The 281,987-nt window shown below is 41.1% G+C and overlaps 11 protein-coding genes across 16 annotated transcripts; 5 read left to right on the top strand and 6 right to left on the bottom strand.

Annotated features, from left to right (window-relative positions):
• Positions 1 to 28,366: 28,366 nt before the first annotated feature.
• Positions 28,367 to 81,930, bottom strand: LOC124133564 (USP6 N-terminal-like protein). 5 transcript variants are annotated; one of them, XM_046497998.2, is made up of 15 exons: positions 81,879 to 81,930; positions 72,837 to 72,904; positions 69,263 to 69,280; positions 55,019 to 55,098; positions 54,359 to 54,444; positions 53,471 to 53,513; positions 52,209 to 52,298; positions 48,330 to 48,437; positions 45,301 to 45,410; positions 44,296 to 44,410; positions 43,253 to 43,307; positions 41,617 to 41,711; positions 41,020 to 41,085; positions 39,340 to 39,439; positions 28,367 to 38,588 (listed from the first exon to the last, which is right to left on the bottom strand). In XM_046497998.2, the coding sequence occupies exons 2-15, from the start codon at positions 72,838 to 72,840 to the stop codon at positions 37,534 to 37,536; spliced, it is 2,025 nt and encodes a 674-aa protein (XP_046353954.1). In that variant the 5' UTR covers positions 72,841 to 72,904; positions 81,879 to 81,930; the 3' UTR covers positions 28,367 to 37,533. The 5 variants fall into 5 exon arrangements, with proteins under 5 accessions (XP_046353954.1, XP_046353956.1, XP_046353953.1 ...); XM_046498000.2 differs by having other exon boundaries at positions 52,218 to 52,298; positions 81,879 to 81,923; XM_046497997.2 differs by lacking the exon at positions 81,879 to 81,930 and adding an exon at positions 81,685 to 81,866.
• A 5,518-nt stretch (positions 81,931 to 87,448) lies between these two features.
• Positions 87,449 to 95,352, top strand: LOC124133627. The gene is made up of 6 exons (XM_046498083.2): positions 87,449 to 87,742; positions 88,770 to 88,924; positions 89,801 to 89,860; positions 91,483 to 91,652; positions 92,706 to 92,811; positions 94,439 to 95,352. Exons 1-6 carry the CDS (start codon positions 87,694 to 87,696, stop codon positions 94,493 to 94,495), a joined length of 597 nt encoding a protein of 198 aa, XP_046354039.2. The 5' UTR covers positions 87,449 to 87,693; the 3' UTR covers positions 94,496 to 95,352.
• A 20,106-nt stretch (positions 95,353 to 115,458) lies between these two features.
• LOC124133562 lies at positions 115,459 to 122,905 on the top strand. The gene is made up of 6 exons (XM_046497995.2): positions 115,459 to 115,639; positions 116,781 to 116,920; positions 118,947 to 119,006; positions 119,740 to 119,903; positions 120,407 to 120,512; positions 122,268 to 122,905. Exons 1-6 carry the CDS (start codon positions 115,582 to 115,584, stop codon positions 122,391 to 122,393), a joined length of 654 nt encoding a protein of 217 aa, XP_046353951.2. The 5' UTR covers positions 115,459 to 115,581; the 3' UTR covers positions 122,394 to 122,905.
• A 4,194-nt stretch (positions 122,906 to 127,099) lies between these two features.
• Positions 127,100 to 133,268, top strand: LOC124133560. Its single transcript, XM_046497994.2, has 6 exons — positions 127,100 to 127,351; positions 128,216 to 128,340; positions 129,238 to 129,294; positions 130,380 to 130,486; positions 131,503 to 131,653; positions 132,479 to 133,268. Exons 1-6 carry the CDS (start codon positions 127,297 to 127,299, stop codon positions 132,512 to 132,514), a joined length of 531 nt encoding a protein of 176 aa, XP_046353950.2. The 5' UTR covers positions 127,100 to 127,296; the 3' UTR covers positions 132,515 to 133,268.
• A 6,478-nt stretch (positions 133,269 to 139,746) lies between these two features.
• On the bottom strand, positions 139,747 to 153,906 carry LOC124133558 (autophagy protein 5-like). Of its 2 annotated transcripts, none has more exons than XM_046497992.2 (8): positions 153,769 to 153,906; positions 151,737 to 151,866; positions 150,947 to 151,074; positions 148,184 to 148,262; positions 147,545 to 147,707; positions 145,653 to 145,744; positions 145,134 to 145,242; positions 139,747 to 143,094 (listed from the first exon to the last, which is right to left on the bottom strand). In XM_046497992.2, the coding sequence occupies exons 2-8, from the start codon at positions 151,845 to 151,847 to the stop codon at positions 142,955 to 142,957; spliced, it is 822 nt and encodes a 273-aa protein (XP_046353948.2). In that variant the 5' UTR covers positions 151,848 to 151,866; positions 153,769 to 153,906; the 3' UTR covers positions 139,747 to 142,954. The 2 variants fall into 2 exon arrangements, with proteins under 2 accessions (XP_046353948.2, XP_046353947.2); XM_046497991.2 differs by lacking the exon at positions 153,769 to 153,906 and adding an exon at positions 152,620 to 152,712.
• A 1,868-nt stretch (positions 153,907 to 155,774) lies between these two features.
• LOC124133559 (NADH dehydrogenase [ubiquinone] 1 beta subcomplex subunit 8, mitochondrial-like) lies at positions 155,775 to 158,886 on the top strand. Its single transcript, XM_046497993.2, has 5 exons — positions 155,775 to 155,891; positions 156,300 to 156,520; positions 156,991 to 157,058; positions 157,826 to 157,916; positions 158,559 to 158,886. The coding sequence occupies exons 1-5, from the start codon at positions 155,801 to 155,803 to the stop codon at positions 158,658 to 158,660; spliced, it is 573 nt and encodes a 190-aa protein (XP_046353949.1). The 5' UTR covers positions 155,775 to 155,800; the 3' UTR covers positions 158,661 to 158,886.
• Positions 158,887 to 166,441: 7,555 nt separating this feature from the next.
• LOC124133557 (serine-threonine kinase receptor-associated protein-like) lies at positions 166,442 to 175,702 on the bottom strand. The gene is made up of 7 exons (XM_046497990.2): positions 175,569 to 175,702; positions 173,965 to 174,100; positions 173,310 to 173,464; positions 172,463 to 172,562; positions 169,090 to 169,227; positions 168,214 to 168,350; positions 166,442 to 167,404 (listed from the first exon to the last, which is right to left on the bottom strand). The coding sequence occupies exons 1-7, from the start codon at positions 175,681 to 175,683 to the stop codon at positions 167,202 to 167,204; spliced, it is 984 nt and encodes a 327-aa protein (XP_046353946.1). The 5' UTR covers positions 175,684 to 175,702; the 3' UTR covers positions 166,442 to 167,201.
• Positions 175,703 to 175,745: 43 nt separating this feature from the next.
• On the top strand, positions 175,746 to 189,622 carry LOC124133556 (microtubule-associated protein futsch-like). The gene is made up of 4 exons (XM_046497989.2): positions 175,746 to 175,846; positions 177,492 to 178,123; positions 181,116 to 181,300; positions 183,314 to 189,622. Exons 2-4 carry the CDS (start codon positions 177,587 to 177,589, stop codon positions 188,565 to 188,567), a joined length of 5,976 nt encoding a protein of 1,991 aa, XP_046353945.2. The 5' UTR covers positions 175,746 to 175,846; positions 177,492 to 177,586; the 3' UTR covers positions 188,568 to 189,622.
• Positions 189,623 to 192,946: 3,324 nt separating this feature from the next.
• LOC125373381 (acid-sensing ion channel 4-A-like) lies at positions 192,947 to 201,779 on the bottom strand. Its single transcript, XM_048384413.1, has 3 exons — positions 201,570 to 201,779; positions 195,914 to 195,989; positions 192,947 to 194,224 (listed from the first exon to the last, which is right to left on the bottom strand). The coding sequence occupies exons 1-3, from the start codon at positions 201,692 to 201,694 to the stop codon at positions 194,060 to 194,062; spliced, it is 366 nt and encodes a 121-aa protein (XP_048240370.1). The 5' UTR covers positions 201,695 to 201,779; the 3' UTR covers positions 192,947 to 194,059.
• A 2,581-nt stretch (positions 201,780 to 204,360) lies between these two features.
• Positions 204,361 to 214,785, bottom strand: LOC124133608 (amiloride-sensitive sodium channel subunit gamma-like). The gene is made up of 8 exons (XM_046498064.2): positions 214,320 to 214,785; positions 211,820 to 212,007; positions 210,887 to 211,143; positions 210,189 to 210,289; positions 208,843 to 209,006; positions 208,618 to 208,728; positions 207,679 to 207,832; positions 204,361 to 204,485 (listed from the first exon to the last, which is right to left on the bottom strand). Exons 1-8 carry the CDS (start codon positions 214,468 to 214,470, stop codon positions 204,361 to 204,363), a joined length of 1,251 nt encoding a protein of 416 aa, XP_046354020.2. The 5' UTR covers positions 214,471 to 214,785.
• Positions 214,786 to 227,647: 12,862 nt separating this feature from the next.
• On the bottom strand, positions 227,648 to 258,121 carry LOC124133607 (amiloride-sensitive sodium channel subunit gamma-like). Its single transcript, XM_048383784.1, has 11 exons — positions 257,738 to 258,121; positions 251,680 to 251,876; positions 250,452 to 250,660; positions 248,317 to 248,417; positions 240,247 to 240,410; positions 238,827 to 238,943; positions 238,221 to 238,371; positions 235,479 to 235,557; positions 234,056 to 234,214; positions 231,872 to 231,989; positions 227,648 to 230,065 (listed from the first exon to the last, which is right to left on the bottom strand). Exons 1-11 carry the CDS (start codon positions 257,895 to 257,897, stop codon positions 229,883 to 229,885), a joined length of 1,638 nt encoding a protein of 545 aa, XP_048239741.1. The 5' UTR covers positions 257,898 to 258,121; the 3' UTR covers positions 227,648 to 229,882.
• Positions 258,122 to 281,987: the final 23,866 nt, after the last annotated feature.

Here is a 281,987-nt window from a genome sequence, read left to right as displayed (position 1 = left end):
TTGTTGTTTTTGTTGTTAAGCGCCGCACTCAGCAGTATTCCAGCTATGTGACGGCGGTCTGTAAATAATGGAATCTAGACCAGACAGTCCAGTAATTGACATCATGAGCATCGATTCACGCAATTGACATACGATGACATGCATCAACCAGGTCAGCGAGCCTGATCTCCCGATGCATTCAGTCGCCTCTTACGACAAGCAAAGTCGCCTTATATGGCAGGCATGGATTGCTGAAGACTCATTGTGTATGGCGGACGACTTGCGTAGCGGTAATCAGAGAAGAATAGCGTTTCCTGGTTCAGCAGACAGGGCGTATTCGTTTAATTGCCTCGAGCTCATGGATACTGTGGTTAGAACATATACGGGATGTACAGCAATCCTGTCACACCATACATATCCGGTGTTTACATGACAAGGGTTAAGCATGTTTACATTACACATGTATGATAATCAGCTGATAAGAAATTGACATAAGGAGTACATGTATACGATGAAATGCATCAACCAAGTCAGCGAGCCTGACCACCCACATCCACATTACGACCCATCACTATGCTGAGGGACACAGGGACACTCCAGTTTCCCATGTTAAGAGTCCGGCCTGCCATTTCTGAAAGTGTATTCGCCTAACTGATGATCTATTAGAGGGTATTGGAGGAGTTACTGGTGCGCCTCTTCATTTTGTTGGTTGAAGCGGTTAAGACAAACATGGGTTGCTGAAGACCTATTCTAGCCCGGATCTTCACGGGTCCACGGTGTGTATGATGTACTAGTATATATAGCAGAGTTTACTTTAGAAGTGGTGACAATAGATTTGTTAAAGGAGAACAAATCAATACAAGTTGCTCTGCTAAATGTGTTTCAGTAATTGGAGGTGAGGTGAGGTGAAATGGGGTTTAACGTCGCGTCCAAGATTATTGCACTTATATAGCGACGTGCATGCACGTGTGTGTGTGTGTGTGTGTGTCTCCTTGTACTAGTACGGACTGATGCCCATTTATAGTGCTAGCTCGTTAATGCCGAGCGCAGGACAGGGTAACAACAAGTACCATCTTTTAACGTCTTTTGGTATAACGCGGCCGGGGATCGAACCCCGGACCTTCCGCTCTCCGGGCGGACGCTCTACCACAAGACCACGGAGGCGGCCCTCAAATAGTTGTAAATACCCCACAGGTTAGCTTAACTTGTTTGGTAGGCATTACTTAGAAGTTGACGGGTCACAAGGTAGACACAAGTTTTGGATAACAACTTCTTTAATACCGTAAAAAGCGACGTGTCCCTGCTTGACAACGGTATAAGGATCTATACCGAAACCGCTTTTTACAGTATTAAAGAAATTGTTATTCAATAAAAATTGTGTCTACCAGGTTAGTTTAATCTTTTACATTGGTTTATAAGTGTGTAGACTTTATATGTTTGAACTTTTAATAGAGTGAAGAACATTTAATAAATGTCACGTACACGAGAGTCTGCACGTAAGTTTTCATTTGTAGGTTATTTGTAATATAGAATATCAAAGTGCTTTTAAATATTGCGTGTGTGTGTGTGTGTGCGTGCGTGCGTGCGTGCGTGCGTGCGTGCGTGCGTGCGTGCGTGCGTGCGTGCGTGTGTGTGTGTGTGTGTGTGTGTGTGTTTGTGTCTAGTCCGGACTGATGCCTATTTATAGTGCTAGCCGTCTTAGATACCATGCCTCAGTTAAACATGAATACCCAACTTATACACAGTATACTGACTACGCGTCGACCTTGTTTAATCCCTTTGATACCGAGCGCCAGACAGGGTAACGACAAGTAGACCACAAGACCACGGAGGCGATCCGAGAATCAGGAAAATATTGTTGCAAATACAGATGGAATGTGAACAAGGATACAAAAAGTTTAGATATTCTTAATAAGTCGTACCCTTACATTAGAAAGGAATGAGGGTTGATGAAGCACAAGGCCCTTGTAACTAGTATCCAATCAACTTGTCAACTTTTTATCCTTTTATCTTTATCCTTACTGTCTATCTAGGGGCGGTCGGGTAGCCTAGTGGTTAAAGCGTTCGCTAGTCAGGCCGAAGACCCGGGTTCAATTCCGACATGGGTACAATGTGTGAGGCCCATTTCTGGTGTCCCCCGCCGTGATATTGCTGGAATATTACTAAAAGCGGCGTAAAACCATACTCACTCACTCACTCACTACTGTCTGTCTGCTATTTGTTATTCATATTGTACTTCTTGATTCAGCCAACCATCTGTTTGGTATTTGTTGTCTATACCTATTGTTAATGTTAATCTGCTTATCACAACATGGCATGCATATATAGCTTCACTTTGTTGTTGTCACTCGAGCTTGATAACGGTTTAAGAATCTATATCGAAGCGTCGGTGAGGTGAGGTGAAATTAGGTTTAACGTCGCGTCGCGTCGCGTCGCGTCGCGTCGCGTCGCGTCGCGTCGCGTCACTTATATAGCGACGTGCATGCACGTGTGTGTGCGTGTGTGTGGCTGCTTGTACTAGTCTGGACTGTGTAACCCGTAACCCTTAATGTAATTTGTTTTACATTAAGAGTAATTTTTACATTAAGGGTTGTAACAATGCCGATTTATAGTGCTAGCCCACTGAGATACAATGCCGCAGTTTAACATGAATACCCCACTCAGACACAGTATACTGACTCCGAGCCGACCAGTCCTTGTTTTACCCCCTTAATGCCGAGCGCCAGAGAGGGCAACAACAAGTACTATCTTTTAACGTCTTTTGGTATGACGCGGTCGGATATCGAACCCCGGACCTTCCGCTCTCCGGGCGGACGATCTACCTCTAGACCACGGAGGCGGTCCATCGAAGCGTCGAAATATGCAATATACCAGAAGTTGGTATTCATAAAGTTGTACGTTTTTCTATTGACTCGCCAACTTCTAGAATAGAAATTGAAAAAAGTAATAAATAGCCAGTTACAACCTTAAACTGGATAATTTAACTTGAATGCTATAAAGGCTAAACGAGAAGCTAGACGTCATCTGAGAAGTTTCCGCCACAAACACGTCAAATGAAAGTAAACGTATTCATTGTCACATAAAAAATAAATACAAACATATATACAAAGTATCGAAATCTGACTATCAGCATATAAAATGAACAAAACTTAAATAATGTATTGAAGACTCATCTGTGTTTAGGAAAGACGTGAGTCGGCCACCAAGTCCAAGTTCCGGGAATAATGAGATTGGTGAAGACCGTTGCTTTGGTTGGTTGGTTGGTTTTACGCCGCGGCAATATTCCAGCTATATGACGGCGGTCTGTAAATAATCGAGTCTTGACCAGACAATCCAGTGATTGATATCATGAGCATCGATCCACGCAATTGGGATCGATGACATGCATCAACCAAGACAGCCATCCTGACCACCCGATCCCGTTAGTCGCCTCTTACGTCAAGCATAGTCACCTTTTACGGCAAGCATGGGTTACTGAAGACCTATTCTACCCGGGACCTTCATGGTTCTGAGCATTTAAAGAACGTGTCTAATTATTTTGATGAAATTAGTGAGGATAGCGATGCTACTGAAAGATTATCTGCAGAAACAGATTCCACTTGGCGAAAGAACGGTAAGTCCCCTGGGTGACATTATCTTTGAAATGTTAGCATGTTCTGAACCTATCATATTACTTTTCTTAAAACTCTATTTGACAAGATGCTCTCATAGGTCTTCAGCAACCCATGCTTGCCGTAAAAGGTGACTATGCTTGTCTACAGGAATTTCAGTCACTCAGTGACAGCGTAGGATGTGCCGGACTAATTGTCTTGACAGAATTTCGTGTTAATCAAACAGTATTGTTAGCAAATTTAGCCAAAATACAGGATACACTTGTATTGTTATGTATAAACAGGTGTCTATCTCAAGTCATAACAAATAAGGTCATTTAATCATGGACCCGTGAAGATCCGGGGTAGAATAGGCCTTCAGCAACCCATGCTTGCCGTAAAAGGTGACTATGCTTGTTGTAAAAAGCGACTAACGGGATCGGGTGGTCAGGGTCGCTGACTTGGTTGATGCATGTCATCGATCCCAATTGCGTGGATCGATGATCATGATATCAATCACTGGATTGTCTGGTCCAGACTCGATTATTTACAGACCGCCGTCATATAGCTGGAATATTGCTGAATGCGGCGTAAAACAACAAACCAAACCAAACCAAAACTTCCCCCGAAATCACCAATTCATCTTCCGAGAAACATTATTATTCCATTATAACTCAGAAAACTATTGCCACAGTCAGAGTCGGACATATCGACAAGGTGTGATCCAGATACCGTTAAAAGGAACGAAGGTAGTACAATCGATGCTTCAGCGTTTTTTACACAGATCAACGAATATTTTAAACACAAAAAATCTCACAATAAAATTAATGGAAGTACCGAAACGCGAATTAAAAACGCACTTGAAGAAATGGTGTGTTTCGCACATTGTTTTCTCACCGAATAGTGAACTCAGTGTGTGATGTAAATGAAAGGGGGTGTCCAGCCTGGTTAAAAATCCATTGTGTCGGACACGAGCGATGTAATCATCTGTACGGGGGAGAGGACATGTTCACTGACTTCGGCTGCCACTCTGCAGCGTTCTCTGGGTTTGGACACAGGCAGTGTGGTGAACCCAGTTGTTGGTTTCAGGTCAGGCTCAGTCAGCGAGTCAAGTCGTCTCACTGGGGCTTGCTGTCCAAGTTAGCCAAGACATCGCAGTTGGTTAGCTTCATGTCGACCATCACGTATCCCCCGAAGATTCAGTGACATCGTTTCCGTTGAGGATCATCATAGAGCTTGTTGCTTGTTTCTCTTGATCTGCCCTCAGCAAGTTGTTCTACCTCTATCTGGCGTATGAACAATATTCCCTGCCTCACAAACCCCACGGTCCATGGTATAAGGATGAAGGACTTTAATCTAAGAGCTGGGGTATATAGGTAAATACATTAGGACTGTATCTCCTGATGCCATAACCTTATCTCTTGTTTGTCAAATTGCTCCTCAATCCTAACCTGCGCCTGTTTTAAGTGCTTTCCAGCCAACTCTGTGGCCTTTTCTTTTATCTTATATTTGGGACACATAGTTAAATAAATGGTCAAAACGATTGTCCCGTAACTCGCCATCTTGGACCAGTTTGAGTGGACCCGCGGTGACGTGACCATAAACTAGACTCCTGCTTTGCCTTCCAAGCCACAAACAGCACATACGGAATCCTACATCCCACTAACTTCAATGTTCTTTAGTTTTCTTAGCATAGTTTTTAAGTGATGATGAAACATTTCAAGGGCCTCCTCGGTAATAGGCACAAGACGTAACCTGATGGATCCCTAGCAGTACCATGACATGATGATATAATTTAGGCACGAAATGTCAGCCCTGATCTGACTTAATTTTACTTCATAACGGGTCTTGGTTAAATACTCAATCAGGGCCGCAGCTGCGGTTATTTATCTTAAGCCCCTGGACACTTTATGGTGATAAAAGGTACTGGATGGAACAAAGAAGAAGCATCAATTCACAAAAGAATCAGTATTAATGGATAATTCTAACCTACCAACGATAAGGGGGACAGGAATATGTTTCTTCCCTGTCGACAGCAGCGTCCATCATGCCTTTAATAATCCACGACTGTCACTGAACCGGATGTGTCAAGGTATATCTCAACAATCTAAAACTAAATTGAATGAATAGATCTATTTAGGTATGTCGGTCACAAACGAAATTTCTTGTTGCTCACCTAAATTATTTTTATTTCATCAATTGTTCATCTGGAAAAAGACCATGGGCATATATGGTACATGTCAAAATAGGGAATTGCATGGGACGTAATTTTTGTCACTGATGCGTCAAATTTCTAAATGTCCTCCACATGTCTACCATGAAACGTTTAAAAGCCTACTGGGGCCTTAAATGATGTAACCTTGATCAAACAACTTTGAAATCTTCGTGGAAGGAGAGTAATCGATTCAATCTCATTAAAATCAGATCTTAGTTTTCGCTCCCGCTAAACAAAGATCTGAGGACATCCCATTAACGGTCACGTCAGACCGACCTTTCGCGAACTCTGACCGACCAATGGAATTACTGACAAGAAGTTGATATTAGCCAATCAGAAGGCAGCTTTCTCGTGCTTCACGGCACTTATTTCAAATTGGCGACTACGCTTCGAAACATATTTTGACAAATTCTCGCTTAAAAAATTGAAACCTGAACAAAAGAACATTCTCGAATGGCTAATATATGGTCTAGATTGTATTGATTCAGGCGTTAAGCCCGTAACTATCGTTGGGAATACCCCGTTTTAAAGTTTTCGAGGCTGCATGATTAGAAATCACATTCCGACTGTCACTTTCATGATCTGTTAAGCGACGCTCTGATTGGTCGGACGAAAGGTCGTTCCGACGTGAACCCTAATGGGATGTCTTCAGATCTTTGTTCAGCGGTAGGGAGAATTAAGGTCTGATTTTAATGAGATTGGTAATCGATTGTACCTCAACAGTTGTGAAATGTGGACATCAAAGGCTGGAACTGGCGAAAAATTGCTCGACATAAAGGGAAAGTTGACTATTGGAAAGTAAAGTAATCTCTCTTTTCATACATATTTGTGGAGAGTGTTTTGTTTAATGCATAAATCTAATTGCGAAACAAATGAGGCGGTCTCACTGGTCTCCTTTATTTCTAGTTCAGGTGGGTAAATCAGTCAAAGGAAACTGGCTATTTGATAGTTTTTTTAACGATATCAGATCATCGATTTACCTGAAGCTTAAGTAAAACTTCTTGGACCCGTGGAGATCTGGGGTAGAATAGGTCATGTTTCCCGTAACAAGCGACTATGCTTGACGTAAGAGGCGACTAACGGGATCGGGTGGTCAGGCTCGCTGACTTGGTTGATCCATGTCTTCGATCCCAATTGCGTGGATCGATATTCATAATGTAAATCACTGGATTGTCCTTTCAAGACTCGATTATTTACAGACCGCCGTCATATAGCTGGAATATTGCTGAGTGAGGCGTTTAACAACAAACAAACACTGCATTCACTGAAAGATCGTCTTAAAACCTCGATATGTTTTTAGGCCACTACCGATGATAACGCTGTGAAGCCACCGGTAGCGACGAGACAGAATATGTTTTCGGTAAGTCCGAAAAGTATTCACAGCACATGATGTTCAATGATCAGCTGTTTAAAAAGCTTGAATTTTTGTCTTCAATGGAATAGCGTCCAATCTTGATATAACTCATAAATCTCATATTTGACTAATAGTATGGTGATTGTATCTGTACGAAAGCCTAATGGTGCCACTTTGGTAGCATATATATATATATATCAGCTATATCAAATAAATAATTCACACTTTATTGATTATTTATTTATATTTTCGATATTTCAGTCATTTTCTCGGATTTGTTCAAGTTTATTTAAAAATCTCGAATTTTTTTGTTTTTTCTTGTTACTTCGATTATTTACTCGTTATTTCAATTATATTCTCGTTGCTTGAGTTTCTTGTTGTTTTGATTGTTTTCTCGATATTTCGACTGATTACACGTTACTTCAATACATAAACTTGAAAGAGACAAAATTCGAAATTTCGAGTTTTTTAAATAAACTTAAAATAGCGAGAAAATTTTCGCAATTACGAGAACATAATCGATTGATAACTAGAAACAAATCGAAGTAACGAGAAAGAAGTCGAAATTTCGAGGAAATAATTGTAATAACTAGAAAATAATCGAAGTAACGGGAAACAAATCGAAGTAACGAGTACGAAGTCGAAATTTCGAGAAGATAATTGAAATAACGAGAAATTTCGATTAAAAAAATAAATTAATACCACCAAAGTGGCACAATTAGGCTCCCGTACATCTGGAGTAATTCAACAATGAACAAAATTTATAACAGATATTGATCTACACGCCCGAAATTAATTTTACAGACATGTATCCTCATTACACTTCACTATCTTTTTATCCGTTCCCTTATTCATTGTCGGTAGTCTATATATATCTGGAACTAATTATAAACACAGTGGTGGGCAAAATACGTGGTATAAAAAGCATCAATATCTCTGGTAATGTAACCCATCACGTTATTGGAAGAATACAGATTGAAAAACGCCATTGTAGATGACTAATTCTCGCCTGATTGTATGAGGCGTGATTAACACGCTATGTTGAAAGGTGAGCTTACAGCTGGCAATGTCTGCTGACGTTTTCATTGGCTAAAACAGGGATTGTCACCGGATTTATTATTTTTAACAATGTTCAAATTTGGGCAATTTACTTCACACCCGGATTTAAATTTAAATTTAATTTTGGAAAATGAATGAAGAAAATGTGAAACATTTGACATGTCTATCGATGGACATTTTGGTAAGCCGTTCTTTACCCTTTTCGCAAACTGCTGGTGTCATTGATCCAGTCATATAATTGGCACCATAAATTTATCTTTTACGCCTTTTTGGAATCTGTTTGGGCAGATAACCAACACTTGTTATTACCTGGCGTTTTAACATTGTAAACATCCAAAGTGCGACTGTGATGTATATTTTATGTAAATAAAGCGACAACACCCGACAACACCCGACAACACCCGACAACACACGACAATACCAGACAACAAACGACAACACCCGACAACACACGACAAAACACAACACCCGACAACACCCGACAACACCCGACAACACCCGATAAAACACGACAACACACGACAACACACGACAAAACACGACAACACACGACAACACCCGACAACACACGACAAAAAACGACAACACCCGAAAACACACGATTCCGGCTATACCATGAGCATGTGTTAATGAATCACTATCAAATAAACACTTAAACGTTACACAGTGAAGACACTACTTCAGTGGGAAAACAATGATACCACATACAATAATGCTGTTATCATGATGGAAATACTATGCATGTCACACCTCTGTCATAAATTGTTATATTTTTACTTAAAGTACATACGGCTTCTCCATTAGACGAGAGATCGGCCAAACTGACGTTTTCCTAGAAATGACGAAAATAGACCTCGTGCAGGTACTTCCTTGATCCTGGATAGCGCCCTTAGAAGTCACCAGCGTGCCAGGCTGGTTATAAACCCAGATTCGACCTAGACTCGATATTTGTATCATGTGTTAAAAACAGACATATTCTGTAACCATTATCTTCGAGACATACATACATTTTATCATTAGCAGACAAACAAAGTGACGAACGACTGGACTAAAAGTAGCCAAAATCGGCCTCTCAAAAACATTTGTAGCTGCAGGTTTCTGTTTAAATGTATACATGTCGAGGACGTAGTAATTACGTCTCAAACATCGATAATGACATTTACTGAAAAAGATATTATTACCCCGTATGATTCCGTGTCGAACATATCATGAAAAATGTCATAAAAAATCTTTACGAAAATTCGATTCGTTTCATTTATGTCTTCCTGTTTTGTGAAATTAACAAATAATGTTTCAAGGATCGAAAGTTTGGCTCCTTGTTTCTGAAGGAAAACACGAACTCTCCTATTACAACAGGGGGCGGTCGGGTAGTCTAGTGGTTAAAGCGTTCGCTCGTCACGCAGAAGACCCGGGTTCGATTCCCGACATGGGTACAATGTGTGAAGCCAATTTCTGGTGTCCGCAGCCGTGATATTGCTGGTATATTGCTAAAAGCGGCGTAAAACCATACTCACTCACTCCTATTACAACAGAGAAACATTGTCAGCCTGGACCTTGATTATCCGGACATTACATCAATGAGACGAAACAATAGGCGACAAAACTCTTTTCCGTTATCATAAGTGTTCACTGTGCGATTCCGACTATATCATGAGCGTGTGTTCATGAATCGTCAATCATTTAGTGATTATACCAGGTGCTCACGAAGAGGTGAGCGTATCCATCCTCACCGTCTGCTCCCGTCACAAACACATGCAAAGGCAAAACTAGTGTTCACCTGAAAAACAAACTCGGAAACATATGGTACAAGTCAAAGTAGGAAATTGCATCTGGCACCATTTTGTCACAGATATGTCAATTTTGAAAATGCCCTCCCCATGTTTAGTTAAAAATGGATACATTTGTTAACTAGGTAACTTTGAGTCCAGTCGGGCAAGCATCACTTTGTTGGTCTGCTAAATGATATCATATAAGGTATGTATATCTGGAAGGTAACCGTTACCGAAATTTCAGAATATTACAGAAATTACAGAATTTTTCAGGTCAAATCTGGGCTTCTAATCCGCGATCAAAAGTTTATGGCACGCTAGAGAATTCCAAGGGCATTGTCAAGGATAAAGAACGTAGTTTTATAAGGTTTATATGAAGGGCGCAAGGTTTAAGTCATTTGTAGAACAGATGTACACGCACGTCAGTTTGGCGGTCACGTGTCTGATCTCTCGTCGAATGGAGAACCCATGTATCGTGTCAATTAAGTAATAATATAATAATTTCGATTTCATGAAGGTGACATGCTTAGTATTGTCAATTTATTGACAGGTAAATTAGCTCAGATTGAAGACGAAGAGTCCAAACTTCTTTAGTCGGGAATAAAACAAACAAATATAATTACTAATAAAAATATGTCGAGGGGAGATTCCAACTCAATTACTACAGATGAATTGTTTGACAGGCATTACATAGAAGTTGACGGATGACAAAGAAGACACAATTTGTAAAGACAGAATTAAAGAAGTTGTTGTCCATAAATTGTGTTTACTTTGTCATCTACTACAAGTCAAGTCCAGCAAGCAGGCGTATCCTACTCGCGGCTGTACATACAGGTGCTGTCGAAATACCAGAGGTGAGGTGAAATTGGGTTTAACGTCGCGTCCAAGATTATTGCACTTATATAGCGACGTGCATGCACGTGTGTGTCTGTGGCTGCTTGTACTAGTCCGGACTGATGCCGATTTATAGTGCTAGCTCACTGAGATACCATGCCGCAGTTTAACATGAATACCCCACTCAGACACAGTATACTGACTCCGAGCCGACCAGTCCTTGTTTTAGCCCCTTAATGTCGAGCGCCAGACAGGGTAACAACAAGTACCATCTTTTAACGTCTTTTGGTATGACGCGGCCGGGGATCGAACCCCGGACCTTCCGCTCTCCGGGCGGACGCTCTACCACAAGACCACGGAGGCGGCACCGAAATACCAGACTGACAGTTAATGTAAGCATATATATTTACTATTGGACAACAATAGACAGGCGAAAAGACAATGGCGTTGCCCTGGAGATGGGACTTATGGAAGCGATTACAGACACGGCCCACGACAATGTCAGATGTCAAATGTAGTGTTAGACAATGGCACATTTGATCGCTGTTATGCATGAATTGCATCGTGTTAAATAGACTTTAAGTCCAGATTTCCTCAAAATATGTAACTCAACACTGCCAAAGGGAAGTATTTCAGAAGCTATAATTCTTCCAAGATAATATGTTGTCCAAGCAGGGAGCTATTAAGTCAATCTGCGACAGTACTCCCATCATCATATCAGCATTATACATTGTGCTAACACAGGTTTCCCACTGAGGGAACATATTCACCGAATAACGCTGTAAGTGTTTTTCAGACCATAATAAGATCAAGGCCGTGCTGAGGGCAGCTTGTGACGTTTAGCCTCACTTTCGGACACATGGAGTCGTCTACATTTCAAGGACGACACGAGTCATTAATCTGATATGAATGGAGTCTATTTCTTCCAAATTGATGAATGTATTACCTGTTGTTGTTGTGGAGATGCACGTGATACTATTTAGAAATTGGTATTGTGTTTTTATTAATGTAAACATATATTAGGACAAAACATTGTAACCAAGTTCTTCTGAACGGTTTATCACACCGATAACAATATCAATAATGTGATTGTAAAAAGATATTATTAAGGCGAAAACCCGATACAGGATAACACTATTTCAAACATGCTGTTTCTCCTTGACAACGGGAGAAAGGGCACTATGACATGAAGACATATAATTTCGTACGCATGTAATACATACATGCATCTATTTTGATTCGTTTGTTTGTTGTTTGTTTGTTGTTTAACGCCGCACTCAGCAATATTCCAACTGTATGGCAGCGGTCTAGCATGCATGAACCATGTCAGCGAGTCAATCACCCTTAACGACAAGTATGGGTTGCTGAAGACCAATTCAAACCCGGATAGTCATGACGCATCACTGCTAGGGATACATATTGCACTCATGTTTGTATGCGTGACGAGCCAATACTTTTATATTAGGCCATCCCAGCCCCTCTGTCACGTCAACGCGTTAGTGAGTGAGTGAGGTTTTACGCCGCTTTTAACAGTATTCCAGCAGTATCACGGCGGGGGACACCAGAAATGGGCTTCACACAATGTACCCATGTTGTGAATCGAACCCGGGTCTTCGGCGTGACGAGCGAACGCTTTAACCACTAGGCTACCCGACCGCCCCGTCAGCTCGTTAGAAGCACACATACATATACACTTGTCACTGATACAACCGGCAGTACAACAGGGCATTGTTTGAATAGATCTGCTCTGGATTAAGGACAGTGGTGAATGACAGACAGTTATGATTGTTTGTTTGTTGTTTAACGCCGCACTCAGCAATATTCCAGCTATATGGCAGCGGTCTGTAAATAATCGAGTCTGGACAAGACAATCCAGTGATTGATATCATGAGCATCGATCCACGCAATTGGGATCGATGGCATGCATCAACCAAGTCGGTGAGCCTGACCACCCGATCCCGTTAGTCGCCTCTTACGACAAGCATAGTCGCCTTTTACAGAAAGCTTGGGTTGCTGAAGACCTATTCTAACCCGGATCTTCACGGGTCCAGATAGTTATGAGATCCAACCCACATTGTAGGACCTGGATACGATATCAACTTTATAATGTAGCTCCACAATTGTTCCACCGTCGTCAGTGGACAACCATATCAAATTCCTCAGATAAACAAAAGCGCATTTTCATTTTAGGAATCAGTCACCGTCCGTCAGCATAAGCTGGATATGTCGTCATTAGCAATTAATAGTACACCAATCAAACCGTCGTGATAGCAATTGCTCCCTCACAGAATGAGGAAGTAACACGTCAGCTGTGACAGCTGTGAAATAGAACCATGTCCATTTCCCTGGCTCGACATGTGGATCGGCAGCAAGGCTGGGAGTAACTTCCTTGTGTGAGTAATACCGTAGAGCTTGTCTCTATTGGATTTAAACATGAGTGTCTAAGTGATTCTTCACACCGGGGACCCGCCACTCTCAACAGAAATAAAGACGTTTAGAATCAAATTTGATACAACCAAGTCATGCAAATGAAAATGTCGACATCAAGTGATAACGATAAAGCAGTTTTGTGTAATAGCCATGGTCACACTGTTCATGTGTACAGTAAAGTACGGTTATAACGAACTCAAAGGGACTACTAATTTTAGTTCGTTATAACCGTAGTTCGTTATAAGCATATATACAGCATAACTACAGCAAATAGTCGGAACCAAAAAGTAAGTTCGCTATATCCGTCATTTCGTTATAAGCGTGTTCGTTATAACCGTAGTTTACTGTATTTGGGCCGTAGTTGTCAGAGAAACATATCTCTAAACGTTGAGATTCTTCAGGAGATGTGGATTGCGTGTTATTGTGACTAAAAATATAATAAAGTTTTAGAGGATCTTCAGGTGTGTCATATGAAAGCAACATGTCTTATAAAGTACAACATTTTTATGTAAATATTGGCCGCCACTGTTAAATATATATCCCTCAGTCGAATAAAGTGACTCTTCATGTTAATGGCTGTCATTGATGTATCTTTAACAAAGTCGAATTTCGTTAGAGGTGTAAAAGTCGTCGCTGTTAAAGAAATATAAAACTAATTATTTTTCGGGTTGACATCAACCCGAATCAATTTCTTGGATATGTACTAAAGCTACAGTAATCATGAGTCATTATTATTACTGCATAATGTAAATATCAGTTATTAAACAATGTATGAAGCTTCAAGATTGTCTTGTCTGTTTAACCTTCTTTTGGGTCAGTTCATTATTTTAGAGGTAACACAACACTTGACTTATGTGCAGTCAGCTGTAAATTTGTTTTGATAAGGGTGTAGGCGAAATGAGGTGTAGGCGAAATGAGGTGTAGGCGAAATGAGGACAGGCCGTCCTGTCCTGTTAGTCTTTATTGTTTTATAATGAGTCACATGATACCGTGTCATTTATTCCTAAGCAAATTATTTTTTATGAACAAAAGCCATCGAGTATCCCTGGGCGAAAACATGAGGAAATCCAAAACGATACAGAAAATAGAAACTGTTATTAATTTGTAAATGTACACCCCTTGAAACTCAATTTCAATATTGATTTAATTTAAGCCAAGCGTCTATCACGTTTTGGAACTTTTTATTATCAATCATGTCCTTAAGAACATTGATTATATATCATATCGGAAAATTACTCAGTTTCAATAAATGAGTTGTGTTTGTAAAAACGTTCAGACAGTACGTAATGAATTTTCAACGTACAGTGACATTACAGTATATTTAAAAGTACAGTAGTGTCCGGACCAACCAAAACTAGTTGATGTCAAGAGCAAAGCTTAGCACCGTCGGAGTACGATGACACACAATCGACCAGGCCATACAATGTGACCACCGACCCTTGCACTGAAGTCCGTGATCCACCGTCCAAGGAGGTATATAACATGACTCATCTATAGTATTTACCAGAACACAGTTGGGATAAAAATAAAAGCGACAAAACCCTTTCCATATTCAATAGAAATCTCAGGTTTTCTTGCAAAGAATTCTTGTCAATTTTTAAAAAATCATGATTCTAGTAGTATAACATATTATTATCCGATATTTTTAAGCGCATCTCAGAAGCTGTTGTACAAACGAAGGTACAGTAGACTCATGGGCTCTAACTTCGTTATTCTGCCATGAAGATCCGGGTTAGAATTAGTCTTCAGCAACCCACGCTTGTCTCCCCACATAAGATCCGGGTTAGAATTAGTCTTCAGCAACCCACGCTTGTCTCTCCACATAAGATCCGGGTTAGAATTGGTCTTCAGCAACCCACGCTTGTCTCCCCCACATAAGATCCGGGTTAGAATTGGTCTTCAGCAACCCACGCTTGTCTCTCCACATAAGATCCGGGTTAGAATTAGTCTTCAGCAGCCCACGCTTGTCTCCCCATATAAGATCCGGGTTAGAATTAGTCTTCAGCAACCCACGCTTGTCTCCCCACATTAAGATCCGGGTTAGAATTGGTCTTCAGCAACCCACGCTTGTCTCCCCACATAAGATCCGGGTTAGAATTAGTCTACAGCAACCCACGCTTGTCTCCCCATATAAGATCCGGGTTAAAATTGGTCTTCAGCAACCCACGCTTGTCTCCCCACATAAGATCCGGGTTAGAATTGGTCTTCAGCAACCCACGCTTGTCTCCACCACATAAGATCCGGGTTAGAATTGGTCTTCAGCAACCCACGCTTGTCTCCCCACATAAGATCCGGGTTAGAATTGGTCTTCAGCAACCCACGCTTGTCTCCCCACATAAGATCCGGGTTAGAATTGGTCTTCAGCAACCCACGCTTGTCGTAAAAGGCGACTAACCGGAGCGGGGAGTCAGGCTCGCTGTCTTGGTTGATGCATGTATGTCATCGTATCCCAATTGCGTAGATCGATGCTCGAGATATCAATCACTGGATTGTCTGATCCAGACTCGATTATTTACAGACCGCCGTCATATAGCTGGAATAATCCCAAGTGCGGCGTTAAACAACACACAAAGTAAATCGTTCTTACATAACACCAGAATAGTCCCGTGTAGCGTGTACCCAACAGCTCGATGCATTTCTCTCCATTCACGGACACCCTCCTTGACTAACTGACTGTTGGCCCAATCAACACACCCGTATTACTATCATTTACAACAAAATAAAAAGACGCAAACTTTTAATATTCATGAACGCTGCTTTGTAAACTAGTGTTCAGCAATTCCAGTGGTCCCGATTGTGAGTCGGTATGTAACGAACACAACAAACTACACAACAGCCAAGTGCGTGTTGATCATGAGCGCTACAACTGTTGTCCATGTGTTTTGCTTTTCCATCTATGTTAAATTTACTTAGATATCAATTCTTTTGTCGAAAGGCATTGATTTTTCGATAATCCGAGAGTTTTCAGGTCAAACAGAGCATGTACAGGGTATCGATTATCATGTAAAATAAGACGGTGGTTCATTAATCAAGATTGCGGCGTTAAACAACAAACAATCAAACAAACAAGATTCTCTTTTAATGCGACATTTCTGTGCAGATGTTAGTACCCTTTTCAAGTTAGTGATCAACAACTTGGTAGGACATGCTTACATCAGAGTAGCTGAGATAACATATACACTGAGATCAAACTGTTTCAAACCAGCATCTGTACCGAAACGAGGGCGGGGATTTTGGATTGAGACCAGATATTTTTTCAGCTACAGATGCTAAAAAATTATTTTTGTTTTAATAAAACTAGGAGCCAAAATATTATTTTCTGATAAAAAAACACATTGCAACAATAATATCAAATTGTCGGCCCCTAACGCTTCCGCTACAACCCACTGTCCGCGTTAGTCCATCTTTCATTCTTTTACAGGTGTAACGGTAAAAAGGACATGAACAGTTCTTTCGTATGACGTTAGTTTATCTGTCATGGTTCGTTGGTATTGCCACTTACTGTCTTCCAAGAGATGGTGCTCTTTAACTTGTTTTGAGTGGTATATGATGTTACACTGCAAATGACACAATAATGTTATCCGTAAATATTCTTTTTTACATTTGATTTATGATCAACTTACATTATTTCTGTTGTCCTGTACAAATCTACATATATATATGTACTTGCATGTAGTAGTTTGATTAACACCGTGAGTGGGCGAGTATGGTTTTACGCCGTCTAGCAATATTACAGTCATATTATGGTGGGGGACAAAGGAAGTAACTTCACACATAGTACCAAGGCTGGGAATCGAACCCGGGCCTTTCGGTGAGACGAGTGACCGTTTGACCACTAGGCTACTGCTCGGTCCTTCGCGTATCGAGATGAGAGGAGGCAATTTACAAGTCAACAACAAGTTTGTTGAGTCGGGGCCGGCCAAACCACTGGTCGATAACATGAGCAACGGTGACTAAAATCCACGATCCACGGTTCACTGTGTAAGATGACTCATACGAGAGCTGGCTGAAAAGTTCTAAGCCTAAGTGGGAAATCTCAATCGGATTGAAACAAACTTTTGCCACCAACAAGTACAATCGTTTAATGAATCATAGACATAAGAACTGCAACTGTAATGTTATTATTGTCTTTGTACCAGACCATCTTGTGAACCTACCCAATGAAATCACCAGAAATGGACAAAACTGGCTATAGGGCAGTAATCAAGTACCTGCAACTGAAAGGGCTAACTCCAACACAGATACATGCTGACATAGTCTCCACTTTAGGGGATGATGCCCCTTCCTTTTCCACTGTAAAGAAGTGGGCTGCGGAATTCAAGCGTGGCAGGGAGAGCCTTGACGGTGACCCGCGTCCAGGAAGGCCTTCAACAGCAACCATTTCGGAAAACATTACCCGGGTGCATGACATGGTGATGGCTGATCGACGATTGACCACTTGACATATTGCCAGTGTTGTCTCATGAGAGGGTTGAGCACAATATCACCAACGAGTTGGGAATGACAAAAGTTTCTGCAAGATGGGTGCCAAGGCTCTTGACAGCGGATCAGAAACGTGTCAGATCCCTGACGTCCCGTGACAATTTATTCCGAGGGTATTCTGCTGATTGACTATCTTGAAAAAGGCCAGACTATCAATGGAAGATATTATGCTGATCTACTGAGACACTTGCGTGAAGCTATCAAAGCTAAGCGACGGGGAATGCTCACTAAAGGAGTCCTGTTCCACCAAGACAATGCTCCTGTTCACAAATCAGTGGTTGCCATGTCAGCGATCCATGATTGTGGCTTCGAACTCATTGACCATCCCCCTTATTTACCCGATTTGGCCCCGTCAGACTTCCACCTGTTTCCCAAAATGAAAAAGGCCGGTCGCCATTTTCCTTGTAATGATGACGTCCCTTCCGCTGTGAATGACTTATTTAGGGTGGCTAAAGAAAATTTCTTCTTGACCGGCATCCAGGCCTTGCAGCATCGCTGGCAAAAGTGTGTAAACCTGGAAGGGGACTATGTGGAGAAATAAATGATAACCATCGACTTGGTACGGGTCTTTCACAGTTAGGCTGAGAACTTTTCAGCCAGCCCTCGTACATACTATTCGCTAAATGACTGTGGGGATTGAGGATAATGAGTCTTCGACTTAACCTTAAAATATTTAATCATCTCGATTACAAATGCCTAAGGATGTTAGTGCACATGACTTTAACACGAATATTCGATGGAGTTGTTGTCAGGACTAGTTGACTATTGAGGACACATTCCTCATACATCCATTGACACATGAGCTGTGAGTGGGCGGTAAATATCCACTTTGTATTCCAACTGACGTCCAAGTCTACGCATACCTCAGGGCACAACGTCTGGTCTCAAAATCTAATGACGATAACGAACTTGAGTCAACCATCAGGACAGGTATGGTCTGTTCTATAGAAGTTGTGGATGCAAGGCTCCACCGTCACTGGGCTCCACCTTCACTCGGCTCCACCGTCACTGGGCCCCACCGTTAGTAGGATCCACCTAGGCTCCACCGTCACTGGCTCCACCATCACTGGGCTCGACCGTCACTGGGCTCCACCATCACTGGGCTACGTCGTCACTGGGCTACACTGATGACGGCGCTTACGACTGCAATGACACTTTAATCACTCTATTTTAAACCTTTGTGATGGGCAGGGACCTTGATCTTTTGATAACGCCTTTCATCCAGCTGCTCACAGTTCGACCATTTAATCGCCTGTTTGGCCATGGCACTAAAAAATTTTATGCTTTATGATCTGAATCTATCCCTTAACGCTTGTAGCCTTTTCTTTCTTTTCTGTCGTTTCTTTCCTTGCAATGACCTCGCCGATGTAAAACGGCTCATTTTCCTACGAACACTGGCTCCTAGTTCCATGGTCCAAAGACAATGGATCCTGGATTAGGTCCAGTGGATACTGACACCTGACGCACGTATCTAGGATATTGGTAACTTACACCTGACGCACGTATCTGGGATATTGGTAACAGACACCTGACGCACGTGTCTAGGAAATTGGTAACTGACGCCGGACGCACATGTCTAGGACATTGGTAACTGACAACTGACGCACGTGTTTAGGACATTGGTAGTGGACACCGGACGCACGTGTCTAGGACATTGGTACCTGACACCTGACGCACGTTTTTAGGACATTGGTTACGGACACCTCTCGCACATGCCTAGGGCAGTAACTGATACCTGACGCACGTGTTTAGGACATTGGTAGCGGACACCGGACGCACGTGTCAAGGACATTGGTACCGGACACCGAAGCACGTGTTTAGAACATTGGTAACTGACACCGGACGCACGTGTCTAGGACATTGGTAACTGACACCTGACGCACGTGTCTAGGACATTGGTAACTGACACCTGACGCACGTGTGTAGGACATTGGTAACTGATACCTGACGCACATGTCTAGGACATTGGTAACTGAAACCTGACGCACGTGTTTAGGGCATTGGTAGCGGACACCTGACGCACGTGTTTAGGACATTGGTAACTGAAACCTGACGCACGTGTCTATGGCATTGGTAACTGACACCTGACGCACGTGTCTAGGACATTGGTAGCGGACACCTGACGCACGTGTTTAGGACAATGGAAACTGAAACCTGACGCATGTGTCTAGGGCATTGGTAACTGATACCTGACGCACGTGTCTAAGACACTGGTAACAGACACCTGACGCACGGGTCTAGGGCATTGGCTTTTCACCAAATCTCCTACATTCATGACACTCTGCCTGCCACTGGTGACAATATGTCTCGCTTTTTACCCCCAATGCAATCCGTTCGGTCAGATAATCGAGACTGGCCATGCTCTGGCAATCCCAATATATTAACACGTGTCCATAATACTGAAATACAGAAATAGATGTAAGCGCTGCTGAATGTCCAAGCTCCATAGACTTCCCCCCCCCCCCCCCCCCCCCCCCCCCAATATAGAGATTGTATGTGACTGCACACTGAGAAAATAATGCATGTCCTGCCTGTAACACGATACCGTCATTGGTTGTGGCTATTAATACATATGTTCCTGATAGTATTCTCACGATGATTGGGAAGGTGCCAACTGTGGGAATAACGGATTTCTAGTTATTGTTTCAGTTACGAATCCATCTACCTGAACCCCAAAACACCACCACCAACAGTTATATTTTTTTTCGTAATGTTTAGAAGAAATATATACAGAAACAAATACATAAAACATGCAAAGACAAGTCAATTGTTCACCTGAAAAAAAGGGAACACATGGTACAAGTCAAAATAGAGAATTGCACCGGACATAATTTTGTCACTGATGCGTCAATTTGGAAATGTCCCTCACATATCAACCTAAAACGGTTGAAAGTTTTAAGAGGCATATGTAGATCTTTGTATATTAGCCCGGTAGAGTGAGTGAGTGAGTTTGGTTTTACGCCGCTTTTAGCAATATTCCAGCAATATCACGGCGGGGGACACCAGAAATGGGCTAGCCCGGTAGAACCACTGGACAGGAGAACATTCAGGAGTGTCATGATCCTACGATCTTGAGGATAGCATCTTAGATTCGGCCTGGTTATGTTTCTTGGGTTATTTAATTTTCAGCTCCTGCTTTCCGAGAAATTTATTGCATATCTTGAAGCAAAATCCTAGCTGGAATGGTGAGTCCGTGATGAAGGACTTCCCAATCATATGGACAGTTATATGAGTGACTTATTGAGTATGGTTTTACGCCGCTTTTAGCAATAGTCCAGCAATATCACGGCGGGGGACACCAGAAATGGGCTTCACACATTGTACCCATGTCGGGAATCGAACCCGGGTCTTCGGCGTGACGAGCGAACGCTTTAACCACTAGGCTAGCCGACCGCCCCTAGACAGTTATAGAGGACAAGGGTCAGTGGAGTAGCCTTATGGTTAAAGCGTTTGTCGTCACGTCGAAAACCCGAGTTCGATTCCCCACACGAGTACAATGTGTGAAGCCATGTTATTGCTGTATATAGCTAAAAGCGGTACAAACCCATACTCGCTCACCGTAAAGGACTATTTATATAGATTTTATTCTTATTGCAATTGAGATCACATTATTAAACCAACATGTTACTCTGTACAATGGAGAATCCTACATAGTAAATTAAATAGTAAATGACTGGGAAGTGGAGGATAAATCTGATTTTCAAGATGGCTGTCCTGGTGTGTCTGATTGAATTGTGTGAGCAAATGTAAAATAACTCATTGCTGGTATCACATAACGACATAACACGATAACAAATGCATTTGTTTTTTACGTGAAACGTGTGGCCCTGAGGCGTTGTGCCACATAAAAACAAACGTTGCGTCAATCATTATGTTGAATCTCAGACATGTTGGCATAGTTTACCTACGAATAACCTAGCTTTGTGCTTATAAAGTTCGAATTTTTTATAAGTCTTCCTCGCTTGTATCCTAATATCTTCGACATTTCTGATCGTACAAATACTCAAAAGAAGAAGCGTGTCCACTGGTAGTTTCCTAACGAACATTATCATAGTCAGTGTGTTAAGACCAATGTTATATTGAGCTATAAACTGTTGCAATGCTCGCAATGACATTGAAACCATCAGAATAGACAGGCGGGACTTTTAGTGGAACTGTTCAGAGAGACAGACAGATTTAATTCGTATGTGTGGCCATGAGGCAGATAGTACAATGACATTTTGTTGTAGGAAAATTCGTCGTGGAGCACTACTTGTATGCTGATTAGATTGTAGCTGAATAGATGTACATAGTTTTATTAATATTCAATGTATCATCCTTCTTTCAAATATCTTATAAACAAATCAAATATAGAACGTGGCTAATTTTGCTGTTCATTAACTGCGCAAAGTTTCTTTGTGATGGATACGTATAATAATAATAATGAGGCAGGTATTTGATTCTTATATCTTCAAATACTGGACATATCAATTAAACATGGTATTCATCTTCTTGGTAATATTTGCAGAAAGGACACATCGATGTTAAAACATTATTGTCTTTGGAATGTCTGTATAACTGTATATGGAGGGTATGTATACCACACCTGAACTTCGTTAAACATCTGCGTAAAGATAGAGATCGCAGAGTTGTTAAATACATTTTTGGTATTATTTCAATCTTAAACACTAAATAGGCATGTAGCGATTTTGAACATCACGTTTCGTATCATAAACCTGTATGGTCTTCCACAGAACGGGGGGCACAGGTGGCCCAGTCGTCTAAGGCGCCGCGATTCGTTGTGCAGAGTTGCGTCCCGTGGGCATGCCAGAAACCTATGATTGTGGGTTCGAATCCCGGTTCGCCCCAATTATGTTTCTAGGTTTGTCAGCACCATACCTGTGCTCGTGGGTTTCACCGAAGTGGTAAACGTCTTAGACCTGCATCACTTCGGGCTTTCCTCCCACATTAAGCTGATATGCCGTGATATAACTGGAATAATGTTAAAAGCGGCGTTAAACCCAACTCACTCACTCACTCCACAGAACGAGGTCTCCACCCATGGCACTGACGATGTAAGGTCTAACAATCAGACGGGATTTTTTGCGGAATTGTTCACGTTTCGTATCATATTCATGTGTGAGCGTCTTCATGTGTGAGCGTCTTCATGTGTGAGCGTCTTCATGTGTTGAACGGGGTCTTCTTCGCCCATGACGGTGAAAGTTCTAACAATAACTTAACGAAGTTTATACCGCTACTTGGAACCAGTCAAGTGGTTTACCAATGTGGACAGTTGCGTGGGTCTGCTAAAACTTATCCTTACCCAAACACACTTGACCTGACAAACAGTTCTGTCCCCTTCAACAGTTCTGTAGTTCGTAAATCTACATTGACCATCGTAAAAATAAAGACAACAGAAAAGTCACTTATCAATGAAATTCATCTGATTGCCATTCAAGTTGACATAGTCTTCAGTAAACTTCAGATGCATTGCACGGTAGGTCTTAAACGTTGGGATGGTGATGGTGTTTAAAATTCAGGGGTGAACACTCCCCTTCTTTCAGACACCTTATATATTCATTGCCACTCGGCCAAGTCACTTCGCGTTTCATGTGCACTCCCGACTTTTCACCCACCCCCACCCCCCTGGTCACACTCACTCCCTCTGGGTGAGTGTTTACGTCCCTACTGCGACGTTACATCGCAAATACGTGACAGACATCTATACCCAGACAAAGCCCCCAGTTGAATGCACGAGTGTTATCGTCAGCCTACATTACAGCAACAAGTATGTTATAGGTTATCCTGGTGTCAAAGCAATTGTCTGTACTGACAGTTTTAATTTGGCATTCAAAACACCCCTCTCTTCATGTTGTCTTCCAATGATATGCGATACTAAGATCGAAGAACATCACTTATTCAATAAATATAATTTGTACGTCATCTGGGTCTGGCTCTATTTTTACTTAGTGAGCAGAGGACTAGTCCTTTTGAGGATTTCAAGGCTGAACAGATATGTTTTGCTTGTGTAAAAACTGATGCACGAAGATTATATTTCAGTCTCTGACTAACGGCCGCGTATGACCGTGTGAAATACGGGCTTGGGATTTGTTCGGGGTAAGGAAAATACTTGATTGAACTTAGTTCTGCTTTTCCAAATACCTCGACAGCATGGATCCACATGACAAACGACCAACCCACTTGGGGGACAGTTCTCGGCTTCATAAAAATAATCATGGTCCATGGTCTGGCTCCTTGTGGAAAGGTTGTACTTCCCCCACTGTCCCCGCACTACAGTCTGCCTCTACTTATGTAGCTATCCCCGACTGGTTTGTTTGTTTGTTTATTGTTTAACGCCGCAGCTATATGACGGAGGTCTGTAAATAATCGAGTTTTGGACCAGACTATCCAGTGATTGACTTCATGCGATACGATGACATGCATAAACCAAGTCAGCGAGCCTGACTACCCGATCCCATTCGTGGCATCTTACGACAAGCATAGTCACCTTTTACGACAAGCATAGTCACCTTTTACGACAAGCATTGTCACCTTTTACGACAACCATGGGTTGTTGAAGACCTATTTACATCGACTCTAGAGTCATTGAACCTTGGCTCAGATGACTCACCTTAGGCCCAAACGACTCCCCCGTCGTAGGCTCAGATGACAACCCAGGCTCAAATGACTCCCCTATTTTCTTTAAGAATACAAATGTTTTGACACTAATTAGCAACAGTCTCTGAATGACGTACACAAATAATATATTTTCGATGATACAGCACAGTATGTTTGATGATTGCACCCCACTTTGTACATATTGTGAAATTACCAGATTTTTTGCATGAAATTTTATATGATAAATTTGAAGGATTGGAGTGAAATGTCTCGCATTATGTAAGGAACTACAAATGAGAACAGGTTCAACTTACTCTGACGCACTAATAAGTGCAAGCTGGAAAACAAGAATCATATATCATATATATGGGAGGGGGAAGTTGCTGAAGCTGCTGCTGAGGAATCAAATACAGGGAAAATGAGTTGTCTAAACCTGACAGGGGTAGTAATCTCAGCAAGGTAGTGAAGTTGTTTTAGCTTCATAGTATCGGATGTAAGTACAGGGAGTAATCTGAGCAAGGTAGTGAAGTTGTTTTAGCTTCATAGTATCGGATTTAAGTAGGGAGTAATCTGAGCAACGTAGTGAAGCTGTTTTAGCTTCATAGTATCGGATTTAAGTAGGGAGTAATCTAAGCAAGGTAGTGAAGCTGTTTTAGTTTCATAGTATCGGATGTAAGTAGGGAGTAATCTGAGCCTACTAAAATCATACGTGCAGAATAGCGTCAGTAATATGAGCCTAATACCTAAAAATAGGATGTAAGATACGGGGAGATGTCTCAGCCTGATACCCCGGAATTAAAGTAAAATAGCGGGAGATATCTGAACCTGGTTTGGAGGAATAGGATATAGGATAGGTGAAGTAGTCTTACTCTCTTAGTATAGTATCGGATATAAGTAGTGGGAGAAATCTGAGCCTGGTACTAAATAATTGGATATAGTATTGGATGTAGGAAAGGGGGAGTAGTTTTTAGGGAGAAATTAAAGAATCGGATACCGAATACGGGGAGAAGTTCGAGCCTGATCCTCAAGAATCTGATATTGAACAGGGGGAGTAGTTTGAGCCTGATACTCAAGAATCGGATATAGAATAGGAAGAGTAGTTTGAGCCTGATAATAAAGAAATGGATATATACACAAAGAAAAAAATTAAGCACACCCTAATATATTTAATTATTGTTTGGTCCCAATATTTGTAACAGTCATGAAAGATATTACGGGAAGAATTATGTTTTCTCGAGATGACGAAAGCTCACGTGTCATGCAGGGTATTGCCGTACAGCATGCTACCCTCGGGTATCTCTAAAAGCAGTATATCCAAACGTTAAAATTACTTTCTTAAGCTCGGTTTTAAACAGTTTTTCCATGACATTGTGTGACCATGGCACGAAGGCGATTATCAAACGCCACAAGATGGCAAATAATCGGCATGCATAAGGCAGGAATGTCTTGTAACGCCATTGGTCGGAATTTGGGGTATTATCACACTGTCGTAAGCCGTTTAGTCGAGAAACATGCTCAGACTGGTGATGTACAGGACCGTCCCAGATCCGAAAGACCTCCTAAGACGACACATCGCGAAGACGGGGACCTTCTTCGTTTCAATCACCGAGAACCCTTTTTAACAAGTACTCGTCTGAAACCGCTGTGGTTGCCCAATCGTCGTTTCAGCACCAGAACCGTCAGGAACCGGCTGAAAGCAGCAGGACTGAGGGCTAGGAGAGTCATAAAGCGTCCCTTGTTGAGAGATCACAACAAAGCTGCTCGTTTAGCATGGTGTATTGCGCGACAGAACTGGAATCTGAGAACTTGGAGACGGGTCCATTGGTCAGACGAAAGTCGCTTTCTGCTCCACGTCACTGATGGAAGAAAGAACGAGAGTTTGGAGGCACCGGAACACGGCCTTCACCCCCTGGAACATTAAACCGACTGTTGCATACGGCGGGGGCTCGGTAATGGTTTGGGGTGTATCTCTCATGATTGCAGGTTGGATTTGGTCACCATACATTTTAACAGAGGCTCAGTACATCCGGGACGTTTTGAGGCCAGTCGTCGTTCCTCATTTTGACAACCACCCTCTTGCTACTCGACCTCAGTACATGGGTGACAATGCAGGCCTCATCGTTCGCATGCAGTCGTGGATTACATGAGGGCAAATGCAATAACGACTCTACCCTGGCCAGCAATGAGATTTGAACCATCAACAGATCTAACGTCTGACTTGAGGCATGCAACGTGTGGAGGACTGCGTCATCCGGGTACGTGGAGGTTATACCCGCTACTGATCTGTTTCACGTGTCATGTCAAGTAGAGACTTTAAGGAACATTTTCACATGAAACATCAAACGTAACTCGTTTACTTAATCCTGCAGCTCCATACTTTTTTTTAGGTATTGTCTAAGGTCAAAAACAGTACCTGTGTTACCAAGATGTTTTTGTCAGTAAATTTCAATCACGACTCACTAATATCTTCTTTATTTGTCAAATGTTTGTTCTATCCGATGACATTGGTATCGCCCAGCTCATGTGGTCAGTCATCCCATGCCATGATTTTTGCCATTTGTCATGGTTCAGAAATGGGGGTGTAATTAGCTTTTTCATTGTGTATATAGAACAGGGGGAATAGTTTGAGCTTGATACTCAAGAATTGGTTGTGGGGCACAGGGAGTATTTTGAAAATAAATTATAGGTTAAGAAAAGTATAGTGATTTAAGAGAGGCACCTGGAATTTTTCCAAATTAAGTTAAATATAAAACTGTAATAAAATAACTGGTACTAAAACATCTGACACACAATATTGGGGATTGTTCTTGACCTGACATTTCAGAATAGAAAATGAGGAAGAGGGGTTGAAAACCTTTATAATACAAGATATGTTTGGTCTTTTCTGCAATCATTTTAATCCCAAAAAGGGGAGTCATTTGGGCCCAGTAGGGGAGTTAGTGGTTTGACCCTGGCTTGGCGAGTCATTTGAGCCTAGATCCATATGACTCAAATTTAGGGGGGGGGGGGAGTCGTTTGAGCCTACTACACCGGATCCCGTCTCGTAGCGCTGTTGTGGGTAACGTTCAAATGGCGACAAATAGGACGCTGAGATGACCCGCTTTACATATTCGTGTACTGCATCACTATACACCAAATGCACGTGACTGTTGTGAGGCCGTGTTGTGAGTGTTGTGTGTGAGACATTGCCTCGTGAGAAATTTAAACAATCATTAACCGCTTCATGATTCATGAACATCACAAAGAGTGATTTTTTAAAAGACTTGATATCCAACTTGTTCGGACTACCAATGTGCTCGATACGTAGGCGATTTGTCATCTTTGAGGTAGAGGTGAAAAAAATGGATCTGTGCCGATTAGGGATAAACACGACCGGTGTCAAAAGTTTTAAGGAGGTGATAACATACATACATGATCTTATCGTCCGATCTGTTAAAATCAAGACATCAAAGATTGCTTGCAGCTGATGCTGTTTTATGTACATTCCTTATTCATTATAAACACACTTCATTTGAATATAATATGGAAGTGATCGAAGCTATAAGACTTTACACCCTCTGAATGGGTTTGGCTCGAATCTTGTTTTTCCACGGGGTGTCAGTTTTAAGTGGAAAAAAGTCAATAATGACAACGATCGTAGGCTTTACCACATGGGTGAAGCCAACGATCATGGGGAATGTGCTGACAGAAGAACGGATCCTGGAACGGCCAAGGGATGCAACTCAGCAGCTTAGACAACTCGTCATGTCTGTCTTTGAGAACATTGGCTTCAAAAACACGTACATGTTAAGGTTCAGTAAATCAAAAACAATTACCATCAGCATAGGACCTGTCACCTTCTTGTCACTAGATCCAACAAGATACAAAATGTGATGTCTTCTGAAAGGCCCGTTCCACACGGCCACATGAGAGCTAATAGGATCGCAGCTTCTTCACTTTAACACAGACTTTCGATAGTCGTAGCGCAAGGATTGTTGTTTGGAACGGGTCCCTGACTAAAAACGTACATGGGAAACGTGCGTCACAGAACCATAAGACAAACAACAGAAAACGACAATAGCTGAAAACTACATTTTATTTCAATACTGTTTGAGAAACATATCCTGTACGTTAAGGATGTAGCAAGGAGTGGTATTGAATGGTGAAGTTAGTCCCCACAGAGTTCTTCAGACACCGAACACATACACAATGACGGGTGCGGGAGGCAGGCAGTGCTCTCAAACAATTGTTTACAGTTCAGGAGTTCTTAGAAATAGCCACAAGTTACAGGACACAAACTTGGTCGACATGGAGTTTCTATCTTACAGAAATGTACATGTACACAGTGTTACAGTTATATACATGGCTGTGTGTGAACATAGCAAGACTTAACCTGTGGAGAGGAAGAGACATGGGAAACACTGGGCATGGAGTGGTGATGCAGTTCCTCAAGGAACATCTACCTCTGGTACGTTCAGAGTAACACAGATGGGTAGATCCCTTCCTTGTGCATGTGTAGGACTTGATACTTTCTTGTTTACACAACACATCCTATTGGACACTTGGGATTTAAGATACAGAATTATTTTATCAATTTTAACAGATAGCTACACCACATAGGATGTCTCGTATAGAGAGCAATCATTACAAACAGCAAGTCATTGAATAAAACTTTACGCAACATCAGCAAGTTTACAGCACAGACAAAAAGCCAACATGAGCTGTTTACTGAAAGACTCAAATATTTTTGACTGACACATGTAGAGTTGTACCTTCTAATCTAAAAAATATGTTTCTCCAAACCTATAAAATCACAAACACTTGCAGCACTTTATGGGGCGACCAGGGCACGTAATGGCTCACAGATTGTATGTAACAATTTCAACCATGGCCATTAACATTGCAGGTGCTTACTAGTTACACACTTCTGCTAAATTACAAACAATAAATTGTATTCAATTATGACAGACTCAAACACATAATTTTCAGGACTTTTCACAAATCTACAAACTTCCACTGTAGAAAACACTAGTGATGACTATGAAACATGTCAAATATGATGACTAAACCACCTTGCCTAGCCATGTCTCTCCTCTGTTATTAACAGCACAAGACTCACCTAGAGATGCTTGAGGGCCCAGAGTGTCTGCTGTACAACAACATGCATAGATGGTGTCAGCCAGGCCACTGGGACTGCACAATCTGCTCCTCAACAAGTCGACATCCAATGAGAATTTGCATAGAACTACCATCTAATCACTGTTGCATGTGGGTTCATTGCTAGCCCTTCCTACAGTATGGCGAAAAAGCATGAAATCTCAAATGGATGAATGGGAAGAAAATTTACAAAGAACATTGACATACACTATGCAGTATTAGGAGTTCAAATATCTGGATATCATTTCAATAGTACTTACATAGAACATCTCTTGTTTGGAATAGGATCATACACAAGAAACATACGTTTACAGGAATATATATATAGCAGATATATTATCAAGGTGGATCAATACTTTTCTCTTTGGGCCAGAAATCATCCTACTACACTTACGTAAATTTCTACAAATTTACAAAAAATTACTTATTGCACGTCTTCATTATGAACTTGTTAATGTCACTGTTCAAATGTTCCAATGGTGATGTAAGCCATGATCATGTAAGTATGTACTTCGCAATGACAGGTCAGTGATCATGAACATAATGGCACTTATTTCTGAATATCTTTGAGGTAAACTTTTCCTATCTAAGGCAAGAAGATTATGGGAATGAAATCTTTATGAACCTACAAAGTCTTTAGTTTAATCCATGCACAGCATCATCACATGTCTCAGATGAGCAGATATCTGCTGTTTCTTAACACAAGACACCATGACGTGTCGGCAAGCAGTACCTGACTTTAACAAATGCACATATAAATGAAGCAACAGCGTCTCACAAAATATTCCTACAAAGACATTTCTAAACAGTGTATATCCTTCAACTTTGGCTGAACTGTTTTGTTCAGGCAGTAGTAAAACATTCATCAGTGGAAGCTTCTTCAAGGAAGAAGAACAATTTAAAGCTTGCTCTTCAACTTATAACTACCAAGTAAATAATGCTTTCGCCAGGTTCACATGATGGAATTCTAGAAGAACCACAAAAGGAGGTTTTTATGCCCAAATTGGCTTCAATATGTTATAAATTGAGAAAACAAATATTCTAAAGTTTTGCACACCATCCCTCTTCACAAGAAAACATACTTTTTCGACCAAAGCGAGTATATGTCAAATTAAAACATAAAAATCTGACAAACATACAATTAAGAACCCACTGTATTCTGGCAGTTTTTTGTACCAAAGTAGACCAGATTGAATATAAGCACAGCTTCCATTTTAATGACTTTGATTTAAAAGTAAAAGTTTTCTAAACATACATTTTTCTTGTACATATATATGTATGCCCTTTTCACCACACAAGAGACCAAGTGCAGGAAACGGCTAAGATAAAAAAATCTGATTTATTTGTTTCTCCATTCTGTTGTATAACAATAACTCTGATTAAAAATAAAAGTGTTCGTACATAGGATTACAGATCTTGTATAACTAGATACTCTCTACAATCGTTTCATTGCATATGACACAATATAGACTATATACACACACTGAAAGTATGGCACTATATCCACATATACAGCCAATATACACGATAATCACAGACCAATATTGGAGTACATACAATCTACACAATATGGCAGCTGTATTCTGCACACTCTAAATATATATAAACATCTGAAATACATTTGCTATACTTCGTAGTATGTCTCATGGTTACAGTTTGGGTAACCATGGTAACAAAGTGTTACAAATCAACCCATTTTGCGCATGCACAAACATAAACTGGCTATCACATTCTCTCATTCAGTGAATTATTCTTGTATGTATTCTCTATGTTGGACTGAAATGATCCACAGACATCTTGATACAAGTCATGATAAAATTTTATCATGCTCATAAAACAAAGTATAAAAAGGCGGATTTTCTTTAAAAAAAAAAAAAAAAAGGAGATTTTTTGGTCAAATGTGCATGTTGTTCAAACAGCGAGACATTATCTGGTTGAGTAATAGAATTCATGGAATTATATTTGAATGTCAGTACCAGCTTATGAGCTACCAGACACTTACACACTGAAAAAGGTTACATATCAGATGGTTGAGTTATCATCACAGTGGATCAGTTCACTCTGATCACTAACACAAATAACAGTCCAGGGTATGGAAGCATCTTCATAGGGATTCAAAGGGAGTCTGTGAATATAGTTTGTTGATGTTGGCCCAACTCATCCTGCAATCCATGGTGGCACAAAGCCGCTGATCCTAATGACAGCATGTTAGACACAACCTGTCACTGAAGGTCTTCACTGGGGCTGCCAGAAGCTGTTCATGCCAGGACAACATTATTGTTCTTGAGTGACTGTGGATTTCTGCATTAAGTGTGGATCCAGCAATATCCTGGCAAGAGACACAAATGCCCTTCACACTTCGTACCCATGTGGTGAACAAGCCATGAACCTGGGTGTGACAAGCAAATGGTTTGACCTCAAGGCTAGCCATAGCCTCATCACACACCAAACCAGTGAGGGCAATCAGACCTGAGCCTTCCCAGTGATGAGCTGAAACTTCATTAAGGCTACACCACCGCCCTTTCTGTCATTGAATAGATGCCATATAAAGAACAATTCTTGTTTCTCATCACTGCCCAAACCAAGGTTTCATGTATGGTTCCAATTCAGAGTTTAAAGATTTATTTTTCATTCTAAGATGTACTTTATACGCAACAGTTTCAAATGTTGATAAAGACAGGCATTTTACAAAAGTTACTGTCAACATTGCTATTCAAATATTTTCTGCATTTATACTGAGAACAATAGCATTAACAAATAGGAAACAAGTGGTTGTTTTGTTTGTTTGTTGTTTAATGTCGCACTCAGCAATATTCCAGCTATATAGGCTATAGGATAGCCCGAAGTGATGCAGGTCTCAGACGTTTACCACTTCGGTGAAACCCACGAACACAGGTATGGTGCTGACAAACCTAGAAACATAATCGGGGCGAACTGGGTTTCGAATCCACAATCATAGGTTTCTGGCATGCCCACGGGATGCAACTCTGCACAGCGAATCGTAGCGCCTTAGACGACTGGGCCACCCGTGCCCCCTGGCATGGTTGGGAAAGATTAACAAAGTGATGAGAACCGAGAATCTGTTTTTATATGGTCTAACTATCAGCACGTTGCTGCTGTAAGGTGTCCATAGTATTTATAACCTCTAATTCCCTCGATGTAGAAACACACACATGGATTAAAAAAAAAATCAGCTTTAACTCTTGTCTGTTTGTATCATTTGTATAAAGTCAATAATTCCCTATCAACCAATACCTCACTAAAAAAACATCAGTTTATCATTAGAATTCAAATCAACTCTATGTCTGTTTAAAAGCAATTGGTTTTTATTGCTTCCTTTCAAAACTTGTGACTAGGTTAATATCATAAGTAGTGTTCATTCCACTCATGATGTCTACATATTTGCAGCACGGTATTCATCCAACAAAATCATGCACCAAGGAAACGGTCTGATAAATATACAGAAATACATTCAGAGTATTTGACAGAAACCACGGAAAACATTATGCACCAAGTACCTTGTTTAACACACAGATAACAAGACAAGTCACTTCTGTGTTATCCACATTAAAACTCCCTCTCAATAAACCAATCGGTAGGGAAATAACAGTAACTGTATTCCACAGAAAACAGAACAATTCCACAGAACTCACACACACACTGTCAGACACAGAGCAACACTGAGCTGTAATGTTGCCAACAACGCAAGGACGCCATGATGGGCCTGTCCAATATACAGAAGAATCATGTACATCATTAAGCATATCTACACAGAGCTGAACACGTGGATGTGCGTTTACTTCATGGCAGAGATGAGTCTGGAACAATACACCATCACAGTACAGTACAGTACAGTACAGTAGGAGCAGGGCTTCACGCCACTGTTGCTGGTTCTAGCAAGCCAGCAATGTCTTGGGGACATCAAGAACGGGTGGAATCGGAACAAAGAGTGTGGAGACTACAACCTGATTTTGGGGATGATGAACCATCACTTTAGTGAGTATTGTTTTACGCCACTTTAGCAATATTCAGGCAACACTGCGGCGGGGAACACCAAAAATTGGCTTCAGACATTGTCCCCATGAAGAGAACCAAACCACATTTTCAGGATGATGAACCATCACTTCAATGAGCAAGTGAGCAAGTATTGTTTAACAGCACTCTTAGCCATATTTCAGCAAGGGAAAATCAGAAACAGACCTCACCCTTTGTACCCTGGGGAATCGTACCCGGGTCTTCAGCGTGACGAGCGAACGCTTTAACCACTAGGCTACCTCACCCCATCACTGTGATATGTAGCTATTAAGAGTGAAACCTTGTTGGTCTTAACAACACTGTTTCTACATTTCTGGATAAACACAATGTTTCGATGTAATGTCCTTAATATATATGTAAACACTGCTCGCAGAGTCATCAGGGAAGTTTGGTGTTTATAACACTCTCTCAAGACATAAAACATTTTTAATTGATTAACTATTGTTTAATTACCTGCTCATTCAGAGTCTACTAACTGCTGTTACCTATTTGATTTACAGTAACTAAGTCCTATATTCAATGTGATCACATGTCCTGAAAATATTTTGTTCGAATTTCATTGTTATGCCAATAATGAAATACACTTCTACTTTTCCAGTTAAGTATGTTGTTGTCATATGTTTCTTATCATCACGAAATAGTGTGATACATGCAAACTGTAATGTGATTTTGGTGTACCATTTCAGCCGTTGGTTTCCATGTTGGGATACTTGAGAGTAACAATATCCAAAGCTAACTAAGCTTGCTGCAATAAGGCAGACAATGTTATCTTCCTTGTAATGAATGGAAGCAATACCGACTAGACCCTCCTGAACGTTCACAGTACCAGCAAACTACAGACTAATGAATGTTACACACAATATGCAATCCTTCCATCTATCAGCAACTGGGTCACAACAGTGAAAATCACAGCAAAACAAATCTTTTCTTTGCATCCTCATCACCTGAGTAAAACCACTGCGCATCTCTACCGGACTGCCCTTCCATGACGAGGATGGTCACTTGAGGAGGTATTCAGGCCATCACTCAAACCAGGTACAAAAATCATCAACGTCTAAAAAACATATATGGATAACTCTGAATATGAAAAATCTCCTCTAAAATGACACTGTCACCAGTCTGCCAAACAGTTCTGATTGTAGTACATTGGTAAACAATTAGTCTCAAGTTTCATATTCTAATCAGGAAATATGAGTCAGCTGAGTCTACTTAATCAAAATCAATTTTTCTTAACTTGACATAAGAAGTAATGCTCAAGATGCAAACTGTATGATGCTGGTGAAGCTGTTACTCCCCATCTGGACACTCGGTAATACTTTAACATGGGACACAGTGTGCACGAACCCTGTTTAACCTGACAGCCATGTTGCACCGACCGAAGAAGACATCAACATGAGGGATTACGTGGAAGACAATATAAGTGCAGTGGCCTGGGGATGAGATCAGTAAAATATTCAGACACAAACCGGACCACCTGCTTCTTTAATGCCATCAAGCCAAAACACTTTCTTAAAAGACCTGTCACACAATCACCAGTTGAAGGAGCACTACTGGTTTTGATATCATTTGTGACCGGTTTTGCTCTAACAACAGCAAAAATAGAAAACCATTTTTCTTATATCTGAAGTATTTGTTTATAGAACTGTATTCATTTATTTATAAATGAGAAGCAAATATTGATACAATATATAAAAGTCTTTCCCAATTAAATAGAGATTCATGAAGACAATTCAATAACTCTTAATTGGAAACTTCTGAAATCTATAATATGAAGACATAAATCATGTATCAAGTCTTTTCACACGAGGTTCTAATATAAACCATGTCCAAACTACCCTTAATATGTGCATCACTGGAGATGGTAGCGCAGAGTAAGATAGGTTTCTAGGTCTTGTGCTACATACTTAAGAGGTGTATGAAGATTCACATTTCAAATTTTTACCTTTGGTGTGTGTGTATATGTGTGTGAAGGGGGGGGTCATGTTCTGAATTTTTAGACATGGTGGGTGGTCGCTGGATGCTAGGGCTTGGTGTTCAGAGGGCAAAACGGGGGAGCGAGTTTGGTTGTCAAATCAGACGTGATGAATTCATGGGCACTTTTCTCATACAAAGGTATCCTTTCCCCTAAACCCCTCCCCTGTATGCCATGGTACCACATCCATTCTATCAAGTTCCCCATAGCCAATACCAAACCAACCTGACTAGCCGATATCATTGTAAGTTTCAAACACAAATATTGCTTGCATAGGTCAAAGTTAAAGATGAGGGCGTGACCAGATCATGTGACACTGATGAGAAGTGATAACTATCGATAGGGGGACTGGATTTGATGTGTGCCAGGTAAACCCCCCCAGGGAGGTGTACAGTGACAATGTGTGCCCAAGGAACCAATATCATATGTTATACTTACAGGAGCACCGGGTGTTGTCCTCATGGACCCAGGATTCTAATCAGAAGATTTAGGAAACATGATAACAAAAAATATTTCACAGGGCAATCAAAGATGGTATTAAACTGTAATTCACAACGAAATGTAAGATGGTATTCAACTGAAATTCACAGCGATATCAAAGTTCATATTAAACTGTAGTTCACAGCGATATCAAAGATCATATTTAACTGTAGTTCAGGGAGATAAAATTAATCTTATTAAAATGTAAGTTCATCAATGATTATTGTTAAACTAATGATAATGTTCAATCAACATGATTATGTTCAGAAATGCCGATAACTTACATCCTGTTCTGGAGGAGATTCTCCCTCAGGAGGAAACATCAAGATCAGAATAGAACTTGAATCTTGACAACATCTCAATCAGTCAAGACCCTGTTCCACAGTGATCTTAGTGCTAATATTATCAGTAAACCTTTATCAGAGGTACAATCATGGCACTAATATTGCTTGTTTGAACAGGCCCTAAACCTGTTCCACAAAGCGATCTTAGCGCTAATACTATTGTAAATCTGTTACAATGGCCTTGTTTGAACTGCTCCATGGACCTGTGTGACAAAGTGACCTCACCACTTCAAGTGTTGCATGATAGCACTAAGAGCACTTGATCACTCAGGCCCAGGGGAGCTAAAAAAAGGAATTTTCACTGTCAGTCTTTTCCAGAAAAGTCCAAGTTTAACAAAAAAAGCTATACTTTATTACTCAGCTTTTCACTTTTTTCACTGCTTTTAAACCACACAAAAATTGAAATAGATCGTGCTGAAAGTTCCGACAACTTAGGTATCATGACTAAAGTCTAACATCCACAGCTTAGAAGTAGGTATCTGGGGATATTCAATGTTGCTATAGTAACAGTTACCATGGCTACACAATGAACATGACCCACAGAACAAAACTGTTTTGATCATGTTAAATTCATGTTTGGTTGTACAAAAGATGGGAGGTTTTGATGAAGTCACAAAGCAAAGCTTTCTCTCTGTTAACAAAATGGACACACTCAAGCTTGAAGCTCTCGTACACGTTACCATCAAGCGAAATAACCCATTATCACAGACGAAGTCTCTAAAACAGATGTGAGTAAAAGTTGGAGTGAGTAACATCAGTGGTGATAGTATAGTAAAGACGTTTCCATTGCTCAACAATCTAAAAGCCCTATACATTCAACATACAGCAATACAATTGGTCAAATCGGTGAATAATTATAAAATCACATACAAAACAATCATGTACATATTATCAAATCGGTTTGAACTTGTAAATGCTACACATATCATTGGTGGTTCCAAAATCTGTAACCTTGAATTCATAACAATGACATGCTCCTCTGGAGAAAATAATAAATGACAATGAGAAAACTATCGACAGACGACAGCAAAGCGGACATTTGCCAAAAAGTATTCCCTAATTATAGAAAATGGTTGAATCAAATTTTGAATTTTTCAATCGAGGAACATCCTTATCAAAAGACATGGCAAACATGGACAAAAGGATTTCACTGAATTCTAACTAATCTGTCAAACCTAGTTATGATCATGAGGATGTTGAAGACGTTACTGTCATTTACGTGAAGAATAAATAACCTAAGTGTAGTGATGCGCTTGTTCAAAGAAAGACTGTTTCCTTGTGGGACTTGGTGTGGATGACCCTCCTTGACGTACTGGACGTCTCTCGGACCTGGCGTGAGATTTGACGCTCGACCCGGACACCGTTCTGGTGCTCAACCTCCCGGTGATCTGTACGGTCGGAAAACTGACTTTGATGAAGACTATCCTCTGTGCGGGTTAGTCTCATGTTGGTAGATATTTGATCGTGTCCGTTCATCACAACCATTTCACTGTCAGTATGTACCGTCATGTAGCCATCAGACTTGCTCTGCGGCATTGACGGACGTAGCGTTCCTGTGTCCGAGTAATCCTCCATTCCATTCAGGTTATCGTAGTCCGATGCTTCCGACGATGGCTGTGTTTCAGCTTCCATGGGCTCCACTTTAACATCGACCACGGTGATGGGATGAACTACTTCATATCGTTGGTGATACTCCGATGTGGCCATCCTGGGAGGTTCTACATGCTCGTATTCAGGAGTCTTGTCCGGATCAAAATCGGACACCCGATCAAGTGTTTGTGTACTGTGACCAAGATTGAGGCTGTTCATCTCTGAAGCATCAGCAAACGATGTGCGTGAACTGGGCACGGATGTCCTCACACTGTAATCTACTAAGGACATTCTGGAGTTGCCAGCAGTATCGTAGTACGATGATCCGTCTATAGAGTACTCAGACAACCGACTCGATTGTATAGAACGAGTATCAGTCCGACTGCGCGACATTTCAGGGGTACCATTTGTGCCCAAGTTCCGCCTTCGGTGATATGCTGCCTTTCCACCTCTGGGATTCCGTCGGAAATGTTCATCTATAGATTCTACCGTTCTCCTCCCTATCAACTGATCTATGCTGGGCTCAATATCTAGCCCAAATGGAAGTGTAGGAGACTCGTTATTTTTTGCTTTTGGTGGGACGTCCATCCTGGCTTTTCGGAGTTCCTCCATACAGATCTGAAGCTGCTCGACCACAACGTCATCGTCATAGCTGAAGTCCTTCTCAAGATTGCTCTGGAAGAAGGACAAGAGGTCGTCCATCTGCATCCGACCAATTCGTCCTGGGAAGGAGGACAAGGATCAAAATTAACATTATTATTGTACATGCATTGAAATAAACCAGACACATCAAATATAGAATAACTGATATTTTTAGATCAATAACCTTGTTTTGTTCAATTCAGGAAACATTTTCAGGAAACACATACCACTGAACATTGTCATTTTCTAATGGGCCCAGTCATCCCAGGCACCTTTATTTGAAGAGAACAGTTGTCCCTTCAATATGTCATGATCCTGAGGTCATGATACTGAGGTCATGTACTTGTCCAGATCATAATCACTGGTTTGTCAGCACAATAGCCAGCTCATGTGTTTCACCTCGATGCTAAGCATCTAAAACTTGCATCACTTTGGGCTTGAATTCCTCACACACCTTGACATAACTGATACTGTTGAAAATGGCATAAAAGAAACTCAATCACTCACTCGCTCACTCACTCACTCCAGTCTTGTGACAATCATGATACAGTGAGGGAAAATTGTGCCGCAGAATCCCGAAGAGGTCGTCAAATGTTCAAATATATACTACATTCATATGTTGTATGTATTTACACAGGACAGATGTGGAATGTGAGTGTGTGTTCAGGGTTAGAAATTGGCACTAGTCCTATAGTCCTTGCCAATCTGCCCAATAGTTAAGGTATCATAAGGACAAGTAGATATTTTTAAGGATTTTGCTATATATTATCATTATAAGGACTAGTGGACCAAAAATGTTAGTTTCTACCACTGGTGTTGGTGAGTACGTACTTCTGTGCATCTTGACAATACAGTAGGACATCCCCGTGAGCACTCGGTCCCCCTCCAGCATCCACACGTCCCACAGTCGCAGGGTCAGGTGGAAGGGAGTCTGGCAAACAACATACAGACTTTGATAGGCACTTAGAAGAAACATGGATACATGGCAATTTGTAAATTGTTTAAATTTTATTTTTTAAGCATGTTTAAATCTAAAGGCTGTTAAGCAAAAAAAAGTGCCATGTATTCATACAGATTATTGTTACAACATAAGTATAGGCAAGACAACAAAAGAATCACATTGGTTTACTAATGTCATAGTCTCATAAACAAACATAAAAACATATATTTTAATTCTGATTTCAGATTTGTTCAAAAAATAATTTTTCTTTACTAATATGATTTGTATATTAAAAAACCATTCCACAATCAGAGCATTATGTTTATTTTGAACTTATCCTGCATTACATACTGCACATTGTGCCCTTACTACCGAAGTCCTCACTCTAAATGAATGACGATCTATCAGCGTATTCAGTACTCTTTTGCCCAACATGACCTCCATGACCCTTGTGACATGTGGTGTCGAAAGACACTCCCCTGTATGCCATTATTCCCTTCTTCACAAACTAAGTGGATTGTGAGAGACGAGATCTTACCTGATGAATTTTTTCAAATTCTAACTATGCTGGATGAATTTCAAACTGGGAAGCAAAAATTTGATGATTTTCAGCAATCATAAGATTTCGTTATATCCACTTTCCTATCTTTCATTCATTTCCATTGTTAACGTAATTGGAAATTTATTTTAAAAGGAATTTTATATCTTATCTGTCATCACCCATTTCCTGATAACAGTGGCTTTCCCCTCGGTAACATGAGAAAATACTGGGAGACATCACTGTTTATGAAGATTTGTTCGATCTTTAAATTGTTCACTAGAATGCTTATGACGTCAATAATATGATAGTTACCTCCCCCTGGTGTATTTTCGAAGCTGTAACATGTGATTTTACTGGATAGAAATTGGTTTCTAAGGAGGCTTTCTTGACAAAATCTGCTACAAGGATCGTGATTGGTCAAATTCAAGCATGTGACTTAAGGCAGCCGATCATGGGTACTGTCCTCGTGAATGATAAATTTCCGATTAAGACAAAAGGTTTTGAATAATCAAATGTTCACTTCCCAGTATGAAATTCAACCAGCAAAGATAGAATTTGAAAAAAAAGAAGTTAAGATCTCTTCTCTCACAATCTGCTTAGTTATTGAAGAAGGGAATAATGGCAGCACATGTCACAAGGGTCATGGAGGTCATGCTGGGCAAAAATGTTACTGAAGATGCTGATAGATCGGAGAACTTCGGTAGAAAGAGCAATGTGCAATATGTATGCAGAATAAGTTAAAAATATAGGTCTTAAATCTTAACTTGAATTCTGCTATCAGACCTGTTTTCTTAAAACAATCTTACATTTGGGTCAAGATCCCAGAATAATTACACTAATTCAAATCTGCAAAAATAATCAGATCTGAAACATAAACACATAAAATAGTGTTCATAAACCTCATCTTTGTCTTCACAAACCTAACTTGTTGTCTTCAAGCACTGACACATGTTCCTTTCCTCTAATTTACGTATCATTTACTTAAGTATTGCTATGTCATTCAGCAGTAAGTTCCAGTGCTTGTACTCACCCTGTCTAGGAAGCACTGAAGGAACCACTTGATGGTGTAGAGTGTTGGGTAAATCTCATTCCTCTCCTGCAAGTCAATCAGCCAACACTCAATCAGATGATGCATTCTACATATGTACATGGTGACAAAGGCTAAACTATCCGAAAAACACATACACTATATTCATCCTGTTTACTAGGGAGTTTGGGTGTGGTGGCAGTTTATTACAGATTATAGTCTGAAATCCCCCAAACATGAGTTAAATCGACAGTTTCCTGTGCTACTTGTTCTGTGTTAAGTATTTCCGTGTAACCGGAAATGATGATCAGAATTACCTGCCCCTGATGTTTGAATATATGTGTCTGTTGACATTCATGCATCGTCGATGTCAGACATGTGTACGGCTCTGCTAATAAATCTTGTATCCAGTTAAAGCCTCTATCAAACAAACGGTTAGCACTATGGCAAATTCAACACCAATTAAAGCAGATGCTGAATACATTGACAAGGGTACATTCATTCTCAACAAAGTCCCATGCATTGTCAGTAAGTATCAGTTGGTGTGTGAATGAACATTACTCTTATATCAGCATAGTAGTACTTAATTCTGTATCTTACCAGATGTTTTCGGATTTTGGGAAGGAACTTTTTCAAGACAACGTCATGATGTTCTTGAAATCGCAGGAGTTTGGGGAATCCATGGATGAAGAACCCTGAACACAAAAAGTACTGGGTAAACATCTGGAGCATCAACTGGAGGAAGATGGTCACAGAGATGTGAAGTGGGCTTACACCAAGATCAGACTTTGGCTTGCCTTGTAATTATCGCTGAATCTGCAATTATCTAGCTTTTCATAGGAAAATGTGTCTGTTTGTTGTTTTAAAGCCGCGTTCAGCAATATTCCAGCTATATAATGTCAGCCTGTAAAGAATGGAGTATGGACCAGTCAACTCAGTGAATAAATATTGTGAACAACGATCAATGTCATCAGGGTACGAAGACACGCAATCAACCATGTCGTCGAGTGTGACCACCCAATCAATTAGGTCGCCCCTCATGACTAGCACAGGTTGATTGGTTGGTTGGTTTGTGGTTTGTCTCAGCAATATTCCAGCTATATGACAGCGGTCTGTAAATAATGGAGTCTGGACCAGACAATCCAGTGATTAATATCATGAGCATCGATCCACACAATTGGGATCGATGACATGCATCAACCAAGTCAGCGAGCCTGACCACCCAATCCCATTAGTCGCCTCTTACGACAAGCATATTCGCCTTTTACGGCAAGCTGGGGTTGCTGAAGACCTATTTTACCCCGGATCTTCACGGGTCGTACAGGTTGACATGCAATCAACCATGACCACCCAATCGATTAGGTCGTAACCAGCTTAGGTTGCTGAGGACCTATTCTAACCAAAAATCCCCACAGAAGGAAAAAGATTCAACTGCAACACTTTGCACAGCCATGTGGGGTATAGTAAAAGACGGTTCACTCAGATTAGCCGTGTAAGTATTGTCTGAATCTGTTTCAGCACTGTACCAGCAGGACGAGTCGGTCACAGAATTCAAGGCCTTTTAAGGGACTCTTAAAATTTTCTTTTCGAGTCTTTAAGGTCTCATACAGGCATTTTGTCTTTTTGTCCAGGCCTTTCCAATCTAAGTGAGCATTAAGGGGCGTTCACAATTGTGTGAAACTAGACTGGGCTACCCCTGCATGCCTTGGCTAGAACACTGATTAACTCAAGTACCAAGTATCAAGTACAACAATATGACTTTTAACGAGTTAAAGTAAGGCATTTATGATATATGTATCCATTCTCTGTCACCTAAAGTTCGTTTCAAGGCGTCAATAGTGGTAATCTGACCGTGGTTGCTGTTAAAAACGGTGAATTGTGTGATACTCCGATCGCTTCACACACGATTTCACTAAAATTACTTAAAACAATATTAAAAGGAATTTTGAATAAAATTAATGAAATAACTTACAAACATAAGTCTAGATATACAATGAACTCTTTTTATAACCAGACAGTGTAATTAAATGATTAATTTGTGTACTACAGTACAGATTTGTTGACATCGTATTTCCAGTGTTACATCCTCACGGTAGTCTTTGCCTTTGGCAAAAAAAACACCATCAAAACTCATTATGGCGTGTATAATGCGCACCCCATTCTACACAGCTGTGTTTTTTGGGAAAAAAAGTGCCCACAATTCTCAAGAAAGTATGGTACTCAATCCAGTTCCTACCATGCACTGTGTGTCTCTCTGTGACAAACAACTGGGACAGACCCCAAAAGGCCTCCTGAAATCATATCATAAATATATGTCAAGAATAGTTAGGAACAAGATTCCAAGATCTGAACCCTACAGTTTAGTTTGTTTGTTGTTTATCGCTGCACTCAGCAATATTCCAGCTATATCATAAAATGTGACAACAGTCTGGACCAGACATTGACCAGATTGATATCATGAGCATCGATCCACACAATTGTGATACTATGACAGCAAGCCTGACCACCCAATAACATTAGTCATCTCTTACGATAAGCATAGTCGCCTCTTACGACAAGCATGGGTTTTGCAGAAAGAACATGAGTTGTGGCAACATAGTTCATTGTGGGTATTTAATCTATCACAATACGTAATAGCAAGCATACTTTTGTTAAACATTATTGATGAATGTCAAAACATATGATTAAAATAACATTTTCAAAATAAACAAAATCTTGTCATCAAGATGACATCAAGATAATTGTGTTGTCAGAGACAAAACTGTTCCTTGTTAATAACATATACTCAGCAATACAACATCAATGTCACAGTAGTCCTAGTGGTCGACAGTGTGAGCACCCATCAGGGTATGAATACAGGGGGCCCAACTAACTCAAGTCCTTTGGACCAATGGAACAAACAGTTACCATCAACATGATAAAGTTACATTGTCTTAGAGATAGTTATTATTATATGAGCTGCTTAATCCCAAAGCGAGATTTTTTGTGCCAAATTTAGCATCACAAGGATCTATAAATCCTTGCAAAAAGCATCATAAACAAAATAGCCCAGATGTCAACTATCATCGTGTAAAAAACCAAGTCCGGACCAGACAAACCAGTGACTGATATTATTAGTTACATCCCAAGACATCAGGTACGATAACACACAATCAATCAAGTCACAGAGACCACCAGATCCTTTAAGTCGCCACTTCTAACCCAGAATCCCCATTGTCCTTATATTGATATGTCAGATGAACAAGTTAGCTGGAGACACTACTTCCTGGTAGGTAATACCTCTTCATTGAGGTACATGAGCAGTAGGGCAGCGATCTCACTCATGCCCTGGCAGTAGCCCAGTTCCGTGTTGTACACTGAGTAGGCAGCCAGCACATGGAACAGGGCCTGTTGTCTGCAACACACAAGAGCAATACATCACTACTGTTCAGAGATACCAGCGCTAGAAACTAACAGTTTTAGCCCACTAGTTCTTATGGTGATAACATATAGCAAAACCCCTAAAAAGGGCAAATTTCTACTTATCCTTAGGATACTTAACTTTTGAGCAGTTTGGCAAGGACCATAGGACTAGTGCCAATTTCTAACGCTGGATACCCATTAAAGGCAATTTTATTTTATTTACTTATATATTTGCTGTTTAATGCCAAACCAGCTATCTGTCAGCATGTAAATGCTATGGTACATAATCAATTCTGAACCAGAATTCATGAATCCCAATAAAGTTTGAAACAGTAAAGATGTCTTTGAAAATATTGCTCTGAAATCAGTTGGAAATATAACAGAACAGCAATCACGATTAAAGTCATTGATTACTCTTTTGACAAACAAATCATCTTGTACATTGCACCACAGAAACTGTAAACTTGAAAAGCTAAAACTATGTGACTATACATGTGATGATTTCCCAACACTACTGAAAGAAAAGATTTTTGACACAAAGTATGATGCAAATGGCTCACACACTGTCCTCGGGGATAGATACGGACACTAGACTGCTATCAATCGAGACAGACCAGTTGTTTCATATCAATATCTAGTTATTTAACATAATGAGCTGCAGATTAATTGGCTATGGCCGATGGTGGTTGTTGGTTGGTTTGTTGTTTTACGCAGCACTCAGCAATATTCCAGCTATATGACGGCGGTCTGTAAACAATCGAGTCTGGACCAGACAATCCAGTGATTGATATCCAGTGATAGATGAAGGAGTAAGCACTTCAAAATGTTGTGTTCCTCATAGAATCATCCTCCTCAGAATCATCTGCCTGGCTCTGCACTCACTTGACACCGTATCTTTCTCTGAACATGATGTGGTTCCTGTATGTCCGGTTCACATCCAAGTCAATCTGACGAATGTGGGTAGACGTCCTCCTGGCACGGTCTCTCATTCGCTGAATACAAAAAAAAAGAAGATGTTTTATATTTCCACCAGACTGAAATGTATTCAATGACATAACAGAACCAATTTTGTCTCCAGCAAATAACATGAATAATGCATTTTGTTTGATATATATAACATCAATAAGCAGCAAGCATCCTTCCTGTCTTAACTGTTACATATAGTGCCTAAAATAAAACCTACCTACCTGTAAACAACTCCACCTACTTCAGGAGTAACTCCACCTACTTCAGCTGTTACTCCACCTCCCCAGTAAACACTTCTGGTGTAACTCCACCTCCCCAGTAAACACTTCAGGTGTAACTCCACCTACTTCAGGTGTTACTCCACCTCCCCAGTTAACACTTCAGGTGTAACTTCACCTACTTCAGGTGTAACTCCACCTACTTCTGGTGTAACTCCACCTCCCCAGTAAACACTTCAGGTGTAACTCCACCTACTTCAGGTGTTACTCCACCTCCCCAGTAAACACTTCAGGTGTAAATCCCTACTTCAGGTGTAACTCCACCTCCCCAGTAAACACTTCAGGTGTAACTCCACCTCCACGGTAAACACTTCAGGTGTAACTCCACCTCCCAAGTAAACACTACAGGTGTAACTCCACCTCCACAGTAAACACTACAGGTGTAACTCCACCTCCCAAGTAAACACTACAGGTGTAACTCCACCTCCACAGTAAACACTACAGGTGTAACTCCACCTCCACAGTAAACACTTCGGGTGTAACTCCACATCCACAGTAAACACTTCAGGTGTAACTCCACCTCCCCAGTAAACACTTCAGGTGTAACTCCACCTCCCCAGTAAACACTTCAGGTGTAACTCCACCTCCCCAGTAAACAGTACAGGTGTAACTCCACCTACTTCAGGTGTTACTCCACCTCCCCAGTAAACACTTCAGGTGTAACTCCACCTCCACGGTAAACACTTCAGGTGTAACTCCACCTCCCAAGTAAACACTACAGGTGTAACTCCACCTCCACAGTAAACACTACAGGTGTAACTCCACCTCCCAAGTAAACACTACAGGTGTAACTCCACCTCCACAGTAAACACTACAGGTGTAACTCCACCTCCACAGTAAACACTTCGGGTGTAACTCCACATCCACAGTAAACACTTCAGGTGTAACTCCACCTCCCCAGTAAACACTTCAGGTGTAACTCCACCTCCCCAGTAAACACTTCAGGTGTAACTCCACCTCCCCAGTAAACAGTACAGGTGTAACTCCACCTACTTCAGGTGTTACTCCACCTCCCCAGTAAACACTTCAGGTGTAACTCCACCTCCCCAGTAAACACTTCAGGTGAAACTCCACCTCCCCAGTAAACACTACAGGTGTAACTCCACCTCCCCAGTAAACACTTCAGGTGAAACTCTACCTCCCCAGTAAACGCTTCAGGTGTAACTCCACCTCCCCAGTAAACACTTCAGGTTAAACTCCACCTCCCCAGTAAACACTACAGGTGTAACTCCACCTCCCCAGTAAACACTTCAGGTGTAACTCCACCTCCAAAGTAAACACTTCAGGTGTAACTCCACATCCACAGTAAACACTACAGGTGTAACTCCACCTACTTCAGGTGTTACTCCACCTCCCCAGTAAACACTTCAGGTGTAACTCCTACCCCACAGTAAACACTTCAGGTGTTACTCCACCTCCCCAGTAAACACTACAGGTGTAACTTCACCTCCCAAGTAAACACTTCAGGTGTTACTCCACCTCCCCAGTAAACACTTCAGGTGTAACTCCACCTCCCAAGTAAACACTTCAGGTGTAACTCCACCTCCCCAGTAAACACTACAGGTGTAACTCAACCTCCCCAGTAATCACTACAGGTGTAACTCCACCTCCACGGTAAACACTTCAGGTGTAACTCCACCTTCCCAGTAAACACTACAGGTGTAACTCCACCCCCACAGTAAACACTTCAGGTGTAACTCCACCTTCCCAGTAAACACTTCAGGTGTAACTCCACCCCCACAGTAAACACTTCAGGTGTAACTCCACCTCCCCAGTAAACACTACAAGTGTAACTCCACCTCCCAAGAAAACATTTCAGGTGTAACTCCACCTCCCCAGTAAACACTTCAGGTGTAACTCCACCTTCCCAGTAAACACTACAGGTGTAACTCCACCTTCCCAGTAAACACTTCAGGTGTAACTCCACCTCCCCAGTAAACACTACAGGTGTAACTCCACCTCCACAGTAAACACTTCAGGTGTAACTCCACCTCCCAAGTAAACACTTCAGGTGTAACTCCGACCCCACAGTAAACACTTCAGGTGTAACTCCACCTCCCCAGTAAACACTACAGGTGTAACTCCACCTCCCCAGTAAACACTTCAGGTGTAACTCCACCTCCCCAGTAAACACTTCAGGTGAAACTCCACCTCCCCAGTAAACACTTCAGGTGAAACTCCACCTCCACAGTAAACACTACAGGTGTAACTCCACCTCCCCAGTAAACACTTCAGGTGAAACTCTACCTCCCCAGTAAACGCTTCAGGTGTAACTCCACCTCCCCAGTAAACACTTCAGGTTAAACTCCACCTCCCCAATAAACACTTCAGGTTAAACTCCACCTCCCCAGTAAACACTTCAGGTGTAACTCCACCTCCCCAGTAAACACTTCAGGTGAAACTCCACCTCCCCAGTAAACACTTCAGGTGAAACTCCACCTCCCCAGTAAACACTACAGGTGTAACTCCACCTCCCCAGTAAACACTTCAGGTGAAACTCTACCTCCCCAGTAAACGCTTCAGGTGTAACTCCACCTCCCCAATAAACACTTCAGGTTAAACTCCACCTCCCCAATAAACACTTCAGGTTAAACTCCACCTCCCCAGTAAACACTACAGGTGTAACTCCACCTCCCCAGTAAACACTACAGGTGTAACTCCACCTACCCGGTACACTCCATCCTGCTCTGCCTTGATCTTGGTGATGTTGAGGATTCGAGACCACACCTCTCCCCGCAGTCGGTCCGGGATTCCCTTGTAGATCCTCCTTGTTAACTGACAGTTGTCATAAAATACCAGCATTAGCAAAATAATATTTGAAAACAACTGGTATCTAATCGACATCCTACAATCCCCTGCATAAAAGAACTGCTCCACCTACAAACCCACAATCACAATGTCCAAACTCTGAAGCAAACTTATCTAAATCAGTGGCTCTTTTCATCACGTACTTATACAATTCTAGCATGAACACAAGTTCCAACACAGAGCAAAAGCTTTTAATGAGAAGCTAATAACTTACAAGTAATATTGCACACAAATTATTTATAATAAAAACTTTTTAAAACATAAAATATATAGAGATTGTTCAATTACTTCTTAGTTATTTTAAGACTGTGATAGGGCAATCAAACAGAAACTTCATTAACATCAAATACAACAGAATCACTAATCTACTCCCCCAAAACAGAGGGTGAGAAAATAACATAAAATCAAAGTCAATTCCTTTCCACAGCAATATGTTGTTACTTAGGAACATATCAATAGGATCAGTGTGGCACGTGTGAAGATCAATGGCTGACATAATCACGTAAGTTTGTCAAGGAAGGAACCAGAACTGGTGATAATCCATTAAAATAAATTTTATTTAAAAACAGTGAGCATGGTGAGTGAGTGAGTTTGGTTTAACGCCACTTTAAAACAGTATTCCTATTTAAAAACAGAAGATAAATACAATTTGAAAATTACAAAAACAAACAGGCATCACTTCTGCTTTAAAACACTATATAGCAAGTACTTGTATGTGGAAATTTCACAAGATGTCTATAATGGACTTCTTATAATAAAGACAATATTCAAAGTAAAGTGGTAATCAAACAGAAACAAGCCTGGGTCATTCTGTACAAGGGAATATATATTTACACAATTTTCTCATCAAAAGAACTTGTGGAACTTCTGATAGAATGTTTTGTACAGGATGGCCCTGTTGTCATAGTAACAGAACTATAGCAGTTATCTAGCAAACTCATCACACTGCCTAGACTAAATAATGTACACAAACAACTTCACTAGCAAAGCAACACATCAGAATGACTGAAGCATCCATAAAATCTCGAGTTTTATTTAATGATGGCTGATCAATGTCAAGTGACATGCAGTCGGTACTTAGTTTTTAAAATCCTTGTTTGTCGTGTCAAAACAACAAAAAGTGAATTTACAGTGAAAAATTCAACAGCTTATAAGGACACGTTAGGTTCATGGTACCTACGGGAAACAATGGCGTTTATTACATAACCACGCTCCCAGTAAACAGTGTAATTGAGCACTTGATGAAGTGTTTCACACTGGGTACCATGTCATGTCTGGTTGTGGTCTGTTTACACAAGTGGATCAACTTGTCATGGCAGTCTTGGCAACCATGCACGACTGCATCTTTGTCTCACAGCAATAGAAGCTCACATGGTGACGCTTCATGGATACAGCACACATTGCTTATTTATGTTTAACGGAAGTAGGTGAAATTGGGTTTAACGTCGCGTCCAAGATTATTGCACTTACATAGCGACATGCATGGACGTGTGAGTGTGGCTGCTTGTACTAGTCCAGACTGATGCCGATTTATAGTGCTAGCTCACTGAGATACCATGCCGCAGTTTAACATGAATACCCCACTCAGACACAGTATACTGACTCCGAGCCGATTAGTCCTTGTTTTAGCCCCTTAAAGCCGAGCGCCAGACAGGGTAACAAGTACCATCTTTTAACGTCTTTTGGTATGAGGCGGGGGGGATCAAACCCCGGACCTCCAGGCGAACGGGCGAACGGGCGAACGCTCTACCACTAGACCACGGAGGCGGTCTCGTTACAAATGAAGTAGGTGAAACATTTCAATGTAAGTATTAACACAAATTGTAACACTGCATACCAATTCAAAGTATTCAACATTATTAGTGTTGGCGTTGGTGTTTTCAGATTTTAATGGAAGGGTTGCTCTCACAAACTTCATGATGCATGTTAGACTGGGATCTCAACACATTAAACTGGTGTCACATCAATTTCATGATAAATTTACAGTGTACAAAATAATTGATAGGGACGATGAGACTCATATCTTTATCTTTCTATTTACATATCTAAGTAATCAGATTGGTATAGCATGGAATGACAGGAAAACCATCATCAACCTAAGAGGAGTACAGTCCCTTGGCCTGAAACAGTTTGTTGTCACTAAATCCCAAACATTAATCAAGTTTGCAATTTTCCTCCTTTGGGAGAAACATATCAAGGCTAATCTCGTCAGATAACATGTTTATCCCGTGTGTGATGTGACAAGTTGATCTTTTCATGAGTAGAAAGTGGAAATGTCATATTATTCGGTCATGATGACATGTTATATTTTTATTGTAGATTTTCTAACTGATCTTAGCATGAAAGCAACAATGTCATCAAGGCACTGTGGAAACAGTTTGGTATAGAGTGTCATCTGACACAGTGAAAATGGCATGAATGATGTACATCACAAATCACATAATAGTTGATGCTAAGGCTACTAATCTACAGACAACAAGGTTAGAAAACACAACATGGACAATGGTTAGACAGATGAACAGTGTTACTGACAAGGGCGGACCAGTGGATTTCAACCCAGCAAAAACCGAACATTCCTAATCATCACAGAATGAAATATGGTGCTACTTGTGGTCCTACCTAGCACAAAGTGAAAGCTACCAGGTGGTAGAAAATGTCACCATAGTGAGTGTTAAGCAACACCCTACACTAGTAATAAGCCCTAGTGTGACCACTGACAGATGTAGATGGCAAACAGAATGATGTTCAGTGATTGATGCAGACACGGAATGGCACCATGCACAGGCAAATATCTAGGATGATTCGTGTGATCTAATGAGGTGCAGAGTGCATTACACTTCTAGAAATAATGTAAATTATTTTTTATAATCTTTCAAACAATGACAACTGCTTGGATTTAAAACATACCTGAAATAACTTCTTTTCCCTCCACAACCAACAAACAACTATCCTTTTCCACATTACACTACCATCCCCTCCACAACCAACTATCCTTTTCCACATCACACTACCATCCCCTCCACGACCAACAAACAACCATCCTTTTCCAAATCACACTACCATCCCCTCCATAACCAACAAACAACCATCCTTTTTCACATCACACTACCATCCCGTCTACAAGCAACTATCCTTTTCCACATCACACTGCCATCACCTTCACAACCAACAAACAACCATCCTTTTCCACACCACACTACCATCCCCTCCATAACCAACAAACAACCATCCTTTTCCACATCACACTACCATTCCCTCCATAACCAACAGACAACCATCCTTTTCCACATCACACTACCATCCCCTCCACAACAAACTATCCTTTTCCATATCACACTACCATCCCCTCCATAACCAACAGACAACCATCCTTTTCCCGATCACACTACCATCCCCTCCATAACCAACAGACCCATCCTTTTCCCGATCACACTACCATCCACTCTACAACCAACAAACAACCATCCTTTTCCCGATCACACTACCATCCCCTCCATAACCAACAGACCCATCCTTTCCCACATCACACTACCATCCCCTCCACAACCAACAGCCAGTGTCTGGCAACATCCTAAGCCTGACATGTTCTAGGTGAAGCAACACTCTACGTGACTAGGACATGATGACTAAGCAAGGGTGTGTCACTACAAAGATCAAATCATCAGTCTACCTCCTATGGGATCCGCCCTTGGACCTTCATACGAACAACATGAAGAAGAATGATGTAAAGCTTTTCACCTTATTTACCTTTTCACCGGGAAAATATTTGTCCCAGCTCTTCAGCATTTTCAACCATTTTTGAGTTCTCTCAATCTCGAGAGTCTTAGCCTGAAACAAAAGGGAACTATTAGGAGCATTCAGATTACATTAAATGGTAACTCACTCAATGGCTACTACATTCTATAAAGGCAATGCAAAATTTGACAGCCTCCTGACATTTTAAAGCAAAATGACAATTAATTGTATTATGAAGTTAATCAGCATTTGGTCAAATATATTCGGTATCTCAAAGACTTAAGAATTAAACAACACATTCTCTATGTCCATTAATACACTAAAGTGAACTTTTCAATTTAAAAAAAACAAGATGGCCACAACCAAAGCACTCTGTAGCAATCGCACAGACTCCTCAACAACCATGACTAAATGTTGGTTTAGTTGGTTGGTTGGTTTGTTGTTTAACGCCGCACTCAGCAATATTCCAGCTATATGACGGCAGTCTGTAAATAATCGAGTCTGGACTAGACAAACCAGTGATTAATATCATGAGTATCGATCCACACAATTGGGATCGATGACATGCATCAGCCAAGTCAGCGAGCCTGATCACCCGATTCCGTGAGTCGCCTCTTACGACAAGCATAGTCGCCTTTTACGGCAAGCATGGGGTGCTGAAGGCCTATTCTACCCCGGATCTTCATGATTAAATGACCTTATTTGTTATGACTTGAGATAGACACCTGTTTATACATAACATTACAAGTGTATCCTGTATTTTGGCTAAATTTGCTAACAATACTGTTTGATTAACAAGAAAATCTGTCAAGACAATTAGTCCGGCACATCCTACACTGTCACTGACTGACTGAAATTCCTGTAGAATGACTCCAGGTCTACCACTGATGTTGATATATTCAGTAGACTCCGTGAAAGGAGAATTCTTTAGTTTTAGTGCTATAGGCAGGACGAAGATCAACACCAAAACCTTACAAGGACAATGTCAAGTTAGTAAATAATATACTTTTCAACTCTTGACAATCAGGAACTTAACTTGCTGCCAAGTAATTTTCATGTGGTAAAACAGGTTTCTGAGGTGACATTTTTTCATTAATTTCAGACACTGAATGTGCAATATAACAATCCTGGCTTTCCAAAATTCAGTTTTTATGATAAATTCTGACATCCTCATTAATAAGCTAGTACAAGGTCTATGTTAATGCTCAACATGGGAGTGAGACTGGGGAGTTTGGTGTATGCACAACAACTGCACGACTCCAAACCTTGGCTTCTGCGGCATCCGTGGTGGCGGGCAGAGCATGGTCACTGCAATACAGAGGGAGGATTCAGTTATACACACACATGACATCAGATCACATGGTATACACATGAAACACGCAGAACACATACAGGGATTTGTCTGGACCTGCTCACAGGCCGGTATTCAGCCCCAAGTTAGCAGCAAATGTCAGCAAAAATTCCAAAATTGGACATAAAACATTCCCAATTCATGATTATGTAGTTATAACTGTGAGAGCTTGTTCTGGTACAGCTGATTGAGTGAGTGAGTATGGTTTTACGCCGCTTTTAGCAATATTCCAGCAATATCACGGCGGGGGACACCAGAAATGGGCTTCACACTTTGTACCCTTGTCGGGAATCGAACCCGGGTCTTCGGCGTGACGAGCGATCGCTTTAACCACTGGGCTACCCAACCGCCATCTGGTCCAGCTGAATCTCAACAATCTCAGGACCAATAAAGGGAAGGCGTTAATGCTAAAAAATTTCGTTACTGAATCTAATGTTAATATATACAATCATAAAGACTCTGAATGTAAGAAAATTGGACCTTTAAAATAAATCCCTTTTCTCCCCCAATTTGTTTTCCAATAGCTCTTAGTTTGGAATCCTAGATAAACCCATGACAAGCCCTACATCGCCATCTATAATCATCCGCAAGGTTTAGGTACATAGAGTGATGGGTTTGTGTTTCACTAAAAGTATGTATGGGTTGAATATCTTACATAATTCTACTGACAATTATGGTTCATTTATTTAGCATTTAGTGTTTAGAACAGTTAGTACATATATTTACTGCCAGTCTGTACGACCAGGAGTCATAGACTTAAAACAGCTGTTGTGAAATTCCCGAGTGTGAACGAACTACGTACTGGATGAAGCCGAATCTGTCTGTCACTTGGTAGACCTCAAATGCTGGATCTTCCCATGGGTCAATGTGGGCCCCCTCCTCTCTGCCCTGGAACACACAAATAGTACATGTACGTGCTGGCAATACAGATCATAGAGATAACTAAATATTGGAGAAGTAACTTTGATCGAATGTGCAAAAAAGTCTGAAAGAAATCAACACATTCATGACAGTGGTGAGTGGTGGGACATTCATGCATGGATTACGCTGTCGACGTTTAGGTTATAACAAAAACAGTTGCTAAGTCTCTGGCAATTGAGATGATTCATAATACCAAGTCTGTTTTGAATTGTTTGATAGGCATTACTTAGATGTTTCCAGATGACAAAGCAGACACAATTTATGGATAAACTTCTTTAATACTGTAAAGGTGACGTTTTGGTATCGATCTTTATACCATTGTCAAGCAATCACCATGATAGTTTGTTTCCATGAGGATCAATGACAAGGGACATAACTCTAGACGTAATGCACAGTATCATCTACAACTGATAACTGATTTGGCGAAATATGAATTAAAATTGATACTAGTGTTGTTGATGCTCTTTTTCAAAAACACGGAGTAATCACAACATATGTTTGCATATGACATATCTGCAAGGACATAAGTAAGCGTATCTACCTTGTCATATTTGCCGACAATCTCTGCCCTCTCCTTGGCAGCCCTTTGAATTTCATCGTAGTCGGTGACAGTGCTAGTTGCTGAAACAGGCAAGAGATAAACAACACACTAATAATGACATCGATCATCAGCTGTTCTGTTACATCATTAAAAATAATAATTAAAAATAACATTTAATCATGCCAATATCATGAATATTAGGCTTTAAAAAATAAAAGAAATTGGTTCTCAGGCAATGGCTTTTGAAAACATTGTGCAGGCGGGCGGTGTTTTTTGGGGGTTTTTTTTTTGGGGGGGGGGGGGGGGGTTCAAGCTAGTATGTAACCAAATAAACAGTTGTGTACAATCAACCTGGGAAAGGGCCTCCTTTAGGAGTAAAATCGAATACAGAATTTGACTATTGTTGGATTTATTTTTTGAATGGAAATATAAACAAAAAGTGCAGCAAACTTTACGATGATGCAGGTGGTGCCTGAGAACCAAGACTATTATCTTTTTTAGCCTTCCAATCAAACCAATTTTCCTTATATTCGTGGAACCATGGTAACATTCTCTCAATAGTTCTAGTTTTCGTTCTAGTCAGCAGGTTAGCTCACCTAACAACAGTCCATACTAAAATCTACTAAAATAGACATGTTCGGGCTAGCTGCAAGACATCCGAATGCAAATAATAACCCATCCCACCATCCATTTTCACGAAAGACGGGCGAAACACAAAGTCTACCATGTCATGTTGACAGCTGTATTTTTTTCTATCAATTAGAAATACATATTTTTGTGATGTCTATTATGTACAAAAACTAAACAACCCTTATTCAAGTTCGAAGTAAAGAGACAACAGAAAAAAATATGCACAAAATTTGGGACTGGCAACATTTCTGACAAGGCCTGGTAAGATGTAAGTAGCCAGTCCTGTGGTCTGGGGGAATTTATTTAAGTGTGCAACACTGAAGAATGAGAAGACTGATGACTGATTTGAACTTCAACAAACTACAAAGCATGACATATACCTGAAGTTAAGGCCAAGGAAAAGAAGTTGTGACAAACATGATAACTATTACCATGATTTTATTAGGGGGATCCTGGGGTCCTTGAGGTCTACCACCTTACTACTGGAATATAGGGACCTCCTAAATCTTAACTTTTAACATCAGAATAATGACAAGGACCCATTGACATTAATGGTAAATGTCAAACACTGACTTATGATGGTTGTCAAAGCATCTACATGGTCTATAGGAACAGCCACAGTTATGAAACGACTAAAATAGCTCTGCTGTGTAATCACTTAATGATCCAGTGTTTATTCCAGAATGTGGTCTAGTTCAATAATAATGCATGAATCATCACGTATGGGCAACAGTTGGGTGTTTTCAATACAAAACAATCTCATATTGTAACAACAATATATTGTCATAGCATGCACACAAAACAAATACATCTGTCCACAAGCTACGATTTTCGGTATGGTTATCTAGAAAATGTACATTCATGCTGCAAAGCCAGCTCCAAGGCATTGTGTGACACGTTTATTAAACTCCAAGGTTAGAACACAGGGAGTGCGGGATCACTGTAAGGAGTTTTGTTGCAACCTAATGCTTTGCTGCAGATGTACCCCTTGAAGAACTTGAAGAACTTGAAGAACCTGACACATGAAACAGGCTGTTTGTTGGGTCAGGTCATTTATAAACACTGTTAAGACTGGCCTGAGCATGATCAAACCTCTCTCCTGACAGGTCAGACAATTGACCCTACTACAGGATGCCATGGTGATTCAAGAAGAGCTCTGTTTAGTGCCATGATTTTGAGTGAGTGAGTTGGATTTAATGCCGCTTTAACAGTATTCCAGTAATATCAAGGCGTGTCAGCTTAAGTGGGAGGAAAGCCCGAAGTGATGCAGGTCTCAGAAGTTTACCACTTTGGTGAAACCCACTAGCACGGGTATGGTGCTGACAAACCTAGAAACATAATCGTGGCGAACCAGGATTCGAACCCACAATCATAGGTTTCTGGAGTGCCCAAGGGACGCAACTCTGCACAGCGAATCGCGGCACCTTAGACGACTGGGCCACCCGTGCCCCCGCCATGATTTTGAAGGCGAGCAAGCCAAACTGCCCAATTGTTGAGGTATTGTAAGGGCTAGTTGAGATTTGACATTTTAAAGGGTTTTGTAATATGTCATCATTATAAGGACAAGCAGACATCAAATGTTAGTTTCTATCGCTGCTGAGGCTGGGAGTTTGTTCCAAGAAAAGTGTGTCTTATTTCCTTGGCTTTTTGTTCAAAATGACTCCCACTCAAACAGCATGTAAAATGACCTAATTATTTTGTTACTGGTTGGTAGTCTCACCTTTCTTGTGAATGGATCATGTGGAATAAAAACTGTCAACTGTGTTGCTTGACAAAGGTATAAGGATCTATACCGAAACATCGCCTTAACAGTATTAAAGAAGTTGTTATCCATAGATTGTGTCTACTTTGCCATCCGTCAACTTCTAAGTAACGCCTATCAAACAATTCATCCGTCGACTACTTGGAGATGTGGCAATCAACACCATCAACAGTCTTGCTTGACAACGGTATAAGGATCCATACTGAAACGTCGCCTTTACAGTTTAAAGGAAGTTATTCATAAGCTGTGTCCACTTTGTCATCCTTCAACTTCTAAGTGATGCCTATCAAACAGTTGATTGACTGTCATGTTTTGTACTACAGCATGGGAAGTGTTACAACCACAACTAGCAACACTTTCAGTTTCAATACAGCAGGTCTGTAACATGTATGCATGTGTGCACTGGAAATCACACTGAGGACAGGAGGAAGGGGAGATGGAAGAGAGCAATAGCTGGGACAATAGCTGGGACAATAGCTGGGACAATAGTTGGGACAATAGCTGGGATAATAGCTGTACAATAGAAAACAACAGGACAAAAGTTGGTAAATAGCAGGGGCAAAAGAAGGACAATAGATGTAAAATAGCTAGGGCAATAGTTGGACAATAGCTGGTGCAATTGCTGGGACAATAGCTGGACCATAGCTTTGGCAATAGCTGGGCAATAGCTGGACAATAGCTTGACCATAGCTGGGGAATAGCTGGAAAAATAGTTTGAAATCGTTGGGGCAACAGCTGGGACAAGTTGGGGAAATACCTTGACAATAACTGGACCATAGCATGGGGAATAGCTGAAATATAGCTGGACAATAACTGGACAATAGCTGGGACAATAGCAGGGGCAATAGCTGGGACAATAGCAGGGGCAAAAGCTGGGAAAAAGCTCGACAATAGCCGGGACAATAGCCGGGGCAAAGCTGGGCAATAGCTGGACAATAGCAAGAACAAGAGCTGGACCATAGCCGGGACAATAGCCGGGACAATAGCCGGACAATAGCCGGGGAAAAAGGTGGACAATAGCCGGGGTAATAGCTGGACAATATCTGGGACAATAGCTGGACAATAGCTGGGACAATAGCTGGGACAATAGCCGGGGAAATGGCCGGGGAAATAGCTGGACAATAGCCGGGACAATAGCTGGACAATAGCCGGGGTAAAAGCTGGACAATAGCCGGGGTAAAAGCTGGACAATAGCTGGGACAATAGCCGGGGAAATAGCTGGACAATAGCTGGACAATAGCCGGGACAATAGCCAGGGAAATAGCTGGACAATAGCTGGGACAATAGCCGGGGAAATAGCTGGACAATAGCTGGGACAATAGCCGGGGAAATAGCTGGACAATAGCCGGGACAATAGCTGGACAATAGCCGGGACAATAGCTGGACAATAGCCAGGACAATAGCTGGACAATAGCCGGAACAATAGCTCGACAATAGCCAGAATAATAGCTGGACCATAGCCGGGACAAAAGCCATGACAATAGCCAGACAATAGCCGGGGCAATATCTGGACAATAGCTGGGACAATAGCCGGGGAAATAGCTGGACAATAGCCGGGACAATAGCTGGACAATAGCCGGGACAATAGCTGGATAATAGCCGGGGTAAAAGCTGGACAATAGCCGGGGTAATAGCTGGACAATTGCTTGGACAATAGCCGGGGAAATAGCTTGACAATAGCCAGGACAATAGCCGGGACAATAGCTGGACAATAGCCAGGACAATAGCTGGACAATAGCCAGAACAATAGCTTGACAATAACCAGAACAATAGCTGGGACAATAGCCGGGACAATAGCCGGGACAATAGCCGGACAATAGACGGGGCAATCGCTGGACAATAGCTGGGACAACAGCCAGGGAAATATATTGACAATAGTCGGGACAATAGCTGGACAATAGCCGGGACAATAGCTGGGACAATAGCCGGGGACATATATTGACAATAGCCGGGACAATAGCTGGACAATAGCCGGGACAATAGCTGGACAATAGCTGGGACAATAGCCGGGGAAATATATTGACAATAGCCGGGACAATAGCTGGACAATAGCCGGGGTAATAGCTGGACAATAGCTGGGACAATAGCCGGGGAAATAGCTGGACAATAGCCGGGACAATAGCTGGACAATAGCCAGGACAATAGCTGGACAATAGCCGGGATAATAGCTGGACAAAAGCCGGGACAATAGCTGGACCATAGCCATGGCAATAGCTGGGACAATCGCAGGACCATTGCTGATGATATAAGTGGACAATACGGCCAAGTACCAACTCAAGTTCCCAGCGCAAAGTCTCCCCACCATTACCAGCCAAGGTCCACTGACTCCCAACACAGACTCCTTGTGGGTGTTAGTAACACACAGCTTGACTATAACGGTTTTTTCGTGACAAACTAGTCCACTTGAGAATCACTTTAACATGTCAAAAGCACGGACAGCAACACTAGACAAGAGATCAAGTGTTCAATTAGAGGACAACATACAGGGCTGAAGCCAATAGGAATTATGGATTAGCTGTCCGACATGATATCAAGTTGTCTGGAGCCAGGTCAGCTTTTAGACTTTCACTTCTACAGAACATAAGTCAATTTTAGGGTTCCAGTTCAATGTACAGAACACAGGTCACTTTTAGGGTTTCACTTCAATCTACAGAACCTAAATCTCTTTTAGGGTTTCACTTCAATCTACAGAACATAAGTCTCCTTTAGGGTTTCACTTCAATCTACAGAACATAAGTCTCCTTTAGGGTTTCACTTCAATCTACAGAACATAAGTCTCTTTTAGGGTTTCACTTCAATCTACAGTACCTAAGTCTCTTTTAGGGTTTTACTTCAATGTACAGAACCTAAGTCTCTTTTAGGGTTTCACTTCAATCTACAGTACCTAAGTCTCTTTTAGGGTTTCACTTCAATCTACAGAACATAAGTCTCTTTTAGGGTTTCACTTCAATCTACAGAACATAAGTCTCCTTTTAGGGTTTCACTTCAATCTACAGAACATAAGTCTCCTTTAGGGTTTCACTTCAATCTACAGAACCTAAGTCCCCTTTAGGGTTTCACTTCAATCTACAGAACCTAAGTCTCCTTTAGGGTTTCACTTCAATCTACAGAACATAAGTCTCTTTTAGGGTTTCACTTCAGTCTACAGAACCTAAGTCTCCTTTAGAGTGTCACTTCAATCTACAGAACCTAAGTGTCTTTTAGGGTTTCACTTCAATCTACAGAACATAAGTCTCTTTTAGGGTTTCACTCCAATCTACAGAACCTAAGTCTCTTTTAGGGTTTCACTTCAATCTACAGAACATAAGTCAATTTTAGGGTTTCACTTCAATCTACAGAACTTAAGTCTCTTTTAGGGTTTCACTTCAATCTACAGAACATAAGTCTCTTTTAGGGTTTCACTTCAATGTACAGAACCTAAGTTTCCTTTAGGGTTTCACTTCAATGTACAGAACCATAGTCTCCTTTAGAGTTTCACTTCAATCTACAGAACATAAGTCTCTTTTAGGGTTTCAATTCAATCTACAGAACATAAACTTTTAGGGTTTTACTTCAATCTACAGAACATAAGTCTCTTTTAGGGTTTCACCTCAATCTACAGAACCTAAATCTCCTTTAGGGTTTAACTTCAATCTACAGAATATAATTCTCTTTTAGGGTTTACCTTTAATCTACAGAACATAAGTCAGTTTTAGACTTTCACTTCAATCTACAAACATAAGTCAGTTTTAGGGTGGCACTTCAATCAACAGAACCTTAATTTCACTGCACAATACAAGACTATTACCTAGGCTATGGTTTCATCACACATACAAGACCTACATTGACATACAGAATGGAAACACATGCTGCAACACACAAGCACTCGGGAACATAAATATTTAACTGTGAGACAAAATCTACCACTAAACATGCAAGAAACACCAACCAAAGAGAACCTTTTTGCTAAGCAATCCATTGGAGTACACACAGCGTAAATAAGCCTGTTTTCTTGCTGACCTAGTTGCATTCGGATGCTGTGTGCCAAATTTAAAGGGATAGACAAAGCACCTTGTAAACTACACAATCAAGTTTACCCTTCGACACTACGTCAACACGTTCTCACAGTATAAGAACTGCAGCCCAGTCATTCAACCTGCAGTAGTCCCTCCTTACCATCAGTGTAATCACACTACAACCAGCAAGCCAGACTACGTTATTGTGATCGTTCTACTCTTCCTGGCAGAGCCTGCTACATAATGTGTCGTGCAAACCTATGAGCGAGAGGAAAAGCTATCAACCACTGATAGGTATCTGAACCTAATTTGTGAGTATTTTATTGTAGCAATACTGTGATATGCTGCAATAAAACATCACCATCATCATCATCATCATCATCATCATCATCATCATCATCAGGGTTGTGCAATATAAATGGTATACCGGTATATTGCAATACGGACGGCAGCAAAACACATGTTGCAATACAACCCTTGTGTATCAATATTTCCAAATACATTCACAGAAGAATTGATATATAATTACATACATTATATCTACTATCTTGGGAGGAAACATTTGGATCAACATACTGCAATATGAAACACAATACAGCTCTCGTACTGCGATATATTGCAATACGATTTATGTGCTAATACCATGAATACGCCAACCCTGATATCATCAATTCCTATAAATTGATATCGTGACCTACATATGCCCTACAGCATGATATGGCACTGCACAAACAAATCCCCAAACAATAGATCAGTGTGCACTCAAATTACATTCTCAGCTCCCTGGGGAGTATACAAACCACTCCACTGTCTGTTACGCACTCAAAGGTTTTGCATTCACATTACAATCTCATCCAACATGGAAATTGTATAGCACTATGCAAGCTACATGTAATAGGACCTTTGTATTATCACTAGGTTCCCTAGAGTTGTCACTCACGCTGTATTCAGTTACACAAAGCAATCTTCAATACGTTTCTTGCTATCACATTATCCGGTATCACTTAAACTGCTCAACTGATGAGGCTTTAGAGTTGGCTGTCGGTTGTTTCACGGAGTATTTGGCCATATTCCAGCAATGATACTATAGTGGCCTGCAAATAATGAGTGAGCACCAGAGAAACCAGTGACTGATATCATGAGCAACAATCTGTAGCAACCAAGACATGCTATCAACCAATTGTTTGACCTCCCGATCCATTGTTTTGTTGCCTCAAATAACAAGCATTATTAGATTTCGGGGGACTTGTTCTCACCCAGGTCATGGCAGGTCTAGGGGGTCCCTTGGTTCAACCCACAGTCCCTCTCAATTTGTAACACTGGTAACTATGCTAATAATGCATCAATTCCAATTGATAAAACATCACCGTTATAAGTATCACTAAAAGTTTTCAAATTAAGGAAAGCCCTGGAATATGTTGACTTGTTGGAGATTTGCTGAGTATTTGAATCTACAGATTTGTTGAGTATTTGAATCTACAGATTTGTTGAGTATTTGAATCTACATAAATGTGTGAGTATTTGAATCTAGGGATTTGTTGAGTATTTGAATCTACAGATTTGTTGAGTATTTGAATCTACAGATTTGTTGAGTATTTAAATCTACAGATTTGTTGAGTATTTGAATCTACAGATTTGTTGAGTATTTGAATCTAGGGATTTGTTGAGTATTTGAATCTTCTGATTTGTTGAGTATTTGAATCTACAGATTTGTTGAGTATTTGAATCTACAGATTTGTTGAGTATTTGAATCTACGGATTTGTTGAGTATTTGAATCTACAGATTTGTTGAGTATTTGAATCTAGGGATTTGTTGAGCATTTGAATCTACAGATTTGTTGAGTATTTGAATCTAGGGATTTGTTGAGTATTTGAATCTACAGATTTGTTGAGTATTTGAATCTACAGATTTGTTGAGTATTTGAATCTACATATTTGTTGAGTATTTGAATCTACAGAATTGTTGAGTATTTGAATCTGGGGATTTGTTGAGTATTTGAATCTAGGGATTTGTTGAGTATTTGAATCTAGGGATTTGTTGAGTATTTGAATCTAGGGATTTGTTGAGTATTTGAATCTACAGATTTGTTGAGTATTTGAATCTACAGATTTGTTGAGTATTTGAATCTACAGATTTGTTGAGTATTTGAATTTGGGGATACAGTAGGAAGAACAACCATGTTTCATTTTTAACATTTCTAAGGCATGTCGGGGTCATGACAATGATTCCGTAATGTTCACAGTGAATTCCAATGAGTAACGTGTAAGGTCAATTTATTTCTTTAAATGATCATTCTAATTTCCAGTGCATGATATTCACATAAAACCATGAAGATTGCTATTTTGTCGTGTTTCCCCCTCTCCATGTCATATCTGCTGGAATCTACACTTCCCACACAGCAGCATCCCCACAGAAAGGTGGCATCATAGATCACCATCCACAGAGCACAGGACACCAGATGCACCCTGACACTGTATTGCCCTGAGATAAATGTCTTGTCTTCCTGATGGCAAAAATAACTTACAAGTATAACATGTTTAATGATTCATTTTCCAGAGCTTGAAATCACAATGAGTCACAACAAGAAATCTGTCGCCATGGTAACCTAGAGTGAACTCATAACATTGTACACACTTAGTAACCTTTATTGACCATGTTGATGGTTTACAAAGAAAAGCATGTTTGTAGAAATGCAGGAAAATGCCTTCGAATGTTTTAAGACGCTATATTAATGCTTTAGCTGCCAACCAGTTATCACGAGGACCAACTAACACCAACATCCAATTACAGTGTAGATGTGATAAGCACCATTTGTTCTCGTTTTCATTGGAAGGGTGAAATATTTATCCTAAACTGATGAGCAAGATTGACCTTTATTTGGAAATATTAATAAAACACCAGATAAGCACATTGCTCAAATATATCTTTAGGTTTCATTTATAACAAGTGTTGATCAAATTTGGGGATCATTGGTTGTCGTCTGCTGGCTGACAACACATTGATAAAAACATTTTTTATTCATTATAAATGAATAAATTATATGAATGCAACATCAGAGATTACATCAAATGTAATTTGTGTCACTGAAGAGGTGCATGTGATCACTTGGCACATGCTATAACACAGAGGCAGTAACTGGTACAACAAACAGGGTAAGTCGACAGGAAATTTCTACCATTGCGGTGTGACAGCATGTGACGTAAATCTTTCTCAACGGGCTAATTACTGCATTTGCTCAGAGTTTCACAAAAGTCAGTGCAAGTGGCACAGCAAACTATAATTTGGGAATACTGTAAAAAATAATCTTGAAAACACAGCAACAACTGATCAGTTCTCAGTAAACATGTTATATAACTGGATCAAGTTATTGGGCAGACATTTTACAAGCAGATATTTAGATTTTGGATATGTACTCAACATGCTCAATGTTTAAGTGAGTAAGTGATTGAGTGGGTTTGGTTTAACGCCGCTTTTAACAGTATTCCAGTTATATCGTAGCGTGTCAGCTTAATGTTGGAGGAAAGCCAAAAGTGATGCAGGTCTCAGACGTTTGCCACTTCAGTGAAACCCATGAGCAAGGGTATGGTGCTGACAAACCTAGAACTGACTGAGTATGGTTTTACGCCGCTTTTAGCAATATTCCAGCAATATCACGGCGGGGGATACCAGAAATTGGCTTCACACATTGTACCTATGTCGGGAATCGAACCCGGGTCTTCGGCGTGAAGTGCGAACGCTTTAACCACTAGGCTACCCGACCGCCCCGACAAACCTAGAAACATAATCGGGGAGAACCGGGATTCGAACCGACAATCATAGGTTTCTGGCGTGCCCAAGGGACATAATTCTGCACAGCGAATCATGGCAACTTAGATGACTGGGCCACCCGTGCCCCCTCAATGTTTAAGATGCAGAGGCTGTATATTACTGACTACTACCACCAATAACATACAAACATCACAGCCACAATGGCAGTGGCTTTGGCAAACCATCCTATACATACACTTTATTGAATCGCTAAACTGTCCAAATATCTAGTGACCTTATGGGATGACCAAACATATGATTTTTGTTTGTTGTTTAATGCCACTCTGCAATATTCAAGCTATGTAAATATTCGAGTCTGGACCAGATAATCCAGTGATCAATATCGTGAGCATGTTTAGGAGTATCATAATGCAATTAACACAGATCATGACAAGTTACGTTGTAAACCTGGCCACACCCCTCATGTAAGTCACTGTAGATATTAATTATTGCCTGGATCTATTACTATTAGCATGATCACCTGACCAGCATACCGACATGACCAGCATACCGACCTGACCTACAGGGCATGACACTGGAATATCAGAGTGAGTGAGTGAGTGAGTGAGTGAGTGAGTGAGTGAGTGAGTGAGTGAGTGAGTGAGTGAGTGAGTATGTTCAACATGGTCAATGGTGCAGTTGCCTCAAAGTATAGCTATATCTATTACTGTGTCATCATATATATACTTTCAGCATGTTGTGTATTAATATATCAGAAAATACCTACATAAGATCACATAGATGGTGAAATCATTTTTTCTCCATCAGACAATCATGGACAATAGATGTTGCATTAATACAGCTGATATTATAGGTCTTGTTGTTCTTCTACACAAGACACTGCCTGAAAAGTGGAAGGTCGACTGTTCAATCCCTGGCCATGTCATCTCCCCCCTACCATCCCTCCACAAACAGACCAGACAGAGACGGGATATAGACACACAGACAAATGCAAAACCCCATTTCGCCTCACCTTCTGCATATTCTTTCGGACCTCAGAATGCTGAGGACTAGAATCATACAATTTTAATAATTGTTTGTTCGGTTGTTGAACATTATTCAAGCTATATGACCATTCTAATGGCAGCATGAAAAATAATCAATTCTGAACCAGACAAATAGTTATTCATATTGTAAGCATTGATCCACGCCATTGGAATGCAATGGCACGCAATCTACCAAGTCACAATTAATTGAAGAAAGCCTCTATAACAAAAAACAACTGCACTGACAAGGAATATAATTGTTTGCATGTAACACTGATTATTCGCCTGTTAATTTTGGAATTAATATGGTTCTCTGACCTTTCATGCCACAGATCTGGTATGGAGACGCCACTGCCCTATCCTTAAGTTTTCTAGGGGGCACGGGTGGCCCCGTCATCTTAGGCGCCAGGATTCGCTGTGCAGAGTTGCGTCCCTTGGGCACGCCAAAAACCTATGATTGTTGGTTTAAATCTCGGTTCGCCCTGATTACGTTTCTAGGTTTGTCAGCACCATACCCTTGCTCATGGGTTTCACTGAAGTGCTAATCGTCTGAGACCTGCATCACTGCGGGCTTTCCTTCAACATTAAGCTGAAATGCAGTGATATAACAAGAATACTGTTAAAAGAGGCATTAAACCCAACTCACTCTCTCACTCACTCACTTTAGTTTTCTTCAAAATCACAGAACTTTACACTTTCACATTTACAGGATCTATTTTAAATCCAGGGCACCGACATTAATACATTTTGGTGTCCAACAAATGATTTGTTAGTTTGTTTGCTTGTTTGTTGTTTAACGCTGCACTCAGCAATATTCCAGCCATATGACAGGGGTTTGTAAATAATCGAGTCTGGACCGGTCAATCCAGTGATTGATATTATGAGCATCGATCTATGCAGTTGGGATACGATGACATGCATCAACCAAGTCAGTGAGCCTGGTCACCCAACCCCGTTAGTAGTCTCTTATAACAAGGGTTGGTTGGTTTGTTGTTTAACGCCGCACTCAGCAATATTCCAGCTATATGACGGCGGTCTGTAAATAATCGAGTCTGGACCAGACAATCCAGTGATTGATATCATGAGCATCGATCCACGCAATCGGGATCGATGACATGCATCAACCAAGTCAGTGAGCCTGACCACCCGATCCCGTTAGTCGCCTTTACGACCAGCATAGTCACCTTTTACAGCAAGCATGGGTTACTGAAGACCTATTCTAACCCGGAATCTTCACGGGTCCTCTTATAACGAGCATGGTTTCCTAAAGACTAACCCAGATGTATATTCCTTCAGTCTGTGTTAATGTTGAACATGGATCACAAAAAACTACAGAAATGAAATGACAAGAAGGGATTTCAGTCCTAAAAATAATCAGTCAGAGATAATTACTGCCATTGGTCACATAGGATAAAAACCTACTGTGGTTTCAGGCACGTCAGGGTGAGGTTTTAAATTTTTTTTAGAGAAAATACATTGTTCTTACAGAACTATAAGCAACTACCATGGTGAAATGAGCCGGCGATGGTTATGATGGTAAACAAAGACTGAGGCAACTAGGCTGTATGAGACATGGATTATAAGCGAAGATCAAAATAACCAGAACAAATATTCTATAAATTTAAGTGAACATGGTGAAAGTGTGACTTTGGACTTGTTTGAACTGTATTCCAGTCACATCATGGACTGTCAGTAGGCTTTTACAGGTCTTAGTTCACCACTTGAGTTAACCAGTGTTAATGCTCACCGGTAATTACCAGTTTATTAGTAATATTACCGGAAAAATTAGGCATGGACCGGTAATTCATGAGACTGTCAGTGCCTGGGGACCTTATAAATCTTTGTCATGTTTGTTGTTGAACAAAACATTGGCCATATTCATATAAGTATATTTTTCGAAAGATGTCAGCTTGTCTGTTACCTGTGACCAGGCTTTCCACTTTTTATTTTAAGTGCAAGGAAATAACATTTCACTTTGCTTCGAGGTATTAATATATAATTGTAGTTACTTTGTCTAAATATATTAAAAAAAGAGAAGGGAATATGGTGACTGAACTTTGTGTTAATGACATGTAGATCTAACTAAGTTACTTCAGAGATGACGTCATTGCATTGAACATAATGTTACAAAATTATAACCAGGGCCCACTTACACAAAGCGATCTTAGCGCTAAGATGATCATAACTCCCATACTTTAACATAGTCAATAGTCATTTTCGAAAGTTTTTTGTTGAAAGTTGGGATTGACAAAAACTAGGGGGACTAATGGAGTGTCAGAAGCCTGACGCAGGTCTCTGTTTCCCGCTTGAGTTCACCCAGAAGCACATACATCACGCATACATCATGATCCATTATGGTGCCGACAGACCAAGGAATATGGGGGGCACGGGTGGCCCAGTTGTCTAAGGTGCCGCGATTCGCTGTGCAGAGTTGCGTCCCTTGGGCACGCTAGAAACCTATGATTGTGGGTTCGAATCCCGGTTCGCCCCGATTATGTTTCTAGGTTTGTCAGCACCATACCGGTGCTCGTGGGTTTCACCAAAGTGGTAAACGTCTGAGACCTGCATCACTTCGGGCTTTCCTCCCACATTAAGCTGACACGCTGCGATATAACTGGAATAATGTTAAAAGCGGCGTTAAATCCAACTCACTCACTCACTCACTCACTCACTCACCAAGGAATATGGGATGTGAACAATTGCCCAGGGATTATGGCTCAGCTTCATAGCTCGGCACAGTGAACCATTACACATTAGATCACTGGGCCATGGCCACTGTTATTGTAAGTAAATAATACTTTCTGATTCAGAGTTCACGTGATTAATCACATATATTTGTGCAATGATTAAGTAATTAATAACACAAGGCCTCTGCCCTGGATAAGTACTATTAAGTAGAATGAATTAGATCTGTTATTACTGGTATGGAAAAAGCTCTGATTATAATTTATACGCATTACCATAGTTTAGGATACAAAGACATATAATGAGTGAGTGAGTGAGTTCAGTCTTAATGATGTTTTGGTTCATAATACAAAGCAAAAACCAGGGAATCTTAAATACCTTCATTGTAAGACCAGCCTGTAAATAACAAGTGAAAAACGTTTGACAATATCTCTAATATTAATGAACTCAAATGATTGGGGATTAATACCTCTAAATTCTGATTTGCTTTGTTTCTTTGTTTGTTTCTTTGTTTGTTTGCTTGTATGTTTCTTGTTTAATGTCCCACTCAGCAATATTCCCGATATATGATGGCAGCCTGGAAATAATCAAGTCTGGACCAGACAACCCAGTGCTTGATACTTTGAGCAACATTCCACGCCACCAGCTTATCACACAATCAAACAAGTCACTAAGCCCGACCGCCCAATCCATTAAGACGCCTCTTGTGACCAGGTTGATGGGGAGCAATTCTTACCCGGAATCCCCATGGGGTAACGCTGATTTGCAATCATGGTAGCAGACTCAACCACAGACGAATATAATCATGTAACATGCATATAACACCAGCATGTAAATAATGATAGTTATAATGATAATATGCATAATGTAGTTTAATAATAATCATAACAATATCATGTTCGTATTACAACACTATTATCCAAATACCAAAGTGTTTTGTTCTCATTGCAAAATAACACACAAAAAATGATCAACAAGTAGGAAGTGAGTGAGTGAGTTTGGTTTTACGCCGCTTTTAGCAATATTCCAGCAATATCACGGCGGGTAGTAGGAAGTGAAACTGATTGTTATTGTAAACATGGGTACATGAATAAATACAGAAAGGTAATGACAGTAGGCCATCAATTTTCTCGTTCAGCAATAAATTCATAAATAGATAAATTGCAATAAGCACCTTATCACTGCTTATGCTGGGTAATTTCCAAAGAGACATCACAATCAAAGGGACATAAGCCACGCTGTTTTGGCGGATATTACCGAATTATTAAATATGGCCCTTTGCAGTTTTCTATATTTTTGCTTTCTTAAAGATTCATTCTTATCGGAATAATTAATTAGAATGGTCAGAGAGTGCAAAAATCTTATATATTTGTCCAAATATGCCCTTCACCACACCCTTGAAATTTAAGGATATTCATCTTGAGTCATCTACAATGATCTAGACTGATGGAGAGAGTTCAAGTAGCAAAACAACAAACTCAGAACACTGAACTTAGCACAAATATCACACCGTGGCCACTGTTGCTGGGTCAAGGGTCAAGGGTCAAAGGAATAGACAGGGAAGACTTGCAAGAGGACCCAGACATGCTAGAGCTTCATATCATCATCATAACACACAGATTAGCAGTCGAGTGTTTCCGTGTTTCACACATCAGTGGGTCCTAGGGTACTTGAGTATGTTCCTATAGGTTATGAATCTAGGGAGACCCTGTTAATCTTCCAACTTTTAACAATTAGGGCTATGAAGTATGATTGACTTTCATGCTGAATTTCAAACACTGCATATCATACATATATCAGGAAGTAAAATTTATACAATGAAAGCCATCTCCTTTAATATTCCTATTATGAGATATTTACAATAAGGAAACACATTTCTCTTTATTATATGTCAATCTTGAAACAACTGAAATTTATTATATATTTTTATTCACAAAAGTAACCCAACTAATCCATAGTGTTATCACAGGAGAGTGAACCACCTAATTAATAAATATTGTTATCACCAGAGAGTGAACCACCTAATTAATAAATAGTTTTATCACCGGAGAGTGAACCACGTAATTAATCAATAGTTTTATCACCAGAGAGTGAACCAACCATAGTTTTATCCAAGTGATCCGAGTTATTGTTAGCCATCCAGTCTAAATGAAGCATATGTTGGGACTCCAGTCAATCAGCTTCTAAAATGACTTTCGTTTTCATTTCCCTACCACTTTGAAAACTTTGATCTCAGCAAAAGATAACCCATACAAAACATAAATATTCCCTCTATGGTACTCTATCGGTTGTAGATGCCATGGCACTCAGAAATGACAGAGTGTTGGTTTGGTTTGTTTGTTGTTTAACGCCGCACTCAGCAATATTCCAGCTATATGACGGCGGTCTGTAAATAATCAAGTCTGGACCAGACAATCCAGTGATTGATATCATGAGCATCGATCAACGCAGTTGGGATCGATGACATGCATCAACCAAGTCAGCGAGCCTGACCACCCAATCCCGTTAGTCGCCTCTTACGATAAGCATAGTCGCCTTTTACGGCAAGCATGGGTTGCTGAAGACCAATTCTACCCCCTATCTTCACGGGTGTACAACACCTACACACCATATATCATGTATATGACAGTGCCTTTATTTTTTCTCACAAGGAACTGCCTATTTATGTTCGTTTTCATGATACAGAAATCAAACATCAGTGATAGAAAATAACATGTTTAGTCCACATAATGACAACAATGTTTCCTCAAGGTGATACAGTTTAGTGCTGGTTATCGCTCAAACATTTTAATATCGATAATCGGAGCTGTTAGATCGTTAGATCGTCTAATTTCTTCACATATTAATATTAGCCAGTTTGGAAAGTAAACACATGTCCTTGGAAACGGGACCGATGACAAAGTACAACCACTTCCTGGTTGACATCGGCGAAAGGTTCATGACATGGAGCTCTGACTGAATAAAATACATGTTTATGATGTACCTCTGTTCATTAGTTACCTATGAGAATAGATTTACATAACATTTTTAATTTCAAGACTTCATAATTATTCTTCGTAATGACACATATATATGTGTGCTCATCTATCTACCGACAGACAACTGTTTGTCACTACACAGGGATTCCCTCTCTCTCAACCAATCAGAAAATAGCTTGTCAGAAGCTATATTAAACTTGCATTGTGATTGACTAATGACCTACAGTTAAGAACACAAGACATGCATGCTGATCAGTGTCAAGTTAAGTGAGTTTCATAAGTGAAATACACTGATGTATATCAAAGATAAAAATTTATAACAGTATGTTTAGAGTTATAGAAGATATGTGTTTCAAATCGATTATTAAGAATAACTATCGATATTCATTTCAAGATCCTAAATCGATCAATTAACTGATTATTTGATCAATCGCACCAGCACTAAACAGATATATAATTGACCAAATGTATCAAGATGTATTACATTTAGAATGATAGAATGATTAATGGGAACATGGGCACAATCTTTACAAAGCAGTTACAAATGTTCTCGTCCTTAAGAATTTCCCAGTCGTTGCACGGCAATGTGTATATGATACATGTACATATGAGAGCACAGCCTCGTGTGACTAAAATCGAATCATCACAATTTCATATATTTTTTTTATGAATTCATTTTTGTTTCCATGGCTACTGTACCACACTATCTGACCCTATTGTACCATACCATGCCTCTGTGTGAATATCACTGAACACGACTGAAGAGGTAGAGTGATCATGTATTTATGTTTTCAGGAATATTCCATCAATATCACAGCAGGGTACACCATAAACGGGCTTCACACATTGTACCCATGTGGGGAATCAAACCAATCTTCGGCATGAGGACGGAACACTTTTACCATGAAGCTACCCCTGCGACCGTGAAGCTATAATTTAATAAAGGACCCACTGCCTGGGCAGGGTGTACTCACTCATGTTTACAGGTCTTCATTCTGCTCACACCACATCAAACTAACCATCCCGAGTCGACATCTTCACTCTGAAACAAAGCAAAACAGAATCAAATACTCAACATGCTTGCTTATCGTGGGTATTGTTGCATTAAAACTAAGGGTATCAGTGACAGTTTAGTGTCAATATATCAACTCCAATATTAGGGGTGTCACGATAAATCGAAATATCAATATATTGCTATTGGTAAGCACTTAAAGTCAATAAATCGATTGTTAAATTAGTTTCCGATCAATAGTATCGATTTCAGTTAGGAATATCGATAGTTTCGATTGTATTTACCATGCAATCCTGTTCATATTTGTGGGTTTTTTCATCATCATGATCATGAATGGTAGTAATTTACACATGGAAGTTTCTTTTTCTTAAATTATTAGGGTCTTTACTTTCAAAACAAATCAGTCATATCTCAAACTTTACTTTTTATTTGTTGTTATGGTTATCACATTCAAAGGAAACTTCAGTTCCAAGGTTAAATTCAACTCTAAAATCCATCTAAAATGATACACTGAAAACTATCGATATTTTTCGCAATAGTTGCTTGCAATATCAATTGTTATCGCAATAGTTTCTTTCAATATCAATAGTCATTGCAATAGTTATTTTCAGACCAATAGTCACCCCTATCCAATATATTACCACATGTAGACTAATAACAAAAAAAAGTTATTTTGCATGTGTATTGATAAAAAAAATCCTATCTCAACCTGCAATTAACCAACTTAATGCTAAATAATAACAAGGCAGATCCATCAAATGTTAAAGATTAAATTTTCTGCTGCCTTATTTTAACCATAGTAATGTTAACAAATGTAAATGTTTCTGTGGCAGGGAATCATTTATTTAGCAATAATATTAGTATCCATATTCATAATGTATCGATATAGTGAGTGAGTGAGCTGGGTTTTACACCACTTTTAGCAATATTCTAGTAATATCACAGCGGGGGACCCCAGAAATGGGCTTCACACAATGTACCCATGTCAGGAATCGAACCCGGGTCTTCGGCATAACGAGCAAATGCTTTAACCACTAGGCTACCCCACTGCCACTTATCAATATAGTAGCAACAAACATGTTTTTTATACATCAACATCATGTTGATGCTTAATGCCTCACTCAGCAAACATGGAAGCAGTCTGTAAATAAGTGAGTCTGGACCAGACAATCCAGTGATCCATATTGTAAGCAATGATCCATCATGGATTATCTAGCTTATCCTAAACATTAATTCCAATGGATTTCTCAAGATATATACATAAAATTTTCTGCATGTTTAGGTTATACATATTTGTCAAAAATTCTCGATTTGGTTCTTAATTCTTAGTTTGGGTAGTAATGACAAAAATATTGTAAACAACGACCACAAAGACTCAACCAAAATATGCATCACCTTGTTGTTGGCTTGATGTTAACTATGCATATTTTCTAAACATTTATTTGAAGAAAAGTATTGTATGGGTACTTAATATTTCCAAACAAGATTTTATTTACTCTTTATCTCCCTAATCTGAAAATAAGCAAATGTTCAACAAGTCATGATCGCATGCTTGCCATAAGTGGGTGCTGGCGATAACAGGTCCCTTGGCGATAAACTGTCACCTGGCTGTACTACCAATACGATAGAGGCAAGTGCCATCGGACTACATCATGTGTATAGAAGCTGCACAATCAATACAATCCCCAAGTTTGTACAAATATTTGATTTGATATACAAGATTTATTGCAATCGATTTATTGCAATCAATTAATTGCATGTATACATAACCATGAAAATCCAATAGTTCATTGTCAGAAGGTCTGTGAATAACATAACAAAGGTTCCCTGCCAATGAGATATATACTACTCACAATTAGCTAGGGACTATACCTTTAACTCAAAATGACTTTGCTGGTTCTCAGCAAATGTTGAGTAGGATATATATATATATATATAATGAATATTTCAAAAATGGAGTTTTACCATAACGGGCATAGACACGATAGGATCACGCATCAGTGTACAGTCTGCAACTTTAGTCCTTAGTCCAAACCCCGAGTCAAGTAAGATTCTGTTTGGTCTAGTAAGCTCAAATATTTAATAATACCGATAGCACAGCGTTAGAAATTGGCACTAGTCCTGTAGTCCTTGCCAATCTGCCCAATAGTAAAGGTATCATAGGGACAAGAAAGAATTTGCCATTTTTAGGAATTTTGCTATATGTTATCATTATAAGGTTGGTTTGTTGGTTTGTTGTTTAACGCCGCACTCAGCAATATTCCAGCTATATGACGGCGGTCCGTAAATAATCAAGTCTGGACCAGACAATCCAGTGATTAATATCATGAGCATCGATCCATGCAATTGGGATACAATGACATGCATCAGCCAAGATCCCATTAGTCGCCTCTTACAACAAGCATTCTATGTATGCAAGCAGGTGCTAAACTATTCATTTGTCATGGAAAAAACAGCGCTGACAGCAGAACACTTCAAAAACTTTTTTGTCTTCACACCCCTACTTGATGAATATTGGAATGCTCTGTTTTGAGATTGTTAATATCCAGGTACTGATCCGTCGAATATACTTGAATACTCAGTACTGACCACTATTTTCTTAGTCCTAACTGTATATTCGACCGTTAAGGATGACACCATGCTTCAAGGTGACTGACAAATAGAAGATTACAACGGCATAAACCGTTCAAAATCCCATTAACTTCAAACACTGGACAGGAAGCTTGTGACTTTCACATTTGTTTCAATCACCATGTATACTGTATACATGAATACTGTAAGACAACTACAAGTTTGAGTGAGTGAGGTGGATTTAACTCCACTTCAAACAGTATTCAAGTTTCATCACAACATGCCATCTTGATGTGAGACGAAAGCATTCAGTGATGTAGGTCTTAGACGTTTATCACTTTGGTGAAACCCACAACCATGGCTACTATGCGGACAAACCTAGAAAGATCATCGAGGCAAACAGGGATCCGTACACACGATCACAGGTCCTGTAGAAAGTGTACATATTGGATTGGCTAGGTCTATTTCTACCACTGTTACAATCGTGATAAGTAATATTTCATTTTAAAATAGACTAAGGGCTGAACACTGAGGATAATGTAATTGTTGGATCAGTGAATCCCCTTCCATTAGTCCTGGCATTATGCAGGAGTGGGTGAGTTTGGTTTAACGCCGCTTATAACAGTATTCCAGTCATATCGCGGCGTGTCAGCTTAATGTGGGAGGAAAGCCCGAAGTGATGCAGGTCTCAGACGTTTACCACTTCGGTGAAACCCACGAGCACCGGTATGGTGCTGACAAACCTAGAAACATAATCGGGGCGAACCAGGATTCGAACACAAAATCATAGGTTTCTGCCGTGCCAAGGGACGCAACTCTGCACAGCGAATCGCGGCGCCTTAGACAACTGGGCCACCCGTGCCCCCCGGCATTATATAGGATGAATAGTATTATACTGATGCAGTTCCCTGACCCGAATAATGGCAACTCCTGCTTGTAGCATGTGTAGTGTTAGACTTTCGGGGTAAACTAATTTACTATTTAACTATTCAAATAAAGCAGAGACACGTTTGACTCGTAGACTCAAAAGGGTTAAGCACAAACTGCTGTACTCACAGCAGAATCAAAGTAATCAACAACCACCACCATGTCAGTCCCCAAATAGTCTGAAGCCTGAGTCCATCCTTTGAAAGTCATGTTAGTCTGCTAGCCCGAGACCACCAAATTGTGTTAAGGACATGTAAAAATCCAATGCTGGTAGTCCTTATAGACTTATAGCATTTAAGGGCTATAACTCTGAACCAGTTCTCAATGCTTCAATTTTGCTACAAATTGAAAATGAATGAAACCAACAGAAAATGTAAACATTGCAAAACGTTTTGTCTCGTTCAAGCAGGACCAGTTACAAACTCTTAGGACTTGTGAAATAACGTTAACACTAGTAAACTCGAGACTTACTAAGTCTATTACAACAAATTTTTAAGGCCGAGAGTCCAGCAGAATTCTGTTCGGTCTCGAAAGTTAATAGACTCGAATAATAACAATAGTCCATACATAATCATGATGATACACTAAAATTTAAAAATGCCTTTGAGCCAAGTTTGGTACAGACTGTGATGAACGTAACTCGTAGAGGTGTAATATGAATCCAGACAATATGCGTGCGATATGATTCGTATCTCGATGAAGTACTTTTATTTCATACGTTGATATTCTTTCAGGTGAATCACAACCCTGAATCATTTGTTATTAACTTTCAGAGATCGAACATAAGATATTGTAAGGCAGACACATATAGGCTAGAAGGCACTGTGAATGTTACGTTATTTATAGCCAACCGGGAAATACGAGACAATCTGTGTAAGCTGGTTGTTTAACATTTAGTCATTTTGCATTTTAAACATGTGAAATCTCTTATCATGCTTATTATTCACATGTTATGACACCACCATACTTGTAATGTAATGAATGTATTGTATTTATAGCGATACAGGAGTTGTAAATCGATGTGTTGGATTGTTGGCCTCGTATTGGGATACAATACTGTATCGCTGTACCTTTACACCACTAGCAGCTTGGGACTTGCCCATGTCGGAGTTTGTCTTATATTAAAAGTATTCTGAGGGTTAGTAGATGGCCATGATGTCCATAATCAGGGTTTTACAAGACCCACAATGTAGGGAATGGATGCAGAAAAAACATATACTGCATCCCGAAGGACGCACAATAATATTCATCATGGACATTTTGTGTAACAAGACAGATGTTCGGATTGAACAATTTAGTCAGGCATCGGTTACCTCCCTTCAACTGCTTGTCGACCAGTCACTTGTACGCGAGATGGTATGTGCAGTTTCGAAAGAAAGTTAACACGTTTTAACGTGATGGCTAACAGGTGTGTAACTTTTTGTAACTCTATGATAAATAAGCTTTTAAAAAATACTACATATAAGTTTCTGAAAAATATGTACATAGGAGAAAAACGCTGTCAAAAACAGAATATTTTGATCAAATTTTGCACATTTTTCTCCCAATTATTACTTTCTCATGACATTTTTTTCATGTCAATCAATAACTGGTTTAATGATCAATAACTGTACTTAATTTTGTTTTATTATTTTCATAAATAACACTTGTAGAGGCATTTTTGTGATACATGCAGAAATCCATGGCAGTCACGCATACGAGTGACCCTCTCTCAGGTGGTCACGTGTACGCGAGACTGGAGACCTGTCTCGCGTACATGTTACGTCCTCCACTGGCCATTGTACCTACAGCGTATCAAGAGCAGTTATGGGTGTCTCTTATTTCATACATCAGGCATGACATCCGTCATCATGACCATTGATGCATTCCAGGCTCTGAAGTAATTATTTAAACATACACTACACTACACCATTTCTTTACTTACAGTACCCATATGGTGAGGTAAAATGGGGTTTAACATCGCGTCCAAGATTATTGCACTTATATAGCGACGTGCATGTACGTGTGTGTGTGTGTGACTGCTTGTACTAGTCCGGACTGATGCCGATTTATAGTGCTAGCTCACTGAGATACCATGCCGCAGTTTAACATGAATACCCCACTAAGACACAGTATACTGACTCCGAGCCGACCAGTCCTTGTTTTAGCCCCTTAATGCCGAGCGCCAGACAGGGTAACAACAAGTACCAACGTTTGAACCCCGGACCTTCTGCTCCATTGGATCTCACGTTTGAAAGCCAAGGTCAAACAATGGTCATAATGTAATCACTATTTGCGCTTGTAATGATTCACGTTAATTCCATGACTACTGTATCATGTGTTTGGTCAGAATGGACCATCACTCATGTTAGAGCTGCCGTGGTGCTTCACATTCAAATATGATCATAATTCTGTACACTGATTTATCACCCTGTGACATGCTAGAAACAAAGTAGACAATATGACAAGATACCACACTCATCACCATCTCTAGGCTGTCAGCACCGAAACACCTGACATAGGAGCCTTCGTCTTCCTTTGGTGAAAAATAATTTGTGATAAAATGTAGAGAAAGAGTATGTCAATTTTGTGCCTCATGGAGACTCATTTAAAGGTCTCAGCCACTTCCCAGACTCTACCTAGTTTTGTTTGTTTGTTGTTTAATGACGCACTCAGCAATATTCCAGCTATATGACGGCAGTCTGTAAATCAAGTCTGGACCAGACAATCCAGTGATTGACATCATGAGCATTGATCCACCCAATTGGGATACCATTACATGGATCAACCAAGTCTGCGAGCCTGACCACCCGATCCCGTTAGTTGCCTCTTACGACAAGCATAGTCACCTTTTACGGCAAGCATGGGTTGCTGAAGACCTATTCTAGCCCGGATCTTCACAGGTCCACTACCTAGTCTCTAAAACAATCTAATCATAGCAATAAGGGTAGTGTTGGGAGCTGGTCAAAATCTAAGATTTAATTGTTTTGAAATGTTAATTGATTTGAAATTACAATCGACAATCAATTAATCATGTTACCATGGTAAATTATTTATAAGGAACAACAATAGCAAATATCAAATTAAGAAAACATTGTTTCCATTACTTCATCTTTACATATATAATACCCAAAGAGAAAATGAAGAGAAAATGAAAATATTCTTCCAACTTCATTGGCTAGGAAACAAATCCTGCCTGTTATTGTCATTATCAGACCATTGTGTTTTAATACAAGTTACCTTTAAATATATTTATTATTAAAACAAACTAACACAGATTGCTGTTGACATTTATTGCCAAAGTAGATGATCAATGAGTTTGCTAGTGTTCCTGGAACCGTTGAGTGAACTGATTATGCTGATGCAAACATGTAGTTGACACTGTCTAGCATATAAAAACTTGACTCAGAGAAGCCCACATACATTAACTACATATAGTATCCAGCGTTAGAAATTGGCACTAGTCCTGTAGTCCTTATCAAACTGCCCAATAGTAAAGATATAGTTTTGCTATATGTTATCATTATAAGGACTAGTGGACAAAAACTGTTAGTTTCTAACCCTGGTATCGCAAGGATGTTATACATGTGCAAATAATGATGATTAGGACTTCTATGGTATTTCTGTCACTTTCTACATGTTCTAAACACATATACTGAATCACAAACTGCAAACATGTTAATATAGATATTATCACATAAATCAATGTAATAGATTTCTAATGTACTCAAACTTCTAACTATTTCATCAAGAATCAGAAAACCTGATTGTAAGTTCAATGATATATTTGAACTTTTCTTGTTATATTGTGTATATGATCATATGATATTAGCATGATTAGGGCTGGCTAAAAAGATTGATAACTGGAATTATCGTCGATGGGAAGAAATATAATGATTGTCAATATGTAATTGTTGTCATTGATACCATTGTGATGAAATAAAGTTGTCAATAATGTCAATTGTCAAAGACTGATAGCAAATGTTTTTGTTTTTCTCAAACATCCACAAAGTTATCTATGCATTAATGTTTCACTGCTTACCACTGGCGTGAAATATGTTGATTTCTTTCGGGACTTTCTTATATATTTTCTTCCTTCTCCAATACTTATCAATAATTGATTGATATGATACTTAGTAATTATCGATCTCCATTATCTATATCGATAGCAAGCCCCCTATGATATACATACTCATGGATATGTACAGTACAGGGTACATCAGTAAATAATTAAAATATTGCATTCTTTATCATGGAATATGCATAGATAATAAATAGCCGAAAAAGCTTCTGAGTGAGCATGTGCACTGATATGTCATGAGTTAATTCTTTGGATATCATACCCGTGAATATTCGGGGTAGAATAGGTCTTACTTGCCGTAAAAGGTGACCATGCTTGTCGTAAAAGGCGACTAACGGGATCGGGTGGTCAGGCTCGCTGACTTGGTTGATGCATGTCATCGATCCCAATTGCGTGGATCGATGCTCATGATATCAATCACTGGATTGTCTGGTCCAGACTCGATTATTTACAGACCGCCGCCATATAGCTGGAATATTGCTGAGTGCGGCGTTAAACAACCAACCAACTCTGGATATCAAGTGAAACATGACCCTTATGTCATGAATGTCAAAAGCCTGGGTGCGCCATGTTCATGCCTGGGACCCCAAAATGTATTTTACTGAGAGTTCCCTCGACTCGGAAATAGATAGTACATGAGTATAATACGGCTTTTCATGTTTATGTCCGTCCACACTCAGTATTTCAGAATCCTTGTATCATTCGGATTTTGAAATCTAGATTACCGTTTACATGATTATGCTCTAACTACACAACACGGAGTAAATATATAGGTTATACGTGAAAACCTTACCTCAAAATGAACATGAAAGTCAAACAAACTAAACATATTCATGGCGGTAGTAAGCATTACACCATAGTAAATGAAATATTTAAATGTTCTCGATCTATTGTTATGCTTCAAACGATGGTTGTCCATTACTCATGTAAGTGTCGTCTGGTCTACCATATTTGATCATTACATATAATTCATATTACACAGTTTCCGGAATAATGTGTCAGTACTAAACCTGACCTGGTACACTCTCTATATCCATAATAGTAATCTTCTCAAATCACATATTCTCATGTTTGACGTTGAATTTTGACAATTCAATCATAGTATCAACTTCCTCGTGGAAATTACACCCGCCCTGTTATAAATGTCTCAAGGAAAGGCGATAATACCATTTCGCATACACCCTATATCACAGCGAGATACAACCAATTGACACATAAACCGGTTGAAAGAAATAAAGTCATAAAAATTTACCAAAACAAGGTTGATTTTGACAGGAAAATGGCCGTGAAAACCCAGTGGAATGCGGTATATTGAGGGCGTTTTGGGTGTCCTATGACCAAGAAATGCGGTGGGAACGTCGTGGCAGGAAATACTGTTGTCCCCGGAAAACGTACTTGTCGCCAATCCAGGCCCAAACAGGTGTGTTTTCAACTTTAATCGCCTACCTGTATTTTTAGATCCACAGGGAACACCTCCGGTGGTCACGTGACTATTTCTCAAGTTGAGCTAGTTGATATTTATCAGCCACCGAGTGAGATTAGACAAGAGTTGCCTCCCATTGATTCAGAACGCGCAACTGCATACATTTTATTAGTGTTTCAAACGATCTTTGCGTCCTTGTTTAAAGCCGAGTGTCAGTATGGTAAACCCTTTTCAAATACATTACTTACATATTTATTTATTTCAAATGTACTGACGTTTTTATTTCTAAAGATAGCAATTATGTTTTTTTATGATATCAGTAAATATTTGAAGATATCATAATTAATTTATAATTTCTAACATTCAAACTACAATAATTGAAATCTTAAAATGTGTTTCTGTTATATCAAAATAAATTTTCGTGATATCTCTAATATAGGATATCCCTAAAACATTATTCCAAAGGAATTCAACGTTTGGTATGAGCATGATGAGTTCACCTATGCGCACCTATGAGGCGCCGTTTTACAATAAGTCGATCTCCAGATAATAATAATAGGCTAGTTATATTGCGCATATTTTCACACCACTCAGGGACATGCTGAAAGCGCTATTATTGCCCCGATCACTGGATCAGTGTGCACTCAATTAAGAATCATTCTCAGCTTCATGATTAGTATACAACCCAAGGTGCCTGTTAGAGAGGGTAGAGGCTAGAAGGGTATAACAACCAGTGGCATCTCATTCTACCGGGTACCCATTCACTGCGGGGTGGACAGAGGCACACTTCGAACGCCATATGTCTTACATGTGCTTCAATGTGGGACAGGATAGGAGCCCTAGAAACTCCCAGGAGCCAAGCTGAAACGCGGTCACCCATCCAAGGACTCTCCGCGACAGACGTTGGTTAACTTCACTTGGTGTGTGACCTGTTAGATCTGTTTCATAACATCATAGTCAGTTGGCCACCAGCGGAAAAGAGGCTTAGTTTAGATTTTCGTTCCCACATTTTCCTGTATACCTTAAACCTTTTCTATTGCATAAAAGAGGTATCTGTACACAATTTTCATATGGTAGTAAGCTTGCAAGTGTGTGCGTGAATTTTCAGGAAGTCAAAATTGCATAAATTGAAGGAAAAATGCATAATTTGACAAAATTGGCTGTAACATTTTTATTAAGTCATTAAACTATCCAAATTATGTCTTTGATTACAGGTTATGTGTTCGCTTATCTGAATTTGGCAAACATTTTGTTTCATATAACTGTTATTCTAATTCTCAGTGGAAACATTGATAAAAATAATGTTTTTTTACTTCATTTTCAAATCAGGTCAGTAGGTAAAACACTAATTCCATTGAATTGTGACAATAAAACCACTATAACCGGGTATCAAAATCTGCCTGAACCATTGCATTATCCTATACACAAAACAAAATGAAAATATATTACATAGGGGCTGAGATATTGTATACAATGTTATCCCACCCCCCAACAAAACAATTTTGACGAAAATTGCTTATTGAGATATGGTGGTAGATTATGTTGATGTAGTGGATGAGTGGGATAACTGCAACAATGCTTAAAAACACCAAACTAGTAAACCCATAAAGAAAAAATGATGTTTCAAGTTTTTCTGTGAACATCTACGGCGGCCATCTTGAATTTCAAGATGGCCGCCATTTTGACCTGTTTTCACAATCAAGATCTAATATAGTTCTTCAACATATATATCATATGAAAGCTTTTTTCATTGTCTTTTCAATGATGTACCTTATTTACTGACTTCTGTGGTAATCTTAGAACAAATGATATAGCGAAAGCTAATTTCTCTAGCGACACCAACCAACCTCCAAAGTCGGATTTTAATAAAATGGACATCGTTTCACTCAAAATTGTAGATATACTGCACTTTTGTCTAGTTTATCATTTGAGTGAGAAAAAAACCATGAGAATACATGTAGTGTTGTGTATTACATCACAGAGTCAAGGGCCGTGAAATAATATCACCTCTAGTCACCGTCAGAGTCCATTTCTTCTGGAAAAGTAGGGAAGTTGTTTCTGTTTAGGCATGACATAGCACAACTGCATCCAAGGGAACATCCCATGATGTTCTTGGCGCAGCTACACCTGGATGAGGAGCATCTGCCTGTTGTGCATTTACAGGTGAGCAATTCTAGACACAGTGCTGGCATTCGTTCCTGGATCATTGGGATGGGTTCTGTGACAGACGTCCACCTATACTCTTCTGGTGGTGGAATGTCAGACTTTCCTTTGTGTGCGGAACACCACGTGATGCAAATGTGCTGATATCTGAGAAGATTCGAAGAATAATAGATAAATGAGCCATCCTTCTGACGGCTTCATGGTCCAGTTTTATTGGACTGAATGAGAACAAGCAAAATTTGATACAATTCTTGACCACAGAATTGCACGCACAGGCACAGCATCTCCATCATTACCATCAAATCATCATCATTGCAGGTGGATTAAGCAGCCCAGATACAGCAGTATCTTCCATAGATCAATCTGAAGCAATGCCAAATCAACTGTCAACACATAAAGAGGCAGATACACGAATGATGATCAATGTCATGGATGCCTCCTGCAATGGATACGACCACAGTGTCATTCACAGCCGAGACACTGATGTGTTAGTACAGTTGACACATCATAAACATTGGTTTTCTGCTCAGATATGGATGGGTGCATATCAGTTGATGATGTACATCAATTTCTCATTCTCTCGGATGTTGTAGCAGCTCTACCAGTATTCCATGCAGTCACAGGTTGTGGACCTGGAACATATTTATCGCACAACCATATTTGTTGCAAACAACAGAAGAAACTGGTGCCTTCGACATGAAAGAGACAGACTCACTTGTCATCAAAGTGTACAATCCAGCTTCGACTGCAACTAGCATTAATACACTTACAGCTGACATGTTCCACAGAGTTGGAGACCTAGAGGAACTCCCACCACATAACCTCTACTCAGATGTCAGCACATTTGCATCACGTGGTGTTCTGCACACAAAGGAAAGTCTGACATTCCACCACCAGAAGAGTATAGGTGGACGTCTGTCATAGAACCCATCCCAATGATCCAGGAACGAATGCCAGCACTGTGTCTAGAATTGCTCACCTGTAAATGCACAACAGGCAGATGCTCCTCACCCAGGTGTAGCTGTGCCAAGAACAACATGGGATGTTCCCTTGGATGCAGTTGTGCTATGTCATGCCTAAACAGAAACAACTTACCTACCTCTCCAGATGACGGTGACTAGAGGTGACATTATTTCATATTTTATTTTTAATACTTCATAATACTACAAGTATTCTCACGTTTGTTTCTTCACTCAAATGATAAACTAGTGAAATGTTCACACAAAAGTGCAGTATATCTACAATTTTGAGTGAAAATATGTCCATTTTAATTTAAATCTAAATTTGGGTATGGGTTGAAGTCGCTTGAGAAATTAGCTTTCAATTTTTATTTTTATTCATTGTTGGGGATCAATTTACCACAGAAGTCAGTGAATGATCTACATTATTGAAAAGACAATGAAAAAAGCTTTCATATTATATATTACATGACCATGTTGAAGAACTATATTAGATCTTGATTTTGAAAACAGGTCAAAATGGCGGCCATCTTGAAATTCAAGCTGGCCGCCATTTTGACCTGTAGATGTTCACAGAAAAACTTGAAACATCATTTTTCTTTATGAGTTTACTAGTTCGGTGTTTTTAAGCATTGTTGCAATTATCCCACTCATCCACTACATTAACATTATCTACCACCATATCTCAATAAGCAATTTTCGTCAATATTGGTTTTTGGGGGGTGGGGTAACATTGTTTACAATATCTCAGCCCTTTTTAAAATATTTTCATTTTGTTTTATGTATAGGGTAGTACAATGGTTCAGGCAGATTTTGATACCCAGTTATAGTGGTTTTATTGTCACAATTCAGTGGAATTAGTGTTTTACCTACTTACAATATTTGAAAATGAAGTATAAAAACATTATTTTTATCAATGTTTCCACTGAGAATTAGAATAACAGTTATATGAAACAAAATGTTTGCCAAATTCAGATAAGCGAATACATTACCTGTAATCAAAGACAAAATTTGGATAGTTTAATGACTTAATAAAATGTTACAGCCAATTTTGTTAAATTATGCATTTTGCTTTCAATTTATGCAATTTTGACTTCCTGAAAATTCACGCACACACTTGCAAGCTTACTACCCAATGAAAATTGTGTACAGATACCTCCTTTATGCAATAGAAAAAGTTTAAGGTATACAGGAAAATGTGGGAACGAAAATCTTGTTTTTCACCCCTGGCCAACTGACTATCTTCATTGATATCACAAATTCGAATTTTTATATAAATAAATGAATTTATTATATCTAGCCATGTATTTTGTGATATGTTATTATGTATTTTATGATATCTAAAAACGAATTCGTGATATCGTCTAAGGCGCCGCGATTCGCTGTGCACAGTTGCGTCCCTTGGGCGCGCCAGAAACCTGTGATTGTGAAAAATGATTGTGGGTTCGAATCCCGGTTCGCCCCGATTATGTTTCTAGGTTTGTCAGCACCATACCTGTGCTCGTGGGTTTCACTGAAGTGGTAAACTTCTGAGACCTGCATCACTTCGGGCTTTCTTCTTCCCACATTAAGCTGACACGCCGCGATATAACTGGAATACTGTTAAAAGCGGCGTTAAACGCAACTCACTAACTCACTCATGTTGTGAGCTCTGTGGCCCTTGATACCGAATAAACGTCTTCTTCTTCTTCTGGGGCGCTCGAGTAGCTTTGTAGTTAAAGCGTTAGCTCATTACGCCGAAGAACCGGGTTCGATTCCCGACAATGTGTGAAGCCCATTTCTGGCGTGCCCCGCCGTGATATTGCTGGAATATTGCTAAACGCGGCGTAAAATCATACTCACTCACTCTTCTTCTTCTTGGAAGCCCATTTCTGGTGCCCCCCGCCGTGATGTTGCGGGGATATTGCTAAAAGCGGCGTAAAACCATACTCACTCACTCATTCTTCTTCTTGTGTACTGAATATCAACAATGAATAATCTCATGGCAATGTCACTGTTAAAAAAGAACTTCTTTGTGAAAAGACACTCGATCTGCAGGGGACAATCGTTAGACGTAACACCGCTCAAGCATATACTGCTGATAAACTCCGAAGTCGAACCTACCCCTGTACATGGCAACCGGAGTAATGCTAGACCGGAGCAGTCTCCATTCTATTATAATAATATATAAAAATGCAACTACTAAACTATAAATTGAAACATCCTTTAAGTAAGGGATAAAAAAGAGTCTGTTTCTGGAGGTTATTATACATAGCGGGGAAGAAAAAACAATACAGCTCGAAGTTTTTTGCATTATTTTTTTATATTCATATTGGAACTAGAGGCTGCTTCCAGTCTGAGATAATGACTAGACGCACAATCTGATTCAACTGAACCAATGTGTTATCTTACATATTAACCGATTACCCTTGAACAGTAAACTGTCAGCGTATCGAAAACTCAATGACTAACGACAAAAGAATTGATATCTTAACATAGTTGTAAAAGCCAAAGATTTTGTAGCGCTTGGCTATTGTCCATTGTCCAGTTTGTTGTGTTCGTTACATACCGACTCACAACCCGGACCACTGGAGTTGCCGAACACTAGTTTACAACGCAGCGTTCTTGAATATTTATAATTTGCGTCTTTTTATTTTGTTGTAAATGATAGTAATACGGGTGTGTTGATTGGGCCAACAGTCAATTAGTCAAGGAGGGTGTCCGTGAATGGAGAGAAATGCATCGAGCTGTTGGGTACACGCTACACGGGACTATTCTGGTGTTATGTAAGTACGATTTACTTTGTGTGTTGTTTAATGCCGCACTCATGATTAATATTCCAGCTATATGACGGCGGTCTGTAAATAATCGAGTCTGGACTAGAAAATCCAGTGATTGATATCACGAGCATCTACACAACTGGGATACGATTCCATGCATCAACCAAGTCAGCGAACCTGATCATCCGATCCCATTAGTCACCTCTTACGACAAGCATGGGGTACTGGGGAGCACTTTTAAATGTTAGCCATTTTCACTTTCTTACATTGCAAGTCTGGACTGCTGTTACAAAAAAGTATGGTTGACACAAGGTCGATTTTTAGAACTATGAGCACGTCCGCATGAGTTATCTACCAGATGTTTGTATTGACCTTTTCTGCATCTCCTCAGAAAATCTCGTGGTCTCAAAAACTTGCTCCTTTTTAGATATGAAAAACATCGTCTCCTGAAAACCTCTGCAAGACATAAACCTTATCACCCATTTAAGCCTCTCTATTTATTTAGTGTTGTTATAAACTACGGTTATAACGAACAAAAAGGGACCACTAATTTTAATTCGTAATAACCATAGTTCGTTATGAGCATAATACAGCATACATACAACAAATGGCCTGGACTAAAAAATAAGTTCGTCATATCGGTCAGTTTGTTATAAGAGTGTTCGTTATAACCGAAGTTTAGTGTAATTCAAAAACATTGTGATTTATTAATGCTTTCCACAATTTTCTTAAATCATGTAGATCTCGTGGGCCAGAATGCCCCTATCATACCATGTCTTTTCATCAGAACAACCAGTCATAATGACACAAGAACAGTGTAACAACTACAGGGTTCCACGATTCGCTATGCATAGTTGCGTTACTGAGGTGTTGCAGAAACCTATATGATTGTGGGTTCAAATCCTAGAAATGCTCTGATTATGTTACTAGGTTTGTCAGCGTCACACCCGTGCTCGGGTACCAATCTACCGGGTACCCATCTATAAAACCGGTATGTCTTTAATACCGGTACGTACATCCTCGGGTTTTCTAGGTGTCCTCAACATTGTGTTACTGACATATAACAACGGCATCTACAACCTTTACCACGATGACCTCTCGCTGACAGTAAACGGCGTGAACCTCTCCGGCTACCTGATGAAGCCAGATGTGCCCTTCTCAGTACATGTCTTGCTCCTGCTGGTCGGGGTAAGTTCATTTGGCTCTTCTCAGATCAATCGGACTATCTTAAGTTTAGGATAGATTATGGGAGTTACAATCATCGTAGCGCTAGAATCGCCTTGTGCAAGTGGGCCTTGGATGGGCCACCTGGGCATCGGCATGGATCGTTAGACATGCTGACAACCTGACCGACCATCACAAGACGCCATTGTAGGTGTTTTACTGCCCTTGGCGTCAACCACATTCACTCACTAACTCTTATTATCATATATGTAATGAGTGACGAAAAGTGAGGGATTAAACGCCACTTTTTGAACAGTATTTGAGTGTTATCACGGTGTGTCAGCATCATGTGGGATGGAAGCCCAGAGATAAATCCAAGATGGCTGCCAAAATCCAAGATGGCCACCAGTTGTCATAATTCATAGAACGATCCGATTCGGCTATCGTAACGTTGTTTTCAATGATCATTAATAACGGGCCAACATGATCACCATGCACTTTATCGTGAAAACCAGTTATCGAAATCGGGGTCAGGGAGACTATAAGACTATATTGACTTCATGTCGGGGCAGGGGCGGTCGGGTAGCCTAGTGGTTAAAGCGTTCGCTCGTCACGCCGAAGACCCGGGTTCGATTCCCGACATGGGTACAATGTGTGAAGCCCATTTCTGGTGTCCCCCGCCGTGATATTGCTGGAATATTGCTAAAAGCGGCGTAAAACTATACTCACTCACTCACTCATGTCGGGGCGAGCCTTGTATTCGAACCAACCACATGCAGATCCAGGTAGAATGTCATGAAGAGTAATATCACATTGGCTGTATTCAATACACGTTGCAATATACCAGTAACCAGCCATTGTGACTGCTGTAAACATCGCGTGTGTCCTATCTTTGTACAGGGCTTCATCCCGGGGGTGACTGGCCTGGGTCTCATCACTGTCAACAAGAGGATGTCTAGTGTGAGTTAACATATATTTCATGTTATGTTTTGATGTGACAAAGGGGAAGCACGTGAATTTACCGGGTTCCAAATTCATTGTATAAGAGTGTCATTGGCAACGTTAATATCGTAAATGCACATTTCAAATAAATTTCTGGCACTTCTGGCTGATTATTATTATTATTATTATTATTATTATTTAAAATGAATCAACGAACGCGCTCATGTACAGAATGACTAAAAAGTACAAATATCATTTCAAAAATCATAATCGGAAATCGCCACTAAAAGTCCATTGCACCATTCCGACTAATATCATAAGCATGTGTTCATGAATCACTGTCAAATAGGGATGAAAACTGGTTTCAAGGTGAGCGTATCCTGCGTCATAGGTGGCACCCGTCACAAACACTTGCAAGTGCAAGTCAATTGTGCCCCTGAAAACTTGGGAACATACTGGAACATATAGTACAAGTCAGAATAGTGAATTTCATAGGACATCATGTTTGTCATTGGTGCCTCTAAAAACCATAATCCTGATCTTTCAACTTTTGAGCAAGAGTCGTAAAACGGCCTTTAAAATCTTAGTAGAAAGGGAATGAAAAGTTGTGAAATGTGGACACTAAGGCTGGACTATTGTTCGACATCTTGTCATACAGTCTTTTGGAGAGATTTTGTCACTCTGAATCCTCTGCATTCTATTTCTATCTAAATATGAAACAGATGAATCGGTTTCAATTGCCCTTTTATTTCAAACTCAGGTGGGTATATCAGGCTATTTGACCATCAAGAACGATATCAGATCACCGATATAACTGTAGCTTAAGTTAAACTTCTTGCCAAATTCCCTTGTGTGACTTTGCCAAACAGAAGTTGCGATTCATTTGCATTAAAAAAAACAGATTAGCAAGAAGGGGAGCATCACTGGTGCCCACGGGAATGTCTGTGCTACATTGTACTGCTGAACAGCTGTGCGGTGACAGGCAACAAACATACTTTTTTATGCAAATTGAGTTACCCTTTTCGCGAACACCCGGTGTCAACACTGATTTTCAGTGATCTACTGACACTTGCTTTTATTCTTGATACATTCTACTGAAGCCCTGAATATAGAGATGTAGCTCTATATGTGGTCACATAATGCCCCGTGGATCAAGGAAGTTTCCCCTTAAGTGTGGGATAAAGATGTACACAGTTGAAAAATAGAATGTTTTGACAGAATCAAAACCTATTATCATCTGACTCCCGGCGAAACACCATCCACTAAGTTTATAGTATTTATCTTGTTAGCACACTAAAACACGTACGCACGCACGTACGCACGCACACGCACGCACACACACACACACACACACACACACACACACACACACACACACGCACGCAGCATTCCCGGGTACCCAAGTTGCACCAAGTCTTTCAATAGATCCTTGTGTTAGAGGCAACACCTCACCCGATATACAGTAAACTATGGTTATAACGAACTCAAATGGATTTTAGTTCGTTATAACCGTAGTTCGTTATAAGCATATATACAACATCCATACATCAAATTTCAAGGATAAAAAATAAGTTCATAATATCCGTCAGTTCGTTATAAGCGTGTTCGTTATAAACGTATTTTACTGTATTCTTTTCCAGAACGTTCGTCTCGTCCACGTAGTGAGCGCTGTAGGAGGCACGATATGTGGAGCTGTGTTGATGGTGACGGAGGCGACAAGTATACATGAGATCAACGGAGTGTCATGCAGCAGGGATAACTACTGGGGATCCTGTGGATGCGGATATGATTTCATCTTTGGATTACCAATGTAATATTCATTTTACCCTCACTTCTCCGGAAGGGACCGACTACTTGATATTCGGGGGTGGGAGTGGGGGTGATGGGATTTTGTATCTGGATTAAATAATTTCTAGGCAACTTTTTCAACAGTCTCAAGCATAAGTATTATTTTCAAGAATATATTGGGACAATATATTATTTTCGATAACCCCCATAATTCTACCTAGGTCATGGTGAAACATATTTGATAGCACATGCCTTAGGGAAACTCCAGTCATTCACTCAAAACTCATTGGAAAGAAATATGTTTTAGGACATCCTCGATTATCAAGAGTTCGGTAAAAATTACACGACCTTGGGGGGGGGGGGGGGGGGGGGGGGGGGGTATCGCATATCGTATTGCCTGAGAAACATAATCGATGCATCGCTGTATTGGTTAATCGTGACATCCCCAGTATATGGTATAATAAATGTACAACAGAAATAAGACGTGGTTCACTCGACGACATCTTCCCGGGGCAAGAGAGTTAACTGACTATAAAGTCCAGTTTGCACCCTTGCCGAACTAGGCTGGTATTATGGAGTTATATTTTGGCTGGACTAACGAGTCTATGCATAGTCCAATCAAAATCGCGCACCGAAATAGAAATCCGGTTCGTTAACTGTCGTGCAGATTTCGATCGATTGCAGGATTTGCAAGGCATGTGCCCCGCCAACTTGTTGTCAGCAGATATTTTCCAAATCTTTTCATGTTTTTAATCAAGGTGCTCACGTGATTTAATTCATTTCGTGATGTAAGACACGTTTTATCACAATATATATCTTGATTATCGATCAGGTCGTCCTGACCGGGCGCCACCATTTTGTGTGAAGCAAACGCAAGTGATACGAGAGATGGAATCTGATTGGCTTAGACGGGACATAACTGGTAATAGCCACTGGTGGCGCTACGATCGAACCCAGTAATTCCAGCCTCGTTCGGCAAGGGTGGAAACTGGACTTTTAAAGTCAGTTAAATCTCTTGCCTCGGGACGATGCTCGAGGATGGCTCTGGCGATGCTACAACAGTTGTTCATTTCAGCAATGCAGCAGTGTGTGAAATGAGGGATGTGAGGATCACCTACCTGGCGGTGTTGTGTTTGAGCCTCATCTGTGACGTCATCAGTCTGGTTTTAACAAATAGAATGGTGAGTTTTTCGCTAACGCCATGGGGCGCCTTGCAAAGCGCCACATAATGTGGACATGATTATATACGAAAATTAACTTCAACAAAAAAAAGTTCTAAACATCTAGGAGACCGTTATTGGACGCGAAATAATACACGTTGGTCATGTAAACAAAGACACGTAACAGTTGAATGAGAAATTTATAGTTTCTATAGGTTCATATATTGTCAAACCATTTTCAAGAGAATATAAAACATCAAGAAACGATATTTACTCCATAAATAACTGTTAGCATTATTTGGCCTAGTCAATGTGGAACTAAACGTAAATAGGAAGACAACAGTTTGTGTACCGGCTAGACACTTCCGTTAAAAGGGGAGATAACTCTTGTAAGACAATAGTTTCGTCAAAGTGTCACGTTCACTGCAGTGAAATATCAAGTGTTATGTTCACTACAATGAAAATATCACTTTTCTCAACTTCAGACCGAAGTATATAATAAATAGAACAACCTACTCGAAGCTAGGAATTTCGGATCACCTATCCCTCGTAAATGAGCGTTGTTAGGCCAAAGCTCTGTACCTTTTCCGGTTTCATTGCAAAAAAAGAATCTAGCCTATAACGATATATACATCGTGGGTAAGGTGAGGTGAAAAGACGTTTAACGTCACGAGCCCGCTGAGATACCATGCTGCAGTTTAACACGAATATCCCAGACAACGTTTACTGACTCCGAGCTGACCAGACCTTGTTTAAGTCTCTTAAGGCCGAGCTCAAGGCAGGGAAACAGCAAGTACCATCTTTTCTAACGTCATTGGCATCACGCGCCCGGGGATCGAACGCCCGACCTTCCGCTCTCCGGGCAGACGCTCTACCACTAGACCACGGAGGCGGTCTGATTTACATGGCGAGTGTAATGCATTGAAGAACTGAAGATAATGATTCTGATCAGTAAAAGCAACATGACTCCCTCGTGACAACAATTTGATATGAAATCTAATCATGACAAATTCATATTCGAAATATCTCCCAGCGGGATTTCGGTTAAAAATAGATTCCCATTCACCTATGCTTGTGAGGAGACTAAAATATCGGTGGTCAGACTCTCGGTGACTATGTTGATTGCCTGTCATCGTACCCATACGACGTGTGGCAGTGCTCACAATATCAACCACTGGTTTGTATGGCCCAGACTCGATCATTTACAGGCCGCTGTCACACAGCTGTCTCTATTACCGAGTGTCGCGGTCAATACAATACTATGTAGCATTATGCTGTTACATTGTACATATTGCTTCAGGTCAATGATCAACTACAGTGCAGAGTTACGTCCCTTAGAAACGCCAGAATTCTATGATTGTGTGTTTGAATCCCGGTTTGCGGCGATTATGTTTCTAGGTTTGTCCCCACTATATCCGTGTTCATGGGTTTCACAAAAATTATAAACGTCTGTGACCTGCATCACTTCGAGGTTTCCTCTGACATCAAGCTGATACGCTGTGATGTAACTGGAATATTGTTCAAAATGGCGTTAAACCCAACTCACTCACTGGTCACATTTTGGGACTAGCGAAAGTGAACATGTGCAAATATTGCAAAGTTTAATGTCTCCATCGTTCAACTCGTCATGTGTGTAATCTGTTCATAGGGGAAGGATCTCCCGGACACAAAGAGCAAGATCACGAGAGTGATGCCAATATCGTGACCTTCTCCGTGAACTCCTCAGGTCAAGGTCATCTGGAGATATTTATGGCGGAATGGCCGTCCTGGGTCACAATGAAGACACATATATTTTGTTCTAGATTAGTGTTTTGCGTTATAAAGGCGATGTAATCTGATGTACAGAAGCAGCCAAAATCGTATTTGATGCTGTGTCAAAACGTGTATGAACGTTACGTTTATTTGAAATAAAACGTCATATAGGTGACGCATTATTAATAATCATCTGGGGCGGTCGGGTAGCCTAGTGGTTAAAGCGTTGACTCGAACCCGAATTTAATTCCCCACTTGGGTACAATGTTTGAAGCCCATTTCTGGTGTCCCCGCCGTGATATTACTGGAATTGTGCTAAAAGCGGCGTAAAACCATACTCACTCACTTACTCAATCACTCATTAACATCTAATATATAGGATACATTTCAATTTACTGCTGACATAAATATTCTTCTTTGAATTGTCCATCATAATTCCCGGCGTGTGTCGTATTAAGCGTAGGACGTAGCAGGAAGCAACAGTTTATGTTGTGATGTTCCACGGCAATTAGCAAATCAAGAACACATAATTAACGTGTTGATACAAATATTCATTTCCATTCAAAATTGCCCTCTTAGATGGTTCGCCTTTCTCAATATTTCATTGGTATTATGTTGTGAAAGTAGATCCCTCAAAGGAATAAAGACGCAACAGCAATTAATGTCTTAAACTCTGATTGGTCGAAAACAGACATGTGACCTTTTTCCAACACCTAAATACGATGACTTCATCACTGGGTCACTGTGGCGCTTCCAGTCTAAGGGTCAGTATTAATCAAAGGGCACTAAATTCAGCCCAAAAGTTTCCCTTTTATATACTTATATACTTGGACGTGACAATCCAGTGATTGACATCATGGGCATCTATCCACGCAGTTGGGATACCATGACATGCATCAACCAAGACAGCGAGCCTGACCACTTGATCCCGTTAGTCGTCTCTTACGACAAGCACAGTCGCCTTGTGCGACAAGCATGGGTTGCTGAAGACCTATTCTACCCCGGATCTTCACGGGTATTGTAGACAGAAGTGAATTAGGTAGATTCTCATTGAAAGTAACCCAGTATGTTCGAATAATCAAGTTCGCCAGGGGTTATCTGAAGAATGAGTTCTGCCGCTACAGAACAAAACATATTTGTTTGTTTTTCAAAATAGGATTCTTGAAATCCCGCATGGATACACTTGCATCCCGTTAAAAAAGGTAACCAAAAAATGACCTTTTCGTTTACACACAAGAAATGATCGCTCTCCATGTTGGGTGGCCTGTACAGGGCTGTTGTTATTAACAACTTAGATCCTCCCCTTTCAGAGAAAATATTGAATGATCGGGTTGAATCTGAAATACGTACCAACGACCTGCGGATCGTTGAATCTAAGGGGCGTAACTCTGCGCAGCTAACTGCGACATTTTAGATCGCTGTCTTCCGTCAGTTGTCAGAGGTGCGTTTAAGCACGCAATCATGGTCAGTTGCTATGTAATGTTTACACTGTAGTGCCTAGTCTGAACAGTCCTATCATGTTGATCATTTATATTTCAAAGCGTGACAAACGAGCGGTTTTTTTCACAATCAATGTGTTGGTAGCTAGTGGCTACCTACCAACCAGGAAGTTCAGAGGTCAAACACAACAGATAAGGTACATGTGTTTGATGAACACTGATATATCCTCACCAATCCAGGTGCGACCAATGGCAGTCGTCAACGAAACTTGGCCGGAGTCCAGAGACGAGAAAAACACCCCTCCCAAACCCCTTCACCACCCCACCGCTTTTAGCCCCCTCCTCCCCTCTCCTCTCCCCCGAGTCCGTGTCCATGACTGCACTGACGCCTTAACGTGACAACTGTGCAACGGTCTCCAAACATACCCATATTAATGTATAGCAACCAGACCTGTGCACCCAGCCCTGCTGATATTATACCCAATAAACAAAGCGCAGGACTATTGGATTGACATCAGTTACGTGAGATAGAGGGTTTAAATACTTCAAAGTACGTTACGTTTGTATCAGCCACTAGTTGACAAGACGTTGATTACAAGATCGTTAAAATCACCCCTTCCCTGCTGTTTATTTTTGAGTGATGCTTTAGTTTTTCAGTGAGTTAACGAGTGTTGTTTTACGCCGCTTTTAGCAATATCCCGGCAGTATCACGGCAGGGGACACAAAGAATAGAATTGATACTTTGAACCCATGTGGGCTGTCGAATCCGGGTTTGATCACCGCGCGGATGAATGATAAAACACATATAGAGTAGTGGCCAGGGCCCCGTTCCTCAAAGCGATCTTAGCGCTGCGATGTTAAAGTATGGGACTTACGATCACCTTTGAGCTAAGATCGCTTTGAGGAACGGAGCCCTGACCTTCAAACTGCCGACATACCCCTCCCATAGTAGAACTTAGCCAACTTAGATTTTCTTTATGTTTTTTACTAAAAAATGATGGGTGTGGTAAAATGTTTTTGTCATATATACTATTTTGGGGTCAAAATGCACTTTTCTGTCGCAAAAATAGAGAAAATCAATTAGAGCCCCCTGTTCAGTGTTCTCCAAGTCGTGTATCGGGTGGTCAGACTTAGCTGATTGTGTAGTCGGTGTGTATTGCTGTTCATGCTGTCGGCCACTAGTTCAGGCTCGATTACACGTTGCTTTGTTAAGGGGATGCAGGCAAGAAACCCATGCAGGTTTTCACTTGAAAAACATGCACGGTTCACACATGAAAACATACATATCTGCTAAATGCAAACCATACAAATGTATACATACAAAACGCACTTATGGAAAACATGCATATACACACATGCAATGATACACAAATAAACTTGAATCATGGGACAATATAAAGATGCAAGACGTGCACATTTACACACGAAGAACATGCAGACATTCACACGCAAAACATGCAGACGTACACGTGCAAAACATGCAGACACACTCAGAGCATGCAGACTTACACACGAAAAACATGCAGACAGATGTCAAAACATGCAGACATGCACGTGCTGAACATGCAAACATGCTCAAAACATACAGACATACTCAGAACATGCAGACATAGTCAAAACATGCAGACTAACACATGCAGACATACAAATGAAGAACATGGAGACATACACGTGCAAAACATGCAGACATACTCATGCAGAACATGCAGACATACTCAGAACATGCAGACATAGTCCAAACATGCAGAACACGCAGAACATGCAGACATACACGTGTAGTACATACAGACATACACACGCAGACAATGCAGACATTCACGTGAGTGTGTGTGTGTGTGTGTGTGCGTGCGTGTGCGTGCGTGCGCGCGCGTGTGTGTGTGTGTGTGTGTGTGTGTGTGTGTTTCAATTCATCGTGTTTCCTTCCGTATCAGTACAATCGACACAATAATTCCTAAAGACTATTTCTCAGCGTTGGCTACACAACATGGTATCCATTTTGGATAATGCATTTGTAAATACATGGAAGTCATAGCACATAATGCACGATGCAAATGCCAAATAATGCATGGTACATGATGCACATGGTGTATTAAGCAAAATACACACGGTACATAGTACACGGTAAATAAGGCATATAATCCATTGTAACTATGCAACCCATGCTTGTCATAAAAGACGACTAACGGGATCGGGTGGTCAGATTCACTGAATTGGTTGATGCATGTCATCGTAATTGCGTGGATCAATGTTCATGATGTCAATCAAAGACCGCGTCAGATGAACTTTTTAATCAGCCAATCAGTGTCGAAATTTACGGGGAATCAAGAAGCCTCGGATCTGATTGGCTGATGAGAAAGTTCATCTAACATGGCCGGGAGGTCATGAAGAACGGTATCGTATTGAAGTAAAAGTTCTATTTTTAATGACATCGCAAAATTAGTATGAGTATCCATCGGCCTTCTTGCATAAAATTAGTTCTCTCAGACCAGTTAAATGTCTAGATTACAAATGACATTGTATGCCCTGATGAAGGAAAGCCCAGTAGAATTGAACATCACTGAAGAGAGAGTATGACAATGGCGTTCTGACAGTGTTATAGTTTACAGGGAACTCTGTTCATTGGTGTTATATATAACACGTGCTGAGTACACTCTCAACTCTCAGGGGGCACAGGTGGCCCAGTCGTCTGAGGTGCCGCGATTCTCTGTGCAGAGTTGCGTCCCTTGGGCACGCCAGAAACCTATGATTGTCGGTTCGAATCCCGGTTCGCCCCGATTATGTTTCTAGGTTTGTTAGCACCATACCCGTGCTCGTGGGTTTCACCGAAGTGGTAAACGCCTGAGACCTGCATCACTTCGGGCTTTCCTCCCACATTAAGCTGACCGGCGTGATATGACTGTAATACTGTTAAAAGCGGCGTAAAACCCAACTCACTCACACTCACTCACTCAACTCTCACAGTAGGTCTTTAATCCAGCCATCTGTTCTCATGTTACCATCTAGTCCTTGATCAGCTCAGGCTGCTGTGCATTGAACTTGACTCTTCGTGGCTTCTTCTGAAGAACCTGGTCCATCCCGCGCCATTGCATCGTGTTTCTCGATCCAGGCATCTTCTTCTTCTTCGGCGGTTTATTCTAAATAGTCAGTTCAATATACAAATGAATCACCGTTTACAGTGAAATTCCACAAATGGTTTAGTAAAATGCGATAAATTACGTTGATGCTAATGGATGTCTGTTGGAAGACCTACCTCCCAAGTTACTGTGATGAGACATAGTATGGTGCAGACACAGCTGAAGCCCATGCAGACGAGGTAGATGAGGCGCACCACAAACTGTCCGCACACCATCACAGATCTGGAAAACGTTTTGAGTGAGTGAGTATGTTTTACGCCGCTTTTAGCAATATTACAGCAATATCACGACGGGGGACCCCAAAAATGGGCTTCACACAATGTACCCATGTGGGCAATCGAACCCTGGTCGTCGGCGTGACGAGGGAACCCTTTAACCACTAGGCTACCCCACCGCCCCGTGTTTGTCAAAGCAAATAAGTATTTCGTTATGTTGGTAGAGATGGGGCAGACATACCAACCACAAACCACAGAGAAAACACAAATAGGTTGAATTAACATCCAATCTCATTGCAATCAGATCTTAGTTCAGGCTACCGCAAAACAGACATCAGAGGACATCCAATTACAGGTCACGTCAGAACGACCTTTTCATCCAACTAATCAGAGCGTCACTTACAGATAAGGAAAGCGACAGTTGGAATATGTTTTCTAATCATGTAACCTCTAAGAATTTAACGCGGGGTATTCCTAACGGCAGTGATGGGCTTTACGACTGAATCCGTCAAAAGCATCATCTATCGCTTGCTTCGGTGAGATCAACATTAAATCGGAAGAGGCTTTGCGATGCCCGTGGGAAGTTCTGCCATGCAATCTGGGCCATCTATTAGAAATTCCGAAATTGTCTTTTGGACAGTTTTCAAACTTTGAATCGAGAATTTGTCAAAATATGTTTCAACGCGTAGTCGCCAGTTTGAAGCTGCTTTCTGATTGGATAATGTCGACTTCATGGTAGGCATTTCATTGGTCGGTCAAGGTTCGCGAAAGGTCGTTCTGACGTGACCCGTAATAGGATATCCTCAGATCTTTGTTTTGCGGTAGCCTACTATATTAAGTACGACTGAACCACAATGTGGCCTACTTATGTGACGTAAGGCTGAAACACGACGTGAGCAACATGTGTTAAGTACGACTGAACCACAACGTGTCCTACTTACGTTAAGTGATGGTGAACCACAACGTGTCCTACTAACGTTAAGTACGGTTGTACCATAACGTGTCCTCTTAACGTTAAGTGAGGGTGAATCACAACGTGTCCTACTTGCGTTAAGTGGGGGCGAACCACAACGTGTCCTACTTACGTTAAGTGAGGGCGAACCACAACGAGTCCTACTTACGTTAAGTGAGGGCGAACCACAACGTATCCTACTTACGTTAAGTGAGGGCGAACCACCACAACGAGTCCTACTTACGTTGAGTACGGTTGAACCATAACGTGTCCTACTTACGTTAAGTGAGAGCGAACCACAACGTGTCATACTTGGGACGTGAAATGGGACCTGTCCTACTTATATTAAGTACGACTGAACCGCATCTTAGCCTACTTACGTGATGTAAGGGTGAAACATCACGTGAGCTACATACGTTGTGTGAGGCTGAACCACAACGTGTCCTACTTATTTTAGGGAGGGCGAACCACAACGTGTCCTACCTGCGTTAAGTGAGAGCGAACCACAACGAGTCCTACTTACGTTAAGTGAGGGCGAACCACAACGAGTCCTACTTACGTAAAGTGAGAGCGAACCACAACGAGTCATACTTACGTTAAGTGAGGGCGAACCACAACGTGTCCTACTTACGTTAAGTACGGTTGAACCATAACGTGTCCTACTTATTTTAGGGAGGGCGAACCACAACGTGTCCTACCTGCGTTAAGTGAGGGTGAACCACAACGTGTCCTACCTACGTTAAGTGAGGTTGAATAACAAAGTGTCCTATTAACGTTAAGTACGACTGAACCACAACGTGTCCTACTTACGTTAAGTGAGGGTGAACCACAACGTTTCCTATGGTAGAGACGTCCAGGGCCATGAGGGTACCGGTGCACATGAACCCGACCACCATTGTGACAAACAGACACGCCCGTGCTTTCTATATCAGAAATATACAGTAAACTACGGATATAACGAACTCAAAGGGACCACTAATTTTAGTTCCTTATAACCGTAGTTCGTTATAAGCATATATACAGCATATAACTACAGCAAATAGTCGGGACAAAAAAGTAAGTTCGCTATATCCATCAGTTCGTTATAAGCGTGTTCGTTATAAACGTAGTTTACTGTATGTCTCAGAATATATTGGATACTGTGAAAGTTGAAAAGTTGCAGTGTCAGGATATATTATGAGATGACATTGTAGAGCTGAATTGTCATAAACATGTTTCATTTACTCTTAATTCGTTCAAGTTTATGCAATATTATTTGACATGCATAATAATGACTTATATAGTTTGGCGTAATAACTAATGATGATGCAATAATCTAAGGATAAAAAGTGTTTACAGTCAAGAATCATAAGGTCAAGGTCATCATGTTTTCACGTGATTTGTAAAGATAATATTCTCTGTCCACTATTTGTCCTTAATGACAGTCAGTATATAGGCTTAGCATAATTGCTAAATGGGATAATCGCCTGGGTTGATTTTCTCAATTAATAAGGAAAACACAAGCTAGTTTTGAAAGAGATAATTTACAACCAGAATATACTATCAAACTCCCCATACCCTGTGGCTTACGTTCGAGGTTACAAATAGAAAAATGGACGCAAACATACACAAAAACGTCTTTACTTTCCGTTATTTCGATATATCGAAGTGACGTCACCATCTTCATTGCTCGTATCATTAACCTAGCACAGAATGTCTCTCGCTCAGGAGCCGTTTGATTGGACGGCTATTTTTAGCGTCGCACTATTCGTATCGGGATCAATACGAGGCTATGTTTGTAGATGGGTCCAGGGTATTTAGCATACTAGATATACTACACTGTATAATCAAGGATGGGATGGGCAATTTAATATTTTGATACATACAACTGTCCATTGTTTTCTGACGCGGGTGAAGACTATTCCGGACAGCGCGGGCAGAAGGGTCTGAAAATGAAACAAGATAAGTGCTATATTTATATCATAAATGTTGTTATACAAGCTTAATGATGTCACAGTTGCTGTAGGTGAAGGTGGCCCGAACGTCTGAGACGCCACAATTCGTAGTATGGAGTTGTATCTCGTCACATATTACTACATGTATGGTCTATATGAAACCATCTTAGATTTAGTAAACAGTGAAATATGACCTGTTGCATGGCGTGTCGTCAGGGCGTTAGGTTGAAACATTGTGTAATACTAAAATTAATGTAAGTGTTCAAAAAGTAGATCCAAATGTGGTTTCGAAAGGTCCGAAGCGATGACGGTCTTAGACAGTTAACACTGTGGTGAAACCTAGAAACATAACCAGTGCGAACCGGCATTCGAACCCACGGTCATAGGTTCCTGGCACGCCTAAGGGGGGCAACTCTGCAATCAGCAATGTAGACAGTTGGTTGACTCAACGAAAGAGAAGAAACAAACGTATGTATACGTATGCATACCCCAATCAACACGAGGAAAATGGATGCGTACAGTTGAATGTCCGGTTGTATGAGGTAGTCGTGGATGCTGACGCCCGCCTCTTTCGCGATGTTGGAGTTGAAGCTGCTGAACACGACGCGGTTCAGCGTCAAGACAGCTATCTCCACCAGACCTGAAGTCAAGTAACGTCCTCCATAAACTGTCACCCATAAGGTACAGAAGGGACAATAAAAACCAGTTCCTTGTTTTGTTCTCGGATTGGCAAAATCAACCCGATCTCTACTGCTAAAAGTGGCGTAAAACCATACACACTCACTCGGTTAGTAGATATTACTTATGATTATGGAAATTGCTTTGTCTCTTTATCGAACGATATCAGATCATCGATAATACCTAAAGCTTAAGTTGAACGTCTTGGTCAGATTACCTTCTTGCCAATCCGAGTAGAAATGTCGATACATGTGCATAAAGAAGAGATGAGCAAGAAGGGAAGCACACTTGATGCCCATGGGGATGCCTACTTCTTGCCTCAATGTCTTATGTCCAAATCTCACATGGATGTCACATATCAGGGGATCATCATTTCACCTATTTTCCCAGTCAACTTCAGGTGGCATTTGCTTTCATTTTTGACAAATACTTCTGAACTTTGTAGACAGACATGTGTATATCTACGGTCACCACGTTCAGTGACAGATGCCCCATGGATCAATGCATGAAGTGTCATCGTGTGAGATAGTAGTGGTGTATCAAATCTTTTGACATAATAGAACTTTTTTCTGAGATTGCAAATAACCAAGCAATCCTTTTGTGTTGATGCCAAGTCCACATGACATCAATTGCACTCAAGTACTTTATGTGAATATAATAAAAGTTCCTTCTTGCTGGTATTTAGGATTGTGTTTATATCTTTGAGACAGGGGTTTGGTGGTATATTTGCTGAACCCAGTCTCTTTGTACAGATTTCTATAGAATCCGGTACGGAAGAGGAATGGCCATGTCAGAAGGCAATTATACTCCTGATGCGTGGTTTGTGGTTTTCTTCCCCAGTACAACATACTGGCCTTTCATGTGGCATTATTTGATGTGAAGCGTGCTCAAGAAGAAGTGATTCCAGTCACAAGAATATACCAGGAATCGGTTTCTGGTAAGAATTATGTTTTATTATGCCCTAATAAAGCTGTGTTTTATCAAGTATGGAGACATCACCCTACTCAGTTTATTTAAGTTTTATTATTGGCAAAATAATGCACATTTATGAAAATCTAATATGTTTTGTCACTAGGTTTTATTATTATGCCGTTCAGGTTGAGGTCCAGTGACGACAAAAGTTTTATTATGATGCTGCCTCCCATGGAGTTCCTGACTTGTAACATATTTACCCGAGTATCCTACGAGTGTCATGTATTTTTATGTTTCTGGAAACTATTATTTTTATTTTGTACAAATAAATCTCTATATAAATATAAAATAATTTTATTATTTTTCATATAAACTATGTCTGGTGTCTGCAATGGTCAGGAGATGAAACAGACTGTACTATAATCCCCCATTGTTCAACCAGTTAACATCTGTGTTACAACTGACTGCATTTGTGCTCAAATGGGGGATTTTGAGCTAACTGGGAACTAACCATGTGACTTGTGCTTAGACCAAACAATTAATGTAGCGAGGCTTACGTACAAAGGTTGTCGCATCTGAGACCTTGTCAGTGGAACTACAAATGTTTCCTGTAGGGCTGCCAGACCTTGGATGACAGAATGGCTTTATTCCAAATCTGTTTCCTCTTTGACACAGTAAGTGTGAAAATGTTATGCCGTTATGAGGCCTTCGGTTTCCGAGCTAAATAGGCCTAAATTACCCCCCTTAGATTATGACGTAATTGGTGCCAATTTAACTGGGTCCCTGTCTAGTCTCAACGCAATAGATATTAAGTACCAGTTTATGGTGAGACGACATGGCATCCGATACAAGAAAGCGTAAAACCATACGCTTATGAACCAACACGAGCAAGTTTCGCGGTATGGAAACGATGAAAATCAAGTGGAAACAAGAGAAGGCCAACATCTCCCGATGTGTCACCCGACCCGACTCGACATCTACACAATTACCTGTGACAACGTGGTAAGAATAACACCTTGATGTGTGTATACCTAAATTACCTATGTGCTCATTATTACATTTTCAGAAGCGGAAACGTAACATTTTAAGATATATTTTTATATTTGTCAAGCCTGGTGACCCGCATGCTTCGCCAGCTGGCCTATTCGTCCTGTCCCACCCTGTTACGACCCTATGGCCGGTATCGGCATTGTCGTCAATCTACGTTTGTCTTTATCAGGAATAACTATTCCCACCACCTTTCGGCTACAGATCAAGCCTACTTGGCAATATCAAGACACAAATACGACCTAGCTCCAACCTTGTCACACCAAGATTACACATGCATCACCAGCCGATCACGAGAGCATATCCTTTGAGTAACACGAAAATGGGGCCCGTCCCAGTACGTTTGTAAAGTCGGTTGTCGAGTGGAAAATATATCTGGGATCCCCCCCCCCCCCCCCCCCCAAGTTTTCAAACAACTAGTGAAAACGGTGGGTTAATTGTTTAATTGAGTGGACTATATGTATGTAAAAGGTTTTCAAAAAGCACAATCAGACAATTATTTAAGATTCTATAATGAAAACTTGTTGAAAATTATTAAAAAATAATGAAAACTATTTTTTTCCTGACCTGGCTGTAACAACCACCGACCTAAAACTATGTCCTTACTGACTGGAAATAATCACATGGAACCTCTACCCCATAACCACGATAACAACTAGCTTGATGTTTTTAATAGTTTTTATCTTTCATATATCATGGATGCTATACAGATACCCTGTTTTCAGTGTGTTCTAAATGTTAACACCTTGTATCATGTGGTAACAATTAAAATACAGTATGTGTACAGTATAACACTATATATGTACTTCGAAATAATTAAACCATTGTGACGATCAAACGCTTAAACCACCGCCCTTTTTTTATATGAACACTTGAAATAAAGTTTAGAAAACATATAATGTGATTTACTTTGATCAATTTATTTTATTATGCATTTGAAGACCAATCATGCAGAACAAACAAATCTGACAAGCAAAATAAATCTCCAATGCCATAAATGTTTATTTGCGAGACCCATATGTAAACGTGTAACTTGTTAGGTTATTAAATTGCATCAGAGATATTGGAACATGTCCACAATATTCACATGATATTTCAAGAAGTATTCAAACCAATAGTAATAAACACACCACGTCAACATGATAGATAACTATAAAATGTTTTGGTTATTATTGAAGTAACATGGTAGAGAAATATTGCATGTCATCAATATAAGTTGTTCCTATATATGCACCCCTCCAGATTGAAAGTACATATTAAAATGGGTTGAATTTTGCAATGTTTTGTTTTGTGAGACTAATAAATGACACTTTTTCATTTCAGAATCTATCTACACTTCATGAACAAGTTGTTTACTTTATTGGATTTGCAGAAATAGTGGTTGGTTGGTTGGTTGTTGTTTAACGCCGCACTCAGTAATATTCCAGCTATATGACGGCGGTTTGTAAATAATCGAGTCTGGACCAAACAATCCAGTGATTGACGTCATAAGCATCGATCCACGCAATTAGGATACGTTGACATGTATCAACCTAGTCGGCGAGCCTGACTTACCGATCCCGTTAGTCGCCTCTTACGACAAGCATAGTCGCCTTTTACAGCAAGCATGGGTTGCTGAAGACCTATTCTACCCCGGATCTTCACGGCAAGCATGGGTTCCTGACGACCTATTCTACCCCGTATCTTCACGGCAAGCATGGGTTGCTGAAGACCTATTCTACCCCGTATCTTCACGGCAAGCATGGGTTGCTGACGACCTATTCTACCCCGGATCTTCACGGCAAGCATGGGGTGCTGACGACCTATTCTACCCCGGATCTTCACGGCAAGCATGGGTTCCTGACGACCTATTCTACCCCGTATCTTCACGGCAAGCATGGGTTGCTGACGACCTATTCTACCCCGTATCTTCACGGCAAGCATGGGGTGATGACGACCTATTCTACCCCGTATCTTCACGGCAAGCATGGGTTGCTGAAGACCTATTCTACCCCGTATCTTCACGGCAAGCATGGGTTGCTGACGACCTATTCTACCCCGGATCTTCACGGCAAGCATGGGGTGCTGACGACCTATTCTACCCCGGATCTTCACGGCAAGCATGGGTTCCTGACGACCTATTCTACCCCGTATCTTCACGGCAAGCATGGGTTGCTGACGACCTATTCTACCCCGTATCTTCACGGCAAGCATGGGGTGATGACGACCTATTCTACCCCGTATCTTCACGGCAAGCATGGGGTGCTGACGACCTATTCTACCCAGGATCTTCACGGCAAGCATGGGGTGCTGACGACCTATTCTACCCCGGAACTTCACGGCAAGCATGGGGTGCTGACGACCTATTCTACCCCGGATCTTTACGGCAAGCATGGGTTGCTGAAGACCTATTCTACCCCGGATCTGCACAGCAAGCATGGGTTGCTGAAGACCTGTTCTACCCCGGATCTGCACAGCAAGCATGGGTTGCTGAAGACCTATTCTACCTCCGATCTGCAAAATAGTGTAAGAATCAGGAAAAAGTTATTCCATCTTCTGTTATGGAGGTGATTCATGATGTATGTTCTGTTTTTCTATATGCTCACTAAAATAAACCTTTTTCATTGAAATCTTGTTTTATTGTCTCTGACAACAATCAGCCTTTGTTGTTTCTTTTCATAAGTTTCTGTAATACAGGGTGGCTGATGCTGGATGAGGGAGGTGTTGGCAAGGGCGAAGGCCTGGGGGAAAAAACTGAAGAAATTATCACAAGCACTGGCTGTGCATCTGAGAAGACAGAATCACACACCTGTACCTACACCACGTTAAACGGGTCTAATACAGTCTTGTGTCGTCATTCCTTTATCAATTGGCACCAATGACGTCATATTGCAAGGGGCATAAGCCATGATGTGTTTATTATGGAAATAGAACTCAGCTAAATGTGAAAAATATGAACCGATTTAATGAATAAAATAAATAAGATTCTTGTGATGTGTGTATTGTTTTGCCTCTGAAACTACTAGGTAAATATGTTTCATGATGAAAAAAGTACGAGAAAAATTGGTTTATTCTCGTGTGAACTTGCCCTTTAAACGATGAAACTTCGGATCCACGTGGTCAGGCCTTTACATACACATGGACGTGGCATTGTGGATTTCCTCAGTGCAGATAATCACCGATGTATTTATATTAACTTGGACATGTATATAGAGAATATTTACGAAACGAGTGGACTTTCTTTTTCGCTCGGTCAGATACCATGGAAAGTTCACGAGTTTCGTAAAAATGGTATCTAACGAGAATGAGTGTGGTATTTTATTTATTACCCACGTTAATTATATATTTAAGTGTAAATACATAACAACTTTCGTTCGTTGACAGACCAAACTGAAACCGGTTGCAAAATCTGGTTTCGCATGAATATTGATATATGCCTAAATAGAGGCAATGTTGGCATTGCTATGCATACGTATTAACAACATGCGCCTGCAGTTGTATTTACAAACAAAACAGCTCCAATCGACGCTCAAGATCTTTTTTGAAGAATTTCTTCAACTTATGGTTATTCAAGCGCCATAATAAATAAATAAAATACCACACTCATTCTCGTTGGATACCATTTTTACGATACTCGTGAACTTTCTATGGTATAGAAAGTCCACTCGTTTCGTAAAAATGGTATCTGACGAGAATGAGTGTAGTATTCTCTATGTATGCCCCTGACGTTTGTGGTTTTCACAAGTCACCTGATATTGTTAATACTCAAGGTAGGTTTTGTTTAGATATAATACATCTATTATGGAATGTTCCTTATATTGTAGCAGGAAGTTTATTTGTTTGTTTGTTGTTTAACGCCGCACTCAGCAAGTTTCCAGCTATATGACGGCGGTCTGGAAATAATCGAGTCTGGACCAGACAATCCAGTGATTGATGTCATGAACATCGATCCATGCAATTGGGAGTTTCAAGATACTACCTTGAAATTTCAAGATACAAAAGTTGAAATTTCTAGATACTATCTTGAAATTTCAAGATACAGAACTTGACATTTCTAGATAGTAGTTTGAAATTTCAACTTAGTATCTTGAAAAAAATTTGGCCCTAAAATGCTTCCGTACTCATTGGAGGAGTGTGTTGTATCCTGTACATTCTGTATTCATTTATGTTTACAATTAATTTCATTGCTTCAGCAAAATACTAAAGGTGATGTTATAGTGAGGGAAGACTTATTATTCTAACATGGGTGCGTAGCCTGCATTATACAAAACACATCTGTCTGTTGACTGGGACGTCACTATTTTGGGAGGGAATCGGATTCAAAATCCGCACTTGGAACAGGGAAACCATTCTAAACAAGGGATAAATTCGAAATTTGAAAACGTGAACAAAAATCATTTTACTCAAGTGAAATAACATTTGATGCCGAACTATGTTCAGCCTCCATCGGGCGGTCGGGTAGCCTCGTGGTTAAAGCGTTCGCTCGTCACGCCGAAGACCCGGGTTTGATTCCCGACATGGACACAATGCGTGAAGCCCATTTCTGGTGTCTTTGGCGCGTATTGCTGGAATATTGCTAAAAAAAGCGTCGTTAAACCATACTCACTCACTCAGCCTGAATCAATGGCGCATTGATTTTGAGAGTAGAATTAATAGAACACAGAACCTTTCTCGTCAACTACCACGAAATATGTATATCCCATGTCATAAGTAATTACCTTCTTCTTACCTGAACAAACTGTTACCTGACAAATAGTATCTATGTATTGGTGTGTGATTACACAGACTTGACCGGACTTGTGACAGAGGTGCTTAATTTACCACAAGGAACTCTTGGATGAACAAGAGGACTTCAAGTCACGCATATGTTACAGAAGACTGGGTGGTACAAAACACGTGAAACTAACGGCAGTACGTAATTCTGACCCTGCCATTACCCTGCCATTGCCCGGACATTACCCGGACATTACCCTGACATTACCCTGACATTACCATGACATTACTCTGACATTACCCGGACATTACCCTGGCATTACCCTGGCATTACCTTGACTTTACCCGGACATTACCCGGACATTACCCGGACATTACCTGGACATACCCGGACATTACCCTGACATTACCCGGACATTACCCGGACATTACCCTGGCATTACCCTGGCATTACCCTGACATTACCCTGACATTACCCTGACATTACCCGGACATTACCCGGACATTACCCTGGCATTACCTTGACATTACCCTGACATTACCCTGACATTACCCTGGCATTACCCTGACATTACCCTGGCATTACCCTGGCATTACCCGGACATTACCCTGACATTACCCTGGCATTACCTTGACATTACCCTGACATTACCCTGGCATTACCCTGGCATTACCTTGACATTACCCTGACATTACCCTGGCATTACCTTGACATTACCCGGACATTACCCGGACATTACCCTGGCATTACCCTGGCATTACCCTGGCATTACCCTGACATTACCCTGACATTACCCGGACATTACCCTGACATTACCTTGACATTACCCTGGCATTACCCTGACATTACCCTGGCATTACCCTGGCATTACCCTGGCATTACCTGGACATTACCCGGACATTACCCTGACATTACCCGGACATTACCCTGGCATTACCCTGGCATTACCCGGACATTACCCTGGCATTACCCTGGCATTACCCTGGCATTACCCTGGCATTACCTGGACATTACCCGGACATTACCCGGACATTACCCTGACATTACCCTGGCATTACCCTGGCATTACCCTGACATTACCCTGGCATTACCCTGGCATTACCTGGACATTACCTTGACATTACCCTGACATTACCCTGGCATTACCTTGACATTACCCGGACATTACCCGGACATTACCCTGGCATTACCCTGGCATTACCCTGGCATTACCCGGACATTACTCTGACATTACCCTGACATTACCCTGACATTACCCTGGCATTACCCTGGCATTTCCCTGACATTACCCTGGCATTACCCTGGCATTACCCTGGCATTACCCGGACATTACCCTGGCATTACCCGGACATTACCCTGACATTACCCTGGCATTACCTTGACATTACCCTGACATTACCCTGGCATTACCCTGGCATTACCTTGACATTACCCTGACATTACCCTGGCATTACCTTGACATTACCCGGACATTACCCTGACATTACCCTGGCATTACCCTGGCATTACCTTGACATTACCCGGACATTACCCGGACATTACCTGGACATTACCTTGACATTACCCTGACATTACCCTTGCATTACCTTGACATTACCCGGACATTACCCGGACATTACCCTGATATTACCCGGACATTACCCTGGCATTACCCTGGCATTACCCTGACATTACACTGACATTACCCGGACATTACCCGGACATTACCTGGACATACCCGGACATTACCCTGGCATAACCCGGACATTACCCTGACATTACCTGGACATACCCGGACATTACCCTGGCATTACCCGGACATTACCCGGACATTACCCGGACATTACCCGGACATTACCCGGACATTACCAGGACATTACCCGGACATTACACTGACACTACCCGCACATTACCCGGACATTACCCTGACATTACCCTGACATTACCCGGACATTACCCGGACATTACCCGGACATTACCTGGACATTACCCGGACATTACACTGACATTACCCGGACATTACCCGGACATTACCCTGACACTACCCGCACATTACCCGGACATTACCCGGACATTACCCGGACATTACCCGGACATTACCCGGACATTACCCGGACATTACCTGGACATTACCCGGACATTACACTGACATTACCCGGACATTACCCGGACATTACACTGACATTACCTGGACATACCCTGACATTACCCGGTCATTACCTGGACATACCCGGACATTACCCTGGCATTACCCTGGCATTACCCGGACATTACCCTGGCATTACCCTGACATTACCCTGACATTACCCTGACATTACCATGACATTACCCTGACATTACCCGGGCATTACCTTGACATTACCCGGACATTACCCTGGCATTACCCGGACATTACCCTGGCATTACCCTGACATTACCCGGACATTACCCTGACATTACCCTGACATTACCCTGGCATTACCCTGGCATTACCCTGGCATTACCCTGACATTACCCGGACATTACCCTGACATTACCCTGACATTACCCTGGCATTACCCTGGCATTACCCTGGCATTACCCTGACATTACCCGGACATTACCCTGGCATTACCCGGACATTACCTTGACATTACCTTGACATTACCCGGACATTACCCGGAGATTACCATGACATTACCCTGACATTACCCGGACATTACCCTGACATTACCCTGACATTACCCGGACATTACCCGGACATTACCCTGACATTACCCTGGCATTACCCGGACATTACCCGGACATTACCCGGACATTACCCGGACATTACCTGGACATTACCCGGACATTACACTGACACTACCCGGACATTACCCGGACATTACCCTGACATTACCCGGACATTACCCGGACATTACCCGGACATTACCCGGACATTACCTGGACATTACCCGGACATTACACTGACATTACCCGGACATTACCCGGACATTACCCTGACATTACCCTGACATTACCCGGACATTACCCGGACATTACACTGACATTACCTGGACATACCCTGACATTACCCGGTCATTACCTGGACATACCCGGACATTACCCTGGCATTACCCTGGCATTACCCTGACATTACCCTGGCATTACCCTGACATTACCCTGACATTACCCTGACATTACCCTGGCATTACCCTGGCATTACCCTGACATTACCCGGACATTACCCTGACATTACCATGACATTACCCGGACATTACCCGGACATTACCCGGACATTACCTTGACATTACCCTGACATTACCCTGGCATTACCCTGGCATTACCCTGGCATTACCCTGACATTACCCGGACATTACCCTGACATTACCCTGACATTACCCTGGCATTACCCTGGCATTACCCTGGCATTACCCTGACATTACCCGGACATTACCCTGACATTACCCTGGCATTACCCGGACATTACCTTGACATTACCTTGACATTACCCGGACATTACCCGGAGATTACCATGACATTACCCTGACATTACCCGGACATTACCCTGACATTACCCTGACATTACCCGGGCATTACCCGGACATTACCCGGACATTACCCTGGCATTACCCTGGCATTACCCTGACATTACCCGGACATTACCCGGACACTACCCTGACATTACCCGGACACTACCCTGACATTACCCGGACATTACCCGGACATTACCTTGACATTACCCGGACATTACCTGGACATTACCCGGACATTACCAGGGCATTACCTTGACATTACCCTGACATTAACTGGTATTATTGCTCTCTGAAAAGTGGTCTGGCTGTCTACGGTGCCGTGTCTCCCTGTGAAGAGTTCGAATCTGGGTTTGCTCCAACAATAAGCTGACACCATGTTATACCTAGGACCGATAGTTTAATATTCTGGGATTAGGGGCCATTGATGTTTTTATTATAAATGACTTATTCGAGAACATAAGGTATTGTTGCCACAATTGATATTAATTGCTTGAAATCCCGCACGTCTTGAAAAATTTCAACTTTCATAGCACCAGCATACAAACGTAGAGCGTTGCTTTCTCTCGGGCCATTTCAACTGTAGGAATATGAACTACATGATTCACCAGTATTTCCGAATCGACTGCGATGCTCTGTTGGTAATCCACATTGCCAGTTTGTCATATGGGTGTTCTTCGTGGCACAGACAGATCTTAGATACAACGATTCCTGCTTTCTCATCATTCTATGTAGTTTCTGTATATTTCCTGTGTGTATGTACACACAGTTTAAGACCTAGCAGGCAACGGCTAGCAACCTCAAGCTTGTGAAGCGATCAACTTGGTGATGACAAGTGCTATATGGTAGTCTGACGCTATCAATACTAATGGTTCTTATTTATCGGAGACACCATACATTTTATCAATAATGTCATGCCGGTTTTGTGCAGGTTTTGTGCAGGTTTTGTGCAGTTGTATCACTGACCATCTCTCTGTAGGTGTCATGGCAACAAGCAGGTATACGGGTCTGATTGGGTTGGGGAAGATGCATATCCCATAGCACCTCCGCCGAAACCGTGTTATCCCATAGAGGTGAGGAGAATTGCGGTTCCACGTCGCATTCAAGATTATTTTAAGACATCCGTGCACGTGTGTATGGGCGCGTGCGTGTGTATCCTCTGGTACTAGTCCGGATTATGCCGATTTAATTGTGCTAGTCCATAGACAACCATGCCGTAGTTAAACATGGACACAGTACACTGCCTACCTGTCCATGGTTTAGCCCCTTAATGCCACGCGAGGCAGGGTAACAACAAGTACCATCTTCTAACGTCTTTTGGTATGACGCGGCCAGGGGATCGAACTACCGACCTTCCCGACAGGACGCTCTATCCACTTAACCACAGACGCCATCTATTTCCACTCAAGGCTAACAAAACCCCGACGCCACGCCACGCTTAATCTAATCACGTTAAATCTTACCGAACATGCAGCTCGATATGCACCGTTGTGTAACTGTTAAGTGTATCTCGAGATTACGAGTAACTCTCCTCGATATATTGAGTGTATCCGAATAATTCCACTCAAAAAGAAACTTGCAGCCATGGCCTGTCAATCAAAATTCAGTCTACGTCACCAGCGCATATAACGTGACACCCGTTTTGCACGTGCACAAAATAGAGACCCGTCGATACTAGATGTGAATCCATTTGGGTTTCAGCAGTCGAAGGAGACGGGATATCGTCATCGCCCCTCAAAATGTCTTGTGACACTATTTTACTTCAACAACTAACAGTTGTATTTTTGTATTCATTTCCCGACAACACCCACTCATTTAAATACCCTGAGAGCGGAATATCATTGGTTCGACCCTCGGCCGCGTCATGCCAAAAGGTTTCACCGAAGTGGTAAACGTCTAAGACCTGCACCACTTCGGGCTTTCCTCCCACATCAACCTGACACGCCGTGGTATAACTGGAATAATGTTAAAAAGGGCGTTAACCCAACCCACTCACTCACTCATGTCAAAAAGACATTAAACAGTGGTGCTTGTTGTTACCCTGCCTAGCGCTCTGCATTAAAGGGATAAAACAAACTGATCTGCTCGGCGTCAGGATACTGTGTTTCAGTGAGGTTTCCATGTTAAACTCAGGCATGATATAAAGGGCTAGCACTGTGAAACCGGCTTTAGTCCGGAACAGTGCAAGCTGACACGCGCATGTACGTCGCTATTTAAGTCTAATTTCACCTCACATCCTTGGAGATATGTAGACAAACATGTGAAACAAGTGTTACACGAAGAGCGTTTTTATCAACACTCCAACAGAAATATACCCGATAGTCCAAGCTGACATGGGGTAGCGCTAGTTGGTGATTAGAGCCTGTCTGGCACATTGAAATGAATTGGGTAGATATGAGGGTCGGTTACCTATCTCTGCCGCACGCAATACCAGGACTCCCGCTGCGCTGCTGAGGGGAGGGTTAGAGCTAGGGGGAGGGAGTACGACAGAGCGGAACTTGTCGGTCTACTGCTAAAGGAAGTACTACGGTAGCAGGTCGTTTCCAAAACATGGCGTAACACACTGTCTTCTGTTTGTACAAATGAATGATGAAGTTCCAGTTCGTGTCTGGTTTGGTTGTCCACCTGGGACTACTGCTGTTATGTAAGTATATGATAAGTTTATGTCTAAATAGCGGGGTTTCGCTGGTATCAGGATATAGTTTGATTCAGTATGCCTGTAATGTATTTATGTTGTTGTAAATTATGTTTGGATACCAATATGATTTATAGCATTAGTATTTCATTATGTCTTTACATTGTGATGTGTTAAAGCTCAGTAATTATCAGTAATATGTGTGTATGTGTGTGTGTGTGTGTGTGTGTGTGTGTGTGTGTGTGTGTGTGTGTGTGTGTGTGTGTGTGTGTGTGTGTGTGTCTGTGTGTGTGTCTGTGTGTGTGTCTGTGTGTGTGGCTCCTTGTACTAGTCCGGACTGATGCCGATTTATGGTACTAGCTCACTGAGATACCATACCGCAGTTTAACATGAATACCCCACTAAGTCACATTATACTGACTCCGAGCCGACCAGTCCTATATATTCATCATGGAGATAATTAATGTTTGCAACACACACTAGTTCCGACATATAGGTGCATATATGTGGATACTTAAACTATAACAAAGAACGTCAAGGCCAGAGGTTAGCTAGTCTCGATTATCAGCCAAACAGAATCTTCTGGGCGTCAAGGGCAAAATAGAGCTGAGATTATATGAATGAGTCACTGACGCTCAGTGATGACACCATGTGTTCAAGAAACGGCTAAGCACGTTCTGCCATACCGGTAGCAACCGCCACTCATACAATTTGCACAAAAAAGTAAGGATCTGTTGTACATCAGACCTCCCGCCATACGACTGCGGTCTGTAAACAAACCAGAATATCAGTGATGGACCAGAAAACCCAGACAGGATAGAACATTTACTGATTTTGTTGAAACTGAAAGCGATAAGTTAATTTTGAACAACGTCTGCTGTGTGCAAACGCAGAAATTCTGCAACTTACTCACTCACTCATGTATTTGATCGTGTTATAAGTTCAAAACTCGGACGATTAGTTGTTAGCCATTTGAATTCGACCATGTCTGATAATTTTTCTGTAATTTTAAGTGTTTTTTGCATTTCAGTTAGACCCGTATCTTACCGCGTTCTTTCGGAAATAATTGATTATGTTTATTGGCCTTTGAACTTCGTAATATCCGGAGTCGAGTGAATCCGCCTGAAGGAGCCAGCTGACTGTGTTTCAGGTCTCCTCACGACCATCATCATGACGATGAACAAGGCCTTCATCCAGGCTTACAACGCCGGCCTCAGCGTGGACCTGAGGGGCTACCAGATCGAGCCTGACGTTTCCGTCGGCGTCCACGTCTTGCTACTGGCTGTTGCGGTGCGTGATGTTGTGTTGTACGAAGGCTGGTCAAAAAGTTCTAACCCAAACAAACAAACAACTGTTGTAAAAGTGGGGTTTTTTTCATTTTATTTTTCAACATAATCTCCCTGCTTTTCAATAAACTTTCAATACTCATATCGATAGTGAAGCTTTTCAATTCCAGTCAGGAAGAAGTTTCCTGAAACATCCTTGGAAAACCCATTCCCGGCAGCTTTGAGGTAATCGTTGTCGTCATAGCGCTTTCCACGAAGGTGTTCTTTCAGTTAAGGAAATAGCTGGAAATCACTTGGTGCCAGGTCTGGGGAGTATGGAGGATGAGGAAGCTCTTTGAACCCACATTGTATCACAGCAGCCTTTGCAAGTCGAGAGGTGTGAGAAGAGGCATAGTAGGCACCGGTAATCATCTTTTCACTTTCTAAGTAAGCAACAAGGACCACGCCCTTTGCATTCCCGAATACAGTGGCCATAACTTTCTTCGCTGATCTTGAAGACTTCCAAATGTCTTTGGTGCCGGTGGAGTGGAATGGTGCCAGTCCATGGATTGACGTTTTGACTCGGGATCCTCCTCAATTAGCTTTAGATTTTCTCTGGCAATGTCAGTTCTTTTTTCCTTAAGATCAGAATTTAGAAACTTTGGCACCCAACGAACAGATGTCTTATTCATCTGTAAATGTTCATGAATAATAGTTTCACATGAATTCATGCCTTAGACTTGTGTCTTTCTCAAGTTTAGCAATGGTAATACGTCTATCTGACAGTATAAGTTTTTCTATATCCTTGATTGAATCTTGAAGTTGAGGGACGTCCAGACCTAGGGTCATCATCAAGGCTTGTTCTCCCTGCCTTAAACATAGCTGTCCAACGTTTAACAGTGGAATAGCTAGGGCACTTATCCCCATAAACTGGTGACATGCCGTCATGAATTTCAAGTAAAAAACTTGATGACTGCTCGATACTCGTTTTTTTCCATTTTTGTGTCTATTTGGACCCCTATCACGTTCACGTGGCTGTCACTAATATACAAACGGCCCCAACAAACCAAATGCATAAGGGAAAGAATTTATGGATGTCAACTTTTTTATTATGAGGAGCACAACGTTTCAGAGCATATACTACTTACTCGGGTCATTTACCTGATGAAGGAGAAAGTACTCGTATATACACTGAAACGTTCATCCATAAATTCTCTTCCTTGTGTGTATCACTTCTAGATGCCTTTCAAAGACTGACCAAATACACTTGCAATGAATTACACAAACAATGTACCGCATTAACTAGTTCACTTTGTTATGGGCCATAGTTGAAGGTTAGTCCGGGTTAGAACTTTGTGACCAGTCCTCGTGTCATGAAACCCATCTTTGCTCATCCACTGTATCATGTCTCCATTCTGTTACTCTTCGTTTAGAATCTAATTCGAATGACGCTAAAAGTAACCATTCATCCATTCAAATGACACTGATGTACGAGAAGAATTGTAAGGGTGATAGAGCTGGTGATCTTAAATTCAAGACGAACTATGATAGCGGATGCGCATGGGATATTTATCATTCTATATAGTACCCTCGATAATCCGGGATGCATACCATCATGTTTGTTTTGTTGGTTTGTTGTTTAACACCACACTCAGCAATATTCCAGCTATATGACGGCGGTCTGAAAATAATCTAGTCTGGGCCAGACAATCCAGTGATTGATGTCATGAGCATCGATCAGCGCAATTGAGGTACGATGACATGCATCAACCAAGTCAGCTAGCCTGACCACCCGATCCCGTTAGTCGCATCTAAGGACAAGCATGGGTTGCTGAAGACCTATTCTCAAGGGCGCACACCATCATGTAATATGTATAGGGCGTTTTGCTTAGGGAATGTTTATGTTTTTCTTTATTATCTTCCAATTTTTCTTAAATATTAACGCCAAGTTATATGCATATTGATAACATAAAGACGCATGATGTCAGAAACAACAAACGTCCAGATGATTAATAAGCGTATTATATTTTTTTTATGTTTTTTTCTCACAGATGTTTGTGCCATCATTAACAGGTTTGTTCTACGTGTGCATCAAGAAGGAGGCGCAAAAGGTAAGCATACAAGCCTAGAGGAACGAGACCAGTGAGCACGCTACTGTCAAACTCCTGAAACAGTCAATATGTGATGATGCTAAAATAATGCTCCAAAACGTCCTGTTAAGGGAACATTTCAAAAGTTGGATGTTGGATTAAATACTGAAAAGTTTGAGACCATACACCTCCATCACCCTGGTACTTTAAGGTGATATGATCAATGTGAATATTAGAAGAAAGGCATACACAAATCAAAGCACCATAAAAATAATTGGGGGTAAGGTATTTAGGCATCCCCATTGGGCACCAATTGCGCTCCCTCGCCTTCCTCTTGCGGAATGGTTTCGTTATGGATATGAATCTGAATTCATGCTCTGATTGCCAAAGTCAAAAGAAGGTAGTTTTGCCAAGAAGGTTTAGCTTCAGGTATATCGGTGATCGGTGAAAGAATTTTGACACATTTTACCTACACCATGCTGTTCAGTTTCAGTGAATCAGTGTGACAATTTGATCTGTGGTTAGTGGCCTGAACTGTAAAAACGTTTAGTAAATACACGTTAGACAGGTTAAGTTCTAAACTTGTTAGGGATCCATGTTTAATGCTAAATGAAGCAATGGTTTCGCGTTTTCATCTAAACGCGTACCAACAACCCCCAATACCTACACGTTTATATTCTAGACGCGCATATTACATTTTAAACACAATTCTAGACATATTTAGGATATAAACATGTTTCTGCCTTTGTTTTAGCGGTTCTACAAGAAGAGACTGCGAGTTGTCCATGTAACCTTCCTTCTGGTGGGGATTGTCGTCTTGATTGTGCTGCTGTGTTCCGAAGCGGCAGCTATTGGTGACATCAACAGCGTCAACTGCAGTCTCGACTACAACAACTGCAGATGTTTAGATGCAGACACGTAAGAATACGTCAAATGACCAATACAGATCGCCAAATGTCTCCGAATTTACGTCTTTACGACTAAACCTTGCTCGTGTTCCAGTTCTGAAATATATGTTCCTGTTCTGAAATATATATGTTCCTGTTCTGAAACTTCAGCATGATCCTGTTCTGCACCTTCAGCATGATCTTGCTTTAAAAATTCAGCATGATCCTGTTCTTAACTTTCCGTATGTTCCTGTTCTTAACTTTCCGCATGTTACTGATCTGAACCTTCAGCATGATCCTGTTTTTAACCTTCAGCGTGATCCTCAACTGAACATTCATCCTGTTCCTGATGTGGATCTACTGCGTGTTTCTGTTTCTAACCTTATGGTAACGTGATAAGCGTGATACCAGATCACTTCGGGCGTTCCTCCCACATCCATGATGTATTAAAACATTGTTCAAAGCGGCGTTAAACCCACCCACTCACTCATTCACAAAATGGCACCATTGCCGACTCCTTGTTCCCCCTTCCAGATCCAACAACGTATGTGCATGCCGACAGCTCAGGATATCCTACTTTGTTTTCATAACCTTGGCATTGTGTTGTGAGATCACCAGCTTGTTACTTGCAGCAAAGTTGGTAAGTACAAAATCTTTTTCACATCAGCAACTGCACTAAGTGTGTTACATAAGGGTTGTAACGTTTGATTATATATGCTTCAAAATTGTCTTTGGTGTCATTGGAACCCATCTCAGAAACATTTTGCATCTCAAAAGAAGTTCAATTCTGTCAAGACTTTTTTTCAACCTTGTACACCACTATCACACCAGACAAACTCACGGAAAACTACATTCCTTGATCCTTTGTTACTATACTTGGTGGTCTCTGATATCGTTACATCAAAGCCTTCAAAGGTTATGGACACCGGAACTAGAAATATAAGATGTCCATGAAACATCTGTATCATTTTGTCTGTTTGTTGTTTAACGCCTCACTCAGCACTATTTCCAGTTATATATCGGCGGCCTGTATGTAATCGAGTCTGTACCAGACAGTCCAGTGATTGACATCATGAGCATCGGTCCACAAAATTGGGATATGATGTCATGCATCAACCAAGTCAGCGAGCCTGACCACCCAGGCTCGTTAGTCGCCTCTTGCCGAAAGCATGGGTCGCTGAAGACCTATTCTCTACCCGGATCTTCACGGGTCCATCTGTTCCATAATTACATCTATGCATAAAGATTCGGACTGACAAACTATCCACAAAGTTGTATGTCAAGAGGGATGACTTCAACCCGGGCTCGTTAGTCGCCTCTTGTCGCAAGCATGGGTCGCTGAAGACCTATTCTCTACCCGGATCTTCACGGGTCCATCTGTTCCATAATTACATCTATGCATAAAGATTCGGACTGACAAACTATCCACAAAGTTGTATGTCAAGAGGGATGACTTCAACCCGGGCTCGTTAGTCGCCTCTTGCCGAAAGCATGCGTCGCTGAAGACCTATTCTCTACCCGGATCTTCACGGGTCCATCTGTTTCATAATTACATCTATGCATAAAGATTCGGACTGACAAACTATCCACAAAGTTGTATGTCAAGAGGGATGACTTCAACCCGGGCTCGTTAGTCGCCTCTTGCCGAAAGCATGCGTCGCTGAAGACCTATTCTCTACCCGGATCTTCACGGGTCCATCTGTTTCATAATTACATCTATGCATAAAGATTCGGTCTGACAAACTATCCACAAAGTTGTATGTCAAGAGGGATGACTTCAACTTTCCAACAGTCAATTTTCCCTTAATGTCGAGCCATATTGCAGCAGCTCCAGCCTTTGGTGTCCACATGTCACAATTTCTGAGTTACAATCAAACCTGCAATTTCTACCAACATTACAAAGATCGTCATACAAGTCTTGAAAGAAGTTGTTTGATCGGGGTTACAGCATTAAGGCTTTCAATAAAAAGTGTCATGGTAGACATGTGGAGGACATTCCTAAACTTGACCAAAATTTGTCCGATGCAGTTCCTTATTTAGACTTGTAACATTTGGTCCTGTGTTTGTTCAAGTGAATACCTGACTTGCCGTTGCATGTGTTTGTGATGGGTGTCACCGATGGGGCAGGATACGCTCACCTTTTCACGAACACCTGGTATCACCACTAATTGTAGGAAATCATAAACACTTGCTTATGACACTCGGAATCACACAACGGATTTCTTATGATGATGAAAATAATTTAGTGGCCTTAGTTATTCTAATATTATGAATCATTATATCTATGTTTTAAATTATCTATTGTTCCTCTATCAATACAATTAATCGCAGTTGAATAAATCTGAAATCAGAAACACTGTTTTACAAGACGGTTAATTGTACAATCACATTTCAGATTAAATGTCCACCATGCGCGGGTGCTGGCGCTGTCGGCCAAGGTCCAACTGAAAACTCCACCATGGCTTCTTCAGTGGCTCCACGTACAACTCAAGGCGAAGGAAGCACATCCGATGCGAAGTAGTGTTTAGATGATCTTGAACCGGAAGTAGAGTTCCAAGCGAGTTTGGTGTTTCCGCTCTAATCTGCAGGAGTCAACGATCGATGAGAATCTCACGAAGATGGAGATTGTTCTATACTGAAGGAGACTAATCCATCGGTGTTCCTATAATAACTGACTTCCAAGGGACCTAGTATCGTTGCTATGAGACGCTGATATTTTCTTTTTTTCTAGGTGAAGTGCCCAGTACCCTCGAACATATGTGTATGGAAATTATTCTGAAGACCTGAGTACAGTGGAACCCCGTTAATCCGGACAATATCCTTCCGATTGAAATTGTCCACAATCACAGGTCCGGATAAGCGAATGTAGTACTACTACTAAGTAATGTTCGTGTTTGCATATCATATGTGATGATATTGTACATTCTAAAAATATACATTTCTAATAACAAACCAATGTTGCATAAAATATGCCTTATGTTTTTGCATAGTTTGTAAGCAAAGTTACACACAGTAATAAACTTGTAAATATGACATTGGTTTCTGTCATCCTGTGTGTCCATGCGCCAGATGCATGGCTGTACGGGTCTGTGCCAGAAGGGTTTGCATTACACAGTGGGGCACGGGTGGCCCAGGCGTCTAAGGCGCCGCGATTCGCTGTGCTGAGTTGCGTTCCTTTGGCACGCCAGAAACCTATGACTGTGGGTTCGAATCCCGGTTCATCCAGATTATGTTTCTAGGTTTGTCAGCACCTTGCCCGTGGGTTTCACCGAAGTGGTAAACGTCTGAGACGGCATTCCTCCCACATTAAGCTACCACGCCGCGGATATAACTCGAACACTCACTCACTCACTCACTCACTACATTACACAGCCTGTAACATGGAATCGAGCCTGGTGCAAGCAACCCAGTGGTTGATGAGCATTGATCCATGCCTTTGTGGACATCAAGGGCTTAGAGTTACCCCACAACAAATACAAATACTGTTCCCACTCTGTGATAGTACGATAAACATGTTCTTGGATTATAAACATAGGCCCCTCTTCACATAGCGATGGTAACGCTGGGATTGTCGTAAGTCTATAAGAAAGATAGTCTCAGCGCTACTGTCGCTTTGTGAAACGGGGCCTTAGTGACTAAACTTAAACCAGATTTGAAAAGTGTGAGTTGAACTTTACGCCAATGTGACCAGTATTTCAGTTGTATCGTTGTATGTCCGCCTTATGCGGGAGGAAGGTGAATCTGGCACTGGTCAAGGACGTTTACCGGCATGGTAATCACGAGATTGGGTACTGGCAAACCAGGGATCATGATCAAGGCGACCTTTGGATTCGAACCCAAAATTCATGGTTTCAGTATTGTGAAATGCCATGACCCTCTTGCTGTTTGTTTGTTTGTTGTTTAACGCCACACTCAGCAATATTCCAGCTACATGACGGTGGTATGTAAATAATCGAGTCTGGACCAGACAATCAAGCCCTGTATATCGACACCTCCCGAACTCGAAGTTCTGGGGACCGTCGACACAATATCGAGTAACTATAGTTAGAAACAAGCGAAGTATCGGCATATTATTTTGTCCCGGACAAATAGCGAGGTCGTTTCGATCAGCGATTTCACTACCGTCAACCCGAAGTAGTTTTGTTATGGATTTTAACTACCTTGGTTCTCAACGCCGAGACAGTATCTATTACACTGTGGCGTTATTTTCAGTGTGTTTATCTCCCGATCCAAAATGCAATTGCAGCTGGGAGATTGTCTACCATGGTAGTCCTTCCGTCAGCATAAACATCGAGAAACGCCAAACAGCGCCGTCAAAGCAACGCAATGTTGCATGCCCCATTAACCAGTAACTTGATCTCTGTTAAACTGACACGTGTATAATAGTCTTGGGGCAAGATGCTGACGTAGATAACACAAACAGCTATTGCCGTGTGATAATATTTACTCGTCTTTGACCATTGCAAATTCTATATATTACCCAATGCTTTTTGCCAACAAAATGAAAAAAAGACTCCAGCCCAGCCAATCTGTTGTCGACGTCACGAAGGACCATGGACGCCATCTTTAATTATTTGCGAAAGTGCAACGTCGCGTTGCTATGGACCGTTTCCAAAACAGTGAATACAATGGAATGCGAATTATTCAGGCAGCAAGAAGAACAATATTCAATGTTAGGTGAGGAGTACTTGTAAGTGAAAATATATCCTCGCCGCTGTGGTTAAAACATAATTATTGTGTGTTATCACAAAATAAATAATCCTGCATGTATATAAAGGAATATACTTCTTTCATGAGAAGCAACATTGCATTAACTTTAAAAAAAATATATCTATGGGCAGTGCGTGTCGAGATGTGAGCCAGGCGCTGGTTGTGAATAGACCGGGGAGGTCTGGCTTCGTGTGTATCCGAGAACTGTTACAAAGATCAATTACAATCATGCTTTCAATAAATCAGTGCATGTCGATGTTTGTGTAACTGTTTGTTTATCTTCCTCTGGGTATATTTACATAACATGCGTCTGGAATTTGCTTATCACGGAGGTTTATAGCTGTGTGGTGCAATGAAACTTCATGGATAGGGACAAGTTATGTCTTATTCGTTATAGCTGGAGTTCGTTATATTCGGGGTTCGTAAAGGAAGTCGTTTTTTTCTGAGATTGTTGCTTGTTAAAGCAGCTCTTGGTCTGTGTTCAGGTATCGGAGTCTGTGTTCAGGTGTCGGAGTCTATGTTCAGGTGTCGGAGTCTTTGTTCAGGTGTCGGAGTCTATGTTCAGGTATCGGAGTCTTTGTTCAGGTGTCGGGGTCTGTGTTCAGGTGTCGGAGTCTATGTTCAGATGTCGGAGTCTGTGTTCAGGTGTCGGAGTCTATGTTCAGGTATCGGAGTCTGTGTTCAGGTGTCGGAGTCTATGTTCAGGTGTCGGAGTCTATGTTCAGTAGTGGGAGTCTATGTTCAGGTGTCGGAGTCTATGTTCAGGTATCGGAGTCTGTGTTCAGGTGTCGGAGTCTATGTTCAGGTGTCGGAGTCTGTGTTCAGGTATCGGAGTCTTTGTTCAGGTATCGGAGTCTGTGTTCAGGTGTCGGAGTCTATGTTCAGGTATGGGAGTCTGTGTTCAGGTGTCGGAGTCTGTGTTCAGGTATCGGAGTCTGTGTTCAGGTGTCAGAGTCTGTGTTCAGGTATCGGAGTCTGTGTTCAGGTGTCGGAGTCTGTGTTCAGGTGTCGGAGTCTGTGTTCAGTTGTCGGAGTCTATGTTCAGGTATCGGAGTCTGTGTTCAGGTATCGGAGTCTGTGTTCAGGTGTCGGAGTCTATGTTCAGGTATCGGAGTCTATGTTCAGGTATCGGAGTCTGTGTTCAGGTATGGGAGTCTGTGTTCTTGTGTCGGAGTCTGTGTTCAGGTGTCGGAGTCTGTGTTCAGGTGTCGGGGTCTATGTTCAGGTGTCGGGGTCTATGTTCAGGTGTCGGAGTCTATGTTCAGGTATCGGAGTCTATGTTAAGGTATCGGAGTCTATGTTCAGGTATCGGAGTCTATGTTCAGGTATCGGAGTCTATGTTCAGGTGTCGGAGTCTATGTTCAGGTATCGGAGTCTATGTTAAGGTATCGGAGTCTATGTTAAGGTATCGGAGTCTATGTTCAGGTATCAGAGTCTATGTTCAGGTATCGGAGTCTATGTTCAGGTATCGGAGTCTGTGTTCAGGTATGGGAGTCTGTGTTCTTGTGTCGGAGTCTGTGTTCAGGTGTCGGAGTCTGTGTTCAGGTGTCGGGGTCTATGTTCAGGTGTCGGAGTCTGTGTTCAGGTGTCGGAGTCTATGTTCAGGTATCGGAGTCTATGTTAAGGTATCGGAGTCTATGTTCAGGTATCGGAGTCTATGTTCAGGTATCGGAGTCTATGTTCAGGTGTCGGAGTCTATGTTCAGGTATCGGAGTCTATGTTAAGGTATCGGAGTCTATGTTAAGGTATCGGAGTCTATGTTCAGGTATCAGAGTCTATGTTCAGGTATCGGAGTCTATGTTCAGGTATCGGAGTCTATGTTCAGGTGTCGGAGTCTATGTTCAGGTGTCGGAGTCTATGTTCAGGTGTCAGAGTCTATGTTCAGGTGTCGGAGTCTATGTTCAGGTGTCGGAGTCTATGTTCAGGTGTCGGAGTCTATGTTCAGGTGTCGGAGTCTATGTTCAGGTGTCGGAGTCTATGTTCAGGTATCGGAGTCTATGTTCAGGTATCGGAGTCTTTGTTCAGGTGTCGGAGTCTATGTTCAGGTATCGGAGTCTGTGTTCAGGTGTCGGAGTCTATGTTCAGGTAACAGAGTCTATGTTCAGGTGTCAAGGGTCTTTGTTCAGGTGTCGGGGTCTGTGTTCAGGTGTCGGAGTCTATGTTCAGGTATCGGAGTCTATGTTCAGGTATCGGAGTCTTTGTTCAGGTGTCGGAGTCTATGTTCAGGTATCGGAGTCTGTGTTCAGGTGTCGGAGTCTATGGTCAGGTTCACTCACTCACTCACTCACTCGCTCACTCAGTAAATCAGTTCCGCTATCACCACTGCATGCACTAGAGCTCGGAACCACAGGATTTCACTGCATGTGGAAGGACCGAGTCAGTGACAACCCTTATCTCTCACATGGAATCAATATTTACGATACGATAAGAGTGTTCATTTGTGGTGAGTCACAACACAATGTGCAATGACTGCGTCGATGACCTCCGATCTTTGCTTGAAGCATTCCGCAGTCGTCGAGTGGATTATTCGGATGGCCGGGTCGACAACGTCATACAGCGGTAATCATTGCAGAGTATATACGGTAATAGAGCTGTTCTCAGGCTAGCGCGGTAGTGTTACTAGGCAGTGCTGTCGGTCGGCTCTATTCCTGAGCGGTGGACTATGAAGAGATTATAGGGTTCTATGTAAAGACTGTCCAGCCCGAGACGCCATCATGGACCTGGATCAAACCATCTCCATTCTCACAACGACGTTGCTGATATTTTTGGGTAAGGTGTTAGATAAAGCACATGTTGTAGCCATGGAGTTGCAGATCCTGGGCGATATTAGAAGAAATATGTTTCATTTTGTGTTCTGTGTTTGGCTGTTTGTCGTTTATTACATAATCCATCTTTGTCAGTAAGGACACAGCCGTCTTTGTACACACTTACTCGACTCTCGTAAGGGTGGCCCAGTTGCGTCCTTTAGCCGTGCTAGGATCCGCTGACTTTGGGTTCGAACCCCGGCTTATGGTCCAATGATCAGTGCAGAGCGTACATACACACGGATATTATCCCGGTTCTCCACCCCAGTAAACGTCTGACAGGTGAAGACCAAGGGTAGAATAGGTCTTCAGCAACCCATTCTTGCCGTAAAAGGCAACTATGCTTGTCGAAAGAGGCGACTAACGGGATCGGGTGGTCAGGCTCGCTGATTTGGTTCATGCTTGTCATCGTATCCCAGTTGCGTTTACATGCTGTCAATCACTGGATTGTCTGGTCCAGACTTGATTATTTACAGACCGCCGTCATATAGCTGGAATATAAAACAAAAACAAAAAAAACGTCTACAACACTGTGGGTATTTCTCCCACATCAAGCCGAGAAACTACTGACACACTGTTCGAAGCCACGTCAACCAAATTCACTGGTCTCGTGTATCATAGAGACTATTCCGAGAGGCAGGATACTGGAGGTTTTCCTTTGTCCGAGTTGATAGTTGTATCTGGGTAGGTAATACACAAGCATATTTATGATTTAATTGTTTACATCAGTTAGTCGCGGTTCAGAAATAACAATGACTTATGCCTAATGACATCACAGAAACGTTAAGCTGTTACTGATGATGCTCACAGCATACGAGTGTTTTTGCAGGTATCCAGACATGCATCCTACAAGTCATCAACTTCAGCAACACGAACGGCAACACCGCCATGGACCCCTACGTCATACAGCCCGACATCTCTATCTCCCTCGTCGTCCTTCTCGTCGTCGTCATTGTAAGGATTCTCTGATCTACTCAGTATATATCTTCTCTACTCGTATATATCATCTAATCTACTCAGTCTATATCATCTGCTCTACTCAGTATATATCATCTTCTCTACTCAGTATATATCATCTTCTCTACTCAGTATATATCATCTTCTCTACTCAGTATATATCATCTTCTCTACTCGGTGTATGTCAAACCCGTGACGATCCGGTTTAGAATAGGTCTTCAGCAACCCATGCTTGCCGTAAAAGGCGACTATGCTTGTGGTAAGAGGCGACTAACGGGATCGGGTGGTCAGACTCGCTGATTGGTTGATGCATGTCATCGTATCCCAATTGCGTGGATCGATGCTCATAATGTCAATCACTAGGTTGTCTTGTCCAGACTCGATTATTTACAGAGCGCCGCTGGAATATTGCTTAGTGCGGCGTTAAATAACAAACAGCATATATCATCTGCTCTACTCAGTCTATACAATCTGCTCTACTCAGCATATATCACCTTCTCTCCTCAATATATATCACCTGCTTTTCTCAGTATATCGTCAAGTATATATCATCAACGCCACAAAGCTACCTACCATACATTATTATGTCATCGCAACCAAGTAATTCTCTCTTAGGAACAGTGACACATTATCTGTAACGAGCAGCCACAAATACGGGTGTAGGTGTATTGTGCTCCATTTCCTTCATTGCTGTTATTGTTGTTGTTGTTGTTGTTGTTGTTGTTGTTGTTGTTGTTTTGACCAAGTACTAAACCAATACTCAGGCCCTCCGCTCAAACTGAGATACGACCATGTACCATTAGTGGGAAGAAATGAAAATACAATACTCAAATACGTATTTTTAACTTTTCAGAGCACACACTGCAAAAACTATATGTTTTGTTTTATTTTTAGCTGATTGTACCTGGCGTGACCGCCCTCGTCGCTACCATGAAGAAATCCCCCACCACAGTAAGTACACGTCCCCCATTACACAGCATACGTCCCGTGGTTATATACCTACTGTCATTTTACCTACAGTATTGTGGGTAGCTTTCTATCTCATTGTAACATTGTGAGAGGTACCACTTTCAAGTGAGACTGTTGAGAGGTTTTTCTTTTAAATTGTAACACCTGCTTGGAGTTTTTACATTTGAATTGTAAGCCCTGGGTTTTGCATTTGAATTGTCTGATACAGGCCCGTATTTTCTCACCAAATATTTATTTAATGAACGAAGTTTCGCTAGGAGAATTTTGCTCAACCCCAATATCAACACACACACATACAGATTATTTGCGCGACACCGAATTAAAAAATCAATATAATTTTATATGTATTGCTGACTACATCCCACCAGATTACATCTGTAGCAATACAACATGTTATAACTGTAATATTTATGACTTCACTTCAGCATTATACAGTGGAACCCCGCATATACGGGCCCCTAGATATCCGGAAACCTCGCTTAACGGACGATATTCACGTGACACGAAATATACACATATGCACTACATAAAATACGACCCGTGAAGATCCGGGGTACATTAAGTCTTCAGCAACCCATGCTTGCCGTAAAAGGTGACTATGCTTGTCGTAAGAGGCGACTAACGGGGTTGGGTGGTCATGCTCGCTGACTTGGTTGATGCATGTCATCGTATCCCAATAACGTGGATCGATGCTCATAATATGACTCACTGGATCTGTCTGGTCCACACTCTATCATTTACAGACCGCCGTCATATAGCTGGAATATTGCTGAATGCGGCGTTAAAAAAACGATAAAAAATAAAGCGAAATGACTTCACGTCAGCATTATACAGAACCCTGCCTATCCGGGGCCCCAGATATCCGGAAACCTCGCCTACCGGACGATATTCACTTGACACGAAATATGTATTCATGTACATTGTCAACATAAAATTCTACATTTATCCAGATATCCGGTTTCCGGTCCGGGCTGTAAATTTCAGTTACCAACAGTGCAAAATATACTGATGACGTAAAATACCCCATTCACTGACTCACTGACTCACTGACTCAAACTGACTTACAGCGTGTAGCTCACCTGATCATCATCTCGCTGGCCAGTGCGGGGCTGCTGGCAGTCTTGTGTCAAGACATGTGGACGCTGAGTCAGGTCGGAAACTCGTACTCCTGCACGTGAGCATTGTTTTGTTTGTTTGTTTGTTGTTTGTTGTTTGTTGTTTAACGCTGCACTCAGCAACATTCCAGCTATATGAAGGCGATCTGTAAACAATCGCGTCAATCCAGTGATTGACATTAGTAGCATCGATCAATTGGGATACGATGACATGCATCAACCAAGTCAGCGAGCCTGACTACCCGATCCCGTTAGTCGCCTCTTAGGACAAGCAAGCACTGCTGAAAACCTCTTCTAGCGGATCTTCACGGGTCGTGAGTATTGTTACTTCGGCAATGTTTCTTGCTTATATGACAGACACTTGGTATATTTCTTGTTTTGGAATTGAAACGATACGTGTCATGCTTGGATGGTTCCCTTCTTTAAACACTTTCCCTCATGAATTGAAAACAAATCTGTGAAATCTGTGAATTGATAATGAAATCGAGGAACTACTTCAAAAGAGGGTCACCCCGTGTATGTATAAAGAATAATACTGTGCAATACTGAGAAGTAAGAAAATAGTCCCAACTAACCTCCAGTATTCTGGTATTTTAAACAAAAGCCAAAATACACCGACGCCGTTTATTTCAAATATAGCTGAGTAATCGAAACATTTTACTGACGCTTTAATCTGTGATGACAATTCTTTATTCTGCAGTTGAACCTTTGAATGCAGTGGAATGGTTTAGGTAGTGAGTAGGGTTTTACACCGCTTTAAGCATTATTCCAGCTGTGTCATTGTGGGGGACGTCTTAAACGGCCATCATAAATTGTACAAATGTGAGGAATTAAACCTGTCGTCTTCGGCGTGACGCGCTAACGCTTTAACCACTAGGCTACGACTGGTAGACTGGGTGGTGAATCCATCTTAAGCATACAACAACAACTACTACTACTACTACTACTACTACTACTACTACTACTATTACTACTAGTACTACTACTACTACTACTACTTCTAGTATAAACCATTTAGAGAGCTTGCAATTATTCACAGATTGTCCAGCGTATAATTGACGTGTTTGTTTTCCAGTGTAGGAATCAGTCAAATTGACTCCACCCAACTGTGTACAGCGAGAGACACCAGGATCAGCAACTTTGTACTGATGCTTCTCGGACTCATCATCCTCGTCGCCAACCTCATCTACACCGGCCTAGTCTACTGCAAGAGCAAGGTTAATGAGGTAAGAACGTTACAGACATGTGATTATCCCTTCGTTGGTTTCCGTGATCGCTCGGCACACGCGATAACGGTCGGACGTGCGCCGGGAACCAGCGAAAGTACCCCGCTCTTGACCCCTGACATCGACGTGGTGGTTTTTCCGAGTGTCATCTTGATGTGGGAAGAAGTCCCGAAGTGATGCAGGTCTTAAACCTTGACAGTTTGGTGAAACCACGAGCTTTGGCAGTTGCTGACACGACCAAGAGTAATAAAATCAGGGCGAAAAGTGGGGTTGAATCTGAGAACAGCAGATCCTGCTACACGCAAGGGACGCATCTATTATAAATGATTTCTTCAGATAAAAGCAGTCTTCTGGTATCACTTTAAACTTTGCATTGCAATAAATGAATCCCTACACTTAGGGAGTTTTTAAATCATACATTCATAATAGAGGTATACTCAGAGGCAAAAGTTAGTGGTATGTTCTTTGTCATTTTTAGATTTTACACAAGCATGAGGGGCGGTCGGGTAGCCTAGTGGTTAAAGCGTTGGCTAAAGCACGCCAAATCGATTCCCGACATGGGTACAATGTGTGAAGCCCATTTGTGGTGTCCCCCGCCGTGATATTACTAGAATATTGCTAAAAGCGGCGTAAAACCATACTCACTCACTCACAAGCATGAGCACACCAGTTGTTATCTTTTTATGTTGTTTATTTAGATTTATAAAGTTTAGAATTGAAACAAATACAAAACTTCAAACTCATATTCTGTGAAGCACTGTTAATGTTCATGACATGTGAATTCAAACACATCCCAGATGATTACTTTATCTGTCTATATTCTAGAGGGGTAATTCGTCAGAGAATGAAGGCAAGGAATGAAGAAGTTCCACAAGATTGGCATGAAATTATCACAGATATCTGTAAATATTGACTGATTCGCGGCGCATCATGGAACTTGCTCACGTGAGGAACTATCTTCATCAGCTGATGAACGTCACGAAATACAACTTCAATCCTTAGATGTTCACCGCACACACGTGACAACTCGTAAGTCGTCAACACGGTGAACGGCCATATTGTCATGGTGTCCTGCTTGTGTATACCCGGACGTGAAACTGGCAGATATTGCTTGACGAGTTAAAGCGGCACCTTGTTAAACCGGATTGTTGAATTTCAAACAATTGGGTAGTATTTACTGTATACTTTGAAACGGTGAAAACATACATTATTTCAAGTGTTTGAACAAAGTGGACACAATTTATGGATAACAGCTTCTTTATTTACTGTAAAGGCGACGTTTCGGCATAGATCCTTATACAGTTGTCAAGCAAGATGTTTTTGCATCTTCCTGAGGCAAGGGAGTTAATTAACTATAAAGGTACAGGAAACTGGACTTTTATAGTCAGTTAACGCCCTTGCCTCGGGAAGATGGTTGTTTGTTGCAATTGTTTGTTTGAAAATAAGGTTTCAAAACATGTACAAATATATGCTGATAATTCTTTAAGCAATATCAGCATAATTACAATGTAATCAACTTACAAAATTTAACGGTCAATAACAAAACATAACTTGAGCTGATGTAATTACAAACATCTGTGTATATTTTTGTTGTCATTTAAACATCTTGATCATGTAGATGTGTCAAATGTGTGTCAGTTATTTTGAAGTGGTTAGGGATGCACAGTCGTTATGTGTATTGTGTGGTTAAAGTCTCGCTCGTCACGCGGAAGGCCCGGTTCGATTCCCCACATGGGTACAATGTGTCAAGGCCATGTCTGGTGTCCCCCGCCGTGATATTGCTGGAATAATGCTATAGAGGCATAAAACCATCACTTACTCCATATTGTATGCTTTTAATACCATATACTCAACAACAAAAGTGACGACCTATCAAGGGTAAAATATTACGCGATGTGTTCAAAACATGCTTGTTCACATGAAACTCAGCCAGTAATAATTACCATTGATGAAACGACCTTTAAGTTAAACGGCCACGACATGGCCTTGTCGATGGTTAGCTGGTGGAATGGTCTTCAGCTGTTGCTAGGTAACAAGCAAATGGCTATGGTGAGGTGAGGTGAAATTGGGTTTAACGTCGCGTCCAAGATTATTGCACTTATATAGCGACGTGCATGCACGTGTGTGTGTGTGTGTGGCTGCTTGTACTAGACCGGACTGATGCCGATTTATAGTGCTAGCCCACTGAGATACCATGCCGCAGTTTAACATGAATACCCCACTCAGACACAGTATACTGACTCCGAGCTGACCAGTCCTTGCTTCAACCCCTTAATGCCGAGCGCCAGACAGGGTAACAACAAGTACCATATTTTAACGTCTTTTGGTATGATGCGGCCGGAGATCGAACCCCGGACCTTCAGCTCTCTGGGCGGACGCTCTACCACTAAACCAGGGAGGCGGTCAAATGGCTATGGCCTCCCTACACTCGGGACTATTTAAGTGAGTGGCTGTTACTCATGTAGCAGTATACCAGCCACATCACAGCTAGTGGCACCAAAATGGCTATCGATTTGGGCTTTGTTTACATCGACATAATATTAGAGAATATTAAATATAAACTCAAGACTCAAGATGCGCATCCAAAGTTACAAATTAGCTTCATGATGACAGAACTGATAGCGGACATACATCTCAATGTCCCAAAACAAATGAGACGTATATAGAGGTTATCATGCTTGTGTGTTTTGGGATGGTAAAATTATCGAGCATTTGAGAGTTTCTCCCTGATGGTAAGAATTAACCATGTTGGTGAACGTATTCAGTGCTTTTTTAAATATGTATACATTGTACAAATATATATGGTGCCTAGTTATATATTTTCAAGAATCTCCATGAACACTCGTGTGTACATCTCGTAACTAATACAATATTTAAATAACTAAAAAAGAACATACATGTGTCAATAAAGGTATATTTTTTCCAAAGAAACCATTCGTTCTCATTTCCCTGGATTCAGGGGCAGCGAGGTAGCCCAGTGGATAAGGCAGTCGCTGAACACAAAGGTTTGATTCTGCATGTCCATGGGTACAATGTTTGAAACCATGTTGTTGGGACGACACCACCATATCACTGGAATATTGCCCACACATATAGCACACATGAGCATTTAATGAACAGATTGTTTAATTTGATTTGTTTGTTTAACACCTCACTCAGCAGTATTCCAGCTATCTGACTTTGGTTTGTAAATAATCAAGCAAAAGTTAACCCCAGAAATCGGAACGTACAGAATTGTAATGTAAAATTAGTAATCAACACACAAGATCAATGAGTAATTAATAACTTATATTGAAACACCCAGTTTGCAATAAACAAATGGCAATAAAATGGCTGCAGTAATGTCAGTTTTAATAAATTCCAGTTTGTGCCGAAATTGAAGCATTGAGCACTGGTTCAGAGTTATTGCCCTTAAATACCACCAGTCAATGAGGACTACCATAATTGGAGTTTTTCTTGTCCCCAGCACAATTTAGTAGTCGCAGCTTGCGGGCCAGCATGAATTTCTAAAGCTGACTGTACTAATCAATGTTAAATAGGTCCATCTATATGACACCTTTCAAATAATAATAAGAAGAATAGGCTGGTTATATTGTGCATATTTCCACACCACAGAGGGGCATGCTCAAAGCGCTATTATTCCCCTGGTCACTGGATCAGTGTGCACTCAAGAATCATTCTCAACTCCCTGGGGAGTATACATTCCAAGCTGCCAGTTAGGCACTAGAAGGTTAACAACCACATTACCATCTCATCCTACCAGGTACCCATTCACTGCTGTGTGAATAGAGGCACATTTCGAACAAAGTCACTTTCCCAAGTAGACGCCACATGTGTTACATGTGCTTCAGTGTGGGGCAAGACCGAAGCCCTAGAAACCAATTACACAACAGGTTAAAAAAAATGGATACATGTTTATTGCACACAGTGTACACTTGCAAATACAACATAGCACTTAACATAACACATATGTATCTGCCCATCACAGACAGGGAGACGAAACAACAAAACAATACTAACAACAGTATCACCTGATCAGCATCGTGGCCTTCTAAGAAGTAACAGCTTTAATGCTAGTCTTGCAAACTAACAACCATTATTAAAATGCCACTAGTGTTGTGTTGCTTCTTCACACAAGCATGTCATTCAAATACATTGGTATTTTATCAACAAATGTCACATCATCGTAAAATGTAAACATGGTATATGTTTCCTTCAAATATTGACATCATCAAAGGGAGACTATTCCTGGAATGCTTTTACCTCCCTGAGCTAGTCGTGCACATTTCTACCAATCTGTGAGTGAGTGAGTTGGATTTAACGCCGCTTTTAACAGTATTCCAGTTATATCACTGCGTGTCAGCTTAATGTGGGAGGAAGGCCCGAAGTGATGCAGGTCTTAGACGTTTACCACTTCGGTGAAACCCACAACCACGGGTATGGTGCTGACAAACCTAGAAACATAATCGGGGCCAACCGGGATTCGAACCCACAATCATAGGTTTCTGGCGTGCCTAAGGGACGCAACTCTGCACAGCGAATCGCGGGGCCTTAGAAGACTGGGCCACCCATGCCTCCTTCAACCAATCAAATCTAAGGTGGGGGATGAGAGGTTGGTAGTATACAATCTAAGTCAATGAAATACCAGGTAATATGCGCATGGTGACGACTACACAAGCTGACTTATCAAGCAAGAAAGGAGAGTCACATTCGTCATCACTCGCCCCTTTCTGTAACCTGCAGGAAGACTCGTCCCCCTATCTATGAATGTTGTGTGTGAAAATACGACAAACCAATCAGACTTTAAGTACTTCAGTCAAAGAACCCCTCAGGAATAAATTTTGATTTTATATATGTCTGCATCTAAAAATATACCCAAGATATATTAAATGTGTTCAATCATACTGTATAATACTGTAAGTCTCTATGTGTTTTAAATAGCATCTGGAATACTTATAATAGATGAGGGAAATATATGTGAATCATTACACAACAAGTTCTTTTAGCTGTGTTGTTTGCACAAAAAATGGTCACGAGAGGGGCACCAGTCGCTATTCGGCTTGTCCCGGAAAACCACGAGTTGGTCACGAATGGGAGTCAATCTCATTAAAATCAGATCTTTTGGTCCCATGTGAAACCCCTCAGCAGGAAGATCTAAGGGCCACTCCACTGAAGCTGCATCAGGAAAACAGTCGGATCAGCACTGAGGTTTCCAAATTCAGCAATGAGACCAGCATATCTGATTTCTGTTTCTTAAAAAGTCAACTATTCCCCAGATGTACATAGTGAAGGCTGCAACATGATGACGTGACTATTTAACACACACAGCCGTTTCTGAGCTACCTGGTGTCTGCACCCAACAGGGAGTACCAGTGAAGGCACATTCAGGTCCTCTATGGGTTTTCTGTTGTTAACATTGAGATTTCGGAGACAAGGTGCTCTAGAAATGAGACTATAATGTTTTAGAATGCTGACATCTGATTGGCTCAAGAATCCACACATCCTTCATTTAGATTGGGTCAAGGGTCACCTAGTGTTCTCCTGACATGACCTTCTACGGAGGTGTCCTTAGATCTAATGCAAGGAGGTTTAGTATTGGAGTTAAAGATCTGATCTTAATAACACTGAAGAATTTACTGTTTTGGTTCAGCTAACCAACATAAGGGCAGAGTACTTCCTTTTCATGTTTTACAGAGGAACTAGAAAGCACTCTAAATTTAGCAGATTCGACTAAAAACATAACAAAACCTTTGTGTTTTATTTATGTTTAAATCAAAACAAGGAAATGAACCTCAAGCCCTGAAATCTTTTCATTTTATTACTTCCTGTACTTTGGCATAGTAGCCAAGAAAATCTTTGTAACTAGTAAACATATCGGTCATGCCTAACAATAAAATAACACCAGCTTCAGTTGTGCCTATAACATATAACCAAAGGAAGATGACAAAACTGCATATGTAAATCTGTCACTTCAATTTGGTCAATTTCTTCACATAATACAATAATGACACATAACATAAGAAATACCTCAACAGCAGTCACATGTCTCAAGCTGACCAGCATCAATTCTCACATCGTATCCACATCTTCAAATGGCCAAATCAGCTTGAGGTCTAACTTTTGACCATTGTACACAGTTATTCACATCAACAACATTCCTTCCAACCACTGAAAGAACAGTGGAGTAAATTTGTGGTTAAAGCGTTCGACTGCCATGCCAAGGTCTTCACATGACACAGGAATCGTTCATATTTCCCACTGCATTCATCTGAAATATTCCTAATTATACTCTTGACGAGTGATATTTGACACAACATATTTTCATTAATCAGAACTTGTTCCTACAAAAACATCAAAGGGACTGGAACAGAAAATGGATATTTATCATTTCTCCTCGGTAGATTCATCACCTCAAGTAGTTATATATAGAACAGCTACAGTAACTACATCTACTCCATTGCAGGGCTTCAGAACCCCGGCCACCAGTGCCGCCTTCATGAACTTATCAGGGAACAAGGTCCACACAGATACAGAACACTAAGCTTCAAGGCCTTTTCAAGGCTTTTCAAAGCTTCCAGCTGTCATTTTCAAGGCTTCTTGGCTCGGTTGTTAGACTTTGTCAACATATTTTTTAAATGAAGCATACCAAATATTATCATAAAACCTAAAAAGCAGCACAGATTTTGAACAGGATTTATTGTCACAACCAACAAATAAAATAAATTAAGTCTGTCATGAATTAAAATATGTTTTTTTAACAAATTTTGTCATTTTGTACAAATTCAAGGCTTCCCAAGCTAATTTGGTAATTTATAAGGTTGACACTAAAAATCAAGGCTTTTCAGGAGGGACATTAAAGGTTAAGGTCTTCTCAAACCTGTACGAAGCCTCTTGGGGAAGCCCCTTCATGTCACGGGGATAGATAAAGCAGCGCATACATTGTACTGGACTGAGCCACGTCATTGTATGTACCGGGTTACAGAAATAAGATCAGCTGAGAGAGTAAATGTCTAATCAGTGATATTCCAGCGGTGTCACCATAGCTTGAAAAGAGTCTGATCCAAACTAATTTGGTTACTTAAAGCATGAACTACGAAAGAGTCATAACTTGCAATCTGTATAGGGTGATGGTGGCATAATCTAACTCAAGTCCACGTCCAATATTGTCATGGCTTTGTTTGCAAACCTTAGGAAAAGAAGGCGCTTACCTTTTTATCTCTACAACATAATCACATACCAACCATACAGTCTGGGAACAAAGCCCCTTTTTCAGATCAATAAAGTCACAATATAGCACAATCTTTAAGGCCAGTATGAATTTATCATTAGATTCATATCCAAATTTGTTGGGATAATAGTTACTGGGAAATATATACCCCTTCTGCACTAACAAAAACATTATGTAAAATACACAAGAAAATATGGACTGTCATGCAATTTTTCAGCCTTAGCAGGGGGCGCTTATCAAGAGTTTTAACAGAGTGGTCTAGAAGTTGGTCTGGGGCACTTATAAGGAGTCATAACAGAGTGGTCTAGAAGTTGGTCTGGGTCACTTATAAGGAGTCATAACAGAGTGGTCTAGAAGTTCGACAGGGGCACTTATAAGGAGTCATAACAGAGTGGTCTAGAAGTTGGTTTGGGGCACTTATAAGGAGTCATAACAGAGTGGTCTAGAAGTTCGACAGGGGCACTTGTAAGGAGTCATAACAGAGTGGTCTAGAAGTTGGTTTGGGGCACTTATAAGGAGTCATAACAGAGTGGTCTAGAAGTTCGACAGGGGCACTTATAAGGAGTCATAACAGAGTGGTCTAGAAGTTGGTCTGGGTCACTTATAAGGAGTCATAACAGAGTGGTCTAGAAGTTCGACAGGGGCACTTATAAGGAGTCATAACAGAGTGGTCTAGAAGTTGGTTTGGGGCACTTATAAGGAGTCATAACAGAGTGGTCTAGAAGTTCGACAGGGGCACTTATAAGGAGTCATAACAGAGTGGTCTAGAAGTTGGTCTGGGGCACTTATAAGGAGTCATAACAGAGTGGTCTAGAAGATGGTCAGGGGCACTTATAAGGAGTCTAGCAGAGTGGTCTAGAAGATGGTCAGGGGCACTTATAAGGAGTCATAACAGAGTGGTCTAGAAGATGGTCGGGGCACTTATAAGGAGTCATAACAGAGTGGTCTAGAAGATGGTCAGGGGCACTTATAAGGAGTCATAACAGAGTGGTCTAGAAGTTGGTCTGGGGCACTTATAAGGAGTCATAACAGAGTGGTCTAGAAGTTGGTCTGGGTCACTTATAAGGAGTCATAACAGAGTGGTCTAGAAGTTCGACAGGGGCACTTATAAGGAGTCATAACAGAGTGGTCTAGAAGTTGGTTTGGGGCACTTATAAGGAGTCATAACAGAGTGGTCTAGAAGTTCGACAGGGGCACTTGTAAGGAGTCATAACAGAGTGGTCTAGAAGTTGGTTTGGGGCACTTATAAGGAGTCATAACAGAGTGGTCTAGAAGTTCGACAGGGGCACTTATAAGGAGTCATAACAGAGTGGTCTAGAAGTTGGTCTGGGGCACTTATAAGGAGTCATAACAGAGTGGTCTAGAAGATGGTCAGGGGCACTTATAAGGAGTCATAACAGAGTGGTCTAGAAGTTCGACAGGGGCACTTGTAAGGAGTCATAACAGAGTGGTCTAGAAGTTGGTTTGGGGCACTTATAAGGAGTCATAACAGAGTGGTCTAGAAGTTGGTCTGGGTCACTTATAAGGAGTCATAACAGAGTGGTCTAGAAGTTCGACAGGGGCACTTATAAGGAGTCATAACAGAGTGGTCTAGAAGTTGGTTTGGGGCACTTATAAGGAGTCATAACAGAGTGGTCTAGAAGTTCGACAGGGGCACTTGTAAGGAGTCATAACAGAGTGGTCTAGAAGTTGGTTTGGGGCACTTATAAGGAGTCATAACAGAGTGGTCTAGAAGTTCGACAGGGGCACTTATAAGGAGTCATAACAGAGTGGTCTAGAAGTTGGTCTGGGGCACTTATAAGGAGTCATAACAGAGTGGTCTAGAAGATGGTCAGGGGCACTTATAAGGAGTCATAACAGAGTGGTCTAGAAGTTCGACAGGGGCACTTGTAAGGAGTCATAACAGAGTGGTCTAGAAGTTGGTTTGGGGCACTTATAAGGAGTCATAACAGAGTGGTCTAGAAGTTCGACAGGGGCACTTATAAGGAGTCATAACAGAGTGGTCTAGAAGTTGGTCTGGGTCACTTATAAGGAGTCATAACAGAGTGGTCTAGAAGTTCGACAGGGGCACTTATAAGGAGTCATAACAGAGTGGTCTAGAAGTTGGTTTGGGGCACTTATAAGGAGTCATAACAGAGTGGTCTAGAAGTTCGACAGGGGCACTTATAAGGAGTCATAACAGAGTGGTCTAGAAGTTGGTCTGGGGCACTTATAAGGAGTCATAACAGAGTGGTCTAGAAGATGGTCAGGGGCACTTATAAGGAGTCTAGCAGAGTGGTCTAGAAGATGGTCAGGGGCACTTATAAGGAGTCATAACAGAGTGGTCTAGAAGATGGTCGGGGCACTTATAAGGAGTCATAACAGAGTGGTCTAGAAGATGGTCAGGGGCACTTATAAGGAGTCATAACAGAGTGGTCTAGAAGTTGGTCTGGGGCACTTATAAGGAGTCATAACAGAGTGGTCTAGAAGTTGGTCTGGGTCACTTATAAGGAGTCATAACAGAGTGGTCTAGAAGTTCGACAGGGGCACTTATAAGGAGTCATAACAGAGTGGTCTAGAAGTTGGTTTGGGGCACTTATAAGGAGTCATAACAGAGTGGTCTAGAAGTTCGACAGGGGCACTTGTAAGGAGTCATAACAGAGTGGTCTAGAAGTTGGTTTGGGGCACTTATAAGGAGTCATAACAGAGTGGTCTAGAAGTTCGACAGGGGCACTTATAAGGAGTCATAACAGAGTGGTCTAGAAGTTGGTCTGGGTCACTTATAAGGAGTCATAACAGAGTGGTCTAGAAGTTCGACAGGGGCACTTATAAGGAGTCATAACAGAGTGGTCTAGAAGTTGGTTTGGGGCACTTATAAGGAGTCATAACAGAGTGGTCTAGAAGTTCGACAGGGGCACTTATAAGGAGTCATAACAGAGTGGTCTAGAAGTTGGTCTGGGGCACTTATAAGGAGTCATAACAGAGTGGTCTAGAAGATGGTCAGGGGCACTTATAAGGAGTCTAGCAGAGTGGTCTAGAAGATGGTCAGGGGCACTTATAAGGAGTCATAACAGAGTGGTCTAGAAGATGGTCGGGGCACTTATAAGGAGTCATAACAGAGTGGTCTAGAAGATGGTCAGGGGCACTTATAAGGAGTCATAAGAGAGTGGTCTAGAAGTTGGTCAGGGGCACTTATAAGGAGTCATAAGAGAGTGGTCTAGAAGATGGTCTGGGGCACTTATAAGGAGTCATAACAGAGTGGTCTAGAAGTTGGTCAGGGGCACTTATAAGGAGTCATTACAGAGTGGTCTAGAAGATGGTCTGGGGCACTTATAAGGAGTCATAAGAGAGTGGTCTAGAAGTTGGTCAGGGGCACTTATAAGGAGTCATAACAGAGTGGTCTAGAAGTTCGACAGGGGCACTTATAAGGAGTCATAAGAGAGTGGTCTAGAAGTTGGTCAGGGGCACTTATAAGGAGTCATAACAGAGTGGTCTAGAAGTTGGTCAGGGGCACTTATAAGGAGTCATAACAGAGTGGTCTAGAAGTTGGTCAGGGGCACTTATTGCAGCAGGGTGCTTATTACAGTGAGTACAGTAAATCCTCTGATACAGGGAGCATGCACTATTAATGGTCTACCATATTCATCATTAGGAAGAAGGCAACTCTGTAGCAGGTGGACTAGCTAATAAAAATTTCTTAAATTAAAAAATTTCTAACCCTGAATACAATTTTCTTTGCCTGTAGGTACCTGGGACAAAAATATGTGGTCGGTGTGTTGGTTGAAAGTTGGACCAGGATAGATATCCAATAACTATATTATTATCTGTAATCTATGCATGTATTGACAAAGAAGAGAGAAAGTTAATTTTTGATATCTAGTGATCATGGATTTCGTGTCACAGAGTCTTGGTTACAGCATCAATCATCAAACGTGGATTTGGAAAAACTACATACAAGACTGCTCCCTTATCATCAGGAAGATAGAACACCTGTCTGGTGGAACACCTCCCAAGCTAAAACATGAACATACCGTTCTCCTGTCCACTCATTGTGAAAGCTATACACAACTCTACAGTCACACTGTATGCTAGTGCTAGCTCTGCACTAAACGCTTGAGGACAACACATATATGTAAGAAGTTGTCAGGATAGCTGCAGTGTTCACTCAGCCAGAGAATGGGTGTCTCCAGCGATGGCTCTATACCTTGTATCAACACATGCACATTCTCTAAATCTGAAATTAGAGAAAGAAAATTAAGGATTCAAAATGATGATAATCTTTCTGTTTTAGTTCAACACCCGTTTATCCATAGGCGGTGGCCTGGTAATAGGCGAGACTATCAAGGCCATTTAAGTCTTGCATTAGTATTGTTATAGTTTAAAACACTTTTGTGATTATATTGAAATATATTTATAAACATAAATGAATAAAACAGTCAAAAAGGTCAAGTATCACCGAAGCATGAGGCACCAGTCGAGAGAACATCAAAGACAAACAGATCTCAACACTCGCCCACTAGTCCCCGGACTCTCTCTGCTAAACTATCATGAGTCTGAGTTAAACTATGGGACTGTCGTGGCTAATCATGGCATTGTTTCAAATTGTTTTAAACTATGGGACCATGGTAGCTAATTATGTCATTGTTTAAAATGGCTTTAAACTATGGTACCATGTTAGCTAATCATGTCATTGTTTCAAATTGTTTTAAACTATGGGACTGTGGTAGCTAATTATGTCATTGTTTAAAATGGTCTTAAACTATAGGACCGTTTAAGCTAATCATGTCATTGTTTCAAATGGTCTTAAACTATAGGCCTGTTTAAGCTAATCATGTCATTGTTTCAAATGGTCTTAAACTAGTGGACTGTGGTAGCTAATCATGTCATTGTTTCAAATGGTCTTAAACTAGTGGACAGTGATAGCTAATCATGTCATTGTTTCAAATGGTCTTAAACTAGTGGACTGTGGTAGCTAATCATGTCATTGTTTCAAATGGTCTTAAACTATAGGACCGTTTAAGCTAATCATGTCATTGTTTCAAATGGTCTTAAACTAGTGGACTGTGATAGCTAATAATGTCATTGTTTCAAATGGTCTTAAACTATAGGACTGTGATAGCTAATCATGTCATTGTTTCAAATGGTCTTAAACTATAGGACTGTGATAGCTAATCATGTCATTGTTTCAAATGGTCTTAAACTATAGGACTGTGATAGCTAATCATGTCATTGTTTCAAATGGTCTTAAACTATAGGACCGTTTAAGCTAATCATGTCATTGTTTCAAATGGTCTTAAACTAGTGGACTGTGATAGCTAATAATGTCATTGTTTCAAATGGTCTTAAACTATAGGACTGTGATAGCTAATCATGTCATTGTTTCAAATGGTCTTAAACTATAGGACTGTGATAGCTAATCATGTCATTGTTTCAAATGGTCTTAAACTATAGGACTGTGATAGCTAATCATGTCATTGTTTCAAATGGTCTTAAACTATAGGCCCGTTTAAGCTAATCATGTCATTGTTTCAAATGGTTTTAAACTATGGGACTGTGGTAGCTAATCATGTCATTGTTTCAAATGGTCTTAAACTAGGTCACTGTGGCAGCTAATCATGTCATTGTTTCAAATGGTTTTAAACTAGGGGACTGTGGCAGCTAATCATGTCATTGTTTCAAATGGTCTTAAACTATAGGCCTGTTTAAGCTAATCATGTCATTGTTTGAAATGGTCCTAAACTAGTGGACTGTGATAGCTAATCATGTCATTGTTTCAAATGGTCTAAAACTGGTGGACTGTGATAGCTAATCATGTCATTGTTTCAAATGGTCTTAAACTATGGGACTGTGGTAGCTAATCATGTCATTGTTTCAAATGGACTTAAACTATGGGACTGTGGTAGCTAATCATGTCATTGTTTCAAATGGTTTTAAACTATGGGACTGTGGTAGCAAATCATGTCATTTTTTCAAATGGTCTTAAACTATGGGACTGTGGTAGCTAATCATGTCATTGTTTCAAATGGTCTTAAACTATGGGACTGTCATAGCTAATCATGTCATTGTTTCAAATGGTCTTAAACTATGGGACTGTGGTAGCAAATCATGTCATTGTTTCAAATGGTCTTAAACTATGGGACTGTGGTAGCTTATCATGTCATTGTTTCAAATGGTCTTAAACTATGGGACTGTGGTAGCTTATCATGTCATTGTTTCAAATGGTCTTAAACTAGGGCACTGTGGTAGCTTATCATGACATGGTGTTCAACTGACCTTCCTTGGTGTCATCGGGCAGTGACATGTCCAGCAGTGTCCCCAACGTCTCCGTCTCCCCCATCTCATTGACTGGTCGAAACAACCTTTGTATCAGTGGTTGGTCCGGCTGAAGAGGAAGGCAGATGTCATGTTGGTGAACTGTGTTATCAGTGAGTGAATGGGTGATTAAGTGGGTTGTGGGTGAGTGGGAGGTTGGGAGGGTGTGTGGGTGAGAGTGTGAGTGAATGAGTAAGTGAGGGAGTATGGTATTACCCTACTTTTAGCAATATTCCAGTGAGTGAGTGAGGGACGGACGGACGGAGGGAGGTAGGGAGGGAGCTGCCAAACAGTGGCTAGCTGGTATTTTCAACATTGAGAAGGGTCAAAAAAGAAAAAACAAAGCTGACATTTATTATTTTTTGGCTTGCAAGATCATACCTCAGGAACAAATGTTTGTAATATCAATTCCTTTTTCTCACAAACAGCATATGAAAATAATCACAATTATCATCAACTATAGACAGATGGACAACCTACCAGGTATATCCTGTATGGAATGTATTTGAAGGAGTCTTCTACAGTGGTCTCCATCAGCTTCTTGTTGACGGACCAGAACTGCTCGAACTTGTCTGCAACAGGGAGCATGCTCTTGGTTCAGACACGGGTGAAATCTGAAGGTGCTCTTACATTTCAGTCACACAGTAGTTGGCATCGCATCGGACGGTGTTGTTGGATGCCGCTGAATGCCTTTAAATACCTTTCAGCTGTACCATTTTGTTTGTTATGTGCTGAGTGAGTGAGTGAGTGAGTTGGGTTTAATGCCACTTTTAACAATATTACAGTTATATCGTGGCGTGTCAGTTTAATGTTGGAGGAGAGCCCGAAGTGATGCAGGTGTCAGACAATTACCATTTTGGTGAAACCCACAGGCCGACAAACTTAGAACCAGAATCAGGGGACATTGTGAATCTAGCCCACAGTTGTGGGTTTCTGGTGTGCCCAATGAATGAAACTCTGCACAGTGAATTAAGGCACCATAGGTGACTGGGTCACCCGGTCACCCGCGCCCCTGTTTGTTAGCAATATTCCAGCCACATGACAGTGGTCTGTAAATAATCGAATCTGGACCAGACAATCCAGTAATTGACATCATGAGCATCGATCTACGCAACTGGGATATGATGACATTCATCAACCGAGTCAGTAAGCCTGACCACCCGATCCCGTTATTTGCCTCTTACGACAAGCATGGGTTGCTGAACTCGGAATCTTTACGGGACCCGTTTGTTACGTAATAGCACATTCAGTAATATGAAGGTGGCCTGAAACTATCTACTCTAACAAGACAAACAAGTGATTGATATAATGAAAACCATCGAGGACATGCCATTAAAAAAATCATCAAACCCGACCATCTGATCCATTCATTCACACATTACAAGAAGCACAGATTGTTGCGGGCCAGTTCTATATCAAGGCTGCCTGAAACCAACTACCGTATTCGATGAATAAGCGCCCCGCTCTAATAAGCGCCCACAGTGACATTTGCTGATATATTGGCTGGTGAACAATCCCAATTAGCACCCCTTACGATTGATCAATGTACACAAGACTAATTTATTCACGTATAATACTCACTCGTGTGTTATATGCACCCTTAATTATGGCCAATAAAATTCCGGAAAAATATATCTGTTGTACATAAACATTTCAGGCTGTCAGCATAAACCACGAAATTTATCTTTCAACTCTGTTTGTTTTCACCAAAATAATATTCTAATAAGAGCCCCCTATTTAATTTTGAGAGCACCCTGGGCGCTTATTATGTCGAATACGGTAAGTCTGAACCAGCAATACCAGGCTTTGGTACATAGGCACACAATGAACCCTGTAGTCAACCTATCCTTCAACCTAGTCTACTTTATCAACAAGCATACAGAATCTGTTTGGACCTCAGACCGTAGCCATTTAACAACAAGTATGTGAGAAGAAATAGCTGACAGACCATCTGGCCTCTCACCCTGAATAATTTTGTCATGGGCAAAGTTAATTATTCAATCATCAATGACAGAATTCAACAGTTTAGTCATATCAATCATGAAACTCTAGTAAAGCTGATAGTATTGAGCTTCTCCTGATTATTGTCCTCCTATCCCTTCTTTCTCCTCCTGCTTCCCCTTCACATCTACCCAACACACCAACCCCCTCCTCCCTCCAATTATTATTATTACACGCATGCACGCGCGCACACGCGCGCACACACGCACACACACCTTCCCATCCCCACCCCCCTTTCACACCCAAATCGACCTTCCCAACCCTCAAAAATCCTACTCCACCTCCAACATCCTCCCCCCTCCTCCCCCCAACAACATCCTCCCCCCTCCTCCCCCCAACAACATCCTCTCCCTCCTCCTCCTCCTCCTCACCATTCTGAAGTCCTGTCCACAGCTGTTTGTGGTCCTTCTTCTGCATGCTGTTGACCACCTGGCTCCGGTGTTTGAGGGCGTCGGCCTCCTTCACCACCGACATGAAGTGCGACTCCACAGCCTCCTTGTTGGGGCAGTGCAACAGCTCATCCTCCGGGAAGTGCTGGAACAGACACCCCGACTACAACCTTTCTTCTCCACTGGGTCTTCGTCTTTTTATGTTTTTTTACAATACTTTTAGTTTCTTGTTTATTTATGCCATGGTCAGCAAAATATTCCAGCAACGGAAATCATGTCAATTGGCTGGTATCCGTAGACTCAAGTTTTGTGAACCATGAGTCTACTACCTTACCCACTGCTATTACCCTATCAAGTGCCCCTCACAAATAACAAACTGTGTGGTCCCCTATTGTATTAAATAAAATGTTATACATCATCTAAAATTGGTAAACCTTTCCAAAACAAATCGATTTTCTTGTCATTTCAAGGTAATGTAAATGTAGGATCTGTTTTCCACATGTGAGTCTTCACCATGGTTACTAGGGATGTGATGATTCATATCAGGATACTCTCTATTAAAAACTACTGTTCTACATCACAGATTCTATTTCCCTTGTTCATATTCCAGGACACACTCACCTGAAAGTGAACTGTTACACTCCACGGCAGGCTTGTCCCCGACCCGTACAGATCAAACAACACACCAATGGGGTAGTGCCTGTGAACAGTGATGATAGTCTGTACATAGCTGGTAAAGGCTGACCCACACTGAAGCACTGCAGTGCAGCACGTCAACAGCTCAACGCCCAGACTTACACAGCTCAACACCCAGACTAGCACAGCTCAACACCCAGACTAACAGCTCAACACCCAGACTAACACAGCTCAACACCCAGACTAACAGAGCTCAACACCCAGACTAACACAGCTCAACACCCAGACTAACACAGCTCAACACCCAGACTAACACAGCTCAACACCCAGGCTAACACAGCTCAACACCCAGACTAACACAGCTCAACACCCAGACTAACACAGCTCAACACCAAGACTAACACAGCTCAACACCAAGACTAACACAGCTCAACACCCAGACTAACACAGCTCAACACCCAGACTAACACAGCTCACCACCCAGACTAACACAGCTCATCACCCAGACTAACACAGCTCAGCAGGGTGATTTTTGCTTCTAGCTGGCCTGTCTCAACAGGGATCACATCATGAACCCTGGAAGTTTATTTTGAACTTCTCTGATACAGATAAATCATAACTAACGCTTTCTTCTCATGTATTTACGGATTCATCATGTTCTCCAAGGTTCTCCAAGGTTCTCCAAGGTTCTCCATGGTTCTACTTTAATGTACAACTGGCTATCGTTCTGTTTCTTTGTTTGTTGTTTATCGACGCACTCAGCAATATTCCAGCTATATGATTGCAATCTGTATATTAATGAGTCTGGACCAGACAAACCAGTGATTGATATCATAAGCATCGATATACACAATTGGGATACAATGACATGCATCAACCAAGTCAGCGAGCCTGACCACCCGATCCCGTAAGTCGCCTCTTACGACAAGCATAGTCCCCTTTTACGGCAAGCATTGGTTGCTGAAGACCAATTCAAACCCAAATATTCATGGGTGTGGCTATCACAGAACGTACAACATAAATGTCCCAAAAAATTGTTATAATGTCAATTCTATTTTAAGATATTTCTGAACTGCATATCTGATCTGCTGCCTATGCCTTAGAAATGCTCTGACATACTGCGGTGTGCAACGCTGCCTTAAAATGAAGTCTAAAATATGCATGGGTTCATCCCATCGGTGGCACGGGACATTGACAGTATGTGAAGCCTTAGACGATACTTTTTGAAACAGTTAATTAACAGATCTGCCAGCCACATAAGAAGTGAAGCAAGACCAAAAAAAATCAGAAAAGCACTATTTTTTTATTCCATCAAGTGCAAACTTCCATAATCACCAACAAAACAATGTGCAGCCAATATGATAAACTGTAAGACAAACAGGTCCACACATGGTACCATACTTAAAGAATAGCCAAACTAATTCTCAAATATATTCTTTTTCGAAAATTACCCATCAGAAAATAATCCATAAAACAGGAACAAAAAAGTCTGGTCTAATGTAAACAAACTGCCTGTGAACATAGGTGCAAACAACTTATTTCTTAATTAAGACAAAGGTCAAAGAGAGCGATGGAGTTGGGTTAACATTGAAAGGAGTCCAGATAAACTTTCTGAGTATTTAGTCACATGATATCATTCACATTGGGTATTAATAGTTTTCGTTGAGTACTCAGTATATATTTATTCCCCTGCTTCAAATTTTAAACCAAAAATAACCAATTTTCATAATAATTCTGCTTAAAATGCTGTCTCAGCCGACAATTTATGCATAATTCCCTTAAGTCTGGTTCATACATATATATACAGTCAAGCCTTGTTAGTCCGACACTTGTTAATCCAACAATCGGCTTTATCTTACACAAATGATGGGAATCGATTAAATCAGTGCTATTTAGACATGTTAATCCGACAGTCTCGCACACCTACTCCGACACACCTAATTTGCAACGAATTACTGAAATCACTCATTAATAAGTCTTGTTAATCCGACACAGTGATCAGCATACTTCGTGGTCATCTGCATCTATTACAATGGCTGCAGAGATAAATTTGCTTAACAATAAACAGTTCATGCTTTAAGTAAAGAAAACAGGATTAATCACATGCTTAGATTACCTCAATCTCATTAAAATCAGATACAAGTTCTCGCTATCGCCGAGGACATCCCATTACAGGTCACGTCAGAACAACCTTTTGCTAACTAAGACCGACCAATGAAATGACTAACAGGAAGTCAATGTTAGCCACTAAGAAGGCAGCTTTCTTAAGCTTTGCGGTACCAGTTTCAAACTGGCTACTTCCATTCCAGACTATGCTTTTTAAAGAATTTTGTATAAGTCATACAGTCAGTAACAGTTGTTTTGTGTTAAGCTTTAGAAGTTGCATGATTAGAAAACATATTCCGCTAACAATGTAACATAAGAAGATGAATATTTCATGTATCATTTTTTATTACGTGCTTGTATCGTCATCTATCGTGTAGTTGTCCGATTTTCGATCACGACATTGATACTATTTATTTTGTTTATCCAACATACTCGTTAATCCGACATAATCATATGCAACCAACGATGTCAGATTAACGGGACTTGACTGTATGATGCCTGCTTGAAATCAAATAAAAGTTGACAACTTTCAAACATCACGACCCTCAAATTTGTATTCATCAAATAATAGGGGGTTTGATAGGCAAAACCCTCATAATCATGATAAAAACAAGCATAATCATACAGGTAAATCACACTCACCATCTGAGAGGCTGACCTTCGAACTCTAGCCACATCTCCCCCTGTTTTTCGACCTCCACACTCTTGAGGAAGTGTTTCTGGACCTTGTCTGTCACTAAGGGGAAATAACTCTGTCGGGGCACCAACAACTGAAAAGTATGTAGAAGATTTTCTCATGTTTAAAGCATAGACATTATCTTATCTCAGTCAGTGTCATCAACCTGTTTGTCTACCAGCCCAAATCTCATCTTTCAGAAACTTTTTCAGTAAAATTTAGCCGTAACATTTGGACTATTATCAATGATAACTAGCAGCAGCTTACGTACTTAGCCGTAATAACATTTACAATACTAAACTCAGGCTAGTGGCTCAAATAGCAGACTGTTATTTTAATCCAGTTTGTAACCCATCTGAACATACCTTACCCTATGACTATAAGCAACATTTTGCCTCTACACACTAAACTATTTAAAATGCACTTAAAACGTGATAAACATGTTAGTGAGCGAGTGAGTATAGTTCTTCACCACTTTTATGGGCTTCACACACTGTACCCATGTTGGGAATCGAACCCGGGTCTTCGGCGTGACGAGCGAACGCTTTACCACTAGGCTACCAGACAGCCCTAAACATGTTAGTGCTTAAACACAGTGGGAAACATGTTAGTGCTTAAACACAGTGGGAAACAGGTTTGAGAGAGAAGATACAGACTTCTCTCTTCGGATATTATCAAAAGAGCTACAACAAATACAAAGTCTTGAAAACATATATATATATTTACAATGGAGGATCCTATTTCATTTGCCCTTACATAATAGGGATCAGGTTGTTCCACAGTTTCAATTTCTTCTGAAGCAAGGGCAAAGCACACTGGGATTCGTCCCTCCCAGACCTCGCGGAGAATCTCTCGGTCTTCAGCCATATTTCTCCTCTTCTGCTTCCTGTAATGAGTGAATGAGTGAGTGAAATGGAATTTAGAAACAATACTATTTGTTTTCATAATTGCTTATGTTATTGACAGGGATTCAGAAATCGGTCTCTGCGTTGGACTTGTCCGATTGTGACTGCAAAATGTTATTGAGTATTTGATACCTTGAAAATATACATGAAACCAATGGCAACAAAAGAAAGTCAACAAGATCCCTGCCTTTGCAATTTAACAAAAATTTTCAACCAAAAGTTCTCGTTAGTTTTACAGTTAAGAAATAACTGCTAAAACTCTTTTTCTTAACATGATAAGCACTGTCTAATATGACACTCAGACTAATATTCATCAGCTGTTCACAATAACAGTTTTAGATGACTTGCAACCCGGCAAATGTAGCTAGGACTGCCAATTACCCCAAAGGAAGTACCCCTTTAACATGTGTAATTATTAAAAAGGTGCAGAGTAATGTTTCATTATTACATTCTGAAATATTCATATTGAAGCACATCCTTGATTATCCACTCAGAATTAAGCTAAGAAGGTTATTACTTGTGTAATCAAGGGAATACTTCTTACTCAACAACATGTAACTAAGCATTTCTCCTGCTGTTCCTTTGGCCAATGACTACCAGAAACAGCAGAGGGCCCGGCTATTATTGAAATCAGTGGCTTGGTGGGCTCTACAGTTACCATGGTAGACCATTTCTGGTGTTCCCTGCCATGACATTGCTGGAATATTACTAAAAACAGCGTAAACCATACTCACTCATTCACCCACTCGTACAAAAAAGTTCTAGTATGAAGCAATCTCATCAAAGTCACATCTTTACTCTGAAGTAGTCTGCATCCATACCTGAGGACACCTGCACAGAAGGTCATATCAAGTAAACTTTAAGTAACCTTTGACCATCCAATCACAATGAAAGATGTGTGGGTCCTAGTGCTAATCTGTCTCAACAATTTGGCTTCATTTCCCTGTTTCGGAAATTTGGATATCTGCTAAAGAAAATGCCACAGAACACAAATATACCATCTGATAGTATTCATTTCGGTTGTAGATGCCATGTCACTCTCAAACAACAGTATGTATACAATATCCACAAAAATGATAATGCAGCACTATTTATGCACAGTCAGATTTCCTCGATAATATTCATTTTTGAGATACAGAAAAGCTTGTTTGAATGCTTTTAGCTCACCTGTACCAAGATTTAGAAGTCTTGACACTGACTGGCTGATTAGGAAGCTCACCTGACACAACATGGAGGTGTCCTCAGATCTTCACAGAGAGTGGTATCACATCAGAGTAAATTAAAGCATCTAATACTAATAGAAAATGCGGAGTTTTGTTATGGCCACAAGTGACATGGCCGTGACTGTTGGAATGACCAGTACTGGCAGTAGTTGTCATGTTATTGCCAATAACACGAATAGAGCACATGAAGTGATGGACCCGACATGGTTATTACTGCTGAATCATGTCAATCTTGTATTTAATCATGTAACTTTATTTGATTCTAAATATAAAACCAACAAATTCAAAACTTCAATTCATCACGGTTGTTAAACAACATTTATCAAATACAAAATGAAACAAAAACATGATATTTTACCAAGCTATTTCGACTATATGCCAATCTAGAATTAGGACTTGTGAGGAAATATTGTAATGGACCTGTAAAGTGTCCCAAAAGTAATAGTTTACTCACAAATATAAAGGGGTTGTAATTAAATGCAAAACTGAAATTAATAGAGCGACGCCTCACATGGAGAACCGTTTATTAGGCTAGTTGCCATGTCAGATTGTTGTCAGAAGCCGAGGTGCTGTCAGTGGGTGTTGACAATGAGTCAAAATCCCAGTCAGCTGACAAATTTAACTAAGGGCGTATTTCGGCGTTCCGAACAAATGATTTACCTTCCACCTCTCAGGAACCTGTGCAAGGTCTTTATCTGGATTCTATGTGGACCGACACAGGTATTGCATCAGGATTACCGACACCATTTGCGATTTATTTGCGAAATCATAAACATTTTGTCGCCGACTTCCTCCCTTACAAGGGGAATGAACTCTGAGCAGTACATTATTGCAGACCACATTAAAGTTTTCTGACGTCGGCTATCAGACGGTTCAATTCAAACATGTACATTTTTTCGAAAAAATACTACTTGTAATGTTATTAATTAATATAGATAATACATCACTACACTGTCTGGTTTTGTTAGGTTATTCGGAATGTAAAGACCGAGAAAGGCGTTTTTCAGGGGTGCGGGCTAAAAAGGCGCCTCAGCAAAATGTCACCCGGCGAAGACGGCTTCTGATTGTCGAGGGAAAACGGCACCTTATATTAATAATAACAATAAGAACAATTTTTGTAGTTGTATATATCATTTATTCTTTGGCAATATTCATTTATTCATTATTTCTATTATATTTATCATTGCCATCTATAATGTATTTCACCACCCACAAATTGAAATCTATCCTTGTCCTATTTGCTATCTCTCACCGAGATTTACGGCACTTTACATCACAGGGCCATGAACAAAGGAGTCGACGACCTTCTTATGTCCGGTGTAATTCTGTATCGTTATAGTGCAAACTAATTTCGTGCCGTTTTCACTGGGTGACGTTTTGCTGAGGTGCCTTCTTCGGGTGGTCTTGTAGAGAGACAGCGCTTTGATCTCCAGCTTTGATACAGATAAAGGTTTCTCCGGCAATGAAAAAGTCATGCACGTATTAATTTTGTAATAAGTGTTGCATTTATGCTCTCCTCTGGCGAAACCGATACAAATTTCATTAATAGGAATACTAAATATATAACGCAAATCTTTGACGAGCGTAATACATGTTTATTTATTCCTATAATGATGGTATCTATGTCATATTTACGATAGTGAAATACACGAGGGTGATATACTAGTAACCTATCCCTTTTCGGAACGTAAGCTGCTTAGCATCTGTATATTAAGAATCAGACAATAGTTTACCATCGCGTATCCACACGTAGAACTTGTTGACAGTAGTTCCCGCTAGGTGACATCATTAACACATTTATCGGATCCTGATACCAACTTTTTATCGGATTCGATAACACTATCATTTATTTTCTACATATATATGTACTTATGAACATAATTATTGTTACACTTTATGCATTCTCGTTTCATGACATCTATTCGTTCAGTCGTTTATGATTCATGTGTACAGACATTCTCATACTGATGTTAAAGGTTAATGTACACGTTTGGCAAATAAAAAGCTGTGAATGTGTAGCCTTCATAGTGCTGGCCAGTACCCACCGTGATCAATAAATCAGCATTAGTATTTTAGGGAACTGTTTCAAAGTTATAAAAATACCCTGTAGATTTTTCGTTCATTTTTAGAGTAAGAAATGACGTTTAGAGATGATAATTTAAACTTTCATTTTTAACTGTATATCCCATGGAAAGTTATTTTTTTAGAATGGGAAACAGTCAGACTTATTACTATCCACGCACCCAAACATAATGAGAGGAAACTCGGCTATCCGGCCGAACATGTGCGTTGCGGTCAAATCAGAGCAAATGATAAGGTAAACCTTATCCAGTGGTTATAGCTAAAAGGAAAAAAATGTCACCTATAGAGGGGCGAATGTTTTATTAATGAGATCCGACATACCATAATGCGTCTGGACTGATAGTTCATATAATTATATTATTAAATTTTGATTTAAAAAAACAAAGGGTACAGGGTATTAGAAACTAACTCTTTTGGATTAAATAAGATTTCTCCATTTCAATTGAAGAGGGCTTAATAAGAAACAATATTTCAAAATCTTTCCTTTTTTCAACAAACACTTTATTGTATTTCTCTGAGTAACACAAATTATGATGAGCAGCTGAGGGTGAGATTTTGAACGGTTATCTCCCCTGTTGCCGCTCTTCGGTCTTTGACTTTCACGTCCAACATGGCGACCTTCAGGAGTGTTTTGCTTGCAAGCAAAGTATTTCGCCCCTGTATGACTAACAGATCCATCAAGACGTCAGCAGTAGTTTCAAGTAAGCAATGCAAACGTATTCTATGATTTAAGTGTCTACCATCATCACGCCAAGTCGGAAATGTTGAAGAATATGCATTCACTGAAGCGCCCGAAAATATTTACTGACCAAAATTCTAGATCTGAAGCAAGAGAATCTCATGAGATTGTCGGCTAAATGTCCACACGTTAAAGTTTATGCAACATTGGCGAAAATCCATGCATGTAATTGTAAGAGAAAAGGTTATTATTTGTTTCAGAATCACAAAATATGTCACTGTAGATAACATATTCTAAAATGCAACTAAATAATTGTAGCCTTTTCAATGAGAAATGTTGATAAAGATAAACATTTGCAACATAAATATTAAGTATAATATTATTTCACCTTTTAAGAGATAATTCAACTATTATTTATTATTTGTTATAGATTGGAATAAGGATTGGAAGCCAGGTCCATATCCTTTGACCCCCGAAGAACGAGCAAATGCTGCCAAGAGGTATGGGTTGCGGGTAGAAGATTATGACGTGTATGCTGATGATGGGACAGGATATGGAGACTACCCCAAACTTCCACATGTATCAGGAGACGTCAGGGATCCAAACGAGGACTGGGATTTACCAGAGATCAAAAGGAACTATGGTGAACCTGTATGTAAAATCTTAAACATAATGTTAGTGTTGGCACATGCAACCTCTTTTTTAGAATTTCCACTTAATGTTGAAACATGTGAAATGTGAATTATTTTGAGAATGAGTGTTAAGAGTGATTTCAAATGCAATGTCCCATTTGTTATTATTGCTATTAATGTGTTCGTTTGTTGTTTTACGCCGCACTCAGCTATATTCTTGCTATATGACGGCGTTCTGTAAATAATCAAGTCTGGACAAGATACTCCAGTGATTGACATAATGTTCATCAATCTACGCAATTGGGATATGATGACATGAATCAACCAAGTCAGCAAACCTGACAACCCAATCCCGATAGTAGCCTCTTACAACAAGCATGGGTTGCTGAAGACCAATTCTAACCCGGTATTTTCACGGGACACTATTAACATGATTAATGTGGGTTTCACAAGAAACTGAAAGATATGATAATATTTTGTTTGTTTCAGCTGCATGTGGACCATGATATGATTGGTGAAGATAGGTACAATATGAATGCCAACCCAAGATTGTCATAGTAAGTTTTATGATATAATATAACATGTCCTTGTTATTTAGAGTAACAAGATAATATGAATCATTACATGTTGTCATGGGTAGAAATTAAGCAAAAAGTCTGGTATGCCCTATAAATATCAGGGATGTGAGCAGGTTTTCCCCATAAAAGAGGAAAACTGTAAGGGGGTCTAGGGTCATGTCTCCCACCCCCCAGAAATATTTTAAACATTTTAAGCAATTTTGTGTAGTTTGGACATCCACACCAAGTAATGAAATAAGTCAATGGCAAAAGTCAAGTCAAATAAACAAAGATGGCAGATGCAGTAAACTTTTGAGGTAAAATCAGTACTTTTAAAAAATCGTGCTTAGCTTCCGTGCACCCAGCTACCCGCGGGGTCTTGGAGCAATATGCTGCCATAAACTTCACCCTCCATCCCCCAGACACAAGGACAACTGTCACAAGCGTGCAATGTATGACCCTTTCCCCATGCTGAAGCATATTGAAAAAAACTTCCTTTTGTTGAAAAAAACAAAACAACATTGCAAACATAAGACATTAATACAACATATATCCCCATGCTATGGGTTTTTGGACACTGAACATTGCTGAAGAAACATAGTTGAGAATGCAAACCATACGTATCTATTATGCACTGATCTGTGAACCCTGTTGACGACTTGATGATACTAATAGTCGTATATCTTGTGTGGAAATAGCACAACAAAAGTACTTAAAAATATTATGATCATTACTATCAGTATTAAAGTGTGTTGTCACCATTTCAGCCGGACAATGTTCTTAACAACTGGCACTTTCCTCGGTACAATATTGGCGATCTATATTCTGACTGAACCATATCCACACTTTCTGCCAGTGGTAAGTAGAACTTGTCTTTCATCATCCTTATATCCTTTAATAACTCTCTAAGGACTTGTGAACAGCAGTAGTTGAGAGCTCCGCAGATGAGCTGTCAGTGTGAGGAGCTTGCAAGGATCTGCTAGCTTTTTGTTTTTGAATTTTCATAGCAAACGACTTTGACGGAAAATGGCGATAGTGTTCCTTTCCGGAGTAGATCTTGAAAATCGTTCAATATTTCTTCACCAAACTTGGCACATATATAGGTCAAGTGGTAAACTGGAGCCTTTTAATAATTTGGGAGTTTTGACTGAAGACTGAAAATGGCGGTAGTGCTCATTTCCGAGCAGATCTTGAAAACTGTACAATATTTCTTGCCTTGCACACAACCGGACATGTTATTTTTGTGGCGGATTTGAGTATTTCATATTTCATGCTTGTTTGATATGATGTCAGTTAAAGGGTTGTATTCACCGTGTTATTTGCAGCTGTGAATGTAATGACCTTGATGATAGAATACAACTTTGCCATGGGATAGTAAATTCTAGATTAGGTTAGATGGCCCACTCTGTGTGAAGACCATTCTTGGTACGCCCACCCTAATGTGGTGTGAACTGACAGCCCAACTCCTACAGGTGACAAGTGCTTGTGTTTGTGTTTCAGATGCCTAAACAATACCCATTCAACAACCTCTACCTTGAAAACGGGGGAGACCCAGGGAAGGAGGAAGCAGTTAAACACTACACATTCGAGCCTGTAGATTAATGGAATACTGTCTAGGCATGTTGATTGTACATACTGTATGGGTGAAGCTTTCTCCTTGTGACACCGGGGTAGCAGGAACTACGCTACATCAGGCCATTGTTGGAAGTGAACTATTTGTGATTGTGTGGATTCTATCGGCCATTTCGAAACAACAAAGAAGAAATGCTGAAATGGCTTCTAAATGAGTTGTAGTAATGTTTTCTGTTATTAAATACTTATGAAATAATGTGGGTTATTTGTTGGATGTATTTGTTTCTCACCCATGTTTACACTATCCTTGAAACATATTACATGACCCTTTGGGTTTCACTTATGAGCTGTTAGGGGCCAAATAGATTCCTAGTGTTACATGGTTGTTGTAAAATGTTTGTTTGTTGTTGAATGTCGCTCTCCGCAATATTTCAGCTATATGACGACAGTCTGTAAATAATCGAGTCTGAAACAGGCAATCCAGTGATTGACATCGTGAGCATCGATCCACGTAGTTGGGATACGGTGACATGCATCAACCACTCAGAGAGGCTGATCATCCGATGCCGTTAGTCGCCTCTTACAACAAGCATAGTCGCCTTTTACGGCATGCATGGGTTGCTGAAGACCGATTCTACCCCGAATCTTCACGGGCCCGTTGTAAGAGCTGACCAAAATTAGGTAGGTGTTGGCAATTACTTGGTAATACAAAAGCAATCTCATTAAAATCAGATCTAAGTTCTTGCTATCGCTAAACAAAGATCTGAGGACATCCCATTACGGGTCACGTCAGAACAACCTTTCATCCGACCAATCAAAGCATCGCTTACCAGATTAGGAAAGTGACAGTCGGATTGTGTTTTCTAATCATGCAACCTTGAAAACGTTAACACAGGGTATTCCGAACGACAGTTACGGCCCGTACGACTGATTCCGTCAAAATTATCGCTTCCGTGGAATAAACATTTGAACGGAGGAGGCGTTGCACAGTACATGGGAAGCACTGCCATACAATCGCAACCATATATTAGACATTCCGGTATGTTCTTTTGTCCTGTTTTCAAAATTTTAATCGAGAACTGTGTCAACATATTTCTCAAGCGTAGTCTGAAATGGAAGTCGCCAGGTTGAAACGTGAAAGCAGATTTCTAATTGGCTGATGTCAACTTCTTTTTAGTCGTTTTAGTTGTCGGTCAAAGTTCGCGAAAAGATCGTTCTGACGTGACCCGTAATGGGATGTCCTCAGATCTTTGTTTAGCGGCAGCAAGAACTTAGATCTGATTTTAATGAGATTGGTACAAAAGCAGTTTGTTCACCACAACTTCCAGATTTCCCCAGAAATCATTACACAATACAACCCGTGAAGATCTGGGGTAGAATAGGTCTTCAGCAACCAATGCATTTCAATTCTGATGTCATTACTGAAGTTTTGAGACATACATGCCTACTAAAATCTCAGACCTGATTTGTACCAAGTACCTGTAGCCATCACAGTGAGGAACCGAAGTGGGTACATGGTGGGATGGCATTACTTGTGGTCTGCCCCGTATGGATTCCTGGTCAACATGGGTCCCTAGCAACCGATGGTTGTCTAAGAGGCGACCAAATGGATCGTGTGGTCAGACTGGGTGATTTGGTTGAATGTGTGTCATCGTGTCCTGGCGTAGGTTCTTCACAATATCAATCACAATATCTGATCCGATTATTATTTACATGTTGCTGTCATATAACTGGAATATTTTTAAAACTTATCCTATCTCACAGTGTGCATTTCCCTTTTTTTCTTGATCCTTCAACATGTTTCCATCTTCAAAAAGCAACGCACCCCAACATATCCCAGCTGTAATATTGCTCAGTGCAGCGTTAGACAACAAACGAACAAACTTGTGGTCTGACAAAAAACATAGTTTCCTTCCTCTTGGACTTTATTACATAGGTCATATGCATTTCCACTCAAACATATTTTCTAGTTTGTGAAAATACATCACCAGTTTTAATCTTTTCTTTAGCTACCTTATTGAGAAAATTATATGGACTTCAAGCACATGCTTGATTATACTTTGATGGAACAATCGGTGTAATGGTGTAACCAGTCCTTGTTTTAGCCCCTTAATGCTGAGCACCAGGCAGGGTAACAACAAGTACCATTTTTTAACATCTTTTGATATGACGGGGCCGGGCATTGAACCACTGACCGTCCACTCTCCAACTAGACACTCAATCTACCAGCACAAGGAGGTGGTCAGAAACTCCAAAAGGAGGCACTTAAATGAGTCTGGTCCAGGAAAACCAATGACAAGAATGAGCACTGATCAACAACATCAGGACACAATGTTAGTTGGCTCTTGCAAGTCAAGTCTGGTGTAACATATTTCCAGGCAGCCTTGATAAAGCTGGAACACTGACTGCCATGTTAAACATTCACTTAGGCTGGATGTATTAAGCTCATCTTGTTCTAGGCCTCAAGCCATAAACATGTAAATTAGGTATAGGTTTTCCCAAATATATTGAGAGAAAGAGAGAGCAACAAAACACACAAAATTGATAAATGCATTTATTTTGCATCATTGAAAACATTACAAATAACATGTTTTTTTCATATATCTAACAAAGAAACCATCCCTCTCTACAGAAGTGAATATCAAATAAATAGAGCAACCATGAAATTGTTCACAAGTTGATCCTGAACACCATGGCTTATTCATAAATCACATTGCTTTTGTCCTTTTTCGAAAAACAACACTTGAGGTACATATCTTAGCAGGAAATTGGATGTTAAAGTTTTATACATTCTTCACCATTCCAGGTTTCCCGTCCCCCTTCAACAATACATGGTGGGAAAACAGAAATAGTTTTCAGTAATCAAACCGACACATTTTGCTTGTGACCCTGAATATCTTGACTCACCTGCAGCTTGTCAAGACAATAATCTTGTTAGGCTTGTTACAATACATTCGGTTCTCGTGCCTCACTCGCTCTATAACATTGATTTATATTCTTAAGCAAACAGCTTTATTAAATTTTATTTTGGCCTCTGATTATGGCTCTTCACACACAACATTCCATTCATGATAGATTCGCAGGGGAAGCTAGCCGTGGTTACCATCTCCGTGAGTGAGTGAGTTGGGTTTAACGCAGCTTTTAACATTATTCCAGTTATATCACGGTGTGTCAGCTTAATGTGGCGGGAAAGCCCACGAAACCAGGTATTGTGCTGACAAACCTAGAAACATAATCGGGGCAAACCAGGATTCAAACCCACATTCATAGGTTTATGGCGTGCCCAAGAGACGGAACTGTGCACAGCGAGTAGCGGCACCTTAGACGACTGGGCCACCCGTGCCCCCCCATCTCCGAACCGCAGGAGATACACAGAATTATAGGTCATGTGGTGCATAACAATACACAAGGTACGTAACCTACTGAAGTTTGTTTGTTGTTTAACGCCGCACTGAGCAATATTCCAGCTATATCAAAGCGGTCTGTAAACAACCGAGTCTGGACCAGACAATCCAGTGATTGACATCATGAGCATCGATCTACGTAGTTGGGATCCGAGAACATAAATCACCAAAGTCCAATTCTACTCCGGATCTTTATGTGTCGATTTATCCGGGGAAAGAAATTTTGACTAGTGTGTATGTGCATGATTGTATTCATTTGTGTGCATGTTGGTTGGTTAGTTTGTTGTTTAACGCACTAAGCAATATTCCAGCTATATGATTGCGGTCTGTAAATAATCGAGTCTGGACCAGACAATCCAGTGATTAATATCATGAGCATCGATCCACACAATTGGGATCGATGACAGTGTGCAAGTGCAATAATCGGTGCAATAACCGGGTTCTGATAATTTAAATGAGCACTAACTTTGTGTGCTAAAGCATGGGGCAAAGCAAAGTTTAGGCTAAAAAGCTCATTAGTCTTGCCTAGCTTCCGGCTGACAACACAAGTATGATCAGAGTCTACCCATGGGGCTCTAACTGGAACCCAAAAGTCGTGTCCAGTAAAGCTAAACACTCCCAAAAGGTGTACTGTAGTTAAAACATTTATGGAAAAAAGTGATATTTCAGATTCCTAGGGATGTCTTCATATATCCAACATATATGATTTCAAAGACACATTTTAGAAATCAAATTGAAAAGCAGATAAACAGTTCACAGCCAAGATGTGTCTAACATTTCTGTAGTCAAACAAAAATTAAATTGCTTAAACATATACATCATAACAGCAAATTGTGTCAAGTTTTTCATTTCCAAAGATCATTACCTATTTGAGTTAATCAACCTGTAGACATTTCCATAAAAAGTGAGACAAAACCGAAACAAAAACAACATCTCTTTCCATATTTGTAGTCGTGGCAACCCGTCTCTAGAAACTGGCCTCATGACTTCTGTTAATCACATTAATTCACTCTCGATACACACGCAGCACAATGATAGACCTTGCCACGTCAGCATGCTAGGTTGCGTAATCATTTTTCAAACATAGTTGCAGTATCTGTAAGTGGCAACTAGAAGCTGCAGTATCAGTGAAGTCAGAACTGTCATCAGGGCTTCAGCTTTGTACAGGAGCTAGTCCCTTCATCCAATGTGTTAAACAACAGTTCTTGCAATGAGGTCAGGAACTATTTTTGGCAATTTGACTAGTCTAAAGAAATAGAAGCCCATTGAAATTAAGGCTGGCTATCGGTACAGCTCATAGAGACCAGTAATCGTTAACTAAATATCGATCAATTATCGATAAATATCGGAAAAGTATCTTTGGGCAAATACGCAAAACAAAATCCTAAAGAAATCAACATATTTCACACCACTGGTGAGTGGTGACACATTTATGCAAGGATTACTTCGTGGACATTTGAGATATAACAAAAACAGTGGCTTTCCATCTTCAGCAATTAACATTATTGACAATAAGAAGTCTATTTGGTAAATCTAAACATTATTTAATTACAATGTAGTTTATGTAAGGTATTATCGATGACACAATTTTCATATCGATAATCGTTAATACTTCTTCCCATCGATGATAATTCCGATTATCAATCTTTTTTGCCAGCCCTAACTGAAATTGTTACGTTTGTACATTACTGGGCCAATCAGTGAGTCGTTCGAGTTTTAACAGTATTCCAGTTATATCATGAATGGCGGTTGTGTCAGCTTTATGTGGGAGGAAAGTCTGAAGTGATGCAGGTCAAGTTTACCACATTGGTGAAACCCACAAGCATGGGTATGTTGCTGACAAACCTAGAAACACAATCCATGCAAACCGGGAATCAAGCTCACAATCACAGATTTCTGGCGTGCCCAAGGGACGCAACTCTGCACAGTAAACTGCACAACTGGCCCACCCGTGCCCGAGCCAAATGACTCAATCAATCGAGACTTTTCTGACTGTGCGTGGTGACTATGCTTTAAGTAAGTAACTATTGTGGTAACAAAGTTTATACTACAACACCATTAATCAACAACTAAACTAAAACATCACTTTGCATATGTCAACTCTTGCACCATATTGATGAATCTCTTCAAATAAATACATACATGGCTTCTACCAGAAGTGATACAATCTTCACTTCTGACTGTTTAACACAAATATCAAAGACGGAACAGCTAAACATCTGTATCACTAACATCAGCATAACATTATCAAGTACACTGGCAACATTTGTTTTTTCACCTAGGACTAAATATACTACTCAAAAGAAGTTGAAGAACACTCACAACTGGAGTCACTGAATGAGTGAGTGAGTGTGAGAGCTGGGTTTAATGCCGCTTTGAACAGTATTTCAGTTGTATCACGGCGTGTCAGCTTTATTTGGATGGAAAGCCCGAAGTGATGCAGGTCTCAGACGTTTACCACTTCGGTGAAACCCACGAGCACGGGTATGGTGCTGACAAACCTAGAAACATAATCGGGGTGAACCGGGTTTCGAACCCACAATCATAGGTTTCTGGAGTGCCCAAGGGACGCAACTCTGCACAGCGAATCGCTGCGCCTCAGACGACTGGGCCACCCGTGCCCCCTCCATTTAATGAAATACAGTATGGTAACTCAATTGGAAGGCTGTGTGTTTCACTAACGCCAGACAGGACAGATGAACTATAAACAATCTGGTTTTCTTAACTTCTTTTGAGTAGCATATATTTTGGGTCGAACTATCACTGACAGATGTACCTGTGATGTTCAGTGGGGACCTCTGGACCCTGGACCCCATGTAGAAGCTGTGGCAAACATCGTGAATGTGGCTGGACATTGTGGTTAATGCATCCTGGGTGGTTCTCATTATCAGGACACATGGCCGTCCCCCAGGAACGTGTGGAGCCACACGGACGTAAAGACCCAGGTCATTGGACGAGTCTTTCCTGTCTTGACCTCTCAATTATCTCTGTGATTAAAGGGCCGGGATGTTGAGGGTTCTGGGTGTTTTGAAATCAGAACGGTCGAAGTCCTGGCGCTTTACCTTGACTAATGAAAGTCAGAACTATTTATTATGAAACCAAGGGTGTCTCACTGGCATAAAACCTTTTGAAACACTTATGAATTCACACATTTAACTGCAGGTTGTTTCAGGGGCAAAATCTATAGACCATCCCATGATTTGATGAATGTTTCTTGATCCTGTATACCGGTATCACGAAATGTCAACTAGTTTCTGTGATATGAAGCAGTATCAGCATATTGTGGTCTGCATACTATTGAGAATTTCCATCTCAATGAATCCTCTACAGATTTTGATCTCAAATGCTCAAATGTAGTAATAATTTTTCACTCCCCATCTGTCATAATTCAGTGAGTGAGTGAGTTGGGTTTCACTCAGCTTTTAACAGTATTCCAGTCATATCGCCGCCTGTCAGCTTAATGTGGGAGGAAAGCCCAAAGGGATGCAGGTCTCAGACGTTTACCACTTCAATAAAGTGAGCATGGGTATGGTGCTGACAAACCTAGAAACATAGGTGGGATTCGAACCCACAATCATAGGTTTCTGGCATGCCCAAGGGACGCAACTCTGCACAGCGAATCATGGCGCCTTAGACGACTGGGCCACCCATGCCCCAAACCTTACAAACAATTAACAGAGTTCCACACAAATTCTCAAGAACATTGGTACCTCTGCTCTCCAGTAATCTATTAGGGTAATATGTTTTTTAAAAACCCATGTGCTTCCAACTCTGTAAAAAGCTATCACACAAAGGAACATATCTCAAATAGAAAATAGAAGTTTAACCATGTTAACATGTTAGTTTCTTTCTCAGCACAACTTTGGGTCATTTCTTTGCAAACAAAGCTTCTAATACCAGAAATACACTACTCAAAAGGATTTAAAGAACACCAGATGTGTTCTTCAACTTCTTTTGGGAAGTATAATTATTTCTATATTTGAGAAATATGCATATACAAACAACATGTTTGAAAACTCAAGTTGACAGATTGTCTTGTGCACAACAAATCAGGGAACACATTTCAAATACACAGCCTAGACCAAACAAAAAGGAGTTGAAATATTAAATATTTAAAAATAATATTAACTTCTCTAATAGACAATATACAAAAACATTCTTAAAATCTTCATATAAAAAAATATGATTTCCAAAAGCTCATCTCTATGAACTCACAATGTTGTTAGTCCTTTTGCATCCATTTAATGAGAGAGTGAGTGAGTTGTATTTAACGCCACTTTTAACAGTATTACAGTTATATCACGGTGTGTCAGCTTTATGTGGAAGGAAAGCCCGAAGTGATGCAGGTCTTCGACGTTTACCACTTCGGTGAAACCCACGAGCACGGGTATGGTGCTGACAAACCTAGAAACATAATTGGGGTGAACCGGGATTCGAACCCACAATCATAGGTTTCTGGCGTGCCCAAGGGACGCAACCCTGCACAGCAAATCACGGTGCCTTAGACGACTGGGCCACCCGTGCCCCCTCCATTTAATGAAATACAGTAACATACTCTACTCAAAAAAGAACACCCGAATCTTTCATATTACTATAGTTATTGTTTAAGGCTATTAACCATAGAAATATGAAAGAATCAGGTGCTCCTTAACTTCTTTTGAGTAGCATATCAACATCATTATACTTACATTTGATATAGTCAAGATTTGATTAATTTCTTTTCTTTTCCAGATTGTTTTTGTGAATACATTTAACTTAGGAGGAAAATTCTAAAACATGTTGATCTTTGATCGATCTCCTATCATGCCTATTGAAAAACACACATAAAAATGTCCTTCAGTCAAACACATTGATTACTGATTCAATGTTTTTTTACTTTTTCAAAATTAACAGCAGGCTCCCTTGGCAAAGCAATAAAGGAAACTGGTCTGCCTTAAGCATAAACTAACAAACTGACAACAGTGGGTGATGGTCTGTATTTGTGCTGCATGTATTTGCTGTGGCCTGCATTGCAACCTGAACCCGTCATCGTCATGGTTATTTCACAGGACATCAGCAATGGGTAGCCGACATGTTTAGTTCTGTTGAAGTACAGAGTGCTAAATTGCTGGAAAGCCTGTAGCTGAGTAAATGAAGCAGAATGTTTGAGCACTAGGTAGAGCCAGTGTTATGCTTCCGCCTTCATGGGAATGTTGGAATCGGAGTTGGAGAGACTGTCATCTGGAGAGATACATTTCCACAGGCCGTACGTTTTGCCAACAGTCGTCTGCCACAAACGTAGAGTTCCGTCTTCACTGCCGCTGGCATACAGCTCCCCATCAGGAGAAAACCTCACACAGTGAATTGGACCAAAGTGTCCCTTGAAAGATTCTAAAATGAAACAAAATGAAGTTTGAGAGCAAATACACAAGATTGAAAAATGTCCCTTTCAATCAGGAGGATTATTGGTGGCACAAGTGTCATTGGTACCTAAACTGTGTAGAGTTTCCTCCCTTGGCCATGAAAAGGATGCACTAGTCATGGTCTTGAATTCCAGATAATGATGATAATGACCATTCGTTTGTTAACCTAGATTAATCTGGTGCAATTCGGAAATGGAGTTCGGCTACTTATACCCCACTTTTGGTTCACTGCCATTGGATAACTTCAGTGAAGAAATAAACAATGCTGTTCAGTATTTTTCAAAATTCCAAATCATCAAAAGGCACCAGTCCGCCACTGTACTGATCTGTAGAGCAAGTTTCATCTGGGACATATTCAACGGTTTAGGAGTTCTGATCCGAAAAGGAGCACTAGCTTCATATTAAGTTCAGTTCAACTTGTCGTCATGAAAAAAATATATGAATAAATCCAATATCACTAAAAGGCACTAAACCACCAGTAGACTGATCTAGAAGCAAGTTTCAACAAGAAATATTCAACAGTTTAGGAGTACTGCTTTGGAACGGATCGCTATGTCCCCCCCCATTTTTCAATCTGGTCTCCTATCGAAGGCCACCCACAATCCCCATCTGCCTCAATATCAGCATCAGGATACATATGTGGGTGGGAAACTTGTCTGCCACAGAATCCCCACATTGTCTAAATCTTTGTTGTTAAAGGTGCAGACAGTGTTCAAACTTTCTCCAGACATTAATATGGCAAGTTACCATGGTTACTATTGTTATGGGCAGTCTTACCTAGTTCCTCTCCAGTTTCATAGTCGTACTTGTACATCTTGAAATCCTCGCCTCCGGAGACGAAGATGTTTTTGGAAGGGTGGAGAGACGAGGAGTTTACCGGAACTAGAGATTCATACTCCCTCACATTATCAAACCTGAAACAGACACATGACAGTGAGTACATGGGTTAAAAAGCTTCTTCCCATCTCAGTTTCACTCTCAGGCTTTAGCCCGATGGGAAACAGTGCCTGGTAGGGGTGAAACGATACAGCAAGGTCATGATAGGATATGTATTGTGATACACATATTTATGTCAAATCACATGGAACTTCATCATCATAAATATTTTAGAGAAGGTTCCAAAGCAAAAAAGCTTGCTGTTGACACATGTTCGTAGCAGCTCTTTTCAGAAGTGAACTTGAAAAGCTAATTACAACACTTCTTGCAATACAAAAACACTGGGGTGGGGGTAATTAAATGATTGAGTGAGTGAGCGAGTGATTGGTTTGAGTGAGTGAGTGATTGGTTTGAGGTGAGTGAGTGATTGGTTTGAGGTGAGTGAGTGAGTGAGTGAGTGAGTGGTTGGAGTGAGTGAGTGAGTGAGTGAGTGAGTGGTTTGAGTGACTGGTTGGTTTGAGTGAATGAGTGAGTGAGTGAGTGAGTGAGTGAGTGAGTGAGTGAGTGAGTGAGTGAGTGAGTGAGTGAGTGACCCAGCTATATCAACATGATCAAGTCAGGGAAACAACAACCAGGGCTAACTGAACCCAAGAAACGAACCTGGTGACATGCAATTGATGAGCAAACACTTCATCTACTATGCCAAGTCATTTTGCAGGAAAAAACATCACATTGTATGATTCATAAATATGCAGGATAAGGAGAGATAATGCTTACGTTTCAGAATTCCAGAAGCAGGTTTTATGTCCATATGTGACTAGGAACACACTTCCATCGCGGGCCAACTCCAGGCTGGAGGGCTGGGCTGGCAGATCAATCTTCTTCACCTCTGTGCCACTGCTGACATCCCAGAGTCTGAATAATGAACACGGTACAGAATATACATAGTAGGTTGAGGATTAACAGTAGAGAATTGTGCCAACAGTTGCGTACATGAGAGATATTTACATGAGTAGGTTAAATAATGACAACAGAAGGATAAAACTGTAACAACATGATGGACAGAGAACACATGATGAGGAAGCCAAGATTAACATAGTTAGTATACATAGGTTGGGTGATTATTGCTTAAAGAGTTCATAGTAGGCGGATGGGATGAAATAGCCTTGACCTCTGTTGATCGACAGTTGGTGGCGGCGAATGGGGACTGCTTCTGTTGTTTTCTTTTGGTGAAGTCATGTGTGATACGATTGTGTTATCTCCCCATACCTTAACACAGATGTGTGATACGATTGTAATATCTTTCCATACCTTAACACAGATGTGTGATACGATTGTAATATCTTCCCATACCTTAACACAGATGTGTGATACATGTACAACTGTAGTATCTCCCCATACCTTAACACAGATGTGTAATATCTTCCCATACCTTAACACAGATGTGTGATATCTTTCCATACCTTAACACAGATGTGTGATATCTTCCCATACCTTAACACAGATGTGTGATATCTTCCCATACCTTAACACAGATGTGTGATATCTTTCCATACCTTAACACAGATGTGTGATATGATTGTCATACCTCCCATACCTTAACACAGATGTGTGATACATGTACAACTGTAGTATCTCCCCATACCTTAACACAGATGTGTGATATGGTTGTGATACATCCCCAAACCTTAACATAAATGTGTGATATGATTGTGATATCTCCCCATACCTTAACACAGATGTGTGATACGATTGTAATATCTTCCCATACCTTAACACAGATGTGTGATATCTTTCCATACCTTAACACAGATGTGTGATATCTTTCCATACATTAACACAGATGTGTGATACATGTACAACTGTAGTATCTCCCCATACCTTAACACAGATGTGTAATATCTTCCCATACCTTAACACAGATGTGTGATATCTTTCCATACCTTAACACAGATGTGTGATATCTTCCCATACCTTAACACAGATGTGTGATATCTTCCCATACCTTAACACAGATGTGTGATATCTTTCCATACCTTAACACAGATGTGTGATATGATTGTCATACCTCCCATACCTTAACACAGATGTGTGATATGGTTGTGATACATCCCCAAACCTTAACATAAATGTGTGATATGATTGTGATATCTCCCCATACCTTAACACAGATGTGTGATACGATTGTAATATCTTCCCATACCTTAACACAGATGTGTGATATCTTTCCATACCTTAACACAGATGTGTGATATCTTTCCATACCTTAACACAGATGTGTGATATCTTTCCATACCTTAACACAGATGTGTGATATCTTTCCATACCTTAACACAGATGTGTGATATCTCCCCATACCTTAACACAGATGTGTGATATCTTTCCATACCTTAACACAGATGTGTGATATCTTTCCATACCTTAACACAGATGTGTGATATCTTTCCATACCTAACACAGATGTGTGATATGATTGTCATACCTCCCATACCTTAACACAGATGTGTGATATCTCCCCATACCTTAACACAGATGTGTGATATCTTTCCATACCTTAACACAGATGTGTGATATCTTTCCATACCTTAACACAGATGTGTGATATCTTTCCATACCTTAACACAGATGTGTGATATCTTTCCATACCTTAACACAGATGTGTGATATCTCCCCATACCTTAACACAGATGTGTGATATCTTTCCATACCTTAACACAGATGTGTGATATCTTTCCATACCTTAACACAGATGTGTGATATCTTTCCATACCTTAACACAGATGTGTGATATCTCCCCATACCTTAACACAGATGTGTGATATCTTTCCATACCTTAACACAGATGTGTGATATCTTTCCATACCTTAACACAGATGTGTGATATCTTTCCATACCTTAACACAGATGTGTGATATCTTTCCATACCTTAACACAGATGTGTGATATCTCCCCATACCTTAACACAGATGTGTGATATCTTTCCATACCTTAACACAGATGTGTGATATCTTTCCATACCTTAACACAGATGTGTGATATGATTGTGATACCTCCCCATACCTTAACACGGATGTGTGATATGATTGTGATACCTCCCCATACCTTAACACGGATGTGTGATATGATTGTGATACCTCCCCATACCTTAACACAGATGTGTGATATGATTGTGATACCTCCCCATACCTTAACACAGATGTGTGATATGATTGTGATACCTCCCCATACCTTAACACAGATGTGTGATATGATTGTGATACCTCCCCATACCTTAACACGGATGTGTGATATGATTGTGATACCTCCCCATACCTTAACACAGATGTGTGATACGATTGTAATATCTCCCCATACCTTAACACAGATGTGTGATATCTTTCCATACCTTAACACAGATGTGTGATATGATTGTGATACCTCCCCATACCTTAACACGGATGTGTGATATGATTGTGATACCTCCCAAACCTTTACACAGATGTGATTTGATTGTACCTCCAGTGCATCAAGAGCAGTTCTGGGTGGCCATCATCTATCCTCAACATGACATAATGCAGATGTTGCTACATGGAAACCAATGGTTACATCCCAAACACAGCCAACTGAGTACCAGTGTTCCTGTTTACCAGTAATTACCAGTTTTTTTACAAGTAAAATTAGACTTGGACCGGTAATTCATGTGACTGCCAGTCCCTGTGGACCGGCAAATAAAGTACCTTAATATCAATATTTGTTGATGAAGAAAACATCGGTGATATTCATATAGGCCTTAGTTAAGTATATTTTTCGAACTTAGTCAGCTTGACTGTTACCCTTAGGGTTTCTACTTGTCTATTTGTAGTGCAAGGAAATAACCATTTCACTTTGCTTCGAGGTTAAATAAATATTTGTAGTGATTGTCTAAAATATTTATAAAAAAATAATTGTCTCTAAACTTTGTGTGAATGACCTATAGATCTAACTAAGTTAAATCATCTTGAAAGAAATAAAATCAGGTAATTTTCACGTTTTTTGTTTTTGTTTTGAAAGTTAGGACTGACAAAAATTAGAGGGTACTGGTCATTTTTAGAGTTGCCAGTTCACCAGGACTGACAGTTTCAAAAGCCAGCGGGAACACTGGATATATTATCACCGCACCAGAGTTACCTACCTCACGGTTTTATCATCTGATATACTGATGATAGATTTATCTCCCTTTGTAAACAAGGCTGATCGGACGTTGGCAGTATGCCCACTTAATACTCGTGGCTCTGAAAATGTCACAAAGATCATTACTGTCGAGTGTTTGCCTCAACACAGGACATAACAACTCTGACACACACTGTCAAAGATTTCCATCAGAACTTAATTATTCAATCATGTTACACAAAATGTTTCAATCAAACCTCTACTATTTGTCATTTGAACTTTACTTCTAAATACCTCTAAATACCAACAGCAACAGTTTCAATCTAACCCAGGGCATGGTGAGCCCAGTTGTATAAGGAGCACAATTCACATTGAGTTGCATCCCTTGGAGGTGCCAGGATCTAATGGTCATGGGTTCAAATCCCAACTGGCCCTGATAAGCAGATTGGGTCTGTTAGCATCATACCCAAGGATCATATCAGAGTGGTAAACTACGTTAGGCTTTCCGTCAAGTTAAGGCTTCCTTCTTGCAATAAGCCAGCATGCTGTAAGCTTGTTGTTTAACGTTGCACTCAGCAATATTCCAGCTGTATGACGACAGTCTGTATAATTGTATCTGGACCAGACAATCCATTGATTGACATAATAAGCATTGATCCATGCAATTGGGATACAATGACATGCATCAATCAAGTCAGCTAAGCTGACCACCCGATCTCAGTAGTCACCTCTTAAGAAAAGCATATTCGCCTTTAAAGTCAATAATAGGTTGCTAAAGACCTATTCTACCCTGGATCTGTAAGAGCTGTAGTTCTGTTAAGCACTGTCAGCCCATCTCGCTCCAATTCAAACCAAGCGTCAACACATACCTGCTTCTGGCTTCTCCAGATCAAATATTCGGAGGTTCTTCTCCTGGGTTCCAGTGAGGAGGAAGTTGCTATCAGCGGAGAAGTCTACACACTTCACGATGTGCTTGTGGGCGAACGTGTGGATCTCCTCGCCCTTCTCTGCATCCCACAGTTTCCTGGCAACACAAACACACTTTGTTTCAATCATAAAATAGGAAGATCAGTGTTTTCATGAAAAGCTAGCATAGTGAGCTATTCAAAATCCTATCTGTTATCATGGTTATGTTAATATAACTTTCCCAGAAGATTAAGGCTGTCTGGAAGCCCTGATATACTCGTCGGTTTGTTGTTTTATGCTTCCCTCAGCAATAGTTCAGCTGGAATTAAAATCTGGGCTTACACTGTCCAAATATAATCATTTCAAGGATATCTTTTACATTAACTGTCTGTATTTGTAATCATTTCAACCGCCGTCATATAGCTCAGTGCGGCGTAAAACAACAAACAAAAAACTTATTTCAAGGTTATCTTTCCACTCAATCTCTGCTTTAACTCATAACAGCTTCAAAGATAAAAATGGATACATATCTCTAGCTATATCATTCTGGTATTCATCCACCATCATCATTGCCCTTGTTAAATGTATAATCTCTGCCAAGTGCAAATGCTTGCTTACGCAGAGAAATCTGCAGCGCCGGTTGCAGCCCTGGTGGCGTCTCGGTTCAGTGTGGCTCCCCAGACTGCCCCCTTGTGACCCTCGAACGTCCCGATCCAGTCCCCTGTGTCACCCTGCCGCAACATTGGTTTTCCATCTGAAAATGAGTGAGTTTAGTGACAAGTGGACCGGGCCAATATACATATTCACCAGATGATACGTATGACAATAATGTTTATTTGTTTCATGTTGTTTAACGCCGCACTCAGCAGTATTCATGCTATTTGACGGTGGTCTGTGGTCAAGTCTGGACCAGACAATCCCGTGATTGACATCATAAGCATCAATCTATGCAATTGGGATATGATGACGTGCATGAACCAAATCAGCAAGTCTGACCCCCCCCCACCCCCCCGATCCCGTTAGTCGCCTCTTTCGACAAGCATTGTCGCCTTTTCGGCAGGCATGGGTTGCTGAAGACTTATTCTACCCCAGATCTTCACAGATTGACATAAGATGATGATGAAAGATAAAAGTTCAAAGTGATAATAAAAATAATAATATTGTGAAGCAATCGACTCTGTATAGTATTTGTTAAATGAAGGAAATATATTGCAAGTGGAACCAAATTATGAAAGCAGCATTCATTCTTAAACCTGCATACACATTTTCTGTGACCCAGTGGATGTACACTGTATTTTGTTTATATGTCTGCTTTCAATGGAGGATTTTTTGTGTCCGTTAAAACCTTAATTTCTACAGCACCAAATTCCACGACTGCAAGTATGCTAATACCGCTACATCATTATTACCCCAGTCAAAGAATCAGTGTGCTCTCAAAATTCAAGAATGAGAATGGATATTTTCCTTTTCAGCTGAAACTTTTTTGCAATGGAGCATGGTCCATAATTTTGGGGTGTTGCTTGGGAAAGCCATCAGATTTTAACAAATTTGTGGTCACTAAAATCCACAGATCTGCAAAAGATTCTCACCCTTGAGTATTTCTAAGCTCCCTGGTGAGTATACACTTTAACAAACATCTTTTTGGTCATCTGATGGAACCAATCAAAAGCCTGCACTATGGTTTGGAATTCACCGGAAAATAAATCTTCTGGTAGTGTCATTACCAACAGGAGAGTGTTTCACACCTCTCAATATTATAGGCACATTGGCTAACCACTGCCCCTGTAGTTTTGTAAGATTGGTCAGAGACTACATACAATATATTTTATCAATTATCATCTAAACTATTAGTTGTTACTCAAATTTGGTCTGTTTACTTTAGTAGTAGCCTGCAACTTCGGGGTATCGCGGTACTACGGGGTCCGAGTATATATGTTAGCAGTAAGTCAAAAAAATTAGGCTATCTTGTTTGATGCTGTTATTTCATTACGTCTCTGTTCCTTCTAATTTTAAAACGCTCATTGAATCCCCAAAAGTGCGCTACTATCCAAACATCCCTCCTCGAATCTATATCTAAAGGCAAAAAACATATATGTGGTCATAAACTGGCGTCATGACAATACGTCATGTTGGCTGTCGGTGCGAACACGTGCCCATATTGAACGATATTTAGGCCACAGCTAGAAGTCATGTAATGTTACAAGTTAAAGATATCTTCAAACCTTTGCAAGCGCTTATGCTGAAATAACCAAACGGCGTTATGTCACTGAAATTCAAATAAACCACTGGCCGAGTATGTCCACTGCAAGTCAGCGGTGTTTGTCTCAAAGCCGACATGTTGAATGTTTACTTCCGGGATGGGATCGCGCATGTGTCTTGCCAACATCCCCCGGAACTATGACAAGTTGACGCTTGCGTACTTGCTTGAAATGGCGGGTAAAGTGAAACTAAGGGTCGGACAGAGACTGGACATTCGATTTTGATATCGATCTGATTTTTGGTAATGGTCATATGAACATGTGAATGAACATGTAATGGAAACTTTCCTATTGTTTGACATAACAACTTGATATATGTTGTTGAACTGCATGGGAGGATATTGTTGAGAAATGAAAACATCTAGAAGTTTATTTACGATTTACCAGACGAAACAAGAATCAAAATTGATTGCGGAGCATGCCGATCAGGCTGCAGTGCACATCTGTCGGCAGCTGCAATACTTTCGTATGAAATTTGAAGATATGATGCACATGTCTGATTTGGCTACTTTCCAACTCTGAGATTTGACACTTAGCCTATTTATGTTTCGTGATTGTTTGGTGATATTTGATGGGTTTTTTAAAAAAGCTTCCCTATGTGAACACTGATAAAACACAACTTTCAGAAGAATTCCATTGCAGTTATGGGAGCATTTGTGGAGCAACTATAGAATATGTTTGCCACAATTTTCATTCAATGATCCAAGCGGATAGAGTTGGGGGTTTGCTATGAAAACCCTACCACAACTATCCCTCAAGATTGTAAATATATGGTGTATTATATCCTTGCATACCCTATTTTGAAACAGTTAGACGACATTGCTGATATTTCAATGGATGAGTGAATCGAAACTTAAATTTGTGCACTAATTGGTAGGTGATGTCTTTTGCAATAGACATGATAGAATTCAGCTATGTTCCGATGTGAAAGAAATCCTTGATTAAACGCGGGATCTCCATTGCCTCGTCTGTAATCTTCCGCTGCTCTTGAATGATGTCAAATAGTTCTGAACACCTGATAGGTTTGATACTTTAGCGGGTTTCCATGATAAACAGCCGTCGGCATTAAAACTCAAATGTTATAGAAAGTTTAAAATTAGAGTGTGAATACTATTTTACAATTCCTTTTCATCATGACACAGGCACCAAAATTCTTAATGATGACAGACTTTTCTGATAGGTGTACAAGTACTTTACATGAACCCTGTGTTTACAGGCTGGACGAATGCACTGTCAGGTCGGCAGCTTTGATCATCACTCCTTTCATTATAACTTGACCAAAAACTATCAATATGCAGGTTGAAAACACTGTACTCAACAATCTTAAAAATGTTATGATGCTATTTGGTGGCAAACAGGTTCTATAATTGCATGACATTTGATTTTGTCTTCATTTAAAGATAAGCAGGTACAGGGATAATCTTGATTATGCATGTTGTAGGCACTGTGAGTGCAAGTGTCCCTTATGGTACTGTTCAGGGACAGTATAACAAGAACATCTATTGCACGTTTTGTGATGTTTCTATATGTTTGTATTATTCAGGTTTTTATCTTGACCCAGATTTAGCAAGAAATCTTTCTATCTGTCCATCAACCCCAGATAATTAAAGGGGAATCAGTCAAAATTGGGGCTGCACACTATGAAGTGAATACGATTTATATCACGAATATAGGGGAATGAATGCGAATATTAAATCGTATGACATGCATCAACCAAGTCAGTGAGCCTGATCACCCGATCCCGTTAGTCGCCTCTTACAACGGGCATAGTTGCCTTTTACGGCAAAGTGGGTTGCTGAAGACCGATTTTAACCCGGATCTTCATGCATACTATTTCATGTCAAACTGGAATGTAACTGATCAGTGGATATGATTTATCTTTTACAGATGGACTCCATCAACCTCACCATGTAAAACAGATTCATAGTCAATCATTCAAATCATCAGACAGAAGCAGGCACGTCAGTCAACCTTCTTTAGCGATGGCAGATGATGTGGTCCAGGAAGATGACTTTGATTTGTACACGGACATGATATGTGAGGAGTCCAAACTAGCACTTGAAGCTTGTAGATCACTTCCCACATCAGTTCCACTGCCAGTTTCTCCACTGGGTCCATCACCGGACTTGAATCATTTGTCACCAGATTTGAAACCTATGTCACCAGATTTGAAACCATCATCACCAGATTTGAAACCGCCATCATCAGATTTGAAACCTCTGTCACAAGATTCAAAACCTCAGTTCCTGGTCCCAAGCAAACCTCCCCCTGAAGAGGAAAGTGTGGATTTGTACTCCGACATCATAGCTGACTACCCCCGAACTGAAAAGTCATCATCTTCTGATAACAAGGTGCTTGCATCAAGCAGTGCTGGCTTGTCATCCCGTACAGCCGGAGATGGAGGTGCAGCAGCCAGGAGTGCGTCGTCAGATAAGCCTGGGGAGGAGGACAGCAGCCTGGACCTGTACACAGAGATCCTCAGTGATGAAGTACAGCAGCGACACGACTCACGGATACAGGTGATAGCAGGGATTTACTTATTGTGTCATTCATTGATAATTTAGAATAAAAATATTTCGACTCAAAGGTTTCATGATCACTAAGGCTAAAAAATAAGTCTTGGTTGTCAGGCACCGCCCGCATCATCATTAAGTCTGCTGGACGTTTGTTTTTATTTCCATTTTCCAAAACAATAAAAAATCCTAAGTTACGCAGTTACTTCCCTTTACTGTACATGTTATGTTCATGGCGGCGATAGGAGTTTGTATGCTTGTTTATGTAGGAAGGCCCTTTCCCCAGTTGATAGTACACAACTGTTTATTTGGTTACATACTGTGTTGAACAACCACGCCCGCCCGCACTATATTTTCAAAAGTCATTGCCTGAGAACCATTTCTTTTATAAATGTTAGCCTAATACACTATATTTTCTGCACATGTATAGATAGAAAGTACCTATGTAGACGTGCAATTAGTCAAACTATTGCTAAATATAAACAAGGGTGATGTTTTAATTTTTTTAAGTTGACTTTTTGGCCTCAATGTCCATCTTAATGATACATCTATATCGCAGTATACTAGGACATTACATGACTAGTTACACAGGCCTACCTTTAGAATACATTACCACAAACTTTTCAAAAAACATCATAATACTCCAGCCCTCTTCTTTGCGACCAGGGGGCATTAGCCTAGTGGTTAAAGCATTCTCTCGTCACGCCGAAGACCCGGGTTCGATTCCTGACATGGGTACAGTGTGTGAAGCCCATTTCTAGTGTCGCCTGCTGTGATATTGCTGGAATATTGCTAAAAGCTGCATAAAACCATACTCACTCACTCTTAGCGACCAAATTGGTCGCATATGCGATTTTAGATTTTTTGATGCCTAGTGTATATGTTTCGTGGCTCAGTGGAGTTTGTCTGTCCGTCCGTCCATCCGCTTCTCAATGCGGACAAATTTTCTCAAAAACTATTCAAGTTAGAGGAATGAAATTTTGCACACAGATGTTACTGGTCACGACCTCAAATGAGTTTGAAAATTGGTGTCGCACATTCATATTTTACAGAGTTATGGCCCTTGCTCCATGCTTTTCAACTTACTGCATACTGAGTGAAAAGGGGACAAGTTTTCTTAGCAACTACTGAAATCAAATGAATGAAATTTTGCATGCTTATATAAGCGATACTTGTCAAGACTGAGTTCGAAAATTGGTCCCGTCTTGTGTTTACAGAGTTACGGCCTTCCCGAGTAATTTTTCCCCGAGAAAGGGCCTTTTGTGTGCATTAATTTTACATTTAAACCATGTAAACTTTTTTTTCTGATGACAAAAAGCATCCCAGGTGCCTATCTCTTCTTAAGGCTTTATGGGGCTCCTTTTTCATAGTTTTTGTTTACTACTATATCATGTATATAAACACACAAACTTCTAATGTTCCTCATTGCAGAGGATAGTGATATCGTTGTTTTCTTGGTATTTAATGGAAAACCTATTATTCCATTTAGTTCTTGCATGTTATTAACGTGATTAAGATCTGACATAACTTTTGACTACGCGTCTCAAAAGTTTCCGAGTTGAATCAAGAGACGATATTTCTCGTATACAATATCAACCAGAACTATTCTTATACATGTTATAAATCTCTCAATTGTATGTGATCGTAACTTGACAAAAACAATGATAAAACCTATGTTTTGTATTCTATTTAAAATACACTGATTGGCTAAATACGACCAATGACATGATTGTAATACTGAAGCATGATTGTAATACTGCTCCATACATGGAAAAGACCTTGTTATTTCACTATATTATTGTGATATGTATTATAAGTGTCTGTAGACTAATGTCACGAGACGCCATGCCTACCCATAACCTTCATTAATGTCTGTCACCTATTAAACCCTTTCCGTTCAGTTCCGTAACATCTTAGGCATGATTTGGTAAATTTGCACACTAAAATTTCACAGTGTGGACATAGCTCAGTCAATTAGCTGTCAGGCTAACAATATATCCGAAGGTCACTTGTTCGTGTCCGACAGATTCTCATAAAAACTGGCTGCTTGTCTTTGAGACATGTGACCTACGACAGAGATCGTCCTCTCGAGAATTTGTGGTACTCTATTCTAAAGGTACCTCATTACCCAAGTCTATCTATTTTCGAGTCCTGGGTATATATAGTTTTGGGTGTCCAAGATTGCTGACATGTGGCACACTTCATGAGGTTTCCAAGAATTATACTGATGTTATATCATTGAACATGCTCATAAGACTCAAGCCTTAATTATGTGTGTCAATTCTCAGTTTGTATGTATATGGGATGCATTATATTGGTGTCAAGTAAAAACCATCATGAACTTCTCAGAAACCACTGGACCTATGAATCAATACATTCCCATCAATATCACCCCAATCTGTTCAAGTGATTCAAATCTGATTTCAATATGGCAGCCATATTTAAGAAAGCTGTTTATGGCCATTTTTCAATCATTTCGTGCAAAATGTAATGAAATATGGTACATGTGTTAGTTCGTCTAAGGTGCCGCGATTCGCTGTGCAGAGTTGCGTCCCTTGGGCACGCCCGAAACCTATGATTGTGGGTTCGAATCCTGAATCGCCCCATTTATAATTCTAGGTTTGTCAGCACCATACCCGTGCTCGTGGGTTTCAACGAAGTGGTAAACGTCTGCATCACTTCGGGCTTTCCTCCCACATAAAGCTGATATGCCGTGATATAACTGGAATACTGTTAAAAGCAGCGTTAAACCCATCTCACTCACTCACTCACACACATGTGTAAGTTAGCAGTTGGGCTTAAGAAGATATATGTTCCTTTTGTGTAAAATATTTTAACGTGCTGAAGTTAAGCACTTCGACCATACTGAAAGCTGAAACATTCTTATGGCCATGGCTATTGTATTTTCAAATTGTGATTTAGTTTGACCTTTGCATTTTGGTTCATTCTGACCATTGGTCCTTAACCGTGTTGACTGAAGTATGATTTCCTTCTCCAGCTGGAACAAAAGTATTCCACCGCTGTAGCCAGGATTCAGGACCTGGAGGCCGAGCTGAACAAGTTGAAGGAATCAGAAGAGAAAGCACGAACACAGAACATCGTCATCAAACAGAACATCACATCTCTCCTCCTAACCTCAAAGACGGAACTCAAACGAAAAGATAGAGAAATAACCAGACTCAAGTAAGCCTTACAGGGATGTTTCTGTATGTTTACGCTCGTCACGATATGTTTCTGTACGTTTACGCTCGTCACAATATGTTTCAGTACGTTTACCCTCGCCACGATATGTTTCTGTACGTTTATGCTCGTCACGATATGTTTCTGTACGTTTGCGCTTGTCACGATATGTTTCTGTACGTTTGCGCTTGTCACGATATGTTTCTGTATGTTTACGCTTGTCACGATATGTTTCTGTACGTTTGCGCTTGTCACGATATGTTTCTGTATGTTTACGCTCGTCACGATATGTTTCTGTACGTTTACGCTCGTCACGATATGTTTCTGTACGTTTACGCTTGTCACAATATGTTTCTGTACGTTTGCGCTCGTCACGATATGTTTCTGTACGTTTACGCTCGTCACGATATGTTTCTGTACATTTACGCTCGTCACGATATGTTTCTGTACGTTTACGCTTGTCACGATATGTTTCTGTATGTTTACGCTCGTCACGATATGTTTCTGTACGTTTACGCTCGTCACGATATTGCTGAAATATTGCTGATGTGATGTAAAGCATTAACTCACTCACTGTACGTTTACGCTCGTCACCATATGGCTGAAATATTGCCGATGTGACGTAAAGCATTAACTCACTCACTGTACGCTTACGCTCGTCACGATATGGCTGAAATATTGCCGATGTGACCTAAAGCATTTACTGACTCACTGTATGTTTACGCTCGTCACGATATGGCTGAAATATTGTCGATGTGACGTAAAGCATTAACTCACTCACTGTATGTTTACCCTCGTCACGATATGGCTGAAATATTGCCGCTGTGACGTAATACGCTCGTCACGATATGGCTGAAATATTGCTGATGTGACGTAAAGCATTAACTCACTCACTGTACGTTTACGTTCGTCACAATATGGCTGAAATATTGCTGATGTGATGTAAAGCATTAACTCACTCACTGTACGTTTACGCTGGTCACGATATGGCTGAAATATTGCCTATGTGACCTAAAGCATTAACTCACTCACTGTACGTTTACGCTCGTCACGATATGGCTGAAATATTGCCGATGTGACCTAAAGCATTAACTCACTCACTGTACGTTTACGCTCGTCACGATATGGCTGAAATATTGCCAATGTGACGTAAAGCATTAACTCACTCACTGTATGTTTACGCTTGTCACGATATGGCTGAAATATTGCCGCTGTGACGTAATACGCTCGTCACGATATGGCTGAAATATTGCCGATGTGACGTAAAGCATTAACTCACTCATTGTACGTTAACGCTCGTCACGATATGGCTGAAATATTGCCGATGTGACGTAATACGTTCGTCACGATATGGCTGAAATATTGCCGATGTTACCTAAAGCATTAACTCACTCACTGTACGTTTACCAGTCCAAGGGACTCTTCAGAATAGTTCTAGGTGTGTGGAGGGGATGGTGTTAAACGTGTTAAAGATCAAATATATTCTTGTCATCTGGTGTCGTATGCGGCAAAAACATGCGAGTTTGCTTCATTTACTGTCATTACCAGTAGGGATTTTGGTGGTTAAACTTATGAGTGAGTTCTCACTAACAGACTGTCCATTTCATATTCTGAACAATGCCTGGCATTTTTATCCCACCTCACGAATTGCAAAGGGGATTTTGGAATAGGTGCTGTCCGTCCGTCCGTCACATTTTGTTTCTGGAGCAGAACTCAAAAACCATGAGAGATATCTTAACCAAACTTGGCACATAGATAGGTCCATTGGTGAACTGGTGCCTATTGATGGTATGGGATATTTGAAAATTCTTTTTTTGAATTTCCATGGCAATGACGTTGACTTAGACTGAAATGGTGTTAGTGTTCATTTTCGGAGAAAATCTTGAAAAACGTACAATATTTCTTGCCTTTCACACAAACAGGCATGTCATATTGTCTTTTTAGAGAAAATTACTTCCTTGAAGCAGTGACCAAAAAATTCCATCTGGTTATCAATTGTGATGTCTTTTTTTGCAGCCTGTTGTTAGCCAAGCGTGGTGGAGGGAACTTCCGAGGAAACCACACTGATGTCAGGAAGTACAACGAGTCATCACCAAGTCGGCAGAAGGTGACCAGGATGAGTGATGAGTACACAGATGGGCAGACACCAAGAAGAGGGAGAAATAGTGAATATGACAATCAGAAAAGAAAGCGAAACGAACAAGTCAATGATGGCACACCAAAAAGAAGGAAAGTTGGAAACTCGAAATGTCCTGTGACCCCTGAACCCAAAGATCGTAGAAAACCATGGTCACACAGTCAGAGTCCTGACAAACCTGACAGGAAGAAGCCGGTGTTAACACAGAAGGGGCGGAGGAATGATGGTAAATACTCCGACCAGAGACGGAGAGAGTGTGCAGAGGAAGAGCGTAATATCGGTAGATCAAGTACGAGCAGAGAGAGGGATCAGAGACGGAGAGATTGTGCAGAGGAAGGGGGTAACGTTGGTAGATCAAGTACAAGCAGAGAGAGGGATCAGAGACGGAGAGATTGTGCAGAGGAAGGGGGTAACGTTGGTAGATCAAGTACGAGCAGGGAGAGGGATCAGAGACGGAGAGAGTGTGCAGAGGAAGGGGGTAACGTTGGTAGATCAAGTACGAGCAGGGAGAGAGATCATTGCGATGGCAGTACTTCAAGTAAATCTGGAGCTGGTCAGAAGAAGAAATATGATCGAAACAGTCATGAGAGAGATAAATGTCATGAGATCGCTGACAGAGATCCAATGTCTGGCACAAAGAGATCTTCAAAAGACGGTCATGGAGGTGAAAGAACCAGGATGCGTAACAAATCAATTGATGATGACAAGGAGAAAAAACAAAAGTCCAGCAAACAGTTACAAAATAGTTCTGTAGACTTGCGGACTATTTTAAAACAAAAGCGAGATGGAAAAGGAAAGGAACAGAAATCTGTTGAATTAGCAAACAGAAAGCGGCATCCTAGTAAAACTGAAAGTACATCAGAAAGTTCGAATCACACGGGGCATTCGTTGAAAACAAATGACAAAGAACCAAGACCTGGTGATAAGGATTCTACTAGTGCTAAGATATCCAGTAAGAGCAATGATAATAACTTTAAGGCTGATAAACCTGGCAATGCAAGTAAAAGTGATGAAAATCTGTTGAAAAATAATTCAGTTAAAGCTCAGAAAAAGTACGTTGCGGAGGCAAGCATGAAGCTTAAACCCATTTCAGTTGAACCTCAAACTGATTCTGATGAGGCACAGGACAGATGGCCAGGAGAAAAGGTGAGGGATTCCCTGCCTTCAGCTTCATCAGCAAGCTGTTCTGTGATGAAGGGCGAATCCTCCAATAGTCCCACGGATTCCAGGGGCTCGTCCAGCAGCACGGCATCAAAAGAGAAGAAGAGGATCAGACCGATAATGCTGAGTGGGAAGCCGGATGTGGCTGGTGACAGTCTCGACATTGACCACAAATCTTGTTTTGATTCAGTGATACAAAACATAGAGATGAGGGAGAACTCCAGCTTCGCCAATGCCAGAGTGGTTGTAATGGATGTTAAGGGTTGTCCTGTAGATGCTTCCGAGTCTACAGCAAGTTACGAGAATCAGATCAGTTGTAAGGACGGTGCTACCCAAATCAGGGATGATGCTATGGAGAAATTAGATGATGAATATGATAGAACATGCATTAAAAATAGTCATGACATGACTCCCTCGAAGCATTCTGGCCAAGTCAGTTCTTCCAATGACTTGGACTCTAAGCTGGCTGAAATTTCTCCACTTCAATCTTTGAGTAAGGACAAGGAGCAAATTGGAAGAGAAGAGAATGAACAGTTGCCTGTGTGTACTGGAGATCCCCTTCTGACGGAGACTTGTGTGTCCGCGGACAGGGAGACGATGGCGTCTGTGGTTGGTGACATGTCAGACCGAGACTGTTCTCTGGATTTGATGATGGAGGAGGAGAGGTGCTCCAGAACCATGCCATATATTCATGTCAGGAGGAACAAGTGTAGAAACGAGGTGGAGCAATTAACATGCTCAAACGGTAATGAATTATCCAATAAACAGGGTCAGGGTGAAGACAGTATGGACGTAAGTTCGGGAAAGAAGAAGAAATCTAAAAAGAAACACAGACCTAAGCTTGCAGAGAAAGAGAATGTCCTATCTGATACAGAAGGTCGGTGTGCAGATGTTACAAAATCTGATCTATCAGGGAGAATATCACCAGTAACAACTGAGGTTTCTTCTCATACAGCTTCTGCTTCTGTGAGACATGAGATGAATCAAAGTGCAGAAATGGCTGTTACCTCGAGTGACACAAATGACGAAAAACTATCAGATAATACACATGAAAGAAAAGACGCTAAAATCGATCATGTCGATAGAAGAGATCCTAGATTAAACTATGAATCTGGGAGTGAACATTCTGTTAAAAGAAATTTTAAGCTTTGTCAAAATTCAGAAAGTGTAACAAATGAAAATAATTGTGTGAAGATTAGAAGTGAAACTGTGTCCACAGACAAGCTCTCCTTCCATCAGTGTGAAGATGCTGGTGATAATGGTTCCCATGTAGATGGTCCATTACCTATTCATCTTGTGGATAGTCGTCTGAATGGCCATGAAAGACCACCCTACCATGTGGAACCATTTGATTTTACCTCATTTCCTAAATCTTATGCCAGATCTGAGAGTGAAGATGAGGAGAGGCAGAATGTCCGAAATGTTGAGTGTTGTGGCATATCTGAACAAAGAGGAGTCAAAAAGAGTTGTCCTGAAAACAGTTTGTGTGACCGTGTGGAGAACGCTGCTCGTGACAATGATTCAGATGACATCATCATGAAGGAAGATGAGTGTGATGAAAACACAGAAAAAAAAGCAAGACATTATTCAGGAAGCAATGATGTGGAAATGGAAGATACATCAACATTGTCACAGATGACAAAAGATCTATCAGGAAACGTCAGACAACCACTCTGCCGTCAGTCTTCTGTTCCAGCCCAAGGATGTAACGATCAGAATGTCTCAATTGATCTTGTAAAAGTAAGAGCAAGAAGTAATTCAGAATCTCAGTGTAGCTCAAGTCTGCCTGGTTCCAGACCGTGTTCAGTTCCAGTAGAGTGTTCTCAGTGCACCTTCCAACCTGTTGACCTGTCTGTGAGGTCGACAGTGAGGTCCCAGTTCACTGAGTCAAGTCACTTCCGTGGCTTCAGTATGTCAGAAGATGGGGCATTAGATTTGTCAAAGAAACAGATTCAGAGACCCTTTCAGCGTGTAAATTTTGAAAGTAAATCATTTGGACCTAAAATCAATCCAACCCTAACTAATCAAGATGAACCAAAATCAGACCAGATTTCCAGCACTACTCGTATGCCTGCATCTTCTCAAAGAACAATATCATATACAGGTTGTTTGGATAAAAAGTCATCGACATTGGTTGATCTGAGAACCACAAAATCAAATGTTGAAGCCAGTGATGCGTGTGACCTTGTGTTAGACCGACAAATCAAAGTAGAGAAAGATGTTGAAGTTGATTCCTCTCAACATCAAGTCCCACCTCAACTGACCCAAGATGCTGCAGCAGCGGTGGAGGTGAAGCAATCCTGTCAGGAACAGGAAGAACCGACCTCGTCTGATAAACCTGTCAATGTCTCGATACAAAGTATGGATAGAAGTGACACAAGCAAGGAATGTGACCTCACTTCCCCTGAAAGACGAGACAACCATGAAAACAAGTCTGACGAAAGTTCTACATTCGATTCTGAAGGTGAGGAAGACATCACACCTTCAACGAGTCAGGATCTTTCTGAACCGTCTTCTAAGACTGTATCTTTAACTCAGGTTTCATCCTGTTCAGATAAACTCAAGACGATATGTTCAAGTGAAACCATGACAACCATATCCAGTGTCCCGAGTAAGACGACTACCTCATCCTACGATTCCTCAGCATCAGCTGATGATGATGGTGGTAGTGTGTCAAGCAGCAAGGAGGACAAGGATAGCAGCGAAGATGACAAGGATAGCAGCGAGGAGGATGATAAGGAAAGTGAGGAAGAGAGTTCGGAGGACGTCTGTGTGACTGATAATGACGATGTATATCACTGTGAAAGTAGCCAGAGTGAGATCCTCATGAAAACTCTTTCATGTGAAAGTTTGCCGCTGAAAAACTTTGAAAAGTTGCGACATGATCTCCTTCTCTCTGATGACAGTAGTCTAAGTTATAATCACGAGTCCTCAGAAAATCTTCTGGCTACAGCCAGTAGATCCCATGTGAGTAATGATGATGAGGCCATGTTTAAATTACCAGATATGTCCACATCAGCATTTGCAAGGCTGGCTTCATCTAGTGAACCCTCAGATAAAACCAAATCACCAGAGACAATAACTAGGAGAACAATGACGTCTCTGGATGAAGACACTGAAAGTAGTCTGCTGTCATTGCATGCAGAACAGTTTGAGTTTGACTGTGACCAAAGTGCACATGGTGACCAGTTTAGAAGCCAGGGTGGCCAGACTGCTGCTGAAACTTGTGTTGAAGAACATGAAGATGGAAAGTCTGGTGAATGTTCTGAAGATGCTAAGTCTGATAGTGGTGAATGTTCTGAAGATGGGGAAATAACTAGTGATGAGGAAGGTCTGGCTGTAGAAGCACCTATTGATGAAGAACTGTCTGTTGATTTGAGGGAATTGTTAAAAGCAAAGCAGCTCCTTGAGCAGAAAATAAATGGGATTTGTGGGAGGGAAAGTAAGAAGCCTTTGTCATCTCGAACTTGTGATCGGGAAAATAGGCATAAAAATCAGAGACGTGACCGTAGGTTGGAACGAAAAGTTGATAGATCTAGGTCCTCAAGAAGTGTTGATAATCGTAGGGGATCCAAACCAAGTACCTCGGAACAGGATCGATTCAGCAGAGAAGTTCATGGGAGTGATCCAAGACTTGTTGGAAGGTCATCGTCAAGGCACCGAAGGGATGAAGAAGCACGTTATCACAGCAGCCCTTCAGCTCGTCAGATTCCTTCTGAGAGTAAGAGGGACAGTCACAGAAACACTTCACCCGTATCTTCAAGAAGCTCCCACAGAGATCACAGTAAAGAAAACCACAAAAGTCATGGCAGTGATCGTCAAGACAAATACCAGCGGCCTGACAGGATGGTGACTGACACTGGGAGGCACAGGGCCCGAGGGCGAGATTTTACGGACTCTGTTAGAAGTAGGGGTGACCCAAGCCCGGTCAGTCGCCATTCCGGCAGGAGAAGCAATAGAGACAAGTCATGACCGATGCTGGGGATATTTTACAGAGACAATATTGGTGTATGTTTTGCAGCCTTTGCTGTTATTACAGAACTGAACACAATGAAGAGGTGGTAATCCATGTGAGGCTAATATGCATAAAACTCTCTTAGCACTGAACATTGTGTTATTGTATGGGAGTGGACACTGTTTTCTTGGAGTGGGTGTATTGTGTTATATACATCTGAAAAAAGTTAAGCACCATCCTACCAGCAAGTCCTTATATTTATTGAATTTTTTTTAGAGATCATGAATATTTTTTGGGGTTGTTTTTCATGAAATCAAAGAAGTGGAGGAGGCAATTAATTGAAATTGTGGTCAAATAGGTATTCCCATTTAACAGTTACAGAACATAGCATTTCTCTTTCTGTAGTTTAATGAGTAAGTCACATTGTAAACAAAAACATGTTTTGTCATAGAATTGATACAGGATAAGATTTCAAAAATTGGTTATTTTATGTGGAGATATAGCAAGCAGTTCTTAAATTTTCTTCAGGAGTGAAATTTAAGTTGATATTTCCATACTCGTGTTCGATAGCTAAACAAGTGCCCTCTAATACTGTGGTCCTCTTTCTCCATAGATGGCAGGGTTCGGGACATGTTTGTCATGTGCAAATATCTAAGTGTAACATGCAGTGTTTGAAATTAAGTGTGGTCCTAGGGTACTTGAGGTTTTGTGTCTACATCTAGGATCCTGTTTTAACATGAAGTGGACCCCCTTGACGTTCATGCTTGTATTGAACACATGCACCTATATCAGATCAGCGCCACAATCACATTAATCATTTATTAATTTTATAACCATTAAGAGTACTGTTGATGCAGTTGATGGCAAGGCGGTGCTGATGTTGGCTAAAGCATTAAAAGGCTGCTGACTGTCTCTATAGCAATATCAACTGGAAAAACAGTTGTCATGTTTGCATAGATGTGGGACACAATTCCCAATGTTTTTATGATTCTAATCGATGTCAGTGTTTTACCTGTGTGGATGATGTATAATCATGAGGACACTTTTAATAAAGCTGTATCATTTATTCACAGATCAGTTCTATGTGAAACATTTAGTAACATGCATCGTTCAGGAAAACAATAATGGAATTCATTTCTAATCAGAACAATAATTAATTTTATGTTATGGCATGTTTAACCGTCTTCTTCAAATGTGCACTACAACAGCTAATATTACCTGTGCTGTAGGTGATCTATTTGGCCAAACAACAAAATATTTGTGCTTCAGTGAGAGTACATACAACGCGTGGGTCAGTAGGTGGGGATCTTTTTCATCTTATATTTTCATCTTATACAGTCATCTGAGGCGCAGCGATTTGCTGTGCAGAGTTGCGTCCCTTGGGCACGCCAGAAACCTATGATTGTGGGTTTGAATCCCGGTTCGCCCTGATTATGTTTCTAGGTTTGTCAGCACCATACCCGTGCTCGTGGGTTTCACCGAAGTGGTAAACGGCTGAGACCTGCATCACTTCGGGCTTTCCTCCCACAAAAAGTTGACACACTGTGATATAACTGGAATACTGTTAAAAGCGGCATTAAACCCAACTCACTCACTAATACCATAGGCTTGTTGGGAACTGGTTATAGTTGCCATGTTCTTAGATTTGTCACAATGGCTTCAGTCAACGATACAATGGGGAGGTATCATTTGTTTTCAAATATAAGTATGGGTGGCTTGACAGCTGTTGCCAGCTTTGATATGTTGGTATAGTTACCTGAGACAGGTATTTAAAAAGTACTACCGCATCTATGCATCCTATCAATTTAAAGCGGGATACTAGGCATCTATGCATCCTATCAATTTCAGGAACAACAACACACTTTATTTTGACTCCCATTTTTAATGTATGTCAGCTTCAGTACATCCTTGTTTAGAAAAATCGTTTTTGGTGCAATATGCTATCAGTGTATCGGTGGAATAAAAACAAGCAAATTCTGAATTCGTCTTTTCCATTTCAACATTTACAGTGGGCAGATCCGTAGAGTAGAAATAATAAATGTGGCCTAACATAAGCTGAACATGGTCTGTGTTAATTTGACCAATATTTGTGTTTCATCCAGGTGATCTACAAAATCTTTCATCCATTTTGTATGTTGACAAATTGAACCCTGTCCTTTGGGTGAATTATGTTTTTAATCAGGTTTCTGCCATTTTACGTTTACAAGGTCCTTTATACTTTATGTACTGAAACACATAACTTACAATTACAAAAAATCAACTTTTTCATGCTGGGCACAGAACCAATACAACCACATTATCTGCAGAGTAATCTCCCTTAGCCATGCTAGGATTCTCTGATCATTGCTTTAAATCCCATATTTGACCTGATTATGACACATACCTGTTCACCAATGTGGTAATGGTCTACGACCTGCGGAAGTTTTTTGGTCACATAAAACTGACACAGGGTGATGTAACAGAAATAGTGTTTGTTGCTTTGCAAGGCATTCAGCAATATTCCATAAGTAATATTCAAGTCTGGACCAGACAATCCAGTGATTGATACTGTGAGCAATAATCCACGCCTTCAAGGTACATCCATGAACCAAGTCACCAGCCGGACCACCCCTTCCATCAAGTCGCCCGTGCAACCAGCATAGGTTGAGGGGGACCAATTGTCAGCTGGAATCCTCATGGGGGACCTGAGCTAGTTTTCAGAGCCTTGTTATACAAACTCACTCCTTGATGATTGGGCAGGTTAAGAACATGTTTGCTTAAGTTTTCTGTTAAGCGTTTCTTTTCTGCGGATTCCACAGGTACGTCTTGTTCATTTGGTATTATAAAGATTCACAAATGAGAATATCAATAATCAGTGTTGTCCAAGTATAGAATGCAGGAAGTAGTTTTTGTGTACTTGTCTTTAATGTTCTCCTGGGCCTACAGAAATGTGTATCAGTACAAATAAACGTGTAGGGCCAATAAGTATATGATCTTTTTTTTGGAATTATCTCTATAATAATATGACCACAATTTTAGCGTGATATCACTGGTAGATATTTGTTGAAGTATTTGTCCTTAGTTTGGCTGTTATTTTTATCAGTGTTGATGTTTGTTTCATCGTCCTGAGATGACTTGTGCATCATATTGATATTTCCATGAGAATAAATTATTTTTCTACCTCAAGTATTCTTTACAAGTATTCTTTATGTGAAGAAAAGGCTGATATCTAGACTAACAAACGAGGATTAACGGATTGTCTGTCCAGATTGAATGAGAAGTGTTCATCCAGAATTTTTGGCGAGGGACTAACAGCATTCATTCACGAGTGAGAAATAATCCGTAATTCCCAGTTTCAAGTAGGTTATCCTACCACAGAGCAGGTTATAGATATACAAATACATAGGTACATTTATTACTGATTGACATTTTATGAGTGAAACTGAAGAAAAGACCTATGAAATGTGAAAGAAGGCAATCTATTGTTCAGATGATATAATGAGCACTGTGGCCATATGGCTTCAATTGAACAATCGGGGGCACGGGTGTCCCAGTCGTCTGAGGCGCCGCGATTCGCTGTGCAGAGTTGCGTCCCTTGGGCACGCCAGAAACCTATGATTGTGGTTTCGAATCCCGGTTTGCCCCGATTATGTTTCTAGGTTTGTCAGCACCATACTGTGCTCGTGGGTTTCACCGAAATGGTAAACGTCTGAGACCTGCATCACTTCGGGCTTTCTTCCCATGTTAAGCTGACACGCCGTGATATAATACTGTTAAAAGCAGCGTTAAACCCAACTCACTCACTCACTCACTAACTCAATATCGTTTGAACGTAGTTTCGAATTGGACATCATCTGATGGGGACTCTCGTTTTGTCCCCACCAACCCCCTTCACGCGAGCTTCTAGACAGTGATACACCTGGTTATGTGATGGGTAACAAACCACTTTGTCCCAGAAGAAAATGGAACAAAATACTTGCATTTACAGCATAAGTACTTATCCGCGTTAAGAATTTTCTGATAATACAGTATACTACGTTTATAACGAACACGCTTATAACGAGCTGACGGATATAACGAACTTATTTTTAGTCCCGACCATTTGTTGTATATATGCTGTATGTATGCTTATAACGAACTATGGATATAATGAACTAAAATTAGTGGTCCCCTCGAGTTCGTTATAACCGTCGTCTACTGTAGTTAAAACCCGTAAAGATCCAGGTAATATTTTATTAGTCTTCAGCAGTCCTTGCTTGTAAGAGGCAACTAACGGAATCGGCTGGTCAGGCTCGCTGACTTGGTTGATGCATGTCATCATATCCCAAAGATGTAGATCGATGAGATTGGCCGTCATACTGCATGACTAGTGCAACGTTAAAAAAACATACAAACAAATATAAACGGTGTTGTTTATTGATCACAATGCGGTTCGCAATAAATAATGCATCCCTTATACTTTAAAAGACTGTTGTGCACGTATAATGCACGCAAATGTGAGCAAGGAAGTGGATATTGTTTTGCTCAAACATTAAATGTTTCGCTTAGCCCAAAGAATCTATAAGCCACCATATGCACCCACAGGTTTACGGGTATTTATACGTACACATATTTATTCTAAAGTTACAAAAGCCTTCAGCTCATAAATCAAATTTGAGTATTTCTGAATTGCTTACCAGTGATTAGATCGCAGTTGTGTTATTGTGCAAGTATCACAGACAGTGCTAAGACACTGAAGCTCACCTTTCTGTAATTGCTGTTGGTTCAACAGCTAAGCTGTGGCGTCTCGACTCATGAGCTACTGTAACTGAATTATATGTGCCTTATAACGGGGCCCCGGCGGCTCCATGGTCTAAGGGAGCGACCATTCGATAGTCTGCTTGGGTGCCTGGGATTTTGTAGCGAGACTCGATATTTTGTCAGATTTTGTTTTTTTAAATTAAACCTATATTGTCCTGAATATTTTGGTAAAAACCTCTTGCAACAATGTATGTTTTTGTGGCAGACAATTGCCAACAGTTCGAAGCCTAAATATTTTTTTAAGTCTTCTCGTGGACAAAATATCTGTTTCAATAAAATCCCACTCTCAATGAAGGGTACGTAGGTTCTTGAGTCTATCAGATTTCAGCTTTCTAAAACGATTCGGCTTCATTTCTTTACCACTCGAAATCTGAAATTTCGATTGAACACAAGAAAACCCACTGTACTCAAATATTCCATCCATGGTACTCCGTGTCCGGTGAAGATGCCATGGTCCTAAAAAACGACAGGGTACACATTGCAACCACAACGATGATATTTCTTTCATTCGGAACTCCACGATTGTGTTTGTTTTCGAAAAACAGAAATCAGATATGCTGCTGTCAATGCTTCTCTCACTCGTACCAAGCCTCGTTATTGATTGGCTGATTGGAAAATTAATCAGACACAACCTGTGGAGGGTCGTCAGATCCTCGCGCAGAGAGGCATCGTATGGGAGTAAAGGGTTTTATTTAATGGGATTGGAACCTGTCGAAGTTGGTGCGTAATTTCAATGATGTACAGTGACAGGTTTGACCTGATCCTGTCGACATGCTTTGGTGACAACATGCACGACAACGTCCACGATCAGCTCGAAAATCTCCCACAGGGTGAGGAGGGAGAAGCCCAGCCAGAGTCCAGCCTGTCCGCCGACATCAGACAACAGACTCTTCCACTGGAATACAGACAGGAGGAGATATAATTATATCGACATCAGACAACAGACTCTTCCACTGGAATACAGACAGGAGGAGATATAATTATATCGACATCAGACAACAGACTCTTCCACTGGAATATAGACAGGAGGAGATATAATTATATCGACGTCAGACAACAGACTCTTCCACTGGAATACAGACGGGGGGGGGGGGATATAATTATATCGACATCAGACAACAGACTCTACCTCCCCGCGAATTGTCTCCCTTTATCGTAAGTGTCTAGCCCGTACACAAACTGTTGACTTCCTTTTTACCCTAGTTGACATTGACAAGGCAAATAATTACAGATGGTCATTTATGGAGTAAGTATCGGTTATTCTCTTGAAATCGTTTCGTTATAAACTGTAAATTTCTCATTTAACTTGTCAATCGAGACTCTTCGTTTCGCCATTTGTGTTACTTGACCAACGTGTATTCTTCCGCTTTCAATAGCGATCTCGTAGATTTCAAGAATATTTTTTGTTGCAGTTGATTGTGTATATAATCATATCGAAATGTATGATAAAGAATTTTCGTGACCCTAAATATTTAACTATATATGTAACTTTTGGTTATGTTTTAATATTTTGTAAACACGGAACTACTTTTTAATTCGCAAATATAAGGGGTGGTGAAACGTCCCTGTGTGTAAGGTTGGGAGAATTTACGTTTAAAGCTTTTATATTTGTAATAAAATATTTTTATTTTCCGGTTGACAAGTACACAAAGAGTATGTAATAAATAGGATATTCCATGATGTCACTCATGAAATGTCAAGTTTCTCCTATCGCGTGACAGGGGAGGGTTGGGGGGGGGTTGGGATATGTTTAAAATAATCTCCTTTTCCCCTGTCACGTGATGAGAGAAACATGATATTTCTCACGACACATGAAATAACCTCTATATAGCATCATCAGACAACAGACTCTACCACTGGAATACAGACAGTAAAACGTTTAATTATATCGCCTAAGCCTTATATATTAAGTGATTTCATTCCTGAACCGTCGCTGTTTCTTAAGAAAATGGAATGATGTTAGGTTGTACATATTTTTGTGCTTTTATTGGAGCCAAATACGTTCGGCCAGAGGGGCTGTTACGCATATAGCAGCTACAAGATATATGGTCACACCCAGTGTCAGTAGATTACATGATCCTTTTATATGGTATACTGACACTGGGTGTGACCATATATCTTGTAGCTGCTATTTCTGGTGTTACACGCTCCTGTGCGTTGGCGACACACACAATGGGCTTGCCAAATTTTGTTTGTATGTGAATCTTTGGTAAAATGAAATGATAAATTTTCGGGCTTCCTCCTACAATATATCTGATTTTTTTTTTTTATCTTTGTTTGTTTGTTGTTTAACGCCGCACTCAGCAATATTCCTACTATAAGACGGCGGTCTGTAAATATCGAGCCTGGACCAGACAATCCGACTGACATCATGAGCATCGATCCACGCAATTGGGATACGATGACATGCATGAACCAAATCAGCGAGCCTGACAACCAGATCCCGTTATTCGCCTTTTACGACAAGCATAGTCACTTTTTAGGCAAGCACCGGTTGCTGAAGACCTATTTTAACCCGCATCTACAATATATCTGAAATCCCGTTCAGGTCGTGTTGACATTGAAGATAAAACATTGTACTTACATCATACGCTGGTCTGGTCTCAATCTTCTCATAGTTTAGCGATTTGTAGAACACGTTCAAAGTCATTGCATTCAGCCTGAAATGTAGAAACCCCTCCTAAATGACACGTTGTGGACATAAATGTGGTATATTCTCATTGTCTACAAAATATACAAATGTAACTGCGCTGAACCCAAGTTGAGATTCCGGGGCGGACAATGTTCAAGTACAGACTCTACCATCATTGTTAATATGGTCACTATACAGGCAGTACCAGTGGTTGATAGCATGAGAAGCTCTCGACGCCGTCAGGATACGGTGACACACTTCCTTGCTTCATCATGGCGGTCGTGTAGCCGAGTGGTTACGGTGTTCGCTCGTCACGCCGAGGACCCGGGTTCGACTCCCCACATGAGTACAATGTGTGAAGCCCATTTTTGGTGTCCCCCGCCGTGATGTTGCCTGAATATTGCTAAAAGCGGCGTAAAACCATACTCACTAACTCTTTGCTTCATCAGCCGATCCTCATTTCAGTCTACTCTTAGAATTGTCTGTTTGTTGTTTAAGGCACTATTTCAGCTGTATGACCGCGGCCTGTAAATAATCGAGCCTGGATCAGACAATCCAGTGATTGGCAGCATGAGCATAAACCCACGCATGGGATACCATGGCATGCATCAACCAAGTCAGCGAGTCTGACCACCCGATCCATTTTGTCGCCTCATAGATATGCATAGGATGCTGGCGACTTGTATTCCTACCTGGAATACTAACGGGGTCATGTGTTAAGTTGGAACACAGTTCACTTACCACAGACACATGGGTACAATGTGAGAAGCCCATTTCTGGTGTCCCTCGCCGTGATATTGCTGGAATTTTCCTTAAGCGGCGTAAAACCATACTAACTCACTAACCACAGAGTGCTAAACCGTTCATTACAGAAACACTGCAGTAGGACAAGGACTTTTGAGTGAGTTGGGTTTAACACTGCGGGTCTTCCTACTTGTTCAGCACTTATTGTTTTAGGTATAAATTCACCCAAGCGTGGTGATTGGGGACACAATAGGGGATTAAGGGGCATCTCACATACCACACAACTGATTGGTGAATATTGTTTGGTAGGCATTACTTAGTGGTTGACGGATGACAAGGTAGACACAATTTTATGGATAACAACTTCTTTAATACTGTGAAAAGCGACGTTTCGGTATAGATCCTTTTACCGTTGTCAAGCAAGACTGAATGAGGGACTTAGTACAGAATATATATAGTAGGTGGAGGATTAACAGTAACAACAATTGCATATATGAGTGGGATAACATAGGTAGGTGTTGACAACAAGGGGATAATACTGTCACAACACGATGGACAGAGAACACATAGGTGGAAGCCAATTAAACAGGATAAGTGATTATTGCTTGATGAGTTCAAGGTAGGCGGATGGGATGAAATAGCCTTGATCTCTGTTGATTGATGGCTTGTGGCGCGAATGTGGATTGCTTTTGTTAGTTTTCCTTTAGTGAAATCATGGAGGTTGTTGGAGAGGATTTGGACGTTGTCCCAGTTGATGTCAGGACAGTTGCTGATATGGTCCGAGATGGCTGATTTACTGTCGGATTTAATGGTGGAGGTTTTGTGCTCTTTCCTTCTTGTGTTGATTGGGCGGGATGTTTCACCTACGTAAGATTGTCCACAGTTGCAGCCAACTAAAACCACACAATCCTTCCGACTCCCAAACAACCAATCAATATTCACGGCAGAACTAATGGGCATGGCCTCAGTCCTCCATAATCAAGAATCCAAAAAACACAAAAAAATCCTAATACTTACCGACTCAATAAGTGGACTGCAAGCCCTCCAAAACAAAAATACCAAAAACCGACCTAAATTAATAAATCAAATACTTAAAAGCTCCAACGACCTAACTAAGACAGGCAAACAAATAACCTTCTTGTGGATACCCACCCACGTAGAAATATACGGTAATGAAAACGCCGATAAAGCAGCTAAACTATCCCTCAAAATCCCAGAAATAAGCTTAAATTTACCCATCTCAAAATCAGAAATTAAAAGTGTAAACAAGCAAAAAATCACAAAAAATGGCATAACCTATATCTAAACTCAAATAGCCAAATCAAAAAAGTGCTCAGCAAACCACTAACCAAACCAAAAATTCTCCATCCATCCAAAAAAATCGACAGAGTAATCACTAAACTCCAAACAGGACACACCAACCTAAATAACCACCTAAAAAAATTAAAAAACACACAACAGGTAAACTGCCCACACTGCAAACAACCAGAAACCCCAGAACACGCACTCATCCACTGCACACACTACCTAAACACATCGAACCGCATTACAAACCACCCTCAATCTAAACAAGGCTCTAACTCTAGAAGCAATACTAAACCCACAAAATAAACTAGAAAGCTTCAAGGCCTTAGTCGTATTCTTGATAAAAACGGAACTAATAAAATGCATCTAAAAACACAATAACCTACCAAATCAAATCACATAAACAAACAAACATCCACCATACCCAGCTCCCTTAGTTCTCCTCCCCAATCCCATCGGCATCTATTCCAAATCTCAAAATTCCCAAATTCTATATAAGCAACCCCTAAAACCTCCCTCTTGGGTTGCACAGACCACTTTCGCCCCTTTCGGAAACACATTAAATGGCCTGGCCGGGCCCGTGTGCGAAATACGCATCAGTCGGAAAGCGCACGTTAAATCTCCAAAGTAAGTAAGTAAGTATGCAGTCAGTTTTGTAAACTACACCTTTAGGTTCTTGGGGTTTGGTTGTGTTCCTGCCGTTGGCTCTAAGCAGGATCTTGACGGGGTTGGCGCTGGTGAAGTGGGTGTCGATGTTGGCTTGCTGTTTGAGGAGGCGGCTGATGATGTGGGAGGCTTTTCCTATGAACGGGAGGGCGATGCGGAAGGGCGCTGATTCAGGTTTGAGGGGGGCAGGTCTGGGTGTGGGATAGAGTACAGAGGTGATGACTTTGTCGACGAGATTGGGTGGATAATGATTGAGGTGGGTGAAGACTTGGCGGAGGTGTTCGATCTCAGGTTTGGGGTCAGCAGAAGAAAGGTTGATGGCTCGTTTGGTGAGGGTGGAGATGATGCCAGTCATGGCTTTAAGGGGGTGGCTGGAGTTGAAGTGGATATACTGGTCGGTGTGTGTGGGCTGTCGGTAGACACTGGTTTGGATTCTGTTTGTTGGGCTTCTGGAGACGAGGCCATCTAGGAAGGGTAGTTGGTTGTCCTTTTCTGTTTCGATGGTGAACTGTACGGGGGTGGGTTGGTTAAGATGTTGTAGTAGCAGGGTTGGGTTTTGGTCTTGTTTTAGGATGACAAAGGTGTCGTCAACTTTCCTGTACCAGCAAATAGGTTGGATGGGTGATGTGGTGAGGGCTTGCTGTTCGAAGTAGGTCATGTAGATTTCAGTAAGGAAAGGAGAGAGTGGTGATCCCATGGGTGAATATCTCAGAAAACTTAATAAAAATAATAAAAACCTAATTGGTGAACTATATTCACATACACTGAACCGAGTGAAAGCTTTTCAAATAAATTTCAATGTGAGTGAACATTGAAAGTATGATTAAGTGTGATTTGGGCTATAAATGGAATTACAGGCTAGAGACAGTAGTCCACTGTGGCAAATGTCCAAGTTGATTTACAGTTTACTCCCAATTCTAAGAGGGGCTGGCACTTGTATTTGTACTGTGCTGACTTACTTCCTGCTTACAAATCTGTACTGTGCTGACTTACTTCCTGCTTACAAATCTATACTGTGCTGACTTACTTCCTGCTTTCAAATCTATACTGTGCTGACTTACTTCCTGCTTACAAATCTATACTGTGCTGACTTACTTCCTGCTTACAAATCTATACTGTGCTGACTTACTTCCTGCTTACAAATCTATACTGTGCTGACTTACTTCCTGCTTACAAATCTGTCCTGTGCTGACTTACTTCCTGCTTACAAATCTGTACTGTGCTGACTTACTTCCTGCTTACAAATCTATACTGTGCTGACTTACTTCCTGCTTACAAATCTGTACTGTGCTGACTTACTTCCTGCTTACAAATCTGTACTGTGCTGACTTACTTCCTGCTTACAAACCTATACTGTGCTGACTTACTTCCTGCTTACAAATCTGTACTGTGCTGACTTACTTCCTGCTTACAAACCTATACTGTGCTGACTTACTTCCTGCTTACAAATCTATACTGTGCTGACTTACTTCCTGCTTACAAATCTATACTGTGCTGACTTACTTCCTGCTTAAAAATCTATGCTGTGCTGACTTACTTCCTGCTTACAAATCTGTACTGTGCTGACTTACTTCCTGCTTACAAATCTGTACTGTGCTGACTTACTTCCTGCTTACAAATCTATACTGTGCTGACTTACTTCCTGCTTACAAATCTATACTGTGCTGACTTACTTCCTGCTTACAGATCTATACTGTGCTGACTTACTTCCTGCTTACAAATCTATACTGTGCTGACTTACTTCCTGCTTACAAATCTATACTGGGCTGACTTACTTCCTGCTTACAAATCTATACTGTGCTGACTTACTTCCTGCTTACAAATCTATACTGTGCTGACTTACTTCCTGCTTGGGACCCGTGAAGATCCGGGGAAGAATAGGTCCTCAGCAACCCATTCTTGTCGTAAGAGGCGACAGTGCTTGTCGTAAAAAGCGACTAACAGGATCGGGTGGTCAGGCTCGCTGGTTTAGTTGATGCATGTCATGAACCCAATTGCGTGGATCGATGCTCATGATGTCAATCACTGGATTGTTTGGTCCAGACTCGATTATTTACAGACCGCCGTCATATAGCTGGAATATTGCCGAGTGCGGCGTAAAACAACAAACCAACCAACCAAACCAACTACTTCCTGCTTGACAACGATCTAAGGATTTATACCGAAACGTCGCACCATAACAAAATAAAGAAGTTGTCATCTATAAAAGATATATTGTCATTACTGTACAAATTCAATGAGATACTGCAGGTGTAACAAGATAATACCGCGATGACAATCCGGGTAGTTTGATGGCAAATTGATGCCACCAAGAAGAAAGAAAAATGAAAAACTGGACCATACCCTTGAGTTGATGGTATACCAAACAGGATGTTACATGCATTGATTGTTATTTTAATTATTCATAATATCAAGATCAAAGGTCGCTTCACACACTTTTTTGTAGGATTAACCATAATAGCAACACTTTTAGATTGACCGCTTCCTGACTTATCCGTACAGCTGCCAAGATCACGTGTGTACATACCAGCCATTTGTAACTTACCACTGCACACGCACCGGTAACTTTAGGCCACGCCTCCCAATATTTTATTATTTTATTATTTTTTTTATTTATTTATTTTTATTTATTTATTTTTTTTCCCGAGCGTGTGATTTCAGCACTTTCATTTGGACATTTAAATACTTTCTACGAATGTTATGATATTTTTGCTCTCGGTATTATATATGAGAATTGATATTCGCAACAACATCGCAATCATTTTTTTTTCGACTTAGATCTCCTTGCCCAACATCGAGGTATGTTATGTGCTCCGGGAAGGTAGTTGCCTATAAGGCAACAAGAATCAAGTACTGTAGTGTCCAAATTTGAGAATATAAAATGCTGACTAACCTGAAGAAATGTTCCTTTTCTTTGTCTGAGGAATATCGTCTGATCGGCACTTTCCTGCCATTTGAGATAAGTGTGTCCACGAAAGTATCAGCCAGTTTTGGGACATGTCCTGTAGCGGGCCACATGGCGGAAGAGAGCTCTACTTGGTAAGAATCGTCCCTGAAATCACAACATGATCCTTGCACAGTTGCGATATCGTTGGCTATAGCTCATAACTATACATGCCCCAATCTAACGTTAACGCTATAACTTTCAGTAAATCTCGCAGTATATTTTAGACGTGGACATACATAACACAAAAGATTCTCACCCACGTGGACATACATGACACATTACATTCTCACCCACGTGGACATACATGACACATTACATTCTCATCCACGTAGACACACATGACACTTTACATTCTCACTCACGTGGACATACATGACACATTACATTCTCACCCACGTAGACATATATGACACATTACATTCTCACCCACGTAGACATACATGACACATTACATACTCGCCTCAAGTAGACATATATGACACATTACATTCTCACCCACGTGGACATACATGGCACATTATATTCTCATCCCACGTGGACATACATAACACTAAACATTCTCATCCCACGAGGACATACATAACACAAATCATTCTCACCCACGAGGACATTCATAACCCAAATAAATCTCACCAACGTGGACATACATAACACAAAACATTCTCACCCACTTGGACATACATAACACAAAACATTCTCACCCACGTGGACATACATAACACAAAACATTCTCATCCCACGTGGACATACATAACACAAAACATTGTCACCCACGTGGAAATACATAACACAAAACATTCTCATCCACGTGGACATACATAACACAAAACATTCTCATCCCACGTGGACATACATAACACAAAACATTGTCACCCACGTGGAAATACATAACACAAAACATTCTCACCCACGTGGACATACATAACACAAAACATTCTCATCCCACGTGGACATACATAACACAAAACATTGTCACCCACGTGGAAATACATAACACATAACATTCTCACCCTAGCAGACATACACGACACATTACATTCTCACCCACGTAGACATACATGACAAATTACATTTTCACCAACGTAGACATACATGACACATTACATTCTCACCCACGTAGACATATATGACACATTACATTCTCACCTCAAGTAGACATATATGACACATTACATTCTCACCCACGTAGACATACATGACACATTACATACTCACCTCAAGTAGACATATATGACACATTACATTCTCACCCACGTGGACATACATGACACATTACATTCTCACCCACGTGGACATACATGACACATTACATTCTCTCCTCAAGTAGACATATATGACACATTACATTCTCACCCATGTGGACTTACATGTCACATTACATTCTCACCCACGTGGACATACATGACACATTACATTCTCACCCACGTAGACATACATGACACATTACATTCTCACCTCAAGTAGACATATATGACACATTACATTCTCACCTCAAGTAGACATACATGACACATAACATTCTCACCTCACGTGGACATACATGACACATTATATTCTCATCCCATGTGGACATACATAACACAAAACATTCTCACCCACTTGGACATACATAACACAAAACATTCTCATCCACGTGGACAAACATTACACAAAACATTCTCATCCCACGTGGACATACATAACACAAAACATTCTCATCCCACGTGGACATACATAACACAAAACATTGTCACCCACGTGGAAATACATAACACAAAACATTCTCACCCACTTGGACATACATAACACAAAACATTCTCATCCACGTGGACAAACATTACACAAAACATTCTCATCCCACGTGGACATACATAACACAAAACATTCTCATCCCACGTGGACATACATAACACAAAACATTCTCATCCCACGTGGACATACATAACACAAAACATTCTCACCCACGTGGACATACATAACACAAAACATTCTCACCCACGTGGACATACATAACACAAAACATTCTCACCCACGTGGACATACATAACACAAAACATTCTCATCCACGTGGACATACATAACACAAAACATTCTCACCCACGTGGACATACATAACACAAAACATTCTCACCCACGTGGACATACATAACACAAAACATTCTCACCCACGTGGACATACATAACACAAAACATTCTCATCCACATGGACATATATAACACAAAACATTCTCACCCACGTGGACATAAAAAAGATAGTAAATTCTCATCCCATGTTGACATACATGACACATTACATTCTGACCCACGTAAGGCGATAGCTTGCTACTCTACATAACTCCCTTGACTAGGTCCAGAAGACACGGGGCATGCAGCATCATATTGTAGCTAGGTACCCTTCTATAAGAACACGGGGCATGCAGCATCATATTGTAGCTAGGTACCCTTCTATAAGAACACGGGGCATGCAGCATCATATTGTAGCTAGGTACCCTTCTATAAGCACACGGGGCATGCAGCATCATATTGTAGCTAGGTACCCTTCTATAAGCACACGGGGCATGCAGCATCATATTGTAGCTAGGTACCCTTCTATAAGCACACGGGGCATGCAGCATCATATTGTAGCTAGGTACCCTTCTATAAGCACACGGGGCATGCAGCATCATATTGTAGCTAGGTACCCTTCTATAAGCACACGGGGCATGCAGCATCATATTATAGCTAGGTACCCTTCTATAAGCACACGGGGCATGCAGCATCAGTGTACAGCTGGGCCCCCTTCCTCAAGCACATGTGAAGCTAACCTGCAGTTCGGTGTACATCTCTGTTGACATGGTGTGTCGCCATCCTCAAACGTCTTCAGGACCGTCATCTCACATGAATCTAGGACAGGTGAAAATTGTAACGTTTATTCATCAAATGTGTGTCTAATGCTTCTTTACGTCCCTCCTGTCCCCATGCATCCCTGCACTGAATCATGGAGTGAGCATTACCGACCGACGCACCATAAAAAGCAACAACATGGTTATGCCTCCCCCAAATTTGACCCAAGTCCCTCTTATACGATTGATATGGAATATCGGTCTAATAGACAACCAACATAACACACAAACAATGTCTCAGTTCTAGAACTAAGCAGAAGATATAATCCCTCATGAAGCCAGTGCATCATTCAAACATTCCAACAGTTTCCGCTTTAAAGAGGTTCCGGACTAGTGATTAATGAACACTAAGTTACTTCCCTTCCTATTCGGCCGTAACGAATGGTTTAGAACATATATCAGCGTAATTACTAATATTGTATCCGACCTTTTGTCCGTTTTGCAAATAACAAAATCAAACACAATTTGTGTCTTCATTACCGCGTGTGACGCCATACAAAGTATTATGAAATGACTGGTATTTACAGAGACACAAACCAGTTGATATTGCGTGCGAGACGCCTACTAAAAGACATGGAAATCACGCGCATAATACGTAGGAAATGGTAAATCAAGACAGTATTTTTCACTTTGATGACAAATGGAACAAACATCTAAATGTCCTGTCGCCGGTAATTTTTACAGGATGTTGCTGCTGAATGTGCTCACACGCCTCATCCTTTAATGCCCCCATTCCAGACGAGTTCAGCCCATGTTAGATTATGGAAAGTAAAAACAAATATTTTACACCATCGAGTGCAAATTTGATCAGTTTTGTCCAGTTAAAGATCAGAAAGGATATTAGGTCTATAAATGTCACGGTTGTTCGGATGTCAACGGAAGAATTTTTTTTCAGCTGGTCTATTAATTTAGTCTCCACCGTCCTGATATCATTTGGCTATTGCTCAAAGCTACACGTGATTTAAAGGCTGCATCATCGCAGAAGCTGAGAGAAAAGTACTTCTTCCTAAATTATTGTCGGTAGGCATTTGAAATAATGACATTGGTATATACTCTGCCCAAAACGTGATTTTATATGTATATTTTATTTGTCATATACATAATCATCAGATGGTAATCGAGTGTTCAAAATTGGCACACATCATTCTCATTGACCCAGGTATGGCACACATGGAACAGTAGATTTTGAAGGTGAAGGTCATCTGTTCTCAATATCTTGTATGTTCACCATTAGAGTCCAAAACTGACTGGCATCGTCGTCTCATGGAAGCAATCAGATCCCTTATTGTGGCCTTGGGAATGTTCTCAGTGCTCCAGTGCTTGTGCCAACTGTTGGAGGTTCTATGGTTGTTGCTGACGTGGTCTTTGATCCAGTTTATCCAATAAATGTTCGATTTGGTATACATCTGGAGACCTGGAGGGCCATGGCAAGACCTGGATGTTGTGATTCCTGAAAAAAGGCTGTTGTCAGTCTTGGCGTGTGATGTCAGGCGTTTGTTTTGTTGAAAATAATCTGACGTGTGTCCGAAGAATCTCAACCGTGTAAGTTTTACGTTGTCCCGTTAAATTCCCTTGAACTTGAACCAGCTCTGCAGGAGATGGCTGCCCGCATCATCACACTACCACTCCACTTCCTGTATTCAGTTTCGTGCATAACGTTCCCCGCGACGCCTGTAAACACAATGTCAACCATCCGCACGGCGAAGCATTAAACGTGACTCAAAATGACATCTCGAACTGGTCGTCTAGCGCGAATACCTTCAGTGCGTGAACATTTCCTCACTGTTGGGTTTATATCCTACGCAATCCAGGTAATGCCGTAGTTGTGGAGGTGACCTTGATGGTTCTTTCACGTCAGTGACGTAGCCGTAAAATCTGCCCTGTGATGTTGTAGTGATACGTGGTCAACCGGATCTGGTTAGGTCCCATGTTGTCCCTTGTGTCTGATATGGGTTCCAAACTCTTGTAATGGTGCTTGGTGCTACGTGGAAAAAACCTGGCTACAGCTGAAGATGGTTCTCCTGTTTGCAGTCGGCCGATGGCTTAGATGCGTTGGGCTTCCGTCAGTCGTGGCATGGTTTCGCTGTTCACTTGCTGTAAGATTGTGATGACATGCATGTCATGTTAGTGTGTTTCGGCGCCAGGCTCTCACGATGATGGGTTTTTGATCTTTTCACCAAATTTCGGCAGTACCTCATTCTTTCCACATAAATCAATTCCAATCGATGCAGAAATGACCAATTCATTTTTGGGTATTAATTTATTATGGATGTCGGCAACACTCTATCAGATATTTACGATTTTACTACTTTTGTGGGGTTTGTTTTGCAGAGTTCATATAAATTACAAAATATAAATGAATACGTGATACACTGGTATATTTCAATATTTAGCTTGGCAGATTCTTGAATAATTGTTCAAACGGGATTCAAAATTGGTACGAATAGTCTGCGTGGGTTACATACATGTATAGAGGACAACGCGTTGGCCACTTGAAAATCCTATTTATTAAGATAACATGATTTCGCATTTACCTCATTTTTACTGATTCCGTTAAACTACCTTAAAGCTATAAACATGGATTTATATGTCCACGTAGGTCAGAATGTAATGAGTTATGTATGTCTACGTGTAATGTCCTTTTCTCTTCAATACCTCATATAACCAGTTTCGATATATTTCTTTAAAAAAACATGCCATGGTATTGCAACTGTTTTATCCAGAGTTCTCGAGAAAATGTACCATAGTGCAATTATGCAATCACCAACAATTTCCAAGTATTATATTCTTGTTTCATTTTATGAGGTCAGTTTGAGTATGTACAGCTGCAAAGATTAACATTGGTAACTATGTATGTTTCTAAGAGATAAACATTAGTTCATTCTGGCGGCCATCTTGAAAAGACATGGCGGCCATTTTGCATTTTCACGTGGCCAACGCGTTTTCTTGAACAAGTTACCCAAGGAGACGATTCTTGCACATTTTGCTGCGTGTATAACCATTTGAACAATTCTTACCCAAAAGGACTCTAATCTGCTTGGTTACTTAGGAGCAACACAGTTTAGTGCTTTTCTGTAACGCCGCAATGAATACTGTAACGTCATAATATTGCCGTTCCGTGAAGAACTGCGTTGCTATAACAGACACCTTTGAGGGGTTAACACGTGTTGTATTGTTTGTCAGGGATAACCTACCTCCGTTTCTCCTGCTGGTGTCACACTGTCGAAGAGGGAGGGATGGGACGGTCTCCATGATGAGGCCGAGAGCGGCGGCGTCACACGGCAACGTCATGTCGCAGCATCCGCAACTGTTGACCAGCTGTGCCTGAAGACACGACTTCTCGCACGCCTGTGACAGTGCAATGGGAGACGGTTACACGGACATCCACTCTAACCCGTATGCCTAATCTCACAAGTGTCAATGTCACAGTCATAGTGTTCACTTCGTTTTTCTTCACGCTTTACAAATGTGACGTTTAGAGTAAAAACTCGTTTATCAAGACGGTACCGAACCCTGTGAAACGCCCGGATTGACAAATGTCCGGATTAATGAATCCTGTGGATGGAGTAGTATTCTTTGGTATATATGTTGTGTTCCTGACGAGAAATTTTGATAGGCAAGGTTTTCGGAATAACGAGGTTTCACTGTATACAATATGTGTCTTTAACATAGTGAAACTTGTAGCATATAGTTAATTATACATACATTAATACAAGAAGCTTATGGACTTTTTTATTAAGACAGCAATATCCTAGTCCTCTTTGGCTAGACACGCTGACAATTTAAACTGTTCGTATTAACTCGTATCATGTATTGACAGGCGTTATCAAAAGGGTTAAGTGACTGAATGTTGTTTTATGCCACGGTCAGCAGTATTCACGCTATACCACTGCGGCTTGAACACAATATGAGTTCGGCAAACCAGTGGTCGACTGCTTATACTAATCAAAACATGTTAAGGACCAACCGATTTTATATTACTGTAGTTAATCGGCCATGCCATGATATTAACTGTGGTAATATTAAAGAATAATTTGGTCCTAAGCGATTTTTAGTGGTGTATATGAACCAATCCACATCGATGGCGAAACTCATCTGAAATCAGTCGGTTCTAACAGTGTATCAGTTCTTACCTTGTCACTATATTTGATGTTTTCTACCTGGGTGGAGAATATGTTGGGTGGACCGTCTTGCCCGTGGATTTCACAGTTGCCAAACGGGGAAGGTGTGCGCTCAACAAACACCTGCACACAAGACACAGTGAACCTTATTTACAGCAACCCTAGAGGAAATCACCACCCCATTCAGTGAACCTTAGTTAGATTTATTTCCAAAAAATTCCAATAGTCTGCTCTTACCTTCTGTACGCCGACAGATGTTGCAAACCCAGGGGAGATGTCGAAGCCCTCGTCCTCAGGGAACGGCATGGCGGCGACGTTATGGACTGTGACCTTGAAGCCGACTCTGTTGGTGAGAGACCTGACGTACTCATCCTCCTCCACGTTCAGCATGATGGACAGCCCTGGAGGGAACACCATCCTCATTACCCGCGCCACTGTATCTCTACTATTACGGTACATTCCTTTGCCCCGTAGACCGCCTCCGTGGTCTAGTGGTAGAGCGCCCGCCCGGAGAGCGGACGGTCCGGGGTTTAATCCCAGGCCGCGTCATACCAAAAGACGTTAAAAGATGGTACTTTAGTCTTATCACGACATGTCAGCTTGGTAGCAAAACCCGAAGTGATGCGGTCCTTTAGCACTCTTTTGATCCCCGTGCCCCGAATAAGAAGATAAGTAGACAACACGAGAATTAATCTACTTTAGCTGTTCGCTTTGTGTTGGCAATTAATCAACTTCGTGGTTTGTTGGGACTGCGGGTGTTTCAGAATCAGGAAATGAATTTTGACTGTGAGCAACTGTCGAGTAGAACACAGTTTCAAGATGTATGGGACCCCTGAACACCCGTAGCCAGTGGGTTGTGGTCATGGCGATGGTCTTGCAGCGTTTCATTGGTACGAGGCCCTAATTCGTCCCAGTTATGACCTTTGGTTGGTCACCACAAACTCCTTTTTTTTAAAGAGGCCAACACTTGCGACATGTGGCACATTAGGCTTACACCCCACATCATTCCCACTATTCGAATACCTGGTTCGCCCCAATTATGTTTCTAGGTTTGTCAGCACCATACCCGTGCTCGTGGGTTTCACCGAAATGGTAAACGTCTGAGACCTGCATCACTTAGGGCTTTCCTCCTACATTAAGCTGACGCGCCGTGATATGACTGGAATACTGTTAAAAGCGGCGTAAAAATCCAACTCACTCACTCACTCATTCCCACTAGACTTACATTCCACCCCGATCACCCACCAAACACGCACGCACACACACACACACACACACACACACACACACACACACACACACACACACACACACACACACACACACACACACACACACACACACACAGACACACACACAGACACACACACATTCACATTGTCGACTCTCACGCAATCACACTCACATTAAGCTTGCACCCCACTCCGACCTACACAATTTTACATAAGGCTTAAACCACCACCCCCACACCCACACCCACACCCACACCCACACCCTCTACCCCTAAAGCCCCACACACACTCACAGTAGGCTTACACCACACATTAAGGGGCCAACAAGGTTGGTAGTGACCTAGTACTTACCATATAAAGGCCCAGTCTTTGTTGTGTACATCTCGTCCGTCGCAGTGGTTGAGAAGGTGTAGCAGTTGCCGTGCATGTAGTTGTAGAACTTGGTGAAATTCCTGGGAACGACAAGTGTACCAAGCATAGTGACATTTAGCTTGCCAACGATTAGAGGCCAATGTTAATTTTTAGCACTGATTTTACGACGAACCAAAATACCGTGAAATACCACAAATACCACTTCCACAGAATCTGGTTATTTCTAGAATGATCTGTATAATTAACATCTAACAACCAGAATAGCCCGAGAAACTTAGGCGGCCGAGAAAACAATATATCCTGAATCACTGATGCAAAGTAACTTCATACTTTATATATTTAAAAGCAAAAGGCACTGAGTTTATCAATATGTATGACTACGAAATCCGGATGTACAGTCAAACACCGCTGTGTCGAAGTTGACACAACCGAAATTCACAACTCCAACTTCTAAATGCCTCTCAAAGATGTTATTAGAACGTGGACTGCAATACGTCCATGATGCGCCATAAGATAAGTTCTGATTGGATCTGACCCTTAAAACTAAATTTACATCTGATTGGTTAGAAGCGGGTCAATATATATTAGCGATCAAGCTATCCAGGGTACATATGCGACATGAATATCTAAACATACCCCTGGGTTCCGAGGATGGCCTACAGTATCTGTTCTCTTACCTCGGTGTACATCTTTTTCCTTGATAGGAACACTCTATGAGCATGTCCTCCAGCTGGTGTCCGATGTTGGTTCTTACTCTTGGCGGAAGGTTGGACAAGGCTTGTTGGAAGCTAAGCGCTTCTCTGTATTCTTGACTGTACGAGCCAGATGGTGTCGACGTGTCCACAGTGATGGGGGTGTCGGTGACGTCTGAGATACCGAGAGCCTCTATGGGTTCAGGGGAATCGGCTTCTGGCACCTCTGAACTCACTGTCTTCTGAAAGAAAAGGCTACACAGTTGGGGTTGGGTTGGAGATGGGGAGGAGGGAGAGGGTTAATGGCCCTGCGAGTGTTTTTCATTCGGCAAAATATACATACCTGATTTGTCTCGTTATCTCGTAATTCTTTTATCTCGTAACTGAACTAATCCGATACAATTTTCCTTCAGATGCTGCAAGGAGTTGTCATTTAAGTAGATACGCCTCTGACCCGTGACGACCCGGGGTAGAATAGGTCTTCAGCAACCCATTCTTGCCGTAAAAGGTGACTATGCTTGTCGTAAGAGGCGACTAACGGGATCGGGTGATCACGCTCGCTGACCTGGTTCATGCATGTCATCGTATCCCTATTGCGTGGATAGATGCTAATGATGTCAATCACTGGATTGTCTTGTTCAGACTTTATTATTTACAGACCGCCGTCATGTAGCTGGAATATTGCTAAGAGCGGCGTTAAACAACAAACAAGCAAAACAAATTGTTGCCAGGGATGGCAGGGGCCTTGGGAGTTGCTGTCTGGAACCTGTGTCGAAGATGCGTGGTTCGAATCCAAGAGTTTGGTTGCCATATTGGATATCTGACCTTTGAATCATTTTCTTCCGAATATTTGTTATTTGTCTTCCATGGTAAATCTGCCCTCGACCCCAACAACCCCCACCCCCCAACCCCACCTACCTTTTCGCCTATGTCGAAATCGTAATTGCTGGACACATTCATCAGCTTGGATTTCTTGGCGGCATTGATGTTGCAGATGGTGATGGCAGGGAAGCGAAGCTTTGTGTTGTACTCCAGGCTGACTACTGTAGACACCTCCCGCGTCCCGAAGGCGATGAAAATCGTCCATATGTTGTACACTGCCACTCCTGAGGAAGATACACAGTTATGTCTATTATTCCGTATGTAATGTTTGCCCCGATTATATTTCTAGGTTTGTCAGCACCATACCCGTGTTCATGGGTTTCACCGTAGTAGTAAACGTCCAAGATGTGCATCACCTCGGGCTTTTCTCCCACACCAAGCTGACACGCCGTGATTTAACTGCAATGCTGTTCAAAGCGGCGTTAAACCCAACTCAGTAGTAGTAGTAGTAGTAGTAGTAGTAGTAGTAGTTGTAGTAGTAGTAGTAGTCCATTTATATTGCGCATATTTCCATACCACTCAGGGGCATACGCAATGCGCTATAACCCCGTCACCGGATCAGTGTGCACTTAAGAATCATTCTAAGCTCACTGAGGAGTATACATCCCAAGCTGCCTGTTAGGGGGGTAGAAGTTTAACGATCACATTGCCACCTCATCCTACCTGGTACCCTTTCACTGCTGGGTTAATAGAGGCAGATTTTGAACAAAGTCACTTGCCCAAGGAGACGCCACATGAGTTACATGTGCTTCAGTGTGGGGCAGGGCCGAAGCCCTAGAAACTCTCAGGAGCCAAGCTGCCGAAACGCGGTCACCCATCCAAGAACTCTCCGCGACCGAAATATAATGTGTTCTCAATCACAGAAAGAACACAACTAATGTAAGATTGATTGCAGCGACCCCTGGTAAAATCAATCAATGAATAATACAATTATGTGATGAAATATCTAATTCAGATTATCATACAACCACAGGCATGACCCAGAGAAATACATCATATGGCATGGACACGAACAAGTGCACTATGAAGGACTGATGACCTGTAATATTCACTAGTGGCACTGTGATAGTGTGGTGACCTGTAATACACACGAGGGAGGGTGCTATGAGATTATGATGACCTGTAATATTCACTAGTGGCACCATGATGGTGTGATGAACTGTAATACACACGAGGGAGGGTGCTATGAGATTATGATGACCTGTAATATTCACTAGTGGCACTATGATGGTGTGATGAACTGTAATACACACGAGGGAGGGTGCTATGAGATTATGATGACCTGTAATATTCACTAGTGGCACTATGATGGTGTGATGAACTGTAATACACACGAGGGAGGGTGCTATGAGATTCTGATGACCTGTAATATTCACTAGTGACACTTTGATGGTGTGATGAACTGTAATACACACGAGGGAGGGTGCTATGAGATTATGATGACCTGTAATATTCACTAGTGGCACTATGATGGTGTGATGAACTGTAATACACACGAGGGAGGGTGCTATGAGATTATGATGACCTGTAATATTCACTAGTGACACTTTGATGGTGTGATGAACTGTAATACACACGAGGGAGGGTGCTATGAGATTCTGATGACCTGTAATATTCACTAGTGGCACTATGATGGTGTGATGAACTGTAATACACACGAGGGAGGGTGCTATGAGATTATGATGACCTGTAATATTCACTAGTGACACTTTGATGGTGTGATGAACTGTAATACACACGAGGGAGGGTGCTATGAGATTATGATGACCTGTAATATTCACTAGTGAAACTATGATGGTGTGATGACCTGTAATACACACAAGGGAGGGCACTTTCAGATTTTGGTGACCTGTAATATTCACTAGTGGCACTATCAGGGTGTGTTGACCTGTAACAAAACAAAGGGAGGGCACTATGAGATGTAATATTACCAGTGGCACTATGAGTTTGTGATGACCTGAGATATGCACGAGGGAGGGTGCTATGAGGTTTTGATGACCTGTATATTCACTAGAGGCACTATGATGGTATGATGACTTGTAATATACACGAGGGAGGGTGCTATGAGATTCTTAGACCTCCTGTAATATTCACTAGTGGCACTATGAAGGACTGATGACCTGTAATATTCACTAGTGGCACTGTGAGTGTGTGATGACCTGTAATACACACAAGGGAGGGTACTATGAGATTCTGATGACCTGTAATATTCACTAGTGGCACTATGAGTGTGTGATGACCTGTAATACACACAAGGGAGGGTACTTTGATATTCTGATGACCTGTAATATTCACTAGTGGCCTCTCGTATTAAGCAGGTGGGGCACTGTGAAGCTCTGATAACCTCGTGTAATACTTGGAGTGTTGCTAAATTCGGCGTAAATGTAAACTCTCTGTTTATGGCGCAGAGTTCTTGTAAGAAACAAACAACGGATACCGGGAACCTAAAAGACTGAAAACGAGGTCTTTGAGTCGTTGATTTAACTTTAATACGTATGTCGAATATTTCAATAAGAACAAGTTTTTCACCACTCACCGGCTCCCGCCAACACCGCCAGAATCCAAAACATTCTCCTCGTTAGGCCTGGCTTGCCCACAATCCTGGCCAAGCCATGCATGCTGGTGTTTTCCGCGAAGTACTCGCCGAGGGAACGCACTGATTCATGGTGGGCTCGTTTTTCGTTCATTTTTAGAATTCGTAACCTCAGCTCACCCTTGTCAATATATGAACAACACACTAGCTTACGAAACTTATCTCATTCAGATGTGTTCTGCAAGAGAGCATTTCCAGTGGGCAGATTTACAAGGTCGGTTCCATTCTCTTGAATTCTCAAATCACGGTTTGCATTCTCGTGGCGAATCTGTGAAGATCGTTTAATGAACGTTATATGCCGTTGTTGCAGATGTTGTGAGTACTAATAATGACGGTCTTGGTGGTGCGGTGTTGGCTCTATGCTTCCATCGGTTCTCAGCGGGAGTTACAATTTCCACTGTGTATTAAGGCGTCCTTATCCGCTGTACGTATCTGTAATCAATCAAAGAATTATAGCCAGGACGTGTTGCAATGAGAGGCAAGCCACACATACTGTTAATTAATATCCTGTTGTTCACAAATCTATGTGCCACCTACGGCCAATACAGCATACACACGCGGCTGGTTGATACCCACAGACAATATGCATGATATATGAGATTGTATGATGTTATCGCACGCCCGGGACTATCTGTGTGAAATGTATATGATACACGTGGCGGTTTCACACCCTCACTTCAATATCGGCTAATGGTGTCTCAATTAACATGCTTTGATTTGGAACCATCATCATTCGAGTCCACTCAGCTCCGTAACCTTCATAACACATCGGGAAACTTCGGGCGTAGTGATATCGCATGGTGACGCCATATCCTTCCGCTTAAGGTTCGTGCAACATGACGGACTAACATGAGTATTGCTGTTTAGATTGTCGATAGAAACTAAGTACACATTTGATATCGAGCAACAATAATATAAGGGTCACGTCTGCGCGAGATGTGTTGCGTCACGTGTAGTAGTGAAACTAGTGATGGCTGGCTGGTATTTAGGGTTGAGGTGTGCAGTGTCTCTCGTTCTGTGAGCTTATTTTGATTTAATAATCGCGTCTGGACCAGACAATCTAGTGGTTGACATCATGAGCATCGATTCATGCAATTGGGATCGATGACATGCATCAACCAAGTCAGCGAGCCTGACCACCCGATCCCGTTAGTCGCCTTTTACTACAAGCAAAGTCGCCTTTTACAGCAAGTATGGGTTGCTGAAGACCTATTCTACTCCGGAATCTTCACGGGTCTATGACTGACGGACCTTTATATAAAGTAACGCACATTTCCCCTGGTTCGCCACAAATCAGCTTTTATATATTTTGTATGTTTTCATGTTCTTTCAAATATCGAGAATCAACACCACATGTTGAAAATTATAAAAACAACAACTTTGCGGCTATTGTGTGTTTTATCTTATTAAATTAATGAGGAGTGTTTTGTGCAAACGCTGTCTGTTAACAAATCTTCGCAAATGGGGTAATTTAAGCATCCAAATGTATGTAACAAATATACAATTTGGATGTACATCGTATGAGACAAAAAAGCTATAAAATTGCCTCTGTGTATTGCTGTTGCTGCAAATGTACCACCAAATCCCTGTCTCAAAGATTAACCACTATCCTTAATACATTCAAGGAAGGACCTTCTTTATATTCACAGAAGGGGAAGCGGAATTAATATCATGTGAATTCTATAAATCTCCAAGGATTTGCTTGAATCTTTACCGGTTCCACCCTCCAACTGATGTACCCACCCGCGTGCGCTGTACAAGGCGATCTTAGCGCTGAGGTGATCGTTACTCCCATACCTTAACATAGACTTACGACAGTCTTAAGTTGTTTTGTACAACGACACCCTGAATTAGAAAAACAGGGCCAGAGAGACCTCTTCATCGGTTTCACATTTAGATCTATGCATAAAGATTCAGAGTGACAAAACACTTTCAACAAGAATGTATATTCGTCCTCATTAGAATTCTTTGTAACGCTAGTCCATGTATAATTAACTGATCAAGAACTCCTGGTTATAGCCGAATTCCTTGGTAAAACATACATCCTTTGCATGTTTGGGCGTTAGATTAGAAAATTTCAGCTTCAACATAAGCCACTGCGTTGTAAATACTAACACAATCTAATTCAGGTATTTGATGCTATAGTGTGTACACACAGTACACAGACATAGTGTGTTCCTCGATCAAATATACTGGGAATTCCAAACACTGTTAATGCAAGAAAATTAAAAAAACAAGCATTCAAAGAGCCCGAGAACGAGAGAAGCGTGTGCGTTGACGATTGTTACCATGGGCAACACATTATATGTCCATCAGTAAGCCTTCCATGTCATCTTTACACTATCTGCAGCACCGGGTACTATTTGATTTGATGTTGGATTTAATTACTTCTTGTTTATGTAATACAGACTTTATTTGAATTATCTGCTTGGGCGTGTGGCTGGTGCGTTTAGAACTATTGACTATGGTATTAATTAAGAGCCCAACCTAATAACTTTGAACTGATTGCTAAAATGTAAAAGTTTCAAATGTAAGGTTCCAGCTGACCGAGGAGATTCTTTATTTGCACAAATGTGGACAATCGGTCCATTGTATAATCTTGGTCCACACTCAATATAATAATACATTCTTGAATAAACTTTAGAGTGTGAATACAGATCTCTGTCTTTCATGGATGCTATAACAAGGAAATTCTCATGAGCATCGCATGATATATAAATACAGCTTATTTCTTATAATACATTCATTTTTCAAATATATATGAGTATAAATTCATTTTTTTAAAAGTAGGGTGGACATACTATTTCGAAGGAATATACTGTTTACGAAAACCATCATACATTTAGCACACTAATAAAAATGATATTCATTTTCAATGTAACCCTGTTTAATAACGTGACATAAGCCTTGCTGTCTTGGTGCTTTATAACATCTTGTCTCTACATGAAGAGGATGAGAAGTACAACGCAACTCAGCTGATGCACATATAAATTTATTAATTGATATTACAGCAATATAAGTCTCTTCAACCAATTCAGGTTTGAACAGTAAGTAAGCATTTTAGTGTCATTTGCGCGTGAAGAATGCCATCTTGTACATACGAAAACGTGTAACTGTAAACGTGAGAAAATTTCAGATAAAATCTTATAAAGATACAGCAAACGTCTTGTTTTCCCAGCAATAGCCCAAACAATGCTTATACAGTAAAATCTATATCTTTGAAGCCCAGCTACATATGCCATTTGTCGAAGCTTGATATTGCATATTGTAACACGTTCTAGGATACATTCATTCGGGCATTATTAATAATTTACACCAGTAACTAAGCCCATATATAGGGGATATCTCCCACATTCTACCCTTACACCATGGTCTGGTGTAGTAGCTTTAACCCCCAGAACACGCTTGCAAGCTAACAAGTGTACAGATTCAATTTCCTTGTTTTAGAAAATACCCCAGATTTCAAGCTCTTGTAAAAGAACAGGCAAAACGTTAGTGTCGAATATTCTAAAGAACAAACTATATAAAATAGGTTTGAGGCTTACGAGAGTTTAATAGACAGTGAACAACGCCTGTGGCCTGTGTAGCAGCATTGGTAATATGATTATTCGAAAATCAGCTACTTGAAACAAATAACGTCCAAAAATACTTATAAGAACACACCCACGCTGACTGTTTGTCACTATAATACCCGTGGAGTTAATATATGTATGCTGTATGTACATAATATTGTGCACGTAGATGAGGAAGAGAACTCTACTGCAAGGTATTGTACTGCCTTCCCTAACAATCCCCTATTTGTGTCTACCCAGAGCAGCCCTACTGCTGAGACGATAGGTGATGTCAATATTGTAAATAGCATTGATATTAGTAACACTGTCTATGATTCAACCTTGAATGCTGTATAAAAATAGAAGATTTCTGATGGAAATGCAAACACGTAGTCTGCACAGTATTCATTAACACATCCTTCTCAGAATAATGATTTGCAAAGATTTACTAAACGTGTTGTTCATGATTGTACCTGCTGTTCTGAGACACATTATCAGAGCTATAGTCTCGATAATACATCAACTTTTATTAACCAACTTACTCCCCCACAGCATGGCTCTAGCATAACACGTGCGTTAATAAACAATATGGAAAAGTGTAATGATTATTATTCTCCCAACATTGTAAATATACTTAAGGTTATAGCCTCAGTGTGTGTGGACGTTGGGAAATTAGAATATCCTGAATTTTCCCATCTAATTGGTAAAGGTGATATAATTGGTTTGCATGAAACAAAACAGGTTCACTTGATGAGCTTGACATTTGCGGTTAAGTGCTATACATTCATCACAGAACCAGTTCCCAAAGGAAGTCTGGTGGCATTGGTTAAGCAGTCAGAAATAAATACTCTATATCTCTCCTATTGATTACAATTGTGAATTTGTTTAATGGTTCTGTATATCCAAGTCATTATTTAACTTTGACAATGACACGTGTCTAGGAATACTGTACCTACCCCCAGAAGGTTCTAAATGTGCTAAAGATGACATATATTTCCTTCATTCATTTTGCACATGGAGTTTAATACAAAGGACCAGAACACTGAACACTCCTCTTTACCAACTACAGGAAGTAATCAAGGGAAGAGTCAATAGCTCAGGATATAAGTTAGTAGAATTATGTAATAATACCAATATGTATATATGTAATGGCAGGCTAGATAGACACACAGGAGATGGTAAAGTTACTTGTAAAGAAATCCCCCCAAAAGATCACGATGAAAATCACAACATTATGAAAAGGATAAAGCAAATAATATCAACACAGAATCTGTCCCCAAACTGACCCATTTATTGAAATAATAAAAAAGGTCATGACGACCCAGCACGGGCTATTAATGAGTTTGCTGAAGAGCTCGCGCGTCTGCTCACTGATGCAGCACTCCTATGTTTGGAAAAAGGCGTCCGGTTCGCCACGACCAGAGAAAAAGTCAAAATTTGCAAACCCTGGTTTCGGACAGAAATATACATGAAACATTCTATTTTTCCAAACGCCGATACTTTATGCATAAATTAGCAATCAATAAATTCATCATCGACAAAGTTGAAAAAAATATAAGAAGTACCTTTATAAACATATAAATACATAGAAAACTGAAAAATTTAGTTCAGTGATAAGAGAAAAAGCTGATATTCACCTGACGAATTATGAAAAATCCCCCAGAAGGGTAACAGAAACCAAAATTCGGAAACACTCAATATCACTGAAGTTTTTAAACATTTTAAGAACATTAATGATGAACACCATATGGGTGATTTAGAAATAAATGGAGAAAATGAAGTTTTAGACTATGATGACAATGTTTTGAATAATGACTTCACCTTTGATGAAATAACAGTCCATTAAGAGTGTTAAACGTAACAAAGCCTCAGGGACTGACAGAATTAAGATTGACTGATGAGGTTTGAAGTTTTTCGAAATGTGTTCGTCGATTATTTTAATTTGATTCTATCTTTAGGAATATTGCCTGAGGCATTGCTCTCTGGTTCTATACGCCGTATCTACATGTGGAAAAGTACCAAATCAGGCCCTAACGCTTACAGACCCATTACAATATTTAGCTGCTTTTTCCAAAACTTTTCACCACTGTTCTCAATAATAGATTGCATAATTTCCTGGAGATATATAATGTCTTAACCTCAGCGCAAGCCGGATTTAGAAAGGAATACTTTACAAATGATAACATATTTTAGCTTATACAAGTTCTTAAACAAAGTACGAGAAAATTATACCAAGCGTTTATCGATTTTTCAAAAGCCTTTAATAAGGTGTGGAGAGTTGGGTTATGGCATAAAGTCCTAAAATATGGTATTTAGGGTAAATTCTTCCTGTTAGTTCACAATATGTATGCAAATATAAGATCATATGTGTCTTTAAATAGTTTTGTATCAGATTTTTGCCCGTGTTATTGGGGCGTGCGGCAAGGAGACAATTTATCACCTCTTCTATTTTGTCTTTTATCAATTATCGTATTCCTTATGATAGACGGAAGCACGAGTGTTAAAAATTGGCCTTGTGAACGATTTATGAATTTGTTTCTTAACCCTTCTGTATCCTTATGACACTGTCCTCTTTGCTGATTCTGTTACTGAACTCAAGAATACATTAGCTTCTGTTAAAAGTTAATGCAACATCTGGAAATTAGACGTAAACCTGAAGAAACTAACTGATTTATCACCCACATGGGCTAAATATGCAGTGTAATATCTTTTTGATATTTTCACAGCGTACAATTAGTGATTCTCGAAGCTGATTGGTCAGTTAAACAAAGATCAATTTTCACGGGACCATGGGACTATTTTTCTCTCATTGCATTCATTCATAAATCCACAGCATTCATTCACATGTTTTACGTGCTACAATCTCACTGATTCGAGATTTGTAGGACAGGAAACATAGTTCCATATCAACAACATGATTTCACATTATACTCAACAAGGCATTCATTTTACATGATTTTCATTTTACAATGAAAATCAAAACTACGTCTGCGTTGAATGGAAACAAACATGGCTGACCATTTGACACATGTCAAAGTAACTGACCTCGCTAAAGTGGACGGAGATCTGATGCAACAGTAAGAGTTAATCGTATTATTCAACCTCTGAACAAATTTAATGTCTTTGTTGTTAAAACTGCATATGACCAGATTGAAGTTCCAAGATTCAGATTGCGGGTGTAACAGAAACTGTTTCTAGTGCGCCAAGATCAACACCACCACGTCCGGGTTTGCCAGCGTCTGTTCTAGAGGACTTGTTGTTTGACGAAATCTTTCGACCACCCGAATCCAAGAACCGGACTTAGTACAAACAGGTTTGCCTTTGTGAACGATGATGACAGCAATGCCAATAAAAAATGAAAACACAATGAAAAAGACTGAACTTGACTTGTATTTAGTTCACAAATTTATACAGAAAAGCCTAAAGACACAAGAAAGGTTGAACTGAACATTATTCTTTGCAAAATGTTCATCCCCATAATCATTACATATCAAACGTGAATTAAATAGCTTCCAGTTTTCTCTATTGTTTTAAAAAGCACAATAATAGATCGCGGGCGTTTCGAATGGCCACTGTATGTTTTCAGTATCTGATTCGGTGAATGGAAGGTCACTTTTGTCGTGGGAGTCAAGGTGTTAAATGTCATTTCTCCTCGCGTTTCTCTGCAACTCCATGGAACAGTACATGTGTTCTTATTTGGCCAAACTTCTTCAAACTCGTCTATCTTTTTCTTAAGAATATCTGGAATCTGTGTAGGATCAAGTTCTGGAGAGGGTAAGGTCCATCTTCCATTGTCTCGAAACGTTCAGTAAGAGCATCCAATCGTTGAATATTGTACCGATGTTACACTTCCATGAGATCCTTTTTAATCTCACTCACAGCCAAATTCAACTTTTATGTGTCAAACAATGTGTCTCTGGTGTTTCTCGGCAATGTCATCTCAATCAGACGAAGCTCACGTATAATATCATCACCCTGAGGGCCAGGATTTACTTTTCGTCGCCAGATAGCAGCAAACCGTCAGACGCATGATCCAGCAATCAAATGTACCACAGTATCCAGTACCAAGAACGTAGACAGCAGCCGATGGCCAAATTACATGCCGGGTGTCCACTTCGTGTATGGGTTGTAGCGGGTGTGAGCTGGAACATGCCGAATCTCAACCACCTCTGCTATGACGTCACGCATTCGTGACCAACTCGTGTTATTCCGGGACAAGCCGAATAGCGACTCGTGTCCCACTCGTGGCCATTTTTGCGACCGGGTTCCGTCTTAGCGCAAACGGGCATACCTAAAACAATTGTCAACTCATTGCGTAATGGTTCACATTTATTTCCCCATATATTGTATATATTTCAGATGCAATTTAAAGCACATCTGGACAAGCGGAATTATACAGTATGATTGAACACATTTAACTGTGTCTGGGTTATATTTTTAGATGCGAGACATATGTAAAATCAAAAATTATTTCTGAGGGATTCTTTGACCAAAGACTTGAAATCATACGCGCATTTTGATTGGTTTGTCGTATTTTCGCACATAACATTCATCGATAGGGGGACGAGTCTTCTTGCAGGTTACGGAAAGGGGCGAGTGATGACGAATGTGACGTCACGTTCGGGGAGAAATGAGCTGCTTCATGTCAGGGAACAGATGGAAGTCTGACGGAGCCAGATCAGGAGATAACCATAAGTGGTGAAGGAGTTCAAAGCCACACTCATGACATTGACCGATGTGTGCAGAGGCATATTATCCCTATGGAAGGGCACACATTTTCTCAGCGCTCACGTCTCTTTTGCCTTAATTTCATCCTGTGATTGCCTCAAAAGTGCAACATTATATGCTCCGTTTATTGTCTGGCCACCTTCGGCACCACAGAAGAAAACGGAAGCCATACGTTTCCAGCTGATGGGTATTTCTTTGCCTTCTTGTGTCGTCTTGATGTCAGATGCTTCCACTATTTTGATTGTTGTTTGGAATCAGGCTTGAGTGACAATGTATTAATTGAATTCCATATCAATGAGTTTACAAAAATAAGGCGATTTCTTACTCCTTGAGATTGCTGTTTAAGAACAATTGGCGGTATTTGTCTAAGTTAGGCCATGTACAGTTGAATGATTTACAGTAAGAGCCCACAGTATCGAGTAGAGATAATAGTTCTTGATTTTGTTATTAAACGTTTGGCTAAACCAGAACCTATTAGGATCTGAATTTAAAGTTATTGTGGATGTTGTCGAAGCATATGCCAGAAGTGACCAAAAGTGAAGATCAACTTGTTAAATGTCTTTCAGGGTGGGTTTCATTATGTTTTCACTGTTACAATGTACAAGCTCAAAAACAGAGGAAACAGAATTGGAATATCCTATTCTGTCCCAGTGAGCTGTCACCCAAAGTGAAATACCATAACCATTATATGTAAGCATCATTACATTAATTGTTTGAAAATGTTAGCTGCCCAAACATGCATCAGTACTATCAGCTGTTTTCTTGACTCTGAACCTGAAAACCTGGAGACATGTCCATTCGTCTTCTGTAATGAATGTATAAGGCCCATAAACATCCGTCCAAAGACAGACATAATGCTGGTCCAGCAAATGTACCAAAAGGTCAATGTCTAAACAAATAATCATGAACCTCAATACAATCTAGGACGGATTTTCTTTATATTCCCAGAAAGTATTTGAGTGATTGAGTTGGGTTTAACCCCGCTTTTAACAGTATTCCAGTTACATCACGGCGTGTCAGCTTAATGTGGAAGAAAAGCCCGAAGTGATACAGGTCTCAGATGTTTACCACTTCGGTGAAACCCACGAGCACGGGTATGGTGCTGATAAAAACCTAGAAACATAATACGGGCGAACCGGGATTCGAACCCATAATCATAGGTTTCTGGCGTGCCCAAGGGATGCAACTCTGCACAGCGAATCGCGGCGCCTTAGACGACTGGGCTACCCATGCCCCCACAACGTATTTGAGACAAGTAGGATCACAGAACTTCCAAGGATTTGCTTGAATTTGGAATTCTTTGAACTCGATTTTCAACTGTTTACAGTACTAAACCGCAGGACAAAGTAAATGGAAAAGTCCTTCCTTGATACATGGGGCATTTGTTATTCATCATGGTGACAATATATATATATATATATATATATATATATAGAGAGAGAGAGAGAGAGAGAGAGAGAGAGAGAGAGAGAGAGAGAGAGAGACAGAGAGGATTCATCAAGAGTGTTTTAATATGGGAGATATCAACCGATTAACGGGACGAGGTTGATATTTCCCATATTAAAAAACACGAGTGATGAACTCTATTTATCATTTTCACATTTTTGCTTCCCTTTTAACATCAGCAACTTGTCGAAATCTTACGTATAGATGGTGCGTAGTGATACATGTTTTCCATAGCCGTGTGAAGTTACTGTGAACCAAAATAAAAAACTTCTTAACTCCTTTATGGCAAACTCCTTTGCTGAGAAAAAATTCCTGGGATTATTTTTAACAAAATACTTGAACAGACTTTTGCAGAATAATTGAAACTTTAATTACGGTAACAACAACGATTCTGCGTAATCTGTTGATATCTCTGGTGTAATTTCACATATATATAGTTTCAAATCAAACCGCTCTCTCACTTGAAGAATGTCTTGCGGAGGAGACGTCAGAGGATATGCACTAGTCTGTGTCACTATCACTTTAGTTGACAATCCGGCGTCTTTTAACTTGGACCGGGCTTGGAGGTTTAACGAGATTAATCGTTATGTTTCCACCAGTAATGTTGCCAGCAAACATAGTGTTAACACCACAAGAAACATTTATTATTTGAGACCGCTGACTGTGTTATCTACTGTCGATTTGGCAAGGGGCCGCTCTGCATGACGGGACTTTCATCAACAAACTGGGATGTCACAGTGTGGGATGAAGTGTTTCGTGAAATGATGTTGGATATTTGCTTGTGCGGATCCTCATTAATATGGCAGTAATTGTTCACGGAATGGATGTTTTTGTGGCCAGTTATATGCAATATTTGATTTGGCAGAACATTATTGTCATTCAACTTTTGCACAAGGTGTTTGCGAACAGAGTGATTTGTGAGTCGTTTTGATGTTTGGAGACTGGCGGCATCGCACATGTTTTTCATGAGAGAGTGAAGTTTGTTTTTCCCAATACGATAGCGGAAAAACCGCTGATCGCCAGCTTTAGGCATACCTAAAGTGTGTGTCGATGTAAAAGGGATCGTCATCTCGGCAGAAGTCGAGTCGACGCGTGGAGGCACACAACTTATACACCTGCACAGAGCACCGAGAGGGATCAGCACTATTAGACCACATTTTGGGCCTAACGTCGCGACAATCACGAGGATTCTCACCGGACCTATTCTTTTCTTGTCTCATGGACAGTTGAAGATATTCGTGATCGTATCCATCAACATGCAATGCGATGTCCAAACAGCACATGTTGTAGTGATCATTGACACCTCTTAACACGAAATGGATTGTGTTGTAGAGCCATAGACAGTATATGATGCTCATTGGATTACTGATTCCAATGGATCCGGACTGCCACAGGGACTCGACCTCTTCATCACCAATCGGGTCGGCTCTCCTTGGTAAGTTGCCGCGCCCTTCTTTCTTTAGTTCAATTTTTCTCCCCTTTAATACTTCCCGTGATCGTGAAAATTCTAAAGATGATGTGAGTGAATAGCCATACCCCCTTCGTTTTAGTGATCTCTCGATGCTGCTCCGTTGACTGTTTGGTTCATAATTTTCCCCATTTGTTTTTCGAACACTAATGAAAAACTTGCAGAGAAGTGTGTCTAGTTCGTTTGAGGGGATTTCATGCATTTGGCAAATTTCATTTTGGACTTTTAGAAGTTATCGCACAGTTACAAATCGTACAAGGTTTTCTTGTCTGTGTTTTTGTTCTGATTGTCTAGGATCACACCATCGATCATGCCGTCCCCAACAGCCACAAATCTACCTTGTTCATCTTTCGGCTTTGTGTTCGTCGTCTGTTTCGCCGTGATGGCGTTTTGATGATGAAACGTTGGCCACAGGGAAGTTTTGATAATCTGCCTTCATCACAGTCAAATTCAAATTCGGTGCCATCAACCTGTAACCTGTAATATCAATTTGTCAACACGGATATCACTTTAGCACTTCCCCTTTGATCTATCAAAACATTGTCTCGAACATCAAAGGTATCCATGTTGTTTGTAAACAACTACCGAAAAATATGCACCGGTGAAAAAAGTCCCACTTCCGGTTATCTAATTTGCATGTCTAATTTGCATACTCATGTCATTGGGGTATGACATACATGTTTTTATGTCATAAGATTATGTCATGGATAAATGCTTTAGTTGAATGATAAATAGAACATCTCTATGGTTCCGGCTTCAGCAACATTTGTCAAAACTGAAAGCAAATGTCACTGAAATGAACTGAGAAAACAATATGTGAAATGCTGATTTTGGTCTTTGATAAAATATATGTGAAACTTGGCAATAAGACATTGAGGAAAGAAGCGCTAATTGTACATTTATGCATTTGAAAAGGAATTTCAAAATCAAACAAGGGAATTTGGCTAACGTAAAGGTGGCGGTGTTTCAGTTTCAAACAGCCACTGAAAACATAAACACAACCCAGTGTCGAGAGAAGCATTTTTGATCACCGTACATAGACAAGATCGACAAAGGCCGTGAGAATGAGAACCCTTGGATACCACAAATCAAACGTCGACGAGTTTTCAGTAGTTTTATAATAAAAACTGGAATTGGTCGTGTTTGAGCATCTGCATCAATAACAGTGGGCGGAGGTTATTTCATGCTGTGCTATAAAATTTTAATAGCAAGCCACATGGCATTGTGAACATGGGACATATTCGATGTATTCAAGATCAAAATGTATTGTGGTATATATATTTACCAATGATTAGTATCACAGCAGTTTCGGTACATGTATCACTAACGATACATAAATACGAAATTGATGTCTGCATAAGTATTGGCGACACGAGTCTTTCTGTTCACTCGAAAACGGTCTATTGGTATTTGTTTAATTCTTGTTACTTGCATTGAACATTCATTATATAACACAATGATCAGATTATCTTTTTAACCTCAAGTAACAGACATTGCCGGTCAATCAGTGTTTTGGAAAAGGCAGAATAGCAATAATTAAGTTACAAATCAATTGGCAGTCTATTATCAAATGAGGGGGCACGGGTGGCCCAGTCGTCTAAAGCGCCGCGATTCGCTGTGCAGAGTTGCGTCCCTTGGGCACGCCAGAAACCTATGATTGTGGGTTCGAATCCCGGTTCGCCCCAATTATGTTTCTAGGTTTGTCAGCACCATACCCGTGCTCGTGGGTTCCACCGAAGTGGTAAAGGTCTGAAACCTGCATCACTTCGGGCTTTCCTCCCACATTAAGCTGACACGCCGTGATATAACTCGAATAATGTTAAAAGCGGCGTTTAACCCGACTCACTCACTCACTCACTCCATTGTCAAATGACAGTGACACCAGATACTGACATGCCGCTGACGCTCTGGATGTGTCCTTCGTGTGATAATGGTTGACTGAACATCATTCCTGTAACAAACGCACATACCTGTGCTCTCGGGTAGGCCCATCAATCATTCTTAACGTATACGAAAGCTCATGGGTCGGATGGAATCAATATAACAGATTAAACAATGACATTACAGTGACATTAAGTTTTTATATCAATTTACACTATTGGTACAACCCATTGTGGTTGTAATAGTGTAATAAATAATTAGGTGATATTCGCGTGATGATATTAGGAGCATGACGTCTTTTGGATTGTTTGTTAGTATTGTCCTTGATCGATTCCTGAAACTGATTTATTCACTTGGTAAAACGCATTTGTGACGCCATTCTCTTCAAACCGCTCCACTGCGTTTCAAGTAGTTCAATCAATCAACCAGTACTATTTGCAGTATGATGACAAAAGGCACATATACAAATAACAATATACAAGTATAGTCGTGACAATTTACATAATTTTTAACGGTATACATGAACAGTGGAAAAGTAGAGATCTGGTACATGTACATTAGTACAGATTGTACCATGGCATTCCTCCCACACAGCACTGCATGTGAGACCATATTTCTGGCAAGTGCATCTTCGTGTGTTACAGTTTTTGTTTGCAGTTACAGCAGATGATGCCAAGGAGTGCTGAAGGTGACGCAGGCTGGTCTGTCTATATTGGTAAGCTCCGTCCATCCATCATGTGCCATCCCCACTCCACTAGATTCATATTGAACCCTTTACACTCCATTATCTGGTAGTAGACACAGGGGCTGTGGTATCCTGCGGCTGCAGAGGTTGGTGGCAGAGTTTGTCTCTCTACGTGTTCTTCGTCATCTTCCAACAAAAGAGCTTGTACCGTAAGTTACCCAGTTCCTCCTCCTTACATCCGCCATATGAAGACAAAAGTGCATGTTCCCCTGTTTCAGTGGTGACTTTTTCATTCCAAGTTTCTTCTGTAAGGCTGAACATTTTAGTAGCCTGATAGTGGAACTATGCATCATTCAGGATCTTCTTCAATGCTAGACCCTTTCCCAAGCCAAATAGTCGATAAGTGGTGTCTCAACCAACAACTGTATGTAACAAAGGGAACATGCTCACATACGGCATTGCCCAGAGCTGCTTCGATTGTTTCATGCACCAAATTCTGCCCCTTCTTAAAGGTTGCTTGGGTTCGGGTACCAGGAACAAGTCATGTGCTTCCATTTCAACATGAGGGAGGAGGATGGGCAAATCTGCGTCCTCTCCCACCAGGACAGTGTCTTTATTCTTGCAGATGTGACAGCATTTTGTTTGGCATGGACTGTGCTGCACCAAACTCTTTCCAGTTTGTCATCCAGACAAGCAATAAAGGGCTGTTTGTTTTTGCGTTGTTCAAGAATTCTTCCTTCTACGATTTAATGACCAATCCCCCCGTTCTTCTCATGTGCGTGGCATCTTTCGTTGATGGATCACCATTGTGGCCATTAAAGACAATATTTTGTACAACATATAGAAGGTATAAAGTTCACACACATGATATAATGTAGAACCTCTTGGTCAGGATAGCCGGTGAAGTAGAGCTCCACCATCAAGAATACACTGGACATTTCCAGGTTCTCATTGTGTCACTTGGATGGTTTTCCAGACAGCGTCAGCAAAGGTTGCCTTACTGGCCTGCAGGGCAAGGGAGGATGATTCAAACAATGCTGGTGGGAGACTATAGATTTCATCTTGAACAAGACTGGTAGATAGATCTTGTATTGTACTGATGTGACAGCTTATTTCACAAGGGAAATGTATATTCAATTGAAGAAGGAAGCATTCTTGAACAACACAAACACTCAAACGGCACTTTATTGCCCATCTGGGTGATAAACGTGATAGAGCTGGGTGCGGCATGCAAAAGAGGCGAACATTAACTGGCAGATGTAAGGAGGGAGGAGTGGATAGTTGACGGTACAAGCTATTTTAGGAGGTGACGAAGAACCTACCACATGGAGAGCCACAGACTCTTGTCACCAATCTCTACAGCCAGAAGATACCACATACCCTGTGTCTACTGCCAGCTAATTGAGGGGAAGGGATCAGTATTGGTGTTGAAATCACAGTTGTTATGTGAGCGTATTAGTGTTGAAACTGTAGCTTTTGGGTAAGGGCGTTAGGGTTGGAATCATGTCTTGAGTACAAAACCCCCCTGACGATAATTATGATGAAAATACGGTTAAAACAATAATCATCACCAGCGAATGAACACCAGACAAACCAACAAACAGACAGTAATCGTCTATGGCCAGAGTACACAGTGACGTGAGTTATGCGTTTCTCAACTTCTTTGACATGGCTTTGAATGAAGGCTAAGCGGCCTTAAACGTTATATCACCAAACATTTCACGCTTCATCTAATGCACATGGACTTCTAGAATTGCTTCTCGTCCCTTTTCTGGCCTGGATTCACCTGACCCTTGTTTGGTCGGAAAGGCCTTGTGCATAGATGGAGCACTACGTCCAGGATGAGTTCCAGGATCTCGGCCAGGGTGAGGAGGGAGAAGCCCAGCCAGAGTCCAGCCTGTCCGCCGACATCAGACAACAGACTCTTCCACTGGAATACAGACAGGAGGAGATATAATTATATCGACGTCAGACAACAGACTCTTCCACTTGAATACAGACAGGATGATATATAATTATATCGACGTCAGACAACAGACTCTTCCACTGGAATACAGACAGGAGGAGATATAATTATATTGACATCAGACAACAGGCTCTTCCACTGGAATACAGACAGGAGGAGATATAATTATATCGACGTCAGACAACAGACTCTTCCACTGGAATACAGACAGGATGATATATAATTATATCGACGTCAGACAACAGACTCTTCCACTGGAATACAGACAGGAGGAGATATAATTATATTGACATCAGACAACAGGCTCTTCCACTGGAATACAGACAGGAGGAGATATAATTATATCGACGTCACACAACAGACTCTTCCACTGGAATACAGGCAGGAGGAGATATAATTATATCGACGTCACACAACAGACTCTTCCGCTGGAATACAGACAGGAGGAGATATAATTATATCGACGTCACACAACAGACTCTTCCACTGGAATACAGACAGGAGGAGATATAATTATATCGACGTCACACAACAGACTCTTCCACTGGAATACAGACAGGAGGAGATATAATTATATTGACATCGGACAACAGGCTCTTCCACTGGAATACAGACAGGAGGAGATATAATTATATCGACGTCACACAACAGACTCTTCCACTGGAATACAGACAGGAGGAGATATAATTATATCGACGTCACACAACAGACTCTTCCACTGGAATACAGACAGGAGGAGATATAATTATATTGACATCAGACAACAGGCTCTTCCACTGGAATACAGACAGGAGGAGATATAATTATATCGACGTCACACAACAGACTCTTCCCCTGGAATACAGACAGGGGGAAGATATAATTATATAGACATCAGACAACAGACTCTACTCTTTTGGAAAAAAACATGTAACATCTATCTTCATTCGTTCGTTATAGTGTATGATTAAGACACAGGCAGCTCTTCAGAAATGGGTTCTTCTGAAGAGATGTCATGAGACAGCGAAAGTACTATGTGTTAAACATATATAAAGAAGATGATGGACTAACGTGGACTTAATTATTTTACTATAGATTACATGTACACCGAGTGAACATTTACCTCATACATTTACCTCATATATATATATATATATATATATATATATATATATATATATATATATATATATATATTGTGATTTAGGCGCATGTTATGTAGTTATAAAAACACCTGTGTATATTCCTAGAAGGAACAGATCCCCAGTACACCATGCTCGTCATATGCACCTACTAAAATGTTATATGGTTGCAGTGTGTGACCTGGTGTATTCCGTGTGGCATCGTACCCTGAGGCCAGGAATCAGGTTATTATTCACATACAGACATGTTTAGCAAGGGACTGTGATGTTGGTTGGTTTGTTGGTTTGTTGGTTTGTTGTTTAACGCCGCACTCAGCAATATTCCAGCTAAATGACGGCGGTCTGTAAATAATCGAGTCTGGACCAGACAATCCAGTGATTGATATCATGAGCATCGATCCACGCAATTGGGATCGATGAAATGCATCAACCAAATCAGCGAGCCTGACCACCCGATCCCATTTGTCGCCGACAAGCATAGTCGCCTTTTACGGCAAGCATGGGTTGCTGAAGACCTATTCTACCCCGGATCTTCACGGGTGACTGTGATGTTGTCGGAATATGCAGGGTAAACAATTTTTTTACTTATCTACACTATTTATTACAGGTTATTTTCTTGCTCGCTCGCTCACTCACTCACTCTACTCACGTCGTATGCCGGCTTCGTTTGTATCTTCTGATAGTTCAGATCCTTGTAGAAGACGTTTAACTTCATGACGTTTCTCCTAAATAAACGTCCTTTAGTGAATATGAAGTGGTCGATTTCCCTCACACATGTGTAGAAAATCATTAAAAACATTAAAAAACGCTAAAAGTAGCACGATAATGTAACCCTCGTTTTGGCAATTAGCCACGCTTGAAATGTGCGCTCGAATGACTGTCTTTATATTCATAATCCATTGAAATAAATGACACAATTTATCACGAACTAAAATACATGTTTACAATATACGAGGGTAGTCTGACTCGAAGATGGCGTTGGAAGTTCCGTCCCTGCCTTAGCTGAATCTACTATTAGTAGCCGTAGGCCCATAATAAACTGACGACCAAGAGAAACTCTACCAGTTTAGAAATTTAATTGCAAATACGTATAAACACAAGTTCAAACTTAATCAAAACAAAACACATCGTCCAAACACAGCAATACTCTACGCAGAAACTGATACATGACACGTTTTTATTTTTTTTTTCTGCAGAAAATGCGAAAACGTGATAAACGGTGCCGAAACTACATAGGGGCGACATGTCAGAACCACACACTGATAAAAAAAAAAAACCCACAGAAATGCCACTACTGACACCCGAACAACGCGAGCGGACACTGGCTATGATACAGATTAGAAACACCCATGCCCACATTGCTAGAACTTTTGGTTGCTCCCGTGAGGCTGCGGCTAACCTGATGCAACTTTACAGACAGACCGGGCAGACCCAGGGTAACTCCGCCCAATGGAGACCAGTTTTTGCGTACTTTGCAACTCCGAATTCGATTCCTGACGGTGACGTCATCAGCGACGAATGCCTTAGGGCAGTCGACAGGCAGTGGCCAGGCGACTCAGGGGTCAAGAAATTAGGGCTTACAAACATTACAAAGAACAGTTATTGACAGCGCAACAGCGTCGTTTGAGATTGAGATGGGCCCGGACTTGCGGAGGGTCGTCTTTACTGATGAAAGTCGGTTCTGTCTGCCCAGAGTTGATGGAAGGCAGCGTGTTTACCTCCGAAGGTGAAAAAATGCGACGGCATTTTGCGTTCAGTAGGTTGTGCCGTATGGTGAAGGGTGTTATGGTCTGGGGAGGAATTTGTGGGCAGGAGAGACCACCGTCATCGTTAAAGGAAATTTGACAGAAAAGCGTTACACAGGCGACATTCTTCGTCCGATTGTCCTACCATTGCTAAAACAGCTGCCACGTCGTATTCTTTAACAGCGTGACAATGCAAGACCCTATGTAGCCCTAATTGTACAGAACTACCTTGCAGCCAACAACGTCAACATGTTGCTCCCCAGACATGTCCCCCATAGAACACCTCTGGTATATCATGGATCGGGCCCATAACTACCCCAGACCCTCCAAGAGGAATGGCGACGTATCCACTGACTTTTCTGTTTGCCGGAGAGATTTTGCGCGTTGTGTATCAGGGCGTGGTCATGAACGCTATTTAGGTAACGTGTCATTGAACTTGGGCGATTCGGGCATCTGTCATGCCAATATCGGATGCTGTGTGTCATTTTAAATGTTGATTTCGTTTAGATTTTGATCTTTTCAATACATTTTACTTCATGCATCTATCGTTGGTGTTTTTAACTAGAGCGATATTAAACTATGGTCAAGTTTCTTTTGGCCGCCAGTTCATACATATACATGCAGTTGTCATCTCTCAGGCGAAAAGAATGCTAAGTTTCCTTTCCGGTCTTTTCATTTTTTTTTTATCCAGATGCTACACCTCCTCCAACGTATTTCATATTTTCACATTTAATAAAGCTTTAACATAATTCAAGATTTGTTTTACCCATTAAAAACTTACTCGTTTATCTAACCTTGTTTCCTGTCATTTTCATACTTGGGGCAGTTTACAAGAACCTTAAAATACTGACTATTTTACCTTTCACCTTTTGGTTTTTGAATGGGACATTATTTCAATGTACCCTGCTGCCAAATTCCAAACAAATTGTGATATGCTGACGGTATTGCGAGTACATAGAATCATCGACCGGCTTACAAAAATGTCGGGTAGTCAGTATTCGTGACCTAACGCCTGGACCTCACCCCAACCCTCACTGACCTTGACCTAAATCCTGACGTTGAGATTGGCCTTAGTATATATTACGCACCTGAAGAAGGTATCTTTTTCAGCTGCTGATGCATGCTTGTCAATAGGCTGTGCACCTTGCTTATTCTCGAAGCCCCTGATGAGTCCATCTACCAGCCTGGTAAGACGATTACTGGCTGGCCACATGGCTGTCGAGATCTCCATCTGATGGGTATCCTCTCTGAATCAAGCAACAGTTGCGTGATATTGTTCAACATGTTTTTAACATGTCAAGATATTATACACGACGCATTTAATTGCATGTGATATCACAGAACACATCGTAAGGTTGGTGGTTATATTTAACATAATGTGATATCCCACAACACATAGTAAGGTTCGTTGCTATATTTAATATAATGTGATATCACACACCACATCGTAAGGGTGGTGGCTATATTTAATGTAATATGCTATCACAGAACACATCGTAAGGTTGGTGTCTATAGCTAACATCATGTGATATTACAGTGAAGTCCTGGTGTTTGGTTGATAAGATTTGGAAATGTGATGGCCAAGGAATTTAACTGGTGTTCTGAGAGGGCTGATCATGATTTGCTGTCTGCTTTGGCTGTTGAGGAAGTATTTACTCACCAACTTCTAGAATGCCATAGTAAGGTTGTTGGGTATATGTAACATAATGTAATATAACAGAATACATAATGAGGTTGTGGAATATATTTAACATAATATCATAGAACATGGGATGGAGAAGGATTGGAGCAGATAGTACACAGAAGACAGCAGATGGTATTCAGAAGTAAGAAGAAAAGACACATGAGACAGCTGTGAGGACACAGAAGACATCAGGATGTAAACAGAAGACAGAGGACACTACACAGAAGACAGCAGCGACTACACGGTACACAGAAGACAGAGGACACCACACAGAAGACAGCTGCGAGTACACAGAAGACAACAGGATGTAAACAGAAGACATAGAAGACAGAGGACACTACACAGAAGACAGCAGCGACTACACGGTACACAGAAGACAGAGGACACCACACAGAAGACAGCTGCGAGTACACAGAAGACAACAGGATGTAAACAGAAGACAGTACATAGTACATCATATTAAAAAGACAACAGACAGTACACAGAAGACTGCAGACTGTAGATAATACATTACAAGTACTTTATGTTGTCTTCTGTTCACATTCTGTTATCTTCTGTGTACACACACATTGGACAACAAAAAGACAGAAGACTGAAAACTGAAGGCAACAAATTGTACACATTACACATAAAACAGCCCACTGTACACAGACGACAACGGACAGTTCAAAGAAGACAGCAGACAGTTTAAAGAAGACAGCAGACAGTTTAAAGAAGACAGCAGACAGAATACATGTGACAGAGGACAACACACGAACAACAGAAAGTAGACGTGTACAGTACACTGGAGACAACAGACAGCAGCAACACTGATCGCAGCAACCTACTTGCAGTTTGGGTAACAGCTGTCTGGACAAACTCTCTGTTCATTGTCCAGCTCATCCAGAACCTCTTCTGCACATGACTCTGGAACAGATCTCCACCAATTATCATTTATGTGAAGGAAACGTGCAAACATCCCGAGGGACTCGGTTTAACGTTCTCGCATTTCGCACACTCTACATGTTAAATCATCGATTCTTATTCCATAATAATATGTCTATCATGTCCCGAGGTTTCAAATTTCAAAACTCATTCGTTCTTTACCTGATGAAGGAGAAAGTTTATACTGGAAACATTGTGTTCCTCATAATAAAGAAGTTGACATCCATAAATCCTCTCTTTTGTGTATCACTTCCAACTGACTTGACAGTTGTTGTATCTCCATTCTACAATGACGGCAAGCGCGCTTTAAAATCGGTGCTCTCTTGGAATGCGTACATACACAGGGGCAATTAGGCCAGCTATATTAGAATCTGTATTAGATGTTGTGACAAAGATAAAACATATTACTCAAGTTTAAAATAACTTAATTATATTCTTGACTAGTTTAAAATTAAGATTACAAAATACATAAGTTTTCAAAACGAATTGATGAAATAACCCTCCATAGTACAGATAAATATTTATAGCATTCAAGTCATTTCTTGGAAATCAACATGTCGTATCTGATCATAGGGGTGACAAGTTGCAGATATAGTGAAAATAAATGCTGACGTGATTTAGTTTAGAAGGCTGTAAGTTGTACCTGTGTATCAGTTGGTTTGAAATACCTCCCCAACAGTAATACATTTTAAGAATCTCTCCACCCTGAATCTCGACTGACTGCACTTGACTTACTTCCGTCACTTCTCACAGTCATTGGTTGGCAAACTAGTTGTTCACGGTGACAGTGCTGTTTACAAATTGCATAAACACCGAGGATAATTCCGATCTGTAGTTGTGTTCAACATTAACCGGATGATTAACTGGTGGTAATGACCCTACTGGCACAACCATTGCCAACGGAAACATCCTGAAGTATGTCTGAATACCGCCGATTTTTAGCTGAAGACATGCTGGCCCTGTGAGACAGAATGATTAGTGTATGTTTTACTTAATTGTATGTATTCTGAAAAGGATTTCTTCATGTTTGATAGGCTGTTGTGACCAAGTGTTTGTTCAGCGCAACAGTGAGTGACAAAACGTCTGATAATAATCTGATCTGATCGATCAAAATAAAACAAAATGATTTATATGCAGCCATTCTTATGTGCTTTCGATTCAGATCGATGTTTTCATTCGCAGTTTTTTGTGTCAAAAGGCATGTTAATTTTGAGGTATCAAATGTAGTTCGATTCATGATTTAATCTTATTTGTATCAATCAGAAAGCCTTCTTCAGTGTCAAATACGGACAAAAACATCGTCAGCAGCCACCAACCAATTGGAATCACTACTTTAAAATCAGTATGGATGCTGCTGAAGCATATACAAAAAAGTGGCCCAAAAGACAATATCAACCTGTTAAATGTCTTTCCAGTGCATGATATTGTCATCGTTAGAATGCACAAACAGAAAAGAAGAAACAGAACTGGAATAAAACGATTCCGCCGCGACAGCTGTCATCCAAAGTCTGTCTGCCCTACATTACCACTTTGTAGTTGTTACAACTGACAAGGTCTCAAATAACATAACCATTATATGTAATCATCATTGCATTAATTGTTTGACCAAAGAATTTGGTGAAAGTGACAGGTCAAATAATGACACATATAAGGCCAATATGTTAACTGAGGAAAAATCTGCACCTTTGACTTGACTCTAGAACCTGAACACCTGTCCATGCCAGGCTTGAACTGGATTCCAAAACTCCATAAAAATCCGTAAAAAGAGAGAGATATTGCTCTTTAAAAAAGTTATATGATATACATGTGGAGGACTTTTCCAAATTTTACGCATCACTGGCAAAAATGATGTCCGATGCCGTTCCCTCTATTGACCCGTACCACATGTTCCCATGTTGTAGATTTTTTTGTGTTTTTTTTGTTAGGTGAGTTGCTGTATGGTTAAAATAATGCTGGTTGCCTAGACATCTGGATTGCCTGGACTAAAGGTCTCCAAGCCTTTGGGTATAACTCGATGACTATCATACAAACACTGATGAATCCATACCGTTCCAAAAATATGAGAATGTCGCATTTATGACAATGGCGTCGTTAATACTTTCAGTGAGTGAGTGAGTTGGGTTAAACGCCGCTTTTAACAGTATTCCAGTTATATCGCGGCGTGTCAGCTTCATGTGGGAGGAAAGCCCGAAGACATACAGGTCTCAGACGTTTACCACTTCGGTGAAACCCACGAGCACGGGTATGGTGCTGACAAACCTAAAAACATAACCGGGATTCGAACCCACAATCATAGGTTTCTGGCGTGCCCAAGAGACTCAGCTCTGCACAGCGAATCGCGGCGCCTTAGACGACGGGGCCACCCGTGCCCCCTAATACATTCAGAAATATGAAGAAAGGCGCAACGGAAGCCTGGTGCTCTGAAGTCACACCAAAGACTCACGCCGCCGCCATATACCAGGAATATTGCTGAGTGCGGCGTCAAACAACAAATAAAACAAGAACAAAAACTAACACAGGGACGCAATATGTGAAACTAAGTATTACTCTCCCTATAGACAAAACGGTGCTCACTATCGTGTGGCGTAAAATACCATCCGCCCAATGAGGAGGACATTTTCAAATAACGCTGTTTTCTAATGTACCTTTCGTTTCGCCTTTAAGGCTACAAAACCGGACTGCGGAGGTGATGCTGGAGTTGATGATCCCGAGGGCGGCAGGGTTGCAGGGGTAGATGTTGTAACAGCAGTCGCACAGTGACACCAGTATCTTCTGCACACACGTCTTCTTGCACGTCTGAGTAGAAACAACAAGTTACATGTCACCATAGCAACCAGGTCCGCTTTCAGTCTAGGTTTTTATCTCATAAATTAAAAAATAATATTAATCATTAAAAGTTTAATTGGCTGATGTCGCCCTTTGTGGTGCCTTCTACCAGCTAAGATTAATCTGGGATTCGAACACTATATCATTGGATCCTGGCACGGCTCCCAATAACTCACCTCTGCAATAATTAGTGTTATTTCACAGATTAGCTGCTCCAGGTAAACCCAAGTCTTGAGACAGCGTCACCAACAGCAGATACGACGAAATACATATAACGATTTAACGTCACGCTAAGATTGACCGCTCAGCAATCCCGTATTATAGAAACGTGCTGCCTGATATGTATCAGATAATAAAATGTGTCATCCATTCAGTCAAAGATTCATTTTGTTAAATGTTTAGACATTTCATGTCAACGCCCCCACCTTATCGCTATAGGTGATGTTAGGCACCTGGGTGGTGAATATATTGGGCGGTTCTTCTACCCCCGGTCCGTAGAGCTTGCAGTTACCGTAGGGGGCCGGGACACGCTCCACGGTGACCTGACAATATGAAAGGTTGTTGGAGGATGAGACAAATCAAACCCAAATCGTACTACCTTAATTTAATTTAGGTTAACCGGTTCGTTTGCGCACCTTACCTTTTGTTTTCATAGTTATTGAGTGAGTTGTGTGATATGAGTAATAGTCCAACTATGTCAAGAAAACAACGATCTTGTCGCATTGTATTAATGTAAGGAATCGAACCCATGCAATCCCCAATCCAACTCTTTAACCATGCGAACACTCCTGTGACATACAGGACAGACTATATGAAGCGCTGCCTTTCCACCCAAAAACAAAAGCGACAAAAACCCTTTCCACACCCACAAGAAATTTCTGTCAAAAAAAGAGTCGACTGCACGATTCCGACCACATTATAAGCATGTGCCAATGAATGATAAATAATAGTGATGATACTAGGTGTTCGCAAAAAGGTGAGCGTAACCTGCCCAACCGGAAGCCACAGGGAGCCATACCGGATACCATCTCCTCCACCGACGTGCCAAACACGGAACGTCACCCACACGCCTACCACAAAACCCTCTGAAAGCTCAACTGAAGCCCCGAATGCTGTAACCTCAATTAAACAAGCTCAGAGCAAGAACCGCATGACGCTTCCTGGCGTTCTGGCAGAAAGAGTACGCCCAACTGCACCCCAAAAGTTGTGAGATACAGATACCAAGAGCTGGCGCTGCAGAAACATTGCTCGTCATGAAGGAAAGGTTGAACACTGGAAAGCTGAAGTCATCCCTCTTGTCATACAGTCTTGAGGAGAGTGTTTTGTCACTTTGAATCTTTATGCTACATCAAAATATGAAAACAGATGATGCGGTCTCCTTAGGCTCCGTTATTTCTACTTCAGATGGGTAAATCAGTGGAATGGAATTGGCTATTGGATGGTCATTGAACGATATCAGATCTTTGATATAGCCGAAGCTTAAGTAAAACTTCTTAAAAACGTCAAATTACCCTTTTTTGACTTTGCCAATCCGAACAGAAATTCCGGCTCAAATGCCTAAAGAATCAAATCAGCAAGAAGGAGGGAGGGGGCACAATAGGTGCCCATGGGGAAGCCAACCCATGCCGAATTCCCCACCCCGAACAATTCCACATATATGGTTCCAATGAGGAAGTTCAGCATCCCACACGCTGCCCTTTCAGCAAAATAGACCTTCAAGGCATCTGAATCTCGTGCTAAAAAATAGTGATTACACCACGTGTTCTCTATATTGTCCAAAGAATATCCATCCCAGGGAGGTCAAGGTCACCGTACAGTTCGTCCTAACGCTGCATATATCTTCACCTTGGTGACGCCGGCGGATGTGGCAAAGCCGGGACTTATGTCGAACCCCTCGTCCTCAGGGAATGGCATGGTATCTGGGCTGTGGACGACTACCTTGAAGCCCACACCGCTGCTAAAGCTTGAGATATACTCCGCCTCCTCCACGTATAGCATCATAGATAGACCTGTGGGAAAACAAATAGCATCAGAACAGACAGCATCAGGGATAGACCTGTGGAAAACAGACAGCAATGGTGATAGACCGTTGGGGATACAGACACCATCAGAGGCATGATTGAGGGAACACAGACAACATCAGAGACAAAATTGAGGGAACACAGACAGCATCAGAGACAGAATTGAGGGAACACAGACACCATCAGAGACAGAATTGAGGGAACACAGACACCATCAGAGACAGAATTGAGGGAACGCAGACACCATCAGAGACAGAATTGAGGGAACACAGAGTGCATCAGAGACAGAATTGAGGGAACACAGAGTGCATTAGAGACAGAATTGAGGGAACACAGACACTATCAGAGACAGAATTGAGGGAACACAGACAGCATCAGAGACAGAATTGAGGGAACACAGACACCATCAGAGACAGAATTGAGGGAACACAGACACCATCAGAGACAGAATTGAGGGAACGCAGACACCATCAGAGACAGAATTGAGGGAACACAGACACCATCAGAGACAGAATTGAGGGAACGCAGACACCATCAGAGACAGAATTGAGGGAACACAGACACCATCAGAGACAGAATTGAGGGAACACAGACAACATCAGAGACAGAATTGAGGGAACACAGAGAGCATCAGAGACAGAATTGAGGGAACACAGACACCATCAGAGACAGAATTGAGGGAACACAGACACCATCAGAGACAGAATTGAGGGAACGCAGACACTATCAGAGACAGAATTGAGGGAACGCAGACACCATCAGAGACAGAATTGAGGGAACACAGACACCATCAGAGACAGAATTGAGGGAACACAGACACCATCAGAGACAGAATTGAGGGAACACAGAGTGCATCAGAGACAGAATTGAGGGAACACAGACACCATCAGAGACAGAATTGAGGGAACACAGAGTGTATCAGAGACAGAATTGAGGGAACGCAGACACCATCAGAGACAGAATTGAGGGAACACAGACACCATCAGAGACAGAATTGAGGGAACGCAGACACCATCAGAGACAGAATTGAGGGAACACAGACACCATCAGAGACAGAATTGAGGGAACACAGACACCATCAGAGACAGAATTGAGGGAACACAGAGTGCATCAGAGACAGAATTGAGGGAACACAGACACCATCAGAGACAGAATTGAGGGAACACAGACACCATCAGAGACAGAATTGAGGGAACGCAGACACTATCAGAGACAGAATTGAGGGAACGCAGACACCATCAGAGACAGAATTGAGGGAACACAGACACCATCAGAGACAGAATTGAGGGAACACAGACACCATCAGAGACAGAATTGAGGGAACACAGAGTGCATCAGAGACAGAATTGAGGGAACAGAGACAGAATTGAGGGAACACAGAGTGCATCAGAGACAGAATTGAGGGAACACAGACACCATCAGAGACAGAATTGAGGGAACACAGACAACATCAGAGACAGAATTGAGGGAACACAGAGAGCATCAGAGACAGAATTGAGGGAACACCGACACCATCAGAGACAGAATTGAGGGAACACAGACACCATCAGAGACAGAATTGAGGGAACGCAGACACTATCAGAGACAGAATTGAGGGAACGCAGACACCATCAGAGACAGAATTGAGGGAACACAGACACCATCAGAGACAGAATTGAGGGAACACAGACACCATCAGAGACAGAATTGAGGGAACACAGAGTGCATCAGAGACAGAATTGAGGGAACACAGACACCATCAGAGACAGAATTGAGGGAACACAGAGTGTATCAGAGACAGAATTGAGGGAACACAGACACCATCAGAGACAGAATTGAGGGAACACAGAGTGCATCAGAGACAGAATTGAGGGAACACAGACAGCATCAGAGACAGAATTGAGGGAACACAGACACCATCAGAGACAGAATTGAGGGAACACAGAGAGCATCAGAGACAGAATTGAGGGAACACAGACACCATCAGAGACAGAATTGAGGGAACACAGACACCATCAGAGACAGAATTTAGGGAACGCAGACACTATCAGAGACAGAATTGAGGGAACGCAGACACCATCAGAGACAGAATTGAGGGAACACAGACACCATCAGAGACAGAATTGAGGGAACACAGAGTGCATCAGAGACAGAATTGAGGGAACACAGAGTGCATCAGAGACAGAATTGAGGGAACACAGACACCATCAGAGACAGAACTGAGGGAACACAGAGTGTATCAGAGACAGAATTGAGGGAACACAGAGTGTATCAGAGACAGAATTGAGGGAACACAGACACCATCAGAGACAGAGTTGAGGTAACGCAGACACTATCAGAGACAGAACTGAGGGAACACAGAGTGTATCAGAGACAGAGTTGGGGGAACACAGAGTGCATCAGAGACAGAATTGAGGGAACACAGAGTGCATCAGAGACAGAGTTGAGGGAACGCAGACACCATCAGAGGCAGAATTGAGGGAACACAGAGTGCATCAGAGACAGAATTGAGGGAACACAGAGTGCATCAGAGACAGAATTGAGGGAACACAGACACCATCAGAGACAGAATTGAGGGAACACAGAGTGTATCAGAGACAGAATTGAGGGAACACAGAGTGTATCAGAGACAGAATTGAGGGAACACAGACACCATCAGAGACAGAATTGAGGGAACACAGAGTGCATCAGAGACAGAATTGAGGGAACACAGACACCATCAGAGACAGAGTTGAGGTAACGCAGACACTATCAGAGACAGAACTGAGGGAACACAGAGTGTATCAGAGACAGAGTTGGGGGAACACAGACACCATCAGAGACAGAATTGACGGAACACAGAGTGCATCAGAGACAGAGTTGAGGGAACGCAGACACCATCAGAGGCAGAATTGAGGGAACACAGAGTGCATCAGAGACAGAATTGAGGGAACACAGAGTGCATCAGAGACAGAATTGAGGGAACACAGACACCATCAGAGACAGAATTGAGGGAACACAGAGTGTATCAGAGACAGAATTGAGGGAACACAGAGTGTATCAGAGACAGAATTGAGGGAACACAGACACCATCAGAGACAGAATTGAGGGAACACAGAGTGCATCAGAGACAGAATTGAGGGAACACAGACACCATCAGAGACAGAGTTGAGGTAACGCAGACACTATCAGAGACAGAACTGAGGGAACACAGAGTGTATCAGAGACAGAGTTGGGGGAACACAGACACCATCAGAGACAGAATTGACGGAACACAGAGTGCATCAGAGACAGAGTTGAGGGAACGCAGACACCATCAGAGGCAGAATTGAGGGAACACAGAGTGCATCAGAGACAGAATTGAGGGAACACAGAGTGCATCAGAGACAGAATTGAGGGAACACAGACACCATCAGAGACAGAATTGAGGGAACACAGAGTGTATCAGAGACAGAATTGAGGGAACACAGAGTGTATCAGAGACAGAATTGAGGGAACACAGACACCATCAGAGACAGAATTGAGGGAACACAGAGTGCATCAGAGACAGAATTGAGGGAACACAGACACCATCAGAGACAGAGTTGAGGTAACGCAGACACTATCAGAGACAGAACTGAGGGAACACAGAGTGTATCAGAGACAGAGTTGGGGGAACACAGACACCATCAGAGACAGAATTGAGGGAACACAGACACCATCAGAGACAGAATTGAGGGAACGCAGACACTATCAGAGACAGAATTGAGGGAACGCAGACACCATCAGAGACAGAATTGAGGGAACACAGACACCATCAGAGACAGAATTGAGGGAACGCAGACACTATCAGAGACAGAATTGAGGGAACGCAGACACCATCAGAGACAGAATTGAGGGAACACAGACAACATCAGAGACAGAATTGAGGGAACACAGAGAGCATCAGAGACAGAATTGAGGGAACACAGACACCATCAGAGACAGAATTGAGGGAACACAGACACCATCAGAGACAGAATTGAGGGAACGCAGACACTATCAGAGACAGAATTGAGGGAACGCAGACACCATCAGAGACAGAATTGAGGGAACACAGACACCATCAGAGACAGAATTGAGGGAACACAGACACCATCAGAGACAGAATTGAGGGAACGCAGACACTATCAGAGACAGAATTGAGGGAACGCAGACACCATCAGAGACAGAATTGAGGGAACACAGACACCATCAGAGACAGAATTGAGGGAACGCAGACACTATCAGAGACAGAATTGAGGGAACGCAGACACCATCAGAGACAGAATTGAGGGAACACAGACAACATCAGAGACAGAATTGAGGGAACACAGAGAGCATCAGAGACAGAATTGAGGGAACACAGACACCATCAGAGACAGAATTGAGGGAACACAGACACCATCAGAGACAGAATTGAGGGAACGCAGACACTATCAGAGACAGAATTGAGGGAACGCAGACACCATCAGAGACAGAATTGAGGGAACACAGACACCATCAGAGACAGAATTGAGGGAACACAGACACCATCAGAGACAGAATTGAGGGAACACAGAGTGCATCAGAGACAGAATTGAGGGAACACAGACACCATCAGAGACAGAATTGAGGGAACACAGAGTGTATCAGAGACAGAATTGAGGGAACGCAGACACCATCAGAGACAGAATTGAGGGAACACAGACACCATCAGAGACAGAATTGAGGGAACACAGACACCATCAGAGACAGAATTGAGGGAACACAGACACCATCAGAGACAGAATTGAGGGAACACAGACACCATCAGAGACAGAATTGAGGGAACACAGACACCATCAGAGACAGAATTGAGGGAACACAGACACCATCAGAGACAGAATTGAGGGAACACAGAGTGTATCAGAGACAGAATTGAGGGAACGCAGACACCATCAGAGACAGAATTGAGGGAACACAGACACCATCAGAGACAGAATTGAGGGAACACAGACACCATCAGAGACAGAATTGAGGGAACACAGACAACATCAGAGACAGAATTGAGGGAACACAGAGTGCATCAGAGACAGAATTGAGGGAACACAGACAACATCAGAGACAGAATTGAGGGAACACAGAGTGCATCAGAGACAGAATTGAGGGAACAGAGACAGAATTGAGGGAACACAGAGTGCATCAGAGACAGAATTGAGGGAACACAGACACCATCAGAGACAGAATTGAGGGAACACAGACAACATCAGAGACAGAATTGAGGGAACACAGAGAGCATCAGAGACAGAATTGAGGGAACACAGACACCATCAGAGACAGAATTGAGGGAACACAGACACCATCAGAGACAGAATTGAGGGAACGCAGACACTATCAGAGACAGAATTGAGGGAACGCAGACACCATCAGAGACAGAATTGAGGGAACACAGACACCATCAGAGACAGAATTGAGGGAACACAGACACCATCAGAGACAGAATTGAGGGAACACAGAGTGCATCAGAGACAGAATTGAGGGAACACAGACACCATCAGAGACAGAATTGAGGGAACACAGAGTGTATCAGAGACAGAATTGAGGGAACACAGACACCATCAGAGACAGAATTGAGGGAACACAGAGTGCATCAGAGACAGAATTGAGGGAACACAGACACCATCAGAGACAGAATTGAGGGAACACAGACAACATCAGAGACAGAATTGAGGGAACACAGAGAGCATCAGAGACAGAATTGAGGGAACACAGACACCATCAGAGACAGAATTGAGGGAACACAGACACCATCAGAGACAGAATTTAGGGAACGCAGACACTATCAGAGACAGAATTGAGGGAACACAGACACCATCAGAGACAGAATTGAGGGAACACAGACACCATCAGAGACAGAATTGAGGGAACACAGAGTGCATCAGAGACAGAATTGAGGGAACACAGAGTGCATCAGAGACAGAATTGAGGGAACACAGACACCATCAGAGACAGAACTGAGGGAACACAGAGTGTATCAGAGACAGAATTGAGGGAACACAGACACCATCAGAGACAGAACTGAGGGAACACAGACACCATCAGAGACTGAATTGAGGGAACACAGAGTGCATCAGAGACAGAATTGAGGGAACACAGAGTGTATCAGAGACAGAATTGAGGGAACACAGACACCATCAGAGACAGAGTTGAGGTAACGCAGACACTATCAGAGACAGAACTGAGGGAACACAGAGTGTATCAGAGACAGAGTTGGGGGAACACAGAGTGCATCAGAGACAGAATTGAGGGAACACAGAGTGCATCAGAGACAGAGTTGAGGGAACGCAGACACCATCAGAGGCAGAATTGAGGGAACACAGAGTGCATCAGAGACAGAATTGAGGGAACACAGAGTGCATCAGAGACAGAATTGAGGGAACACAGACACCATCAGAGACAGAATTGAGGGAACACAGAGTGTATCAGAGACAGAATTGAGGGAACACAGAGTGTATCAGAGACAGAATTGAGGGAACACAGACACCATCAGAGACAGAATTGAGGGAACACAGAGTGCATCAGAGACAGAATTGAGGGAACACAGACACCATCAGAGACAGAGTTGAGGTAACGCAGACACTATCAGAGACAGAACTGAGGGAACACAGAGTTTATCAGAGACAGAGTTGGGGGAACACAGACACCATCAGAGACAGAATTGACGGAACACAGAGTGCATCAGAGACAGAGTTGAGGGAACGCAGACACCATCAGAGGCAGAATTGAGGGAACACAGAGTGCATCAGAGACAGAATTGAGGGAACACAGAGTGCATCAGAGACAGAATTGAGGGAACACAGACACCATCAGAGACAGAATTGAGGGAACACAGAGTGTATCAGAGACAGAATTGAGGGAACACAGACACTATCAGAGACAGAATTGAGGGAACACAGACACCATCAGAGACAGAATTGAGGGAACACAGAGTGCATCAGAGACAGAATTGAGGGAACACAGACACCATCAGAGACAGAATTGAGGGAACACAGACACCATCAGAGACAGAATTGAGGGAACACAGAGTGCATCAGAGACAGAATTGAGGGAACACAGAGTGCATTAGAGACAGAATTGAGGGAACACAGACACTATCAGAGACAGAGTTGAGGGAACGCAGACACTATCAGAGACAGAACTGAGGGAACACAGAGTGTATCAGAGACAGAGTTGGGGGAACACAGACACCATCAGAGACAGAATTGAGGGAACACAGAGTGCATCAGAGACAGAATTGAGGGAACACAGACAACATCAGAGTCAGAATTGAGGGAACACAGACACCATCAGAGACAGAATTAAGGGAACACAGACACCATCAGAGGCAGAATTGAGGGAACACAGACACCATCAGAGACAGAATTGAGGGAACACAGAGTGTATCAGAGACAGAGTTAGGGGGACACAGACACCATCAGAGACAGAATTGAGGGAACACAGAGTGCATCAGAGACAGAATTGAGGGAACACAGACACCATCAGAGACAGAATTGAGGGAACACAGACACCATCAGAGACGGAATTGAGGGAACACAGACACCATCAGAGACAGAACTGAGGGAACACAGACACCATCAGAGACAGAATTGAGGGAACACAGAGAGTATCAGAGACAGACAAAAACAGCATCAAGACAAATCTGCGGGGACATAGTCCTATTCTGTCGAATAATTCCTACAAGATATATCGATCCATGACACATCTTTCAAACAGCACAATCACCAACGTTACACTGTATTGAATCAAATATGATTTACCCGTGTTCATAGTTGTGTATTAACGGGGAATGACGCACAGAGTTGCCCCCCTTATGACCGTCGATCATTTATAGCTCAACTGTGATCCTAACTATCATCGTGCACATATCTACACTGTATTTAAGTTGAACATTGGAAACACAAAGTTTGACAGCATGTACCGTATAGCGGTCCCGTCTGGCTGATGAAGGTGTAGTCGACGTCTGTTGGGACGAAGGTGTAGCAGTTGCCGTGCATGTAGTTGTAGAAGCGGGTGAAGTTGCTGCAATCGTATGTTAAAATAATCATTCCCTACAGCTTCAGGCTATCGCCATATCAATTCAGCATGATCTTGTTTATTCACATTGATTCTATTTTGTATATTATATAGATAGCTACGCAATAAATCGCAAAAAAACAATGAAGAACGAAGGGTTGTTTGTTTCACGATAAAACCTTGTTCCATCATGACGTCATTTCAGGAGATCGCAACATGATGACGTCGTACTTTGAACGAGTTACCAAACTTAACCCCCATGTTCCTAGCAGAGACGTGTCCGACATTGTTGAGCGCGGGCTGTATTCAGTGAGTCATCATTATTCATTGTTTGTGCATGAGCTGGCAATGTGCGGAGCGTCTATGGACAACTGACATACTGGAAACTAGCCGAAGTCAGCGTGCAGTGGCCAATACGTTCAATGTTTCAGTCTCTGATCAGCGGACTATGGAACAGGTACCAACAAAAATGTTGACAATTAAATACGTTCAGGGTGGCACAGGTCAACGACAAGAGTACATGATCGAATGTTTCGAAACCAGCCTCTACGAAATAGAGCTCAAACGGCGAATCATACTGCCAATGTTCATCTAACTACTGGAGCACAAGTTACGGTTGCTCGACGGACACGTGGTGTGCCGCCTCTTACAGTTCGTCAAATTGCTAAAAGACATCAGTGAGTGAGTTGGGTTTAACGCCGCTTTTAACAGTATTCCAGTTATGTCACGGCGTGACAGCTAATGTGGGAGGAAAGCCCGAAGTGATGCAGGTCTTAGATGTTTACCACTTCGGTGTAACCCACAACACGGGTATGGTGCTGAGAAACCTAGAAACATAATCGGGGCGAACCGGGATTCGAACCCACAATCATTGGTTTCGGGCATGCCCAAGGGACGCAACTCTGCACAGCGAATCGCTGCGCCTTAGACGACCTGGCCGCCCGTGCCCCCCTATAAAAGACGATAATGGTGTACACGACGTCGAAACGATTGAAAACGTCGCTGGTCAGGTGTCATGTTTTCAGATGTGTCCCGATTCATTTGGCACTTCCTTGATAGTCGTGGTCGTGTCTGGCGACGTCGAAATGAACCCCAAGCCGATGTCAAGCTGAGAAACTATGATTTGGTGGTGGATCGGTTGTGGTGGGGAGTGGCTTCACTATAACTGAGCGGACCCCACTCCATATTGTGCAAGGAAGGGTAACGTGACAGTACTATCGGACAACATACTGATACTTTGTCGTCCCGTTTGCAAGGCGTGTGTGTCCATGTTTTGTCTTTCATGATGACAACGCATCTGCTCGCCGTTCATGAATCGTCAATATTCGCCTCCAGCAGCACAACACCCATGGCATGCCATGGCCAGCAATGAGCCGAGACCTTTCCCCCATTGAAGATGTCTGGGACATGGGTCAAAGTCATAAGCCGACGAATACATTGGCTGAACTTGGCCAGGCGCTGCAAGCGGGGTGGAACAAATCCCCTCAAATCGCTATTGGGAGACTCATACGCAGTATGCCTTGTCGACTGAATGAATGTTTGACAAATCGTGGCGGTATTATACACTACTGTTCCAAAAATCACAAGCATTATAAAATCGGCAGAAGTCCATACAAGCATCGCAGATATTACTTATAATTATGAAAATAATTTTGTTGATTTCATTTCATTTGAAACGAGGATCCGCCTGGCCGCCATTTATTTGTTCAGCTTTTGAAAAGATATTCCTTTATTCACCAAGTAGGAAATACCTTTCTCTTTCCAAAATGCTGAATACGTGAATAAAGCCGCATTCAACCAAAGGCATACATCCATCCACCGATCCACCTATCCAACCACTCACCCACTGACAAACACTCACTCACTCACACAATCTATTAGACTCACCTAGGAGTGCAAACTTTTCCTTGAAAGGAGCACTCAATCTATTAGACTCACCTAGGAGTGCAAACTTTTCCTTGAAAGGAGCACTCAATCTAGTAGACTCACCTAGGAGTGCAAACTTTTCCTTGAAAGGAGCACTCAATCTAGTAGACTCACCTAGGAGTGCAAACTTTTCCTTGAAAGGAGCACTCAATCAGCATATCGTGGAGCTGGTGGCCGATTTGGATTCTCCTCGCCGTCTTCATCTGTAATAATGCTTTCTGGAAGTCGATAGTTGCCCGGTAGTTGCTGTCGTAGGTGTCGTAAGAGACTGATGAATTCTCCCAGTCATAGAAGTCTTCGTTATCCATTGGTTCACTCGCGTTCTGGGAACAGAACCTGGTCATTAAAATCATACATGTATTTTGTGTTTAAAAATGAAGTTTAATCGTCAGTCGCTATCATTTGTAAAACAATGTCTTTAAAAAATGGTCGGTGTTCATGTTCATGTAGTTTTTCTTTGCATGACAGGGGCGGTGGGGTAGCCTAATGGTTAAGCGTTCGCTCGTCACGCCGAAGACCCGGGTTCGATTCCCCACATGGGTACAATGTGTGAAGCCCATTTCTGGTGTCCCCCGCTGTGATATTGCTGGAATATTGATAAAAAAAAAAGCAACGTACTCACTCACTCACTCACAGACAACCTGGTAAATAGGGATTCCAATGATATTCAGTTCTACGGTTGTATATCAGCTCAATGTGAACGATAGCTGACGCAAAGAATGTCATGGACGTGTTCTTCTGTGATCAACCTCGAGGTGGACCTTGGATTCGAACCAGTGTGACGGGTTGAGCAATCCCAGTTTTCTGAGACAACATCGATGATGTCAGAATTCAGAGCATTTCGCTCTTTCTAAGGTGAGTATTATTCAAATGAAGATGAGTTAATATCACTATCCACTCCACTGCGCTGGACTCATTTATTCACGACCGCGCCGAATTCAAACTTACAGCGTGTTAACAGTATGAAAGTATGATACTTGAGGATGAGATTTATTTTGAAAAAGATCAATGGTTCTTGAAAATGCTTAAAAAGTATTTTGTCCTCGGCTTTAACCAAAGAAGTAAACCGGCCACTGGACATGCTTGAAGTTCTGTAAACAAAATGTTGTGGATGGAAAGAAAGTTTTTGGGTCCTCGTTTCAGAAAAGAATAGTGAATATCTTTCAGCGCTGACTACAAATATATCTGTCTCAAACAAACCTCGAGTACTTTCGAAATCCATAGTAGAAACAAAAATGAGGCACAAACATTTTTGTTTTTTATTTCGGAAATCTCCGGTAGATTTCGTAAATCTTCGGCATTAAATGAACATTTGTTGTTATTGTTTTTAGTGAGCCTTTACCTCATATCGTAAAGCTGTCTTCAAGCTGTCAAATTCAGTCTCTTCCACCTCAATACTACTCTTCTTTACTGGATTAAGGTTGCAAATGGTTACCGCTGGGAAACGAAGTTTTGAGTTGTATTCGAGACTGACCAACGTAGATACCTCCCACCTGCTGTAGGCGATGCCTATCGTCCAGATGTTGTACACAGCAACGCCTTTGAAATACATTTATCATAAAAAAATGAAATAATAAATATGATCATTCTTTACAGTACAAAATATCAATAATGAAATAATTCACCAAGCAGACTCACACACACTCACACATTCACACGCTCACATTCACACGCCCACATTCACACCCTCACATCCACACATATTTACACCCATTCACAAATATTCACACACACATTCTAACACATTCACACGCCCACATTCACACAAATCCACACATATTCACACACATTCACACAAATCACTTACATTCACACACTAACACACATTTGTGTCCTGTTTATCTCGGACACAATATCAAAATGAAGTACGGGGGGCAACAACTGCATTCCCTGTACACTGGAACCCAGCACTTCATGTTCATTTTGTTGACAGTTTTCAAGAACCGATTTGAGAATATATTTCATATTTGTCAGCATTGGTTTGAATTAGTCAATTGATACACACCTATCTTTTGTTTTAACTATCGCCTTCACATCTTGATATAAATATTAGAATTGTATGTAAATTATCGGTAGAGCATGAGACACAATAACAGTGTGTGTACCATAATCTGTTTTGAATAGAAAACACACCAGATACCTGGTGCATACAAAATGCGAATACTGGATAATGAAACCAATCCCATTTCTGCAAGGTACAAGGGATGATTGGTATGTTCTGATATTGAAATGAACTACTTTCAACAAAGTCGACTTCTACATTGATACGCTTTTGATTGGTGTTTTATCCCCGTTTCATAGAAGTCCTTCACTTGGCTGTCCAAAAAGTGGCTGGGATGACGCTTCATTCGAATCAAAATGATGGCGCCAGATCAGGAGGAGAAGGTCGGTGCTGCAGGACTTCAAGCCACACTCTTGGATTGTCGCGATGGCAATGACTAAGGCATCGTCTCGATGGAACAACACATCTTTTCAGCTTCCCGCGTCTCTTAGTTTTAAGTTCACCCAGTTATTGCCTCAAAGGTTCAGCATCATATGTTGCCTTTAATGATCGGCCTTTAGAAAGATAGTCCACCATGATGACACCCTCGGCACACCAGAGCAAGGATGCCATGTTTTGATTATTGTTTGGAACCCAGGTTTCATCCATTGTCACACATCATTGCAAGAACCTTTCTGGATCAGCTTCAAACATAGCTAGATTATCAAGAGACATGTTGTGCCTGGTGCGTTTTGGATCAGATTACAGAAGTTTGGGAACCCACATAGCTAATACTTTATTCATTGTTCTCTCCTGTGAAAAAAAGTAATATAACGCTCAGCCATTCGCCCGTCGGTAAAAAACGTATCGTGGATTCTCATCATCATGTCTGGTGTGGTGTCTTCCAGGACGAGAGTTGCCTTCAAGGCTATCCCTGCCACGTTTAAACTCTGCTGTCCACCTCTTTGCAGTGTCATAGTAAGGGGCATTATTCCTTCGTGTTGGACTCATACCTTCATTGATGGGGGCGTCTTCAAGGCTCTCCCTGCCACGATAACTCTGCTGCCTGTCTTCACAGAGACACAGGAAGGGACATCATGATCATTCCCTAGCGATGTACTCGTATCTTCATGGATGGCTTTTTGTGTCAAGCCCCTTTTTCTGCAAGTACTTGATTACTGCAAGTTCCTCACATTTTTCATTTTTTAAAATGTCAAAGACCCCTGCTCAAATGACTCAATTGTTGTTATATTTATCTCCATGTAATGCCCAGACCAATATATTTCACTTTTCAGCAATCACTTCAATGTGAACCTTAGAGCTTATCAATCAACCCTCCTATTTTGAAAGTTTAATTATTGGAAACGTTTCCTTACTCTGTTAATAATCAATCAGTTAGTAGCCAACTTTTGAATATGACGTAGTAGTCAACTGAGGAATATGACTTATTAGTCAACTGTGGAATATGACTAAAGCCACCCTGACATTTGCACGAATTTTGTTCCAGCAATGGCTCGCACTTCGGCGTGCCAATGATTAAAGTCTTCGGGAGCGAGCGTCAGGAGTGTGTGAAGGGTGCGGGGGTGCGTGCCATGTCGTAGAGAGAATTTTGAAATGTTCAAAAATTCGGCACGCATCAATTTTCGTGCCTTGTGCGTGCCACTTGCGTGAACCATGCGTGAACACTGCACGAACTCGGCGCGAACACTGCCGACGGTGCGTGTCAATGCGTGCCATGGGAATCCACTACACACTCTGACAAGCCATGCCACGCATTGGTCACGAACTGTCCACGTTGTGGGCGCGCCTGTTCGCGCCGCGTTCATGCATTCGAGCGTGTCGCGGAGTGATCGTGCGGTCGTTAGGGTGTTGTCACGAGTTGTTCACGTAATCATGGAACGCCCAGCTCACGCATAGGTCGCGCACGTCACGAACTGCTCATGAAGTCTTTACGCATTGTTCGCGCGTAGTTCCCGACCAATGAGCGACGACGGCGCTCGAGTCAGTGCGTATGTAAGCGGGTCCTGGCCATTCTGCAACTTGCCAGCAAGGAGAAAGCCCGTAGAAGAAGGGGAAGACCAGTGCAGAAAAGACAGGAAGAGGACAGGCCAGAGACAGAGAAAGAGACAGAGATTGCAGACAGGGAGAGGGATCTTTCTCCTCCTTCCTCCTGCTCAAGTGTGGATGTTGTTCCACAGACACAACTTGAAGTTATTACAGAGACTCAAATAGAACTGTGAAGAAGAGCCCTCAGTAAAACAGACAGAAGAAGAGCATCTTCTCTGTTCTACAATAACAGTGTCTCTGGTATTCAGCATGTTGTATCGTCCACAGCGAGTCGATGAATGAAGCGTCTCTTCTCTTTGGAGTTGAAATACGCCAACAGCGGGATTTGAAGCGTGCCGCCAAGCGGGACAAAGCGGGACCAAAAATTGCCACGACGACTTAACGCATGCGCGAAGTCGCCTGGGCAATGCGTGGCGATGCGGGAAAACAGCGGGAACTATGCGTGTCGTGTGTGACACTGCGGGACATTGCGGTACGGTAGACGTGAACAATGCGCGTACAATACTTAACCTATGCGTAAACAAGTCGTGCAATTGCGTGTCAATGCGTGCAAATTGCGGCCCATTTTTGGTGTGCGAACAGGGCGCTCCGTTGCGTACCACCGAAATGGCACGCCTTGCCATGAGGCATTGCGCGGCATTTCAGGGACACAAATTGTGCAAGTGCCAGGTAGGCTTTAGTGGTCAACTGTGGAATATGACTCAGTAGTCAACTGTGGAATATGACTCAGTAGTCAACTGTGGAATATGACTCAGTAGACAACTGTGGAATATGACTCGGTAGTCAACTGTGGAATATGACTCAGTAGTCAACTGTGGAATATGACTCAGTAGTCAACTGTGGAATATGACTCAGTAGTCAACTGTGGAATATGACTCAGTAGTCAACTTTTTGAATGTGACTCAGTAGTCAACTGTGGAATATGACTGTAAAGTGTGAGATCATTAAGAAAATATAGAACTTTAAATAAGGTATCCACTTATTGGGTAATATTTACAAAACATCTTGCACAAATTATTCTCACCCCGTAACTGAAATATCACTGAAGTCAGGTGAGTCTCTGTACTGTGGTACTCCGGGTTTAATGTGTTTATTGTTCAATGCCAGACAAAAAGGTGATTGATAACGTCGGCTATACACTGAAACACGGTCAACCGAGCTTAACAATACGGTCCATTTGTAGGCCACTTTAAGCTCTATTTACAGTCTATCGCTCCGTTGAAACCCCACAGACCGAAAAGAACGACGTGATGGTGTCCCATTCTTCCCTGCAATCCCCAAAGAGTGATAAACTTTTGATTGTTGACCGACCCTGGAATCTCAGAATGGGATACAAGCGACCTATTCTTTCCTGAAATCCCCACCGAGATACACCGCGACGTTAAACCCATGTACATTTGGAACATGAGATACAATCTGTATTAAACGAAGCATTGTCTGGTCGTGTATAGGCCTTGGATCCCACAGGGACATGTCATCTCAGTATTGTGCAGAACATCAACGTCTGAGTAACTAAATTGTTTGACAGGCATTACTTATTACTTTATTCATGACTTGTGTCTATTTTGTCTGAGTAACTACTGGAACGACAAGTACATCATGTTACAATAGACCACTTTGTGATCAATTAAAGCAGTCCCATTGTAAATACAAAGAAAGCGAAGGACGATATATCACTTTAGGCGCACAACGCTAGTACATATGTAACTAAGGCCTCATAAAAAGCAGCTCCACTATCATAGGAAATCTCATAAAAAACAGCTCCTCAATCATAGGAAATCTCATAAAAAACAGCTCCTCAATCATTGGAAATCTCATAAAAAACAGCCCCACAATCAAAGGAAATCTCATAAAAAACAGCTCCACAATCATAGGAAATCTGATAAAAAAACCAGCTCCTCAATCATAGGAAATCTCATAAAAAACAGCCCCACAATCATAGGAAATCTCATAAAAAACAGCTCCACAATCATAGGAAATCTGATAAAAAAACCAGCTCCTCAATCATAGGAAATCTCATAAAAAACAGCTCCTCAATCATAGGAAATCTCATAAAAAACAGCTCCTCAATCATTGGAAATCTCATAAAAAACAGCCCCACAATCAAAGGAAATCTCATAAAAAACAGCTCCACAATCATAGGAAATCTGATAAAAAAACCAGCTCCTCAATCATAGGAAATCTCATAAAAAACAGCCCCACAATCATAGGAAATCTCATAAAAAACAGCTCCACAATCATAGGAAATCTGATAAAAAAACCAGCTCCTCAATCATAGGAAATCTCATAAAAAACAGCTCCACAATCATAGGACATCTCATAAAAAAGAACTCCTCAATCATAGGAAATCTCTACTGAAAGCAAAGTCCATTGTACGGTTCCGACTGTATCATAAGCATGTGTTTATGAATCTCTATCAAATAGAACGTCACCTGGGGTAAATATCCACGGTTCTATATTCCAAATTGATTATCCGGGCATCAAATATTAGATCTGAAAACACATAACGATTACGTTTCTAGGTCCGTCAACACCATGACCGTTCTCGTGAGACCTGCATCATTTCTAGCTTTCCTCACACATTAAGCTGACACGCCGTGATATAACTGGAATACGGTTCAAAGCGGCGTTAAACCCAAATCACTCACTCACTCATACACTCACAACCCTACCCAGTGTACCCATCTACTCACTCTGATGTTTTTTTCTAGGGACAGAATAATTCGCTGCTACATAACATTACTTTCTCTGAAATGAGGTGAGGTGAAATAGGGTTAAACGTCGCGTCCAAGATTATTGCATTTATATAGCGACGTGCATGTACGTGTGTGTGTGGCTGCTTGTACTAGTCCGGACTGATGCCGATTTACAGTGCTAGCTCACTGAGATACCATGCCGCAGTTTAACATGAATACCCCACTCAGACACAGTATACTGACTCCGAGGCCGACCAGTCCTTGTTTTAGCCCCTTAATGCCGATTGCCAGACAGGGTAACAAGTACAATCTTTTAAAGTCTTTTGGTATGGTATGACGCGGTCGGGGATCGAACCCCGGACCTTCCGCTCTCCGGGCGGACGCTCTACCACTAGACCACGGAGGCGGTCTCTCTGAAAGGAACCGCACAAGCAACTAGTTACGGCCAACAACACGGGTTTTTTTTCAGGAAACCTGTAGTGAGACAAATGACTTCCCATTACGTTTAGTCTTTGGTTCATTTAACCAGCTATATATTCTGCAATTGCATGTGTTTTGGGGAAAAGAAATATTCGGCCGAGAAAACCACGACAGCATGAAAATGTTCGATTAAATAAAAAATAAGAGGTAATACGTCAGAAATTGACGTCACTCACCAGATCCGGTTAACACCGCCAGAACCCAAAACGCTCTCCTGAAAAAGCCCGGTTTTCCTATAAACCTGGATATTCCATGCATGCTCGTGTTTTCCGCGAAGTAATTGGTGAGGGAAGCAACCGATTCATTTCTTTTGCTGTCCATTTTGTTTCCATACATTGCGTCACAGACTTACAAATCCTCTGCTCTCCCAGTGTAAAAAAATACAAGTCCTCACCCGTTGGATCAAACTTAATAATAACACGTCATTCTGAACCTTGCAGTGTTAATACCATATGCCTTCATCCATACTATCAAGTGATGAGGCACTAGGTGATGTTGGATGATGCAACAACTGCTGTAACAACTCACTTTGAATAATTACGTCAGTAACCACGAGCATATGAAGATCCAGACAGAATAGCAAGAATACGTTAATTGACAGTCAAAGGTTACATTACAGAAACACCCGCTACGGGTATGCCTGTGATTGGCTGACGCTCTGGATGTGAACTTCGTAGGCTATTGATTGGCGGAACATCATCCCCGGACCCAAAGTAGTCTGTTTACGTTCCGGTCACCATGGATAAACTCATCAATTAATTCTTCATAAAAAACGGAGATACATTGATAGGTTTGAATCAATACAACAGAGGGAACATTAACTTAACGTTATCTGTCATGCAAACCAAGCCAAGACATTAAGTTTTCATGCCAAACAGTATTGGTACTACCCGATGTTATTGTAATTGTGAGTTGTGTTAGCTACACATGAGGATAAAAAGTCCACAACGACATTTGTATTGTTTCAAATATTGTCCTTGGGCGATTTCTGAAACGACCTTATTGACTTTTTAAAACACAGTAGGGACGTCATTCTATTCAAAACGTTCCGTTACTTTCCCGGAATGGAAAGATGGTTATTAGTCATTCTCTTGAAGCAATCTTCAATAAACAACGCTTGGAATTGGAATCGACGGAACTGTTAGTTTTTCATATTTGACACACAAGTGAATGATTTCAAATCGGTAAACGTGTCGCCAGTGGGGCTTGAACCCGCATCCTATGACTTGTGGACGAGCAATAGCCGACACATGATTTGTAATACATGACGCATGATACAGTGTGGAATAAACTATTAAATATTTTCAAATATTTGTATAATCCTCAAACACTTGGCAAATAATATGTAAAAAGTTGTGTTATATCTTGTTACCTATAACGATGTTTATTGTAAACCAATTAGATAAACCAGGGATTTTTTTACTGAATATTGGACGAATTTTGTCGCTTTTATTTATTTATTAGTAGTATAGTCTCCCTGAATCTACATATATATCCTAGTAATTGATAAAATAGTCCTTTGGGACCCCAGGAAATTGTTAAGAGCCGTGTACCATGCATTGTGTGGATGAGTGCACTCGCAACAGCGGCAAGTTCCACGAGCATCACGACGCCAGAGCTACAAAGCGTTCTGGTTTATTTTTTCAAATAATGTCCACAGAGACTGTCTTGTCAAAGTCTTAATGTAGGAATTGTACATTCCCCTATACACTGTGCCTTGTATTTTAAGTCCTTGAAAGGCATTTAGAAGTGATGCACATTAGGAAGAGAATTTATGAATTCATGAATGTTTATTCACCTGATGAAGGAGTAAGTATATACTCCGAAACGTTGTGTTCCGCATATTAAAGAAGTTGACATCCATACAATCTCTGAACTGACCATTCTGCAAACCTTTTCGAAAATATCAACCGTTCGTGTAGAAAAAAGACGATTTGGTTCAATGTTTCACTCCAAAAGGACAACTGTTTGTTCTTGTTGGCATATTTGGAACTTTCAAAATAGACTTAAAGGATAGTTTGGAATAAACAAGAGCATTTAGCAATAAACATGACCTATAGCATCTGAATCAGCGGGTGTTCACGATGACAAGGATGGCGGATGAGGGTAAGGCACTTCACACATGGGTTGACTGGGTGACAAGCCATCTCTGACATATTCTGTCTCCAGCAAATATCCAACTCACAATGATATTATTTAGGCAGTATTTTATTCAGGTTATTCTCAGTCCCGTGTTGATATTTATTAACATCATAGTTGAGTACGCTAGTAGCTAATACTTCACGCCTTGGTTGATGGTTTCCTTACTGTGTGTTTTACAGCGGTACTCTGGTCGTCTCAAAGATAAGGGAGTACTTGTTGGCTCAAAAGGGATTTATTTCAATGGGCGTAGAGTGAGAACTATACGGTAGTCCGGATCTGCCCTACAACAGATATAAACATCATGGGTATGGACAGTATAAATCATGTACATCATGTTACAATAGACCACTTTGTGATCAATTAAAGCAGTCCCATTGTAAATACAAAGAAAGCGAAGGACGATATATCACTTTAGTCGAGTGAGAACTATACGGTAGAACCTCGCTTATTGATGTACAGTGAATAGCCCCGCACAATAAGTATAATACATATAAGTATACTACATATAAATATACTACATAGCCACAGTTACACTAGCATGTATGGAATACAAGCATTATAAATTCTACAAAATACTATAAATATATACATGATACATATACAAATATCACTTCCAATCAGTATATATCTATTTTAATAAATGTACACTTGGCTAAAACCTCAGTCAAATACATAGTTAAGTTGAATTGAGAATACATTACAATGGTAACTCAGTGAGCTAGCACTATAAATCGCCTTCAGTCCGGACTAGTACAAGCAGCCACACAAACACACACACGTACGTCGCTATATAAGTGCAATAATCTATGACGCGACGTTAAACCCCATTTCACCTCACCTGTTTACAAGCATACTGCTACATGTGAATGGCGGGGCAGGACATGCTTACAGTTTTCGCGAACAGCTGATGTCATCACTGATTTTGAGTTATCCATCCATATACTTTTCATAACTATTTTGTCTTTTACGCCCAATGGAACCTGCTTCTGCAGATGATCGAAACAGATTATTCTCTGGCGTTGACGTTTAATATTACAATTGATTTGTAAATATACTAATGGAGTGAGTGAGTGAGTTTGGTTTTACGCTGCTTTTAGCAATATTCCAGCAATATCACGGCGGGGGACACCAGAAATGGGCTTCACACATTGTACCCATGTCGGGATTCGAACCCGGGTCTTCGGCGTGACGAGCGAACGCCTTAACCACTAGGCTACCCGACCGCCCCATATATACTAATGGAAGAAACTAACTGTACTTGATATAATGTTCAATAAAAATACAGTAAACTACGGATATAACGAACTCAAAGGGACCACTAATTTAAGTTCATTATAACCGTAGTTCGTTATAAACATTTATTCAGCATAACTAAAGCAAACAGTCGGGACAAAAAAGTAAGTTCGCTGTATCCGTCAGTTCGTTATAAGCGTGTTCGTTATAAACGTAGTTTACTGTATATTTATTCTGAAATTAATTAATGAATCTTTCTCTACATATTCATGAAGACATGCTCGACTTAAAGTCGTAATTCACAAATTGGACTTGCATGTTCATGTACGACGCACAATTTGGATGTTTGATTATTCTTTGGAGCTTATCATATTTTTTTAAATGTAAACAGCACACAATGATTGTATGGCTATCATGTGCTTTTAAAGGGCAAATAATGTCAACATAGCAACAGCTTTTAATACTTTAGGGCATAATTAATCACAAATGCTTGACCAAAATAAAATTTGGAAAATGGAAATAGCGTAAAAGAGACGATAAAAAGCAAAACATTCCGCCACTGAGGGGATTCCCCTCACTGGAGTTAAAACTTGTGTTTTATTACCAAAGTCAGCGACGCCCACCGTCAGACATTCCTAGCGTAGTGTAGTCAGTATGTGAGATTCAGAAGAAACGACTGGGTGAGGTGAGGTGAAATTGGGTTTAACGTCGCGTCCAAGATTATTACACTTATATAGCGACGTGCATGCACGTGTGTGTGTTTGTGTGGCTGCTTGTACTAGTCCGGACTGATGCCGATTTATAGTGCTAGCCCACTGAGCTACCATGCCGCAGTTTAGCATGAATACCCCACTCAGACATAGTATACTGACTCCGAGCCGATCAGTCCTTGTTTTAGCCCCTTAATGCCGAGCGCCAGACAGGGTTACAACAAGTACCATATTTTAACGTCTTTTGGTATGACGCGGCCGGGGATCGAACCCCGGACCTTCCGCTCTCCGGGCGGACGCTCTTCAACTAGACCACGGAGGCGGTCAGAGACGACTGGGACAGTAGACCGCTCACAGATGAGTCCTGGTTTCGTCTGGACGGCCCTTATGGTAGCTTAGGCGTCCAGGAAGACGTTCTAGCAGCGCTTGCGTTACTCAACGTTGTCAGTTTGGGACTGGAAGTGCAATGGTTTGAGGTGGCATCAGAACTTACGGGACAACACAGCTCATCAGGTTTAATGGCAATTTGAATGGCGTACGCTAACGGGATGACATCGTTCAAGATCTATCTTTATGCAAATACAGGGACGTAACGACACGTTGCAGTAGGGTAATTCCCGCCCCGTGTTGGTACAGACTTTCTGAGGCAGAATAATATTGCTATACTTCCATGGGGGGCACGGGTGGCCCAGTCGTCTAAGGCGCCCCGATTCGCTGTGCAGAGTTGCGTTCATTGGGCACGCGAGAAACCGATGATTGTCTGTTCGAATCCCTGTTCGCCCCGATTATAATTCTAGGTTTGTCAGCCGTGCTCGTGGGTTTCACCGAAGTGGTAAAGGTCTGAGACCTGCATCAGTTCGGGTTTTCCTCCCACATTAAGCTGCCACGCCGCGATATAACTGGAATACTGTTAAAAGCGGCGTTAAACCCAACTCGCTCACTCACTGTACTGCCATGGCCGACTGTTCTCTCCTCATAGAAGATGTCTGGAGAGAAAAGAGTCTCGGCATTTTTTAACTTGAAAATTGTTGACAATTGAATGACAAATTATTGGCTTATGCTTGCCTTTTTATAGCCACTACCACGAGTTACGAATACCGTAACTTGCACGTGCATTTTGCTTTACTGCTTTCCTCCATCACATTTTTGTACAAGTGTAAAAACAATGCCGCTTAAGAAATTGGAAATCTATAATGGCTGCGTTTTGACGCATGTTTGTTGAATATCAGGCCACCAACATTTTCGGATTAACATATATCCAATTTATAAAACGGATTTTTTGCGTAGTCAGGTTCAATGAACGACATACTTCCTTTGCGTTTCCTTTTTTAAAGAGTGTATGTATGCCTAATGTCACACATTTTATAATTCTATGTAATATTCTTAAAATCTATGACATTTACAGCATGGCGGATCGGGATCATTATCGGGGCGAGTCCGGGATTCAGCGGATCCTTCCGACTAGAGCACGCAACTCTTCATAGCGAATTGGACGACTGGGTCACTAATGCCTACTAAATTAATAAACACATATACAGTTACCGCGATCAATTTATTACTGGCACTAAGAAGGATATCGATTATATGGCTTTACAGAATGAACAGTCTGATAACTGTATTTCAGTCAAATAACTTGACAAAACAGATCGTGATAATGCATCCCTTGGCTGTGGTTTTGCTAGATAGAAGATAGGGACAATGGGAATCTAGTTAGTCACGCGTCACGAACAAGATGAAGATACGGGGATGTAAAAGACAATCACACCACAATAACGTCTTTCCCTTTTGGTGCTATTTCACTTCTCTAATGGGGTGTACCTAACCAATCTACAGTGTACAGAACACTCACATTTCATGATAGAATTGAAAATTTGAAAATTCTGAATTTATATAAATTTAAAGTTCAGTAACAAAAACTTTAAAGTTTTTTTGTTTGTTTTTTACATAAGATTTTGTTGTATATTTAACTGATCCTGAATTTCCTATATAACTTCACATTTAAAACATACTGCACAAAACCTATTAAAGACCTGTTAAGTCATGTGAATTATAGCCTACTTCAAAATTTTGGAAAAATCGCAAAAACAAAGCCACGTGAGAGCCTGGTGCCGAAACACACCAACATGACATGCACGTGCAACATCACTTGTCGGGCTATGAACACGTTGAGTTTTCATTTGCTTGTCATCACAACCGGGTTTTTCCACTTAGCACCAAGCGCTATTACAATACTGTGGAACCATTATCAGACACACAGGACAACACGTGACCTTTCCAGACCTTCTACAACTACGGCAATACCAGGACTACGTTTGATATCAGTTCAGACAGTTACGCGAAAAAAATATTTGCGCTAGACGACTAGTTCGAGGGGTCATTTTCACGGACCCGCAGCGTCGACTGCGACGTCAGTTTTTCAAAGTCACAGAATTTTGACGCAACTGCGATTGAGACAAGTTTGGTTTAGTGACATGTCGCGTTTTATGCTTCGCCGTGCGGGTGTGAGATGTTGTGCTTTCAGGCGTTGCGGGGAACGTCATACCCGAAACTGCATACAGGAAGTTGACAGATTTGGCGGTTGGTGTGTAATGATGTGGGCAGCCATCTTCCACACTGTTAGAACAGACTTGGTGCGAGTTCAAGGGCACAACGTTACACGGATGAGATTGTTCGTCAACACGTCATTTTCCAAGAAGACAACGCCAGACCTCCCACGGCAAGAATGACAACAGCCCTTTTCAGGAATCACAACATCCAGGTCCTGCCATGGCCCTCCAGGTCTCCAGGTTTCTACCAAATGGAACATTTATGGGATGCACTGGATCAATGACTGCGAGCACGTTAGCAACAACCACAGAACCTCCGCGAGTTGGCACAAGCACTGCAGGAAGAGTGGGGGAACATTTCTTTGGCTACAATTCGGGATCTGATTGTTTAAAAGACGACGCAAGTCACTTTTGAACTCTTCTGGTGACCATACAAAATATTGAGCACACGTGACCTTCACCTTGAAAATATACTGTTCCGTGTGTGCCATATGAAAGCTGGGTAACTGAGAAAGAATTGTGCAAATTTTGAACAAATAATTACCATCTATTGATTTTTCATATGGCATATAAAATATACATCTAAAAATCACTTTTGCGTTTCTTTTTTTGAAGTGTATACGTGTATATGAAATCGCAGTTGACTCTACCTGATTAAATTACTTAGTTTATCTGGTCCAAGTATAACTGATTTCCTGAATATAAGTAACCTACGCGTAACTGACCTCTAAGTATAGCTGACATCTAGGTATAACTGACTTCCTGAATATAAGTAACCTACGTGTAACTGACCTCTAAGTATAGCTGACATCTAGGTATAACTGATTTCCTTGTAATTTATAACTAGTTATAACTGTCCTTTAAGTATAAGTGGCCTCAAGATATGAATGAACACCAAAGTATAACAAACCTCTTCATATCACTAACTTGCAAAGTGCAACTGACAAAAGTAAAACTGACTACCTACATAGATATGTCTCCAAACTATAAGCCACCTAGCTACAACGTACGTTCTTTGCATAACTGGCTCCTAATGTTTAACACTGTTATCGCATGTTTGGGTTTTAGATTATATGATGTTAGCTGTATTATGAGCCACTGCGTTCTAATTCCTATATATCATGTGTCATGTACAAGGCCATCGTTAAATTGTGTACACACGTGGTTTATTACTCGATCAATACACTGGGAATTTCAAACACTGTAATCAATAGAAAAGTAACCTAATGATAATAAACCTTACGAGAGCACGCGAACGAGAGTCTGTGAGAGCGCGGATGACGATTGTTACCATTGTCAACATATTCTGTGACAAACAGTCAGTAGGATTTTCATGGCATTTGTACACTGTCAGTGTTATCTGCAGTACAAGATCTGTTTGATTTGATGTTGGATTCAATTACTTCTGGCATATTTAACATAAACTTTCTTGACTTGATCTGATGTAGTGTACGTAAGTACTATCAGTACACTCAAAGGGGAACATTACACACAAAGAGGAACAGTACACCAAAAGGGGAACAGTACACCCAAAGGGGAACTGTACACCAAAAGGGGAACAGTACACCCAAACGGGAACTGTACACCTAAAGGGGAACTGTACATCCAAAGAGGAACTGTACACCCAAAGGGGAACTGTACACCCAAAGGGGAACTGTACACACAAAGAGGAACAGTACACTTAAAGGGGAACTGTACACCCAAAGATGAACTGTACACCAAAAGGGGAACTGTACACCCAAAGGGGAACAGTACACTCAAAGGGGAACAGTACACTCAAAGGGGAACAGTACACTCAAAGGGGAACAGTACACTCAAAAGGGGACAGTACACTCAAAGGGGTACAGTACACCCAAAGGGGAACAGTACACTCAAAGGGGAACTGTACACTCAAAGGGGTACAGTACACCCAAAGGGGAAGAGTACACCCAAAGGGGAACTGTACACTCAAAGGTGAACAGTACACCCAAAGGGGAACAGTACACTCAAAGGGTAACAGTACACTCAAAGGGGAACAGTACACCAAAAGGGGAACAGTACACCAAAAGGGGAACTGTACACTCAAAGGGGAACAGTACACCCAAAGGGGAACAGTACACCCAAAGGGGACTGTACACCCAAAAGGGAACAGTACACCCAAAGGGGAACAGTACACTCAAAGGGGAACTGTACACCCAGAGAGGAACAGTACACCCAGAGGGGAACAGTACATCCAAAGGGGAACTGAACACCCAAAGGGGAACAGTACACTCAAAGGGGAACTGAAATACATAAAGGGGAACAGTACATCCAGAGGGGAACAGTACACCTAAAGGGGAAAAGTACACTCAAAGGGGAACTGAAATACATAAGTGGGGGAACTGTACACCCAGAGGGGAACAGTACACTCAAAGGGGAACTGAAACACCTAAAGGGGAACAGTACACCCAGAGGGGAACAGTACACTAAAAGGGGAACTGTACACCCAGAGGGGAACAGTACACCCAAAAGGAACAGTACACTCACAGGGGAACAGTACACCCAAAGGGGAACAGTACATCCAAAGGGGAACTATACACCCAAAGGGGAACTGAACACCCAAAGGGGAACAGTACACTCAAAGGGGAACTGAAACACCTAAAAGGGGGACTGTACACCCAAAGGGGAACTGAACACTCAAAGGGGAACAGTACACCCAACGGGGAACAGTACACTCAAAGGGGAACAGTACACTCAAAGGGGAACACTACACCCAAAGGGAACGGTACACCCAAAGGGGGAGAGTACACTCAAAGGGGAACTGTACACTCAAAGGGGAACAGTACACTCAAAAGGGAACAGTACACTCAAAGGGGAACACTACACCCAAAGGGGTACAGTACACCCAAAGGGGGAGAGTACACTCAAAGGGGAACTGTACACTCAAAGGGGAACAGTACACTCAAAGGGGAACAGTACACTCAAAGGGGAACAGTACACTCAAAGGGGGAGAGTACACCCAGAGGGGAACAGTACACCAAAAGGGGAACAGTATACCCAAAGGGGAACTGTACACTCAAAGGGGAACTGTACACCCAAAGGGGAACAGTACACTCAAAGGGGAACTGTACACTCAAAGGGGAACAGTACACTCAAAGGGGAACACTACACCCAAAGGGGAACAGTACACCCAAAGGGGAACAGTACACCCAAAGGGGAACAGTACAATCAAAGGGGGACAGTACACTCAAAGGGGGAGAGTACACTCAAAGGTGAACTGTACACTCAAAGGGGGAGAGTACACTCAAAGGGGGAGAGTACACCCAGAGGGGAACTGTACACTCAAAGGGGAACAGTACACCCAAAGGGGAACAGTACAATCAAAGGGGAACTGAAACACCTAAAGGGGAACCGTACACTCAGAGGGGAACTGTACACTCAGAGGGGAATTGTACAACGTTCAACGTATTTACAAGGTATGCGTGTTTCTTCAAACCACCAATTAAGGATTGAAGTTGTATTGGTTGACGTTCATCAGCTGATGAAGACAGTGCCTCACGCGAGCAAATTCCATGATGCAAATTTCACTGACGTGCAGGTCCGTGAAAATGACCCCTCGAACTAGTCGTCTAGCGCCAATACTTTTATATTGTAAACGGTTCCCTCCTGTGTGAGCTGATATCAAACGCATTGCCCCATGTGTCTGATAATGGTTCCACAGTATTGTAAAAGCGCTTGGTACTACGTGGAAAAACCTGGCTACGACCAGATGATTCGCATGTCTGTATGCAGATGGTGTTGTTGCGTTGGTTGGTTGGTTTGATGTTTAACGCCGCACTCAGCAATATTCCAGCTATATGACGGCGGTCTGTAAATCATCGAGTCTGGACCAGACAATCCAGTGATTGATATCATGAGCATCGATCCACCCAATTGGGATCTATGTTGGGCTTCCGTCAGTCGTGGCATGTTTTCGCTGTTCACTTGCTGTAAGGTTGTGATGGCAAGCAAATAAAAACCCAACGTTTCCATAGCCAAACAAGTGATGTTGCACGTGCAAGTCATGTTGATGTGTTTCGGCACCAGGCTCTCACGTGGCTTGCGATTTTTCCATCTTTTTCCAAAAGGCTCAAAATTTTGACGTTGACTTTTGTTGGTTAGAGAAACTACCAACGTATTATAGATCGTTGTTACATCCTCACGGTACTGCTGTACGCAACCGTTGGTTTTGCTTTTCTCTGGAAATTCTGTAAGGTCATTCTATATGTAGTGCTATTTGACGGATGGTATAGTATCCCTAATATCCTAATGTACGTTGGTTAACTCATGTCGAGTGAGTGAGTATAGTTTACGACGCTTTTATCAATATTCCAGCGGGGGACACCGGGAACTGGCTTCACTTATTATACCCATGTGGGGAATCGATCCCGAGTCTTCAGCGTGACGAGCGAACGCTTTTGCCACCAGACTACCACACCGCCCCTAATTCATGTCGATAATGTATGTTGTGAAATGTCTCTAAAATAATTCACATGACTTAAGAGGTCTTTAATAGGTTTTGTGCATTATGTTTTAGATGTGAAGCTATATTGAAATTCAGGATCAGTTAAATATACGACAAAATCTTATCTAAAAAACAACCTTTTAAGTTTTTGTTACTGAACTTTAAATTTAAATAAATTCAAAATTTTCAGTTTATATTCAAAACTACACTGTAGTTTGGTTAGGTACACCCCGTTAGAGAAGTAAAACACCATCAAAGGGAAAGACGTTATTGTGGTGTGATTGTCTTTTACATCACCGTATCTCCTCATCTTTTTCGTGACGCGTGACTAACTAGATTCCCATTGTCCCTATCTTCTATCTAGCAAAACCACAGCCAAGGGATGCATTATCACGGTCTGTTTTGTCAAGTGATTTGTCTGAAATACAGTTATCAGACTGTTCATTCTGTAAAGCCATATAATCGATATCCTTCTTAGTGCCAGTAATAAATTGATCGCGGTAACCGTATATGTGTTTATATATTTAGTAAAATATAACCCAAAGTGATGCAGGTCTCATACATTTACCTCATTGGTAAAACCAACGAGCAGGGCGCTGAGAAACATCGAAACATAATCGGTGCGAACCGGGATTCGAACCAACGATTATAGGTTTCTGGCATGCCTAAGGAACTCTGCACAGCTAATTGCCGCGCCTTAGATGACTGGGCCATCCATGCCCCTATATGTAACAAAGATTGTTTGTTGTTTAAGGCCGCACTCAGCAATATTCCAGCTATATGTCGGCGGTCTGTAAATTATCGAGTCTGGACCAGACGATCCAGTGATTGACATCATGAACATCAATCTACGCAATTGGGATTCGATGACATGCATCAGCCAAGTCAGCAAGCCTTACCACCCGATCCCGTTAGTCGCCTCTTACGACAAGCATGGGCTGCTAAAGACCTATTCTAACCCGGTTTCCAGCTATATGACGGCGGTCTGTCAATAATCGATACTCGACCATACAATCCAGTGATTAACATCATGAGCATCTATCCACACAGTTGGTTGGTTGGTTTGTTGTTTAACGCCGCACTCAGCACTATTCCAGCTATATGACGGCGGTCTGTCAATAATCGAGTCTTGACCAGACAATCCAGTGATTGACATCATGAGCATCTATCCACACACTTAGTTGGTTGGTTTGTTGTTTAACGCCGCACTCAGCACTATTCCAGCTATATGACGGCAGTCTGTAAATAATCGAATCTTGACCAGAAAATCCTGTGATTGACATCATGAGCATCGATCCACTCAATTGGGTTCGATGACATGCACCGACCAAGTCAGCGAGCCTGACCACCTGATTCCAAAAAGTCGCCTCTTTTACGGCAATTCACTGGTTGTACCCATGTGGGAATCGAACCCGGGCATTCGGCGTGACGACCAAACGCATTAACCACCACAAGGATACCCCCACCCCTCATTATCCACTGAACCATTGGATACTTGAAACTGAACTGGAATGGAGTGATGGACCCAGCAAAGTGGTCTCTTTTAAATTGGCTCACAATATATACATTCTAAGGGACAGTTCTTTCAATAATTTTCCATTACTTAAAAAAACTCGGTATACTCTCCTTTGACCCTCAGATAATACATTTTTGCTCGTGTGGTACTTTATACATATTGTTCATAATTCTTTGATAATTTGTTTTTCATAATCATCATTATGATTAAAATGCATTAAAATAATAAGTTGCTTGGCAATTCATGGTCGACCATCCCCTGTATTACATCTCCATTCCATAATGATCAATACAGCTAAAAATTACTATTTACTATTACAAAATCAATTCCGAAATTTGGAACTAACGAAATCCAAGCCATATTACGGAGAGGGGCGTCAAATTCGGCTCTACATGGTGTACCCATGTGGTGAATTGGTGTGGCGAGTCAACGCTTTAACCTCGCTGGACAAGCCTCACCGCCAATGGCTTTGTCGGTTAAGATTATTTATATGAACAAATGTCAAATCAGGTTAGAAGTGTTGTATATTTCATGCAGGTGTTCACCAGAATAGTCACATGATGTCATGGTTACGAGTTTAGCCAATCGGGAAACACTTCCGTTGCACGAGTTTTTCCTGCGCGTAATCCAGACTCTATGGATCGAAGCAGACGACGCTTACTTTATCAAATGCACCGGTGCATGTTAAATTAATTTCAGCAAGCTGTTTAGAATTCATTTAAAATCGAGATTACAATGGGTTTAGAACCCTATTTCTCATGTTTATATTATTCATGCGCTACTTTGAACGCTGCGTTTAAAACTTTGGCATGTCATGTGCATTATGAAGACTTTTCACGAAGAAACATTTTTCAGCTTGATTTCCTGTCCTGCCGTATGTTTTCACTTTGGAGAGGACGTTGAACAAAACGACATGGTAAGTGCAGCAATATTAAATTAAACACTCTGTTGGTGAACATATAATTATGTAAACGAATAATTGCTGTGGCTGTAACGATTCGCAGATGATGTGATGTTATATTATATTCGATACAAAACAGCACCAGGGCACCAGGCCGGTAAGAGCGTTTCTCTGTCACTCTATGTGCGCGCGTGTGTACGTGCGTGTGTGTGGATGGGGGTGGGGGAGATTGTCCCATGTCGCCAATGAATGAAGCATATTATTCAATGTTATAATACAACATGTACATAAAACATATTGATTCTGAATTCTGTTTATGTTCTTACACCTATGTCGTTGGTGTTTTCAACTTTACCAATTACACAATTAAAACTACATTTTAACCGCATTACGACGGGAAGACCAAGGATGGGTTTCGCACATTGTACCCAATCTGGGTCACAGGAGCGAACGTTTTGACATGGTTTCTCCATACAACACGAGTGTTGTAAACATGAGAAAACAGTTTCGTGCCGTCCTAAAGGCTTCCTCAACATATTTATGCAGTGTTGATGTACCATTTCTAAACTCCACCCGTACGAAGTGGTATATTATTTATCAGGGTATTTTTAGATAATGAATGAATGAACGAATGAATGAATATACTTTTTTACGCCGCTTTTAGCAGGGGACATCAGAAATGGGCTTTACACATTGTACCCATGTCGGGATTCGAACCCGCGCGCACACACTATACACACACCGAATTATTTTTTTCAATATATTTTCACAAAGAGATTTTGTCCAACGCCTCCACACATTGGCCAACAACATATGCATACAGAGTATTTGCTATTTGACCGTTTTAACCATTCATTGCAGCTCTATCTTGTCCAGCTCCGATATGAAAGGTGCAGTAACATCAACACATGCTGTTGTCTTTGTGAATCCTGCAAACTGTAGGTTTAATATCAATCAAACTTAGTATTAATATGCAATGAAAACGAGTTTTAGCTCCGTCGATTCAAGTCTTACTCCGACGAGGGTAGTTGATTGGTCCGCTGTAAGCAGCCGCAAACTGTCAGTGTCTAATTAGGGAGGTTATGTGTCACTTTTTCCTTCGGAATTTTTATAAACAAATTTTCACAAGGTGAGACTTGCTAAACGCATTGACCGACATCTACATGCATACAACGATTTAAAAAAACTTATGTAGGTTCAATATTATATGGCAATTAGTTTTTTTGGAATTTTATTTTGTCACAGATTAATCTAGAATATATGCTGCATAATATAATGAAATTTGAAATTGCCGAGAATACTGTCGATGCATTGAATGGCCTAAGGGGTAAAGCTAGATTGTTTTTTATATTTTGATGTATAGTGCTCGAACAGAAGTTTGTTACTGATCGTGATATAAAGATCAGTTGTCAAGGTCATCAGTTGTTTGCAGTTTGTACATTGATCACTGTTGTATTTAGTTGCAGAGTTTAGATCCGCAATGGCTGTGAATTCTTGAACTTAGTTTGTCTAAATGGGTCGAGTTATAAAAAATGGGCCATTTAGAAATACTTTTAGTGTGAAGGGATTTATGTCCATATAGATTGAAATTTTGAATATAAATTTTGAAATTTTGAAATTACATGCTAATTAGATGTTTGTTTGTTGTTTAATCTAGTGATTGACATCATGAGCATCAACCAAGACAGCGAGCCTGACCACCCGATCCCGTTAGTCGCCTTTTACGACAAGCATAGTCCCCTTTTACGGCAAGCATGGGTTGCTGAAGACCTATTCTCCCCCGGGTTCACTTTGTGTGAGTTCACCGAAGTATGAACCTTCATAGAGTGTTATCCAAACTGATTGAACATCGGGGCTCGACTGGCGCCAGCAATGGCGGCGGGTATGGTGGCTGCATGAGGTATGTTCCCGTGATGTTTGAGGTGAACAATTAACTTGCCTTTACATGTGTTTGTGACGGGTGCCACCGGTGGTGCAGGGTAGCTCACCTTTTCGTGGACACCTGGTATCATCACTGTTCTCGAGTGATTCATAAACACATGCTCATGACATAGTCGGAATCGTACAATCGACTCTGCTTTTGGGAGAGAATGCTATTGAATGTGGTAAGGGTATTGTCGCTTTTATGTATTTGAAGAAGGATGGGGGCAGGACTTGGTGAATTGTAGTAGTTTCGTATGTTTTAGCTTCAGTTGTGACATCCCGCTTCCTACAATAAGAGTGAGTCTTTAAATGTATTGGTTCCATTTAAGACGCGCCACTTCCTACAAAAATGAGTTGTACTTTTAATGTTTAGGTCAAGTTGAGATCCATCTAGATCTCTTAGACAATGCAGATACAGACATTATCGGATTTTTAATTTTATGGGTGTTTTTTAATTGGTCTTTTAATGTGTCAGTGTCAGTTGAGGCGCCCCATTTTTTTTATATTAAGATGAGTGTATCATTTTTACCTCCAGCTAAGGCGCATTACTTCTATAATAATGAGCTAGATTTTTTACGATACGATCGTAACCCTAAAATTATCGTAAAGTTATCGTAAGGAATTCGTAGGCCATCGTAGCCTATTTTCGAAACTATCGTAGCCCTAAGATATCGTAAGTTTATGTTATCTTCATCGAAGATGGCGGCATACTTTGCCATGGATATTTTTCAAACAAATAATCTGCTTTCCGTTTAAAGATTGACATTTCATTTTGTTAAACTGTGTGATTCAAATTGAGACTTCGAGAAAACACGAAGAACGCATCGAAGATATGAGGTTAGAAATGTTCTTAATAGCGACAGCGAACCACATAAATATGGAGTCGAGTGCTTACAATATATTTCTATCCGAGTCCATGCTGAAGAAGTGTGAAACAACATACCTTTTCGATAATTTGGGAAGGATTAAAACGGAAGGTGTCGACAGGCAATATAGTAATGACCGTGACCTTATTGATAGCTCAGAGGCAGGCTAATCTTATTGATTTAAACCGGAAATATATGTAATTAAATATGTGTATTGTATATTTGTATAAAGAGTATATTTAATGTTGCCCTAGCAAAAGTAATTGTGTTTGGTTTCGTTTTCAAAACAACACTTAGGTTATCTATATTTCTGAACAACTAATATTTGACAAGTGATTACTCGTAAATATTGTCTGTTGAATAATTGCAGTCTTTAAAAACAGGCGATTAACGACATAGATGTATTCCTTTAAATATTGCAATTTATTGATATTTTGAAAGCAAAGTTAAAGCACATATTTTCGTATCGCCTTTTCGAGAATGGCGATTTGAAAAATCAAGTAAAAAATGGGTACCCATGTTCATTTGGGTTTAAAATGTCGTAAATAAGCAACATTGTCCACAATTCACTTTCCAATATATTTTCGCAGAAAATGTTTATTGAATGAAATTTACTGATCAATATAAAATAGACATTTTCACCACAATAATCTTTGAATTTTGCATTCAACGGACCGATTTTAAAATAATAATTGATGTTGGTCTTTTTAAACTTTAAGTGTACATTTACCCGTTTAATATTCACAAAATATAGATACTTGAGACCATTCAAACAATAATATCATTGTAAAGGATACGGTCACCGGACTATTAATTGACCCTCAGCCATGCTGTCAGACAAGACAAGCGTCATCGAACTTCGTTCTGGAACAGATTTTACACATTGACAATGTAGATATTTCGCTCCTCAGACAGATTTAAATCAAATACGACAAATCAGCTTATTAGCTCTACTTAATTTAAAAGGCTAGAAAAGGGCACAAAGCTCTGCTCTCTCGCTAGAGGATCATTAGAAGGGAAAATAGTGGAGAACATTATTTCAATTGTAAAAACTATAATGTGGTAACACTACACTTGATTATAACATTTATTGGGTTTGAAGAATGCCTTTGCATACTGTCCTATTAGCACAGCGTTCGCTCGTCACGCCGGAGACCCGGGTTCGATTCCCGACATAGGTACAATGTGTGAACCCCATTTCTGGTGTCCCCTGCCGTGATGTTGCTGGAATATTGCTAAAAGCGGCGTAAAACCATACTCACTCACTCACTCACTTTGCATGGCACACGGATGATATTTTTGTTCGGGTAGTCATGCGCCAATTCATATAATGAGTTGGTCTCTAATGTTTCAACTCCTGTTGTGACGCCTCACTTCATGTAATGAGTTTAACTCTAACGTTTCAGATACATGGCCTAGATTTTCGAAATGATCGTAGCCCTAAAATTATCGCAAAATTGCCGTAAGGAAATCGTAGGCTGTCGTAGCCTATTTTCGAAACAATCGTAGCCCTGAGATATCTTAAGTTTGTCGTAAATCTAAGACAGCCCCATACCTGTCGTAAGTTTATTTCATCTTTATCCAAGTTGGCGGCGTAATATGCCATAGATATTTAGCACAACAATAAGTCTGCTTTACGTTCAAAAATGGACATGTCATTTTGTTAAACTATGTGATTCAAATTGACACTTCGAAAACACGAAGAACGCATCACTGATTCACGTCAGAAATGTTCTTGTTCGGGTAGTCATGGCATCTTTTATCATAATAACAAAACGTCTACATGTAGGACATATGTAGGATTGTACAGAATTTCACTCAAATAGTTGCGTATTAAACAATCAAAATCGTTGAAGCGTTTTCATGGGTTAAAATCTATTTAAGAACCCTACTTTCGATCACTCGTAACTCGGGCGCTGTATGGTATACAAGCATATTGCTTCGTTGTGGGATCCCGTTAGTCGCATTTTACGGTAAGCATGGGTTGCGGAAGACCTATTCTACCCCGGATCTTCACGGCAAGCATGGGTTGCGGAAGACCTATTCTACCCCGGATCTTCACGGCAAGCATGGGTTGCGGAAGACCTATTATACCCCGGATCTTCACGGCAAGCATGGGTTGCGGAGACCTATTCTACCCCGGATCTTCACGGTAAGCATGAGTTGCGGAAGACCTATTCTACCCCGGATCTTCACGGTAAGCATGGGTTGCGGAAGACCTATTATACCCCGGATCTTCACGGTAAGCATGGGTTGCGGAAGACCTATTCTACCCCGGATCTTCACGGTAAGCATGGGTTGCGGAAGACCTATTCTACCCCGGATCTTCACGGCAAGCATGGGTTGCGGAAGACCTATTCTACCCCGGATCTTCACGGTAAGCATGGGTTGCGGAAGACCTATTCTACCCCGGATCTCCACGGTAAGCATGGGTTGCGGAAGACCTATTCTACCCCGGATCTTCACGGCAAGCATGGGTTACGGAAGACCTATTCTACCCCGGATCTCCACGGTAAGCATGAGTTGCGGAAGACCTATTCTACCCCGGATCTTCACGGTAAGCATGGGTTGCGGAAGACCTATTCTACCCCGGATCTTCACGGTAAGCATGGGTTGCGGAAGACCTATTCTACCCCGGATCTTCACGGTAAGCATGGGTTGCGGAAGACCTATTCTACCCCGGATCTTCACGGTAAGCATGGGTTGCGGAAGACCTATTCTACCCCGGATCTTCACGGGTTCCACCCCATCAGAAAAAAACACACAATGTCAACACGGTCTCTCTTTCGGCCAAAATGTCCCAAGTATGGTTAAAAAATCATGCACTTGGGCCCCCTACGGCATAAATTGCCAAGCCGAAGGCCACACATTCAACCAAAATACATGTCCCCAAAAACAAAACAATCAGACCTCCCCAAACCAGCAACCATTCCCCCATACAATTACACAAATGATGATCAAGAGGACACCTGTTGCCCACTCACGGACCAAACCGAGACTCATCGTTCAGCTGATTTCACACTATAACCTAGCCACCCCCACCTACCCACCCTACCCACTCAACAACCTTACCCCACCCCTGCCCCGTCGCCCACTACATCACCCAAAACAGGAAAACCTATCTAACTAACCAGATATTAAACATGAAAAGAGCATCCTCTGCAAACATCACCCAACACAAACTACACAGCAACATGAACCAAATAGTTCAGTTTATAGTTGAAACTACCCACTGCTAAAAAGACAGACCCACCCTTGTCTCATCAAATATCCTGCCACCCAGCCCCTATGTGGGGTCTAGGTATTTTCATTGATATTCCTACTCCTAAAAAAAGATAAGATAAGAGTAATAAATGTATACCATTCAAAAACCGAACCCTTTAATAACGACGACTTAGAAATTCTAACAAATTTCATAGAACCCAATGCCATTATCGGCCAGTGAAGATCCGGGGGAGAATAGGTCTTCAGTAACCTAAGCTTGCCGTAAAAGGCGACTATGCTTGTCGTAAAAGGCGACAAACGGGATCGGGTGGTCAGGCTCGTTGACTTGGTTGATGCATGTCATCGGTCCCAATTGTGTGGATAGATGCCCATGTTGTCAATCACTGGATTGTCTGGTCCAGACTCTATTATTTACAGACCGCCGTCATATAGCTGGAATATTGCTGAGTGCGGCGTTAAACAACAAACCAAACCAAACCAAACCCAATACCATTATCCTCGGGGACCTTAATGCACACCATCCATTGTGGGGCACAAAACATTACACAGATAAATATGGAAGACTATTGGTAGACTGGATAGATAGTAGCAACCTTAGTTCATTAAATGACAACCAACCCACCTGGTACCCAATAAATCATCTTCAAAATCCAACAGCAGGGAATCTTTTAAAAAAAAATCTAGCTGGGAAGTTCATAAGGACACCTTGGGCAGCGACAACTGCCCCATAAAAAATCATTAAATACAATCCACACACACACCCGAACTGAACCCCCCTCGGGCTCTCCCCGGCAAATAAAATTTGATTTAAATAAAAGCTAACTGGCAACTATTTACAAAACAATGCAACCAAACAGACATTGTCTAAATAGACACATTTAACACAAACTAACTAATAAGTTACATGAAATAGCCTTCAAATGCATCCCCACAAACTACACCCATAACCCAGTCCCCGGGTGGAGCTTAACCCCCCCCCCCCCCCCCCAGAAAATTAGGAAAGAAATACCCTTAATAAATCAAATTGGGACCGTTCAAAATGGTTTTTATTCATAAATCTTAGAAACAAAGCAAAACAACTCATCAAGGCAGCAAGATAGGCAGCAACAATATACACTGGTCATATTTATAGTCTTCAGAAAAGCTTTCGATATGGTTTGGTATAATGGCCTCATTCACAAATTTGAAAATAGAGCCATTAATGGGACGATTTTAAATATCACACACTCTTTCCTAACAGACAGAAATATCACAGATAAATCCCATGAAACATTATCAGATATGGCACCCAACAAGGTAGCATATTGTCGCCGACATGATTTAATTGCATGATTGATTTTTCAAAAAACTAACAAAAACAATATTTGCAAAATTTGCAGACGACATTTCCTTCTGGACATCCTCATCTTCAAACCACATTTGACCAACACCTCATCTTGACTCCCCATATTTCAAAACTGGCCAACTCTTGCGAAAACGACTTAAACCTAATGAGGGCCATCAGATACACCGACTGGGGATCAGACAAACAAACACTTCTTTGTTTATATAAAACACAAATACAATCAAAAATAGATTATGCCGCTCCGGCATTACAAGTACAAATCATATTAATCTAAAATCTATTTAAAAACCCTAAGAACTGCCTCAGGTACCAGGATTGGTACTGTCCACAATACACTATTACTAATAACTGGCACAGTCTCAATCACACACTGCAGACACCAATCTATACTGGGCTGGGGCCCAACATAACCCAATATACAAAACACTCACTCATACATATCTTCAGCAACCCATGCTTGCCGTAAAAGGTGACAATGCTTGTCGTAAAAGGCGACTAACGGGATCGGGTGGTCAGGCTCTCTGACTTGGTTGATGCATGTTATCGATCCCAATTGCGTGGATCGATGCTCATGATATTAATCACTGGATTGTCTGGTCCAGACTCGATTATTTACAGACCGCCGTCATATAGCTGGAATATTGCTGAGTGCGGCGTTAAACAACAAACCAACAACAACCAAATCAAAAATATGACATTAAAAAATCTGCTCGACAAAAATTCAAAACCCACCCAGAAAAAGCCCCATACTTTACTCACCTATACATACTATTGCAAACCCACAATCTCACCACCATTACACAATTCCTCACCCCAACAGTATATACTTGATCAACCAGCACCAGAAACAGACACCTCACTACACAGTGTACTACATACACAACCCAACATCTCCCCTACAGAAAAAAAACATCATTAATACTTAACCACATACATACCAACTGGCCACCCCACACACATATATACGCTGACGCCTCACAAGATAAGTACAATAACACAGGACTAGGTATCCATGTAGACCAGGCCAAACCAATAACACCTAATTATCATCATAAAAATTATACTAATACTAATACTGCTGAACTATTAGCCATACGTACAGCCCTAGCTCCATCTAGTTAAAACCCTTAAAAAACAACTTTCTATTTTTTTCAGACTCTCTTGGCTCATTAAATCAAATTCAAAACAAATATCCAAAACCTGACCCGACTTAATAAACAACATCATCCATTTTATTTCAGAATTAAAATCAGAAAATATATTAGTACGTCTACTATGGGTACCTGGCCACCCAACACACCTGGTAACAACATTGCAGACATAGCAGCTAAAAAGTCATAACTCATCCATCCCCATCCATTGATTTTCACACTTCCAAAGCCGAGGTGAAATCTAAAATAAAACAATCCATCAAAATTCAGAATTTCTACTGGATTAACCTGGATTAAGACTTTATTTCGTAAACCTATCTATGAATGTCACAATTTTAACAATTCGACCTTTTTTGATAAAACAATATCCCGTATTATCAGTGGCATTGCAAATCTTAACTATAATTTATTTAAGCAAAAAATACATCTAAATGGTACCTGTAAAAACTGCCTCATTCCCGAACATCTAGATCAAATTTTTAACCTCTGTCCACTTTAAAGCACTTTCCACTCTCAGCTTTATCACTCTATCGCATCTCACTATCAGCACAATATTTCCTTACTATTCAATCCATTCAACCCTCCAGCAATATACAACTCCATTGTCAATTTCATTCTTAATGCTAAAGTCACGGACAAAGTTTAGAACATCCCAAACAAACTTCTGCTTCAAAATCTAATGATGTAAACAAACGTTTTCCCTTCTTCTAAGACGTCCGCGCGCGAAATTCCACTTATCCATAACACTAACGTAGAACATCAATTACCCAGTCAATAGTCAATGTCAAGGACACAATAACACCGCTCACTGCCACCAATCGCCTCCCTACCTCGCCACCACGACTCCCCACCCCAGCGATTATAGACTTAGGCTAGGCTCTTTTTCCCCTTTTCTTTCTTTAGTAGGCCCAATATCTAATTACAGCTTATCTGTAATACATTTATAACCCATTATGCTATACTTTATATATATGGGTCATTATCAAAATATGTACCCTTTTTATGTAAGTATTCTCTATCTTTCATAAAGTTTGAGATAGACCTTAACTTTTATCTGTAATATTTCCGTGGGGAACCAAATTAACATATATCATCGAACATTTGCCTCGTCAGTGCTTTATTTGCTTGTGGTGGAGTGGTATATAGTCTGAACTTGTTGAAATATCACTGTCAATAGACACTGAATGCACTTTTCACTGAACATATTTCAGATTTTATGTCATATGCATGTTTTTGTTACTAATAGGATTAGAATCTTTAAAATAAACATCAGTTTCCGCTATGTTTCGACCTTTAGATAATGAAAAATACGGAAAGCATGCCTGTCTAAAAGGTTCCTGTCCTTGGTGTAACCATTTGTTTAATTAGGTGAAAGAGTAATCCATCTTTATGTAGAAAGAAGGTAACTGAATGCCTTCTTATCATATCAATTCCTGTCTTCCGTGGAGAACATGGTCAATAAAAAACAGAATATTGAAATTATAGCGATCATTTTGGTAATGTGTGGGACACAGAGAAGAGTAAATTATCAATTTTTCATTTTATTTCTCACAAAGAGTGATAATCCAGGTTTTATGACGTGTTGATATTAAAGCGAGATTCTTTTTCTTTTTCTAGGCAGAGGTAAAATATTAGTTTTACAATAGTACACCGAAAGAAGAATTTATATTTTTTATTATCTCCGCAAATGATCGGTTACACCAAGGACAATAGATTTCCACTGATTCTCCAGTATATTTAAAATGTTTCAAAATTATGTTTCTTTGTGTTGGCATAATTTACCCAACTGTTTGTTAAGGTAAGATGTTTCTTGTTAAATCACTAAAAGTTTGAATTTTCAAATTTTATTTTTGGTTATTCAACAGGACCCAAAGAGGTATAGATTTTGATAATGACCCACATTTACATCGTTAATACTATATTAGGGTAGTTGACATTATATTGTCATATCATAATTTCGCGTTTTAAATTATTAACAGCTCTTCCTAATTCATTAAACCATCTATACCCTCTATTGTAATTATAACTTGCCCCACTCGGACTATAAATAGCCCGCAAGGTGGCGGTGTTTCAGTTTCGAACAATGACTGAGAATGTGATATTAGGTTTTGGTTTGGTTTGGTTTGGTTTGTTGTTTCAAGCCGCACTCAGCAATATTCCAGCTATATGACGGCGGTCTGTAAATAATCGAGTCTGGACCAGACAATCCAGTGATTTACATCATGAACATCGATCCACACATGGGATCGATGACATGCATCAACCAAGTCAGCGAGCCTGACCACCCGATCCCGTTAGTCGCCTTTTAGGACAAGCATAGTGGCCTTTTACGGCAAGCATGGGTTGCTGAAGACCTATTCTATCCCGGATCTTCACGGGTCCAATGTGATATTAAATATATCAATT

This window comes from Haliotis rufescens, unplaced genomic scaffold (genome assembly GCF_023055435.1).
Source record: "Haliotis rufescens isolate VD_foot unplaced genomic scaffold, xgHalRufe1.0.p SCAF_5, whole genome shotgun sequence".
In the NCBI taxonomy this organism is placed as follows: Eukaryota; Metazoa; Mollusca; class Gastropoda; order Lepetellida; family Haliotidae; genus Haliotis; species Haliotis rufescens.
The sequence above is the reverse complement of the archived record's forward strand: the minus strand, read 5'-3'. Positions and strand labels throughout refer to the sequence as shown.

Coding starts and splice junctions, on each gene's coding strand:
- LOC124133564 (XM_046497998.2), bottom strand. Junction 54,445..55,018: donor TTGTCGGCAAATATGACAAG/GTAGATACGCTT, acceptor TGTGTGTTCCAG/GGCAGAGAGGAGGGGGCCCA. Junction 38,589..39,339: donor TATTGTCAAGATGCACAGAA/GTACGTACTCAC, acceptor CCTCCTTCCCAG/GACGAATTGGTCGGATGCAG.
- LOC124133627 (XM_046498083.2), top strand. CDS start 87,694: ATGCATCGAGCTGTTGGGTACACGCTACACGGGACTATTCTGGTGTTA. Junction 87,743..88,769: donor CGGGACTATTCTGGTGTTAT/GTAAGTACGATT, acceptor CGGGTTTTCTAG/GTGTCCTCAACATTGTGTTA. Junction 88,925..89,800: donor TCTTGCTCCTGCTGGTCGGG/GTAAGTTCATTT, acceptor ATCTTTGTACAG/GGCTTCATCCCGGGGGTGAC.
- LOC124133562 (XM_046497995.2), top strand. CDS start 115,582: ATGATGAAGTTCCAGTTCGTGTCTGGTTTGGTTGTCCACCTGGGACTA. Junction 115,640..116,780: donor CCTGGGACTACTGCTGTTAT/GTAAGTATATGA, acceptor ACTGTGTTTCAG/GTCTCCTCACGACCATCATC. Junction 116,921..118,946: donor TCTTGCTACTGGCTGTTGCG/GTGCGTGATGTT, acceptor TTTTTCTCACAG/ATGTTTGTGCCATCATTAAC.
- LOC124133560 (XM_046497994.2), top strand. CDS start 127,297: ATGGACCTGGATCAAACCATCTCCATTCTCACAACGACGTTGCTGATA. Junction 128,341..129,237: donor TCCTTCTCGTCGTCGTCATT/GTAAGGATTCTC, acceptor TTTTATTTTTAG/CTGATTGTACCTGGCGTGAC. Junction 130,487..131,502: donor GGAAACTCGTACTCCTGCAC/GTGAGCATTGTT, acceptor TTTGTTTTCCAG/TGTAGGAATCAGTCAAATTG.
- LOC124133558 (XM_046497991.2), bottom strand. CDS start 152,666: ATGAGATTGCTTCATACTAGAACTTTTTTGTACGAGTGGGTGAATGA. Junction 151,075..151,736: donor AACAACCTGATCCCTATTAT/GTAAGGGCAAAT, acceptor CATACTTTTCAG/TTGTTGGTGCCCCGACAGAG. Junction 145,243..145,652: donor TTCCATACAGGATATACCTG/GTAGGTTGTCCA, acceptor CTTCCTCTTCAG/CCGGACCAACCACTGATACA.
- LOC124133559 (XM_046497993.2), top strand. CDS start 155,801: ATGGCGACCTTCAGGAGTGTTTTGCTTGCAAGCAAAGTATTTCGCCCC. Junction 155,892..156,299: donor GACGTCAGCAGTAGTTTCAA/GTAAGCAATGCA, acceptor TATTTGTTATAG/ATTGGAATAAGGATTGGAAG. Junction 156,521..156,990: donor AAAGGAACTATGGTGAACCT/GTATGTAAAATC, acceptor TGTTTGTTTCAG/CTGCATGTGGACCATGATAT.
- LOC124133557 (XM_046497990.2), bottom strand. CDS start 175,683: ATGTCGGCTTTGAGACAAACACCGCTGACTTGCAGTGGACATACTCGG. Junction 174,101..175,568: donor CAGCATAAGCGCTTGCAAAG/GTTTGAAGATAT, acceptor ACTCATTTTCAG/ATGGAAAACCAATGTTGCGG. Junction 172,563..173,309: donor TCTGGAGAAGCCAGAAGCAG/GTATGTGTTGAC, acceptor TGACATTTTCAG/AGCCACGAGTATTAAGTGGG.
- LOC124133556 (XM_046497989.2), top strand. CDS start 177,587: ATGGCAGATGATGTGGTCCAGGAAGATGACTTTGATTTGTACACGGAC. Junction 178,124..181,115: donor GACACGACTCACGGATACAG/GTGATAGCAGGG, acceptor TTCCTTCTCCAG/CTGGAACAAAAGTATTCCAC. Junction 181,301..183,313: donor AGAGAAATAACCAGACTCAA/GTAAGCCTTACA, acceptor CTTTTTTTGCAG/CCTGTTGTTAGCCAAGCGTG.
- LOC125373381 (XM_048384413.1), bottom strand. CDS start 201,694: ATGTGGCCCGCTACAGGACATGTCCCAAAACTGGCTGATACTTTCGTG. Junction 195,990..201,569: donor GAAAAGGAACATTTCTTCAG/GTTAGTCAGCAT, acceptor TCTACATTTCAG/GCTGAATGCAATGACTTTGA. Junction 194,225..195,913: donor AGACCAGACCAGCGTATGAT/GTAAGTACAATG, acceptor TCTGTATTCCAG/TGGAAGAGTCTGTTGTCTGA.
- LOC124133608 (XM_046498064.2), bottom strand. CDS start 214,470: ATGAACGAAAAACGAGCCCACCATGAATCAGTGCGTTCCCTCGGCGAG. Junction 212,008..214,319: donor GGCGGTGTTGGCGGGAGCCG/GTGAGTGGTGAA, acceptor TATCTTCCTCAG/GAGTGGCAGTGTACAACATA. Junction 207,833..208,617: donor ACATCAAATATAGTGACAAG/GTAAGAACTGAT, acceptor GCACTGTCACAG/GCGTGCGAGAAGTCGTGTCT.
- LOC124133607 (XM_048383784.1), bottom strand. CDS start 257,897: ATGTATGGAAACAAAATGGACAGCAAAAGAAATGAATCGGTTGCTTCC. Junction 240,411..248,316: donor CCAGACGGGACCGCTATACG/GTACATGCTGTC, acceptor GTTTTCCCACAG/GTCTATCTATGATGCTATAC. Junction 234,215..235,478: donor AGCTGTTACCCAAACTGCAA/GTAGGTTGCTGC, acceptor TGCTTGATTCAG/AGAGGATACCCATCAGATGG.